This window comes from Pipra filicauda, unplaced genomic scaffold, assembly GCF_003945595.2.
Source record: "Pipra filicauda isolate LSUMZ 115617 unplaced genomic scaffold, ASM394559v2 scaffold145_size1923396_pilon, whole genome shotgun sequence".
Classification (NCBI taxonomy): Eukaryota; Metazoa; Chordata; class Aves; order Passeriformes; family Pipridae; genus Pipra; species Pipra filicauda.
The window spans coordinates 1-288358 of NW_024103940.1; the positions used below are offsets into that span (position 1 = coordinate 1).

The 288358-nt window shown below is 37.9% G+C and overlaps 1 protein-coding gene and 1 long non-coding RNA gene across 11 annotated transcripts; both read right to left on the reverse strand.

Annotated features, from left to right (window-relative positions):
• Positions 1 to 1119: 1119 nt before the first annotated feature.
• On the reverse strand, positions 1120 to 213741 carry LOC120322710 (gephyrin-like). 9 transcript variants are annotated; one of them, XM_039378728.1, is made up of 12 exons: positions 213668 to 213740; positions 126433 to 126547; positions 95291 to 95348; positions 62083 to 62175; positions 51978 to 52016; positions 37581 to 37675; positions 33336 to 33402; positions 28893 to 29165; positions 27535 to 27642; positions 21376 to 21510; positions 3257 to 3313; positions 1120 to 1271 (listed from the first exon to the last, which is right to left on the reverse strand). In XM_039378728.1, exons 1-12 carry the CDS (start codon positions 213729 to 213731, stop codon positions 1176 to 1178), a joined length of 1200 nt encoding a protein of 399 aa, XP_039234662.1. In that variant the 5' UTR covers positions 213732 to 213740; the 3' UTR covers positions 1120 to 1175. The 9 variants fall into 9 exon arrangements, with proteins under 9 accessions (XP_039234662.1, XP_039234667.1, XP_039234663.1 ...); XM_039378729.1 differs by having other exon boundaries at positions 1126 to 1271; positions 126433 to 126511; positions 213668 to 213741; XM_039378730.1 differs by lacking the exon at positions 51978 to 52016 and having other exon boundaries at positions 1131 to 1271.
• Positions 213742 to 261338: 47597 nt separating this feature from the next.
• Positions 261339 to 265666, reverse strand: LOC113985878. Of its 2 annotated transcripts, none has more exons than XR_005562565.1 (3): positions 265496 to 265666; positions 264433 to 264542; positions 261339 to 261517 (listed from the first exon to the last, which is right to left on the reverse strand). It is a non-coding gene; the product is annotated as an uncharacterized LOC113985878 (long non-coding RNA). The 2 variants fall into 2 exon arrangements; XR_003539986.2 differs by lacking the exon at positions 265496 to 265666 and adding an exon at positions 264843 to 265267.
• Positions 265667 to 288358: the final 22692 nt, after the last annotated feature.

Consider the following 288358-nt stretch of genomic DNA (forward strand, 5'->3'; position numbering starts at 1 on the left):
GAAACTGCAAAATATTAGCAGTTCAATTTCCTTGTATTTGACCTGCAAAAGATTATAAACTCAAGAACTTGTATTTGACAATAAGCAGTAATCATCTTTATGTCAGATACATAGCTGGATAAGCAAAAGCACCCAAAGGGGTAAAAATTATCAAATTGTTATCATTACCAAAATTATCTTGCACTGTATAACCTTAGTGGATTATGCATTAGAATGATAGTGCTGAGAATGACAACAATCACAGTGTATGGAAGACAAACAGGACATGAATCCAAAGAAATTATTCAGAGAACCTTCAGTGAATGGATGTGCAAAGGGATAAAGGGTTACTAAGTTTCACATCTACTATGCTAAAAGTGTCATATTTTCCTAATTTTCATTATACACAAAATTATGTGGCTTAAAGTCACTTCCATAGAACTGCTGATCTTAATTTATGAGTTGAACTACTAAACATGAGGTACTGCTGTCTGTAGTGTTACACTGGATTTAACTTGCCTTATTAAATATTTGTGAAAAATGTGCAACTTTATAGGGGTGTCATGACATACACTAGATTCTAATTATTTTTCACATTTTTTTTCATTAAGGAGTAAATGTAATGCATAGGAAATATGCTGCAGAATTTTATGCATTAGTCTGCTAAAAAAAACAAGCAACAGAATTTTCACAGCTTTCATTCAGCCAAATATTAACCTAACCCAAAAAGACTGAAGCTAAAGACAGAGGTACATGTGAACCTATACGCTTTTGGGTTACCTTATATTAACCACAGTTTTTGGTTCAGGTAGGACTATCAAACCCTGGCAGAAGAATTATCCTTTTAATTAAGGACATCTGTTTTATTTATTGCTAAGTTTAATATTCAGGAAACTTTTAAATATGCAACTTTGATTTTGGAAGTTTTAGATACGCAACTTTGATTTTGGAAAGGGATTTTTTTTTTAGTTTCTGTGAAGCCAAGCAGTTTGATTAGCATTGATTAAAATGCAGTAGGATGTCTTTTTAAACAAGCTGTCAATTAGGTCAGGTTTCTCATACACATTAAAATGAAGCCCCCGCTAGAAAAGAAAGAAAACACAAAGGGAGAAAGAGAAGGAGAAAGGAAAAAGATGGGGATGAGAGGACAAACCAATCAGATTTGGTGTTACCAGCCAGCAGAAGTTTTAAAAAAATCAGATGACCGAGTGAAATCGTACATTTACTCGGAGAGAGCATCCTTTGACATTGCCTTCTAGGTGATCTCTGAGCTCCTTCCGCTTTCGACGGAGCTACATGTAAACATCAGGAAATGAATTGAAAAAGCAACCTGTTCTCATAATCATTTTTTTTTCTTCATTTTTATTTTGTTCTTTTTTTTTGTGTTTTATTTTGTTTTCAATAAATCATAGCTTAACGCATTTCTCACTGCCTCTGCCAAAACATTTCAAGACATCAAAGTGCTTTGAACAACATGGACACACAAGCTCAGTAAACTTGGAATCTGGAAGCAAGACATCTTTGCCTAACATGGCTCTTTCCCACTACAGGAAAAAAAAATTGAAAAATCAAGAGAACTATCATTCTAAAGCTACTGAATTTCTGCTACACTGTTTATTATGTACATATTTATTTATTTCCTTGTTTATTGGTAAGGCTGTGTCTAGAATTTATTTCCATAAAGAATAATTTTTAGAGGTAAATTTTCATGTTTGGGAACCTCAACTAGGATTTCCCATTTTCTATAAGGAAGATTTTTGTGTCTAAATATGTATTTTGGGTCATATAATTAAATCTTAGGCAATCCGATACAGAAATATTCATCCAAAATTAGGTATCATTAGGTGTCCATAAAAATAATAGGTGAAACCCACCACATAAATAAGCTACATCTTCTGCATATATACATGCATTACGAATCTAGAATTGTATGTGATGACCCAAGCCTTAAGACGCACAGGTCACTGTAGTTACATACACAATTTTCAAAAACAGCATAGAAACAGTGCTGTCTTTTATTTTCCTCTATGTGAATTCAGTGGTCTGAATGTCTGCCACTGAAAGAGTGCCTCATTCATGTACAGTGCTCTTCTCATCTACACCGTAATTAAAACCTCTTCCCAAATCACAAGACGAAAAGATAAAGCCTCACAGACAGTGAGGAATGCTACAGATGCCTCTAGCTAGAACCTGTATAAACAAGTAACAACTGCCTTCTTTTTCTATGTTGAGATCAATTTAAGTGGTGGCATTACTGGAAAATGTACATAATTAATCTTTTCCCTCCCCTTCTTTGTGCTCAGTGAAACAACATTTTCACAAAGAGCAGCTGTAGAACAGTGTTAGAGAACAGAGAGGATGGCTTGTCCTGGAACAAAGGCAATACATTCATATACAAAACCAAAACCAAAACAGAGGTAAAAAACCAAGAAGGTAGAAAAGGCAAGGAGAATGCACAAGAAAAAAACAAATTAGTGCTTGAGAAAGTGCTAAAAGGAAATAAAGTGGGGAAAAGTGAAAAATTGGATAGTTGAAAGAGACGCAACTCTTGAAAAGGAACCTAAACAAAATGGCTTGGACTGCATATGATCAGCATCTTGGTTCCAAACCATTTATCAGGGTGTAACATGGTGGGTACTGGTTTAGATATCTGCCTGTTCTGTTAAGCAATCTAAATATTTGGGCATGTTTATACAAACACCAAAAGGCAGAAGATACTAATTATCAGCAAAACAGTGGCTCCATTCATAGACTCTTGTGAATCTCTCATTTCATCTTTACTTACTCTGGTATTTTTTTCTTATTTAAAGGCTACATATATATGAAATATTCAACTATCTTGTAATGGTGTTTTGCAGAATTAAATGCAAAAAGCGTCAACACTATAAAAGTTTAATTATGTTTGAAGATGGGAAGCAGTAGTTTGAAGATGAGTAAGCCACTTCTCCACGTAACAGGCAACAAACAACAGAGATCAGAGAAGTGGTTTAATCATGATCACCAAATTACAGGCACTTCAAGAGAGTTGTTACTATCTCTTATTTGTAGTGACATCCAAAGCTACCTAACTGGCAGCCTGCCTTCAGTAGGTTGTTCTATGTGTAGCACAGAAACAAACAAAATGTGACCCAACAGCAATAAGAATACTGAAATAAAAATGATGGGATGGTGAGAAATGGAAAAGTCCCTTCCCTCCCTCCCCTCACCTCCCCCTTCAAAAGGAAAAGTGTAGGCTATAGAAGAAAACTTGCAAAATAAATGTTAGAAACATATTTACTTTGAGGGATCCAACTCTACTAGCAACTCCTTTGCTTTCATCCGGCCGTCTAATTTGCTACAATGGGGGAAGATGGGTAAAAAAGACAGAAGAATAAAGAAAAAGTGAACTTAAAAAAATTTCCACACAATCAGTTAGCAGTACATGCAAGACATCAATTTGACTCTCTGAGACACCTCTAGAGGACAAAGACACAGACTCTTAACTTCTGAAATAAATGATGCTTTATCATGGCATTTTAAACTTGCTTTGTTGATCATTTTTATCTCAATATATTACCAATCCGGCACACACGTTGCATGCTAAATTCACTAACATTTTGGAAAGAATACATGTTACTTATCTGATTTGAATACTAAGAATAATGAAGTTCTTAAACTCTCACTGAAGAAAAAGCACCCTATACCTTCTACAAATCATATGATCAGCGTATGCTATAACTGGGAGCCTGCAAGTATCATGACTGATACTTGACAGAATGCAATACAGATTCCTACTGACCCAGGTCTAGAGATTTTAGCCACTGCTGTCAAGATTCCCAGTTAAAAATTATGCTGCCCAACCAGAAAATTTTAATGCCAGACCAACATTAGATTTTTATTTTAAATATTAAAATATACCACATATATAATCTCCAACATCTTCTACCTGATTACTTTTCCTTTATTATATACATTTTTTCCTATATGATTCAGAGTATGGAAGAAACAAATCAGGTAGCTTCTCAAAAGGATTCATATTTTTAGAAGCATAAAACACTCATTTACAGCAAAAGTTCTTTTCAGAATTGCTGAATCTGGTAAACAAATGTCTTTTACTGATAAATTGAATTTGTGTCATCTGAAATAGAGAAGACGACAATAAAAATTACTTTAGCAATATCCTTCTAGTCTGAGTCAAGACTGAATTGAAAGTTTTTATTATTTGATGGTTGTTTCATAGCCTAAGTAAAACAAAATCCCACACAAGTGAGGTGAACCCTTTCAAACCACACTAATTGTCTTTTCTTTAAGAAATCTCATCAAGGAAGCCAAAGACTGAATGAACCACGGAAATTCAATGATGCTTTATGCTCTCTGGAGGACACTAGCAGAGGCACAAGTTAAATTGTCCTGTTTCTTTTTACCTGAGCCATGTAAAATGGAGAAATTCTTACTCAAAACTCAGTCAACAGAATGTTTTTTTTTTTAACTTGCATTTGATTCTCAAAAAAACAATGCAACTAAACAATATATTAACAATTTAAGTATTTAGTTCTGATAGGGTGTCCATTAGAAAAATACACTGGAAATACTTATGTTAATCGTTGCTTTCCTTCCCTGGTCTTATGGCATTAAAATAGCATCTGATTTAAACTCTCAAGTGAAACACCCACATTACTGTTATCATGGGACTCCAAGGAAATCTCCAATCAATTCTAATATACTAAGAAGAAACTGTCATTCTTAAATAAAATATGTCTCCTTCAGAAGACAAATTCAATTAAAATATATGCAGTTATAACCTAGTTGCTATATATTTCCTAACTGAGGAAAAGAAAAGGAAATCTCAATTGGGAAAAAAAGATCCTTATCTGAAAAGAAAACATCAGGATCTAGAGCAAAGATACTTTCCCCAATATCCTGGTTGAGATACTACCACTTCCAGGTAATAAGACATAATCTACTAGAACCCTAATACATCTTACTAATTTGAAACTTTTTTCAAAAATAATATATTTAGTTTTGTTTTGAAAAATGAGAAAGAGAAAAAAAAAAAATGCTTATGATCTCACATGGAATGCTTATAATCTCACATGGAACTAGATCATTAAGAAAAATGTTACATAACACAGAAACCCGAGGAAAAGTTCTAAGTGGCAACAATATGCATTACACTTCAGGGAAAACGTTTTTCTTGAATTACTCACCAATATGGGTATTGTGGCTGCTCAAGTTGTGGTGAAGGTTTAGGATTCAATCAGAAATGAGATTGGAGATACTACAGGTGCATATAACTGATATTACTTACTCTTTCTTTCTTCAAAATATATATAGAAATACATAAACAATGTGTACACTACAAGTAACGAAGTTACAAATGCTTGGACATATGAATTACAAGGAGATAGCCTAAGGTCAACTCTTGTTTTGCATCCATGGTACTGTTAATATACATGAAAATGTGTTTTCTACAGGAATCTTGCAAAGTACAACTCAAGGGATGAATCAGTGTTATATGAATATTGGACAAACTATACTACATATGTCCTAGGAATTAAATAGCGTACTATCAGGAAGGCAAGTGACAGTAGGAATAAAAAAAATACATTTTTTTTACTCGGCAAATACCACAGAAAGGAATTCAGGTATATTCTTATCTTTCTCCGGTAAACTCCTGTATGATGATCTAGAATTTGACAGATAAAGTACTAATTCAGAAAATGGCATGGATTATACACTCCTTGTTTTTCAGAAACTCACTTAGACACAAGAACCCCATCACAGATGAACACTTGTAGTTATAAAAGATTACGATGAAAGGTGTGTAAGTGTTCTAAATCAAAAGTATCTATACCATAACACAAGCTAAATAAGTGGATTAAGAGATGAGGCAGGAGCAACACCAAGTAGTTATTGGCAAAATGTTACCTGAAAGACATGAAGGTTTGAGAACACTGAAGGTGGCGAATTAAGATACTCAATGTAATGAAGAAAGAAAGGTGCTGTGTAGGCAACATTCCAGGAAACTAGCAAGGTATAATGCACTGACAGTTAAGATAAATGCATTATATTTACATCCCTTTCTTATTACAAGGCACTACTAGTAGGATTTAATAGCTAAAGATTAGCCACAGGTGTCCCTATCCTGACACCTGAAGAACAAGGTGGAGTTACAGTTGGAGCAGAATGAGATAGGAAGACAGTGGAAGAAAACTAAGGAAGCAGGGAAAACAGAACCAAATAGTTAGCAAAGAGGAATGCTCAAATATACTTAATGAACTTGTTAGAAGATGAGGGAACAGAAAATGTTTTCTAAGCAGAAGTCTTGCATATGGTTTCATTATTATTCCTCTACCTTCTACCTAATAGAGCACATGAGAAACGTACCTGTTAATCTTCATCCTAGATTTTACTTCAGAAAAAAGAATTTAAAATACCTAACCTTAAATACATATCTAGACCAGCAGTTATACTTGTCATTAAGGAAGAACAGCTCTGAACAACTAGCTAATCTGAGACTCTGCCTTTTGTTGGATTATTTAAAGGAAGAGTTCCACAATAGGAGAAACAGCCTCAAATATTTAGCACTATCCATCTTAAACTCCTTCCCCTTTCTGATAATATACTCTGTGTGGGCTACTCTAAAGTTTCCCTACTTACACTCTGACAAAGAAATTGGAATGTTGCCAGACCTAAAGCTTTCAGAAATGTGTTTTCCCATCCACATTCACCAAAAAGCCAAACTTCTGTCAGACTTTTCTTCGAAATCCTGGCCAATGCATGCATTGTTCATAATGAGAAAAACTTTTTGATATGATCAATTTACTTAATTCTGAAATTGAATAAATGCAACACTCACAATGTAAACTCTTTACAGCAGTAGTTTAAAAAGATGTCAAGTACCTCATTCAATGGTTTGGGCATGCAATATTGGAATCACAATAATCAAGAGATCAGCATCCAAAACAAGTTCAGATTATTTGCTGTTCTCCCACTTGATTACTACACAGAGATCAACGATGAACAGTGAGTAAAGACAAAATATAGAAGAAAAACAAGGACATGAGATTCCAGTCCAGGTTAAAGAGATATTCTGTGAAAGGTAGGTGGATGTATAAAAGCAAAAACAAAGAGTTTAATATATTTTTAATGTTGCAGCAAATCAATTTCTTTCAACTTAAAAATGCATTATGCATAACTTTTACATTCATGTATGAAAAATAGACTTGCACTTGAAAGTATTTTTACTTCTGCACTTTTAGGTCAGACAAACACCAATTAGAAGGGGCTTCCTAAATAAGCAGGGAGTATTTTCAAACAAAGGAAATACAGGCTCCTATAAAAGAGACATATATTCTCAATCAATAAACATATTCCTGCCTGTGCATTATACTGCAGTATGGCATAAAAGTTTTATTATGGTTGCTGCACTTCCTAGATAATGGTAAATCTACAAAAGCATAATGTATGTGAATGCTAATGAATGCCAATAAAACATCATTATCATACCATCACAAATTTTGCTCACACTGCCTATATTGTTTTTTTAAATGGGCACTACTCCTCACACTGTTCCATGTGCAGATAAGGGAATAAACACAGTGCAGGTGGAACAATGAATGGTAGAAAGTAATGTAATTTTGTTGCAGTATTGAAGTATCATCACTAGATCAAATGCTTTGTTAACACATATAGTGGCAAAGATAATGTAACCATGTCCTTATACAAAAGGCTTGGTAATACACTGGTTATTTTACACCAACATGTGGCAGCCTAGTTCTTCAAAAATATCTAGTGACTTAAGTGAAATTTAATGGTCAGAAATCAAATCTAAAAGTTGGTAGATAAAATGCACAGCCAGGGAAAGACAAATACAAACATTATGTAGTATGTCTCTATTTGTAGTTTGCAACCGGGCTTGTCTATCTCTCATTGGCCCCTTTAGCCACCAGCGCGCGCCTGTAGCAAATATGGGTAGAGTCCTTCTCAAATCTTCGTTGGTGAAGCCCAGCCATGATGATGATCTGTATTGACTTCATGTCCTAAGACTCATTTAAACTGGAGATCTGGGCATATGAGAGCTGGGTCCTCACTTCCATTATGCAGTTAACAGTTGCACAACCCTCTTGTCACACAGCTGAAGGTTCGCAAACCCTTCTACCAGCTCAAGGCTGCCTTCCTCCCAGTTCTTCCTGACCACAGCCCTTTCTTTTCTCATAATGCTATTGCTGCCTCCTGGATCCAAGCTACCTCCTACTTCAAACCTCTCTAAGCCCTGCAGCCTCATCACTCAAGAGCCACAAATACTGCTTTGCTTTGTTTTAGACCTTTACCACACAACCTTTACATTCAATTTCACATCAATTCAATACTTTAAATTATTGCATTTCAGAACTGCTTGAACATTTTTTCACTGTCTGCTGGCACATTTTGTTCCCCCATTTATTCTCTTGCTTTCCCCACAAAGGAAAGCAGAATTTGCACCTCATGCTCCTAGTAGACCTTTTCAAAACCCAAACACCTGTTGCATATATCAGAAATCTGTCTTGGCAAGCAGGAATAAGGTCATATTTAAGAAAAAAATAAAGATATGTTAAGTCCTAGGTGGTGAAGTTTTGTATTGTTTTTGCATACCTTTCCCAAACTGACAATTCACTTCTGAGTGTGCTGCTATTTTGCCTTGTTGTCCTAAGCTGAAGTTCTAAAAGCTGCAGCACATACAGAGCTATAGCACATCTAGTGGAGGACAGAGTCCTTTAAACATTTTTAGACATTAAGCTAACTCCTATCAGAGATACCTTGGTGGTCACGGTGAAAACTGTTGCACCAATGAAGTCACTTAGAAGTGACCTGATGGTGTGACAGGCAGGTTATAAATCAAATCAGCTCTCTGGTAGGGTTATAAAGCAAATATTTGCTCTCTTTGAGCACTTCTAGTAGCAAAATTAAGGGAGTGGTGTTCGCACTGGGGCTCAGTGTAACAAGGAAGATCTCATCTTTCTGACAACATCTGGGCCAGTGGGACTTTAAAGGGAAGAGTAAACCTGTTTGAGGATAAGTGCATTTAAGATTTGTTCTCAAATATCTGTTACAGCCTGTACTTTTGACTAGACAGGGCTGTGTTTAGAAAATCTGTATAAAGCTTCTTGTCCCATGTATTTCCTCACATTTACGTGTCCTGAGGAGGTCAACTGTAAAAGAGGAGCGGAAGGGTTGGTAAGGATACTGGAAAAGGGTGTAGCCACTAAAGCCATAGGAAACAATTAAAGCAGTGAGAAGACCTTGGAAGACGAAGTTAAGGTAGAAAGATCTGGGATTCAATTCACTTTGCAGAAGCTTAAAACAATTTGACCTTTAAGTGGCTAACTACTAGCAATAACCTGGGAAGTGACTAAGGTCACTTTGTCCATACTGACAGTGCTGTTGAGTGAAACCATTGTCCAAGGAGGCTGCCTAGAAAACTTAATAAAGCAAACCAAGTGTTGCAAAGAACTTGGAGTTGCCAAACTCCTTGCTCAAAGGCACTCCTCACATTTTGTAAAAGTATTTATAAAAGAAAAAAGTAGTCTTAAAAAATAAACTGCAATGAATGGCGCGAATTTGAAAATAGGCAACAGCTGTTTTGAAATCTTGCCAAACCTGCCACTGTTTCTTACAGAATAAATCTACTGCAGGGTAATCAAGTGGGAGGCCCCATTTCCAACACAGTCATTGAAGAGAAATATGTTTCAAATGTAAGCGCTTTGAATGACTCACTTTCAGGACCCTATTTGTCATAGACTTTTTCCATAAATACATTCCTATAGTCTCCAGTATTGCTAGTTTAAATAAAAACCTACATACTGAAATGTATGCAGGTTTTAGTAAATGTAAATATCAATAAATGCCTACAGAAATTCTTGTCCTGTAATACCCAATGATAGTGCGAAAGGGATCAGAAATAGAAAGAACACTTCCATTCCTTTCAAACAAGTAAACATACTGTTGAAACCTAATTGAAGAAATCAAATTCTACCCTATTCATAAATGCCCCTTTTAAAGAGATTATACGTATTTTGCCTTTTAAAATTAAACTAAATGGGTAAGGAAAATAGAGCCAATTAATTTCAGATATTAAAGATAATTTTAAGTGGAATAAAAATGGGGATTCATTTGGATCGTTGCCATCACCAATAATCATCAGAACACATTCTAACACCAAATCTTGAGGCATCAGTGAATAGAATAATATCTTCATGGTCATACAATTTTGAACTTGTATTTTAACATGTCATCAGAGTTTTGTCATAATTTGTGCTGCTACAGTTTATTAATTTTTCAAAGGCAGAAATTTAGAAAAAAATTAAATACTATTTTCTTACATAATCTCTTCAAGAAACAAACAGAATGAGTTTGCTCAACTAGTTGCCAATGTTCAAAATAGGACAATTCCCTGAAGCACTCTAGTGCCTTCTCCCTTTTCCTGTTGTAGAAAATTAAAACAGGAAGAACAATCTTTGATTAATATTTTACTAAACAAAAAGTGACACAACTAAATAAAAATTTTCTCAAACACAGGCAGTGCACTTGGCACATGCTAAATACTCTTTGCAGATCCAGGATACAGAATTGGATAAGCATTGACCTAAGCCTTACATGGTTTTAATTACAAAATAAAGGGCTTCTAACTTCCATTGTGAGAAAGGAGGTAATTAGAGTGGTAAGCAGACAAAGAAGTTGAATTTAACAGGGTGAACTGTATTAACAAATTTAGAATGGTCGTTTATGAGAAGGCTGGACAAGTGATTGCGACAAATGTTCTTTTGATTCTAAAAACCTTTACCTTTTCCATCACATTTTTCTCTCATTTCTTAGCACTGTTTATTGATGCTTAGTGATCGTTACAATTTAACAGGACTATTTAATGGAATGGACTTGGTACGCTAGGGATTACAATAATGCTTTCAAAGCTTTCCAGATAACTTTATTTCATCTAATTGCTTAATTGTTCACTTCAGGTACTCTAAACTGTCATCTATTGCACTTAGAACAGATAGAGTAGGACCACACCAAAGAAATATAGCAGCATTAACTTAGTGCATGCATCTTCCTCTGGTATGGTTACACAGTAGACTGTAAACATGTGCACAGATTTTTTTTTTTAAAACAATCATCCTGAGGAATAGCGAGGCACAGATTGAGGTAGAAGCGAGAACATTAGGCCACATACCAAGTTCTCCTTTTTCAGCCAGGAAATAAGGCACAGGAACTTGGCAGAAGAACGTTAAAGAGAAAGCATCTTGTCCATTTTTCTAAAAACCTTGTGGGGAAACACTTGCTAAATATAGCTACGGTACAAAAACTTGGATAATCAAGATGATGTAAGTATCTTCTTGACAAATGAAACTCTCAAATGCTGCTAGCAATTACTCAGGCTAAGTCCTAAAAGAAAATGCCTTGCCTTGTCTATCTTGGGTAAAAAAAAAAGATGAATGACTATATTCACACTTGATGCATTGCTGTATCGACCTATAGATGCAAGGGTAACATGATTCTGAGAACTAGCTTCTGTAAAAGTGAAAGCTTACCTGCTTCGGTAAAAAAGACACCAGAAATGAGAACTTGATATGAAAGACTTATTACAAAAAAAATTCTCAAAATTGAGATAAGGTTTATATTTCCTGTGCCTTGTAGAAGGTACATTGTAAGTGCCAGGCAAAACCAGATGATGACACACACATATTCTAGAGTAAATGGTCTATATGAGCCTTGCATTGGGCTCAATCTGGTTTTAGATAAACAATTTTTGGATAAACTTTTTTTTTAGATAAGCTGGCTTTTTGGAGAGTTGCTTTTCTTACCACATCAGATCAAGAATGACTTCACATACTGTAATGAAATTGCCCGATTGCTTGACTACATGAAGATAGACTTGCTCTGAAAGAGGAAGTATTTTTAATATGGATTCAATAAATCCAAAGTGAACAGGTACCCAATTCAAACAAGACTGATCTTGAAAAATACATTTTTCTGTATCGAGATAAAAGTTTTATCCACCAAGGGCAACAAATGACCACCTTTCATCAGCCTTTTTCAAAAGTACCACTCTGACTTTAGTTCACAGCACTTTATGCAGCTTCTGGGGATACCCCATCAGTAAGAGAAGACAACCTAAAATGGTTTATGGAGCAAAATAAAGAACTGAGCCACTGTGAGATAATGTTGGAACAATAAAAAGCAGGTTTAGATAAAGAGAACACAGTACAGGAAGAAAATCTAACATATTCAAGAGGTGCGGCCAGATGGAGAGACAAATACCCTCTTAGCTGTCAGCTCCTAAAGAGTATAAAAGGTAGATTCAACACTGACTTAATGGATACTGGCTAAGAAGGATGCTAGAGAAGCTGTGAAGAACGTTGTAGCTGGTGCCGCATGTCCTCTCCATCATTTCGGGCAATCCAGACCAGACCAGGTGGGTACACACTTATGGACACTGGACAGACCACTGAATGTATGTATTTTTGTGCTCTTGAGTACATATATATGAAAGGGTGAACGAAATCCTTTTTAAAATACATCACCTATCTCTCCTATAATAGCTTGCACTGAACTCTGCTACAGCATCATTAAATTATTTGCTCTAATAAGAAAGAAACAACTAGAAAAAGATTGTTGTTTATCCTTACAGGTACATTTTTAAAATTTCTGATTATTTCATCAAAAAAGAACACAGCAGTAAGTGATGTGGATTATTTATTATGTCAATAGTCAGTGAAGAAACAGAAGCAAGCCTTCCCGTACCTGAGTTATTGATTAAGATCAGGCTAATGTATGAATGGACTAAGACACTAAAGAAGAAGAGCAGAAGAAAACCAAATTCCTACAAACAGAACATATGACTATATGAAAATTCAGCCTATAAGATGCATAGTTTTACTCTCGAAATTGTTCTCCATAAACAAGATTAAGTCAATTGGCCTAGGTAACAGGAACTAATATCCCCAATGAAAAAAGAATGAATGGAGATGGGAAGTCAATATTCCTCCTCCAAGAGGCCAACTCCAAAAGGCATCAAAATGATCACCAAGTGCCAACAAACTCAACAAGCATTGGTGAAAGACCAGAACTAGATATATTGAAAATGGAGCTTGAAACAATTCTGTAGAGGTGCAGTCACAGTAATTTCTAATTGAAGACACTGGATGAAAGACACATATAACTACATTGCTGTTGTGAAAAAGCCAAAATCATCAAACAAACCCCAAACCCCTCATCTTGCATTATATCAGAATTCAAACCAGAGATTTGCTTTGGATAGGAACTGAAAAGGTGTAGGTAAGGAAACTAATGTGGGAAGGATGCACATCTTTTTTTTAAGGAAATGACAAACTGAAGTTATGAGAATTTGAAAAAAACACTTGGCCTTTGGAGACAGTGTAGTAAGAAATGAAAACTCTTGATCCCAAGACTAATTGAAACAAACATTTCAAGGAGGAACTGACAAGTTGATGCAGCGTAAGTATACACGCAATGCATGTGTGAGCCAGGATGTATGTACTGAAAGATTATTCTCTTCTGAAGGGATACACATGCAGAATAGCTACAATGTGAAAAAAATAATTTTTTCCATGGAAAGCCTGAGAAACTTTTTTCTGACATGTTTGGAAGTTTCACTGGGCTCAGGAAAAGAATGAAGTTCCGTAGCTTAATAAAATACCAACCGATTACTAAGAAAGAGAAATATAGGGATATTTTGCACATTAGAGCTTCTTTGTATGATTCAATATATAATAGGTGCGAAAAGTAGCTCATTCTATGAATACAAGAATTGTTCTGGAACTTCTGGATCTGATGCCAGTTCCCAACTACTCTAACATCCTTCTTTAGTTCTGTTATAAGCATTTCTTCAGCATGAGTAAGGGAAGGGAACTAGATTTTGGCACTGCTATACTATTTATCAATATTATTATTATCAATATTACTACTTTAATCAATAAATATAGCACTACTTGAAGCACAGATATTCAATAAATAAAGTCAAGTCAAATAAGTACTTCCACTGAAACTCAATGTTCAGCTTGCACTTGATCCCAGTCTTGATTCTTCCTCTCCAGAGACTTCTTGACAGGTCTATTTTGGTACAAACAAAAAAACCTTAAAAGCCTACCCCTGTAGTTTTGACCTTCCTACAAAGTGAATCTTTGATTTTAGAGAGGATTTCAGTAACTTTGCTTTTATTATTTATGATGTTTTTTTGATAACCCAAGCACACCAAGCAGCTTCTTAGTTACAATGTCTCACTTTTGAAGCTGAAGCAGGTTGTTAACTAACAACCAGGGTTTGTAACCAAAATGTAAACTAAAAATAATACCTGCTAGGGCTCAATTATCCACATGTTTGGCCAGGACAATACACTCTAAACAATAAGGGGAAAAGGTAGTGATTATATGAAAATATGCTAGTATCTTAATGAGTAATTGATTTGAAAACCACTGCTGCACTGTATTGAGAAGAACCCAGGGGGATATAGTAGTTAAGTAGCATTAGTAAGCAGGATTCCGCATCTTGAGGCAACTCTGGCTACTTTCTGCTCCCATATACATTCTCTCAGCATCTCTTTTTACTAAATATAATTTTCTGTAATCCTGGAATGTGCATTAAAAACATTTCAGAGAAAATTAAATGCAGAAATAATCATGAAAACATCAGAATTTTTAGCAGGATCAAGTAACTATCTATGCCTGTGTGTATTTTTACAAGAAAAACCAAGAAACGCTTGCAGTGCTTGGGGTGTGATTTATTCTATGTAGATGATCCTAACAATTTAAAACATCCTTTGCACTTTCCTATGGTCCTCAACCATATCACAGATAAAGAGCTGTGCTAAAGCACTTGCTACTTACCCGAGCAAGAAAAAACTTCAGCACATGCAAACTTAATAAAAAGGAAACAAACTTCACCTGGAAATTTAGTGTTTGTGTTCCAACTTTAAAATACATTCACATACTTGCCCTATTGCTCTCACCTTGATGATCACCTTAAGAAGAAATAGTAAGAATCAAGATGAAAAAAAAATATGCACTCAAATGTATGAAAAACGTCTACACTATGGATAAAACTACAGCTTGCCAAAACATGTCTTGAACAGCTTCTTATTATTAACTAAGAATTTCTGATAAGCATCCCGATCTTTCTTCTACTGAAAAATACTGAATATTTCTACTGAAAAAATAGTAACAATAATTGACAAAACCACCTTCCCAACTCCACCTGCTCTCATCTGCTAATTTCAACAGAGCAGCTGTACATTGGAAGTCAAACACTAGACTGAAAACATAAATCATAATTAGGTTTAATATAAATCCATAGCTCATTTGACTGTGTGGATGTCAATGTACACATTCAAACATTAAATCTGTGGCTCATGACAGGTGTTCTAAGCATCATCTTTTATTGGAAGGAAGCATAAGAAATGACTAAAATAATAAAATATTTTTTGTCACTGAAATAACTCTCATCAGCCTTTTATTTTTTTAAAAAAAGTTTAATGTATTTTTTCTAGGCTATCTCATTTCAGAAATTCTCTGCAACTGAAACATGTACATAAATTGCAAGTATCATTGAGAATATTAGGTCTTTAGGTGAATGTCAACTTCTCAATGATAAAGACAACAGTTCTTCAAAGGAGACACTAAGCTACAGAAAGTGATCAACTAGCAGAATTAAATGCACTGTGCTACAAAGAAGGTGTGGATGGCTGGAGCGGTGGACAGATGAGATGACCTGTGACTGGAGTGCTCTGTTGGATGGTTTCAGGCTCTTCAGGAGGGATAGGCAGGGCAGAAGAGGTGGAGGGGTGGCACTGTATGTAATAGAAGGGATAGAATCTAGGGAGCTCACAGTTGGCAATGGCACAGTTGCCACTGAGAGCCTCTGGGTAAGAATCAAAGGGCAAACAAATGATGTGGATGTCACTGTGGGAGTCTGCTATAGACCTCCCAGCCACAGAAAGGCACGTGGGGGCCCTGGTCAATGGCAAGTTGAATGTGAGTCAGCAGTGCCCTGGCAGCCAGGAGGGCCAACCCTGTCCTGGGGGGCATCAGGCAAAGCATCACCAGCCGGTCAACAGAGGGGATTATCCTGCTCTGCTCTGCACTGGTGCGGCCTCACCTTGAATATTGTGTGCAGTTTGGGGCACCACAATATAAGGAAGACATTAAGCTGTTAGAGAGTGTCCAAAGGAGGGCAATGAAGATGGTGAAGGGTCTGGAGGGGAAGCTGTAAGGAGGGGCTGAGGTCACTTGGTCTGTTCAGCCTGGAGAGGCTGAGGTCACTTGGTCTGTTCAGCCTCAGGCACTCAGCAATAGGACAAGGGGGCACGGGCTTAAACTCCGCCAGGGGAAATTTAAGTTGGATATCAGGAGAAAATTCTTTACAGAGAGAGTGATCAGGCATTGGAATGGGCTGCCCAGAGAGGTGGTGGATTCACCATCCCTGGAGATTTTTAAACACAGATTGGACGTGGCACTGAGTGCCATGATCTAGTAAATGGACTGGATTTGGACCAAGGGTTGGACTCGATGATCTCGGAGGTCTTTTCCAACCCAATCGATTCTATGATTCTATGATTCTATTCTATGAGAAGAGGAGACTGAGGGGAGACCTCATTGCAGTCTGCAACTTCCTTGTGAGGGGAAGAGGAGGGGCAGACACTGCTCTCTCCTCTGTGGTAACCAGTGACAGAACTTGAGGGAATGGTCTGAAGTTGTGTCAGGGGAGGTTTAGGTTGGGTATTAGACAAAGGTTCTTCACCAGAGGGTGGCTGGGTACTGGAACAGGCTCCCCAGGGAAGTGGTCACAGCACCAAGCTTGACAGAGTTCAGGAAGGGTTTGGACGATACTCTTGGGCACATGGTGTGACTCTTGGGGATCATCCTGTGCAGGGCTAAGTGTTGGACTCGATTGTCCTTGTGGGTCCCTTCCAACTCAGCATATTCTTTGATTCTGTGACTGTTTTGTTAGACTTGAAAAAACTTCTGAAAAGTAGCCTTGCTTGCTCATTTTAGCTGTAGGATAGAGCCTTACATAGGAATCAAAAGCCATTATCACAACTACAAATATGTAAGGATCTAACTTATCACCAAGGGTTTTGGCTGGTTCAGTGTAACTAAAAAATAGATAGCTAGGGATGGGACAGAAAATCAGCAAGTAAAGTAGAGAAAGACTTTTTCTTCTGCAGAATATAAGAAGTTATGGCACGGAAGCAGCAAGATGGAAAAAGAAAAACATACTCTCATCTTAAAAGTACTATTACAGGTTCCTTAGGATCCTTCAGGATAACACTGAAAGAAACTTTGCACGTTGAAGTAGAAGAATTGAACATCAGTGAGACTGATGATCTTGTGAAGTGAAATACTTTGAACACTTAAATGTCACTGAAATGAATTCCTGGCAATAATTTAAAATCTGCCCTTGGTCTTCTAAATCTGCTTCATTTGACTTTGACACACAATATTGCCAAAAATTAAATATTGATTATGCCATTTATATAGAAAAGTGAAGGCTTCAACTTGAAAACTGTAATTTTCTTTTATACCAATATCATCTCCCTAAGAGGAGAACAAAATTAGAAATTTGAAATAATGGCTCAGTCATTTGCTCTGGATATATTCTTCTAAGTTATCTGAAGTTATAGATCTAAAATTTTATACTGTAAGCATAAAAAAACCAAGACTCAACACAAATGGAAATATTAAAAAAAAAAAAAGACACTAGGTAGCATATTGCTTTTGTGTCTGAAAAGAACATTGCATTTTACTTGATGAAAACGCCAACCACAAACACACACAAAAACATAGTAAGATTTTAGAATCTGAGCAGCTACTGGAAATGACAAGAAAAATTTGCAAGTCTCACTGTGTCATCCTAAACTTTTGTCATGCAAGTATTCTGAAAAATCATCTAACCTTGTTAAGAAAGCAGTAAAACTTTTAAAAGATCAAAACTATATTGTAGAAAATAAAAATATCTGTCACAATCAGTATCAACTTTGTGGTTGAATGACTCAAAAAGGGAGGACTGCTAGTGCAGTTTTCCTCTGAGTAAAACTTAGATTGCCTCTATATGTGAATCCATCTACTATAAATATGGTTTAAATGCTTTTTGAGCAGTGATCGATTTTGTTTGAACCTCAAATACAATTTAGAGAACAAGAAAGGTGTTCTACAAAGATTTATTAAAAGCTAACAAAAGCTACTTTGCTTAGTCTTGGGGATGTACCTAATGATAGGTAGAGTAGTCCCAATGGCAATTTGTCTTGAGAAGTTTCAACCTCCCAAGAGGCTAAAGTGAAAAATATATCATACAAATCATACAATAGTTTGAGTTGGAAGGGACCTTTTAAAGGCCATCTAAGTCCAACCCCCCTGCAATAAGGACATCTTCAGCTAGAGCTAGTTGTTCAGAGCCCCATCCAAGCTGACCTTGAACACTTCCAGGGATGGGGCACCCACAGCTCCTCTTGTAACCTGTGCCAGTGCCTCACCACCCTCACAGTAAGGAATTTCTTCCTAATATCTAAATCGACCCTCCTTCAGTTTAATACCATTCCCCCTTGTCCTATTGCATCAGATCCTGCTAAAAAGTTTGTTCCCATAATTACTTCTTTTACCAGGAAATTACATTTTTGAAGACCGATTGAAATAACAAGGTTCAAACTCAATATTCATCATTTAGTACTTTGTTAGAAACAGAGACTTTCAGAAAACATGGACAATTAAGTGTAAACAGTAAAACACATTTAAAATTAAATGTTACATTTTGTCTACATGATCTGTTTTATATATAAACAACACTAGTTTTCCAAAATACCATTATGAAAAGGTAAAGACTCCTAACAGATCAATCAGGAGCATTAGTAATGCATTCTCCCCACACCTTCTCTCCAATACCCTCATGCATTTAGTAACCTGCTACTTACATTCATTTAATAGAGGTGCTCCCATTATTGCAGAAGCTTGATTTTTTTTCTGAGGTGCACACAATTTTCTGCTATTCACCAAATTCAGTAAGAGAAATGTAAGGTATTATATACTTAGGACAAAAAAACACACACGAAAATGGTACAACAAAATAAACTGGAATACAGAGTTGACAAAGAAATATAGTGCCACTAGCTTTGTGGCTAGACCACCACTCCAAAAATATGTATAATCAAAGAAATAATTTTTTTCCCCTGACACTTCTTCATTTTTGTTTCATGTTGTATATACACATTTTGGAGGCCTCAAATGAGTTCCTCAACTAGCAAATGAGCATATTGAAAAGAAATACACTTGCAGATTAAAGAAGAAAAAAAAAAGCACCCTGTAATATCAACTGGATGCTGAAGTACAATTTACCTTTATTTTCATTATTGTGTGCATCAAGAAGTCCAGTGTGAACTAAATTTATATTGCATTATTAGAATGCCAGGATCCAGAAGGAAAAACTCAGTAAGTGAAGACATTTAGACATATTGATAATCTTGAAGAATATGAATGACCTGTATTTCTTGACGAATTCAGATGATGTTTGACAACTTGAGGGTACTGAAAAGGGCTGAACAAAAAGATATTGGGTAGTCTCTTTGGTTTTTTAAAAGTAATACGTAACATGAGTAAAGAGCTCTCTAAGTGGCAAAGAAGCTTACAGTTTTGTGCAAAATCCAACCTCTAGGCAATAGGAACAGGTGACATAACCTTTCAAGTGTATTTTCCAGTTGAGCTCTTCTTTGTCTTTGCCTGTATCAGCTTGTACCACCCACCTTTGAAAGACATCACAGAAAATCTAGACTAGCTAGATGTTGCATGGAGATTCCTATTACAAAAGTGGTGTGGTCTCACACATTTTGAACAAAATCTATTTTTCAGTAATACATGAAAAGCAGGTCTCAACATGAAATACCAAAGCATGATCCGATTATGAAATGAGCTCATCTCACCCAGTTTCCCAAACACAGTTTCAGTTTTTTAGTCTGTTTCAAAGTTCTTGTAGATTCCTTCTGTATTCTCTGAATCTTTGAAGACAGTCTAGAGGACTACATTCTGCTTCATAACAGATAAGCTTTACTCCTTCCCACTGTGATAAACTTCCTGAAAACATATAGGCTTCATGTAGAGCTATTTCGCAGTGGAACTGTCTCTTATTTATGCCTGTTACTGGTCTCCTTTGGTTTTCTTTGGACACTCTCATTTTGTCAACAGGCATAAAACTCAGTGCAGATTCTCTGCTTTGTGTTGCTCTTCTGCTCCAGATTTTTATTTTTAAGTCATTAGACAAGACACAATTTTTTAGAAAACAAATGAAGGAGGCGCTTGCAGATAGAATTCACTGAACAATCTTAAGAAAAGTAGACTATATAATGAAGCTCAAGTTTGCTGGCTATCAGAATAATTTTGATTCTATTACAGTGAAGGTGAGTACTGCATAAAACAATCCCATAGTTTAAACCAAAATATTTATATGGGTGGTTGCCAATAAATCTTGTTTGCTGATAGAAAAGAATGAGACAGCAGGAAAGAAGAACTAGCAGATGCTGGGCAATCATTTTAGCAAGCAGAATAATCCTCAAGGATCACGAATTAGATAAGGAAGAATATTATTATTTGCCATCTGCTACTGGTCTATTAGTATGTCAGCATCTGGTGCCACAGAAAGATCTTTGTGATGTGAATGAACAAAGTGAATGCAGACAGTTTTCTTCTGCTGAAAGGAATTCTGCCGAAGGTAAACATTACAGGCCTTGCCACTGGTCAATTTGCTTAGTTTTTCATGTATGCTATTTAAAGTTTGATAAAAAGAGCACATTAATAGAGTTCACCTCAACGATTAAATAGTATAGTGTAATCAGTAAGAACTGAATAATAATCCCACAAGGTTGGCATTAAAACTTTCTTTCTATTCAATTTAGGCTGGTTTTTGTTTCCAAATGTCAGGCAGCAAATATCTAAGTTTGAGCAAAGCCAGTTGGTTTGAAAGTGTCTTAAACTGATCAATAATAAAGTGGGGCACAGATCTGCCCCGTCCCAGGCTAGAAATTTGCACATATATTTTGTTGACAAAATACTACTTGTTCAATGTTGCTACTCAGTGGCAGGATTATCTATGTTCCTGGGGATACTAAAGCATATTAAATACATTCAAAGTGCTAACAATTTCATATTCATGACAGATATTGCAAGAGATAACATGAAACTTCAGTAACCATAAGGTGTTGGTGGATCCACATATTAAACTGTGCAACAGTATACATGGAACAAGCTCTACTGTCTTGCGTTTATCTATTATGCAGAATGACACAACCTTGCATGCGAACCAACCTTGTTCAGCAGAGGCAATATATTAATCTGATAGATCACATGGCCGAGCATGGAGCTTGCAAGGCATAAGTGTACTTACTTTTGGTGTTGGGCAGGATGCAGTGGAGAGACGAGAGGTGGCCTGGGCACGAGGAGATTCTGAAGGAGTAGTACTGAGGGAGGCTGTATCACGTGGGAGAACCTGAACGCCACGAGAGATGATGGAATCTGGAATCTTAAAAAGAAGAGAGAGAAATTTAATAGTAAAAAAATATACTGTATGTAAAACTTACTCAAAACCTCATATCAAAAACATGGGAATACCCCATTCCTCCATTTGTGTACCTCCTCATATTCAGTGCTTGACAGCAGTTAATGGCATTTTCTCCTAATTTCAGTAACAAATTCCTAGCAAATATATAAGATCATATTCTAACTGAAGTAGCACAGAACACACTATTTGCCCTGAAAAACCTATGAATCAGACATACTACAACAGCAAATAATAAGAAAATAATAGTTTTCCTCTTAAGCCTCTGTTTCAAACTCAACAATGACCAACAGTGATTTCTGCTGTGGCATGAAGGGAGGCAAACTTTCCATTCTCTAACTACGGGATAATACTCTGAAAAGAAAACCACTTGTTAGCAATGACTGAAACCCTCTAAAGAAATGTCATGCAGTGAGAAAATTTCTCATAAGAAATCTCATGCAGTGCATAAATACTCTTTATTCCATGAAGACTTTATTTCAGCTACAAAAATTCTTGATGTAAGATTTGTGCTGCAAAAGCTACCGGCCTCTCTGGAGGGAATAAAGGCAAAAGCATTAGAAACCACCATCCAAAGCCAATACTTGCTTTAAAATACATTCTGAGGGGAAAAATAAAAATTCAGTCTTTTTTCTTTTCCCCACATAATATATTAGAGTGCCAGTTAGGAAAGCATATCCCCCCCGATGAACATCTGGCAAAATGATGAAGAGAAGGCTGAGGCACTCAACAATTTTTGTCTCAGTTGTCACTGGCAACCTCTTTTCTCACATTTCTTGAGTGGATTGCCCTTAAGCCAGGGATTGGGAGAGCAAAGATGTGTGGACTGTTATGTGGATGAGGAACTGGTTGGATGGTTGCATCCAGAAGGTAGTGGTCAAAGGCAAAAAGTTCTGATGGACATCAGGGACAAGTGGTGTCCTTCAAATGTCTGCACTGGGACCAATGTCATTCAACGTCTTTATTGATGACACAGACAAAGGGATCAAGTGCACCCTCGGCAGATTTGCAGACAAGACCAAGATGAGTGGTGCACTTGACACACTTGAAGGACAGGATGCCATCCAGAGGGACCTGGACCAACTTGAGAAGCGGGCCTGTGGGAATCTCATGAGGTTTAATAAGACAAAGTGCAAGGTGCTGCCCCTGGGTCAGGGTAACCACCGGTATCAATACAGACTGGAGATGAACAGATGGAGAGCAGCCCTGTTGAGAAGGACTTGAGGGTGCTGGTGGATGAGAGGCTGGACATGAGCCAGAAATGTGCCAATTGTATCCTGGGTTGCATCAAAAGCAGCGCGGCCAGCAGGGCAAGGAAGGGGGTTCTCCCCCTCTACTCTGCCCTTGTGAGATCCCACCTGGAATACTGTGTCCACCTCTCTGGTCTTCAGTATGGAAAGATATGGACCTGTTGGAGAGAGTCCAGAGGAGGGCCACAAAAGTGATCAGATGAAACACCTCTCCTATGAAGACAGGCTGAAAGAGTTGGGATTGTTTAGCCTGGAGGAAAGAAGGCTCTAGGGAGACCTTATTGTGGCCTTTCAATACTTAAAGGGGGCTATAAGAAAGGTGGGGACAAACTTTTTAGCAGGGCCTGTGGTGATAGGACAAGGGGTACTGGCTTTAAACTAAAAGAGGGTAGATATACACTAGATATAAAGAAGATATTTTTTACAATGATGGTGGTGAAACACTGGAATAGGTTGCCCAGACAGGTTGTGGAAGCCTGATCCCTGGAAACCTTTAAGGTCAGGCTGGATGGGGCTCTGAACAACCCAATGTAGTTGAAGATGCCCCTGATCATTGTAGGCGTTTGGACGAGATGGCCTTTAAGGGTTCCTTCCAAACCAAACTATTCTATGATTATATTTCTAAGCTTGAATTTTAGTGACAGATCCTCTAGTTGGTGAAAAAAATGAAATGACACCAACTTACAACAGTGAGAAAGCATTCTTATTTTCAGTTATAAAAGTGAATCTATCATTACTTTTTATCTTCTGTCCCTTCTGTTCAGCTTTAAAGAAAAGAGATAGAGGAATGAATTTGAGAATAAAGCTTTCTTGAACTTTATATGCTGAGTCTTAGAAAGTTTGTTGGCTTTTATTACTGTAATATTTGGGTCCAGCCATGTAGCTATCACACCAGCCTTATAATTGACTAGATTACTATTTTAACATAATGATTTATTTATTTATTTAGTGTAAAATGTTAAGACATAGAAATGATAAATACCTCAGATAGGAGAAGTGATCTCTAACATTAATTCTACAACTCAAAATGCAATAGATTCTACTATAACACACTGTTTACAAAGGGTTATTCTGATTTGGTTTTCATTATTCTAACCCCTTCATTTTTCAAAGGCAGCAATTTTACAAGATCACTGTGCTCTTACTTCCAGCAATTCACTTCTCTATCACAACAAACCAGAAAGTGTAGACATTCAGATCTTTGAAGGTATAGACACACACATATCTTAAGATCTTTCTCCTCATTAAGAATTTCTGAGTTCAGCCTGATGTTGAAGCTCCAAGTGAACCACCAAAAGAACCCCCATGTTTGGGGAAAATGGCAGTAGCAGACAATAAGAGGAAGGAAGAAATGAAGATCCAGTGACAAGCTAAATCACTAATGTTGGGCATTTCCAGATGGGATTTTTTCTTAAATGGATATGCTGTTACCCAGTCTGCATCAAGGCATTTTGAGCATTCTTGCCTTGTAAGACTTGAGGGCACACAGAAGCCAGGAAGAAGCTTGAATCCTAGCTTGAATCCTTTATCCGTTGCATTCTTAGGACATTAAGACAGCTTTGTTGCTTGTCTCGGTGTAGTTAAAATGACACATCTTAATACTCACATCATTAAATACTTTTCTTTTAATGCCATTTCCCACTTCCTCAACTTCCTTGGTTCCCATCTATAAATAATGACTATGTCTAACTTAGCAACTTCGACTTAGACATACTGGGTTATACCTAGGAGATTTCACCATATACACTCCTCCACATATTAAGAGTTTCTCGTGTTTATAACCTGTTTATAAGTTGTGTGAAAAGAGATCTTGTTCACAGTGTGCCACCAATTGCTTCCTTTCTGCTCTACTGCTGTGTTTCTAGACTAACAGCGGGTTTTTTGCCAGTCAATTTCTGTCAGCATTTAAAAATCTTAGTGATCTACTTAAGAGGTAAACAAGTTCAATGATATTCTGAACATTCAAACAGTTTGTAGTCAGAAGTACAATTTGCCTTCTGTTCATTTTTTCTCCTGAAATCCCATCTTAAATTTGTTAAACCCAAAAATAGGTTGGCATCCCTAAGTTCTATATTGGCATAGATACTACCTACAACTTTTAATGCTTCCTTTTAATCTCCATGCCTAAGGATAATACGGCAAAAAATTATATCTTGAGAAAGGCATAAAATAAAAAAAAGACAATGAAAGAACAGTTTTAAGTCTTTAAATAAGACACCTTTTCTTTACACTCCTTTGATACAAAGCTGCACACATCTTGAGATGATTGTGCATGATCTATTATCATTTTGTACACTCCAAGACCCCACAACACAAATAACAATACTGCTTTTGCAAAAGATACCATGATCCAGTTCTCTCCAGTTCACTCTGGTTGCTCTAGAGTAACCAGATATTTCACATTGTCTCATGCTCTTTAGGAAAGAAAAGGCTTCTTTTTATTTTCCACCATATTGATCAATTACTGCTTCTAAAATTTTATCTGATACAATCTTTTTCATAATAAAAAATGTCTCTCTTTGTAACAAAGTGCCTGAGAGAACCCCAGTTTCTACTGAACTGCATGTGTAATACTGGTTTTTGCCTGTGAAAAAATTAAAGTTTAAGTAAAATTTCAGTCCGGACATTAATCAGAAAAGGAAGCTGAAGATAAAGGGAAAAGATGATCACAAGCATTTAATTCCAATGAGAATTATTGCATCACTACCTTTACATAAAATACAATCCCTAGAAAACAATTCATATATAAACCTGTCTAGAACTCTAAGTTCTAGAAAAAAATTTCACTGAGAGAATTAAGTTAGTTCACAGTTACAAATTTTGCTCTTTTTCTAATATGATAGTGGAATGTGCTGTATTGCTAAAAGCAGAACTAATATTCTCTTTAAATCACTACAACCCGCTGAATTCAGAGAAGGTACTATTATGTACACTGCATAAACAGAAATATATAAAATTATAATGTGATATGGGGAGTTTCTGCTTTTTCTCACCTATATTTAGCTTTTTTTCCTTTAAAAATTTACAAATTAAATTTAGGCAACCTAAGTCTCTAATCAAGGCAACTTCTTGTTAACCCTGTTAAAGAAGTTAATAAATCATAAGAAATTTCTGTGCTTCCTGGAGCATGGAAACCTGCAATAAAGAAGGGCAGGAATATTATTGCATTTTGGATATACTTTTTTTTTAAACTTTCACAAAGTCACATAACGTCTCTCTCTAAAAGTTTTTAGTCATTTTCCAGTTTCAAATAATTTAATTGAGGGTAGAGATCTCAAAACCCTAAGTGAGGTACAAAAAACCTCTTAATTCAGCGAAAATAGTTTCTGTTTGCACTAGCTGGGGTGGAAAACCTGTTGTAATGTACTGACGAAGAGAGGAATGAATGAGGAATGAATGAAACGACAGAGAAAGATATTCAGTGTATCCATCAGTTACTGCTTCTACAAGTTTAATCTGACCTGGCCTTTCTGTGAAATACTTCTATACTGGTTTAAATATTTGCGTTTTCAGATTAGAGAACTAAGCATTGACAAGAAGGGAAAAAAGGAAAATATATGAGTTCTTTATTCTCTTCTGCCCAGGACTGGAACAAAGATTGACAGTGCTGGTGAGGTAAGAAAATAATCAAGTAGATGATAATTACTATGACTGCTATACAAGAGGAAAAAATGTCTTAATAACATAAGAGAAAGGACAGCTTAAAAAACCCCAGTAACCTGCAAAAAACCTAACCACCTTCTGCTGAGTTTCAAGATCTGATTTGGATTATAGAGTGCACAATACAATAGCTCAAGAGTAATCTGCAAAAGGGCACATAAACGTGGATGACATCTTAACAGCATGCTTCAGAGAGGCTAAAATCACCATCCTACTGATACTGAAGAATACAGTGCAAATTCTAGTTTAGTAACCTCAACTACAGAAAAAATGAACTATTGCAATAAATGAGTGTATGTATGTATGCATGTATATGTATGACAAAGCTATGTATATAGCTTTATAATCAGGTGTGTGAACTTTAAAGTCTTCCCATTTCCTAAGTGACTTTTCAAGAGACATAGAATCATGTTTTAAATACAGAGGTATCAGGTGATCTGACTGATGGTTTAAATTACTATTTGCCTAGGGGAACAGGTCCTTTCTACCGTTCATTGAAATAGTTGTCTACTATTCACTAAAATCCAGTAATTTATATTAAGACCACTGTATCCTGACTCCTGAAGTCTTCCATTTTTGAGAAATTCTACTTCTAAACAGAAAATAAAAATGAAGGAGAAACTGCAAGTGATGAAAGCAAACCATGAACATACAGTGCAAATGCTGTATTGCGTTCACAAAAAATCTATTGAGAAAAAAACAGCAAAGCAAGGCAAACAAAGGGGAAAAAGTTACAATTTCATAGCTCTAAAGCAGTGATTTTAGGAGATTATTTTAATTATATTCAATTATTGAGTATATTAGATGATAAAGCCTATGACTAATCAGATACACAGGCTTTATAGCAACTATTATTTCAGCAGTTGAATGATTCAAACTGACGAAACACGTGAACTTCACCTTGTTTAGCCCTATATCTTAAACAGATATTTTCTGTAGCATGTGCTCTAAAAGATAGCAATAATGTGTCTTTGTTAGAAGAAAATAACTAACACTGTCTGTTCACACACAGACTAGGAGGCAGGCAGTATATTTTTAGCTAGTGTTAGTGCAAAAGCCTCTTGGAAGTGTCTCTTACCAGTTCTCCTGCACTGCCTGCTGCGTGATGGCAATAACTGATGAGACCAGGGATGGGCTGTTCACCTTTTGCCATGATAACAGCTGAACTGGTGTAGGATGGATGCTTCTAATGCACAACACATAACAGCTATGAATACAGTGACAGGAAAACATGAAACTATACAAGCAAATGACCAAAAAGGAATGAGGTGAAAACGAGTGTGACACTGAAATGCCAAGTTCATGTGAACATAGCCAGTTTAGATCTCAGGTATTTTCTGCCATTAAAAATGGCACATATTATTTGTCTTTGCCTACATCACAAAAAATTAAACAATTTAAAGTTTGCATTAATAAAAACTGATACTTGCAAGTGATAATTACCTTAATTCATCCCTGTAAAGACATATGTAATCAGGATTTCCTGTATATTGGGAGATGATCTCCAGCTGCAGCTGTCTTAGAAATGTCAAGATGTCTCAGACCTGAATTCACATTTCTGGAGTTAGAATGTTGCTGCTTTGGTTTAAAAATTGTTTAATATAATTTTGAGTTACTTAGACTTTCAATTCGCATAATAGGAATTAAAAGCACAATTTGTGGAGTAAATATAGAACAAAGCAGTTTGGAAAAAAACCTTTCCAAACACATAGGGATACATTGTCTTTTCACTTGAAAACTGAAGACATAAAACTGAGGTAAATATTTATATATTGCTTCAAATAATACAATAATTATTTGGAAAACATTTAAAATTTGAACAGAAATTATTTACAGGTGTTATCTTTTTTTTTTTTTTGGAGTCTTCAATTTATTATTTTAGTTTGAGTAATGCAAGGCTATAAAGACAATATGATGATATTTAGTTTGTTGGCAGAATTTCACATCTTTTATGTGGGCATGCACACCGGAATATAGTAATCTGGATATCTTATTACTTAATCTGCTACCTCTGTCATACTTTTTATCAATGTTTTCAGAAACCAACATTTTAATTTCAAATTAGATATTACGGGTTAGAAAATTTTGTTGCGATTCTGTAACATGCCATCTAATGGACTTTGCATGTTCAGGTGTGTGAGTACTTTGAACTAAAAAAAACCCACTTAAAACTATCTGTCACATCAGAACAGTATTATAAAAACATATGCTAACATCAAGATAATAAATCATTTATCTCCCACTGAAATTTGAAATCACCTACTGAAACAGAATTCTTATATTTTTTAGATGTTATATTTCTACAAAATGTACCTAAAATACATCTGTTTGACCACAGAGATCTCAATATACAGTCTTAACATGCAAATGAATATTGGTGGAAAGTACCTGAGATAGAAACGAAAGGGGTCTCTTAGGGAAACAAGTCAGACTCACTTTAGCTGCGATAGCTGCTGCTGTTATATGTGAAGAAGAACTGTCTTCTGTTGAGGCAACTCCACTATCCTTCTTCTCTTCCTCCTCTTCCTCACACTGTACTCCTTTGTCTTCTGTCTGTTTGTGAGGGCTGGTGGTTGGAGGAGGAGAAAGAGGAGGTGGTGGTGAAGGTAGATCTTCAAGCTCATCGTGTACCTCCTTTACTTTTACAATGGCGTCCCGCAAAAGATCAATGGCGTGAGGTAGGGCTGGCAGTATAAACTGAAAGCATTCCTATGCACAACAAGAAGAGAAATGACTATGAAAAGTTACCTGCAGAAGTAAATAAGGATCTTTCAGATTTACTCTTAAAATATATTTGGGACTTAGATGCATCTTTTCACCCAATCGTAAATAAAACCTTACCTGTCCAAAGCAATTGCTCATAGAGGGTAAAAAAATAAACTCAGAATGAGACCTGCTGACTGTTCTACATATTTTTGCCTTTTTTTATGCAAATAGAGTAAATTGCACAGCTACTGTAATTAAGCTAATATTGTATTAAAACTTCAGAAAACAAGAGTTAAATTTTTGTGAATATGTAATGCAGAAAACAGTTCACAGCAGCTGGCAGAATGCTACAAAAATGGAGAATAAAAACATTAACTATATCCCTGCAGGGATATTAGCTTCAAATCATTCCTATTATGCTCCTTCACAATTAGAGAACAATTCATAAGGGTTTCCATAATTAAACTTTTATACAATTATATCCCTTTTTATTCATGGACTTGTCCTATATACTGGAAGAATTACAAACTACACTGATGTTATTATAATGCTATGTAACTCAGAAAAAATGGTTCATAAATAATCTATTTTTCAAACCTCTCTTTGCTCTATGATCTTAAAAACAATTAGAAGGTTTATTTTATATGGCTGGAGAAAGCAAAAATGCAGACACTGCAATTTTCTCATTCCACTATGGGCACACACATATATAGCTACCTGTGCTGCTAAAATATGCTGGCATTTCATCAAATGAAAGAGGAACCCCAAGATGTCATGCTCTGCAGCTGCCTGTTCAGATCAGGGTCAATACGAAATTCAGACAGGCTTCTTAGGGCTTTGTTCAGTCAAGTCTCGAAAAAAAATTAAAGAACAAAGACTCTACAACTCTTCTTGACAACCTGTTCTAATCCTTAATTAGTGTTTTTTGTTGAGGTTTTTTGTTTGTTTGATTGGGTTTTGTTTCATTTTGGTTTGGTTTTCCATTTCTTTTTATCCAGCTGGAAGCTACCTTCTTCAATTTATGACTAATGTCCCTCATTCTCCTGCCAGGCACCTCGATAAAAAGTTTTCTTCATGTCATTTGAGGAGACTGCATATAAACATTAAATTATTGGAAAATAATGGCAGGGTCACAAGAATGAATTGCCATAGTGATGCAGTCAGGGAACACACAAGTTGACAGGCAAAGCTGGCAATTATTCCTTGTGTTGCACTTCATTTTCAGTTTTGTTTCAAGCATAAGGAAGATCTTAAAAAACGTATTCTGAAATTTTAGAGTATCTAGAAAATAAATAATGATAAAAATTTTATAAATAGATATTGAAATAAATTCTTTTCAATAAATAAAAACGACTACATAAACAAAATAAAGAGTAAAGCATCCATCGGAAATTACTGGAGTTTATATAAGCCACTTTGTAAGTGAAACATGACTCACAAACACTACTTCCTCAAAGCTTCTAAATAAGAACACATCTTTCAGTTACTCCTTTAAGAGTAATGAATGATAAGTCAGACCACTTCACATATTCATAAATTCTTTAAAGGTTCAGTTTGGTACTGTGAAGAACTGGAGTAAACTGGATCATTGTAAGATGCTGTATAAAATTAATATATATTAAAACATATTTGTAAAGATAATAAAAATTATGACTTATAATCTAACTGCAAACCACAGTTATTATGCCACCATAGTATTACTTTTAAAATGGTTTAAAATAATGAAACATACAACCACCATTACTTCAGCAAAAACACAGACCTCCAGTAAGTGAAAAACAAGGACAACAATCCCTGAACTGACCAATAATTGTGAAAAAGTACATTAATAATTGACTCATTAGAGAATCATGTTCCCCACTCCTACCACTGAAATAGAACCTTGTTGGCTTGATTGTTGTTGCAATGGTTCTCAGTAAGTACTCTAAAAGCTCATGTTATTTGTGAAACTCATTGTGTTAGGCAATTGTTACTACACTTATGAAAATTGCCATAGGCCAAATGATTTTAAGAAGCACCCGGTAATTTCACACTTTGCCCTCTTTCATAACATTAGCTATCTTTTGCAAGGCTAAAGAAAAAAAGAGATCAGAAAAAATGGAAGTATTCTACAGCTCTGGATTCAGTGGTACATGCCACAAAAATGTTCTCTGGAGAAAACACATTTGGCATGCGGTTAATTTTTGAGATTAAGCAATTACACTGCTGCCATTAATATTTTAATGTCTTATTAAAGTAATATGTATATTGCTGCAATTTCATAATTTCATATAAGTTTCTTACATAATCATATTTATACAGTGGAAAGGAAATTAGCAAGTCATAAAAGAGAAAAATGAGAGAAATTGCTGGTAACAATCTATCCTTTTTGGTTCTTGAGAGTCAGCCTGTTAGGGAACAATTTTTTCTACTATTCATCTTAAAAATCTTTGCTGAAATCTGATACTTTACAGATGCTTTGTACTAAAATAAACTGTGACAGGACAGAGTATCATCACGACAGGAGCAAATAAAACATCAGTTTATCAAAAGCTTGCTTGTATAATGCAATTATACGACATTTTTTTTCCTTTCCAGCAGAATTTTCTTTTTTATTACTTACTCTATATCAAACTATTGTTAAAATACTTATTAACACTTTTTCATTTCTTCATTTCTGCAATTTATCTGTCTTCACAGTCTGATTGTCTCAGGACAGAAAATGACAATTGCTTCTGTACCTAGCATGTCAGTAGTGCTACTGAACACAATAAAAACCATTAGAGATTGTAGGCTATTTAATCTCTTTCATAATTCAACAAAAGAAGTACTCACTTCCGAAATAATCTTCTTACTGGTGCATCAGTTCTTTAACATGTGGGGGCCATTGCTATGTTAAATACATGTACATCCCTATGACTTCCCACTCATAAGTGGAAGAATTTCAAGAAGGTATACTTCCACCTTAGCACCCTTCAACTCCTGTTGCATGTTTTGAAGACTTTTAAATTTCTTTTTAATTCCAGTCTCATTAGATTTCCTAAAAAGACTCTAAGGAATGGTAGAATCATAGGAGGGCTTACTGAGTCCTTGAACTGAAACACATTGACAATGTATCTGAAAACCTAAGGTGGCTTCTTGAGATCATAGCATTCAAAACATTTCCTCTTCAACTTCCAGATGACAGCCCACATAAACGCTGTTTACTTATCTCCAGAGACAAGTCTTTCAAAAACCAGTGATTTCAGGGCTGTGCTGCTAAACACATTAATACTGTCTCCTCTGTGACTGGGTACTAATTGTTCAGAAAAAGTCTACCAGATATGCATTTGTTAGAGGCCAGAGGCAAAGACATTTTTTAATAAGGCCACTGACATAGTCTGAGTCCTGAAGAAATAGCTTCTTGTGATGGGACAATCTACCTTAGCAGTTTTGTATCAGGTTGTACAGCCCACTATTCAGCTTGGCAGTATTTGTGTGAAGATTGTTTTCCTATCAGCCAACAACACAGAAATCAGCGAAAGATCTAGCCTTACTAACTCACACACACACACACACACACACACACACACACACACACACACACAAATTCCTGCTGAAATTTGTGTTACAGTCAAAAAGAAAGAATGAATAAAACCATAAAGCCTAACTTCTCTGTCCAAACTAAGCAAAATGCAGGAAGAAAACAAACTGTATAAAGGGTGAAAAGCCGGACAGCAATATTGAGAAGATTTAAAAAAATCCTCAAATGCTCAAAAATTATGTTCCCTTTTTTCCCTCTTGCTGATCAAAATTGGGAATGTTCTTCATACTCCAGCAAGTTCTACTGTTCTGCCTTCCTCTTATTTCTGTGCAAAAAAGAACACTTTCTTGCTGTAGACAATCCAGGGATGAGGTACAAGCTAACTAGAGAAGAAGGAGGAAGTGTAAGACTATTATAGTCTTCATTAGTACTGCCTGCTAGAGTGAGTGCTTGCTTGCACTACATGTAACACTGTCCTGGTCACACAGCACCTTCAGTCAGATTGGAATTGTACCGTCCCTGGCTGAGGGTGACGGTGTGTTCACTTACATGAATATGCATTTCAATTCACTTTTGTAAAATTTGTTGTAGTGGGCACTTTCTACCATTCAGGACAATGAGAAGTACTCATCATGGTTCCTCACTAGCAGATCAGTAAGAACACTTCTTACCTGTGACCCTTTCTTGCTACCTGGTAGATTAATTATGAGAGTTTTCCCTCTGATTCCACACACAGGTCTGAAAAAAAAGAAACACAGACTGAAATTCTTGCATGCAACTATCTCCACTGTCAAAACAAAACCAAAGCATTTAAGATACATTCAATGATTTATCAGATTTTGTAAACCTAATTTCCAATATATTTGCTGATAATGTTCTCATAAAAGAACTGAGAAGAAGCTGAACTGAGAAAGCATCAAATCAGGCTGACAGCATCTAACATTGAATTGATAGTATAAAGACTGGATAGATTTCCATCTTTATTTAGATCTGTGTAGCTTGCTTAATCCTATTGTTTACTTGTATCCAAAAAAACTATTCGATATAGTCCCTATTTGATCCCACACATGTTCTTTTGCAATGTAATTGATGGTGTCAAACACTGTGTTCCTGGCCAGGTAAAAATACTAAGTCGTGCTTGTTGCATTAATTCAAATATGTCCTTTTTTAAAAAAAAAAAGATGGAACATAAGAAACGCGAAGAGGGTAGTTAATTATCAAGTGAAAATTGCACTTATGCAATTCAAATCTAATTCTTTCTAACAGTTTTTCCCTCAAGAAAAGTCAAAACTAACTATCAAAGATGGAAGTTTTTATTTCACTTTTTTTGTCTTTAGGGAATTCCTTTGGTGTTCATGGAAGACCGAACTTAAACATTCCAGCAGCAAATGCTTTCTGTTGTTTAGTTTGACCCTTCAACATTTTAGCTAAATATTTTTCAAAAAAAAAAAATTAAAATTACTGAGTTTTGTCTTGAGGTTGTAAAGAGTGTTTCTTCTGTTTATGAAACCAGCAGTGAAAAACACAGGACTGGGATATAAGGATAAGAAAAAGGTAAAAGGACAATACCAAACCACAAAGACACAGAGGTTATAGTTAAGAGAAACTGTGACAATCACTTTACTGAACAAAAAACAAGTTACAAGTGAAGACAGAATAGAAAAGAAAATAATTTCCAGTTATGGCATTACCAAAAGTTTTGAGCCAAAGGATATGGTTTGTTGAGTAGTCAACTTCTCTGGATTCCTTCTTATACAAATAATTCTCAGCAATTAAAGTCATTTATTGGTAACATGGCATTTTTATCAGGGTAGCAAGTATTTCCGCAACAGCTGTCATAATGCTCAGAAGTAAATAGCAGAGAGATCATTTTTGTGCCACAAAATGAACTTCTGATATCACAGTCAAGCTAGCCTGAAGAGAAGTCTTGCTTTCAACTGGCAGTTTGAATATTGCCTGACTCCTAGCTTCTGTTTTCTCATATTCACTTCTTTCACACTACGTACACTCAGTTCAGAAAGAACTCCTGGTAGCTGAGGAATGCTCTACTGCAGCACAAAGATGAAGAGCCTGAGTTAAAGAAATGTCTTCATTTATTCTTGTTGCAGTCGTCAAGCCTACAGAGCACAAACTCAGTCTAGCAAATCCGATATATGGCTTACAGTTTATGACAGATTTAAAACAAAGGAAATAGGAATTGTCCACAGAGAAATAAAAATGCGGTGGAATTGTGTTTGGCAGATATCTCCTTTAATAGTCTTCTTCTTGGCTCTTCTATTCCACTTTAAATAATTTTGAACATTATAAGCTAAATAACCAGTACAATCAACCGATAATAAAAAAGGGATTAAACCAGCTGAAAACTGGTTTCTCCTGAAAACTGCAAGTTTTGGCTGCCAATAATCAGATCTAACGGCTCAAGAGAGAAATGGAGCTGACAAAAATTTCTCAAGAGAGTGTGCAAAAAAGTAAGTAAAAGTACCTAAGAAATGCATGGCTTGCAAAAAAATATCGTGTGAAAAACCCCCATGATCTCCCTGGTAAGAAAATATGCTGTTAAAAGCAGAAAAGATGGGCAAGGGAACAGAGAGTGCTTTTAAAAGCCACAGTAAAGACTGGCATGGCACAGGCAGTTGACAGGCAAGGGATCAGGTGAAGGGAAGAGATAATTCTGGGATAAGGCCAGTTTTGGAAGGTCACAGAGGAGAAATGGAAACACTTTCAGGAAACACATAAAAAGGTCTTTAATATTCTAAGACAGTCCCTTCTCGATTCTGGGTCTGAATCTGAACTGAGAATGAGAGTGTCGCTGTCCCTCATTTGCGCCCTACCCAGCCTACAAAATAACTTTCCAATGCTGGCCCTAAGGCAGGAAGACAGCCTATAACTTGTAACAAGTTTTAAAAGTTCATGTGATAAAATTCAACATGACTGACCTAACATTTCCAAACCTGCAGGTGATTTATAGATGTGTCAGCTTAATGTTACACAACAGAACTTCTGCTTTTGTTTTTTCATTTGAAAAGTCAAAGAAATTACAAGCAGAATTATCCCTTTGGACTTCATTTCAAAATGAAGTCAGTGAGAGGTAAGCTTAGGGTAAGTGACATTTAATGATTTATACTTGAAAAAATTAGGATTTACATTTCCCTAACTCTGTACCTAAAATTAGTGTAAGTTTCTGACCTCTTTTATTGTGTGCTTTAATTCTCATTGTAAGAGGGGATTACAGCATTACCTCAAGTTTCAGAAAGTATATGAAAATACATATTAACAATTTGGGTCTTCAAACAACAATTGATGCAAGAAAAATACCAGAGAATGCGCCTGCATTCAGAGAAGATTCTGAATAAAGAGCACCAATACTCATAGTATTACACACAGGACAACAAATAAGAGAGAAGTAAATTTCCTTTCCCCATCTTAAGCATTTGCATAGGAATTCTACAAAAAATTCTAATTATAATAAACATTGCATTCATGTTGAAGTGAGATTGCACAAGAAATCAGAATGTTGTAATTTTGTGTACTTAACTTTATGATCTGAACAGTGTTATAAAAATAATGGCCTTTTGTATGCTGATTGCTTTTAGGCCTGTTCATTGGGAATTTTTTTAAGGCCTGATTGCATGCAGCATCTTTGCAATGTTATCTCCCATCATTCTCATTAATTACTACTGAAAGTGGCTGTAGTTTAAGGGCCATTTTCTGTCTATATGTACAGAAGAGCCAGGATGCAATCCAGCATTTTGGTTCCACTGCCATTACAATATCCTTTCAGCCACCCTGATCACACCACATCCTAGATCAAACTTGGTGGCGGTTATCCTTTTCTTGGTCAGAAACAGAACAGCTAAACTAGCCTTACTCTCTTTGAGTAGCATTCTGTTATCCTTTCCTTTCAGATAAATACAAAATGATATAAAACTGATATAAAAAATTCTATCAGATAAAAAAGTGAAAATACTTTTTAATCGGTACAGAATTTGAAGGTGTTAACTTGGTAATGTTGCCCTTTCAGATATGTGATACAGGGTATGGAAAGTTTTAAAATACCTTGTCGAATCACTAAACCTCTCATCTAAATGTCCTTTAAAAATGCAACTATCTGAACACAAACTTGTATTTTTAAAAGTTTCTTCTTTATTTCTTATATAATTATTTTCTTGTTATACCCTCATTATACGAGAAATCAAAACCCTGTAATAGCCATTGTTTCTTACTTACCTTGAAATAATGTGTAAGTGCAAATTAACTTATGAAAGGTATTGCTATTACTGTCTATTGTATGTAAAATGAACCAAATTGACAGAATAAAATAAAAATCAACTCCAGAAAAAAATACAGAATAAGAGGTATCACTTATAAAAACCAGAATAACTACAAGCAGAGAAACAGTTACTAGTTATTTAGTAGGAAATACTAAACTCTAGGAATTAAAGTACAATATCTGAAAGGATAGAACAAAATACCATTTTACCTTCTACAGAGAGCTTCTGCTGATACTGGAATAAAAGCAATATCAAAACAATACACTTGTCTTTATCAAAGATTTGGGTTTTTTTTGCCAAACAAGGCATTTTAGTACTTGATGAACAACATACAGAAAAATTCTTCACTCATCACCCAAATGCCACAGTTCTAGAATGAAAAGACAGCTATTTAACAGTGTTCATCAATATTAAAAATAACATGGATCAGAAAATACAGGAAGATACAGTTTCTAATAGAGACAACAAAGGGAATTAAAAGAGAAAATGCAATTATTATTCTTGGAATTTGGCAACTTCAGAGAAGTTAAGACTTCTAGTCTTGATAATAATGGCAATATTCAGGAATTTGTGCATAGTCATTGAATAACAATGTATATTTCTAAGGAAAGAGTTCACCATATATTTTTAAGGAAATAGTCTTACCTGGACAGCATGCCCAGAGGAGTAACATTAAGTGATCCCATCAGCATTGCCAGGGCCATCCCTGGGGCTTCTCGCTCTATTACTTCTTTAGTGGCCTGCAATCAAAGATTAAATAGCAAAGTGAGCGACAAAGTACAAGGATAAGAAGAAAATGTATAAAACCAGATAAAAATTGGGTAAGAATATCTCATTTTGTTCTGTCAAAAATGTTGCTAAATTTTCAACACTGAAATACATTACAGAATTTTCTCTTGGTTGTATAAAATAGGGAAAGACAAGGGGGTTGGGAAGTAGTACTGTTAGCTGACTGTGAAGATTCCTATAGAAAATTATAAAAGTCAGGACCCTATAAATATAGAAAGCGTTAACCAACACCACAGAAATAACAACTGCCTCAAACAGAAAGGAAAAAGTGTTTGAGAATAAGCAAAGAAAAGACTGCCTTCTCTTCCTCATCAATCTTGTGCATTTTCCTGTTGCATTTTCCCAGGCATGAGAAGGGTAAATCAGTCTGTGAGATAGAAAAAAAAATTTTGCAAAGGGAAGCCCATGTAGCAGGCAAGCAGGAAAATAGTAAAATGGTAATGATAGTGGCCAGAGGCTGAGGCCTTCCCTTTCAATCATGTCAGCAAAACAGTGTTTCCAAATAGGCTGATGGCTTTTATTCACAAGCAGTCCATATGCAGTGGGCACTGAGAGTCTGGAAGCAGAGTCTGAAAATTCTTGTCTTTTTAGTCCTTTTTTTCTACAAAGGGAATCAGATGGAAAACCATGCACAACATTATGTCCTTACTTCCTAACACAAATTTTGTTGAACACACAATCCATCCAGTCTCCCAACTTCTAACTTGAGTTAGTACACAACATCTTAAAGACTGCTTACAGTCTCACCCTCTCTTCATTTACCCCACAGTAGTTGCTGTTCAGTGGATCGCACTGTTTCACATCCTGAAACAAGATTCTAACTTATTTGACATAACTCAACTGGTAGCAATGATCATAAAACTGTGAAATCCGTGGTATTTGACAGTCGAACTACAACACTTTGACGGTATAGCTATCAAAACAGAAATACAAAAGAGCACCTTAAATATAAGGATATGCCGAATAAGCTGAATTTTCTTGGCAGTTTGATATAGCAAAATAATAAAATGGAAAAAACCCAGGCAAAATATTTTGTGGGAAAGATTCAATTATAAATCGCATCCTTGTACTTTTGTAAGCTTTTAGTTTACAAATAGAAAAACAAAGTCCTAGAGAAGGAAAATGACAGAATTAACCCAATCTAGGTATCCCTATAAGAAGGATCCAGAAGTCCTATACTAGTTATATGGATAAAACGCTTGCAGGAGGCAATAAATAAAACAGAAAAAAAAATCCTTGAACAGTACAGATATTCATGTGTCCATATTCTCAAACACTGTCACTAACATTTAACATGTTTTAAAGGAATATGCCAGTATCAGAAGACATCAGACACAGCTACCATGTAAACCTTTGGGTATTTTATTAATAAGCAAACTGGTTATGTGCTCAGTTCTGGGAAGCTGGAACTTTGGTTTATACAAAACCAAGCAATTTCAATTCAGTAGCTGATACCACAGCCTCTTTTATTTGAAGCGTAGCATGTTGATTTTAGTATCTGCCATCCTATACTCAGAAACAGAAAAGCCATATAAATGCAACTCAGTGACAGTGCTTCTACACAGGGGAAATGAGAAGAAGTGGTCTTGGAATGATGTAGACAAAACTAAAACCTCTCCATGGAGGAAAATTACCTGAAGGATAGCCTGAAGAAGGATACCTGCTGAGGTACTAAATTATCAATCACATTAAAAATTCTTAAGACTATCCACAGACCTGATGATTTTTATAATATAGAAGAAAAAGGCATTGCAATGGTGAAGAGACACTTTGCTGACAATGAAAAAGTTGGTGAAACATGGAATTCTCTCTGTGTGCATATATAGGAAGTCTGTATCTATGCCTTTTATTTTCAGCTAATACCAAGCTTCAAAGCTATTCAAAACCAGTTTTAAATATAAAGTGCATTTTGAAATTTATTTTTTGCCCTTGAGCACAGCGACACTTTGAAGATATCATTAGTTAAAATTCTAAACAGGCTTCAAAGGTAGTACAAGATGCAAGAGAGTTCCATAAACAATGATCCTGCAGCTCAGGGAGTCCTTCAATGAAATTCAAGTCCATTCTCCAACTTCACAAGAAAAATGACCTTCACAAAATGTCACTGCTAGCAGGCAATATGATTATTAAAAATGTATAGACTAAGCAACAAAATCTGAAAGGGCACTGAGTCCAAACAGCAGTACATTCCTCAACAGAAGTTTCTAAAAATACTTGTTTCAAAATATATATGCTTATATTTATTTCTGTAGGTAGACCTCTGAAAACATGGGAATGCTTCTGGTTTTCATATTTGCAGCCTTACTGCATAGATGTTAAAAAAACTGCTGCTGCTAAGTAACCACTTTTACAGTGACATCTGCTCTTGAAATCAGTCACTGGACAGCCCACTTTTGGGATGCTCTCAAATAACACAACTTAAAATGTGCAGTATACAGGAACTGAAAAAACCATCACACTGGGAAGGACACTCTTAATTAGCTATACATATATATGAATGAAATTAACAGTGCTGCAATGACTGACAGATAACTTGTGTCTAGCTGTTACAACTCTTGGTTTCACCTAACAATATACCAAAGTGCTAGTGGCCAGGTTTTCTAATATTTCTTCCAGTGTTTTTCCTTTGAAAGAAGGGTGGAGGAGAGATGTCAAACCTAGATTTTCATCTGTGTCCAATTCACCAGTTAACTGTCTGGTACCAGCACCTGCCTGCATGGAAACTATTAAAGAATAGTGATTCAGCACCTTCACATTTTACTAGTACTCTAGCAAGGCTGAATTAAGACTGTTCAGCCTTGTTTCACGGGCAATGTTTTTGTTGGTAGTCCAGCCAGCTGTTGCCTGCTGCAGGGGGCCATAGTGTTGGCACAGAATGAATCACAGATCAAGGCTGTTGCCACTGGCTCTCTTACAACAGTGATGATGACACTGCTGGGCACTAGCAGGAAAAAATGAAGGTATTTCATTCAGAGCTGTCACACTGATGCCTTAACTGGGACTGAAGGTATATTCTCAAACCCGAGGCTGACGACTATATAAAAGGTAGGTGAAAAATACTGGAGTAAAATTGCATAAAATACTAAAATGACAGCAAAGAAGTGTCCCCAGTTTCTCAAGCATAAGGTGGTAATGCAAAAAAGACAAATGCATACAAGAGGGATGTAGGTGGAAGAGAGGGTTTCCACAGAAGCAGAAGCACTTGAAAATAAAAGCAAGAGTTCAGGAGACAGACAGAAATGCAGAAAATCCAGTTTGGAGGTTGCAAAGAAAGGCAAGGTTTGTAGTTTAGATAGGAGAAGGGAACATGGGAAGACGGAAGCTAAAGTGGAAAGGCAGAATTGTGGAGAGGAAGTCCCAGCAGTAGGATTGTCAGAAGGCCACAAATGAGAGTAGAATAAAAGCAAGTGAGTGAAGTGAGTGGGATGGAAAATAGCAGGGGAGGTTGGAAACATGATTTTTAAGATCTCTTCCAACTTAAACCGTTCTGTAATTCTACAAAGGAAGACTGCACAAGGCAGCTTGGGCAGACAATACATGAGGGAAAAACTCAGGTGAAGCAAAAAGTAAGGCAGAACATGACAGAAGTGTCAGGCTGTGGGGGAACCATGGAGATAGACAATGGGACTGAAATAAAATTCTACTCCAGAGAGGAGAAGTAGGGACAAACAATTTAATTATTCAGGATTTACTAACAATGTCTATGAGAGCAGTACTTCTTATATTTCATTGCTATATGAATAAATCCAACTGATTTTAAAGCACATTTTTGATTGTTTACAAAGTGCCTTTTTATTGGAGTTAGGGCATTATGTTCCCAAACCAACTGATATATTTTTAGATATCTTTGACGTAGTTGCTGTTGCTTAACAGATGGCTCGCTGCCAACTGCTTTCACAGAGTTCTCTGCTGCTTCACTGCCTTTCCTTGCCTCCATATAAATTAAGTTAGTTCAGTTCCCAACCTGTGGAAGCCCTTCCAGGCAGTTTTTGGAGGATATACCCACTGCAGACTGATTTAATTAAAAGACCTAGAACTACTCTTGAAATGTTCAGAAACTCCTTATCTTTGTCTTTCAGGCACTAAGTATAGCAAAGTTTGACCTCAATAGTAAGTAATCATTTGAGACATTTCATATACTCTTCAGCAGTTTTTGGACAGTAATATAGTTTTATTTCTTCAACTAAAATGCAAATATGAGACTCAGAAGTCATAATAAATTCAATTAAATTAAGATGACAGAGACTGCCTCTGTGGAAAATATTATTTCTGTAGAAAAAGTTAAAAATCTATGACTCTGAATAGCATATCATAGAGCTATATATGCAAATTAATGGACAAATTGGCAGACAATTTATGTTTAACAGACTATAGAATTGACACTGATAACATTTTATTACCTATTTGAGCTTTTCACTGAAAGCTGAAATCTTGGAAGGGCATAATGAAAGAAATACTTATATATCCTCTGCAACACAGCTCACAGACCACAGTCAAAACTCAGAACAGCAGAGAAAGGACTAGAGAGACAGATCAGTCAAATATGAAACAAAAAGGTCAGTCATGTCTGTCAACCAGTTGTGTAAGAAGTGTATACTCTAGCAATCTTCTAACAACATTTTAGAGTGCTGCAGTAAGACATACACCATGCAATGGCTGTTTTTTCATATGTACACAATTAGGATTATCATTGATTTAACAATGTCAAATTATAGAGATCCATATAAGTCAAGAGGGCAATGTATAGCTACTTTGAAGTAGGTGTTTGTTGTCATTTTAGAGCTTTTGACAGATTCACACCCACACCAATGAACCACATGCACCTTAAAAATGTAATAGCCCGACAGTCGTAATTTCCTCCAACAATAAATTATCCATTAGTGCTAATGATTTGGGCCTGTAAAAACCCATCAGCAGCTGTATAGTCCCAGGGTAGCAGAGAATAACTGATGTAAAGCTAAATTAAGCAGCAATCACTATGTTTGGGCTCATAGGATGGACTGGTGGTGGCTAGGCAAACATCAGTCCAGTGCTGACCCTGATGTATGTGTTTGTTCCTCCTCATGAAGTGACTATCAGCTTCTGTCTATTTAACTGGACAGTAAGAAACTCAGTCTGAGATTGAGATTCTATTTTGATGTTCCTGTTCAGTATTTTTGATTTTAAATGCAGTTATCTATGTCAGACACACAGAGACACATACTGAGAGCACTCTCAGCCTTTTATATTTTTTTTAATGTAAAATAAAACAAACCATGTCTAATCATATTAGGGTGGCTTACTCTACCACCTTTACCTCTTACCAATAGTGAGCTTGATACATACTCCTCCAATAACTGACCTGATTCCATGTTCTTTTTCCTCTTCTTCTCCTAACTTCACAGCCAAAGGTGAATGAAACCCTGATTAACGTAGCCGGTTTAAAATGAACTCTACAAACTGGTGTATCTGCCCACACCAAAAATGCACTGACAGTAATTCTGCAGCAGAAGAATACTGCTTGCACTCAGCATATTTGCAGTGATTCTGCTGCTACCAAGAACCTAAATATCACAGAATGGCCCTACAAAATTTATCTGGTTAAGGAACAAAAATGTGACAGCAATAACTGCTGTTAGATTAAACACAGACTCTGTTTTCTCTATTTCTCCCTATATTTATCATGATTCTGCCTGCAAAGTGCCTGCTCCAAATTCCCTCACTGCCTTCACTGGGACCCATCAAATCATTTATTGTAGCCTAATGCCTACGGCATGAGACTCGGGCGTCGGGAGCTAGGTCAGTGTCCTCCGTGTTTATAAACTGGGATCAGTGAACTATTTTATCAGCACAATTCCACTGTGCATATGACTGGAGGTACCTCTGATAATACTCAGTGACTTACGCATGACCAAGCCATGAATATATCTAATTCTCAATAGTTGGACTCCATTGATACTTATTTTTGTAAACAAATAATTATATATTATTATTATAAATAAAATATAAATAATATTTGTTAATAAAAATCTTAGTATTTATTGTAACTTTCCTTAAAAGCTCATTTTCTTCAACTGAAATCAAACTAATTAATAACACTGGTTCTTTTTTACTTAGAGGTTGCAAAACATTTGGGGGAAGATGCTTGACACTTTATACACAATAGAGAAGCCGAAAATTTAAATTAATATACTAGAAAAAACAACATTGTGGAATTTGTAAATTGTTCCTTCACTTCAGCAGATCTATGTCTAAATTTTGAGCTAAACCTGGTTGCATCTGATTTACATAAACTTCATATATCAGTGATTTGTCTGCCCCATTTGTGTAATTGAAATGTTAATGAAATTGATGTATTTGGGCATTTTTAAAATATCACTTCTAATATATATCAAGTGTTAATATTTTTTATTCCTGATTGCTAAATGAAGTTTTAAGATCATAAATGTGTATAAAATATTTACCATACAACCTGATCTTAATTTTATGATACTGCCTAGCCCCATACATTGTCATAAACCCACTAGAACAATCATTTTTACTAGCTGTTAAGCAAACAAACAGGACACTAAATGCTTTTCTGCACTATAAGGAATGCATTTAGGCTCTACAAAGTTGCACACAGCCCACCAGATGCATATGTTACAGCTGTCTAATGGTGTGTGTTAGGCCAGTGTCAAAAGGCAGATTATTTGCAATGGTGGAGAGGTTAGGAGGATTAGCTTGCTAAAACAACAGCTGGAAACAAGCCACTGCACTTAGCACAAAGAAGGGTCAGGTGTCTACTTCCTTTTTCAGCTCTCTTTTTCATGTGCAAACTGCTGTACTTCCCACTTGAACTCCACTTTGTGCAAGAACAAATAATTTTCTGTTCAGTGAAAATAGTACAGTTGAAGACTTCCCAGTAAAGACAGTAATACCATACTGCTATTACAAAAACACTGTTAAAATTTTAGCTATTAACAATTACTATTCGTTTAAGTTTTCCCTCAGTTACTTCAAACTGCTTTATATTTAATACAAAATGTAAAAACCTAGGAAATCTAGCCCAACTTTCACATAATTCTTTAAAACCTGAAGAAAAGAAACAAAACCTGAGAAGTAAAAAATTCTGTTCTCTGCAAATCACAGTCATGCAGCAGAAATGAGAGAACTATGGGTATCCACACTATGTCAATAAGAATTCTACATGACTGAACTGTAGAATGTAGGTCATTCAGATTCTCATGAATGTAATGAGCTTTAACTAATAGTGTAACAACTAGGAAATACTGTCTCATAAAAAAGTAGCCTGGACAGTGTTTCTGATTATGTGTACTATCTTCTAGACTATGTATCTATACCAGAGTGGAGTCAGGGTACAGTTAGCTACATTTCAAAACTAGTGCCAAGCTTAGATTCTTCTGTTAAGGGGAGGGAGGGTGTGTTTGTGGGTCAGGGAAGTATACTAAGCAATGAAGTCTAGAACTACTGTGATATTAGGAAAAGAATAGGCACTATTCCTTAGAGATTCTCATCAGTACACATAAAGAATGAGGTCACCAGGTAGAAATGCACACTGCTTTCTTTTAAGAACTTACCCAGTCTCTCGGTCAGTGAAAGAACCAAAAGTTTTTACTTGCAATTTCACTGCTGTAAATAAATAATTTTGCAATGCCTCAGCTCTAGCACATTAGTTACTGAAACTGAGATGTGGAACTCCTTTCTTTTGAGGATATTGTCTGATGTTTCCTAACATACACTACCTTCTGCCAAGAAAAATATGGCATACGAAATTTTGCACTTCTAAATCTCCAGTTTCTGCCACAGGTAAAGTAGCTCCTCCAAACAATTTGAGATTTCAAATCATCAGTGTTGCAGATTTAATAAAACCCAACACTTCCTGAAATACACCTTCTGCACTACAAAGGATGGACTAATGAGTGATAATTTTTCAAGAACACACCATGGCAACACAAGAATTACAAAAAGTACTTTACTTTCTCTTAAGATTCTCTTACACAGTATCTTTACTTTCCAAGTAAATGATAAATCATCTCTAATAGCAGCAGTTTTAAAGTACTTCTGCCATAACCTAAAAATTCTTAAAAAGGATTCTTTTGTGACATCCAATGATGCAATTCATGTGTTCAGAGTCTGAACAGTTGTCAATTTTGGCACACGTAAATGATGCTTTTATTAGAACTGAACAACTAAACAGATTTTGAATGACCTACTGTGCCTTTTGTCAAACGATTTCCTATAGAGGATTATTTAACTTCTGGCACAAATTACATTTTTTTCCTCCAAGATTCTCATGGAAAAAACTGAATGAAAATGTTTCTCAAAGAAGATGGAAAGTACTTTGTTGAGACTGCCGCAGCACAGAGCACTGAAATAGAAGACAGCAGAATTTCTAATCTATACTGAGGAAAATTAAATACATTGAGTTAACCTTTTCCTCTGGAATTTGATTTTACTATTTAATTAATGGTTTACAATACTTTACAGTAATAGTTACTGATATAAAAAACCCCCCAACCCAGTAGAGAATATATTCCCTTTTTTACACTGCTACTAAGATGTTTACTATACGTATTTTCAAAACTCCAGTTTCTTAGAGTTTTAGAAGACGTTGAAGTATCTTTCATGCCCTAGGTAAAATCAGTTCAAGCATTTATTGACACTACTCAGCTGTGACAGAGTAATGCTTTTATTACAACTTCACACTGTATAGACATATTATGCCAGTTTACTTCCCAACTGCACACTCTTAATTTTGAAACCCTGAAGTTGTTATAATGTACACACCTTTCCATTGATATAGCAACACAGGTATATAAGCACCTCCCCTCACATACACTTCTGCTGTGCTTGAAGCAGCAGACCATGTTGTGCTGAAAAATCTTTTTGCTTTTTAATAAAATTCACTTGGTGTCCAAACTTTTTCAGCAAACTGATTTTTATACCAGCAGTGTGCATGTAGTTCACTGAGAAAAGGGAGTAGCTTTTAAGAACTGGTAAGGCAAAAGAGATCCTTAGACAGGCACAGTGCACAAGTTAGCTCTTGCTCCGTGTTCTCAAAATATAGACAGGACTGAACTCTTGCAATGAATGCTAAGCATCTCACTACCACAGCAAGTTTCTCTGCAGTGTCAGGGCAGGGTATTTAGCATGCTGGGTAGGAAAAGCGGGTGAGAACCTGCTGGCGAAAAGCCTGAGGCCCTGCTGGAAACTGAGAGGAGAGGAGAGGGAGGTTTGGGGCCAGGGAGGAAGGAGAGAAGAGCAGTCACTCAGTGGGCATCCCCGTTGGAGGCGTCTGCCCACCCTCCCCACCCCAGGTAGCGGTTGTGGTCCAGATGGCAGGTACACACCAGCCCCGAGGGACACCCCAGAGCTCACCTCATGCAGCTGGCAGGGCTGGGGTGAGCTTTTACCAGCACTAAGGGGACACCATGCCCAGGCCTGCCATAGTCCTAGCATCGCTCAGGGCACATGGGTAAGCCCAGGGGGTGCTAGTGGAGACACTAAGCCATTTCCTGGCCATGGCTTCCAGTCAGACACACTGATACAGAGTCAGTCAGCCCTGTGGGGGTGGTGAGACACTGGAGCAAGTCACTATGCGGGTGGTGAGGCCCTGTGTAGGAATAGTGGCGCTTTCAGAAGAATTTGTAATGGAAAAGTTAGAAACTTGTTTTCTCTTAGGAAGCCAGCTAAGTACAAGCCTTCTCAAGAGGGTTAGATGTTTTTTTAAGTGTACAGCAACTACAAACATCATACCTCTAAGCAGATTAACTTAAGTAAAAAAAATCAGACAGCTGTGTTTCCATATAAGATATACGGGTGATGGAAGACAATAATTCAGAATAATGAAGAAATCAGATGCACCTAAGGTCCTCTCTCCTCCCCAAAGATGAGACGCCTCTTCATAAGATTTGTGTCTCTGACTCCATCGGAGCACATCCAGGAAGACTTGTACATAGCACTATACACTTCTATTTTGTAGATCTAGTGCATTTATCACAGTCAATTTACCTAGAATCTATAACATGTTGCTTCCATGAACTACGCTACTTGTGAATCTGTGCTTGTGAAAGTCCTTATCGAACACAACCAGACTTATGGTGCCAAACTGGTGGCAGTCAGAAAGTAAGCTGGCTGCACCCAGCCCCTCTGATCTCTAGGGAACAGCTGGAAAGCAAGGGGATTTATTCTCTGCCAAATTTCTACACTCTTAATGCAACATCATGTCCTCATTTTTACAACAAAAGCTATTTATCCACTAAGTAAAGAGGTAACACTAGAGAGACACTTGAACTTAGTATCAATATTCATTCAGCAAACTGTTACATGAGTTGTAACATCAAAAGCCTTTGTCGATGATGACAACGCATGAACCAAAAGGCATATATGTTCTTTAGCACAACAAGTTTCATCTAAGACATTCTTGTCTAAAATTAACCAATAAATTTTTCAGACTGAATCCAGAAGCAATATACAGACTTAAGAAAATCTGAAGTTGATTCCAAGTCGATATGAGTGTCAGACACACTCACTGTCAGACAAATTATTCTTAAAAGAATAGAAAACTTCAACTGAAACGGAAGGCAGTAATTAAGTGGATCAGGGCAGTGAAACACCTCCTGGAAATTCCAAGGGTAGGAAAATAATTATACACCTATCTTTCTTTTTGAGTGCAAAAGGCCTGTATTAGTTAGGAAGTTGGGGTGTTGTTTTTTTTTTTCAGAAACAGTTGAAGAAATTAGTTGCTTAGAGGCTGCAATGTTGCTATAATCAGAAAGGATTCCTTTAGACAACAGAGAAGAATAAAGAAAGGGAACGGTAAAAAAAATAATTGGAAATTAAAAACTACACCAAAGGGAAGAAGATATACAAAAAACAGCCTCTCTCCTGAAAAATAATTTGTAGGATTTAGATATTGTAGGTCAGGAAATAACTATGAGAAGTGTAACAGGTTTTTTTTTAATCAGAGATAATAAGGAAGGAAAAGAGTCTAACGAGGACTAAAATTGAGATACAATTAGGCTGAAAACAGGAAATTTAGTTATCCTGGAAAGGGAAACCCTATGAGCTGGAAAGACTTGTAAGTCTTTATGACTATTCCAAAAGCTAATTTTTGGTTGAAAAGTGCAAGATAGACTAAAGAATACCTTGGGAAAAAAACCCCAGAAAACAACAACAAAAGATCAATCCCCCACCCTATTAAAAAAAAAAAAAAAAAGTTGTATATCACTGTTACAAGGATTTGATAGAGAAGACTCTACTCCCAGGGCTTTGTGTGCAAATTTTTCATTGCTTCTTTAACCAAATGTTGACTCGTTTATAAGACAAAACCTACAGTGTATTCTTTCAACTTACCACAGATATTTTTTAAAACTTATATCTGTACCATGGTCACTACCAAGTGACCATTTGATTACTTCAGATGGAAAACTGATTTATCTTGATATGTTACAGCGAAGCTGCCTGAGACAGTATTGCATCAATGCTGTGGCAGGTATTGTTTTCAACTAAGAAAATTACACATATTCAAGAAAAAGCATTGTGTTGATTTTACTCCAATTTCTGCTGCTTTTCTTCATATGGAATTTATGTACCTTGAATACTACTTGAAAAAATCCCCACATTTTTCTGAGATAATATTAAGTTTTAAAAAACCATATTCAAATAACTAAAATGATACCTTAAAAAATTACTTATGGTTCTTGGGATAAGAAATGAGTTCTAGCAGCGTCCTGCAGCCCTGCAGTACTAGAGTGAATATTCCTCCTCCTTTCCAGCACCTGATACACCTCTCAAACAATAGCCTAGGGAAGCATCACAGTAACATTATGACTTAAAGCTTGGAGAAAGATTTACCACTGAGATCTGTTCTTGTCACCACACCCTTCAACAGCATGAAGCTGGTGGGAAGTGAGAGACTGCCAGCCTACCGTCTTTAAGAGTTTGTGAAGGTGTGAAAAAAATATGCTCGGAGAAGCAAGGGAGGATTGGGAAGGCTGAGAAGAGAGAGGACAGAAGAGCCCATGAGACTGTAAAGGAGTAAAGGCGGACATTCATGTCCCATGGCTCCTTGGAGCAGAATACAAGTTTACTGGCTTCTAGAGGTTAATGTGAAAACTGGGAGAAGGATCCTACTAGCTCTTACTAAGAATATTGTCAGCTGTCCTGGGAGCCATCCTCCACAGTAGTAAGCTGCTGTTGGGAGCATAGGAACAAGGTGCTCTCCCACAGTCTTCCTCTGACTCCACAGCTGGTCTCGCACTTGGTGAAGGAGGCTACTGACTCAAGGGTGCTGCCCTGCCCTGTCTATGCTTAGACATAATTTCACATATTTAAGGTACCTTTGAAGATAGTAAAAGTAGTATTAATATATCTGAAGAGATTAAAATCTAGAGTTAAAAGAATATTACATGAAATTTATTTAAGTGTAGTAAGAATTTATTATGAAATTATGACAGGATTCATTACGACAGAATATTTTCTCCAGTTCCTAGTTGGTACTGGACTCAAAAGCGCAATTAAACCCACACATAACAAGCTAGAAACTGTGGCAGAGCTACAAAAAGACAGGTCAAATAAGCTGAATTAAAAGAAGAGGCAGGAAATCCTGCTTCTTATTCTAAGATGTGACAATGATTTATTCCCTTACTATGGACCTTACCGATATAGTCAAGTCCTTGTTCTTAATATGTGAGAGAGTGGTAAAAGGCTTCTGTAAACTGGCAATTGACCATTCTCCCAGTACAGAAAGAGCGGGAAGCAGCAAGTAGGACACACCGTGGTTCGACAATACTGTACTGATCCAATGGCTTCTTTAGATCAGCTGCAACCCTCTGTTTTAAATTAAGAAGTCTGTAAAATTTCTTACTTAGCTCCTTTGATCCACTGTGTTTAATGAACATAGCTCTACATTCAAACCTTAACCTTTCTGAGCCTCAGCAACAGATTGTTTTTCCCCCCTGTTATTACCTACCTTCCATGGATTCTGAGAATTACTGTGGGTAATATTAGCATTGTAGCAATTATTTAGTATTGAATTTAATACTGAACACAGTATTACTGAACAGTAATATACCTATCAAATAAAGTGATGGAAGCAAAGACTAATAAAATTCAGGTTTTTTTGCGTTTGGTTTCTTTTTTTTATAAGGTCAAAAGGGTTTTGAGCAGTTCAATGAAAAAGCTGAATGCTGGTACTGAGATCAGTTTTTGGTTGGTATGTTAAACTGAATCAGATCATGAAGGAGCCAGACAATATTTTTTCCCCATTCCTTACAATTCCTCTTAATCTTTTCAGACTGGTACATATTTAGAAATAAAATCTAGGCAGATGGGCAGAACAATATGATAGAAATGCCAGGCATAAAAGCAAGTGGACAGGACAGCAGAAGAGCAAGTATCAGTGAGTAAGCAGACCCAAAGAGCAGCAAAGGGACACTGCATTCAAGGATCAGGTGAAAAGGTAGAAGGAAAATGCCAAACATTCAGCAAGTTGCTAAAGCAGTACCAAACAGTCAGCGTGTGTGCCAAGCAGCAAAGAGCAATTTCACAAAGTCAGCAGATGCACTCAGCAGAAAGGCAATGCCAGGCACTTGGAGCAGGAGACGGGGCAGCAGAAGGCCAATGCCCGTGTACAGTCAGACTGAAAGGACAGTAAGGAGGCGATACATGCCGTTCAACAGATGGACAGGGAAGTAGGTAGTCAGTGTCAAGCAATTAGCTGGCCAAGAGGCAATGCCAGACAGTCAGGCAAAGGGCCAAGACTTCAGGAGGACAATGCCACACAGCCAGCAGGTAGAGAGAATAAAAGACAGTAGTAAATGCCAGGCAGTCCCCAGACAGACAAGTCAGAAAAAGACCAAAGCCCACAAATAATCAGATGCAACTTTCGGCAAGGACAAAACATAAGCTTGCCAAATGATCAATAGGGCAGCAGGGTGGCAGTGCTTTTTCAATAACTTAGGATACCATGAGTGAAAAAGTCCCAACAATCCAGACGCTCACCCTTTGGTAATATCATTTGATCAGAGTGAACCATGAAAATCCACAGGAGAATAGCACACAAATGGAAACAGCAAATGAGTCTGACCCTAGCACTTGGGGAGGCCATGGGACCTTCCTATAAAACAAAAATATGAGAATCCACAAGAAAATCAAACAAATGGGAAAAATGTGGCTAAAAACTGTTTCTGATGATGATTAAAAAAGCAAAAAAATACTAGCAAAGAATTAGTCTGGAAATGATCGGGTGGGATTGAAGATGTTGCTTACCCCTCTCTGGAGCCCACATAATGGGAATGTTGGGAATTTCTGCAGCAGAAAAACAGAAGAGAAAAGGGATTTCTGACTCCCAGTTCAAGGAAAGCATGTCATTTTAGGACTGGGTAATCTCTTTGGGCAAAAAATAAGAATTCAACTGAATCTTTGCCCATCCCCAGATACATGCCTTTATTGAGGTTTGTGAAAAATTTAAGAAGACCACATCACTTTCATCTCATGACCTCCCACCCTTGATCCCCAAAACCACACTTACCTCTAGCACCTCTAATATAAGAGGGGAAAGGGGATGGTCTTGTGAGCTCATTCCCACAGCCACTGCAAAATAGGTTGTGAAGTTGAACAGGAGTACCCATTAGCCACTGCTGGCCATTTGTGAGATAAACTGGAGTCATCATTAGCTGTTACTCATTATTAGTGTATGATGGTGTTTGAATTTGGCTTAGATACATCCACACTCTAATGAAAAGAATCAGTCCTACGAATCTTGTGAGGTAACCTTCTTCTAAGTGAGAAACTTAGAAGCACCTTTTTGTTACCTTGAATATCCTCTTCTCTTTAACTTAAGTACTGTTATTTAACATGGTTTTTTTTTTAAACAAATTAAACTGTGTTTCAGAAATCTTAGCTGCTGCTCTATTTCAGAAACATGTAATGAAGTCTGAAATGTAAGAACTGAGAAAATCCCAGCAGTAATAAAGTTCAGTAATTTGACTCATCTGTTATTTCAGTCATGAGTCTTTTTATTTAGTATGTTCCTAGTAACTAAAAGTCAACCAACCAAGAATCACCAACTTCACTATTTCTGTCCACTTTGAAGTCCACATTGTGTGTGCATTGATGCCTTAAGCTCCTAATGGTTTTTTATTTTTCTAATATTTAGAAAAAAGGTTTTAAAAGCAGAAACCCCTTCCTTCTTTGTCCCTTGTCCCTTTCCCTTTCTCCAGTACCCTTGTTTATACACTCCTTAACCCTCTTACCCCATTCTATCCTCCCTATATCACTCATAGCCCCAAATCTAATAGAAATGTTTAGTCTTTTGTCAAGGCAAGGCCTAGACAGTTGACAGAACAGCCGGCAACAGCATTTATTCACCTGCACATTAACTTTTTATTTCCAACACTAAAAACCTACACTCCACTCTGAGAAGGTAGTAATATGCAACAAGAAGCCAACTCTTCCCTCTTTTGCAAACTGTAGAGAACCCTAGATAATATAAAGGCATCATTAGCTCTGCTATGCCCTGCTGAATCAGGATTTGGAAAGGTCACAGAGAGAATCTGTATGAACTTGCCATGCCCTCATACCCAACAAAGATCTTAAGGAATACAGTAGCAACAGGCTAAGCTGATGGAACAGTATTTATAGTGATCCTCTGGGTATCACCCACTCATTCTTCTAGCTGAGCAAGGCACAAGAATAATACAGGTTAATACAACTTCAAATTTAGAAATTGGGGTCATAGAAAAGGAATTTCTTCCATATCCAAACCTTCCTGTGTCAAACACTATTATTTGGGCTTACAACAAAATGGTAGGAAATTTAGGCAGAGAAGACCAAGAGACTTCCATCGTATGATTAGAAATGGCATAAACCAGCCAGGAATTGCAAACAGAAATTAGACCATGAGGTAATTACAAAATCTGGTGATTTTGTGGCCAGCAGCAACTACAATTAGCTGCAGCACATCAAGAACAAAATTGCTATCACCTTCTCTCTGAAGTAAGATCTTTCAAGCTCAGTGAAAATGAACTATGACAAACTGATCTCAGCACACCATAAGAAAATGTTTATTTGTGGAGGAAAATCTGGAGTTTTTTTTAATCCAGTGAATGTCAACAAGTAGTAACAGTAGATTATGCACCTCACTATTAATTTAGGTATTTCAATTAAAAAATAACTGGGAAAAGAATATATGCATGAAGGGACAAGAAGCCAAAATACAGTCTAAATTAAGATAAAAAAATAATAATTTTCTTGTCCATAATAAGATAGGACTTTCAAGCCTGAGTGTGATAATAGTCATTTTGGTTTTGTATTTTGGTACTTATACTGAGTCAACATTTTGCTAAAGCTTCACTGCTCCACGTGGTAGCAATTAGCAAAAGCAGGTGAAGGACCAGTTATAATCCTAAGAATAACTCCTGAAGCCAGCTGCTTTCCAAAACTCTTCTAGTTTCTTTTCATTTAGTGGCTGGAAAGGCTCCTACACAGCAGGCAAGCAGCAAATGAGAAATTCTCAATTCTTTAATAAGTATTAGTTTTAATGATCAACTATGTTAATAGTGAGTCACTTTGCTATTCTGGTGTGCTTATGTCAAAAGGACTAACTCACTCAATTTTTCACACATCTTAAATCCAAACTAGTATTTGCCCTCTAGTTTCCATGTCTTTAAGCTGCCGTCACAAAGAAGTCTTCCTAACATGTCTATACAATTTTTTGTTAATTTTCCCCATATTAAGCTTTTACTCTTTGCAATAGACCATGACCAGAAAAAAATGACACATTAAGGGCAAAAATTGTGTAATTACAGGTCTGACAATGCTTTCAAGATTATTTTGCCTTAACTTGATGTTTAATTTTTTTTCCAGTTTCCTATTATCTCTGAAGTGATGCTTTAATGGAAACTATTTTTAGAAATGCTTAAGAGGAAAAAAAATTCCAAAAGTTCCAAATTTAAAATTTATTATGCAGAAGTCTTATGGCAGGCCTATTTTTCTTTCCACAGTTACAGAAAGGACTGCAAAATATATTCACTGTTGTGGCTACATTGCTAATAGGAGACAAGCCAGTTAACAGAGACAGCTGTGGGCTCTACAGTGAAAATATGGCTAAAAGGCATCAGTAATACCAAGAGGAGGAGAACTCTTCTCTTTACCTCAACAGAAAAGCAAACTATAATCATATTGTTCTTCTGGCTGTATTTTTGGAAGTATTTGAGTTCACTGGGATAGGAACCATTTTTCTACTCACAGGATATGCCAGCCTTCTTCCAACTTCCATTCTGAAATTACCTTGGAATAAAAAACTTATTTTCAAAATTTAAGAATAAAAAAGTGAGGTTTCCTGGCTCACCACCGTGGCTTTGCTTCTCATTTTATGGAACATTCAAATCCCTCACTACTGTTTTACTATTCTTTTCAACAGAGCTTGCAAATATTTCATACATGTTTGAGAGTCAGAAAACAGAACTTCTATTTGCTATTCGAGAGTATTAAGGACAGCAAAAATAAAGCAAATAAAAGCTGATCCTTAAATGGGCAAAAATATCCAAAGGTGCAAGAGGAATTCTATTAGCATTACCTTTATGATATGATGGTCAGACAACTTCACACAGAAGGTTAATACATTAGTTAAGTAATTTAAACGTTATTTGTCCCAGCATCCTCAGCCAGTATTTTCAGGGGTTTGCATTTTCAAAAAAGAGGCAGAAGCAATTAATGTGATCCTTTTGAATTCATGAAATAAAATTGCTTAATTATTAATTTCAGGATCCATTTTAGTCAAACTATCTTCTCATCTAACACACACAGAACATAAAGCCAGAATCTAGTTTGGCCTTCCATGCAGGATAATTCATTCAACATCATCTATGACTTCTGTACGGAGTACAAGATAACTTGAGTTCTGTAAGATATTTCTCCCACTATCAAATACTTTTGATTTGACAGAATTAAAATGAATACAGGTCTCTAGGGAACTTGTTTGTGTGATTAATCTCCTAAACAAGCAAACCAACCTCAACACATAAAAACCTTCCACTATTTTCTTATTAGATTTTTCTGGCTCAAGCTCTCTATCACCAGCTATTTTTTCAATTCTCTTAAGTAGGCAAAGAAAGCCTTTGGTACCTTACAAAGCCTTTAGTGCTGTATGTTATTATTTCCCAAAGAAAGTACAGGTAAAACACAAGATATTTCCCAGTTTTCTTTATGATAAACTAAACAGATCGAGTTGCATAACTCTCACAGAAAGCCATTGTATATTTTTTGACCTTTTTCTGTATCCACTGTGACATTTGAAACTTTTTAAAAGGGAATGCCAGAAAAAATATGCAGCTTTGCATTTTAGACACATCAATCCCACATACAGACAAGTACCCTCTGCATTACAACACTTCTGTTTTCCCCATATTCTTCATAATTGTCTATTTTGGAAAATCTAGACACAAATAAGTTGAGAGACACATTCTTTCAATCTAGTATCTCAGCTGGATTGACACAGACAAAAAAACAAGTCAAAAACTGCTGTTTATGCAGCAGAATATCAAGAATTTACCAAGCCCTCTTTATTTATCAAAATAACCATTCTCCAGGAACACTCTCTCTGCATCTATTTTCTTCATCCTTTAGGGTTTTTTTGTTTATTTGGTTGGGTTTTTTTGTTTTGTGGGTTTTTTTTGTTTGGTGGTCTTATTTTTTGAGTAACCTCTGATATTTGAGTAAATGGAGCTGAAATGGGATCAGGCTTTCTTCTCCCTCACATTTCTCACTATAGGTGCCCTGGCAGCTTGCAGGTGTTCCCATGCAGTGACTGCAGTTGATGATAGCAACCAAGCCCTTCAGCAATGATGGTGTGTTACCAAGCTTCCCTGAGAAACTCAAACAAGAGAAGAGAAAGGCACTTTTTAGCCCTTCGTAAGTCAGCTAAATCAGTGTGGAATTTCTCAAGACACAGGTGCTTTTGTAATCTGTATAGTGCAAATAATTTGTATATTGCTTCTCAAAGAAACTGGTAATAGTTGTAAGTGAAAAGTATTCTGCAACTAAATATATCAATTCTGTTATAATAGCTTGCCTTCCAAAGAGAGATTTAAAATCTAAATAAAGAATTCTTAATTAAATTGTTATGGCACATAAATATGTTTGGATTTTTGTAACACCAAATACAGCTTTTCAAAAAAAATATTTTATTGAAAAATTAAAGCAGATAGGATAAAGGTCTAATCATACAAGCTAAGAACTGTCTGGAGGACTAAGAAAAAGGCAATGGTACTTTATAGAGTTGCTGCTAAACTTCTAACAGAGTAGTACAGAATTTGGAGGAGTCTGTCACAGAGCAATCTATTCCATTTAAGCACATTTGTTGCTTAGATGCATGTGGCAAGGTTTTCTAATTCAGACCCTTTAGGAGCAAGCTGGGTTGGAAACAATTTTCTAAGAAATATGAAGGCCTCAAAAGGTCTGATGGCAAGTTACAGGATCAGACATCATCCATACACAGCATACTTCATTATATAATAGCTCAACCTGGGAATCAAACAATGTGAAGCAAGACCTCCATTAAGAGATATGGAAAGCTATAGTCTTAATATAGACTACAGAAATATATATATGATGCAAAAGGCTATTATATTGGAGGGTACCTAGAATATTGAAGGGTCAAAAACTGAAACAACAGCCTGGGTAATTAGAGGTCGTAAATTTTATATTATTCCTACCACAAAATTACTTATGTCCCATGTGAGATGAAGGCTCCATTCCTCCTCACTATGGAGCCCTGCTGAAGTGACAATTTGTAAAAAGAAAATCAATTTATTTTTTTCCAGTGACAACACTAAAATACTGCTGAAGAAGAATAGAAGCACTCCTATATCCACAACAAACAATAGTAGAAATCCTGCTGCTCTGAACCAGGGAGGACAACCCCCTCTTCATCCCCAATATATTATTTCTAGTTTAAATTATTGCCTATTAAATGGAAATTGTTATTTGAAAGTGTAAGTCTCAGTGGATTTGGGTTAATCTGAGGGGAACACCTGTTGCTGTGAGAGTACCTTGTGTCACAAGCATCTTATTTCATTAACAGAGTTAAAGGGAAAGTAAACAAACAGACAAAACATACAAAACTACAAATAATAGAGATTAAGAGGGTTGCCAACATTACTTGAGACAGAGAAATTGAAGGATACAGATATTAAAATAGTCTGTGGAAATAAAACGGAATTTGAAGAAAAATCCTGAGAGATACCTTAGAGAATGGGGGAAAGCCGGGTGATCGAAAATTTGCAATTGGTAATGATTATAAAAATGCTGTTGCAATTTTGAACTGAATATACAAAGACTTATATCACAGCAGAACTGGGACCTTCTTCCCTCCAAACATGGCTTCTGTGTGGCTATGTTTGGAGCCTTTTGTTCATTCTGAGCATGCTTTTTTCAGAAAAATGCTGACAAATGGAAGGGAGTTCCAGAGAACAATGAGCTCTTTTCATGGACTAGAGAACTCTGATGAAAGAATAAACAAATATGCATACATTGTCAGATTAAATGAAAACAAGAATGTGCCTAAATACATTTAAAACCAGTCTATAAGTATTGAAGAATATGAACAGCAAGAACCAAAAGAAGCATTCATAAATTTTCCAGAACACTGGAAAAGGAGGAAGCCTATAAGGAAACACCTGCCTGGTTTTACATGCTGGAAAAGAGCTCTTCTGCGCTTCTTCTAAAGTATTATCTTGAAATTTCAGGACTGAAAATTATCTGCAGTGTGGATGAACTATTTGTGAATACACATAGCAACACAGCTCAAGAATGCCTAGCATTAGTTGAGGCACAATAAGTTGTTTTCTACTGCTATTACCTAAGTACATAAAATTAGTCTCATAGCTGGGCTAAAAAGACTTGCACAGAATCATACTAGAGACAGAGGATAAAAAAACAGCTAGAAGGGAGGTAGACGTGACTTTTTTAGAAGTACACTTTTGCAAAAGAAGAAATGTAAAAGTAGAGAAGACAGAAGATAGAAACTGAGCAGAGCACCTGTATACATGAAATTTTTCCTTTCCCTTTTGTACTAACCAACAGCAACAGAGAAAATACATTTCTATCTCAGAAGGATACATAGTGATTGATAAAAATGCTGCAAGACTATTTAAATTTTTTCACAAAAGTTAACATATATTATTATCAACGTTATTTAAGAACTATCACTAAAATATTGAGCTCAAAGGAAAAAATGTTTGCACCAAGAAATGCTATATGTAAGTTCTGATCTCTGTCCTGCAATTAAGACTTTTAAATCAATAAGCAGACTGTACATGCAGTTCCAGCAGAGACTTAAAGACTATCTCCATAAATTATACGTAAAATAAGACTGGAAAAAAAATTTGGCTGTATCTACAAAATTAAGCCACCGACTGCCATAATAAAGAATTCCAGCATTCACTAATAACATCTCTAACACAGTTACTTTCAAATTCAGCCATCCATTGAATGCATCTGGTTTTTTAAATACCCACATGCATTTCATAATTTCTAGTCATGTAGTCAAGAAAGTAAAGGATATTCACACTGCTTAATTAAACTGACCTTCAACCCTCAAAATGTGAACTGTAGGACTAATTCAAAAGCTTTTCTCCACCCACTGACTAGACCGAGGCTACAAATTTAGGGAACAGAGACAGGTAAGGAAAATCAGATATTGTAAATATACCTAAAATCGGTTATTTCTGGTACAAGAAAAAATGTCATTACACATGATGGAAACAACTGCAATAACCTGGTTCTGATACAGTGTTCAAAAGGCAAAGTGAGTGGGGAAACTACTAATTTTTTTTGAAACTTAATTACACATTTCTGAGGTATCAAGAAGCTATTTTTAGCTACGTTATGCTAGGCACTGAATTTCAATTTTATCAATAATTACAAAATTCAATTAACATTAAGTCTTTGGCCTGTAAATACTCTTGGGAACAACCTTTATCGTATATGTACAATAGCAATTATATATCTATACTCAGAAAAGAAAGCAGGAAAACATGCTTTCTAATCCAAATTACAGGAGAATCAGGGAGAAGCGGGATGGAAACATACCAGCTGAAATACGACCCATGGGACCACTCTCCCTAATCTCAGGAAAAATGCTGAAACATCTTCCATTATCAGATTGAATTCTTAACAGTTTTAAAATCACATCTTAAAGATGACATCTCAGTAGCACAATGCCATGATCACACCCTTTCATTATCAGTTCAGCAATGACAGCATGCTGGACCAATACCTCACAAAGAAGAGATTAAAACCACTTCCTGCATCAGCTCAACTTTTCCTAAAGGCTTGTTATTGCACATTTCATGTTGACATAACGAATTTTCTATTTTGAATTGGCTTTCTCATTGACCCAAGACATAAATTATGGCAACAAAACTTACGCTTCTTAATAATATGTTTTTGGTATGACACAAACTGCCAAACTGATTTTCTTCTCTTAAAGCATTTGTTTGAAAGAATGATCTAATAAATGCTATCATACGAATGACCCTTATCATTGCCACTTTGTAATAAAACCTGGGATTCAATCTCTCCACTGTGATTTAAATTTAGTACTGCAAGTTAATTCAACTTAATTGAGTGAAAAGTGAGTAAATACTCTCCTATGAAAATTCTTTTTAAGTATGGGAATAATTTGACAGTCAGAACACCCGATTCTGTTATGATCAGCCCAAGTCTTGCATATCTGTTACTTTTAAAAACAATGCAGTTTTTCTACAGTGCAAGTTATTAATGATTTTTATATCAGTGTTTTTATTATATAAAGACACATTAACAACTCAGACTAACTTTCAAAACTCATCAACTCATCAAAACTGATCAAACAAGTCACCCCCACCTGTCGTCAATAGTTTCAGTAACAGCAATGCAGTGTAAGGAAAATACTAGGTGTTTATGGGCATAGTTCTCATTTGTTTATTTCTTGTTCCAAATGCCGCTTGAGAATCTGTGGCTAATTTTTGGCACTGGCTGCAATGCTTTCTCTGGCACTACTGCCTAGGCTCGTCCCTGCACAAAGGAAAACTGAAGAAGAAATTCAGTCATCCTTCTACACAGTCCTCTTAATACAACCTTCAAAATCATTTAGTTTGTAAGCAAGATACAAACTTAACCTACGCACTTTTCACTTTTCGTGGCTTTAGCACAGTGAATAATCTGCAAAATCAGTTTCAATAGCTAGCACACTGCAGTCATCTTACACTGTTCCCATATTCTGATAAAGAGACCCCAACGTTTTAGTTACTCAAGACTTCTAGTATATAATCTAAAAACATCAGAAGTAATGAACAGGAGCATTTTGGTTACATGTTTCTTTAGTCACAGAAATGTTATACAATAAATTAAAAAATGTTCATAGATTTCTAATGGGAAAAAAATTAAACTGCAGCCATGTGACAGAACTCATTTGTAAGTAAAAAAGCATTGTAGATGTGCTATAAAGAACTCAAATCAACTCCAATATGAAAGTCTAAGCAACTGAAAACTTATATGAGTACTTAAGAGAAACCTAGATCTGTTACATTATGCAAATAAACACTTCAGGCACTCAATCTTAATTCTGCCCTTTAGTGAACGTAAGCAAATCAAATAAAGTATGTAATTTTAAAAGTTCATATTAATCTAATTTGGAACCATAAATATCAAAATACTTCAATCACAATCACACAGTAATTTCATATGACAACTCATAGCCATGAGGCCATTAGGTTAAATGTCCCTTTTTTCCTCTTTACTTCAGCTCCGTATAAGTGGAATGTAACCAGATTTCCTGTGCAACATTTACTGGTGCAGGTTGCCTCCATCTCTGTGCCTGTTTAGGTTTTTCTGACAATGTGGTATCAAGCAGATCAATAGTAGCTTTGCATGGAATTTTTCCCCTACTATCTGTGTCTCACACTCCAACCTACAATGCAGTAGTTGTCAATGCAGTATTCTGCAAGGGAGAATTAAAGGATCTCTTATCCCACTTCTCCTTGTGGACATAACAAGATTTTGCTTAGCAGTGTTGTACTGCAGTGCTAAGGAAAATTACGCCAAAAAGCCATCAGAATTTTGTTTTTTAAGGGGACTAGAAAACCATTATGCTATACCACATTTTAGTTTGAAAATTGTTTTGGGTCAGAACCCAAGGTCAGAGATATTCTCTTATGCTATACTCTATTGCTTTTTTCTGCTTCCAAGTTGTGTATCCCTTGACCTGTCCATAGATACTGCAAAGTGAAGTTACAGAGGAAAGCAAAAAAAAAAATCCGCCCCCCGCCTCCTCCAGAGTCATACATTTCTACACCAAAGGGCAGATTTTTCTATTCCAGGACTATCTCACCTCTGGAGTGACATCTCGTGGTGCAAACCCTGTTCCTCCAGTTGTTAAAATCAAATTAAGTTCCTTTTCATCACACCAATCTATCAGCGTCTCCTGAAAGAGAACATGAATCCTGTCAGATCTAGCAAGCAGTATGTGGGATGCAGTTATCTCAGAAAATACCCAAAGACTTGAAATGTCTTAAAAACAGAGGCACACACAATAAATACAGGGAACTGTAAAATCACTCATGCTTTTTACACAAACATTTTAAACCACTATTTATAACCAAGATAAGACAGAATAATGCAAGTATCCACACAATAATTTTTTTTGGAAATGGAAATTGAAATTCTGTTCTCCATCTCTTGACCTGAAATGGAAAACAAGAATTCACAGTTACTAATTTCTATCACTGTTTATTTTGATATATAAATATAATATCCTTTGACACATGCTAATAGAGTACGTGCATTTAATTCAGATTACATTGTTGACTCTTGTCACAGTAACTTTGGTTTCCATGCTGCACTTTTTATTACCCTGAAAAAAGCAAGAACCACATATTTGTAAGCTTATCTACTACAAGATGCACCTGATGCAGCAACACAAAAAGATGATCTATAATCACCTTTTCTACATTCCCTCCACCATCTCAACAGGAGTGTGTATACACATTCCAAGGCTGGACTAAAAAATCTGTCATGTAAAATGACTTGCAATACTGGATAACTCACGATACTAGAGAACTGTTTAATTTTATTTGCATTTATTTTTCAAATGACTTTTTAAACAAATTTTCAAGCTGTGATAAAAATTTGACATAAGCAGAAAATTTATTAAATCTCAGTGTGATCATATCACTTATCCTTCATACTCTACTATGTGCTAGCACAGCATATCTGCTTGGAGCGCAAAATTAGCTGTGTTGCCTGAAGTACACTCACGTATTACACAGGAAACTATCCATCTGCACAAATCAGATCAATTACTTGGAGAGTTATCCTTCTTACAGCAAAGAAACATCATTCTTTGAAAAAGTTTATGGCACATTTAAGTTTCTGGAGTACTATATTGGGGAGCAATGAATAATATTGGTGACTGTTGGCTTGAAGCTTCTTATTTATCATAAAATTAGCTCTAAGAAATATACTGATAATAAAAGCTTGAAATAAAACTGTCCAGAATATTTTAAGAAGTATTACCAATTTAGATTAATCCTTAGCTGTATTAGCTGTATTTTCTGCGAGGTTAGCACTGCTATGTAACTTCCATTTAACAGAAGGTTCATATACAGACGCTTCCAAATTGCAGCTAGAATATGCTTGTGTCTGCCTGCAAGCCCCATCATGCAAAAGTATCCAAGGATTACTTGAAGAAGTGGCAAAGCCAAAGGTTGTGTGTTTATTTCTCCTTTCTTTACACATCCTTCCACTTTCTCTTTTGCGTTCTCTCTTGTCTTTGTTAAAATCACATTCATCTTTTTACTCTACCCCTTTGGAGGATGGCACTCTAACAGGGCTGTAGATTACCAGAAGTTCATTACATGAACATTTCAAATAAGATAAAGGAACACAGATAAGGTCTCAAACCCATACATAATTGAACCACTAAGTCAGGCTTTTAACTTACATTTTGAAAAACATGTGAATTATGGTAGTAAAAAGCATTTTAAGTCTTAAAACTGTTTGTTTCAAGAACATAGATATACATCAGAAAACTTATTTTAAAGAGGTTGTGTCTTCTCTGTTTATCATCTAGAAATGTATTTGTCTTGACTTCAAACAGGTAGAACTTTCAGAGAATACTTCAGAGAAGTTCACTGTTCAGCAAAGTTAGACTTTAATATTGCATGTATTTTAAAAATTATTACAATCAGGAAAAAATTCTCAGTATGAAACAGGAGGGATATATTTTGGTGGTTTTGGTTTTTTTTAATGAAGCATTTACCTTTATCTAAAATAAAACCTGCCAAACTCCAACTGCTTTTACAGAGGAAATGAAAAAAAAAATCCTTCCTCTGTTCTCATTTTGCTACAGTTCAGTAATACTCTGGTTAATAAGGGGGAAGAGAGTAATGTGACACCCTACAATAAACTAAAGAAATCAGCACCCTAACTCTTTAATTAACTGAGCAACAAGTGCCTTTTCTTGCTGCTCCATCAGTGTTCTTAGGCAGACAGAATTCTCTATCAAGTTCGTGTTATAGTCCAGCACCTTTCAGCCTTTCAGGAAGAATACCTTTCACTATAAGGCAGTTAGTTTGGGTTTAATTATATTTTAGAAGCGCAAATTTATAACTTAGATATTTTAAAACCACAGAAAAATACCTGAGACTGATATTCAGCTTATTTACTTTCTCTCTAGCCCACAAAACTCTGTCCCACAAAATATTCTTACTGATGAAGGAAGCCCCACACAATTGTGGACAAATAGTGGACTCATATTCACTTTGCTGCTGATGGCAGCCCAGCTAGATTCTCCACTGGCTTTGCAGAGAACTGAATTTTCTCTGTCCTCAAATGAGAATTTCTCTACGCCAGTGACCTGATATTTGGCTTCACTGATGCTATACGAGTAAAATTATTATATAACATCTCAACCAAAGAAAAATTAATTTAATATTTTTTATGCATATTTTCATCCCTTCTATTGTTTCACTGATGATAAGCTTTCAAGAGAAAATGAGACTAGGTCAACAGATTATGTAAATCACTGTCATTTCATTCAAGTCAATGGAATGGAGCTGATGGATACAAAATATGGTATCTGGCTCTGAAAACAGTACTGTAAAATTACCACCAAATCTTAAAAAGCCAGAACAAAACTACAGACCTCCAGAAGAAAAACCTTGCCTCATTCTTTCTCTGAGTTCTTAGTCTTTCACGTGTAAATTTATTGATTTTAAGACCAGTAAAGACCATTTCCTCATGGAAAAAATGCCTACAGTGTATGTCACAGTGCAGAGACCCTATGTTTATCACAGATACATGCTTCCAAATTCATATAGGCACTGTCACACTAAATCCAAATTCTTCTGGCACCACACCTAAACTTGTGCTACCTGACATTTCAGTCACTGAATACCTAGAACACTTACAGACATATTTCCTTCTGCACAGGTAACTTAAGCATCTCAATGTCCAAGATGCAAAACTACCTTTAGTCTAAAAGGTAATGGGCATGTCACAGAATTCTGGTCAGTTCCTCTTGTATTTAAAACAAATTCTAGGACTCAGGCTCTTCAATTAACCACCCAGCCTTGATCTGGAGGGTTCAAGAGAGAAAAAATACATAATAATTTAATTTGGTAGGGTTTTCCAGGGTTTTAATTCATGATTATCTTGAATATTGTTGTGTTTCTAGTAACTCTTCCTTACTAATAATTTCTGTGGGATAATGCTCCACCATGATACATAAGAAACCTGCTCACAGAATGTACAATAACAGTGGTGCTATTTTGTAACTCCATTAATGAACTATCCTCTAATTTCTATTAGTAAGTGAACAGGAAAAACAAACAGGGATTCCTTACTGAAATGAAAGGAACAATTCCCTGATCTTTGGAGATAACTGAAGTTCATAGATTACTTATATTAGTAAATTTTTGGAGTCTCATACAATAAAGCCTTATTATAGTAATGGACACTCTACATTTATGTCTTTGATTGTTGCTTCACTTAAATAATGGAGTAGAGCAGTTGTATATGTGTATGAATTACTTCCTTCTCAGATGGACAGAGGTCACGCATTCATTGACACGATATCATAAACCATGGTGTTAGTCACAAATTTAAACTCGAGACAGGTTGCAAGACTGCTCCAGTTCTCTTACTGCTACTGTATGGTGGTCTTCCACATAGATATTGAGGCTATAACCCTTATCTGGAGCAGAAGTACTACAAAGCACACAAAAATGGTCATTGGGGATCAGAGTAAATGCCTGCACAGAAGAGCTGTGGTCCTGAGGGCTGTTCCTTTTCTTTGATGCTACAGTCCATGGTGCTTCTTGTCTTTTTTTTTCTGTCCTATTTTTGCCATCACTTTGCTGAGAGTGTGACAACACTCCCACGTGTTTATGCTTCCAAAATTACTAGAATGCATTCTTTCACGTCAATATTCTGGTGCTTATCACTTAGATGCTATATGCTACATGTATAACTTTTTCTTATCAATACGTAATTTACTTCACAATACAAGGATTGTAAAAATAATTATCAATACACATGCATATTTTCATACACTTTAGCCGCTAGAATAAGACATGTACACCACTACAATTTAAAACATCCAGAAAGAATACGGGAATGCTAAAAACAATATGAACATGTGGGTTTTCATAAAGAATCCATACAGAATTCTTTCATTCTATATTCAGTATTCAAATTGGTTAAGCAATTCCATAGTTAATGAAGATGTCTGGTATTTTGGCACATGCTAAATTTTTCTAGCACAGTGCAAATTTGAAGTTATTTCACCTTACATGTAAAACTAATTACACATTAAGGACCATTTAAAATATGCAAAAAATTAAATGAAATTGCTGAACAAATATCAATGTTAAATATGAAGTTTAATTATGAAACACTACACATTTATTTACATTGGACTTCGAAACACAAGTAAATTAGTACAAGCTGGTTTACAGACATGTACACTATCCAGAAGTTCTTAAAACAACTTCGAGTGACTTAAAAGATCATTGTGGCTTCCAGGAAAAAATTACTAATAGTGTTTAGAGACACAGAAGTCTGTGTTCTCCAGAACAGTCTCAAAACTACAAGCTTTGTAAAGTTATGTAAATTCTATATTTGCAAGTAAATCCTGTTTACTCTAGGAAAGCATATTTCAAAATGCAAGGATGAACATAGAACAATATGTTCCTAAAACTATAATGATAACTTTCCTTAGAAATCCAAGTTGAATAAGAAAAATTCTTATATAAAGAGGCATACTAAATATCAATTTAATTTTCTTTCAAAATTTTTGGGCTCAAGCTAAAAGAGTGTCCGAGATAAATTTCATTTAGGATGATTTAATATCATTATGATGAAAAAAATTATAATGAATGACTATACAGAAAAATGTATCAAAAAAGAGAAAGTCTGCATAGTCACACATTTGCTAAGAGAACTGGATGTCATTTTGACCACTGAGTTTCAGGAATACAGGAACTGGCACATTAAGATCTCATAACAACCTTTACTTAGTCATGTGGCTTGAATTACTCCAGACCCCAGCTCACTAAAGATTAAGCCTGATACTACAGCATGAGAGAGCATACATAACTGAATGAATCAGAAATTCATGTCACAGCACACAAAGCAGGAGAAAAGAAAAACGAAAGGTAAAAGTAACCCAATTTTTCCTCATTGTTGTATTATTTAGAAGTTTGAATCTTCTCTATTCAGTGGACCATGGCTTGTCTATTAATTTTAACAGATGCTTGATGTTTTCTCTTATTTCCACCCATTTTTTCCTTCCCCCACAAGCAAAAGGCAGAAAGTAAGAGAAATGTTAGGATTATGTTCAGAGTGTAATCACTGCAGTCCAGAAACTTGGTTGAAATGCAAGTACATATCTCAATATGTCTAGAAAGACCTTTTCATATTTTGAGGTTTTACAGAACACAGTAACTAGTCTTCTGAAGATTCTACAGATATATTTGCAGTTTCCAGCATCACACAATTTTTGCAGTTGTTTTTCTAAATAAAGCTAATGTATTAGCAGATGTCATAAAAATGCAACTGTTCTACAGAAATGCAATACTAAAGGAGGAAAGTAATAAAAATGTACTCTATAAATGGCTTACTTCTTAAATGGAAATTTAATTAAAGGCATTTTCCATTTAAAGTAAATTGCAGCTATCGAATATTTCAAGGTTCAACATACCTATGCAGTCTGTAACATAACCTTTTCTCAAAAAGTACTTCACATCTTCTAAAACCTACTATTCATGATAACTATTCCAAAACCAGGGGATAAAAAGTAGGCAATGGTCAACAGAAGTCATCCAAACGAGTAGGGAAAGTCAAACAGAAAGATGTGCAAACACTGAAGTGCTTCATCAAACCACCAGATTGGGAGTGCCAGCACTTTTAAGGGCTGGGACTGACATAAGAATTTCTAACTATTATGATGGAGAAAGAGTAGAGACAATGTACAAGACTGACTTAAAAAAAAAAAAAAGGTGCGGTTTTAAATGCCTTGTGCTGATTTCCTCTCAGAAAGACAAAGGAAGCATTCTGAATTCAAGCTAACAACCTTGATATATTAATCTTAGCATAATTAAGAAAAATATGAATTTATTGTATAATTTAATAAATTGCACAAAAAACTACAAGGAGGTCTAGGTCAAAAGCAAACCATGTGTCTACATGTGCACCAAGGCACAAGACTTATTTCCTTCTGTAGAAAATCTGTTCCCGTCTAATGTTGGTACCAGTGGTGCCCTCCTAGAGTGTGTGCTAAGGTCTTGAAACAGCTACTCACAAGAAAGGATCGGGCACTGTAGCATAACAGTTTTCTTCAGATTCCTGGAGGAAGGGATGGAACTTAGAGCTGTCAGAAGAGTCAGAATTAGATATTTTCCAAACATGTCTGTTTTTTGAAACAACTTTCCTGAAGACTCTGAAATTGGCAGATGTATATGTATGTGTGGGCCTATGTGCACATGTGCTCGCCTTTACATAATAAAAATGTATTAGCAAAAGCACTGAAGTTCAACATCTCTTATTTCTGTCATGTGTAAAAGGCCTCTCTAAAATATAATGTTCACTTGCTAAAATAAATATTACAGAGTTATAAAAATTCCATTTTTCTTAAGAATTTATTTGAAAACAATTAAAAATTTAAGAAAAACATAATGCCTCCTTGCCAGTGTTATTTTTCCTAGTGAGAATCTTGTCATCTAATATATATGCCTTTAATTATTCCTACAACAATACAATCTAAAATAACAACTGGAATGAAAAGGGGGGAAAAAAAAGCATAAACCCAATTAAATTAATCCAATACTGCTCACTAACAATAGATAAAGAGAAACTTTCTCTCTGACTTTTTTTTTTTTAAATTTAGCAGCACTTCAAAGACCTTTTTCACAAGATATAAATGCTTGGTTTTATAGCCATAAACTTCAAATTAATTGTGCAGAACAAGATGGCTTTTTCCACATTTTCTTCCCATTTGCATACATTAGTGTTCATCTAAGGTTGTTTAAAAAACTGTTTACTTCGAGTTTTCTTCTCAGAATGTGAAAAGGCAGCTTGGTATTACACAAGTCAGTAACTTTCTAAAACTAGAGCTCTTCATAATATTTTATCTATGTGTACCACCATCTACAGCACATGTATCTCATGCACCACAGATCAGAAGTTTCACCAAACTTTGGCTGTAAGCTCAGATAAGCTACATCTTAATCTTACAGAAATAGCAAAGTGACAGAATACCAACCATAAATTTCTTTGAGCTGCCAAGACAACACTAACTGCTTCAACGCTAAGAAACTGGTAAAAGCACGTCCAACATACTGGCAAAGGTGATAGGTCTCAGAGAACTCTAAGTACAAGCACCTCAGACTCATATTTCTGTAATAGCCCTCAACTCATATAACCTGCACTTCTTAGAAACTATACTTGAAAATAACCACTTCCAGAATTTGCATGTAACATATTTGCAAACAGGGACAACTACAACTCCAGTTTAAGCCAGGTTATATCCCACATCTACTTGTTTAATTGGCAGGAAGTGCAGTGAATTAAAAAATTACTACCAGGCTTCTGTGATTAAAAAGAAAAAAAACACATGAGGAAGCCAGCTGTGGAAAAAAGGTTTAAATTCAAATGCTGGCTTTTCTGCAACTACAAAGTTTTAAAGAAAAATATTCTAGTAAAAATATAATTGATTCTTACAGAACCCAGTTCAGTTTCTAGCTTCACTTTCTAACAGTACATACAATCTTACATGTTACTTTCTGCACTTAGCTACAATTGTGTAAGACATTTCCTTTTATTTTTTAAATAATATTACAACTTATATGATCTCAATTTTTGGTGTAGCTCTCAGTAGAAATGACAAATTGAACAGAGCAAAAATATTCAAATATCTAAAAATGTTAGGATAGGGGGGAAAGACAAGAGTTGAAATCGTTAGCGAGACAGGGAGCTACTCAGTGTAATGCAGTTTGTGGCATAAATTTCCCCCCATGTGTATTGTTCATGCATATCATCTATAGAGTCAATGAACAAAACTGTTTTTAAAAGAAATTCTACTGCTTTACCTGTGAGAATACAGTAAAGAAAATTTACCTACCAACGAACAGCTGCAGTACTTTGAGACACTTAGTCCATACATATACTCTAAGACTGGGTGGGCTCGTGGCCTGCCCTGGAGTGTCCCGGGAGGGGCACTCTCACTCCTCCCCTCTTCCTGCTTGAGGCATTGACACACAGGGCAGAGTGCATCCGCCACCACTGCAGTTCCTCTTAAATGCACAATCAAACCTGAAAGAGATCCAGAAAGAGGGGAAAGGCAGGTAGGAGACTAATGTACATGCAGACTGTACCTCTCAAAGAACACCAGTTACTGACAAGTAACCTTTCTTCTTTGAGTCTGCATGTACATTCCCAAAACGACTCGCTCTGATCAGTTAACTTTGCCTTTTCCCATCCAGGAGAAGGCCTGAGGACTCCCACAAACAACTGCATCATCAGTCCACTGAAGGCTGAAACAGCCCTGGATACAACTACTCTAACACAATGCTGGAAAAAGCAAAGAGAGAATTCCAATGGCCTTACAGCAAATGCCTAAATACCATACAATACAAATACTACGTTTGCCCAGAGATCTAACAGAATTTGATTTGGCCATGTGAAGTTCCTCGAGTCCACTCAGAGATAGAAAGCCATCTGAACAATCATTGTGTGAAGACAGCCAAACTTTTTGATATTCAAACAGTGCAACAAGCAAAGAAACAAAGTAGAAGATTTGAATTTTTGAAGAGAAATTATGAAGGCCTTATGAAATGAAGAAAGTAAAGCATAAAATTCAATCAAAGAAACATAAGATCTGGAAATTATTACTGAAGGACTAATTTCCTAGCTACTCTGTAACTTTGGCATCACTTCAAGAAGGACTTCTGGATGACTGAAGAACACACACTCCGCCCATATACAGGTAGTATGTAAAATAAAAACCAAAAGGACCCATATACTTTGGTGGTTGACTGAGAAAACTTTCATAGGCACAACCAGAAGGAGTAAGCAGAAGTAAGAATTTTAGAGCTCAAAAGGGGAGAAGGAACCACTATAATTAGTGGTTTTGCACTGCATGAACAGTGGAAAACTGTCATCAGTCATGAACAATTCAACAGATCAGCTGTTAGGAAGATATGAGTTGTGACACATGTGAACATCAGCGTACTCAGAGAGAGCAACCTGGTACCCTCACCAAAGTACAGAAAGAAATCAAAGGAACAACATGGAACAAATATTCTGAAAGGGCTGAGATCAAAGCAGCAAAAACCATACCATACAGACAATACTGTTTTCTCATACAGTATGCATGTCTAGATTATACTTTCATGCTACTGGCTCTGCTCATAACTCTGGAGAGTAGCAAAAACTGACTACCCTAGAGATTGATTAATGTTTCGACTTGACACAGATTGAAGAACAGCCAGGGAAGAGCTGAAACACAGTGTGTATGGAGACTATGAAAGAAATCTGACATAGCTGCTTATGACTACACCCACTGCCAGAATGTGGTAAAATCACAAAACAAAAAACTCCACAATTTTGTCTTTACTGAATACTTCTCTGTATGTGTGCCAATCATGGTAACTTACACTCAATACACCAGAAAAGAAGAAGAACCATTTTGCAAGCCTAATCCAAACAAAATTACTGCATGGCTCTATTAAGCCGGGCATCTGCATGAGATGCCAAAACAATGAGTATATTTTAGCAGAAGCACAGGCAGTATTGCAAAGTACAGACTTAAGTCCTCTAAAGAATACCCCTAAATGAAACAGCAAGGTCAACTGTTTCCTCACAGAAATTTCCTTGGGAAAGTCTAGTTTATCAAATTCTAAAGAATATACCAAAACGGGCCTGGATGGAATCTCAGTTGTTCTCTCTCTCTGTCCAGTTAAGGATTATACTGTCATCCCCGATAGACATCTGTCTTCAAAACATACTCTTAAAGATCAGTAAATGTTTTACTTTTGGACAAATGACCAGTGGAAGAGCAGGTGAATAAACTGGTTTAAACAAAAATCCAAACTTTTGGAAGAAATGTAGAGATTTGGTCTAAAGTATCATATCTATCTTCCAAAGGACTGTAAAGAGAGCCAAAGCCACTTATATCAGGGGTCACTGCCTTCTGTATGCAACAAAGAACATTGTTATGTCAAACAAATAGCACTCTGAAGAATCACATTAATATTCCAAACTTGAGTTAACTCCTCTACTTTAAATGGAAGCCTGATAATCAGTGCAGGATTAATACAATTTACATGCAACCAAACTGGTGAATGAAGTGTGGAAAGAACTGCTGGATGTATACTAGGCTCGCGAATTTCCAATAACTAATATTCTAGAGTACTGAGAAACAAGGCCTTCACAGATAATGGATTCACCTGAGGTGAAACCATTGCCATTTAGTAGCATATGTAAAGGTCATGGACTCTTTTGTACCCAAAATATGTTTATTTTGTTTAAATAGTCAAATATGTTATTACACTTCAGTGCATGAAAATTGAGGCCTCAGTATGAGTCTCTTGGTCTGAATGACCAATGTGAGAAAAAAGGACTGTAACAGATGCTCACAAGCTCCTGAATTTCAGGTACTGATACTGTTCAAGTCAGAATGGAGTGATTGTAGTGACTCAGGCACTGTTTTTTCTTAACCACAATAGAATAAGGATATTGGTAGATAAGCATTGATCTGAAATGCATGAAAATAAAAAGGTATCTCCCTACCAACTCAGATGTTCTTTCCCTCTAGACATCTTTTCATTTCTTGATGTTATCATAGATTAATTAGTCTTTGGTGAATAATACTGGCAATACTATTGCCTATTTATATTTAGAGAAGTAGCTGTTAAGCAGATGTGGCAGCATATTTTGAAGATCCTGAAGATAATGGATTGTAACAATTACATTAAGTCAAGCACATCAGTTCCATAGACAGAGTAATTACATAATAGATGGATCTAGCACCTCCATGTTTGCTCACACAGTGCACTATGATGGTGCTGTTCACTCAAAAATCATTGTTCTGCTCATCGGTGTATGGATACGGAACAGCACTCTGATACTGCCCAGTAACATTTACTAGAATCACAGAATATCCTAAGGATGCTCCCCTTGTGCAATAAAGAAGGCAGCCTAACTGACACCTCTACATATTTGTACTGGATCCTTCTACCAGATGAGAGATTTTGAGATTACTATCTATCAGCTGTATTAATTCTCTGACATATAATTATAATGCGTAAATGAAACGTAAGATGTTTCAAGTCAACTAGTGCATGTACAGGCCATATGGTCTAACAACTAAAGGTATGATCTTATTGTGATCTATGCTAGTACCAATTTTAGATGGTAAATGACCTTCCAGGTCTAATAATCAATGTTAGATTTAGCTTCCAGAAGATAAACCATCAGTAAAGAAGCCCCTTCATCCAAAACAAAGCAATGTCGTTCAGTTCTCTAAATATAAGGAAGATGTGGACATCCTGCTCTGATATATTCTTGTGATAGGGCATACAAACAATGAAGAGAAAGGTATATGCAAGAAAACAAAGAAGACTAGAGTATTCTGGAACTGATTACATTGTCTGCACTTCTCCATTATCTGTTGAGTGGGAGTAATCCTGGAGACTCTGCAAATGATTCTCAAAAGCGATAAGGAAAGGATAAAAATCAGTTCAGATTCATTGATGGTTCTTAATGCAAAGAATATATTGACAGCTGCTGAAGGCAATGAAAAATAAATAATTGTGATCATTACAGAAAAAAGCTTTTTCCCTATGAGCCGTTATTGGTTTGTTTTTTTTATAAAGACAGAGCAGACTAAAAGAATAACAGAATGAACTAGTAATAGGCTGCCTTGCTGATTAGGTTACTGTTTATTCCTAAGTGAGTATAAGCATACAAAGAGTAAAATGTAGTGAAAAAACCTTTGGTAGTTACAAAACAATCCATTACTGAACTGAAAAGGCCATTCTCTTCAAAGGGAAGACCTTTTCAGGATTCAGTCCCTGCAGAATCTCTCTTATATGCCCAAAGGATTATAACTATTACATAATACTAGGTAAAAGCTGTTACCACAGAATTTGATGAGCCATCGTCTGTTTCCATTGCAGCTTGCAGAGGTGTCTTAGCATTAGATGATCCCACTGCAATCCAACTATTCTACTCCAGAGAAAAATGATGCAGAACAACTCACATTAGAAAGACTTCTTTCCCTAAGAGCTGAAACTTTCTGGTCATTTCTCTTTTGATATGTTTTTAAAAGATGCTAATTTTTTCTTGATACATCCTAACAACAAAATTACTTGGAGTCAGGTGGCAATAAAAGCATTCAAAATCTTAAATAGATTTCAAGATCACCTTCCAACTGTTTCTGCAGCTGATATAAAGGAAACTAAAATCTGCCAGGGTACTGAGGTTGTACAAACATGCCCTTATGATGTTGGAAATCCCTCAGGCAAAATAATATACAGAATATCAAACAACCTTGAGCACTTCCACAAAATTCTTTGTATTCCAATCTCCATTGTTTCTAAGGTCCCAAATTATTTTGTGCTATAAAGAAAGATATGCTATCGCTATTTTTATGTTAAAGATTATAGGTATATAAAAATAAAATATGTATATCTTTCTGAGCCAAGTAAACCGGAGATAACTTTGTAAGAAGTCTTCCTAATTTGATAAAGTTGCTGAAAATGGGCAAACAGAAGCTCAACTGCTTCACAGAAGAAGCTCAAACCAATCTCAAAATGCTACAGTTGACTAGGACATAAAGTTCAAAGAAATACATAAAAGGAGTCAGAAAGGACAATTCTAAGCAGAATCACTTGTCATTTCTTGTTTTTCTAAGGACATATACCAAACTTCACTTACTAAATGATAAAAGAAATACTAATCAGCAGTATCAGAATGAGAGAAGTATAGAATGCTTTCTCCTCACAAATGTTTGCAGTGATTGTATCAAGTCTCGACTGCTGTAGAGATATTAAAGAACTGTCTGGATACAATCCTGGGCAAGGGAGGGCAATGCCACAATCTCTCTGTTCCAGTGCATGGTACACACACAGGAAAGAAGTTCTTCCTGATATTCAGACGGAACCTCCTGTGCATCAGTTTCTGCCCAGTGCCTCTTGTCCTATTGCTTGGCACCACTGAGAGGAGCCAGGCTCCATTCTCTTGTCATCCTCCCTTCAGATACTTACAGACATTGATGAGGTCCCTTCTCAGTCATATCTTCTTGAAGCTGAATAGGTTCAGCTCGCCAAGCCTTTCCTTGTAAGGGAGATGTTCCAGTCATTTTTGTTGCCCTCCTCTGGACCCACTCCAGGAGCTCCACGTCTCTTTAGGAGCCCAGAACTGGACACAGCACTCCAGGTGAGGCCTCACCACGGCTGAGTAGTAGGGCAGGATTACCTCCCTTGACCTGCTGGCCATGCTCTTCCTAATGCACCCCAGGATACCATTGGCCTTCTTGGCCACAAGGGCACACTGCTGGCTCATGGACAGCTTGTTGTCTACCAGCACCTCCAGGTCCTTCTCCACAGAGCTGCTTTCCAGCAACTTGGCCCTCAGCCTGTACTGGTGTCCAAGGTTATTCTTCCCCAGGTGCAGGACCCTGCACTTGCCTTTGTTGAATTTCAGACAGCTCTTCTCCGCCCATCTCTCCAACACAGGTCCTTCAGAAGGGCTGCACAGCACTCTGGGCTATCGGCCACTCCTCCCAGCTTTGTCATCAGGGAACTTGCTGAGGAGGCATCTGCCCCTTCATCCAAGTTATCGATGAATAATTTAAAGAATACTGAGACCAATATTGAACCTTGGGAGACACCGCTAGTGACAAGCCTCCAAACAGACCCTCTGCCACTGGTCAGAACACTTCTTGCTTAAGCATGAGTCATTTCTAGAGTTGTGAAACCACAGAAAGCCCTCTGGACTAGGAAGTACTTGTTTGTTATTTTAAATAATATATATCTTACATTGTAGCAAATGTGGGTAGAGTCCTTCCCAAATCTTCGTTTGAGAAACCTAGCCATGATGATGATGATGATGATATCTTACATTAAATACAATTTAAGAAGACACACGGAGTAACCTTTACAAGAATCCAGAGTTATTTATATAGTTCAAAGAAGAGTTGCATAAGAAATAATGAGTCTTTTCAACTGTGTATCTCCTGCTTTATATACCATTATTCTAACATATGGTCTGTTACATGAAAAAGTTCATATAAGTAGTTTTTGGTTTTTTAATTGCAAAACTTACCTTTCTGGACAAGTTCAATTCACATTACAGTCAACTGCTCAATGCAACTTAGAATAAAGGCATCATCTCAATAATTAAAAATACCATATTGCCCCTTTCAAAGAGTTGCCTCATCTCCCACACATTCTACTTTGAGGATTATGATGCATGCAGTATATGTTATCTCTGGACTACTGCTTTCCCATGTAGAGACAATTGCCACTTTAGTGCTGGAGAGTGATGAAGAGCCTACACAGGCAGCACAGTCATTCAGACAGTATTTTCAGTAAGAGAGAGTAGGTGGCATTAGTGGATGAGGAAGATATGTAATACATTTTATCTGTGAGCAACAACTGGGCAACACCCTCTCGAAATTAGGGACTATACAATGTTCTGTTTATAACACTTCTAATATTGTAGTGCTCCTGACCAGGAGACATTGTACATCAAGGAGTTAGCATTCCACATAACGGTTCCCCAGAAGTTCCCACAGAAGGTTGCCCTGAGCACTATGCCCAGTGTGGTTTTCAAGGATGTGTCATGCTGCACAAACCCCTTTGGCCAAAGGACAGACTCATCCACCTCATTGCAATGGAGCAACCTCTAGGTGCTCCCACTCAGTACTGGTGATTACACCACCAGCATGGTTTTCCTTTATCTAAAAGTGTAGCAAGAATTTCTCAGGAGTAGAGAAATCCAGCCACAGATTGTTTTGATGCTGCATGAACACACAGTTTCCAGCATCTGAAGGGAGTAAGATTTATCTGCTATCTATATTCCTCCTCTTATTCTGCTTTACGAAAGCAGGTATTTTATTCAGCTATTTGTTGTCAGGCCTTTCTCACTGAGATTCAGAACGCATCTGGCACGTCCCTCTCTCACTTTCCTGCCCCAGTATAAAACACACACACAGTCACAGAGAATTTCCTTTTCATTTCAACACTCATCCCTTCTGACTACAGAAGGAGAAGCCCTTGCTCTTTCCTTGCAATTACTACCCAAGTCTTTTCTGTCCTCTAAGTTTTCTCTCTGGGCCCAGTAAAACCTATGATATTTGAAGACATTAAAAAACAATCAAAGATTTTTTTCTTCTGTTAACAGTTATAAATTTGTGGTTAAATATCAGGTCTACCAGGAATCCAATAACTCTATAGCAGCAATCTTCCCAGAGGCTTTACATTTGTACCCATGAATCTAAGCACAGTATTTTGGTTTTGCAGCTGTAACCATCCATAGCGATCAAATCTAAAAAATTAAGCCAATTTCCAAGCCACTATAGCTATTCCTTCTTAAATGTCACAGATCATTTAGAAGTCCCTTAGGTCTTTAGCTGCTGTTTCAGCTTCCACTTCTGTTTAACTCCAAAAGTAGAAATATTTTTAGTAGGAAACTAAGCATTTTTTGTCTGTCACACAAATTTAAAAATATCACCAAGACAACATTATAAGACATCGGATACACTAAATATATTTCATTTGAATGAGAAGCATATAGCTTTCTACTCTAAAAAACAACAGCAATAAAACATTTTTTTTTTGTCAGACAGCTCCTTTTCTTCCATATTCTTGAAATTGGGAAATTTGAATTTCATGTATTTTATGTAAAACTAATAATAACCATGATAAAACTAAGGCACAGGAAAATAGACTACCACTTCAATTAAATATACTCAATTGAATGTGTTAATTAGCCAGTTAACATCTGGCCATCCTAATTTACAGTAATGACAAAAGAATACTATTTTGCTCAGGAAATAATTGCAGGCTAACAAAATAAACATGCTTCACGCTTTTAGGTTCCTTCTATTATAATGATGCTTTTGTAGGGAGATATTAAATTTCTCACTGACCTACTTGTAGAAAAAATTTCATCAGTAATTTCTGTTCTTTGGATAGATTTCAGTGTTTGACTGAGGTTTGATAGGAAAATGTTTCATTCTTTTGCAACTCTGTACTTTGGATGTTACCTTCAGTTCCCGGCAGATAATCTATGATGGGGAAGAGAGATAAATATGGTTTTCATGGAGAGTTTTCTATGAGAGAAATAGCTGTGATCTAGAGAACCATTTTAAATTAACTGCTTATACCATCATTTCAAATTTAAATTGATTTTGTTATTTTTATTTTTTACTGGCATTAGTAAGCTATTATCCACCATCTCTATAAAGTAAACTTGTTTTTGTTGGTGGGCTTGATGCATTGAATCTTATTCCTGATTTTGAAACCTACAAGTTGAAGTAATTTAAGTGTAATGTTAGGTGTGCAGTCAGAGAAAACCTTGTGCCTAATGTGTTAATTTTGAAGAACTAGGTTGTGACTGCTGATGATGTGAAACAGGCAACAAAGCTGGTGAAGGGTCTGGAGCACAAGTCTTATGAGGAGCAGCTGAGGGAACTGGACTTGTATAGCCTCAAAAAAAAGGATGCTAAGGAGGAACCTTATTGTTCTCTACAACTACCTGAAAGGAGGCTGCAGTGAGGCGGGGTTTGGTCGATTTTTGCAAGTAACAAGGAATAAATAATAAATAAATAGGACAGGAGGAAATGGCCTCAAGTTGTGCTGGGGGGTTTAGATCAGATATTAGGAAAAATTTCTTCACCAAAAGGGTTATCAAGCAGTGGAACAGGCTGCCCAGGGAAGCGGCAGAGTCACTGTCCCTGGTGGTATTTAAAAGACACGTAGATGTGGCACTTGGGGACATGGTTTAGTGGTGGATTTGGCAGTGGTGTTAGGTTTACACTTGGACACGATGATCATACAGGTCTTTTCCAAACTAAATGATTCTACGACAGAACAGATTCTTAATTTAAGACAACAAAAGGGGATCAAATTTGAAGATAGCTGATCACATGTTAATTTCATGTTTCATATCTATTCAAAATGCATTCAATATTCAAAAGGACAGTTAGAATATTTCCTCGGGTTTTCTTTCCCTATTATTTAGCTATCCTCAGAAGGCAATATAAGTGCTCAAATATGTCCAGTATTGTTTTCACTGGTAGAGATCTAGCAGACTGAATTCAAAAATCTTTTAGATAAAAGCTAGTCTGAAATTCGCTGTTTATTCCATCAGAGAGGATCACCCTTTTTTTCCCAGTCTGTATATTATGAGACTGCCATGGTGTTAGGTGAACTACACATAATTAGCTCAGTTTTTGCTGTTGCAATACTATAACTCTGCAAAAATACTATTTGTCCAAATATAGGATTGTTTTTTAAACAGTTTAAGATATTAAAATTGTGCAACAAAATACAGAAATTCAGAATATTCTGAAAGTGCACACACAAATATCGCATTAAAATCTGTACGTTGTTTCACATAAAACATTTAAATATAAAAACACACTGTAAAAGTGCCCGGGTGCCAAAATACAGTTGTATAGCTCAGTTGTTTTAATTAAAACAAAAGGGCAAATGTAGGGAACTGTGTCATGAATAAAGCCTGATGCCTGTATATCAACTATTGGCTGAAAGGCCAGAATGTTTGTTGCAAGCACTTTCCATGGTTAGGTCTGCAGAAAAGACTTCATCCTAAGAAAATTCATAATTTTCCATTATCTGTGAGCTTTGATTTCTTATTTCTTTTGCTGGGTCTCTCAGAAGTCAGCTAAGGGTATCATGTATGTAAAAGCTTTAATTACGCTTAGAGCATAACATGCAAATACTCATTTTTTTATTTTTGAAACACAACCATCCCTTTCGATCTCTCACCAACAGAAGCATTCACGGTTTGGAACAATACTTAGAGGCATTTGAAGGTTTTGTATGTAAAGCAGTTCTTTACAGTTCCCTGATTTTAGTCATCTTTCCTTCAAAACAGCCTGAGGATAATTGTGTGCTGTCATTTAGAGCCTCAAGATACTCTGTAAAACTCAAGTGTTAGCTTCAGTGTCCCAAATGACAGTCAGCCTTATTTTTACACACTGCCTGTTTTATATAGCATTTATTCCCTAGAAATACTTTTAAAAATACAGAACACATTCCTTGCTCCAAATACATAAAGAAGGGTTATTTTCTGCTTTATCAAAGAAGAACAAGAATTTTAAAACATCTCGATGTTAAGCTCTTATCTTCATAAGATATCCGCAGATACTTACTTTCATATTCCAGAATGATAAATCTTAGGTAATTCTCACTCATTTTAAATTATGTTCAACTACCAAAAATGGTGAGAATGCAGAAGAACCCTTTAAAATGACAGGACTGAGCAGTAAAAATTTCCATAGGGGATCAGCCTAATAGAGAAGTTTATGTCATCATGCTACTGAGGTAACACAGTTAAAATATTATAGTATTTGTAATTTTAAAATCAAGGGTATTTTGATAGAGCATAACAACAATAACGAAGCAGGTTACAAATAATAAGAGAAAATAGAAATGTCATTCTATGCCGAAATGGTGAAAGTGAATATATGTGTTACCTTTGCAATCTTAGCATTCCACCTAATCTTGTCATAATGATGATGCAGCTGAAATTGAACGCAAACGTTTCTGACAGAACAGTCCTGGAAATCTTTGTGTATATGTTTTATAAGAATGTATTTTAAAAAGTAAAACTCCGCAACCACTCCACCCCTACTGAACTCTGATGATTTGATGGCATTGTCTCCCTTATACATTTCCCTGAGGACAATTAAGTCACAGAATTTCTGAAATCCTACAATAATTGAAAAGTACAGAATTACAGAAAATAATATCAAAATGCTAGCTATTTTATCATGGAGGAATCCAGAAAAAGAACATATCAAAACCACAGGGGAAATGAAAAGGAGAGACATTGAAAATTATTCTTACATATCTGTTTAATTTGAAGAGAATTGTTTTTCTTGCCTAGGTAGCTGCATAAGGAGCTCAAAGATATCCAGGAGAGCAAACATTGTGACTTCAGCCACAACAAATTACATTATATGTATTGTATTATCAAAACATTCTGTTTGGCAAAATACAAAATCTTGCATCCAAAGATATATATTACTGTTGTCCAGTCAAAAACATAATCAGTGTTGTCTCCACACACCACAGCAAAAATAATTGGCTTTTGTTACAATCATAGCTCTCTGAGATAATTTGTGCATATCAACCCCATTTCCTTAGGAATCTGATGCTTCCACCCAAGATGCACCCTGCTCTCACATCTGTCTTCTTCTTACCTAGTGGCATCACTTCTTATTTCCTTTATGTAAAAGCCATGAAGAGAAATAGTTCCACAAACTATGGATCACATAAACTAAACAGCAGATAAAATACAGTGGTTAATTATCAATGTTAATTAACACAATAAGACTTTATATCTTAGAAAAACAACCCAAACAAACAAAACAACAAAAAAACAGAGGAAGCTCTTCAGAAAGCTTCTTTATTATGTCACAGAAGCAGACTTCAGAGGAAGAATTCCTTTCAGCCTGTTAAGAACTGGACCTCCTTACTTAAAACTGTTGCGATACAGTATTTTAAATGTGGAGTAGACCTCTTCCTACCTTTTTTTCCTGGATCCTTTTAATAACCTATGGTTTAGGGTATTTCCATTAAGATCCTAAATGTGTTCAAGTAACATTTCTGTGGATTTTTTTGCAATTTTATAAATACCTCACATGAAATTTTGAATGCTGTGATTTTCAGTAAACTATGACAGGCTGTATTGGGTTTGTATGGTCAGGTTTTGGTAGCAGGAGGACTAAAAGGTGGCTTCCGTGAGAAGTTGCCAGAAGCTTTCCCCATGTCTGGTAGAGCCAATGCCAGCTGGTTCCAAGACGGACATGTCACTGACCAAGGCTGGGCCAGGAATGATAGTAACGCCCCTGTGATAACATATTTAAGAAAAAAAAAGTTATTGTGCTGATGTAATTGTGGCCAGAGAAGAGAGGCGTGAGAATATGTGAGAGGAACAACTCTGCAGACTCCAAGGTCAGGGGAGAAGGACGGAGAGAAGGTGCTCCAGGTGCTGGAGCTAAAATTCCCCTGCAGCCCGTGGTGAAGACCATGGTAAGGCAGCTGTGCCCCTGAAGCACATGGAGTACTACCAGGGTGCAGAGATCCATCTCCTCTGGCATGGGTCTCTTCTATGGGCTGCAGCCCAAGAGAGAGGTTGTGAATCTGTGGAAAGCCCATGCTGAAGCAGGCTCCTGGCAGGGACCTGTGGAGAGAGGAGCTCACACTGGAGCATGTTTCCTGGTAGGACTTGTGACCCTGAGGGGGCCCATGCTGGAGCAGGGGAAGGACTATTCCCCTGAAGCAGCAGCAGGAACAACATGTGATGAACTGACCCTAAACCCCATTTCCCTGTGCTGCCAAAGGGGGGAAGATGTAGAGCTGGAAAGGAGGTTGGGGTGGAGGAAGGTGTTTTTAAGATCTGTTTTAACTTCTCATTGCTCCTCCTCTGATTCTGTTAGTAATAAATTCTATTAATATCTCCAATTTGAGTCTGTTTTGTGATATTTGGTGAGTGAACTATCCCATGAACCCTACATTATATTTTCTCTCCCCTGTCCAGTTGCAGAGGGAAATGACAGAGTAGCTTTGGTGGGTGCCTGGCGTTCAGACAGGATCAACCCACTACACAGGCACAGAAGAAAATAACTTCACTTAAAACCAAAGTTATGTAAACCAAAAATATGGGAGAAATTAAAATGCCTCTTAAGAATTCTATTATCTATAGAGTGATTAGTACTGAACAATCCAGAAAACAGCTAATCAGGGTGTGTTTTCCTTATTTACTGTTGTGATGCTCTCTGAACCAGTAAATCATTTCAGTAGTCTAAACTAGTGGTCCCCAAAGTGGGCTGCATGCAGGATGACAACTAATCTCATTTCCTTCTATGACAAGATGACCCACTTAGTGGATGAGGAAAACTCTGAGGATGTCATCTACCTGAACTTCAGCAAACCCTTTGACACTTTCCCACAGCATTGTCCTAGAGAAACTGGCTGCTCATGGCTTGGACAGTGCACTCTTCACTAGGTAAAGGGATCTGGACAGGCTGGATTGATGGGCCGAGGTGTGAGGTTCAATGAGGTGAAGTGCCAGGTCCTGCACTTGGGTGACAACAACCCCAGGCAGTGCTACAGGCTGGGGACAGAGTGGCTGGAAAGCTGCCCAGCAAAAAAGGACCTGGGGGTGCTGGTCAACAGCCGGTTGAACATGATCCAGCAGTGTGCCCAGGTGGCCAAGAAGACCAATGGCATCATGGCCTGTATCAGCAATAGTGTGGCCAGCAGGACCAGGGCAGTGACTGTCCCCCTGTACTCAGCACTGGTGAGGCCACTCCTTGAATCCTGTGTCCAATTATGGCCCCCTCAGTTCAGGAAAGATATTGAGGTGCTGGAGCAGATCTAGAGAAGGGCAACGGAGTTGGTGAAGGGTCTTGAGCACAAGTCCTATGAGGAGAGGTTGAGGGAGGTGGGGTTGTTTAGCCTGGAGAAATGGAGGCTCAGGGGTGACCTTATTGGTCGCTACAACTACCTGAAAGGAGGTTGTAGCGAGGTGGGGGTCGGCCTCTTCTCTCAGGTAACAAGTGACAGGACAAGAGAAAAAGGCGTCAGATTGAGCCAGGGGAGGTTTATATTGGATTTTAGGAAAAATTTCTTCACCAACAGGGTTACCAAGGACTGGAACAGGCTACCCAGGAAAGTGGTAGAATCACCATCCGTGGAGGTATTTAAAAGATGTTTACATGTGGCACTTAGGGAATTGATTTGACGGTGGACTTGGCAGTGCTCGGTTGACAGTTGGACTGGATGATCCCTGAGGTCTTTTTCAACCTAAACGATTCTATGATCCACTGTGGTGCAGGGAGAAAATATTAGAATATACTTATATTGGAGAGTGTGTACTCAAAAATTCCTTACTGATTAAAATTCCTTACATGATTAAAAAGTTTGGAGACCACTGGTCTAGACGACCTTTTTTTTTTCCTTTTAATAGTATGCCAGGAGGGATGGGCACTTTTTAATTACTTAGCTCAGACAACAGTGTTTCACTGGTAACGATGGTACTATGTTATTAATTTCACATTTGTAACCTTGATATATTGTATTACGAGAATACATGTGCTGGAGGCTTGGGACACATCTACCATAGCCTGTTAGTTCAAAACAGCACTGCACTTTTATATAGCCCTCTGCTTACTAGACTTTGGCTCATCTTGCAAAGTAGCCTTTGAGTATATGAACTGGAATCCTTTCAATTATAACTTATTTGGAAAATGGACATGCAGAACATGTAATCCACTCCAGCTGTTAAGCGGCACACAGAATAATGGTAGAAGCAGTTTGAAATAAAACATACCGAAGTAGATACTACGTGGATGCTGTATCTCCAGCACCACATGCTTTACTTTATAGATAGATGCATTTTATTGCTTTGCATAACTTGGTAACACAGACATGATTCAAGATAATTCAGTTCTTGGCACCAGGGATGTAGTGGCTAAGACTAAGGCAGGCATTTTTAAAATTTGTCTCTCCACACCTTGCTCTGATTTTATTTAGCTAGAAGACACCATTTGTGGAAGCCTTTAGGACACCACTTAAGACAACATTCCAGCTCTGTGCACTGTCAAAGATGAAAAGAGCCACTTAACCAACATATTCAATAAAACATAGAATCCACTTAAAACTTTCCATTTCACATCTGTGCTCAGATACAGCCCATCAACACGAAATCTCATCTAGACCAATCTTGTGCATCTGATAAGAGAAAGCATCTGAGCAAATAAAATGCCTCTAGCCACATGGTTCAATATGTCAATACTATTTTACATCATTCCTTTATGTCTCCTTGAAGGAGGTTTTTGGTTGGTTTTCTGTTAAAAACATATCTTTCATATTCTGTTTTAGACAGTGGACCTTACGTATGACAGTCACTAATAGGATTAGGGCACCACAAAAAAAAATTAATCATCAGAGAAGTTTAATCAGGTGTAATCACACAGTGAAGTACTAAGCATCACTCTGTTAATACAGTTTGCAAGCTTGCATATCACAGGAAGACTTGTGTAATTTTTAGTGTCTTACTACTGTGGTTTCCAATCAAGACATTAAAACACAACATTAAAAAATATCTAGAAAACATACTATGAAAGTAAAATAAACTACAGTACTCTAGTGGAATTATCTGCAGTCTACCAGCTACAAATCTTTTTCAGAAAAATACACTGTATTAAGCTGGTTTCTGATAGAGACATGATTGCTGTGTTCTGTGTGGGTTTTTTTTTCTTACAATCAGTACATTATCAACCAATGGAAGACATATAATCAAAACTTTGATGCCTGCTTTCAGGCAGTCTTACAATTTGCATAAATTAGGCATGAGAGTTAATTTTAAAAGTGCAGTAGAAATAAGTAAGAATGTTGCTGAAATGCAACCAAATGTGCCACTTCTGGACTTTTCTGTCTCAATCTCTTTATCTGTTCCTCATACAGAAGTGCTTCTATAAATTAGATAATTTTTATAATCTGACTCTAAATGTTTTTCAGTCCTACTGTGTCATTTTTGTAATTAGGGGATCAGCCCTTCACATGCCATTGTATATGGTCTGGCACCAGAGGCTCATACATAACAGAAAAGGTTTACCGTTCTGGTCTTGGTTCCTTTTCTAATAATCCCTCAGTCTTTCCCCTGCTCCCCCCCCACCCCCCCTTCAGTTGCTCCTGCACACAGCTAATAGTAACCACCTTAGCACACTTCTCAGGATCATTCTTGGATCACAGTAGTCTAATTAGAGACTTCTGTTTTATATGCAAATTGGGGATTTTTCTATGTCTCCTACACACATTACTTAACATTAACCTTCCCTGAATTTCATCAGATGGTTTGTCAACCAATCAGCATTTTGATGTCCTTATTTGCATTAATACTTCATTTCTATACAAAAAATAATTTTCATAATTCACTAAGACACTACCTGTGAATAGCTATAAAACCTGAATGTTATTTAAGAAAACACTACAAACAAACAAAAAAACCCCCCAAAACCCAAACAACAACACGACTGATCTCTTTTTTCCCTATATACAAAGGACCAGTATGTAGAACCTGAAGGGTTTTTAGAAAGATAAACAAAACCAAGAAAACCTGATCTCCTTTTTCCCTATATATACAGGACCAGTATTCACCTATTGTGACAATCATAAAAAAAAACACTTTCAGAAATCAATTTACCACAAGGAAAGATCATACTGTAGATCTGAAACTCAGTCAAGCCCTTAACCAATTATGATATTATCACTTATGATAGGACAATATTAAATTTCCTTCACAGATCTCAAAAAAGAATCATCAGAAAACATTCTTATAGGCTAAATATAACCAACCAAAACTTAATGTTACAGGTCACATGGAAAATTATTAGGGCTTTTATACAAACTTGACTTACTTATATACTTGCCAAAAGCTATTTGCTGCTTAATGAAGCTGAGTTTTGTTTCCTCCTCTCATTCAAAGTGACACTGCATTTAAGAAGTGACTTTACCAGTGAGAACAAAAGGCATTGAAAACATTTCCCAGTATATGGGGTCAGATGAAAAGTAAAAAAGTCTGTGTTAGAGCTGGTCAGAAGATGCCCCAAGAACTGAGTGGGTTTCAGGTGATGGTTGGTACAGAGATACGTAGTTCGCAAAAAATGGAAAATGAAAGAAAGCCAGGAGGAAGTTAGACAAATTGGTTACTATGGTCACAGGCAGAGATGTTTTCTATCCTGGAAAACAAGAAGAAATTTAAAATCCTGTTTCTAATGTATTTAATGAAGAAAGACTGACTAGACAAACAGGACTGTGGTAATGAAAAATCTGATACACATTATTATCTCCTCTTAAATGCAAGGTAATCAGAAATGCCTGAAGGATGAGCAATATACTGGTCTGTCTTGTAAATTAGCTTTCAGCTATTTTTCTTCTCTCTTTGTGGGAGAACTAAAGAACTATTCTGTTTGCTTTAGAAAGTAAATAATAGCATTACTGAAACAATACTGTGTCATTAGCAAGGCATTTCAACTTAAATGGATGGACTATCTTCCTGCCCTTCCCTTCTCCATGCTGCAACATTCCATGATCTGCACAAGCTAAATTTCTGTATGTTCATAAGACTAAATTACACAATAAAACATAAAATACATTTGTTTAAATTCTTCTCACATTAGAACAGGAATTAATAACAATGTTTCAGCATTGTCCATATTCAAGACAGCTTGTAAGAGTAAGGTAGCTTGGTGAGGTGGTCTCATCTGCTATTTCTAGAGCCACTAAGTCTGTGAGGCCACAAAAACCATGAAATGTAAGATGGAAGACAGCAAGAAAACAAGAAGTGACAATTCCTATTTTCATAGGGAAAGTTAGTGAGTATACTTTTTTATCTAGAGAGTCTAGGCATTTAATGCCCTTGCCAGGAAAGCAGAGGAACGCTCTTGATACATTCAGCAGTCCTAATAAAGATCAGAGTTAAATCACTAACAGATGTAAAGAAATTTGGGCCACCCCCACATATCTCTTCTAAAGAAAGAAAAGTCAATTGGCCTCTTCAGTGCCAGATGTCAAAAAGAGCAGATACCCAGCTTCCCCTCTCAGTTACTTGGTTTACATCACCCACACCTCTCAAAACAGTAAAGAAGCAGTAAGGCAGAGAAGAACAGAGTTAATCTGTAATACTGGTAATGTCAGCAACTGCCTGGACCTAAAAGAAATCCCATCAAATGCCTGGAAACATCCACAAGGGCAGAGCTGAATCCTGTTGTCCAATAATCAGGGAACAGTGATAGACACTTCAGCCATCTCTCATTTTACATTCTTTTGTAAAGATTTTTTTTGGTTGAGGGTCTGTAATTGCATCATCCCTGGAAGATGAGAGAAATAGATGAAAAGCCCCTTCAGTGAGTATTTCCTAAGGATTTTCTATACAAAAACTTGAGATAGCAATAGCTATAGTATTGAGAAGAGTCATGTCCTTCAAGCAAAAACAGTCTCAAACCTATCAGAGCGGAAACAATCCAAAAGTCAAAACTGATATTCACAACTACTAATGGTTTCATAGGTGGAAAAAAAAATCCCACAATAGAAAAGACAGTCTTATGAAACACTCATATTGCACTGGTGTGAGAGTGTGCCTGCACAGCGGTTCATGCTTGCACAGCCAGGCTTGGCACCAAAGCCTAGACCCAGAACCCAGTGTAATACAGACTGCACTTTCCAGAAAAAGGGGCAAAAGCAGACTTAGAAGAAACAAAACTAACTTAGATCAACAAAGGACTAGAAGAAAAACTGACATAGCACAACAGACAATGAAATCACAGTCAACTAGAAGCAATATGATACAATATAATAAATATAAATATAATATAAATATAAGGCTATAGACAAGAACTTAAAAGAATGGAGCACAAATACATGGCTAAGAGTACATTAACAATACTATAAGGGGTGAAAATCTCTAGTTTGTAGCACGAATGCATACACATGGAGAGATATTAAAGTAATTTTTTGTTTTATATAAAGTTTTTGACAATTTGTCAGATTATCTCACACACAAGCCTTTAATTCTCTCCAGCATGGAAACAACAAAATCTGTAACATCATTTATGGGTTTATACAGCAAGTAAAAAACTCAGAGTTCTTTCTGTCATTTAAACGATGCAATTTACACTTTTTTGTCATATGTAGCTTGGAAAAGAATACTAGTCAGTGATTGACTCTGCTAATACAGGATTTGGAAATGAACTCAGGAAGAAATCTGTGTGTACATTAGGTGAACTTTAATTGCAGGGAAATATGATGAGATAAAGTTGTTTTAACTTAACACATTTCACTTCTTAATTGTCCTTGTTGGATTCATGGCCATAAGAAACTCTCAATCATGAAAACCCAAGAAGTAGGAGATCCAAATCTGCAAGTTTATCAGGGATTTCATACACTAAATTGATATCTGTGTCAATTTTTTGTTACTAGTTAGGGCATTTGCAAAAGCTTCTAGAAACTTTCTTTTCCTGGATGCAGGAGCACAATGAAACTGTGTACTGGACAGTCAGATTCTGAGTGCATATTAAGAGAGTTAAAAGACAAGCTCTCAGTTTTAACGAACTCACAGTCCAGCATCACTAGCAACCTAATCATGGAATAACACATGACCATAACAAATTGCCTTTAAATTTTTTCAACTTGCATCTGTAAGCTTTAGAGTCTATGGAGATGCTACTTGTTAATACTCGCTAGACATTCAATTGATAATACCCTTTCATGTCAGGCTAATTAATAAGGCCTCTTGTGCTGTGAGTTAGTAATTACAATCTGAGAATGAGGAAAACACTGGGATGTATATACTTTAAACACCTTGAGTCTCTTCAAAAAACTCTGAGAGGGAAAACTATTTTTTGTTTGTGTTAGATCCAAACAGATAAATAGAGCAATAATCTCAGTATTATTACCAAATTCTAGTGTCTCCCATTATAAACCTTGGGGAAACTTTGTGTGAGATCCTCAGCCAATGCTGATAACACTTAGTAGACGAACATCAATACTATGACGAAGTAAACCAGTTACAGGACAAACTCCCATGCAAAACTGGGATGACAGTGCATCTCCTTGTTTATGTAATGCACTGTTGATTTTGTAGAAGATGCACGAAATATTTAAATGCTGCCCCGCCACCCAATATCAAGATATGAAATCAGTTTTGTGAAGACTGAATATTTTGAGGTACAATTCTGTTCTTACAGACTATCCACCACAGTACTGATGAGTACCGTTCTCTCATTCGTGGGGTTTTTTTATATAGGACTACAAACCAGCACTTGTTGACAAATTGCTACTTATTTTTGGCACACATTGGCAAACATGAAAATATTTTGAAGGATCAAGGCCAGTGTCTCTTGGCTGCACACAAAGGTTGCATGAGTTTCATCAGCTACTGTCACCGGCAAAAAGATTCTGGGATGCAGTATTATGCAGGTATATGACACCATAAAGTTAAAAAAAACAAATAATTTTGAGAAAGTCTCCGAATAGACTGATTTTATTTGTAGTCATTTTAAAGATACATATTTTTGATGGCAGAGAGTCCAGTTTTGCTCTGAAATACAGCTTATAGTGAAATCAGCTTACTTTGTTCACAAGCTGTTCCTAAATATGACTATGTGGAAAAGTAAAAAGCTCATGAATTCCTAAGTCATCTAGAGCAACTCATCTCTAAGAAGATGCAGTATTCCCCATTGCCCTTCTGGTTACTTCCCTCTCCCTCATAGTTTTTATCTTTTTTTACTCTTCGATCTTTATCACTGGAGTCTGTTGCCTCACAGATCAAAGACAATCTAAGAAAAATGCATTTCAGCTATTCATGAAAATAATTTTCACCTATTAAACTATTAAGTTAACAAATGCTTCAAAACAAAAAAGAGAGCTATCCTATCACTATTCAGGGGGAAAGCTGTGTAAGTCTTATACGTAGCCTTTAATACTTTATGCAAATACTTTCATTTAAAGAGCACCTACAGAAGAATTACAGGTGTTCTTTGAGGAGCATAAAGTGTGTCTCTGTGAGAAAGGGTGGATAATGGAACCAAAAGAATTCCCACCTTCCTCCAGAACTGCTTTACATCTAAATTTACAATTTACAATCAGTACTAAGAAAATATTTCTAACAAGATTTCTTAAAATTAACTACCATAGGAGGCAACCATTTAACCTTTTTCTCTACACTGGAATATCTGTCTCATGTCGCAAATATTATAGGCATGAAATAAAATGGCAATGTCTTTCTTTTGCATATTACTTTCATGAATTGAACACCCGCTACAAAATTAATTTCTGGTCTTGAGATGATGAGATGCATGCATATGCCTATATGAAAAGCATGTGGGAAAGCACATAAAAAACCCCAACACAAAACAATTTAATTCCTTTCCGCGGTTGACTTGCAAATCGTAGCAAACCGAGTATTTTTTTAGAAATCTGCTAATGAGTGGTCTTCTCACTCATTGAGTCTTCTTCTAGAATAATAATCCTTCACTACATCATGTATTTCCTTTCTAATGACAGAATGCTGCAATCAAAAAGACCATTTCTTACCATAAGACACTACTGCTGACATAAAACTATCTACAGGCACACCATGCAAACTTTCCCTAATCAGTCATAAACTGCTCGTTACTCTTGAGAAAAATTTCCATACTGTAAACAAAATTGTATTTTGTCATGAATATCATTAACTAGAAATAAAGAAACATTAAGGTTGTTGCTTTTCATCTTCTTTTGAATGCAACTGTTTTAATTTCCAACTAGACGATGTTCTTCAAAACCAGTGTTGCCTGATATGCTCACCAGGCCCTATGCACACGAAATCATTTGGCTTAGAAGACCTCTCTTTTAGGCACAACAAACTACCACAGTGGGTGAGGAGCACGGCTGAAATCTGACAGTGCATTTTTGCAAGTTTGAAAAGCTTCTTGCTTACAGGACTAAATAACTCTGATGAGAATACAAGTCTAGAGAAAGTCAAAACAGTGACACCTTCTTAGAAATGTGTTGCAAATTCCACATTTACTGTCTTCCTCAGTTCCAGAAGTATTTTAAAACCAGCAGGTACTGAAAATGAAGTGACATTGCTTTAACGGGTATAGAGGAATGACAAGAATGCAGATGGTAGTACATCCATTTAGGCATTCACTCAGGTGTTCCTCCTCTGAAAGCTTCTCTTACTGAAGCATTGGTTCTGAAGATCCTGATAGAAGGTGACAGAAGATGCATCTACCTTCTAGAAGAGTTTTCAGCAGAGAAACCTGTGATGGTATCTTAATAGGGCTACCTGTTGAGTGCTCTCACTTTGGAAACCTAAGCACCTATGACAAAAATCTAGGCATGGGAAGTTACATGACACTTCATTTCACACTGATAGAGATGCTGAGGAACTGTAGTGGTGATTGGTTCCACACAATTCTTCCTAACCTTGGTATAATGCATGAGGGTAGTTAGGGTACATGCTATCACTTCTGCCATAAATACTCCTCCCTCATCCATATGCCTATAAGATGCCACACATCACTTAATTTTGGCAAGTGAGATCCACTGCTTCAGTTACACCCAACACTGATGATATTCAAGGAAATAGGCACACATATGTACAGGCAATATTCTAGACACATAGTCTCATAGTACATATATACACAGTGTGAGATCACACTCATATGCAAAAATAAATACATTCTAAACACTCCAGAGTGGAAACATTATAAACACATGTTAAAATTTGTGTAGTACTGCAATACAGACAAATAAATTCTCACAGATAAAATATAGGATATTTGAAAATTACTAATACATTTAGAAACATGTGCTTCATTAATCTTCAAATGATACTTTTCCATCGACAGATATATTAAGGCTTGCAGAATTTTTCCTGTTCCATAAACTCAGAGACACAGCCTCTGCTTACAATGATGTTCTACCTAAGACGTAATTACATGAATTAACAAACTAATAAATCGGTTTTCCTCATAAGTCATTTTGAGCTGTAGAAGAGGTCAATCTACCACCTTTCGTATGCAGACACTATCTAAGAGACTTCTTTTTATTTGCCACAGAAATTATTGCTCTCTGTCTGATAAGTACCATCCTTTGCCATTTAAGCAAGCAGTTTACTTTGTAAGGACTATCAGAAAACATGAATATTACAATTCCTATAAATATAATTCAGCAACCCATCAAGTTAAATCAGATTTTAAAAATGGAGCTATTCTTTTTGCATATTCCATCAAATTGACCCCCTTAAGATTTCATGTTTAAATAGAGGAGGGATAGTTGTGAGGCAAAATAACAGAACTATTGTGCATGGAATAAGATTATGTTCTCTCTGAAAGTAACATTCCAATAAGCTCATTTACCTTCTATTTCTCCTCTCTCCTTTTTCTACTCAAATCTGCTGGGAAAATCTTTCAGAAGTTAAGACTACTCCTATATTTACTGAAGGACACTTAGCCTCCCAGCTTTTCAGCTGCCATTTAAAATATGTATATGCAAAATAATACTTTTCCATATTCGGTATCTGTTTGTCCTTTATACTCACTGCTAGCGTGTCTTAGCATCTTCCAGCAGTGCCTTCTTTCATACGAATAACACCTTTTGTATTGCAGCTTAAGAAGTTCAGTCATCTAAGGTGTGAGAGGTGGGCTGACCTAAGTCACATCATCAAAAACCCATTACCCGAACAAGACAACAGCTACCAGGAACAAGTAAAGGAAGGGATTTTTCCCCAACACTTTAAATAGCTCTGACTTAGAATAATACAATCCTTCCTCCACACTTATTTGCTGGCACAACTGAGACTAATGAGTAACCCATCCTTTGCTGTTTCCAGGATCTCAAGCGCTTAAAGACCAGCTGAGTAAGAAAAAGCTGAAAATTCAGAAGTCTCCTTAGGAGGTTCAGGTAAAACCACATTCCTGTGTGTTAAGTTCCTAGAAGTAAAATTATTTCTTATTTTCCAACATTCCATTTTTCTTTGTTCATTGAACTCAGTTTAGACAATGAAGCCAGAAATATGAGCTTTCTTTATCTTCAACATTAGCAAAATGTCAGTGGGATTGGATTCCCTATATTAAAAGAACAAGATTGTGGTTTAGGGTCTGTAATTTTTTAAAGAGTTTTGGAGCGGTACTCTGAACATCATGGAAATACTATGTAACACTAATAAATTTTGAAAACCTTCTTTCTTTCTGTCCAAGACCAAAGTCTGAACATTGGATCTATCCTAGTAAATCATGTTCCCCTTGAAAATTCAGGATAAGGGAGTCCGTGCATCTTGAAGGAGAAAAAAAAATTTTGATCACAATGGTGTGATAACTTTGACTGATGCAGACACAGGCAGTCAGTGTTTTTCCTTGCAGTGCATTTGATTCTAATTGAGGAGGAATAAATTCTCACCACTTTACACACTGCAAAGTCATGTCTACATCAGATATTATGCAATCACTTCCCTTTACAAGATTTTAAAACTACTCTTAATTCTCTTTGCACAGCTGAAAATGACTATATATGAAACAGCACAATGGGTTAAGCAACCACAGTAAGCAAGCAATATGTCAGACTGACCTACTAATAGTCAAACAAAGAACCAGCTACACAAACCATGCAATCAGATCTAAGCCAAATTCCCACCCAGTACCCATCTTTCACCCCACTGAAAAACAAAACTGACACAAATTGCTGATGCACTTTCCACGAGTGGACTTGGCTAAAGCAAGTTTTGTTATAATGAACATTACATTGGAGGCAAACTTCAGAACTTATTGTTTTCATTACTCAAAATCAAAGAGCTTGTAATGATTTTGAGTACCAATGACTTTATACTATTGCCTTAAGACTACTGAAAAATACGGATGTGCTTTTGAACTCAAAAGCAGACAGACACTATGTTTATTTTTGTTATGAAAATATAACCCAATGTTCACCAGAGTTTTGTTACCAGAAGAGTCCTGCATCTCTCTTCTGGTAACAAAACAGAAATGTGTTGAATTACACAAGTTTCTGGCATTAAAAATCCTGCTGAAATCAACTTAGGCTGAAGGTAAACTGTACCGGTAGAAATTACTAAAATTCTATTTCAGATTTGTAAATATGGATCTAACAACTTTACTTTAGACAATTTCCCCTCTCCCCCATAATACACTTCAAAATAAGAAATTGTATGGCTTTTTAATATAACTTTTCTGTAATTTTTCAAACAAAGAAATTCAGTGTTGAAATGCAATAATACTGTACCTTGATTTCTTCTATTTCGTCTGGCACTATCTTGTATGCAGATATAGTCCCACCCAACCTGAAATAAGGAGAAGAAAAATGTTCTCAAAATCAGTAACAGAAAATGCAATGTGTTAATGGTGTCATGACTTGTTCCAAAACACGAATATTCCTTCTACCAATTTAGAAGCAAAACCCACTAAGCCCCAAATCAAGAACAAACCCCTCCCCTCTTTATCCAACAAAACCCCTTTATGTTATTAACACAAACATTAGAAAGAAGGTGTCCTTCACCTTAACAATTAGGTCGACCAAGCAGAATTACCACCACCGGGATGGTATTCTTTATATTAACAGCCATCAATCATCATATTCTATGATTTCTTGTTTGTGGCCTAAGGCATATGGATGAGTTTAAATATTTGAAGCCTGATGTGCTTTTTGCTCAGTATTTCACTAAGCTACTATACAGTCTTAAAAGCATCCAAATACAATTCTAGAAACTGAATTTTTTAAATTAAATGTGCATGTACAGACCTCACAAATCACACAGGCTCTATGGCCTCCATGTTTGAAAAGTCTCTGCAGTTCATGACTGGTAATAAAAAGTGGGTGATGTGCAATAGCTGGCACTGATGGAGAAAAATAGGAGGTTTTGTTCCACACTGAACTCATTGAAATTACTTTTTTAAATCCTGCAAAAATCCTGGTAAAGAATAGTTTACATACAGAAGATGCATGAACAGCATGTACTATAAATAGTGATAAATATAACATTTTCCCCAGACACATGCAGATATGGCTTCTTTCATTTCATGAAGCAGTATTATTGATAGTGACAATTCAGACCTAAAAATGTAACTGCAATTAATGACCTCCTGCTGGCTCTGCACAACAACACTACTCTTCTGAGTCCTACAGAAATGGAAATCACATAAGAAACTATTTATTGTAAAGCAGTAGACAGCTATCAAATGCACATTTGTATTATTCTCCCTGTTACTGGGACTTTTTCTTCCAATTGTCAGCGTTTCTACACAGATCTATTTCCTTATATTATATCTTGAAATTCTTACACATACTATTTACTCAAGTGAAAAAGGGGAGAAAACGCATTAGATTTTCTGCATAAGTCCTGCCTTTCCATATCTCTACAAGTCACTCATAAACAAACTGCTGAAGGCTTTAGACAGAAGATAAAGTCTGCATAGGAAAAGTCAAGTCTGAAGTCCATCACTGCTCCAAGTAACATCAAGTATGAATTCTGAGTACAGGCAGGGTTCAGATATTACAGCATTCAAATTCATCGTGAACGATGAGTATACTAATTGCTTTCCCCTCTGCAATTTCCATTGCTGCCAGTCATTAAGTGAGCTTAAAAGTTGGAGAGAACTGAAACTTTTCTTTGCCAGTGCAAGTACAAACATGAGCTTTTATTTTTCATGACCTTTGTTCAACTGGTGTTTCTAGGGATAGCTACAAGAAATTGGTTTTAACATCATGACAAAGGATTACTTCATCAGACTGTGACATGAGATGGCTCAGATGAATGTATGTTAACATTGCACATGACCAGCCCTATTGCTGCTGGAATGAGGACCATAAGATACAAATTTTTATTGAGGTCTTTCAGATCCATTCCTGCCTGCATTACGGAGTACTCAAAAAAATAACTTCACTGACTTTCTACCCTCCAGCAGAAGGGAAGGATAGAGCCTCTACTGCCAGTACTCCAGCAACAGGGAATTCCACCTGGCAGAGTTCATTACTGGCCACCCTCAACAGAACTATTAAGCACTTTCTTGGAATATATTCGAGAAAAAAAAAAATCAAAATAATTGACTCAGTAAACTCATCTGGCTTGCTTAAATCATTAGTTAATATCACTTTATGCAAATACTTCTGTAAAGTTTTCTGTCAGGAGTTTAACACACTCTGAATCTGCTAAGTTGCAGTCCACAATTACTCATTTTTAAAAGAGGAAGATATATTAAAAGTTACGTTACTGTTTAAATAAAATCTCTCACTGATAGCTTCAGCTCACATATCTCTTAATATGTTTACAACCCTACACTGACATATTTAGCTTAAAAATCCAGGCCACAAACATAAATAATAACAAACTTGAAGCTGAAAGAGAATCACAGACACAATAATTTACAATTTTATAAATGCCTAAGAGTTGAAATGAAGTTTTTAAGGAAGTCTATATTTTCTTCATTTCAGAACATTAGATTTCATTCTATCTTATAACTTCCAAAAGAGAGATCCACCACAGATTATAGTACCAGATTTAACGGGCAAAGGACATAATAAACACATTTGACTTTGTGTATAAAGTTTAGCTCTGAGTTTCACAGAAGTTTAAAGTCATCACACACTCTGGGAGGATGCAGTTAACACAGTCTGAACTCTTCTACTGGTCATAAGTGTGATATATAAGAAATAGAATTTTTGTTTTTACTATGCAATAATGTATCTATAAGAAAAAAGGATTTAATCTGCTCGTTTGGTAGCCTGTGAGTAATGAACATGAACATATAGATACAATTTAAAAACATTATGCTTTTTTGGCTGATAAAATGTTTTGATTAGCTTTGATGTCATGCAAAAACTATTATGCTATACAATTTACTCGCAAAGCAAACTAAAGAGGCAGAATCTGCTGTGAAACATGGTGCATACTCTTCACTCAAAGACCATAAACACCAGCTTATTGCTACTTCAAAGCAAATACTCTGAGAAATTTGAAAGCATTTAGTTTGGTGTTACCACATCACTACTACAAATCTCCCACAGTCAAAGTGTAAGGGGCTAGACAATGTCACACACACACAAGTTACTGAGAAAAACAAAAACATTGTGGTAAGTGGTAAGAAAAAACAGCAAATCAAGGCAAACAGAAAATCAATGCGTTAATTGATATGTCCAACTTGAAGAAAACGTTATATTTCAAGTATTTCTCTGAATTGCATTTAAGTGTCAATATCACTTGTGGCCTGTCTGGAAGTTTATTTGTTATTTTGCAAATCCTTGATTTGATTACCGACACCGTAAGGAACAGAGACCAGACAATTACACATAGGAGACTTCAGCTACAGGATGACACAGACTCTGACAGAGGACTCGCACTTGGCATGTTTTTTCACTTCCTTGTGAACAACCTCTCTGTGCAGGTTGGTTTTTTTAGAACATTTTACACTAAAATTTTTAATCACAATGTTTCAAGAAGTAATTGCACTGCAATGAGAAAAGCAAAGGACCAGGTAGCATGAGGGAGTATACATTAACTACTATGGGCATTGTACGCTAGAATATAATGCAGCAAAGAACATGTTAGAACGCCAGAACTCAGATTACTACAGACTCAATTTTTGTGCAGATTCACTCATCTTTCACACATTTAAGTTTTATTACAGACTTTAATTATACTTCTCTCCAGCTGAACAACACAACACTCAGCATCCTCCAGTGTAAATGGCATTTCTCTCAGAAAATATATAACCAGCCAAAAGCAAAGCTAAATATACAGCCAGCTACTTCCAGTACACTGAAAAGACAGTCACAAACTTCATCTAGAGAGACCTAATATGCAAAGTCTTTCTCTCTCAAACTGCAGTATTTTCACACTATAGCAGGTCACATTATTTAATAGTGACATTATTTTAAATACTAGTTAGCTTTAATATTTTACATGTAAATGTAAGAGATAATCTCAAAGGTCCTGGAACTTATATTCAAATTCTGATAGACATCATCAGCTCTGTATCAGACCCTGCATGTAATACAGACACCCCAGTTCTCCCTTTGCAAAGACAAGTGAAATTATTACTAGATGTAGAAATTAGCACTGACACAATAATAATGAAGAACCACACCTTTAATGGGCTAAACTGGTGAAGGTCTTTGAGGAAAGAATCAGAAAAGGTAAGATAGAAATTTCATAAAAATAATCAGGAAATAATAAATATGACATAATTATTTGTGCAGGGGTTTTAAAAATAGTAGAAACTTTGTGTCTTTATCTTTTTACACTGGGTTCACAGAAAGTTCACAAAAAGGATTCAGGAGACTGTGAAAAACAAGGTTTCTATAGCAACCTAAGAAATTAGCAAAATACTGGAAATAAACTGAAGTAAGGCCAACACAGTTGTATTGGAACAGATGGAAGCTTTACTATTTCACAAATTAAAGCAGAACATCACTGAAGAGGGAAAAGTAACTCCATCCAAATTAAGGAAAGTTGAAAACCAGGAAGATCTGTGCTCAAATGGAGGCAAGAAAAAATGAACCACGTCTCAAATGAGAACTCAAGACAAAACTAAAAGAGAAATAAATTACAACTCTGTTACAACAGTAAACCATCCTTTATTTTAATAAGCTATCCTTTTATGACCTGTTTGCTGTTTAACACTCTATCTAAACCAGAAACTTAATTTCTCATTTTTAAAACATTAATTCTGGATATAAGGTCAAAATTATCACAGTGTTACTTTCCATATATTGCAAGTTGGACTTCTGATTCATTTTCCCCTGTGCCCCTGTATATATGCATGTTCAGATGGACTCACTGGATTATTACCGCATAGCTACATCTTGTGCAAGACACTTGCACACTTGGACTGAATCAATATGGGTCAGCTTTTATAATTTGAATTCTGACCAAAGATATGAACACAGTCTTTATATACAGTTCCATATTCAGTGATTGCCAAAAGAAGCTGAGTTATTGCTTCATCTGTTGACTTAATAAATGATCATACCAAACGCAATGAAGTCAATTTTCTAAAAATAGCTTGTAGCCAGCTTGGCTGCTGTCATCTGCTGAAGTTCTCCAATGCCACTTTAATTAACATTAATCTTTCTTCAGATAGATCACTGTCTAAACAATATCAAGTTGTCACTAAATCTCCCAGTGAAACTCTCCTTCAACTTTTAATGGAAGCAAAACTCAAAATCCTCCAGTCGACATTTTTTTTCCAGATCCATCTCACAAATATATTTGTTATCTGCATCAGGGTATTCTACCTTTTGACTGATTTATAAACCAAGCAGATTATTCAAGAGAGACTGTTCTTGGGAGCAGATCAAATGACTAGAAGCCAGATTGGCTATTTCCAAGGGCATGTTCATTTTATCACAGGCTACTGAATGAATACTTGCTACAGTATTTCTCCTGCCAGTGCAATCTGACCAAGTCAGCATTTTTAGCCTATTCAACTGGACTAGATTAATGCTGACCGCTGTGACATCAACAAATCAACTTGCCTTGGATCCTCACACACAGCCAAAACTTCACAAAATATTCCAGGGAAAGAGGCAGGAGGACTGCATTTGAAAGCAACTTTATTCTCTACTACCTGAAAGAGCATACATTAAAAGCAGACACAGACCCACTTTAATTGATAACTAGTTTCTACTGACCTTTTGAGAAATTGTTAAAGCACCCTGAGGGAGGCAATAAGAAGGCGTTCTATTTTGAGTTCCCTTCCTACACAACAGAACACTGGCAGCTAGAGCAAGCTGGGTTGCAGCTCCTATTGCTGGCTGCACGCCAGCAAGGAACTGTGCAAAACAGCTTGCAAAGCGGATCCCAACAACCGTCTCACTCAGTGTAGAATTACGTGATGAAGATCCACCTCATGGGTTTTTTTCTTTTTGGAGTTGCTTTTGGAGGTTGGGGGTTTTTTTATCATTTTTAAAATGGATTCTATAATTAGATCCTTAAAAACTTACTTGCCTCCCTGCCTCCATCCCCCATTAATCTTAAGCTAATTTCAACATGCTGTACTCAAAAACTTCACAGAAATCAAATTATTGCAGACATGCCCTCTGTCAGTTCATGTATGTCATGAACAATAGCTCTGAGATTAAGACATCAAACTTACAGGACTCTACCTCTGCCTCACTGTATCTCAAAGATTTTGTGCGCACACAAAACAATGAAGGAGGAGGATTAACCCGATGTTTTAAGATTAATCCTACCTTCTTAACTGTTTTAAGAGTCACGAGTATACCACATCTTTCACTGCCTTCTGGCTTTTGTTTTAATCAACAAAAGCAACAAACTACATGAAAACATTATTTTTAAGGAGGAAAACCATGTTATTTTTCTCTTTCACCCCTCGGAGTTTGTTTGGGGTTTTTTGTTTGTTTGTGTTTGTTTGTTTGTTTGTTTTTATTTTACTACAGGAAAAGTAAGAACAAATCAGAAGAGGATAATTTTTCAGACACCTCCAGCAAGAAAATACTATCACCTCAACAATCTGTTATTTTAAAAGACCACAACAAGGATATTTGTTCTCAATATATGTCAGAAACTTGGGATGAGGTCACATGAAGGTCATTTGGCAATCACACGACCAGGAGCCACTCTCCCCTTTTAGCAGAATGAATCTGACTTGATTTAATTTTGGGGAGGAAAGTTGGAACTGTTATGACATAAAGAATATGAACTTAAAATACACACCTCTGTATAGCTGTCAAACATGAGTTCGGAGCTTTGCGTAGTTTTCTAGGGGGTATCTTTGGTTTAACTCAGTGCATGGGGCACACCTATGTATGACAGTTTGGGGTATCACCGATGCCAGCCAAAACACAGCTCTGTCCCCTCTTGAAAATGTTTATCAGTTTGCTTACTGCCTAATAAAGGTATAGAAGGGGAGCAGGGAAGGCACCATCCCCAAGAATTTTCGGGCTTGCAGACACTGGTATCCAAAAGAAACAAAATGGATGAAGAGGACACTGAAAACTGGACCTTTCAGTGGTGCAAGTTTTAATTTTTTTTTAATCTCAGTATGGGGAGGAGCTCTCTGTGCAAAATTAGGAGGAATGCTGAACTTCCATGAGAAGCAAAAACTACTTAAGTTTTGATTGTCATAAACAAATTAATTAATAATTGCTCAAAAGTCCTATCGTTAATGCTTGTATGCTTCATGGCAAGGGTTTGAAGCATGCAAACAGCAAACATTTAAATATTTTTTAATAAAAAGAAATTAAATATAAACAATATGGATATTTATAACTTTGAGCTTTTTTTAAGGATTTTAGCATTTAACTGCTAAATAAATACTTTGTTATTTGCAATAGACTAGTTCTACCAGATTATAACAGAGAGGGGCACTGCAACTGAAATGGGCTGAGAATAAAGTACTGAAGACTAATTCTGCACTTCGAATTTTCATTACAGATTCAAAATTTTATTTCTAATTAAAACTGACTTATAAAGTCTTTCCAAATGCCAGCAGAATCTGAAAATGCTCTTGCCATGTGGACCAACAGCAAAAAAAGCCCACTTCCGTGCGGGATGCATGCATGTTTATAGCGCAGCGGAATGATTGTACTATGCTCCATCTGATTGGTAATCTAAATATGGAAATCATACATTAAATCAAACAGACAGAAATGTCAGCTAGATTTAAGTAAAAACGTGTTCAGTGACTTTGAAAGTTCCCACCGGGGCATCAGATGCTTGACCAGCCAGCTCATTAAACAACATAAGCAAGATTGGAAATTTCCTGAGAGAAAAAATATGCGGAAGCAGACAAAAACCATTATCACAAAACCAGTAAAACTCTCACCATTTAGACAAAGATATATATATATTTCATATCCATGTTGGAATTTAGTTGGTAGACTGAAGACTTTAAAACACTGTATGAAAAGTATTTATAGTAAATGCCAAGACAATAAATGTTGACCTTACTTTGTCCTATAGGAAATACCATAGTAGGGCAAAGTACGTATTTGCATTTTTTCCAGCAAGTACATACCTAGGAGAGATACAGAGCATTTGCATATATATTGCTAGCAATTGCCTGTCAAAAAATCCTCACCTAGCTCAACTGAAAGCAAAATTTTGGGGTGCTAAAGAGTGACCTTTTCCCTACCTTGGAAGGCATTACAAATTAAAGGATTTAGGCAATATGATAAGGATTGCAACGATCCGCCTGGAAACGAGAGATTTCACTGGTAAATTACCATAGCAGCTTGTAGAAACCTATACAGGCAGATACAGCTATTTTTGCTGACACTCCTATCATTTCAGTTGAGCTTTATTTGCTTCTACCCAAATGTAAAAGAGAGACCATCTGAATCAAATATTAAGAAAAAGAAGATTCCTCCTAAGAGAATAAGTTGACCCAGAACTAGTACAAATGGTAAAGCTAAATCTTGTATAAATTAACACTGTCTACTACCCTACAGACTTATCCAATAAGAAATGGAATTTAAAAATATGGCACTTCCCCATGAACCCTTCAGTTTTTTACCATGTATGTTTCTCACATCCCACTACACTACTATAATTTTCTTTTCAATAATTTCAGCGTATATTTGCTCTTCCATTTTAAGATGCTCGAGCACATGTACATTCTTGGAAGCATGCTTAGACACACAAAGTCCATGTGCCAGCTTATGCCAAGGTTAAAAAATATTATGTGTTTATTTTAAAGAGAGGAAGTTTTGACCAAGATATGTAAAATCAGAAGATGGAATACCAGCAACACAGTAACACCTATGTTGGAGAACAGGCTGGAATGAATTGCAGACCACAGGTTGAAAAGACCAACCATAGTATTTTCTATGATTAGGCAAAAGGACATTCAGAAAAAAATCTTCATTCCAAAAAATATCAGTAAGATCTAACAGCGAGAGCAGGATGACTCAAACTAGGGAAGAATAAACTTTGGAGAATATGTGGGAATGGTCTGATCACTCCAGATTCTAGATTAAATTTGTTCTTTTCAATTTAAATCACAAATAATACTTTGAAAAAAAATAAAATCCTACAATACTGATATTACAAGAATGATAGAGGAGTCTCAGAGACAAACAGCATCCAGAAAGGCTACCACACTAGTTCATACAATTCTCCACCTTCTGAAGGCTCTAATGACTTGTTTTTCTCCACCACATTCCAGAGAGATGTAAAGCATGAATACAATCCAATACACAATTAATGACAGTCTTGTTATGTCTATATTTCTCCAGACAGTTAATTTCAGAGCCAGAATTTGCTGGTTTTCTTTTTCCTTTGTACTTTAGTGTGTATGCATATATATACATATATTGCCCTGTGTGGCCTAAATAGGTAAATTAAATAGTGATCTGACTCAAATGGGGTTTTCTTACTGTATGCTATGTGCTGGGGAATATAAAAGGGAAAAAGAAAAATCTGTTTAGCTACAGAATGCAGTGATAGGAATAAAACAACTCCACATTTGATCTATCTCTCTTCATACCTAGAAGGAACTTCCTATAGACAAAGAGTATTACTGACGATACCGCAAGTAAGATTTTATTGCATGTCTCAGATAATTATCTCTACTCCAGATAATTTATGGTTACTTGTAAAGTTGTCATCATCCATACTTTACACCTGCTTGTAAAATATATCTACAGGATTCAAAATCAAGATATTGAAAAACACTTCATTGTTTTTCATATATTATTAGCTATACGGGTTTTTCAGAATTAATTATTGTTTTCTGTAGTTGTCACTCTCTTTTTTCTCTGCATATGATCATTTAAATGTCAACAAAAAAGTTTCTAGGTGAATTTAAAAACTACTGAACTACTGATGTACTGTCAGTATCACAACACATTACAACCTGACTCACTATTCAAATACATGGTAGGCTGGGGACATGTGGATCTCAAACAACTTAAAAGGTCTTTGATTAAGTGTATTTATGAATTTTGTTCCATTCAGGTCTTAAAAATAATTATTACTTTTAATTTCTAATTAGCTTGCACAAACATAATCCATTGGCAAAATTTAACTATTAACTTCTCCTTACTTGCAGCGTTAATTCACCTTGTAACTCACTATCAGCTATGTTCTCTATCCATCTATTCTGTATAATGTCCTCTTAAAAGCAAAAAATAATAGATAGAACAATCCCTTCTGTTTCCATTTTCTGAAGCCCTTCCCCTTTTATTTATCCCCCTGTAAGTACGACATGTAGGAAGAGTAACCCACCTCATGGTAACTGAAGACTTTTTTTTTTTTTTTAAATATGACTGCACAAGGCTGCTGAATACACTACAGTACTTACTGTCATATTCCTTTGGGCAACAGTGACCACAACACGCCCCATAACTTCAACATGCCTCCAGTAATCCCTGAGTTGAAGAACACAGATTAAGAAGAGATTCAATCTCTTCCTCAGTTTCTGCTTCAGCACAGGAGTGAAAACAGGTAAGGTGAATCCTGGAGTTTACACTTCTGTAAAATAACTTCCTTGAGTGCTGTCATGTATATTCCATGTCAGTGAGCCCAAGTCAATTTGCCTAGATAAATATAGCAAAAGTGACAGGGGGGCATCTTGTCCAAAGTAGAAATTTAGTCTAGAAGTCTCTGCCACTTAACAATGTATTTGGAAATTATAACCTCACAGAGGTTTTCTTTTAAAAAAAAAATTAAATAGTAGAGATCTTTCATTTTTCAGCATGCTTGTGTTGGTGTCCATTGTCTCACAATCAATCAAATTCATATATCTGGAGAACAGTCTTGAAAAATGCTCAACCTACAATCCCACCAGCAAATACCAAAGATAACTTAGAAGTGTTTCTAGGCATCTGAAACAGCCACTATGTAAATTATAATCATAGATTCACATTGGAAAAGATTAAGCACTATAGATTTTGCTTACACTGTACACCCAGAACTACCTTATATTAATTAAAGGGCTAAACTCCTGACTATCAATAGACAAATGACTAAGGTGACCAATGCTAACATTGCTAATACTTCTGAAGTACTTCCTGAGCCATGGTGCAGAAAGGAAATCAAAGATGGTTAGGGCAAGTCTATCTGCAAACTGTTAGTGAGGACAGTACAGCGTATGCATGACACCGATATCCAAAAAAATATATGAGATTTGTGTACAGAGATACCTGGGCTTTATGAATAAAACACTGTAAGAAACTGCCATTTTCTTGCCAAATCACAATTTACTGTTTTACTCTAAACAAGCACTTATTATTATCTAACCTGCCTTTTCCTTCCAAGACTAGCACCCTTACCCTTTACACAGTAACAACCACAAAAAGCTAGTTATAAGAGCACAGAACTGTACTGAAAAGAGTTTAAGTGGTACCTAAACTAAGGAACTGAGCTAAACTGCAGCATTACATTAAGAAGGAACATCTAAAGAACTAATAGAAAAAACATTGTAGATAATGTTAGTAGAATACACTTTAGGACCTTAACTTCTGGTTAAACTACAAGATCATATTTTGCTAACAATGCCACAAGATAATTGCTTTACAAGGTTTTGTTTTATTTTGGAATTGCATTTGTTATCAAAGAGCTTAGAGGCAGGTGGATAGTGCCATCAGGTCAAGCAATGAAAGAACGAAAAGCCTATCCTGAGAAGGAGGTTCAGTACAAATCCAAAAACCATTAAACTAATACACATATCTCTTTCATTTAAAATGTAAAAACTGGATATAGAAAGCAAGTGGACTAAAGACCATTTATAAATTACAAGAACACTCCATATTTTGTATCTTATAAGATATCCTCCCTCCCTCCCCTCCAACAGAATATCATGGGTAGATTTTACTAGATTATTTTAACATAAACTCTATTGTCAACTATATTTTCATCCAAAACATGTCAGGACAAATAGTGGTGCTATCCCTCCACAACAACAGTCAATGCTTTAGCTCTGATTTCCTCCAGCCATATCACCTGACTTTAAAAGCTCATTGATGCATAATGTTACCCTAGATAAGTGTCAAGATACATTTCACAGCTGCAGTGCCTCTGTACTTTAAGCTGCTAAGAAGGCATGTGCAGTGGGTTGACCCTGGCTGTATGCCAGGTACCCACCAAAGCCACTCTATTGCTCCCCTCTGCAACTGGACAGGGGAGAGAAAATATAATGTAAAGTTCATGGATTGAGATAAGGTCCAAGAAAGAGATCACTCATCAGATACCATTATGGGCAAAATAGACTCGAAATGGGGATATAAACTGAATTTATCACTAACAAAATCAGAGTGGGATAATGAGAAGTAAAATAAATCTTAAAAACATCTTCCCCCACCCCTCCTTCCTTCCCAAGCTCTACCTCCTCCCCCCCAGCAGCTCAGGGAGACAGGGAACGTGGGTTAGTCAGTTCTTCACAGGTTGTTTCTGCCGCTGCTCAGAGAGAGGAGTCCTTCCCCTGCTCCAGTGTGGGGTCCTCACAGGAGACAGTCCTCCATGAACTTCTTCAACATGAGTCCATCCCCCAGGCAACCGTTCTCCATGAACTGCTGCAACGTGGGTCACTTTTCCACGGAGTGCAGTCCTTCAGGCACAGGCTGCTCCAGCATGCATCCCCCACAGGGCCACGAGTCCTACCAGGAAACCTGCTCCAGCATGAGCTACTCTCTCTGTGGGTCAGCAGGTCCCTGACAGGACCTGCTCCAGCATGGGCCTCCCACAGGGTCACAGCCTCCTTCAGGCATCCACCTGCTCTGGCATAGGTCTCCTCCAGGGGCTGCAGGTGGATCTCTGTGCCCTCGTGGTCCTCTGTGGTTGCAGGGGCACAGCTGCCTCACCATGGTCTGCACCACAGGCTGCAGGGGAACCTCAGCTCTGGCACCTGTCCCAACTCCTGTCCCTCCTTCTCCACTGACCTTCATGTCTGCAGAGCTGTTTATATGTTCTTACTCTGCTCTTCTCTGGCTGCAATTTTCATCTCTGCAATAACTATCTTTTTTCCTTCTTAAATATGTTATCACAGAAGCGTTATTCTCATTCCTAATTGGCTCAGCCTTGGCCAGCAGTGGGTCCAGCCTGGAACCAGCTGGCATTGGCTCTGTCGGAGATGGGGAAACTTCTGGTAACTTCTCACAGAAGCCACCCCTGTAGCCCCCCTGCTACCAAACCCTGGCCACAGAAACCCAATACAGCATGCTTCTCCAAATTCAGTAGTGTTCTTCAAACCTGATTACCAGTGCACATTTACTTGTCTTCATAAATCAGACAATAATTATAGTAAATGGCTTTTTAAAAAAAGGAGAGTTCTCATGCTCTAAAGTTTAGATTACAGATGTTTTAGTATGAAGAACAGAATATCCTCTTCCATCTTACTTAAGGAAAAGCAAACATTCAGTAGAAGCATCCCCCCACTGATTCACCTTTTCAAGTGTCTTATATGATAATTTGTCCAAAACCTACTTGTAGTGAATTCAAAACCATTTGTAACGAAGAAATAAAATGTGGCAGAATCCTTTTACAAGTGAAAGTCAAAGCTGAGTATCTGATACCTACAATTGTTCATTCTTTCTGTCACATTTATTGATTAGCTCACAGTTCAGCTGATCTTTACTCCACAGTGGGCAAATCTTTACAGTGGAGCATAGTGACTTTACTTCTGCCATATATGCCACTAAGACATAAAACTCTACTCATAGAGTTCTGAATTTCACATTGAGTTTACACTAATACATTAATACAGTATTGTAGCTTTACTGGCCTTTCTACTTTTGCCTCAGCTCTGTTTCATCCTCAGAACTACACTGATACGTGCATGAACACAAACGCAGAATAAAGGTTTTCTAGTCCTCCCCATTTCCCCCCCAGTCTTTCCCCCTTCTAAAATTAGCTGAGTAAGTAGCTATAATATAAAAATACTTCTGGAAGCTTGCATATTATTGGAGAGTTCTGTTTTACAGAACAGTTCAATCATGACACAGTTTTGCATTAAATTGCCTTGAAGAAAGTATAAGGCACTAGAAGTCTTCTAATTTTAAAATAAATTTAAATGATAACCCTAACTCTGAACAATCACTAGTGACAGATACTTGAATGATGTATCATAATGCAAGCTAGCTGCTTGTTTCTTAAAATGTTTACTACTACTTCTGCCAGAATTCTCAGAGCTTTTATTAACAACTGAACTATTAAACATAGCAGATGAAGGAAACAAAAAACCCCAAAACCTTGAGTCTGTCTATCTGTTATTTTCAGGGAGCTATACCAGCATCCCACATGAGATCACAGCCAACACTGTACCACAGTTAGAGTGGCACTGAGCCACAACTAATAAACCATGCTGGGAGGGAAAGCATGTTGGCTTGTACTCAGCACTGTGCTGCAGACATCTATATTATAACCAGCCAGTTGAGAGTACAGAGTACTTGCTTGTCCTTATATGTCAAAAGCTATTAACAAGGCAATATGTAAATTATATTATCTGAATATAAAATGTATTATATATGTAGCATTTTATAACAGTGTAATTGGAAACAGTGTGCTGTTCCATGAGAATGATTTAAGTGAACAATTGTTAGTAGCAAATATGACTCATTTATACCAGTTTATACCATCTCTACCAGTTTCATATAAAACTTGGTTAAGGGCTACTTGACAAAAGTTCAGTGAATCTTTTTCACCTAAACATGTAATTCAATTAAAATGAAAAAGTTGTGCATCATAACATTCTATCAAAGTTCCTCAACTTGTGTTTTCTTGGTATTTTTAGCCCCACTTGATCACACTAGCATATTAAATTTAACACTTAAGTTATTCATTCAGTATTTCTCCCTTAATCCACACCCCTCAACCCACTCCACTATTAGACTTTTATATTAACAACAGTTGTAAAGGAAAAAAATTGTCTTATTCCTTGACATAACTTTCCTTTTACAAACTAATCAACAGTACCGGTCAAAGTTTTATTTTCTGTTGCCTGAAAACATGAACTATAGCTGTGAAACTGAGTGTTTAGGAAGGCTCTTGATTATTACATTCTGTTCAGAATGACCAATTTCTAGTAATTTCCCCAAGACCAGTCTCTCTGCCCAGCACAAAACCCTTTAAACATAATCTTCTTTTTCTCAAGGCTGAGGAACATACATATACATATGACCCTTTCTTCCAGTGATTGTGAGATTTTCCTCCTGTAGCTAGCTACTACAGGAGATGGCTTATTTTATCCCATAAGATTATTACAAGAGCACCCTCAAAAGAAGGAAAAGAGGCTGACCCACTGCTGAGCTGAACACAGGAATAATACACAATAATGATCAATAACTTCAGTTAGTATTTTCTTCCATGTGCTTTACAATGAAGTAGCTGTAAAATCTGAATACTGCAGATATATATGAATGCATTATTTAATCATTCAGTCCTGTTCTAGTATAATAGAATGTCAAAAGATTTTCTGATAAAGTCTTTCCTCAAGAGCAGTTTTTGTTGAGAGAGAAAGGGCATATACCAGCATAGAGCCCAACTCTGCTGAAGGAAGGCACATCACTTCTGGAAGCACTCAAATGTGTACAAACCTCCTTGTCATAAAACTGTCAGTAGTTTGATCAGTATTCCTTAAAAATGTCTTAAGAAATACACATTGCTTTGTAACACTGTAATTGTAGGAAACTACAGATGCCTACTTCCTTGTAGATATACTTACAGTCACAGTTCTTGTCCAAACATGTTGTTTCAAAACTTGCCCTTAGTGAGCCTGATTAATGATTACCAGCATTTCATCAATCTCTTCTTTCTTCCTCAGTGACGATTCTGACATAAGACTTCTGTAAACTGGCTGAATAGCATTACAGAAGGCAGGGTGACACAAAAACTTGCTATTAGGGTAGTTAATAATCTGGGAATCTAAGTTCTGTTAAAACTATTCAGCTTGTGCAGAAGAACAGAAATTGTACAAAGAAACCACCACTTCATATGCCAAAGTAGCACCAAAAATTCCTGGTCTTGAGAAAGCTCTGTATATATAGACCACTGCCTCAAATGAAGAGGAACACTGAGGCAGAGAAAGACAGAAAGAAAAGATGTGAAGAATAAAGATCCCTCTGATAAAATAAGGAACTCTATTAATGAGGATGGGCAGCTCTCATCTGTCTGTTTTTTCACATAACTTGAGGTTTTCAACAGAGACAGTTCTAACTCATCTGAAGCTAAAAATGGAAGTGCAAATCAGTTCTTTGTTGGGGAATGAAAGTGATAGCAATCTTCAGCTAAGATGCCACTGAAACAAATTTTAAGAAAAGTCATTGCTGCATTAGAGAAATAAAAACAAAAAACATTTCAAAGTACTGCTAACTTGCTAGCTTTGTCACAGATTACTGCTGTCCCTTCACAGTAAGTCAGTGTATTAAGCTATGCAAAAATATCCATGTAATATAAGAATACTATCTGACTTTTAAAAATAGCTTGTGTATATACATGCTGCAGTCATCTCACTTTTCACATGTTTGCCTCCTCATTCACATAATGAAAATAATAGTACCAAATCAAAGATGATAAAACCAGTGGCTGACAAAAAGGGGTTTCAATCCAAAGAGAACTGAACCTATATTAGAGGTCTTGAGCATGGTAAGCATTCACAAGCTCTAAAAAAAAACATAAGCAAACCCTGTTGTTTAGCACAAACAATAAAAGGCTAAAGATATTAAAAGGCTGGGGAGTGTGAGAGTTACAATGCTGGCTGGAACATGTGCAGGAGAAGACAGAACAGGAGGAATTCCTAAAGGAAGATGAAGAAAAAAACCCACCTTCCTAAATGTAGAATTCACTGCTATTACTAGGATTTCTGAACAAAACCTTGAGCTTTCTTTTTCTACTAGATTTAGAAAAACTTGGGGGTGTTTTTGTTTCACTTATATATCTTCAAAATGTTCTGCTCAGCCATGCAGACAGAAGCAAACACACTTCTCACTGCATCTGAGACACTAGCAAAAAGGGGAGAAGTTTTCTGTTTTAACTTCTTTAAAACACACTTCCCAAAATTCTTTCACAATATAAAACTGAATTATTTGCATAAATGCAAAATATTAGAATTAAAAATATAAAATTGTTCTGAAATCTCGAAATCTTTACTAGTTCATCTATTACTAAGGCCTATATAAGCATTAGCAAATAATGAAGTACACCATCTATTTGAACATAAACATTACCTTTAATTCTTACTCAGCTTTCAGTCACAAATTCACTCCTTGAGGATATATTTTAAGGTTGTTAGCTTTAAAAACATGAACCAGTCTGTCATACACAAGAGTACTGCTTCATCCCCTCACATGCAGAATGGTCCTTGAAAAGCTATCTGCCTAAGGGTCACGGCAAGCAGCATTCCTCCTTAATCCAGGAAGAAGTAGTAAAAAAAAAAATTAAAATTAACCATATTTCCTTGCATTTTTCTGGCAAATTCCTGTTTTCATAAGGGATTCAATGCTAGAAGATTCTGAAAAAACACGTTTTAAAGTAAATTGCACCCAAAGAATAATGACTGACTACAGTACAGTTAACTTTCTTATAAACCTACAATACTTCATTGTAACTATACTTACGTCGGTTTTGAAAGTAAAGATTCTGAGAACCATTTAGATGGATTTTGGGTAAAGGTATTTATTGTGGGTTGGTGGAAAGCAAATTTTACAATTGCTTATACACACAAAACCAAAATGATCCACCAGTAGATAGGGAGGACTGGATGAGCATCATCCCACAAGGGATGAGCATTTTTTGCTTTTTGTTGCTTATTCTGTGTAAAAACGGACCTTAGAATTTTAATGTTTCAAGATTATTGAAAACTCAAATACCTTTTTCTTTTTTTACTGGTTCTCACTCTGCAACAGAAACCTGAAATACTACAGGATGACACTCCTGAAGCTTCTGATTTTCCCCTGAAATTCATGCAGGTTTAGATGAAGATAAGGTTCTAAACTGTATGGAAGTGTTATAATAAATTGAATCAAAACTTGTTCAAATCTTGTTGCCTAATTTTCACAGCATTGCAAATACAGTAGAGTAGGCACAATACAGAGTTTCCTGAACAAAATGCAGACAATATGGGTACAGTTAGAGCTTCAGGCACAAAACAAACACAACAGTTGCTCATGGTACCATACACTGCTTCTCGGTCCTGAATCCAGTAGCCATGCCAGAACAACAATGGTAAATATCTCTCAGTCATATTGTATTCTCTTTTACGTGAACATGAAAACAAATTTACATATTAATGTATTTGCTGGATTATTTGCAATCTATATAGTGAATGACTCTGTTAAAATGATGGAGTTTTTTATGTTAGTAGAAAAAAAAGAAAGAATCGACTAAAATTATCTTTATTTTCAAGCGCATTTGCATCTGTTAGTGCACCTTTTGGAAAAATGGAACACAATAGACTAAAAATCACTACCTCATAAGTTTGGGGTTTTTTTAATTACAGAAACAAATATGTTTTTTTTTAATGGAGAAGACTACACATTCCAGTTTTGCATTCCCACAGTCCCCCCACAACCTACTCCTCTGTTGTTGAACACTTGCCATTGATCATTTCGACATAACTATACTGAGCTATAGAGCACATTAGTTGTGCAGAATGCTTGTGACAATGAGAGAAAAATACTGAATGAAGAGGGGTTAAGGAAAAGAAACAAGCTCTTAATGTGCATTTTTTAACTATGTATTACAATCAAAATGACATTCCAGAGCAACCTGTTTTTTCTAAAACAATCACCTATCTAAAAATGACACCAATAACAAATTTAAAAAGGAAGAACTGTATTTCCAATTAAAAATATGGACAAGATAAATTCTTGTATCTGAAATTAAATAACAAATAAAAATAAATTTCATTAGAGTAAAAATTTTTACTATAATACAATGAAGGGGATGAAACTGGAGGTAAGAAGAGAGATGCTGTAGCTAAAGAAAAAGCAAAAAGTTTTAACTAGAATTAGTAAAGGTATAAAGGGAAGCATTTACTGTTGTAGTAAAAGTGTGTTTCTGACATAACTATCTGTGGAAAATCACATGAGGTAATTTTTGAACCCTTAATATCTCCATTTGAACTTCAATGCTGTCATCATCCATAGAAAATATACTTAAGTCTTGGTTATGCTCTTGTCAGGTTTATATGTTAGCATGGATAATGGGAAAAAGTGAAGAATCCATGGTAAAATTCAAATTACAGTGAAAGAAGATGAGAAAATTGTACATGAGAACAACACAAGAATTACTGTGGAATAACTACACTTCTGTCTTAAGCCACCATCTGTATAGATTTCTGTTGCACACTGCAAGAAAGTGATTATAAAAGTCTCCCAGAACAAATTACGGCAAGACAATTCTAATAAACAAAGCAAACTAGAATTTAAGTGCAGTGAGTAGGATTGCATAAAAGCATGAAAACATCTGTTTATAGTGATTTTCTGTATCTCAGTGTCAGAAGCATTCCTAAGAATGTGGCAAATGCTTCCTTTACACTTCTGTTCTATTACAATATTTCAGTAGCAGATTATCTAATTTCCCCGCTAACTTAATCTATGCTGCAAATAAGTACACAAATATCATAGAACTCTTCTCTTAATAAGGCACGCTTTCAAGTATTTATACCTTTGGCAAAATGTAGCCTCTCCTACAAAGACAATCACATCCAGGACTCAGTTCACAATTGATTTTCAGAGCATTTCAGAAGAGCATTTAGTAATCTTAATAGCGAGATTAGAGGAGAGGTGTTTTTTAATGTGTAATAAATTATCCAAATCCATTTGTTGAGAGGCTTTTATCCCTCCAATACTGGGAGTTCCAAATTTAAGTTTAACCATGTCAGGGAAGCCCACTCTACTTTGAAGGACAAGTTAGTTCACCCAACGGAAAAACTTTTTGAGTTTGTGGCTGCTCAACTACTTATGAAAGTACAATTTATAAAAGAAGTATATAAAAACTGCCATAACAGCTCAGTCTAAATGTGCACACAACTCAGTATGATTTTTCTGCTGCTAAGAAACAAATGCTTAGGGAATAAACAGATGACATAGAACATGATTTGTTTCCTGTTACACATTTACTACCTCTTGCCATCCTCAGTTCAGGAGCTCTGCTTACCTAGATCCTGCATGCAGATCATCAGCTTTAATGGTCTAGTAGGTCCATCACTCTAATTCCTTTTTTTGTATCTATCATTTATACTCCAGCTGCCATAGATGTTACATCAATTATGAAATATTCAGTTCTGCTACACTCGAACAAGTATGTATTTTTATTAATTTTAAACCTGCTGCTTGATTTTTTTCCTGTCACAATTGTGCATCTGTGAAAAAAACAGTGAATAACTGCCTCCAACCTTCTTCCTTAATGCTATTCATTCTGTATACCTCCACTATACCTTGTTTCTTGGTTAAAGTGAAAAATTCTAGTCTATTTATTTTCCCTTTGTGTGGAAGCTGTTCCAAATCTCTGTTTAATATTATCATCCATACCATACCCCTATTAGAAGTTAATACAGAAGTCGAGATGTAAGCACATCTGAGGTTTATATAGTCATATAAATAAGTCTTCTGTTTTATTCTTGATTTTTAGTAAGTCTTTATCTCTTATTTTCTCTTCTGAATATGCAGAAACACACTTAATACACTGCTGAGTATTAAGAGAATCTTTTCAGAGAATTATCTGAACCACTGCAGGTTAAGCTAAGCTAAGCACTGGACCACCTCTCTCCTGTAGATACAAATATTTTTCTTTCCAATATTTAAATGCTGTGAGAAGACAGCCCCTTTAAATACCCAGAAAAGATTTAAATACAAACAGAAACAAAGACTAGAGTTAGAAAGAATGAGGTCAGGTGAAACGTCAGAGTAGCTGAGATTTGGATGATGCTTAGAGGTGGCAAAATAGGCCTAGAAGAGGCTGTTTGAGTTCTGGGAGTCACAGATCCTCAGAGAGTGGAAAGCTGATGAAAATAGCAAATGCAATGAAAAGATCCCTCCAAAAAAGCCTGAAATTAGAAGATCAAGAAAGGTAAGATAAGGTCACCAAGGTATGACTAGAGAGTGCTACTACAAGCTGCAGTGAATTAGGGTTGGATGAGAAGACAAAATGCAAAGCCAGAGAGATGTACAACATAATCCCTCAAGGAAGTCCCTAGCATTACACATTAAGATTTTAAAAATAATTTGGACTGTGATTTTAAAAAATAGAACATTGACCAGGAAGCTGGGCTATGCTATTAAATTCCAAAGCAAATGATGGACTGTAAAGTTATATTCAATCAAATGAACACTTTACATTCTACTCAAATCTATTCTTATTAATTATTTGTGCAAATGATTACAGAAAAAAGTCTTCTGGTACTTAATTCTGAGACTGTGACAGTACTTGGTACATACTCGATTTTCCTACTTCTTCTCTACAAGTCATTTTGGCCTGATCCTGAATATACTCAGACACAAAGAAGGCTTGTCTATATTCCTTCCAAATGCAAAAGGAAAACCAGCACAATTGTAGTATTACTCATATGTGTACTATGTCTGGATGGGATGGAGTTGACTTTCTTCACAGCAGCTGGTATGTTAGAGTGTTTTGGATTTGTGATTGAACAGTGTTGACTACACACACCAATGTTTTAACTATGGTTGAACAGTGCTTGTACAGCATCAAGGCCTCTTCTTTCCCAGCTCTGCCACCCCAGCAATGGGGTGTTAAGATAACAGGATTTAAAAAATTACAGCTGGAAAAATAAAAAACTGGCATGAATTCCAAGTCACAATCAGAGAGGACAATTTTAAAATAAAGGTATAAAACACACATAGAAACAGCTTTTAATCAGTTTTGTGAAACTGTCTAGATATAAACTTGTTCAAGATTTCTGAACCTGTGTCCTATGTATTTCTTTTCAGACATCAGATAACAAATATAGTGAAACAGAGCAAAAAGAGCATAGTTTTTCTTTAGAACCTTTAAAAAATATTTTCTAAATATTTCTAAAAATAACCAACTTTGAAAATGAAAAATCTAGTAAATCTCCATAACCAGTGATGAAGTTCCTTATTTCAACAAACATCATATCCATTTACAGCTGCTAGTTCCAAAACAAGCCAGAAAAAACCAAACATTTCTTAAGAAAGCCCCTTAAGAGACTGTGTTTCACATGTACTAAATTTAAAACTTCATAATAACAAGGAGGATCCCTCATTACAGATTCCACAAGTAAGAAATTCCCTAAACACATTTAGATAGAGGTCTCTTGCTAACAAGTTTCCAGCAGTACATCCCTGCACCACAGAGAAGTACAAGAACTAATTCATAAACTAGTACTAGAACTGCAAAGCCAGATGGAACACCCAAGCTCAGGTGCCATACAAATGAACAACCCTTTCCCCTCAGCAACACCTACCAGCCCAGACACAGCACTGGGGCTGCACAGCCTCTGGTTCTAGAACAATTTTTTCAGTTGCTTGATTAGCTCAAAGATTTCTTAATTGCAAGGTACCACAGGGCATTGCAAGAGCAAAAGGAAGAAAACTCCTAAGAATTTGAAAGCTGTATGATGACAGAAGACATGATTGTTCTGAATGTTGGTAGATAAAGCTGACATGGAGCTTTAAAGAGGTTACAGGACACTGCTTTGGGCCAGGAGGTAAAAATTATTAGAGTTGAAAGTTACCAAGTGCTTAAGGAAGACGTTTTATGTTCTGCTTTGCCACTGTCTACTTGTAAGGGTTTGCTTCAGACAGAGCAGGTTGTTCCTATGAGTTTATGAGTCATTATGCCTAAACAGCCAAAGGACACATGTAATATTAGAAATTTTTGCTATAAACTGCCAAGGAACCTCATACACTGAGAAAATTCTTTACTTGAAGTGCAAGAAACAGAGAAAACATTTAGGGACTTGTTTATATGATTGGAGATTAAAATTATTTGGCAAATGAAATGGAGAACCACCTCTGTGATACATTTAATGTAGGTGGGTTGGACTATGGAGAAGCCAAGCAGGGAAACCGGCCTGAGAAGAAACTTTGGCCACTTAAGCATGTTTTAATTGTCTTGAAGGGGGGGGTAAATACAATTTTTTCAGGCACACGCGAACTCTGCTTGCAGTTGAAGCAGATAAAAGCTTGTCTCACTCAATTCCCCAGATCCATGAGAAACCATCAGCTTAGCATGAAGCCAATTCCATATATATCAACTTTGAGAAGTGCTTATTAGATTAGACTCATCATCATGAATTCCTTTAGATAAGTGTCAGACCTTTGGAAGTTTGTCAGGTACAACTTTTTCATTAGATGCAATAGTTAAAATAGGCAGCACTTCTGCAATGCTCAGCACTTCTGCCTCTGCGTAACAGAATACTCTGAGCTACCAGAGACACTCCTCCAAAGATCACCTTTGGAGGACTAAAAAAGATCACCTGATAAAATCACTTCATGCTTACAGATGAACTCAGGAGAAAGAGAAGCAGAGAAGTATTTTTGTAAGCCAGGTGTATTAGGGAAAACACATGCTAACAAACAACTGAGCATGCACTTCCACTAGAATGCTGCTACAAAACAAGATAACAGCAGACACAATACAGAAAAAATGTTTCCTCTCTATGTGGTATTACTGAGACTGGCAGTTAAATAAAAGAAAAAGGCTTGACATTCATATATTATAACAGGCACTATAAAACTAGAAAGGCTGCACAAAGAGGAGAGGGAAAGAACTGGTATCATCACCATGTTGGATTTGTAACCTTTAGCGAGGCAGCTACTGATTTTCAAACGATGAGCAAAACCCAGAAAGTAAAAACTCCAATACTTCCAGTTATGCTAAAAAACTGATAGACAGGTTCCTCCATGTGAAGATAGAAACTGAAATTTTACATCCACAGACTTATTAGTGTGTTTATCAAGTCTTCAATCACAGAGTGGGTCAGGTTGGAAGGGACCGCAGTGGATCATCTTAAGAGCACATTGCACAGGATCGCATGCAAACAATTCTTGAATATCTCCAGTGAGGGAGACTCCACAACCTCTCTGGGCAATCTGATCCAGTGCTCAGTCACCCACACAGGAAAGAAGTTCTTCCTCACGTTCAGGTAGAACTTCCTGTGCATCAGTTTCTGCCCGTTGCCTCTTATCCTATTGCTTGGCATCACTGAGAAGAGCCTGGCTCCATCCTCTTGACACCCTCCCTTCAGATACTTAAGAAATATTGATGAGGCCCCTTCTCAGTTGTCTCTTCTAAAGGGTGAATAGGTCCAGCTCCTTCAGCCTTTCCTTGTAAGAGAGATGTTCCAGTGCCTTAATCATCTTTGTTGCCCTCCTCTGGACCTACTCCAGGAGCTCCACGTCTCTTTAGTATTGAGGAGCCCAGAACTGGACACAGCACTCCAGGTGAGGCCTCATCAGGGCTGAGTAGAGGGGCAGGGTCACCTCCTTGACCTGCTGGCCATGCTCCCCTTGATGCACCCCAGGATACCATTGGCCTTCTTGGCCACAAGGACACACTTCTGGTTCATGGACAGCTTGTTGTCTACCAGCACCTCCAGGTCCTTCTCCACAGAGCTGCTTTCCAGCAACTTGGCCTCCAGCCTGTACTGGCGCCCAGGGTTATTTTTCCCCAGGTGCAGGACCCTGCACTTGTCTTTGTTGAATTTCAGACAGCTCTTCTCCGCCCATCTCTCCAACACAGGTCCTTCTGAAAGGCTGCACAGCACTCTGGGCTATCGGCCACTCCTCCCAGCTTCGTATTATCAGGGAACTTGCTGAGGAGGCATCTGCCCCTTCATCCAAGTCACTGATGAATTAAGGTAAAGAATTCTGAGCCCAGTATTGAATCTTGGGGGACAACATTAATGACAGGCCTCTGACTAAACCCCGTGCCACTGAGATCTGTCGTACAGCCAGTTCTCAATCCACCTCATTGTGCATTCATCCAGTCCAGACTTCCTGAGTTTGCCTATAAGGATGTTGTGAAAGACAGTGTCGAAAGCCTTGCTGAAACTGAGGCAGATAATATCCACTGCTCTTCCTTCATCCAACCAGGTAGTTGTTTCATCCTACAGTATAGCTTGTGTACTCAGTAAGCTAAAAAAAAAAATAAAAAAATCAGAGCTCCTCAAGAATTCCTTCATCTTCAGTCCTTAAGTAACAAATTCTAAAAGTGTCATGACTGTTTCCCAGAGAATTACCTAGCTCCTCCTTCTAAGGTTGTAAAACACAACAAGGCAGTGATAAAGATGACTTCTGTCGGACTTCTATCTCCTGTCATGGACAAATGAAATTCAGAGTTAATCCATTCATTTCTAACACAGACCTATTAACATTTTGGTTGTCTCTGTAATACAGTTACACAGAGGGCAAATAACATTTTCTTCTCACAATATTTACAGAAAAAAGCTCTGTATTACACACTTATTAAAACAACTTCCTATTTCCTGTCAGAAGTTACCTGTGCCTTTAAGATTTATCTACTCCTTCATAACTGAAGTCAGTCTGAGGGAGACATGAAACACAGTTTAGATGTGATGTGATTTTGCCTAGAAAGAAGTTACCAAGAATCTCTTGGATATTAAGTTTATCTTGGCTCTGAAAATGTTTCCAAAACAAATGTGTTTCAGTGATTATGTGCAGTTGCAGATACCGAATTGCATAGAAAGATTAAAAGCATCCTCCTTTTTGTCTAGACAAGTTATAAACTTTATGTCTATATACAGGCTAGAGCTGAAAGAACATCTTATAAAGTGATGCTAAGAACTAAAACTTAGAATGTCTATACACAGAACTTCTGCTTGAAATAGGTGGACATATACTTAACCTTCTAATGATCTGACGATTCAGATCTTCACAGGTGTATTTAAATAGCTTTTAAAAAAAGTCAATAGTAAAGAACCTAGAAGGAGTTCCAGGTGATAGTCATGTTGAATACTATCTAACCCATTTTTCTGCTGAGCACAGACTGGATATTGAGGGTGGAGACAGAGCCAGAAAGAGGGTAGCATTCAGTCTGCTCACGAACAAGGGATCAGATGAACTGATCAATATTTTTATCCTTCCCTGAGCACCAGCTTAAGAAATTTTGCCTTGCTACAGAGCCTAAAAGATTTCCCAACGAAAGCATCTTAAGCTAGCATTGTAGCTCAGCTGCATATAGTCTGAACAACATCTGTGCCATGATCTAAGAACCAACCACTTAGCCTAGTTCCTCCAGTGACAATTCATGGAAGAACACCTATAGTCTTCTCATGGAGATCAATCTCCTCTGTAGAACGCAACATTTTTTTATATCTTTTATGTGTTACTGGAATGGTAGGCAGGGCTGAAGTTGGAGCTTCATCTAAACCAGATAATAGGATTTGAATATTCATAGCCACAATGAGTTACCTTTACAGGAATACAAGTAAGTTCCACCTGGTTTTTGGTCATATTAATTATGTGGATGCCAAACCAGAATGCATACACTTTCATAGAAGTAAAAGAAAAAAAGGAGAGAAAAAAAAAAGTTTGCCCTTTCAGCTCTCTTCACTTACATGATGAAACACTTAGATAGGATCAAATATTTAGACTGTAAACTGCAGAGCTCTCCCTGACATTCTTATATATAGATTCTAGTTTCTTCACTACACTGACATTTAGAATTTTTTCAAACTATCCAATCGATCTTGTCTGCCATAAGTTGAACCAATTCTTTCTCATCAGCCAAAAAGAACAAACCCCTTCATCTTTTATATACTGTAGACAACTTATATTTCCTCTCTTCTGCTGCTGTTTCCTAAATTAATTAACACCTGTCATGCATTGCACTTTCTAACTGCCTTATCCTCTTGCTGTTCTCTTACACACCTCTGGATCTCTAAGTTTTGTGTCCTAAACTGTACACTGCACGTAGCAGACACATCACTGGGCTCTGGGCAATCTGAGGTAATTGAAGAGATCCCCGCTCACTGCAGGAGGGTTGGACCGAAGGACCTTTAAAGGACCTTTCCCACCCAAACTATTTTATGATTAGCTGAAATAAATAAAGAACAGCACTTAACTCTCAAACCATCTTTACAGTTGAATCTCCAATCAACTTTTTGCAGAAATTAAATTTTTCAGTAATTAACCACAAAATGAAATTTAATTTTAAAGTTGCTACATATTTCCTTCTCCCACAGTCCATAACTCCTCACTTCAGGTTTATTTGATATGCTTGGTGTTTTGTTTTTTTTTTTCCTTAAGTAGCATTTCCATTTTTATTGACAGAGTAAAACACATATGAGTATAGATGATCAAACTTCTGATTTGAGCAGCAGAGCTTTTATTAGTAATGATGAGAGAACTGAAAGCAGATCAAGTTTACAGACAGCTCCATCTGGGAAATCAGCTGGAGAAAAAAGACCACTCTGACAATTAGGCATACTTGATATAAATCAGACATTAATCAAAAAACGCTACAAAGCTATCTATTTTACAGAGTTTCATTTCAATGTAAAGACACACTTTCAGCCCTCCAAAAAAAAGCCTTCTGCAATAACATGAGCAAAGCTGCCTGTGACAGAGCCAAGAGAGGCAAACAATAAGGGAGAGAGCATTTTGCAGAGAAAGAAAAAGAATTTTTTTAGGTAAATCTAATGTTTGTATCTGATATTAGAGTACAAAGAAAAGAGACAGTTCACTTACAGTCAACATAAACAAGCACCAAAGAAATCCTAAACTTTAAATATTAAACTGGTAAGAGGGTGAATCAAATGTTATTTTGCTATTTCAGGCAACAATTTTCACAGAATCACAGAATACGCTGAGTTGGAAGGGACCCACAAGGATCATTGAATCCAACCCTTAGCTCTGCACAGGACCATCCCCAAGAGTCACACCATGTGCCTGAGTGTACCATCCAAATGCTTCTTGAACTCTGTTAGGCTTGGTGCTGTGACCACTTCCCTGGGGAGCCTGTTCCAGTGCCCAACCACCCTCTGTCTAATATCCAACCTAAACCTCCTGACACAGCTTCAGGCCATTCCCTCAGGTCCTGTCACTGGTCACCAGAGAGAAGAGATCAGTGTCTGCCCCTGCTCTTCCCCTCACGAGGAAGTTGTAGACTGCAATGAGGTCTGCCCTCAGTCTCCTCCTCCCCAGGCTGAACAGACCAAGTGACTTCAGCCACTCCTCATTCAGCTTCCCCTCTAGGCCCTTCCCCATCTTCGTTACCCTCCTTTGGACACTCTCTAACAGCTTAATATCTTCCTTATATTGTGGTGCCCAAAACTGTACACAATATTCAAGGTGACACTGCACCAGTGCAGAGCATTTTGGGACAGTCATCCCCCTTGACCAGTTGGCAATGCTTTGCCTGATGCCCCCCAGGACAGGGTTGGCCCTCCTGGCTGCCAGGGCACTGCTGACTCATATTCAACTTGCCATTGACCAGGACCCCCAGGTGCCTTTCTGTGGCACTGCTTTCCAGCATCTCATTCCCCAGTTTGTATGTATGTCCAGGGTTGCCCCATCCCAGGAGCGGAATCCAGAACTTTCCTGTTGTTGAACTGCAGGGCCTCCATGCCTTCAAGGGAGTCAACAGCTCCTCCCAGTTTTGTGTCATCTGCAAACTTGTTTAGTATACCTTCCAGTTCTGTGTCCAAGTCATTTATGAAGATGTTGAAGAGCACAGGGCCACTAGTGACAGGTCACCAGTCTGATGTCACCCCATTCCCTATTACCCTCTGTGATTGACCCATGAGCCAATTGCTCACCCAGATCATGTTGTGTTTATCCAGCTGTGGGCTGGACAGTTTGTCCAGAAGGATCCTGTGAGAGACAGTATCAAAAGCCTTACTGAAATTCAGAAAGATTACATCAACTGGCTTCCCTTGATCCACTAGGTGGGTTACCTTGTCATAAAAGGAAATCAGGTTGGATAAGGAGGACTTTCCTCTTCTGAAGTCGTGCTGACTCTGACTGACGACTGTGTTGTCTTGCAGGTGTTTTTCAATGCCTCCCAGAACAGTCTTCTCCATAACTTTACCAGACACTGAAGTGAGACTGACAGGCCTGTAGTTTCCAGGGTTCTCCTTCTTGCCCTTCTTTAAAATTGGGACAACATTCACCAGCTTCCTGTCAGTTGGGACCTCTCAGGATTCCCAAGACTGCTCAAAAACCATCAACAGAGGTTTTGCGATGACATCAGCAGCTCTTTGAGGATTCTGAGATGAATCCCATCAGGCCCCAGAGATTTGTAAGGATCCAGCTGGAGCAGCAGATCTTGCACAATTTCAGGGTCAACTGGGGGTTGATCATTCTCACAGTTCTGCTCCTCCAGTTCAGGGCACTGAGACCCCCTTGGTCCATCAGCCGTGTTGTAGACAGAGGCAAAGAAAGTGTTAAACATCTCTGCCTTGTCTCTGTCCCTGTTTGTGAGGTGACCATCCTCACCCTGTAATAGGTTGATGATATTTCTATACTGCCTACTGCCACTAATATATTTGTTAAAACTCTTTTTATTGTCCCCCACATTTCTGGCAGCTTCAACTCCAGGTGAGCTTTGGTCACACAAATTTTCTCCCTACAGCAGCAAGCAGCATCTCTGCATTTCCATGTCAAGAAATACTCTCAAGATTTTAATTAAACTTTATTCTTACTTCAAAAAAGGTTAAAACATCTCTTTGGCTGGCACTCTCGTGCTTCATTCCCATGCTGTCCTTTGCATGACAAAGAATGCAGATCTCATGGGACTTCAACAGTCACCTACAAAAGGCTAGATTGTTTCTCCATTTTGGAGATTCACTCACACTATTACACATTTTGCAAGAACTCTTAAGAGGCACTCAGTCATAAAACTGAAGAATATAAATTTGGAAAGACAAACTCAAGCCTGTACATCCCTATCATTAGGCAGAAAGGAGACTTCTTGCACTATAATCTGTCATACAACAAAGTATCATAAGCAGTCCTTGAAACCTAAGACACATATTGAGACTTCATTCAGTCTTTAAAAGTGACAAAAATGGCTACATTGCAGTCACTTACACTTGTTTTGCTGTAAGCAACAGAAATAAATTAATTTCTTTTGAATTTTACAATAATTTATTAAAATATTCAACATGTAAGTTACAGTCAAGGAAGAAAACTAGAAGATTTCATCACTTTTGGTAAACAGAAAGGAAAATGATCATTTTACAACAAAGACAATTCAACTTTTCTTAAAGTAAACTCCAGAGGTGCAAACCCAAAACTATATGTAGCACATAAGTATACCTGCAGCTCCAAAAACCATACAATCCTTAAAAAAAACACAACCAAGCAAGCAACCAACCAAACAACAAACAACAACAGAAATCTCACACTGTCAGACAAATTTTAGTTGACAGTTAAGACCTTTGCACAACACTTAGTTACCATTAAAAGTTTACCTACTGCATTCATTCTGTGCATCTCAAGTAATAATTATATCTGCCCCTGTACCTCTATAATTTCAGATGTATAAATCATCAACTGCGTACATTATGTCAAAATTTTCCAAGAATGCATGTATATATGCATATCACTTACTTGTAGCAACATGACAAAGCAAATTCTGTATCTACTTCATTACTAAAAATCCCCTGTAACTGAAAAAGATGTCAAATACACCTTATTTTTTCACTACTTCTCAACCAATACTGGAAAATCTGCTCCGTCAGTATCAAGTCCCATCACACACAGTGGAATGCAGTATCATTAATTTTAAAAACATGTGATTTTTTTCCCTTCTTTCCCTTCCCTTATAACAAGTGGTACACTCACACACTAGCAAGAGCATTTTCAGCAAGTACTGAAGTTAACTGAAGAGAAAAAAAATACGACCAAAAAAACCAACCAAGTAAAAAACCAAACCACAAAGAAGGTTTGATACAATTTCACATATGGCTTAGAGCTCACAAAATTGAATTTTATTTTAAAGAAAGATACAACGCTGACAAAGACCAGCAGTCTTTCCATGAAGCAAAATTTAGATCATCTGCTCAGACACTTGAATTAAAACAGGTAGCAGAGGAAGAAGTAAATATGAGCTGTATGAAATCAGATAAAAAGAAAACACATTCTACATGTTAAGATAACTGACAATAACACAGTTATCCAATAATCTCCTAATTTATATGCAGTTCCTCCTTAAAAAAAGAGGGGCAACAATATGCATACAAATCCTCCACAGAAATACCAGCATGCACCATCTGCTACCTCTGATGACTCTTTCACCCTTTACCATATGTGGTATCTGGATGTTAGTTCATAAACAGAATTACATTAAAAACAAGGTGGTATTAATAATATTTGCCTGTATTAAAGACTAACAACTTGGCAAGCATATTACCACTAAAGCACTATGTGTACTTCATCATACTACTTCTTTATATAATTACAAAACTACTCACGAGGATATCAGGAAGAAGCTTTTCTTTGCTTAGCAATAAGAGCCAGATACTCACAAAGAAGGGTCTTGGACCAGATCTTTAAGGTTTATCCCACTACGATCCTCGGCAAGGTTCCTGAAGCAACTGTCACTCACTAAAAAAAATAGAAATAAAATTAAAACAAAAAAACCTAAAAAAAACAAGGAGAAAAAGAGGTGGAAATTTAAGAATAGAACACAGTTCTGATTAACTAAAAATGCTTTTTGGTGTTGGGTGGAATTTGAACATTCATATATAGAATCTGATTTTCACTGAGGTCTCACCTAATTCAAAGATAAATCAAATCAATGGAAAATGATAAATACAGTATCACGGCTTAAGTAGAAACAGTTTCAGCTGGTGTCCCTACTACTTGTCTACCTGGGACTACAGGAAGTCAAACACAAACGGTGGATGTGCAGGTATACACAGATATCCATACACTTAACAGTAGAATCTTTAATCATGCACTGGTCACTATACCTAATTAGAAACAATGAGAGCTGCTATGTATTTAAGTTCATAGTTGTTCATGGGTTAGCAAAAATGTTTAATATGAGCAATAACCAAAACAAGTTCATTAAGAGTAAAAATTTATTCCAACAACTTAATAATTAACTTATAAAGTGCATGTAATGCAGCTAGTTACTGTAATAACTGAAATTACAGTAAATTTCACAGACATTTAAAAGAGTATTAGTGTTTTCATTTTCTTCACTACTTAAAAAAAAAAAGGAGAAAAAAAAGATACATTTAAACCTGAAACTCCAAATTTGTTCTCTTGTCTCTCAGCACATGTACCCCAATCCCACAAACCATCTCATTCCTCTTTAACCTCTTTAATAACACCACAGTCAATTTGAGAGGTGGAAAAAAGTAGTGGCACAAATACTTTTTAAAAAACCCAGCATCAGTTTAGAGGAATTACAGTTATATCTGACTGCAGCAAACTTTCTGAAGGACACAGGGGTTATGATATGGAAAATTCAGTGTAAGGATCAATTAGCCATAACTAGCAAGATAATCTGCCAGATAAAACAGAAGAGAGTTTATAAAGAAATGCATTATTGCTCATCTTCCAACACAGAACACAGCCTCATATTTAGTGAAAGGGGATGTGTTTAAAATCATCTGCAAAAGCAAGTGTTCCTACTTCTTTCTCTCTAAATGCAAAACACTCTCTTTAATTTACATCTCCAAGTATTCATATGCATCACCAGCGTCAAGAAAATGCAAATCATTCCCAAAATATATTGTTTTCACAGATTACAACACATACAGTGACAGACCTACCTAACATACTACAAAACTGCAAAATGTTTCTACTAGTACCCCTTATTGCCAATGCATCTCACAAGCTTGAAGCCTGTTAAGTCTGCTGGGAAAGGCAAGTATTGGAAGAAAGCATCCCAGAAGAGGAGGCTGGGGTGAACAGGAACTAGCCCCAGCTCACAGACAAAGCCTGACAGACTGACAGTAAAGGCAGTATTTGTCAAGTGCTGAAAACATTAAGGGGTTTACCTGCTTTGCACCTCAACATTGTAAAAACCAGTTGATATCCTAGGCCTCTCTTATCCACCATCTCTGAAAACAGTACCTAACAGTTGCTGATTACATACAATCTCTGAAAGCCAGTCAGTATATCCCTAGGAAGCTCTTGTCTTTGAGGTACTTGACATGGATCTTTAGTTTAAACAGCAGCTACTTGTGCTAACTAAGCCCAGAACTCTTGGCTCGTTCCTCACATGACAATTTAATCGCTGTCTGTATAAGTTTGTTAACTGAAAGTTACCCGTACCGAGTTCTCAAGCACTGCCCATATTGCCAGGGAAGCTCTCCCTGTGTACCTTGAGCCTTCAGAAATTTTTCATTTCCATGCTCATCTGTTGCATTGAACCCAAGACCCTTGAGGGGATGTCTTTACTCTTGAGTTAAAGCAGTAATTCCAAGATCAGCAGACTCACAGACAACCTACGCTCTAGATTTTATGGGAGAAAAAATTACCACCTAGAGTTGATATTTGATAGTTTATATTTGCCTCTTGTCAAGTTTGGCAACAAAATAGCAAACAGAACATTTTACCTACCGTCTCATCAGCAATCCTACACTACTGATATATCAACATATCTCCTACATTAACACAATACATCATGAATAAAAATTACGGTCAATACTATTTTTTCACTACTAACAGATCAAACATTTCTTAAGCATTAAATATTTAATCTAAAGATGCTGCATTTCTTCTACTGTCTTCTCCAATCTCCTCATTGAAAGTAATCACAATGATGTATCAAGGAAACTACCATGACTGTCTCAAAACTTTTTTAAAGGGAAAATGAAAAATGACAACATAAAACTATCTCATCAGTAAAAGTGGCCGTTATTTGTCTCTGTGTAACTCACAACAAGTGAGTTTAAAATGAATGCCTTTGTCTTATTTGTCTCAACATAACTCTAATATTATAATACTCTTGAATTTTAAAACTGAAAACCTTCCTTCTAGTTACCAGAGCTCGGCAATACAAACTTTAGCTAAAAAAAAACTAATTCTACACCAAATATCTAGAAACTCTGAAAAAGTTATCAGTCGTCTCTCTGGTTTTCTTCTTTGGTTGTAGGAGAGCTAGAAAACTGCAAAGCTGCAAATTTGTAAGCAAGCCTCTTCTTAAGTTACTGTTCTAGCCAGATTCAGATATCACAGAGAATTCAAACAAATGTGAAAAATTTCAAACTCAGTTTTAACAAGCAAGAATTCCAATAGTTTAGTTAATACTAACATTTGGCAATAACTGTCAATTAAATGACTAGCATTCATAGCAATAGGAGTTTCCAGTGAGAGGAAATCATTCAGTTGAATAGGGTGGAATAAGACCTCGACCTGCAAACAAGCACGGCCATGCTCCTTCACATCCGTGCAAACTCTCACCATAAACAAATAAAAGAATTGTTCAACAATAAATACAGGGTGGAAGCAATCAAGCAGAGCAGGTACTATATTTCTCACAGCTTAGAAAACCCTAAATCAACACTGCGCATATTTTTAAAAAATCTATACTCTGATTGAAACGCAAGCTATTTATTTTAAACAGGAGACAGGAGCATGAAACTCTGTTTGAAGGTATGACAGAAATATCAGGGTGATCAATGGTGCTTTAAGGTTGAGAGAAGAAAAGACAGAAGAAAACTTTGCATCACAGCCATAAATCATACTACATACACAATGGCTATGCCTAATTTCTCTTTAAAGCACAGCCAATGGATACTTTTACATTGGACAGCTATATGAACACAATTCCCATACAGGATTTTATTGTCTTGCTTCAAAATTATATTTTTATTTTTTTAACCCTCCAAAAGCTTATAAAAGCTAGTATTTTAAGCATTGTTGAGTGAATGGTTTATGGAGAGATACAGAATTGTTAGCTGCTCCCTTCTACATAAACTCCAAGTGGCTGAGCCTCTGATCTGCATTACGCCCCCCAGATGTACTTCCTCAAAGACAAGGTAAATGACAAGAAAAAATAGCTCCCTAAAGCATGTTCAGTGGAGTATTGAACATTCAGTGACAGCCTGTAAGGTACTAGAAATGTTTTTAAGAAACCAAATATTGGTACAAATATCACAGGCATTGACTAAACAAAATACATAGTCTGAAAAACATCACACTAAGAAGACATCCTTAAACATCCATTAAACAGTTTGACTTCCAAGTGAGCTGTTATATGTATCAAAAGCAAACAGGATTTAGCAATAGCTCCAATTTTCCCAACATTCGCCCTACTTTCAGCTTCTGGTTTCTATTACTGATGTTCTGTTTCTGACTCCTGTCTAGTCTTATGCTGAGGAAAAAACAGAGGTGGGAAGCTAATAGGGGAATATAGTTCTCACCTGTCAATTACACAGCATACCAAATTCCCCACAGAAAGGTTAAAATCAGTATTCACACTCTAATGTGCAAACATTCAATTTACAACAGCTGTGAAGCCTTCCCACTTGGCATTTGTGAACTTCTAAATTTGTCCATACGATTTTTTTCCTTTGCTTTCTTTAGCACAGTTTTAAATAAGACCATACTGAAGAAAAATGCATTATTAGCCTGTTGATTTCCAGAATGAGAAGTTCTTTTAACTCTGAAGGTAAACTAATGTTTTCTTCAAGTACAGGCAGGACATAATCTGTTGTAAAATTTATCCTTTTTTTTCTTTTTTTTTTTAAATATCCTAGAATTTGAAAACCACGTAGTTCTTTTAACATGTCGCATAATTTCTTACCCCACACAGTGTATTCCCAGTAAAAAAACCCCCAAAACCTCTCTTTAGATCAAAGCACTTCCAAATCCATAGCTGTTAGCCATCATTTTAACGTCATATGCTTTAGACGAAATGCAATAACTGCCCTCAAAAAATGAAGGAATATCTACTGTTTGGTAAAGCAAACTAATAACAAAGTTTACATCACCCATATGTAAATATGCAATTCCAGAAAATTACTGTTACCTGCCAGATTTTCCTCTTGGTTCCCAGAATTCAGAACTGCTTTTAGATTAGCTGTGACTACCTGTTTATAAAAATCATCTTGACAACAAAAATGTTACACTCATGAAGGTAGTCACTCACAGTGATACGGTATTAGTTTGAAAATACATGGACTACTACAACATTGAACAGTATGCACTGAAGAAAAAGATATCAATGTCTTCTATTTTTGTCTTTTAGTGACAACATCTCCTAAGTTCAGTTCTTTTTCTTAGGACCTCTTCATCTGCCTGTAGTATTTTTGCAGATCTCTCTTCCTTATCCCTCTTTTTATAGGATTATTTATATATTTAGGTTTTATAACAGATTCATTCAGCAGATAATAAATATAAAACATATCTAGTACACTTGGGATGTTCTGGAAAGTACTGGACTGACACAGCATTGTATTCTAGCCTGGTTTCGCTTGCAATAAAACATTATTCAGAAATCTCATTTCAGATTCAGGTGGTCCTGTTCCATGTGATGCATGCAAACATAGCAGGATTCAAGTATTTTGCTTTTACAGGCCCAACCTTATACACATGGCAGCAAGCACATTCTTTTACCTATTGTTGACTTCACAACATAAGAAACTCTGTTAAGGAAGCTTAAGGTTTAGGATATAAGGTAACAATTTTTTCTCAAATCTCAAAACATCTCTCTATAAAACCCTATTCTCCTGCAAACACAGAGTTCCTGTCCTATAGGCATACTTTACAGAAGGCAAAGGAATGAGATAGTACCAAAAGATTGATTCTCTTAATATTAAAATGATTTTAAGGTATTTTATAGGTTCCATGAACAGTAACATCAGAGATAAATATCCTGCCTTTTTTCTCTGCTACTGTCATATTTTTCAAGTGAGTGCATGTCAACCAGAAAACACACATAAAACAGATGGCACATTACAGAAATTTTGTAGCACCTTCTCCAGATCCATCAAAAAAGACAGCAAATTAATTCTAAGTGCAGCACTTATAGTATTTGCATATCTGCACACAAATCTCTGATGTATTTGCAGATTAAAAAGAACTACAAGTCCGCATGCAAACTGCAAATACTTATAACTACTAAGGAAATATATTGTCTGTGAGTAGCAGAAATAAGGCAGGTTGGTTTCCTAAGAAGTTGTGATCTAAACACCATTCGCTATCACCATGATAAATCCAGATTCCCTTTGATACCCACATAAGGAAGAGAGCTAAAGCTAATACACAGCCATGCAGGTGAAAGCATCAGTCAACACCAATCTGCCTTCTCCTCAGTGGGACTAATAATCTGAGTCTCCTCTTTGCCTGGTTGCTAATGTTCACTTAATTTATAGATAACTTTAAAATTTTCTTTTTGTTACATTGTGTTTGCTTTCCTATTACACTGTTATTACATTTTTCATATGTGGGTTAAACCGGTTTACCAGGGGGAATCCAACAGACCGATGGAAAGACTGAAGGATGACACTGTCTTTTGATCACATAAGCCTTGTTCTCCTATGGCAGATAACCTAAAAACCATTTTCAGAATTGCAAGACATTGATGTCCATCAACTTAAGAGAATGAAATCATAAAATGGTAACACTTTTAGTTTTAACCCACAATTATTTAACAACAAAAATAGTTGCAGCACTGCAATATAGTTATTAACAGGTTGTCCATTATCTGCACTGTGACAACATGTCACAGTGGAAACAATTTTAAAAATTGGGTTAGAGCATGGTGGCATTTGCAGTACAAAAATAAAGAGCATGCAAAGACTTGCTTTGGTGTGAGCAGGGTCAGGTGACAGAAAACATGCCATCCCCTCCACAGGTTCACGTATTCTGACCTGAGAGCTGTGCAAAAAATGATAAAATGTTTTATTTAAATGCAGATTAAAAGAGCTAAAATAGCTACATGAAGAAAAAAGTGTCTCTTTTATACATATTGTATTTTAACAAGTTCAAAATATTGTGCTGGTGAAAATAAGTTGTGCAGGACATACAGTATCAGAGATGGCTAATGCTCTTCATAGAAGTCCAGATTCAAATACTTTTTTTTTAAACCGATGAGAACAAAAAATTACATTCCAGAAATAAGTGCAGCATTCCTAAGCCAGCGTTGTATCCTTTTAATTTACATAACCTCTTATTTTCTACTGCCAAAGAAGGTGTCACGAACAGTAGCAGTTCCAGAAAAGTGAAAGTAGCTGAGAAGGTCCTGATCACATCACTGTTTGAGATCATTTTCCTTTAATCTTTGAAAAGTTTGTGGTCAGAAATACAAAGGCTGAGGTACAAGAGTTTAGAACAAGTTATGGAATGTATTTACCAATGGGAATTTTTATTGTAAGAAGCAATGTAAAAATCTCATACAAAACCAAAGGCTGCTTCTGCAAGCTATCAGATGAAACCTCCAGATCAAAGAAAGTTCACTCTTGAGATTAACCCATCTGAAATAAAAGAACAAACCAGTAACTTCAACTTACTCAATAAAATTTATTTTCATTGGGCAGAGCTAGTCATAGTATCAAGATTAACTGTAGTTTAAATTCATATATAATAATTCATTCCCAAATGTAAGTTCTCAGTAGACAAGAACAAGAACACATTTATCTTATTCCAGCTATTTCAATTCACCAAGATCCCATAAGTAGCCACTTTCTCATCCACCCAGTGAGAACCTTCTGTTTCCCTATCACATCATAAAACACCGATGCAACGTATTCGTCCCTATTCTCTCTGACAGGGTGAAGGCTGACACAGTAGACAAGCTATCAGCTTCACAGATTTTGAAGACAAGACTGCAGTGAATAGTTTGACCCCCTGCATATAGCTGCCCTGCACATCTGACTAATGTTTCTGACATTTGCTTTGTTTTTCTCATTATACTGAAGCATAAAGAAATTCTAAGTTTATTTATTCAAGACAGTAAAATTTAACATCCACCTTTATGAACGTCCCATAGCAAGCTTTTCAATATGTCTTACCGGATTTCATACCAGAGCAAATCTTCTCTCCCTTTCCCTTCAGACAAAGTGTTATGAAGTGCCAGAATGGTATCATCAAAGAATGACAAAGAAGTACTACTATAAAAAAGGAGATAATCCACTGGAATGACAGAATGGAAAGGTTCAGGTGACCTACTGAAAAACAGGGTGATCATCAACAAGAAATACAAGTTAGACATGTGAATCTATGATTTTTACTAGAAAACACAGGGAAGCACTTGTAACCCAGAGGTAAAGGAGAGCTATTGCAGTGATAAAGAAAAGTAAGACATCGCAGAGGAAGCTCTTTTCACTTTCTTGATTAGCTTAGCAAGAAAAAAGCATTAGATGGTTGCTGCTGGTGTGTTTATATAAATACACCAGCAAAACAAATATCAGAGGGAGAGAAGATTAAAAAATAGCATAGCACAAGAAAAATAACTGTGAGGAAATCATAAGAAACAGAGCGCAAGTTTCCCAAGACTTAGAGAGGTGAACCCTCACAAATAATCCTTCTGTAAGAACAGTGAGGGCAAGGAAAGTGTATAGACTGGTTCTCAAGAGATTTAAGAATTGACACAGAAATAGTTCTTGAAGACCTGAAGCATTCTGTACCACAGTTGCTAATGTTGTAAAATTTATGTTAGAGCTTCTCTGAAGGCCATGAACTTCTAAATCACCCCCCAGCTCTCTCACATTTTCTAACAGCAATCAAATGAGCCTTTTTTTCTGTGTATCCATTAGTCTAGTGGGTTATGCCTCTCTCAAACGATTTATCATTTAAAATTTACAATATTTGTGTGGCCTTAGGCTACAAATTCTATACTGGGTTTTAATCTAATATTCTAACAAGCTTGAGTTTCAACTCAGTCACACTGTCAGTGTGATCACTACAGTGATCACGTGAACTTAAACAACAACAAAAAAATCAAGCCATTAAAGACATTCAAATCTTTGGAGACGTAGCATTAGCAGTACTTCTAATTGTTTGTACCCAATAAAAAATTTAAGTTCCTTGAAGCTATGAATTCTAAACACTTGATGGAATTTTTCTTTGGGCTCTTGTTATCACAGATAATAAATTTGTGTTTTGTGTGAGTTTTTTACCATCAAGTATTTCCTCTAAGAAGTTTTAGTTTTATCTTCTTTCACTATAAAACCATAAAAAAATCCAGGATGGGAAGGAAAAGGACAGAAGGTAAGCACATCCAACGGAGGGGAAGAGTTAAAACAACAACAACAAAAAGCTAAGTACCTTTGAAAATTATTACCTCGTTTTAGACTTCTCTGAAATTATTAGTTCTATCACAGGTTACAACAGCTGTACTTAGAGCAGATGCCAAGAACCATTCCTTTAAAGGGCAGTCTTTACAAGGAGGTCTTGATTTACAGCAGGCCCAGTTTGACAGCTTACATGGATCCTTGGTTGCAGTGTACACTAAGCAAGTCTACAATCCATTTCAGCTAGATGCACTTTTATATATGACAAAGTATGCCTATGCAAGATGCTAACACATTTCACATCTTATCTGCCAGCTTGATTAAAATCCACAAGAATCACGTGAAAATCAATACTCTGTTTTCCTAATTATATATTCTATCTATAAACACTGCATTTCTTACGTAAACCACTTCAGTGACCTCTCCATTATTATGGACCTGTGACCCCAAGTTCACATCACCAAATAACAACAGGATTTAAGAAACTCAGCCTCACACTATGGCTTGGAACAACACCCCTCTTTGCATTGCTACGTTGCTGCATAGCTAAATGCATACAGACCTGCTAATACATAGATAATCCTCCAGGACTAACCCACAGAACCCAGGGCCTCAATGTCCTGTCTTCTCTCTGCTCATACAGCCCCAGACACCAGAAATCAGGTAACTTGTCGTCCTCAAGGAAACAGGTGTCTGGGGTGACCTAACTGTGGCCTTCCAGTACCTGAAGGGAGTCTAGAAGAAAGAAGGAGAGGGACTTTTTTCAAGAGTATGTAGTGACAGGACAAGAGGGAATGGTTTTAAACTGAGAGTAGGTTTGGATTAGATATTACAAAGAAATTCTTTACTGTGAGGGTGGTGAGACACTGGAGCTGGTTGCCCAGAGAAGCTGTGAATGCCCCACCCCTGGAAGTGTTCAAGGCCAGGTTGGATGGGGCTCTGAGCAACCTGGTCTAGTGGGTGGTGTCCCTGGCCATGGCAGGGGGGTTGGAACTTTAAGGTCCAATAATAATTTAATTTTTAAGGTCCCTTCCAACTCAAACCATTCCGTGATTCTATGGTTCCCCTAGTCATTATATCTATGGTTTGAGAAGATGTCTTCCCTGAATCCAGACCTACAACTATGCACTACATGACTTTCATGGAAGGACAGTCTGAATTTTAGATTACAAGAAGGCACAAGGGAAGACACAAAGACAAGGTATGGAGCTGGAGGAAATCCAGGATCAGATCACAAAGCCAGATGTCTGAGTATTATGGGTTCGTCTTCTGAGCAAGTGAAAGCTAAAAGTCACCCACAGTACTGGACCAGGGGAGTGACACAAGCCAAGATTAACAGAAATTAGGAGAAAGCTGAACACTAAACATGTTAATGAGCTAATAAAATTGCAAAAATTCCAGTGACAATCAAGTGCAACTCCAAATTGAATGGAGAGTGTTAAATCATATGCAGCTGTAAGACTTCAAAGCCTGAAGCGGTAGTCATAGCAAAATAGTACCAATTATCACACAAACCAGAAAATAAACATGTATTGTGGACAAACAACTTCACTACAGGCAAGGACTTGAAGAAAAAGACATTCCCTCCTTTATTTTTTTAGACAAAATTAGCACCTGAGTCCAGTCTGGTGTATCTGCCCCCTTTAGTTTGCATGCTGATGGAATCACCTGGGACAGAAGAGTCTCCTGTAAGCAATTACATAAAAACCATTTATTTATCATAGCTCTACATGCAAGGCTCTGAACTGGGCCCTTGCAAACACCATACTGAGCTACAAAAGGCATTATTTTCTTCTGGTAGCAGAGATGATGAAAAGATGTTGAGATGAAAATTCAGTTGTAGCTATTTATTTATTCGATGTAAGGGTGTCTATTCATGCAAAGGCATCTTTAAACTATTCCCTTTCATAATTAGAAGATTAATTATTTAAACAAATCGATATAATTTAATAACATAAAATGAGAATATGAGTTTAAAATAAAATTTAATAAAGCTACTCCAAGTATATCTCACTTTGAGACAATTTGACAGGGTTGAGACCTTGGACAGAAGTCTTCTCCCTTGGATTTAATACCCCGGTATCTCCAACACAAAGAGAGAGACCAAATATGTAAGCAAAAAAATAACTCTTTACCAAGAAGAAATGCTAATAACAATACTGATAAAATTGGGTTAAACCAACTGATGAGAAACTTCCCAAGCCCTGCCCACAGGACCAAATCGAGATGGCAGCTGTCTTCCCCCACCTGGAAAAAACACCTGTGGCCACAGGACACAGACAGGATGGCTGCCCTTTGCCACCCCCAAGCCCAGAAAATCTGGCAGGAACAGCTGGAGGGTCAGCGGTGACAGAAACAGTGGATATCTGGGATTCCATACTGGCAGATGCTTGTGTGGGGCTGGAATGAGACTGCAGTGCTGGTACAGGCAGTCGGAGCAGGGCTGCCAACCCCCCAGGGGACTGGAAAGACACCCAAGTCACCCACTGGATCCAGCGATGAGACTTGGTTGTTGCAATTTCGATCTTTTTTGGTCAAAGTGGTGGTTGTAGTCCTGTTGGAGGGGTGGTCACAGTTCAGATCCGTTGATGTGATGGTGGAAGTCCCAGGTGAGGGAAGCCCCAAAACTCAGAGTTATATACGCTCAGGTTCAGGTGGGAACGCCTCCAGTACCTCCCCTGGGGCATGGAGCTTTACACTGGATGATGCAACACTGTGAGTCACCGGATACTTTAGGAGTCTTTGACACCTTCTAAGATGTTGCAGCTGTGTCTTGTGTCAGTGCAGCTGAATCCATTATGGCCCATTGTGGCTCATCAACAAGAGATCAATACCTTCAGGCTGGGTGTAAATGTTTAGGGAGTTATCACAGCTGACTCATCTGTGTAAGGAAAAAGAAACACTACCCCACTTTGCAGGTTTGCCTCTTTCCTTATCTTGTTTAACACCCAAGTTGTAGCCTGAAGTGTTGGATGTGCAACCTTCAGCCCTTGGCCTGAGGGGCCACTCTGCACATTGTTAGTGAAGCATGCTGCTGATTGAGCCACGAGCACCAACAGTACAGTCTCTGACAGCACTTGGGCAGTCACTGCAGGTGGTCAAATGTTTGAGTCATTAATCACAGCAGTTCAGTCTCTTTAAAGAAGGCAAAACACCGAAAAGCCCAAAAGGTATATTTGGAGAAAAGATAAAAGAAAAGGCAGATACCAGAATTTTTCTGTAACCCACAACAAGATACTACATATCTAGTATAAATAAATACTGTTAAGATGGTAATATAGCTGTTTTACTTTCACTACTTTTCCCCAAATCTTATTATGAAGTAAATTATATCCACATATTTTCAATTCACTGAATGTGAATTTTTGATAGTTTATGGGAAAATTCTTCATGGAAGTGGGAAAAACAGTAGTACTGAAAGTCCTTGCAATAATCCTTAAAAATAGGACAGTTCCTCTTTATCCAAAACTTAAATATTTTCTTTAGATATCCTTTTTGTACTAGGACTCTTAAGCTTTCTTAGAACCAGTGCTAGTATAAAACAGACTGTTTCAAAAAATAAATATTTTAAGGAGTAATTTTAAACTCTATCTACAAAAAAAAAAGAAAACAAACACCCGACAGCAGAAGTGGTCAAGAAAAACAAAGTGAATAAAGATAAACCTTGCAGCTTGTTTAAAAAGCAACTACCACTCTATTGTTTCCTTTTATAATCAACTTTCCATTATCAGAAGTAAAATGAGTAAAAATTCTTCCTCAGATAACGGAAGAAAAATGCCCTGCATGCAGTGTAACGCATCAATCGACACAGCCCGTTCTGTTCACTGGGTTCAACCCAGGCTATCACACACTGTTTCTGGTAGGTCTTACTTGCCCAGATGCAGCACTGCACAGGGACTTACTCAATTGGCAAGAGCTCTTTTTGAACTGACAAGCCTTGCTAAATCTGGACCATAAGGCAGAGGCGTCACATTAGCAACACCAGCACTTGGATACAGTAGGACTAGCACTGAGGCACATATATTAAATCCTGATCAACCTTCACTGACTTTATACACTCTAATGCCACTATATAAGCCAGGTCGGGAAACACCAAGACAGATACACCTAAGCTAATGTTATATGGTGCCAACTCAGCCACGACTGGGTTTATTAGCTAAGATTTGCAGTGGTGTAAAGGCATCAAAAGTACCCTCAAGCTCTTGGAAGAAATATAGTCACACTGACACAGAGGTGAACTAGTCACTAGTCACTAATCACAAGCAATGGGAAACTGTTTCTTCACAATGATCTGGAAATGCACCACAGGTCTTTCCAGAACAGTGAGCTGCCATTCTGGAACTGCTAAGAGATCCAGCTACATTCATCCCTGAAAAACTGCTGATATCAAATCCTATAAAGGAAAGTTCTAAAACCTTGAATTTTCAATATTCTTTACATTTATTTCACTGCTATCTCTACTGATGGCAGTGGTGAAGACCTCAGTGGGGCAAGTTCCGCTCAGATATCATGGGACGAGAGGATATCTCACAAGAAAGCCTATATTTCATGAAACAAAGAACTCTAAAGGAAACAAAGATTTATTCCTTACCCCCAATCTCTAAATCAAAGAAAATGAAAAGTTTTAAACTTTTTTCCAATGTTTTGTTTATTTTAATGTTATGCTTATAAACTGTGCCTATTTTAATAGCTCTGGAGCTGACTACTTTTCAGTGAACTGGCTCATAGAACTGGCATTATTGATTCTTCATCTCAGTGTTGTTTCCACATGTCTGTTCCTAATGCTTATGAATAAACTTTGAAAACAGGAACCAATGCCTCGTCATTTCTTTCAATTGGAAGGATCCTGAAAAAGCTTTAAATAGTTGCAACTGAGCCAATTATCTCAGTGAGCTGTGATAAACCTGAAAATCAGTCTTAAAGCTAAGTTTTCCATCACTCACTCATTTAACTAATTATTAAAATTACAATCTCAAATGATTCCAGAGTACTACAGGTCATGCCTCATATACCACCTGAAACATATGCTCCATGAAACCTGAAATATAGAAAATAAAGACAGGGAGACTAAAAATTAAGCTAAGAAATTATACCAGGAGTAAACTTTACAGTTGTGCACCTTTATTTATGTTCATTTACTGAGTTTCAACATTCAAGACTATGGAGTCTTGATTCCCAATCCCTGATTTCAGGTCCTGATTATAGGGTGAAAATAGAAGCTCCATCTCAGTTTACCGTCCATTCTCTTTCTTCAGTCTTGCTATGCTCTTACAATCAGATATTTTAAACAACTGTAACTGGCAAATCATGAACTGCATATAAAATATTTTATTAGGTTAAAATTTATTTACTTTAATAGTAGGTGTAAGGCAGTAAACAGAATTGCTTTCTAGCCCTATGCAGCCCTCATCTGACATGAGCCCAGAGAACTCTAGCCCAATGTTTCCTCATATGAACGTTCCTCCAAGCATTTAAGCATGTTCGCTCCTAACATTCTATCTCTGCTGGATTCTTTTTTTAGCTACTGCATTTTAGCCATGCTCAAAACTGCATTCCTTATTAGTTACAATGAAATGGGAATTACTGATGTGGTATGTAGCCTAAATTATTTCTGCTGTTTGTTTTAGCTACCTAAACATGATTTTTGACATAATCTTGTTGCTGATTTACCTAATTTACTTTGTCTTTCAGGGACTCACAGTCATTTCTATTCCTAAACACCTTTGCAACATGCAAATGTTGTTATCTTACTGCTGTCCCTGTTTGTTTAATGTGAATAAATACATAGTATTTTTCTTTGCCTGAACAGAGAAAAATTTAGATATTCTAGAAATAATCTTGTCACGTGATTGCTTACTCTTAACTTTTAGTTCCCTTTCTTTGCTGATTCCAAATATTTAACTATATTTAACTCTAAGCCTAGAGCAAGCAACAAAATGGGAGATGTCTTTAAAGCCTATACAGCCTGTCATCTCTCATATGTTTGCTTATCCAGGCAATGAATCAAATCAATCAATCAGCTGTCAGGACCACACCAAGCCATTCTGGCATTTGCAGGAGAATGACACCCCATATGAATACTTTCTCCACTTCATTTAAATTTCTTGCAGGTCATAAGAAACCCAGCAGTTGCCACATTTGTAACATGGTAACATGGAGCATCCTGCCAAGGGTTCTCCCTCACTACCTTCTGCACCCAGCCAAGACAACAGTCCTGGAAAGGAGACAAACAGAGCAGCAGAAGAATACCGAGAGGTTCCCATTGACAGAGCCCACAGAAACAGTATGCCCTGGCAATCACAGACCTCCCTCCTGCCTGACTCACTGGGTTTGTTGTCTCTGCCTGCTGGCATGCTACAGCACTTGGCGTTACAGGCTCTGATAGAATCTCAGGCCATGTATGTGTGTGGCTGTCTTGGCTAGGAAGGGTAAATAGGTTATGTTCCATTGCTTAGCACCTCTTACAGCCCTACCAAGAAAAACATGTTCTTGTGGGTCTTCTGAAACTCCAAGTCATATATGTATACTGGTTTTCCTTATTTGCTCTGAGTCCTCCCTGCTTGATCAACAATGAGGGGAAGGATGACCAGAATGATAGCATTATCTTCGTTATTATTTACTGCATCTTTAGCAATCCTCATGGTTCACAAATGGCCAAGAAAAATAGATGCAAATGGTATACGCCAATGAAAAGTTCGGTGTATTTTCTATCATTATAGAATTACTTTTGTTCTTAATGAAACCTTTGGGCTATCATGTTTTAAAACAACCATTTGAAGATTATAAAAATGGAAATGGATATCAAGGTTAATTTAATTGGGAAAGAAGAAAACACTTCTCTGCCAAATGTGTTTTTTTCTTTTTTTTTTTTTCCCACAGTGTATTCTGAGATCTGCAATAGTTTTAATACTAATATTTTTCCTCCTTAAATGGGCTGTTGAGTGGATGGAAGACTGAATGGATTGTACAATTTCCTAGTGGATTCTGGAATTTCTCGCCTTGAAATCAGTAGCCATAAAAAAAAAAAGGTCTTAAAATTTATAGGTATGCATGGTATGCATGTTTGCCATGCAGTTTTTCTGAATTCCACTACTGACTTTTGTGTATTTACAGAAGTATATTACTATAGCATAACATATTAAAAATGTTCCTAAGTACCTGAAAAAAAATCTTAATGTCTTACTGAAAACTATCAATATAATCACTATTAAACAATGAAAGCCCATGTTTGCAACTCGACCAGTTCATTGAGAAAGGCCATTTTGCTCATCCAAAGAACTGTTCCATGAATATGGAGCAGAGAAGCAAATAAACTTTTAAAAGCATCAACATTTATAATTTTTTGAAGTGCATAAAGCTTTCAGCATTGCTGTGATAGAAAAAAATCTGACTGCCAGACTTACATACTAAACATGTGTTTTTTAAATTCTTCAGTAAAGATGCCTGCTTTTGCCTATAAAAATTAGTTAAATGCTGTCCATCTCCCTCTCTGTGCTCAACTCCCTTTTCTCCTTCCCTCGTGTTTCCTTCCAAATATTGGTTTTTTTAACCTGATGACCAACTTCAAGTGAATTTTACAAAATTAGAACTGTCAAAGCTTCTAAGTCACTACAGAAAACTAGAGACATCAAAGATAGTATGATAGAAAGTATGAGAAATCAATGGTTGGAGAGCCGAAAGGCCAATTAGTACCCCTACAAAGACAGGGCTCTTAACCATTCTAGTCCATCACCAGTCCAGCAGCGGTCGATCATGCAAAACACATACAGCCTTGAATCACTACAAACATAGGATGAATCTGGAATTACCTACTGTGTGACTTTGTGGTACCACTTTTCAGCTTGCTAAATGATTTATAATTTAGTATTTGCCTAGTTCCTAATGAAGTAATACTTCATTATATTATAATGCAAAAGTAATGCAAAAAAATTAAGCAAATACAAAACACTGAAAACCAAGAACTATTTCTAATGTTTAACATTCCAAAACAAGTTGGTGTAATTATGAATGTCAGTGCTGGTGTTCAACTACTTAATGTATACATATTAAGCAATGTATTAAAAAACTCGGTATCAAAATGAGTATCATTCAAAGGGAAGTTAAAATGTATTATGGATAATAAGAAAAGTTCTAAATTGAGACACAAGCAGTGCTATTTTAGGAAGTGAACAGATGGCTACAGAAGAGCAGACCTAGAAATCAAGAACAATGTAGGGAGTCAGAGGGGGGCTGGGATAACGTGTAACTGGAGAACTTGCTTTTCTAATTTTACTACATACACTTTCTGACAAACTCAAGATACTACAAATCTACAACAGAGAAGACATGAATTACATTTCCAGGACTGGCTATTTTGTTCCTCCTCTCTATACATACAAAAATTCATATGCAACCATTTAAAAAATCTCACTACTTTGCAAAACTTCATATACTTTTTCTATGATGGCAGAAGTATCAGGGAAACTATTCAGGTTCAAAATGTTGTTTATTTGCTTTAAAACATTTCTATACAAATATTTGTATTACAAACTGCTAAAGAACTTGCTAAAGCCAAAACAGTGCATGCAACCTTTTCAAAGAATACCAAATTTTTATCCCACTGTCAAATCTGTAATTATAGTCCTTTAAAATTGGTAAAAGCTAGGAATACCAATTAAATGTGCAAAAAGTCCCATAGCTCAATAATATCACCTTACATTTCCAAGAGAAAAAGGTAGCACTTCCTCCCCTTCCCAAATATGAGGTGCATTCATGCTTTAGAGTACAGGATATCTCAATGGATTGAATTAACAAACCCACTAATTCAAATTTGCTTTTCCTGAGGAAAGGAAACAATCATTGTTGTTGTCTTAGTTATTACTGTAACCTTAAGAATAACTTGTTCATATTTGTCAAATGAAAACATGAAGTATTTTAAGAGTTGTATTAGACTGAAGAAAATTCTTACACAAAACCAGTAGGTCTTGGCTTCAGAGACAAGTTGGCTGGCTTATTTCTCCAGTCTTTTACGGTCCTTCTGGACGACAGCATGACCCTCTTACATATCTGCCATTCATCTCAGTTTTGTGCCATCTGCAAACCTGCTGCCAAGATCCAGATTATTAATGAAGATGTTAAACAGGGCTGGACCCAGTACTGACCCCCTGGGGTACACCACTAGCCTCCAACTAGACTTCAGGCCACTGATCACTACCATCTGCAGCCAGCCATTCCGCCAGTAATTTCCATATATTAAGGACAGTAGTTTCTGTGTTTCCATTTTAACTTTGGGTGAGGAGAGCTTATACAAATCTTCACTTGTCTTCTAAACGTCTTATTTATTTTATTTTTTTAAAACAGGAACAGAAACAAGCAAACTAAAATGGCTGTTGTCAAAAGAGACGTAAGAAATTTATTAAAACATATATTTTTAGGTGACTAAATGGAAAACTGCTTCTGGCGCACAGATCCAAAATCACTAATCCTAATCCATGATTCATGATCTGTAAATAATAAAATTAACCTATAATCTGGAAAAGAGACAACCAAAGCTCTGTGTGAGGCAGAAGGAGGTTAGGAAGACTACTTAACTTTCTGAAAGATATCTTCTGAAGCCATTGACAGTCTACAGCGTGTTACATACTCCATAGAGAAGAAGGGGTTTTCCTTATGATTCTGAAGAAGTTTAATTATTCAAAAAAATTGCATGTAATGACACACTAAACAAGCTAAAAGATTACATTTTTGCACTGACAGACTCTGGAGTTCTAAAGCAGTGCATAAAGGATTAAACTAGCTCCCTGTTGATAATTTAAAAATCAAATAGAAAAGACTAACAAATGTATATAACCACCTACACAAACATGCTTTACTCATACTTTGAACTGGACAGACAGAAACCAGACTTCTTCCAAAAGCCAGCCAGATCCACTGAAGAGGTGCTATGCCTGAATTGAGCTGACAGGTCTGCCAAGGTCAGCTCTAGAACTACCTACCACGTTAACAATGACATCAGCTACCTAGACTGAAGAATGGACAAAGCAACCGAGGTTTGTCTACAAATAAAAACCTAAATATATCCAGCACAAATATTCAGAATTAGAGTGACACTAATTGGATACCAGTTTCATAATTCTAAAGTGTTATATTTCCCATCCAGCAATTTTCTTATCAAACAACACATTTCTCTTTGTGTTGTAGAAACAAATAATATGTTTATCTCAGCCTTGTGATTTCAGTGGCACATTCATACCTAGAAAAAATCACCTCTACTTATTATCCATCTATGCATTTTCAGTTCTAAGGGTTTCATGCTTATCAGCCTTTTTCTTTGTTTTAAGTACAGAACTGTAAGAAAAAAACCTAACAGATTTACTTCTTCAGCAAGTTATCAGAATTACATTGGTCTTGACATTTCTTGATGCTTATGGTTAGCTGAAAAGCCAGTACTATACAGGACAAGTAGTTAAAAAGCTCTTACAGCAGGCATTGGCAAGCATTTGTGTGGGAGACAACTGTGCTCAGCATCCCAGCTCATGCCCCTAAGCAGCAGGGAGCAGAGAGTGGCTGCCAGAGAAAGCTCTCGCTGAAGAGACACCATTCTGAGACCAAACCCAACAAAGTTCTGCCATTAAGCAGAGCTGAAAGAAAATGCTAAGCCGAGGAGACAGCTTCTGGCTTTCCCCATTTATTTTATGAGGGCTCCTCGGCTTCTAGGGCCAAAGGCAAGGTGATTGCAGCATGCTGTGAAGCCAGACACCCTGGGAAGCATGAAATCATTAAAACACTCATTTAGACAGAAGGAGAAAAGATGAGTGAGTACAAATTCTAAGCTGGGAAAAAAAAATCCTCTTTGTATAACATCTTGATTACTGTAACACCTAGTCACCTTTCAAAAGTCAATTCAGTAACATTCTTTAGATTCTTCCTCTTTTGATCCATATTTTCTTTTTTCTCCCCAGACGTTAGGTGGCTTTAACTATTTTTTTAAAGATCGGTGTGTTCCTTGTACTCCTCCCCCCACTTCCATTACAAAAGAAAGAAAAATACCTTCCAGTTAAAACAAGAGAATGGAGATGTTCGTTTTTGCTGCTCTCATTCGAGATCCTGCTTCATGGCCTTGGATAAGCACCAGAGAAAAGCCTGTGCACTCAAATAGATTCTATCCTTGCACTGGACACTCCACTGTGTCAAAGGAACAGTTACTGACCACCCACATAATCTCGAAACTTCAGGTGACAAGCTAGGTATGCTGAGCTCGTTCAGTCTAGCATCTTCAAGCTGTTAAAGACCTTTTTATTCGAAGATTTGTATAGAGAACAGACTGAAAAGAATGACTGACCTTCACAGCCTTCATTGCATTACTAAAATTCTTTAAAGCAAACTTTCTTAAGGGTTTATGTCCAACTTGCTCATACATTATTAATGCAATATTATTATTTAGCTGAAAGGTAAGAATTCTACAAAAGGCACATTCCTGGTTTCCAGGACTGAGCAGTTTTCTTAATAGTGTGATATGCTAAACAACATTAACAGGAGATAACAGAACAGAAATCATTAATAAGAAATTCTAATACTTCCAACCTCGAACACTTAATGAGTTCTGTATGTAGAATTTAATCAGTAGCATCTCTGTTCCAGATGCAGGCCCCCAAAAGGTTTGCCGCTGTCAGCTTTTATATCACCACCTTTTCTGCACTTTTTTTAGCCTGCTGCTAGTTTTCTGTAATCATATCTCTACCATAATGAATTAGCTGTTTTCTTAAAATGTGAGGTAAAGGAGGAAAACTGGAGACACTGAAACTGCTACAACACTGAAAAAGTTGTGTAATGGGAAAAAAATGCCATAGTAGTTGCTTGGATCTAATAGGTATACGTCAGAAATATCTTTAGTAAATTATTTTCCATGGTTTGAAATATTGCCTCTGTACCGTTTGAAGAGCAGAAGCAGCCACATTTTACTATGGATTTAAATTCACCAGAGCCTTCAGAAGTCCAAGTTCTCAAAAACAGTTTAGCAAATGTAAGACAGGAAACAGTTACTGCTTGCCTGGATGAATGCACAAGTAATTCTTGTAATTCTGAGGCTGCATAACCGAGAGTATCCCAATCTCTGAAGAGACATAAGATTCAATCACTATGTTCCTCTTTTTATTCTTCCTTACTAATATGGCTATTTTATCATGCTGTTCACTGGCCAGTCTTTCTCAGTGACATCCAGAAAGAACTCTGCACCATCTCCCTCTCTCCCCCGGCAAAGAATTAATGCAAAAGGCGAACAAAAAGAAAAATAGCTGAGCTACATGGCCCCCATGTCATCTGTTTTAATATTTTCATTACCTTTTTTTCCCCACTCTGCACTCGTTTTACAGTTTCTGGGCTCTCAAATTTATATACAGCTATCAATACAATTTTAGATACACTACATAAACTTTATATAAGCTATAGAGTTCAATACATATACATACAATTTAATATATCGTTGGTTGGATCCTCCTGTATTATGGAAAAATATTTTGTTTTAATTCTACCAATGAATATAATGAAGTTGGAAACAGCAACTCAATCACCCAAATCACTCAAAATTAATATTGATTTAAATTTGTATTGATTTCAAGGTTCTCTAAAACCATAAAAAATAAAACATTACAATAAAACTGTGTTTTGCTAATAGAGAGACTTGCAATGATATTCAACTGTTAATTAAATCTAAGTCCAAAGTCATCATGTAACCCAACAACTCACAAAGAGTACACATTCTGCCAAGACATCCAGACTATGATCAATGAAAGGGTAAATCCAAGACGGCACTGTAGCACTTCACAGCCAGAATTCCAACACTGTTCTCCTCCTGTAAACACAAATGTTGCAAACAACTACTCTCAATATCATAAGTTGTCACAGTTTGAAATTGGCCCCCCCTGAGAGTTCGGGGGGGCTCAGAGGTGACTGGGTGCCAGGGCAGTGTTCCCTGGAGAGCCAGTCACTGTCCATGTTGTTCACTTCTGCTCTAAATCACATACACACAGCACCGGAAGCTGTTGGCAGTTTTTGCTGTTGGTGTCTGCTGCGTGTAGGTATAGAAGGCAAGGGGGTGGCTGGGCTCCTTCTTTCCCCCCTCCGGGGGGAGAGAGGGGAGCCCTGCGGCCCCACCAACTCTGCCAGAGTTGGAGGCAGCATTGAAGTGAGTGTTTGTGAGGGATGCGACTCACAAACAACTGGTAAGTGGGAGAGAGAGAGAGAGAGAGAGAGAGAGGCAGGCCTTGCAGCCAGGTCCTCTTCTCCCCCCCGCCTTTGCAGCCAGGCTGCAGAAGGGGGCTGTTTTTCCCTCTCGCTGTTTAGTGGGAGTGGATGCAAGGCTCAGCATTTAAGCAGAGCCAAGAGACAGGTTGGAGGAGGAGGCTTGGCGGTCGGGAGAAGAATCCCAGGCAAAACTGGAGATGGGCCAAGAGCTCAGGAGTCGCCCTGCTGAAGCTGACCGGGGGCACCCGAAAACTGACTTGGAGGAATCAACATTCCAGGACGCGTATGTTGATAAACTACACTACAGCAGCCTACGAACCGACGTATGAGACCGAGAGGGAGAGATCACACAGCAGAAATGACACAGACCGAGGAGAAAGGACTCAAAGCTACTTTCTTGGACTTCGTAAGGAGGAAAAACTGCAACAAACAGCTGAAGGTTGGTTAGGGAGTGTTCAGGGGCCTAGAACACTCCCACAAGAGAGAGACTGTGTTACTCAGCAGCCTTGAAAGGCTTCTCTTGGACTAAAGTTAAAGGGAGGGGCTTAAAGGACTGATAGAAATGTGATGTATTATATATATAGTTGCCTTTAGTTTGTATAGTATTTATTTGTGTAAATAAATGTATATACTTCCCCCTTCCCCTACAGAAGCCTCTGGCCTGAAAGTTTCTCTCTGGTGGAAAGGGGTGGGGGGAAGCCTGGAAATTGGATTTTGGATTTCTAATGTGGCTCAAACAGCCACATATGTAAACAAATTTTTGAGAGTAATCTGAAATCAAGATGTTTATTCAATGCTCTGCAGCTAATTGGAGACAACTGGTGATTACAAACAAATTCTTAACTTAAGAATGCTTATCAGAAGATCTGAAACACCTACCATGATAGCAGAACATCTAAAATATTTGTGGAAGGGAGGAATCAGCGCTTGTGTTTAATTATTACAAAAAAACCTGGACATACCACAAAAGACAAATAAATTCCAGCAGAACCACAGTTGTAAAAGTAAGGGACATATCTCAGAATAAAACAGGTTTCAGGATTTACAGGCTCTTCAAATATTAAGATGTTAAAGCTAACACTGCACTTTCAAACCCGACAGAAGTGAAATCTGCAACTAGAACTATGGTTACAACCTGTGTCATGAAAAGTAATGGAACACAATTTCCAGGAAAATAATGAATACTTATACACTCTATAATCTCATTTAAAAAAAAAAAAGGCAGTAAGCAAGTTTCTAAAAAACTACCAGTAAGAAAAGATGGAGATAGAGGAAAGGTAGGAAAAAGAAGTAAAAAGTAGGTAAATCAATATTAAAGGCTGTTTTAGCAGAGGAATCTCTCCCTTCTAAAGCTCCTCATCTTAAAATAACATCAGAGCTGGTTTTATTGCTTATACCATATATGAATGACAACACTTATAATCTTCATTTACAGGAACTACCCCTCCGAAGCCAATGGTAACTGCTCGACTTCACTCTGTAAGATGACTCACAAAACTTGGTATTATTATAAGTTGATATTTATGATTACTCAAAAAGAGACTAAGGATTCACACAGACACACTTTCACCAGTGCTCTAGAAATGAACAAGTCCCATCTCCATAGTATATTTCTCTTCTAATTTTACAGTCTTCAGGGGTAGATGTTTCCTGTCTCTCATTTAGTTACAATCAGTGTACACATCCACAGTCATACTGCTGCATGACCACTCAGTCTGCTCCCACCCAGGCAGTACATATTGTCCTCAATTAAAAATCCTGAACGGAACAGCTCTAGAGCATTCACGAAGAGCCTGAAATAATGGTAACAACACAAAATAAGATATGATTGATTCAGAAGCAGAAGTTAACTTGATTTAAAGTGTGAATGTAAAATAGAATTATGGATAAATCATGAGGAAAGAAGGATTCTGACTGCATTGATAGCCACCTCATAAAGCTTGAATATAGTAGAAAGTAAGTTACTGGTGTGCAGTAATGCTAGGCAAAAACTCCAATAAATACTGCAGGTAAAATCAATCCTGCCTATTTGTTCTGAAAAAGAACAAAAAGCTTCTTCCAGGAATTCCATTCCTTCCTTGTCCCCCACCCACCTATTGTTAATTGTTTCTGTTTCTGGTACTTTCTTGCCTAAGAGAGATCATGAAGAGGACAAAGGAATGAGTATATTTGGACTCAATCCCCAAACAAACAGTCACAATCCTGACTGCGACACTAAGGCTGTCTGCTTCAGAGCGACTGCGTTAACAGCCCAACAGTAATCCCAGCAGACCCAAGGCCAGTGATGCAGCCCCTCAGCACTTAATTATTCAAACCTGCCACTCCTCATCCTCCTTTATTTGTTTGTTTGTTCGTTAATTACAAATACCAACATTTCCTTGGAGTTTGAGCCCTTTGGGCTTTACATTTTCATTTTTTTCTTCATCTTTTTCTTGTTCATAATACTAATAACTAGAAATATTGCAACTTAACAGATCCCTCTGTAATAATACAACTCCAGACTTAGGTCGTTAGAGAAGAAAATTTCAGTATTTCAACAGTTTATTGCATGGAGTGTAATACTCGATGTCCAGCATTCAGTGTAATAACACAACCAAAAAATAAACTAAATCAATCCAAAATTCAATAAACTTATTATGCTCCTTTAATTTAAAATTAGTCCGTATCTGTCTTACTGTTTCTAATCTTTTCATATAAGCCCCAATAACTAACCAATCAGGAAAGCAATTTATCAGACCCAGATATTGGCCCACATAGCGTCATCTCCAAATTACAGTGAAATCAATGTCTCCATACCAAACAGAATGCAAAGAAAGTATATGTGCAATTGTTTTAGCTGCACTGTAGTTTTCAGTATTTCATAATGAAAATGTTTTCATTTTTAGCCTTCAGTCTGTATATTCATATGCTTGTAAAAAAGTCTACCTCGATTTTCTCTTTTAGAGGAGAACAACAGCAAACTTCAGTTAAAACTAAAATCTTTTGACTAACAGTACTAACTCCTTAAAAATTAAGATCAGCAGATAAGTTATTAAGAGGTAAGCCTATTAAGAGTAACAGTTATTAAAGTTAACAGATACATCAGACTATCTCCAGCTATCTGATAAAGTTATTCAGGTAGAAAAGGTTAAAAACAAGTAGTCTACCTGGCCATTATATATTATATATATTATACAAACCAAACTAATAAAAACATGGTTACTGCTCAGAGAAAATTAATTATTTATTCCAGATGTATTGTAAATACAGTTTAGGAAGTACATCTTTCTAATACACCAATTTGAAACAATACATACAATTTTGTTGGCAACACAAATTTTTTTCCAATTTCAGTATTTGGAATATATCTTTGTTATTAAAAATGAATGCTATTCCTAGCAGAGTGTTTGTAAGGACTGGCACAAATTCTCTGCAGGAATGAGAGAAGAAGCGAGCAGCAGAGTTTGACTTACAGCATTCATATATGAACAAGAGATAAGAATTATTTTCAATCATGGCAACAGCTAACTTTACGTGCACTGTTTAGTGCTGTTAAAAAATATGCCTGTTTCTCATAACCTTGTCCATAATGAGGTATCTGATGATTCCGCATATTTATTTTAAACTCAGATTTAAAGAAAAAAAAATCTAAAAATTACACTTTCATACAAGAGTCTTAAAAATTTTAGCAGGTAGGCAAAGATCACATAAGAATGGAGGTGCAATGCAGAAATACATCAGAGAAAAAAAACCCTCCAACATACAGCTTTTTCAGTTCCCCTTGTAGGATACTGCGTAACTGCAGGTACATCATAAGCTTTGAGCAATAGAAATACGCATTATGGGGAAAGGAAATCCAAGAGCAACAGAAGTTAAAAATCTTTGTTTCAATGGTAGTGGTAGGTAATTGTCACTGCAAGCCCTTTACTCACAAGCTTATCTACATCACTGTTAGTTCAAGCAATTCAGTTTCCTGAGTACTCAGTGAAACACTGTAACAAACAGAACTAATTTTGATTAAGTTAACAATTTTTCCCCAAGCTTTGAAATAATTTATCTTTTTGATTCACACTAAGGTACAGACTTCTAAAAAATAAGGAAGTCGTGAAGTATTTTTAAAAAACTTTCAGCAAAAGCAAGACATCTCTGTTTCTCTTACCGCAAAAAAACCTACTTCACTATACATGGCAGTGATTTTGCAAGAAATAACAAGAAGAGAAAATTTTTTCCGATATGTATTCCACATCCAGAAATCACACCAGAAGAGGGCATACAGTAATGAGAGCTATATTAGGGAAGTAAAAATGAGAGCTTCTTCCTCACCTTAAAATACAAAATGTTCCTACAGTTTAACAGGATTGATGGACAAAGTTCACATCTTCCAGTTACTCGTCTCAGTCTTCCTTTTAATCTTTGCTTGCCACAGATTATTTTGTGTATACAGTAGTAGCCATAATGTGCTAGTATTTTCCAGCCATTCAAAAAAGGGATGGTCCATGCTCCAGGGAGCTCACACTCTGAAGACAGACAGGCAGGCAGGTAGACAGAAGTCAGGAAAAACAAAATTAAAAAGTCAAACAAAACAACTACATTTCAACAGAAAGGCCATTCTGTTACCTTCATTGAGGATATCCATCGAAGAATGTGCTGGACTTTAAATGCAGCCCTTCCTGTAAGACTGGAAATCCAAATTAAATTTGTATCTTATTTTTCTGAACCATTTTTTCAAATTTAGTAGGTTGAGTGTACCAGCATTCTTATAATTCTGCATAGTGAATGACATAACACACCAGGTTTTCACAAAGCAAACCAACTGTCCAAAACTCAGAGAACTAGCAGAAGGGAGTTGTATGAATACCAGGTTTGTGTCACAAGTGTAGACTCCCTGTTTCTGTCCCTAATTTTTCCTCCTTACTTGCCAATGAATCATGACTAAAGTCTACTAACACTTTTTTTGTAAGTTTGCTTTTAAAAAAAATAAATATTTAGCAGTACGATCAAGGCTCTGATCCAAAAATCTCTAAAAGCTGTTCAGATTTCCACAGTATTAAAAAAGTTGCTGTAAGAACTTCCTGTTTGAATGACCTACAGAAGATTTTTATTATATGATAGAATCACAGAATGCCTGAGGCTGCCCTGGAGGTCACCAGGGCCAACCCGCCTTGCTCAAGCTGGGCCACCTAGAGCCCAGGACCACGTCCAGACTGCTTTTGACTCTCTCCAAGAATGGAGGCTCCAAAACCTGCCAGGGCAACCTGTGCCAGTGTTCAGTTTCCTGATGTTCAGAGGGAACCTTCTGCATTACAGTTTGAGCCAATTGCCTCTGGTTCCATCACTGGGCACCAGTGGAAAGTAAGGTTTGGACTTCTTTGCACAGTTTCTTCAGATATTTATATACTTTGAGCCTTCTCTTCTCTAGGCTATATAGTCCCAGCTCTCAGCCTTTTCCTCCATAAGAGATGCTCAAGTTCTGTACTCATCTTTTCAACCTTTGTTGGACAATCTCCAGTATGTTCAAGTCTCTCTTCTACTGCAGAGCCCAGGACTGAAAACTGCACACCAGGTTTGGCCTCAGCAGTGCTGAGTAGAGGGGAAAGATGACCTCCTTCAACTTGCTGGCAATTCTTTGCCAAGTACAGCCCAGGCACCACTCATCATCTTTATCACAAGGGTGCTCTGCTGGCATATTTCACCTTGATGCCCACCAGGATCTTCATGTCCTTCCTGCAAAGTTGCTTTCCAATTGACTGTGGTTGTTCCTCCCCAGCTGCAGGACTTTGCACTTCCCCTTGTTAACTTCATGAGGTTCCTGTGGGCTCCTTTCTCCAGTCAAGGTCCTTTTGGATGGCAGCACAACCCTTTGGTGTATCAGCCACTCCTCCCAGTTTTGTGTCACCTGCAAACTTCTGGAGGGTACACTTTGCCCCATCCTCCAGATTATTAATGAACATATTAAACAGGGCTCAAACCAGTACTGACTCCTGTGGTACACTGCCAGTTACTGGCCTCCAACCAGACTTCGTGCCATTGATCACTGGCTGTTCTACCAGTTTTCAATCCAGCCATTTAATCACAGAAGTTTATTACTGGTCAAGCATTACTTCCCCTTGGTGAAACCATCTTGACTACTCCTGATGACCTTCTTGTCTTTCATATGCCTGGAAATTTCAACTAAACCCTCTTTACAGACCCTCTTTCCAGGCAGTCAATGCAGTTGGAATACTAATGTACACTATATACCTGTGAAGCTCTATCTTTAGAGCAGCCAAGTGAAAGAAGCATCACACATTGGGATGCAGTGAGCAAACCTAATGCCATGCTCTGAATTTCAAAGGATAACATTCAAGAACAGGTAGCTGGACTGCAGTATTTGTTCAAATCTGACCAACGTGTTAGAATTACAGACTTCTAACCAAGATTATAAGTAAGTAGGTATGTCCAGATCCAAAAAATCCATTTTCCAAAGGCAGTAAGCTAACAAGAGCTGTTCTCAGGAAAAAACACGTTTCTACATAAAAAGGAAGACTTAGGTCTCTTGCTGGCTGTACCTCAGGTCTCCTGTAGTCACTAGTAAGACATCTCCCTGTTCTCTGCCTTGGCTTCCCACACCCTACTACTACTATTCTATCTATTTTCAGTGTAAGCTCTTCCATCAGAGATCATGTGCCATGAAAAGTTCATTCCCAATCTTAACTTGAACCACTAGGTGCTGCTGCAACACAGGCAATAAATAATTGCAGCATAAACTGTCCCATAAAATTATCTGGGATCTACACTCTATGTGACAAAACTGACCTTAGGACACTACATGAGAACTCGAAGTAAAGTCATCCTTTTGATGTGCTGAAACAGAAAACGAGCAGTTTCCAGCCTGGGGACTGATCTTCTGTTTTTCTTGAACTACAAGGTTTACTCAGTGATCTGAATCTTTATTCACTGATTCAAAAGCCAGACATGAAAACTCAGCATAGATCAGTCTGTCTGCCATTGTGCTCTCCTTCTAAGCTAAGTATATAATGGCTGGAAACATGCCAAAGCTCACTTTCTGAAGTGAATTTTCCAGCAGAGCATGTAGCAAGTAGTATGTTGAATACTGCTAGTCAAGGTAAAACACTGGCAGCCTGGCCCTCAGACAGGGCCTTTCCTTTGGACCTCCAATCTCTGAGAAGTCCTAGTTATCCAACTCTTACCTAACAGAATATTTATCAGCAGTACTAGCTTATCACAGCTCCCAGGACAAGGAGTCCCAGGATGAAGAGTTCTTCTATTTGCATTCCCTCAAGCCATATCAGGTCTATCTGGTAGTTAGCAAGTTGAAAAATTTAACAAATGGAGAATGGGCTGCCACTACCAGACTGTTCTCTCCAAGAAACTGATATGATTTGACAGAAATGTTATGACACTAATATAACAGGTATGCAAATATGATTTGTGAAGAACAAATATAGTTGTAACCCTAAGACTTTGCTCAAATAGACAATGCAAACTACTAGTTTTAAATTTCTGCTTCTGTTTTTGCCAGGATTTTAATTCCAAATAGAATTTGAAATAAAACTGATGTCTTCTGTGGGATACAAATTACAGATTTTAAGTTGACTCTTTCAGTTCCATGATGAAAGTGCTGACACTTTCCAGACATCATTTCTTCTCCAAATAGAAAATCCAAGAAAGGGAAAATACAGACTTCCATTCTACAGAATGGAAGTGACACCACTAATTGTAACAGCTGTTGCCTTAACAATCACAAATATTTCTAATGTTCTAAGTACTTATTTGTGAGCACATAAACAGTGTATAGAAAAAGTCCATCATAATATAGCTGACAGCCACCAGCGTTAAATTCTTTTTATTGTACAATTTTGATTGAATCTCTGGAGGTCTGGGATGAAACAGTTTTCAACATGGGCAAGAGTATCTTAATTTCCTCCTAATATCATGGACTACATTAATTTCTTTTTTAGGAGGGCTTAAACTTTTCACTGCTGCTACCAAGAAACTCAAAATCATTCCTGTAGGAAAAGGGAAACACTAACGGATTTTGCTTAGAAACCTCTTCTATTCCAGTGAAAAGGTGCACAGTCATATACTTACACTGTCAGAATCCCTGCCAGTCTCCCTACAGGAAAGGGAAGGTAGGAAAACCATTAGTAAGAGGCAGTTGACTGACTACACTCAGGTGCAGCATACAGCTTTTGGGTTAGTAGCCCTGCCAAGAAGGACTTCAGGGTGCTGGTGGATGAGAAGCTTGACGTGACCAGTCAGTGCATGCTTGCAGCCCAGAAAGCCAACAGTGTCCTGGGCTGCATCAAAATCACCGTGACCAGCAGGTGGATTCTGGTGATTCAGGTGGAAGGTGATTCTGCCTCTCTACTCTGCTCTCATGAGACCCCACCTGGAGCACTGTGTACAGTCCTGGCACTTTCAACATAAGAAAGACACCAACCTGCTGGAGCAAGTCCAGAGGAGGGCCATGAAGATGATCCGAGGGCTGGAGCACCTCTCCTATGACAACAGGCAGAGAGTTGGGGTTGTTCAACCTTGTAGAACAGAAGACTGACTAGTTCGAAGAATCTGGTACAAAGCTTTCTTCCCAGAACAGACAGGGAACAGTTGTTTCAACAGTGATAAATGTAGCCTGAAAAAAAATCAAAATTTTCTCCTGCATCCTCAGTCTGGCCCTTATGGCTGCTGAAGGACCATGCTTTCAGCGGAGATACCTGCCCTCTTCTCAGGAGTCCTGACAAAATTTTTTCCAACTGTCAATTACCCCAAGTCTTCTGCATCTCATTCTGGAAACAGATTTCTCTGGCATTTGTTTATATAGACTCCTGATCCACAGTTTATCTCTTCTAAAGGAATCCTGGAAAGGAATCTGGAAATACTGATGCAGGAGGACCTGACTACCATGCTCAGTGTAACTGCCAACTGTCTGGTTTTGGGTTTGGAGTTGGGCTTTCTTCCTTCCAAGATCATGGGACAAAATAAACAGTGGTGACCTGAAGCAGAGAGTATTTCTCAAGGCTTTAAAAAAAGGCTCACCACAACCTAACTTTTTAAGTTTCTTTTTCCTAGTTACATCACACTGACAGTCTACAATCATCTCACAATTAACATGTACTCAGTTCTCAAACTCACTCTGTCACTTTCAGCAGATAGAAGAAACTTATTGCAACATTTTTCTAGATATCAAGTACATAAATCCACATTATGCATCATCTTAACTTTTTATGCCAGTCCAGGAGGACTCACTTTCTTCTACATAGCATTTTGCCCCGTATCGGTGATGTTTTCCAGCTATTATTGTCCCAGTGACAACACTGTTATTAAGCAGAACTAGAAGTATATTCTCCCAATGTTCCAATCTCTTCTATTTGTGTCATGTTTAAATAGTTTTCTACAGAACAAGATAAACCCTACAAACACATTCAAGTCATCATATAAACTTTAAAGACACTAAACCCAAGGAATTCTGCAGGGTAAGTACCAGTGGTCTAAACCTGACCAATTTAACCAAGTTCCCATGTACTACCATTACTGCTTGTTCGACTGAAAATCAGTCAAGTTAAATGTAGATTTACTTTGCAGGACAAAGAAAATCCAGAGAACATAACAAAAGAAAATCTTAATAAAATCTACTTGTCAATGCTGAGTTTCACGCTCCTTTCTGTTTGCCTCTCTATTTTGAATTATTCTGTCATTAATATTTGAATATGACTGCCCTTTAGTCAAACTAAAACGCCTGGTAATTCCATCCCTAACTAAAGGCAGGCATAAAAATTTATTATTTTGTAGTTATATGGCTATATGCCCAACTTATTTAAAATCCCCGCTACCTATATACAATACTGGACTACGCAGAAAAACAGATTCTTTCTCTACCCCACTTCAAAGGAAACTCCTGATATAAAATTCATACACTTATGCTGCAGACTGCAATCAACATTTGGGTCTTAAGTGTCTCCTTCATCATCTTCTTTATTTTTGTCTAAAATAGTAAGCTTCTAAATGCGAATCAACATCACTTCAATGTGCAGAAGAGCTCTCCTGAATCAGAGAAGAATTTGATTCCTCAGAGCATTCATTTCTATTCTTGCCACCAATTTGTTACAAATCACTGGACCAAGTCCCTTCCACATGTGGTGCCTGACATGGGCATCCCTGTAAACCAGCCCTAAATGGCCTTGCCCTTCCAACAGCTACAGTCATCAAGGCACACTGGAGAAAGTAAATATGTTACTACTATGAAGAATTTAGAAAACTAGGAGGTCTCAAGGCAAACAAAATAACATGACACTTTTGACCAGACAAACTTTAAATCTCCACTTCTCCATTTGCCATTTGTGGAAAGGAGTAATGCTTCCCTACATCACAGAAGATAAATAAATTCCATTTTCATACAAACTGATATGCTGAGATGACAAATCATAGAAAACCTGCCAGCAAAACTCATTTCTTTTTATCACTATACTCCTGGAATGGAGAAGAAGGCTTATTGCTCACAAAAAACTGATGAAGAAATGCATAGTTATGCATTTGCAGCATTGATGAATGAAGTTCACCGGAGAATGGAAAAAAATTGGTGATTACAGACTAACATGATGTTCAAGCTTAAGAAGATGGGTATTTTAAATCCAGACGCTTACTGAATTTGATGTGCTAAGGTTTATAATTACAACATTTAACAGAGCCTTTAAATGCATAATTAAAGTCTGAATAAGGTTCCTAGATTCAGTAATACTTGGTGGAACTGCAAGCACATTAAGTTGTATAGCATATTTTTTTTTCTATAATTAAGAAAATATACTTTGCATTATCTTTTGACATTATAAACACAAAGTAATCCAAAGAAACCTCATTGGGTTTGACTAACATTCTTCTCGGTAAATATATTTCTGGCACCTACTATAAATTTTACTTTTATGGACACTCCTTGTAATATGTTCTATAGCAACAGTCACATTCATATTGTCCTGATAAAAATTTTAATTTAATATTCAATTTCACATTATCTGTGATTTATAAAGCAGAATGCAGTTCTTGACTGCATGACTTTTGGAGAGGCAGGAAAACCAGACTGGGTAGCCTTAGTACAAAAATTCTTGTTTGCAGTTTACAAAAGACAGCTGAATGAAAAAAAAGGAAAAAGAAAATTAATAAATTAAAAGTATTTGCTAAACACCTGTTATATATCACCATACTATTATTTTCCCCATATGGCTACACATCTCTTAGAATGAGTATTAGAAATTAATATTTCCCGGAGCACAAATTTTCTAAGTACCTATCCATGTCTTAAAAGAGATGTTCATATCAAAAGAATAATTATTAAAAGCTATTGTTACAAACTGGCAAAAACATATTCCCTATTATCTTCCTAAATCCTTAAGAGTTTCTCTTTTTCCCTAAGAGAAACCACCAGAATCTTTTGTTCCAAGAGAACTCTACTTATCAGCTCCATCACTGTCACTAGCAACTTTGTGCAGCTCTACTTTTATTTCATGCCTACATCCCTGGAGAACAGTACTGCAAAGGCAAACATTCCAAGAGCAGTGCAGTATTTTTGTTTTAAGAACGACTGCATAAGGATTTCCCAAAAAAACCATACTGTCCTGTCTGAAAACAGTGTAAATACAAGTCAAACATTTACTTGCAATATTCCAAATAAAAACACCCCCAATCCCATGGGTTACAAAGAAAGTTTAACAGAAATTTTAGAAAGATGCTCACATCTCTGAGGTCTGTGAGGTCAGATTTAAGACTGTTCTTAATCTTAAAGTAAATATCATTCTTTCCTTATATAATTTCTTTCCATAATGAATCAGATGTCAAGACGTTCCCCATCCATGGAACCCATGAGCCTTTCCTATGCAAGACTTGCACCCTTACATTAGCTGAGGATTTGAGGGATTGTGATAAACACACACAAGTTTGCCTTCTTTTTTATTTGAATTTAAACCCTCACTCTCCTTTTCTCCCCTCAAAATTACTGATCACCAGCATTTTTAGAAAGCAGTTTCAAAATGCCTCTCCTGGATTACTCAGTGACTCAACCATTCGGGAAAGAATAATTGCCTTTTGGAAGTCTAGATGCAATTGCCTCCTGTCGCAACAGCTACCAGAACCTTTTAATATATATCCTGACATCCAACTACATGAAGATATCAGCAAACAGTGGCTTTGCACTGAAAGAAAACAGTTTACTTTTATACTGTGGCAATATTCAAAACTCAGTGCAAAGTTTTTCCACGTTACAATTCCTAAAATTTGATATATTTCATGCCTGTATTTCATATAAAAGCTTGCACTTAAAATTAAGAACCACACTTCATTCAGCCTACACATGGGATTAATGTATGCAGTTTATCAACGGATTTTAATTTGGGCCAATTACCAGAAAAATCCATAACTTTGCAAAGTTTCTTCAGCTAAAAGAGGTATGAAAAAACAATGGCCCCACAGAAAGAAAATATTTCTGAAAAGCAGGACGTTATTTCCATTTTCTTTGCATATGTTTGCTTCCATGGTACAATGGCTCCAAAATCAAACCCTCACTGAACTGTGGAGTGCACGAGTAACACTGTCCTCCTCAATCTATGAAACACAAATAAATGACTGTGTCCTGTTAAGTGAAAACCACCAGTTAGGGGAAAACACTAATTTTTTTACCTCCTATATACTTACACTCTAGTTTAATTTACACCAAAAGGAACTTCAAGAATAAAATATCCCATCAGCTAGGAGAATGTCACTCAGTAGGGTGAAAGAAATACAGCTTTCTAGTTATGGAGTAGCTAAAACCCTGGCAAAATGTTCCACCCCAAATTCCACTGAGCACCTGCAGATCACGGTAAGGCAGATATGAACCCATTCAGAGACTTGGACATACATATACAAATTTTCTTTTAAATTATGTAAAAAAAGTGTTGTGAACGTTCAGGGAAAAAGTATCACCCCAATAGTTTTAAATAAGTAACAGAGATAAAGGAATGGCAAGACTACCCTGAATGGTAGAATGCAGGTGGGTCAGAGATGATCTACTACTAACTAATATTATTACTATTAATGTACTATTAAAAAATAGTAGATGACTCCACCACCCACCTCCTCATCAATATTTTTAAGTATTGATGAACAAAGATGTTTGAGTGGGGTCTGCCACACTGTGCATACGCTGTGTTTTCTGACTAGAAGAAACAGAAGGAAGATCATTGCCTTTTGATGTTTCTTATACAATAAGAGTACTTCAGAATAATGGAAGTAGGACTTGTTTGCAAAGGGTTCAGCTATGTTCACTCTACATTTTATTTCTCTGACATATGAACAAAAAGAAAATGGCAGAGTTGTTAAACTACAATCAGAAAGACTAACGTGGCTTTACTCCTTCTTCCACGGTCTGACTAGTGCTCCTCCTACCTAGGGAAAAATATTGAAAATTAAATCAATTAAAATTAATTTTTAAACTACTAGATTTAGGGTGTGATCCCACTCTTGAAATCACCCAAGCAGAGTTAGATAGCAAATTTCTTTCCAAGTTTACATTTACATGAATGACACATGAACTATATGCAACTGTTTCTCCTGGGTAGGTCAAGCCTTAAAGGACAAAACAGAAAAAGTGAAAGCACAGATTTCAAATGAAAAACTATGTTGTTGGAAGCATATTTCAAGAAAACTCAAAGTTCCACTTCAAATGGAACTGTATCTTCACCGGCAGGTTGACTGAAAATTATATCTCTCCTTTTCTCATTTATCTTCTTCATTATGGCTTTTTCTTGCTTTTCAAATGTTTGGCCATGTAAACCAGACATTATTTGTAGGAGCACAGCAAAAGCTACAAATGTTACTTCTGATGGAGACCAGTTATCTTGAAACAAGCGCTGCCTCATTTGTGCCTTGTTCTTGTACCTATTATTCCAGACAAAAAACAGTTTAGTAATAGTTTACTTTAAAATTTAAAAATTGCAAGATTTTTTACCACTGCATGGATAGAAAACCTTGTGGAAAAAAGCACTGGGAAAAAAAATCCCTCCAAGTGATCAGGAAGAATGTGAAGTGGCTCCCTAGCCAATTCTGCATGTCACCTCTTCATTATCTGTCATACTGTTGTAACTGAACAGAATGAAAGATCATTACCTACTAGATGTAGGGGGGGAAAAATCAATTGCTGTCGCTAAATGAACTGTACTGAGAATAGTATGATAATGATAGTGATAACGTTTTTCTTCTCTAACATCAGATCAAGAGCATTCCATAACATCAATGCCATCACTCTTTCCCACATATTTAAGTAATCTTAAATTAAGAACAAAAGAATGATTGTGCTGGGTCAGACAAATATGTGTTGAGCTCGGGCTCTCTAACAGTGGCAAACAGAAGACACGTAAGAAGCATTTAGCCCAGCATGCAGTGATACTGCTACAGACAGCTCTGTCACGTCCCAACTTGACGGAGACTCCAAAGACCTGAAGCAGTATTTACACTTATTTTCTCCAGTGAATGTTTCTTCCATCAAGTTCTTGAACATAAAACATTAAATATCCACAACATTGTACAGCAAGAAGCTACATACTACACTGTATGCTGACAACCATCTCCATTTGTTTGGGCATGCTAAATACTCCTTTCATTTGATGGTCCCTACTTCTTGAAGTGAAAGTCAGGCAGTGCAATGACCTCTCCAACCAGGGCACAATCCCATCACACCCAAGTTAGAGCAGAGCACATCAGGGTCAGCAACCAGAGGCAGTTGCAATCCCGCAATGTGTATCCAGCCCAGCTGGCCTTGACCACAGGCAGCCACGCCCGGAGTGTCTTCATTTGCATGTGCTTTCCATGATGCTGATGCAAGAAACTCTTTAATAGACAATTATGAAAAACACTGGAGATCAAAAGATTTCTATGGAGCTAGTACTGACTAGTTCTTGAGCAGAGGAATTTTTTAAAATTTATTTTAATGCTATATGAACAATCATATAATTTACAGAAGGTGTTGCAGAAGCCAGTCTTAAAGCCGGGACTCCAGCACCAGAAGTAGCAGCAAGATCACTTTCCTGCATTACTGAGAAATCATCAGGAAACAGTATAGCAAATTGGCAGCCTGAAATAAAATGATTATAGTTCAAAGGAGCCAGGAGAACATAATTAGTATGCATGGGGTTTAATGCTGAACTAAAAGAATAATTATTTAAACACTACAAATTACAATTCCTTTTATTGATTTATTTAAAATAAAACTTGTAAATTCTGTGTGTTAAGAGGGGAAATTCTCACCTACAGGACCCAAATACGCTTTCCAAATGCTACAAATATAGAGACCTGAGACATCAGGTGGAAGACTGTCTTCTGGGAAAACCAGAGGATAATTAATCCTCAAAACCTATGATATGAAAAAGCAGAAACTCCTTGAGACCCTGAAAAGGTAGAAGGCTAGGCACCATTGTTAGGGTTCCTGCTGAAAACTTCAAGACAAAGCAACAAGCATCACAGATGGAGAGGCATGCCTTAAACACTTTCTCCTTTGACTGATCTACACCATGTTACTCCTGGTAGGAGCATTATTAAGGAAAGAACTGCAGGTGAGAAACGACCAGGTAAATAAACTCCAACACAAGATTACATTCAGTCCACATGTTTTATAATCAACTTCACCACATCATTGCCAAGCAGCATATGCTGCCAAGCAGCGTATGAAGCAAACTCATGATATGAAGCTTTTTTGTTCCCCAGAAGGAAATCACTTCATTGCATAGAATATTCCAAAGGCATTAGCATTTTTCTTAGTCCTTCCAATATTCATCTCTATACAGTAAGCAATACTAGCTTACAGAGATAGGGAAATGATCCTGTTTGAATTGTAAAGTCAGGAAGAAAACTAGAGGAAGTATTTGACACCACCCAACAAAATCAGAAGTTTTCACTTAAATCAAAGCAGTACCCGGAGCTTCAGATATTTAAGCAATTTTTGAGGAGGAATTTTAAAATGTAAAGGCAATGACTAGATTTTCTTTCCATGCATAATTTGTCAGCAGATAAAATATAATGAAGTGTTTGAGCAAGAATCTGACAGTTGAACAGTAAAAACCAGTAAGGTGGCACAAACAACATGGGAGTATCAGAATAAACTGCAATAGAAGGAGACATGAACCCCAAATCTGTTATGAAAATTACGTAGATGAGATGGTTTTGCTTATACTGTGATATGTTTCAGAAATATTTGTTTTCCTCAGCATAATACTTTTGAAAATCTGATTTTCTTTTTTGGCTATATATTATGAAAAGTGTAACAATTAGCTAGAAATAGTCTGCTTTTATTTTGTTTTTTTGCTTAAATAACTTGTGACTTTTTGTAAAAATTTTAGTGAAACTGGTCATCAAATGTAGCAACAGTAACATGTTAATTAATATTATCTAACCTCTCTCTTACCTGTCAAGACCTTAAGCATGTTTAAAATGATGACTAGATAGGCACAGAGAGATTAGAGGCACTGAATTTGGCTTAGATGAAGGAGTCAGTTCATCACTAACAAAGTATTTTAAAAACTGGCAGCATAAAGATAATTGTTACAGATATTTATTTCAATGTCCTCCCTGCCATTGTCTAAGATCAGACCTTGTGAAGAGGAAAAAAAATAGAAGAAAAATACATGAAGTAAAGGCACCAACAAATCACCTACAATCATATTACAAAAGCAAATGAAGGGCAACAGTTAGAAAGCAGAAAAATATCACAAGATAACAGAGAGCTCATGGACAAGAAAGGGGTTGAAATTTCACAGAAAAGAGGCCAGAGTTTTTGAGCAAATTGTTAGCAGAATTGCTTTCACAATTTCCAATGCCTAAGCAATTGCTTGTGAAATTTTGCAGGATAACTCACTGATTTTTGATTAGTTAAAAGCTAAAGGAATTAAGTAAATTCCTCTTTCACATAAAGAAGTGGAACAGTACATTTGGGAATTTTTTTTTTCTGCTTTAAGTGTTTTACAAAGGCTGTTTTTTCAGTCAAGAGCTACTAAATGCATATGAAAGACTTCTGCCTTTACTAACAAGGCAGAGCATCTGCTGCTACAACAGAGATTCCTTTCCCTGCAGTGAAATTTTAAAGATTTCTTCTTCAAAACCAGCAAGATGACTAATTAGGAAACTTCTCAGTACAAATGCTAAACAGAAAATGTTAACACTGTTATGTAAACACTGTTACAATGGTTAACACTTCACTCCCAGTAGGGTGTTAAAAAATACCCCAAAAACAACACCCCACAAAAACAAAACCCAACCAAAAATTGGCTTAACAGATGCAAGATGGATCTTCTCTTCTTACGACACAGTTGTGACTTCTGGCAACTAAGTTACACAACAAATGTATACTGGAGTTTTGTTCCAGGCCCTGAACAGAACATGTTTGAGAGAGGCAGCTGTTCACTATGACAGCTACCACATCATTCAAAGAAAGGCAACGAGCTAAAGCTAAGATACACAAGGACACTTATGATACTCACTGAACACGCACAAAAAACTTGGATAGCAACTAGACTTGGAATCTAGCTGAGATTAAATCCACTTCAAAAATAGACAGGAATACACAATTTGAGAGTTTCAACATTTGTTATTCTAAAGAATCTGGTGAAAAAAGCCTCTGAACTGCAATAGCAGGACCACAAGTCAGTCAACACTTTGAGATAAAACTTTCAGAATTTTCTCCCTGAAATGAGAATAACAAAACCACAGCAAGAGTTCTGCATCTATACAGCTTTCTATTTCTAGGAAAATAAAACTGTAACAAGGAACCTTTGAAATAAGAAATATCAGATCTGCTGGATAAAACATAATAAAAGTAAAGGGTTTGAAAACAAAATCATAACCTGTGCCTTTGAGGGGATGGGATCTTCCTTTCAGGCTTCCTCTCAGTTTGGCAATTTTCTGGATTGAAACAAACACCACATGGTTCTCTGAGATGCTCTGGAAATTCATCACATCTTAGCAGCCAAGCTAATATTTGAGGTATTTTCTGAGCCACACGAGCCGTCACTCATTAGTTTGCAGCTATTCACTGCAATAAATAAATTGGTAGTGGCATTCTCAGATCTCCTGCAGCAAGCAAGTATGCAAGCATCTCATATGTTGCTGGATTCTGAGTTGCACATTTATGAGGTTATCCCTTCACTTCAATCTAGCACAGCAAGATCCACTTCAGTTCCATGACTATCCAGATGGAGCACTTAAGGACTTGAAAACAAACTATTTCAATAATAAATAAAAACATACACACACAGCATCTCCCCACTACCAGCAAATTTCATCTAGGCATGAGGGGAGTCAAAATAAATGAGAATACAATTATTCCTTAACTTTTTATAAGCTACTATTAATAGAATAATGCATTACAATGGAGATCATAAAATTTAATGAGGCATAAACACTGTTGATATAATATGCAGAATAGCAATATTTACTTCATCATTATTCTTTTCATTAAATGTTCGTAACTTAACACTGGTGCCTGTAAACTTGTTACTCAGAATTCACAGTTCACAGCGCTCTAGTATCAATTGTTCTCTCCACCACAAAACCAATTTATTAGCAGGACTCAAATACTACAAAAAGCTTTCTGCAGGTGCTGACAAGGTTCAAAATAAATAAAGAAAAAATCCCTTTGATCTCTACTGTTGTTTCCTTCTTAAATGTCACCATAACTAAAACTGCTCCAGTTAACAGATACTACAACTGTTACAATTCTCAATGAAACATTGAACTATTTTCCAAATGGCAGTTTTGACTAGTGAAAAAAAGAGAAAAAACACAAAGAATTTCCTTTTCTCCTAATGGGAATGAGTTTTTTATCCAAATTCAATAAGCAATAAAATATAAAAGCACAGAGTCATTTGTTGTAGAACAAACAGTATACTAACTTGTTCCCATATTAGAATCACTAGTTAAGACTGCATTTTTTGGAAACTCAATTATTTCAGCTACCAGTTCCTTGTGACAAATCCTATCTTTGCTGAAATCCCCCCGCCCCCCAAAAAATTGTGCCTAAAATCCAACGCACCCTGAACATGACTGAAACAGTTGTGTTTCATAAATGAACACTGTATGATGCACAATTTGCATTTCGAACACAAAAACATATCTGTTAAATTGAACAAGTCTGCAAACCAGTAGGCTTCCTTTCCAAATCCTGACAGAATTTTTAATTTTTAGAATTCATGTACCATTTGTGGCCCTATGCAAGAGAGGCAAATGATACAGCCTAACGAAAGATTTTTTTCTTTTTTAAATATCAGCTTGCACTAGGAGTAAAAGTCAGTTCATATTTCGGCTATCATCACCCCTTCACAAATATCTGAACTGCCCAATTCACCAGTCTTCCTGAAATAAAGAAACTACATCAGGCATTTTTCTAGACAAAAACTTTGATAAAATGCCATTCATACGTGATACTTATTATCCAAATTATCATCATTCTTACTAGAATCACCCCCTATTTCACCTTACTGTTGGTGTTTATGATTGAGAAGTCTGCCTTCCTGCACTTTTCCCTACAAAGTACAAAAAAGCAAGGGGAAAGAGAGAACATATCTGCAAGGCACATTTACCGACACTTTGGTGTTCTGAATGAAATGCTGAATTATGGGGTACAGTGGAAACACTTATATCACTGTCTAGTCCTTAACTCTCGCAACTACACTTCATCTTAAAATTATTTTCTTTGGTCACAATTTACTCCAGGTCTCTACACTGCATATTTTGTTTAAAATACTGCACAGCCAAGAGGAAGGCTGCATGTTTATTGTGTCTTGCTTGCTGTACTCTGGCTCAATTCCAGGCTCTCTAAGAAGAACTGGGCCTGGTAAGCTCCTCAGGAGCTTCTCAGCAGGGGGGGAGAGCTACAGGGCAGCTAAAGGGAGAGTCTACATGCCTGCAAGGAGCCAGGCAGGGTGCCTGCAGCACATACACAGACTGGAAGGCTTGCAAGAGGAGAAGGCTGTTCAGCAGTGGCCCAGAAGCGCACTGAATTACAGTGCTCATGCAACCATAGCCTCCAGCCTCCACCACAGCATGATTTCTTTATTAAGAATAGCTGTAGTGGGCAGAGCAAAGGCTTGTCTGTGATTCTGTGTTATTATATGGCTCCTCAGACCCTCACCAATAACAAATGTCTAGGAAGCTGTGAATACCAAGACCACTCAGACCTTTCCAAGGGTTCTCCCGTACCTCCTGTCAGGGCTGCAGGAAAACAGCCAGGCTGCCAACTAGGCCCAGGCTGGAGCTTAAGCTAACTGAGCAGGACACAAGAAACTGCTGGGTGTCAGAGTCAACAGGGTGAGAAGTGACAGAAATCGCAGATGGCGCCATGAGGAACAGCTGGATTTCACAGCCAGTTACATGAGAAACAGCCAAGATTCTCAGCTAACTGAGGGGGAGAACTGGGGACCTTTTGAGGAGCAGCATCTTGCCAGGACAGCAGTTGCTACCTAGAAGTAATACCATACAAACATGAACTTCCCTTGGCAACGGTATCAAGGCCCATGTAAAAAAACCAATGAGGAGAAAGTAATTAGGGGTGAGTTGTTAACTTGGAAGAAGCCTGGATTAGACAAAGAGGTAATGAAGAAGTGAAATGAAGAGCCAGAAAACTGGAAAATTTGTATCAAGGCACGTAAATTATATGACCACTGTTGTTCAGTAATATATGCTGGATGGCTCTGCATTTGAACACCACATTTGGGACAAACCAAATCTGTTGTCCTGTCTATTCCATGTGTCATGAAACCTGCTTCTGTAGTCAGGAAGGAGGGAACAGTTTTCCCTGTTTGGCAGGGTGGATCAAGCATCTCAGTGGCAGTCTTCATGCCATGCCTCCGAGAGTGTCTACCCACCACATCCAAACACTTCCAAGACCACTCTCCCAGCTTCCCAACCTTCTGCTTTAGGGACTTCCTGAGTAAGAAGTGATACCTGTGTATTTAACTGCAGTCAGGGATTTTTCTTCCATTCATTTTTCTAATGATGTCTCAATGTAGCCAATGTAACATCGTATGGCAAAAACCCACCAGGAACTGAATCACAAGATCTACAAAAGCATCCTTAAACCTCTAAGCAAGCAAGGTGAAACCAACAGGAGTGCTGATGAGTGCAATGCATTATCCATAGAGCAGACAGACTGAAAGAATAGTTTGCCCTTCTAATCTGTACAAATGCCAAGCCTACTTAAGAAATGTTTTACAGGATTCCACGTATACAGTGTTGACAATCATCTGTGGAAACTGAAAACTAGTCACCTGGGAACACCAGTCCTGTAGTGCTGGAAATACAAATCCTCCTTATCTATTTTACATTCCACCTCTGCTAAACTCTTCCTCCACAGAAAAATGGATATAAGTATAACCTCTTAAAAATTATTCCTCCTAAAAATAGTTACGAATGTTTATCTACAGATTGGTGAAATGGTTCTACTGTACAGTCCAGCTTGCAAAAATAACTTCTGATATGGCTTGAAAGATCTTGACTAGTAGGTGAAAATATAAGTATGATATTTAGAAACCAATTCTAGTATTCTGAGCAGTATAGACTAATTTCAGGTTTTAGAAATTGCATAAATTGCTAATTTAGAAATTGCTAGGCATCCAGCTAAGGCCTGAAAACTGTGCTTAGTCTGCATAACTGGAAAACACATGAAGAAAAGAGGCTGACAGCCCTAGTTTTTCCCAAATGTTAAAGCTAGGGTGGCTAAATATCAAAAGAAGACTTGAAACTGCCCTATTAGTTTTCCTCCCTAGCCCCCCAGCTCCTCTCACAGTGAATTAGTGACAATACCAATACAAGCTTCATGCTCAATAACCCAGCCATTTGCAGGGCCAACAAACTTACACAGAGTATTGTGGGTCAGGTTTTAGTCACACCAGCAAGAATGAAAAAAGGCAAATGTCAGGAAAGAATGAGAGAACTCTACCAATCACTCTAATGTTTCAACACAATGACATTAAGATTCATGATTTCAGTTTCCCATTAATCATGCCAAACAACAAGATGTAAAAGTGAGTGCTCTCCCTCTAAACTCACTACAAATTTCCCATTTCATTTGCTGAGTACTGTCACTATTCGTCTCCATGGAAACAGCTGTAATGGGAAAAACTCACTGGTATATTGTATCACCAAGTGAATCAGACAAGATTAATTAAAGACAACCCTTTCTAAATATACACACGGCCTGCAAGCCAGGAATACTAAGAAAATATTATCAAAATGGTCTTATAGGCACAGTTTAACTAATACTAGTAAGACAGTTTCATGGACAGATGCACAGAGTTACAGTACAGGGTACACCTATCAAAAATCCCCTTTACTTAAAACAGTTGAAAAACTCTTGCTGATACAACATCTATATATATAATTATTTTAAAAGACAGCTGGCAATTAACACCTATTAACCACTGCAAACTTGTAAATAATTATATATACAATGTACTTTGCAAACTTTCCACATACAATGAGAGTCCTACATTTTTTCCAATGCTTGAAGACATCCCATGACATTTATCACTAATAGAAATTGCAAATATACTGTAGAAACATACTCACAAACAGGAAACAGGCCCTGGGTGTACCTTTTTGTGATTACAAGAGAGAGCTGCCATGAAGTGCCCTCTTGGCTTTTCTCTTGGATATTTTCACAGCTACCTGTTCTTTAAGCCACCCACCATTTCCTGTGGTATTCATATACGTTCATAAAACTCACCAAATATGAAAGGGCATGAACTAAATCCAAAAAACCACTGTGGAATTCTCCTATTGCAGTATCTCATTTTCAGAAGTAGTCACTCAACATTAAGGGTTTACTTTAGGATGAAAGATATTCCACAATTTCAAGCTGACAACCAATTCCCAAACAGCTTCACAAGCTTTCAGTTCCTATTTTTGTTTCCATAGTAATTAGGCCAAATTAAAAAACAATATAAATTACAAATTTTATTTTTTTCTTTAATGTAGAGGAAGGAAAAAAATCTTTATTTAAATTGAAAATTACATCAAAGTTACATGACATTTCAAGGTCCAAAAAGTAATACATAAAGTTAGGAGAGAGGGAAGGTGTCTTATACAAAGAACCTCTATTAATGTGGCCTATTTCTTGAATGCAGTAGGACTTTGACAGTCTCTTCAAACACAACCTGTTATCTCTTCGGGAAAGGGTTTCTTACCTCAGGCACAGACTCACCCTAATGCAACTGTACTGTTCCCATGCCCTGTGCTATCTCAGACTCACCTCTTCTGCCACCTCCCACATCACATTTCATTGTACAACATAAATATGTCCTTACACACTTGTACAAATTTTTAGATATATTCTAAGAAAACCAAGTATTTTACATTAATGCATTCATAGTAGCAAAATCAAATGCCACCTCCAATTCAAATTATGTGCTAACAAAATGCATTTTTGTGCTTCATATTAATAAAGATGATACCACAGGATATAGTATTTATTGACAAATTTATAGTATTTGGAATCTTGACATATTAGTTTGATGCAAGACACTAAATTTTCATATGTACAGCTGCATGACACAAATTTCATGTAAATGTAAGCAAGTTGTTCAAGTAATAAGTGTGTTTCAAATTTGACAACCAAAAGAAAAGACTACTGATTTTTTTTCATGCTACCATGTCAGAAGGGATTTAAACCTTTTCTGCATGACTTACTGTCTTCTCCATTCAACACATTCAATTCCATTAATTTAAATGGCTTTTTATCAGCTCAAATGTATGCACTCTTTACAAATAATGCAATGTACATACATTTATGCAAAATAAAATAGCTGATTTCATAGCTGAAAAAAATGTCAAAGCAATTACCAATGACAAGTGCAACTATTTTTGTTGCAACAACAGCATAAACTTGTCCTTTTCAGATGCTTCTTAAAAACTGTGCATAGGCTATCTATGCAAAAATGAAGATCTAGTTATTGAAAAGGAAATTAATGAACCTGGATGTGAACAAAAAGATAACAGAATAACTGGCATCTCAGGTGCTTCCCTTTCAGTGCAAAACAAGACATAAGACACATTCAGGAAGACAGAAAATTCATAAGCACACAAAAGAAACACATCAGAATGCAGTGTGATGTAAGTGTGCAAAATTTCACAGCCAGGCACCACTAACCGAAAAAAAAAAAAGCAATCCAAAAGTAGTTTGTTTTTCTTGTAACACTCAGTTAGTATATAGATCTCAAAATTAACACAACTAATTTTGGAAGATGTTTGATATGGGACATTTCAAAATATATGCAAATGTCCTGTAAAAAGATCAAGTTTGCAAGGAAGTAAACAACCTTCCAGCTTTGGAACACTTCTGCTGACTTCTCAAACACTTGTAATTAGTCACTATCAGGATCAGGACAGTAAAGTAGAAGGATGTAAGATTTGATAAAATATGACAATTCTATGTTCTTATTTAATATCAAATTATGACCAACGGTAGTTTTACATGAACTAACAAAATTAGCTCATTTAATTCTGATTTCTGTATTTTCTAACTTTTCTAACACTAAATATTATGCATATTTACCATGCATTACAATTTAACATGAATGCATGGCTCAAAAGAGTCAGCCTGTATTGTTAGAAACAAAGTTCTTGAAGATTATTCAATTCCACAATGAAATATGAGCACAAAACAAACAATTAAAAAAAAACAAACCCGAAACACTAAACTCCAACCAATGAACAACAGTATGCAGAAAGTTGTTTATGACTTTACTATGCTACCAGAAGGCATCTATTTTGGATGTTTATGCAAATGCATCATATTTCTAAGAAAACACATAAAAACACTAACAACACGAGAGTCACTTTTTGCTTGACAGAAGTATGTATTCATATAAAAATTAAAGATCCTTCACTTTACAACCCTAATATTAATTTTTCCACATACCTTAAGCATTTTGACAGGAAGTTCCTTTGCAAAATTTTTCAAATTTTTTTATATACCTTAATTGCTAATTCTCAGGAAAAAAAGAAAAAAAAGAAAACCAAAATCAACTACATTAGAAGCCATGCACAATACAAGGTAATGATGTGTCACTGTATCTTTAATAATGAGTCTCATCAACAGTAGCACTCAAACTTTTTAGTTGCTCAACAGTATTTGTAGGGAGTTCCATTTTTGGTAAACACTCAAAATGGAACAGATTGAAAAGCAGAATTTTAAGGAAGAAAAGCAGTAAATTCTAATCAAATGTATCTGAACTGATTTTTTAAAAAATTAGTCATTTCCTGCAGGTTCAGAAGTTAAAGATACATTACTGTAACTCCAAAACCTAGGAGTTAATTTAGAACACACAACAGTGACTTTCAAGGAAAATAACTTGGGTGGCCAGTGAATTGTTTCCTTCTCTCTCCTTGAAAATCTTGAAGCAGTTTGCCTACCTAAGAAGTGGGCCCTACGAGATTAGCAGTTATAGTAGGCCAGTGCGATGCCAAACAGTTCCGAAACATGCTTTGGTAAGACGGTGCAAAAGCAAACCAAAACAAAACCACATCCAAACTTTTGTAGTAATCTTATAGGTTGTGGCCCCTTAACCTCATTCGAAACTGATGCCAATGTATGTATTGCTTGTTCAAAAAAAAACCTCTACAGATTACAGGGAAGTAGAGATGGATGACCAGAAAGTTTAGCAATGAAATAAAAAATTATGACAGTAAATAAACTACATAGGAAATAAGACTTATCTGTCATTTCCTTCAATTCCAGTTCTGAACTGGTTTAAAGGGGAGAAAACCATATTAACTTCCTCTTGAGACCATCCACCCCAAAAAAACTGTCAGTCAATGAACCCCTATTATGGCCACAGAATGGAGAGAAAATGGTGCCCAAATGGGTGGTTTTGGCAGTACTCAGGAGCAAAGGTTTCATTTCCCCAATTCTTACAAAACAAGTGCTACCAAAGTGAAAGCACCTTTCAGTTCTAGGGATCAGAGAGGTTCAGGAAAACAAAGCAATGATGAAAACTAGACACACACTGGAAGGAAGGAACATAATATAATGAAATACTTTTTCCTCAGAGGACTCCTTGAGTAAGGCAACAGATCCAAAACAATGCTCTGGTTTTGTAGAGATGAACAAAGTGAAGAAGTCGTGAAGAATACAAACTTCTACTTGCAAAATTAGGCCTTGTCTTGAGTGGAAAGAAGGGAAGAATCAAGCCTGATTATGTGAACAAACAGCTAAACCAGTTTCTAGAATATCAGACTAAAAAGGTTTATCTCAGAAGTGAATTTAGAAGAGTAGACAGGAAATGTCTTAACATCAAAAAGCTTCCATGGGATGCAGACAGAAATGCACATGGGCAGCTATCTTTTTCTTTGGCAGATGTTCTCAAACATCAAGGTATCTACAAATAAAGTATTTAGTGTTTTGTGCAAAACCTGTTGAAGACAAATTTCTGGCAACAACTTAATTAATTTGCAATTTTTTATTATAGCTTGTTTCTGCTCTGCTTCAAAATCACTTGTTCCTGATAAAAAGCCTTCAGATCCAGCATGCTGATTTATGTGGAATACGTATCCTTGAAAAAATTACCAAGTATCCAGAGCTTACAGACAGCAACTACCTACACTTGTATCCAACAGAATAGAATAGTTTACATACATATTTTTCCCATTTACAGTTCAAAGATGGTTTACCTCTGGTGGGCAGCAGATCTGCCACTTTAGGACATTTTTCTGACGGAAAAAAAGGGAAAGGATTGCAAGTGCTATTTTAATAAAGACAAAATTTGTCACACACTGTGAGATCTTTACATACCAAAAATGTTCCCAGGATTCACCATCACTAATAAATTAGTGAACATTATTCCACAGTGGAGGTTTTCAGAATTATCTCAAGAGAGACTTCACTTGTCTTTATTTCAGATCTAAGAGGGAGACAAGGCACCATATATTTAGACTAAGTTTTACAAGGTACATTTCTAAAATAAACTTCTCAATGTGTAATTGAGTTTTTTAATAATCTCAGTCCAACTTTCAAGCTTGATACTATTGGCCTATGACTAATTATTTAGCCATACCATTTGCTATTCACTTTTCTATTTACTTCTATTTAGTATTATCTTGAAATTTATAACTTGAAATTAAGGTGTAAAAGCATTTCCCCAAAGAGAAAGCAAGAAACCTTCAAAAACTACTTTAGCTTCTGAATAAGCAGTTTGCTTTAAACATATTTTTATTACTGTACTTCTACCCATTGTAAGCAGCCCTGATTAACTGGTAGAAGCCTACAGGTGTCAATACTTCACCTGTTCCACATGAAAAGAGAAGAAAATAGTGGGGGAAAAAAATCCATTATACGTCAAGACAGGCAACAGCCACTACAGACCTTGTACCAAGTCACATAACGAAGCATCAGTTCTTAGCACAACTCAAGAAGCAATTTTGATGCATCCTGGGACTGACATGTATTTTCAGCAGCTAGGCATTGCTAGGACATGGTAATCTCAGGTATATTCCTCAAATGCAGAGAGAAAAGTAGGAAACAGAAGACACTAGAGACTTTTTAGGATAGAATTTCCTGCAAGGAGATTATCTCTTCCTGTCAGATAATGCAGATTCTAACAGTTTTGTCAAGGTATCCACCCAGAAGGGTGGAGGGGACACCAGCATTCCAAATAGAGAGACACTCTTCTGACACGCTTCTCATGTCTGCATTAACAAACAAGATTCAGGTAACAGATTAGGGGATTCGTGATGGTCAGGCACACACCACACTGACGTGAAACTTCATATCATATACATACCACAGACCTTAAATAATTTTCTCTTGGGATAAGTGTAGAAAAAAACGTTTTTAAAAATTGGATCAGATGAAGGAAGTTCTGCGGAGCTCTGGCGTTTCCGGAGCCAGTTCTTTTCTCTGTTAGTTTGAAGTAATGGCTTTCAAAGACAAAGAATAAAGTCTTAAGTGCGCTATGTAACTTAACTTCAGCAGAAATGTCAGTCTAGAGTTTCAAATTCTTGCCCCCTGCTCCCACCCTGACTGTCTCTTTGGCTGTGCCAGCAGAACAATTTATGCAGCAATTTTATAAACAATTGACAAGCCAAACACAGTCATTAAACAGTCAAAAAAAAAAAAGTCAGAAAAGATGCACTAATCCAACTTACACTGCAGCTCCACAAACTGCTGTGCTGGCACAAACAGGGAAGTGGCCTGGGCATGGGAACAAATATCCAGTAAAGGAGGGGGAGAACAATAATTGCTACAAAAGGAAACAAATTTCGTGGTTTCATGTTTAATCTTTGTGATTTTAATGCTGCTTATCTTCTGAGACAACTCCTTATCAAATTGCAAGCAAGCAAGAATATATTTTAATGACATAAGTAATATAGGATACAGACAATACTCCATAATTCTTGTAATTAGAAAAAAATAATATGGAGTTCTAAAGCTGACTTATACACTGTGGGATGCAAGAAGTAGAGTGTAATATTAAAATATGACTCACTAACCCAGGGGATATTCTGTATAAGGTGTGCCATGTATGCTTGGCAATTCAGAGCAGAAATACTAATCTCTATACTAACATTAACCATGCCTAGTTCATAACCCTGTTGTATTATTTACAGAAGCACTGCCATTAAAAAATTAAGTCATGTCTCTAGAACAGTTTTGGAGGTTGTGAAGACTAATTTGCTACCTGTAATTAGAGCTTTGCCAAAGTTACCAAGATATAACACCAGGCACAGGAAAATGATCTGGAATAGAAAGCTTTACTTGTAAAGATCTCTGGAACAAAAAGACCCACTTAGAATATTACATAAGAGAAAGCAGCATCTGTAAAAACCACAGTTACTTCAGAAAAATCCAATCTGAACATGTTGGAGAATGTAGCAAAGGCTGCTCTGGACTCTCAACAGCTCCCTTGAGAGTCTAATGTTCAACAGCCACTCCTGTCTCTGCTCCAGCCAAAGTAATGCTCCACAAATCAGAAGTCCTTTTCTGTCCTTGCCAACAATTCAATGAATGAAAAATCAAAATATCTAGACTCATTACATTTTTCTTAACATTAGAAATTGAGAAACAGACCTAAAGGAGTTTTTCTGTTACAGAAGGCAAGTCTGGGAATTGCAATGTTTGAAGTATACCAAGAACAGTACAAAAGACAGGCAAAACATAGCAACAATAAAGATGATAGAAACATGTCAGAAATAAAAGTTATTTGTCAGGAGGGGAAAATTCCTTATTCAAAAATTATTTATATCATGAAGGCAAATGCATATGTAACTGCAAACCATCCAACGACATACTACTAAAACTAAGACTTTATCAGTAGAAAATTTAATTGCCTGGTCATAAGTGTCATTAAATAGCTACTCAGCATAACAAACTCATTTTGCAGGGGATTTAAGAACTTCATTAGAGCAAACTAACTCCCTGAAAATAACTTCTTTCACTTAGTGAAATTGAAACTAAAACTCTCCCAAAGCTTGCCCTTTGAGGGCTACACATATGACTGACTTTCATACATACGTGAAAGAACTTTTCAACTCAACAAGTTGATACTTTATTTTTCTCTCACAAAAAGGTATACAAATATCACTAGTGGGACTTAAGCAGTAGAGGGTACCAAGGAAGGCAAAATTCAACATAAATTCTATGTTGAGAAAGAAAGAACTACTACTGCCGCTGATAACTGTAAAGTTACCTTTAAATAACCTCTCTGCGGGAAAGAAGATCAAAGCATTTGTGTTGTTAGTGTTGTTTTTGAAAGACAGCACACTTTTAGCACTCTTAATTTTCCTTCATATAATGTATTTTCTGGCCATTTAAATACCATGGCTCCTAGGGGCACTGTTCAATTTCCTGCTGGGTAGATCTTTTTATCTACCTAGAAAATATCAATTCCCCCGAGACTTCCTTGTCCATTGTTGACAGACAGCACAAAACAAATAGAAGAGCTTCAGTTTGGTCCAGTGAAAGTTTCTAGCGCTCTCAAATCGAAAGTATGCTTGTTCTATGGGTACTTCAGACATGGACACGTAGTAGGCAATAGTCATAACAGGAACACAAAGTCCACTTTGGAAAACAAAGATCTAGATGCCTACTGTTATGTTGTAGAAAGACAATTCAGTAGTAAGTATTCCAGTTTTTCTAAAGGATAGATAACAGCTGTGTATAAGGGGAGGATTTATGCTTTTAAGGTCACACATACCCATTCTCAGAAGACTGAATACTGAAGTCCTTGATCCTGAAACAGGATTCAACAAACAAAGAATATTTAGATTTTATTAAGAGGCATTGATACATTGCCACTTAAAGCTGAAACTTCCTCCATAATTGGTTTTTCTCAACTACCATGTTTCAAAGTCTAATGATTATTGGTACTATTTAGCTCAAATAATAAATTCAGATTTCTCCTAGTTAGCAGAGGTAAAACAATGTTCATGACAGACTAGAAACACAAGTGTAAAGAGCTGCTTAAAACATGCTTTGCAAGCCTTGCACGTTGATAGGAGTTACATGGTTTACTGGAGATATTTTTATGAATCCCTTTTATTTTGGCACATCTTGCTTAATTATAGACAAGCAATATAAAAACTGTGTCACTAAGAGTTCCATTAACAAAGCAAAAGGTGAAAACATTCTCCCCTCTGCTCCTCACAGAAGTCTGAAACCTGCTTGTCCATACATAGGGTGCTCTCTTTCTACAAGAAGACGACAAGAGTGGAACATACAAGTAGAAACAAGAACAAGCAACAAAGGAGGAGAATAAAAGCATCACTCAGTGACAAGACTTGGGAAGACTTTTGTTTTGCTGAACATAAATGAAAACAAGAAAATAATCTATGGGTGTTGTTAGTAGGAAAGGAATTTCAGGAAAACAAGAGTCTTCCAGTGGATGGGTAAAGACAGCTGAGTGACAAATGATATAGAAAAGACTGAAATACTCGATGCTCTCTTTTGTCCTGTTCCATACAGACAAGGCATGCTCCCAGAAGACTGCAGGTACCAACACGGCTTGGGAAAGAGCAGGGAAACCAACAGTACAGGATCAGCGGTTTTGGAATACTTAGTGCAGCTGTATTCAAACCCTTGGGCCTAGATGGCATTCACCTAAGGGAGATGAAAAGGTTGGCCAATGTGATTATGAGATTGCTACCAGCTACCAAAAATTCTAACAGTTGAGGTATTAGAAAGGTTCTAAGGATTAAATAAAGGTTAATCCCTAAGAAAGGCAGAAAAGAGACCCATAGAACAACAGGCTAGACAATCAACTAGAAAGTACCAAAGAAGACCGTGTGGAGTATGTCCTCCTAGAGTACATTTCCAAACACAAGATAGACAAGAAAGTAACCACAAACAGCCAACATTGTTTTACCATGGTCCAATTACACCTGAACAACCTGACGAACTACTTTAATGATATGACTCCTTAGGTAGCTAAGGGGAAAGCTATGTAACCAAATCTCAGTGAGGTTTTTGGTACCATCTCACACAGCATTGTTTGGAAGCTGAGAAGCACAGGGCGGAGGAGTAAACTGTTAGCTAGATTGGAAATTAGGCAGACTGCCTAGATCAAAAAGTAACAATAAATGACTTAACATTCACGTAGCAGCTTGTAAAGACCAGAAGACCAAAGAGGTTAATAATGGGCCCAAATGGTTAATTTTAAGTTGTTTTGTGTTCTTTTGTTTGGCTTTTTTTTTCCTTAAGTCAGAATGATAAGACAGCCTAACTCCAAGAAATTTGCAGAGAGCAACCCAAGAAACTTTAGGACTAAGCAAAATAGGAAGGGTGCCCAGCAGATCTAGGCAAGTTACTGTTCCTTTCTGCTCTGCACTTGTGACCCTGCACCTGGAACAGTGTGCTCAGTTTTGGATCCCTAGCTTAAGAGCAGTGTTGAAAAATTAGAGAGAGTCCAATAGGGAGCACCAAGATGGTCACGGAGCCAGAGCATATGCACAGAGAAGACAGATTGTGGGAGTTGATCTTATTCAGTCTGGCAAAGAGGAAGCTAAGATGTTACCCAATAGCAACATACAACTACCCAAAATGGAATTACAAATTTGATCGGGCAATGACAATATAAATGTGGCTTGGCTGTTCAGACTGAACACAGATTGAACCAGAGGATCTATCCAAACAATTTCTATTATTCCATATAGTGGCCTATTGTTCTACAATTCTAGAGACAATAATGACTCATTTTTAAAGACATACTTGTATATATGTTACTTATAAAATGCTCCCACTGTTAAGAACTCTGTCATCCTAGGTAAATATCTTAACGAGACTTGAGCTCAGGAGGATGTTTGAGCATCCTTGAGCAACGAAGGATGTTTGTTAAATTTCTCTTGTTAAGAGTCATTATATATCTCCTGGTTTCATCTGGAATAGCGTTAATTTTCTTCTTAGTAACTGGTACAGTGCTGTGTTTTGGATTTAGTACAAAAATAATGTTGATAACACACTGATGTTTTAGCTGTTGCTAAGTAGTGCTTACTCTAAGCCAAGAATTTTTCAGTTTCCTATGCTCTACCAGTGAGAAGAAGCACAAAAGCTGGGAGGAAACCTATAGCCAGGACAGCTGACCCAAATGGCCAAAATATTCCATACCATAGAAGGTCATGCCCAGTATATGAACGGGGGGGAGTCATCTGGGAGGGGTTGATCACTGCTACGGAACAGGATGGGCATCAGTGTGGTGAACAAAAACGTATTCTGCAACGCTTGCTTCTCTTGGGTTTTATTCTTCTTGGAATAAATGCAAACTTGCTCCTATTGGGTCGAATAATACAGGAGGGTTGATGGTTTTTTCGGGGTTCCTGTAATTGAGATTTAACAACAAGGTTTTTTCAGGCCACCATGGGTCTTAGATAAAGGCCAAGTAGGAATTATTATGGCATATTTTGTGCTTTTCTTGTCTTTGTGTTTTGTTTTGCGAGGACTGGCAGTTGCATCCAATCTTGCACCTTATTAGCAGGTAGTGGGTTTGGTGTGGGCGTCTGATGCAGGGTGCAGAAGGCTGTTGAGTTTGACCATCTCTTTTGTATCATTAGTGTTATTTACGGGGTTTTTGGGTGCGATATTGGTGGGTTTTGTTTACTCTGTCTCTTTAGCAGTAGAGCCCTTTCCGGAGACTTGGGGGGATTGACAGGTTATCTCTCTCTTTCATTACTATTATTATCATTGCTATAATTAGTATTATTATATTTTATTTTGTTTCAGTTATCAACCTATTCTTATCCCAACTTTTTTTTTAGATTCTCCTCCCCTGTACTGGGTATGGCTTACGTGGAGTTCATTTCCCTACAGTAGGCTCTCACAGTGCTGTGCTTTGCATTGGCAGCTAGAAAGGTGTTGATAACACGCTGGTGTTTTGGCTACTGCTGAGCACAGCACCAACACTGTAGCATTCCTTCCTTAGTTGAGGGCAAGATCCTGGGAGGGAACCCAAGTAGGCCAGCTGACCCAAGCTGACCAAAGCGATATTCCATACCATATGACATCAGCTCAGATATAAAAGCTGAGGCACAGAGCAGGAGGGTGGGCATTCATTGTCTATTGGCTGCCTGCTGAGAAACCATCATGCACACCGAAGCCCTGCTTCTCAGGAGTGGCTGACCACCGCTGCTCATGGGAAGTAGAGAATAAAACCTCCTATTTTTTGCTTCTGCGAGCACAAGCTTCGCTTTGCTTTTTGCCTTAAATAAACTGTCTTATCTTAACCCACGAGTTGTTTTCTTTTTTCCCACCTTACTCCCTCCCCTGTCCCTCTGGGAAGGGGAGTGATAGAGCAGCTGGGTGGGCACCTGCCATCCAGCCAAGGTCAACTCACCACATCCCCACAGGAGGGCGGGTGAAGGGAGGGGAAGTGAGTGAGCAGATGCATGCCTACTCAGTTGCTGGCAGGGGTTAAACCACAACAATGATGCACTTCATTAGATAGCCAAGCCTGAGATCTCCAAGAAGCGCATGTTGTGCTACAGCATGACCAAATTCCACTGAGACCTTTTCATAACCGTTGACCTTAAAATGACTTTCAAACATGCAAAACCATGTTACAGCAAAAAAATATAACTTCATTAACAACGCAGAAGAGTTACTCAGCACATTTAGACAGGCTTTTCCATAATTTATAGCAATCAACTGTTGTATTTTAGAAGAATTTACTTACAGTCAAATCACTGGTGAGTATTGTGTCAATTGGTCAGAGTGACAACAATCAGGTCTGAGCAAAAAGCAAGCACTAGTGCATTCCTGCAGCAACAAGATATCCTCCTTCGCACCAAAGAGCTACTGAAAACAACATGCAGTTCTACATTCGTAACTAAGAAAGGTGAAGAAATAAAGTAACAGAAATGTACAACTATCACCTGTTCTTTCTTATGGACAGTATTATACCTTTGTGTCTTGTCACCTTTAAAATGTTTTGATATATGCTTTTATATAGAGAATTTTTATTTCAAAAATTACCGCTTGAAAAATCTAAAACCTGCTAAAGGCATGCTTAGCGTTGTAAGAAAAAGTTTCACATTTCATACATGCGCATCTCTCAAAACTGTCTTTTGATATCATCTCTCAGACTAACTCTAAAATTCTAAGCAGAAACTGAGCAGAACAACAGGTGTTTTTTAAACCAATGCCCTTCATTATCTGTAGAGCACAGACCCAAATTCTCACAAAAAGTTGCACTTGCAAAAAGTAAGTTACAGTGTCCAAACTGCCTCTCATGAAATATGAACACATTTTTGAGGTCAAGAAAGCATAGGTGTTTCTCTGACTATACATACTCTAGACCTGTTCTTTGTATTCAAGTTGTCCAGGGCAGCACTACCCCACAACGGTAACAAAAAAACCAGCAAAATAAACCCAAACCTTTAAAACAGACTGTAAAGTAAAATGAACATTATTAGTCAGTTGCTTGCACAAAACTTTCTTGAAAAACATCAGCTTCCTTTTCACAAAACTACCAACAGCCTGCCCAATTTATGATGGCAAAATTTCTTACAAAATAAAAACCAGACGAACTTTGTTATTTCAGAAGGGAAAAGCATACCTCGACAAGCAAGCTGAATCGATGGGATTCTGGAGAACAATGTTCAAGTAAAAAATGATGGAGTTTTTTTTATAAAATGTTTATTTTGAAAATACTTAAATCTGCTGCCCATTGAATAATTGCTATCTACTATAAGAATTTTTTTCCCATGCCTAGAGACCAAAACTGTAGTAGAATGATGGTTATACAACGCATAGGAAGCTTAAATTGCCAAAATCTCAAGGCCAACATTGGAAGTAGGGGAATGGGCATCAAGAATACTGCCAAGCCTTCTATCCATCTATTAATTTCTACTACTTGAAGAAAATAAAACTGAACTCTTACTTTCTTGCCAAAATTTGGGTGAAGTCTGTATTAGAAGGCCAGAAGCCAGTGTTTACAGATGGTCAACATGCTGTGCAACCCTGTTTTGGTTAAGATCTGTATTTTCCTGCACAACCCTATGAAAGAATGATGTTACACAGATGGACCGCATGAGCCAAGGTCTACCCTAGAGTTCTGAAATGCACAGCTAAAACAAACACAGTAGTTCAGGTTATTATTTATTTACCAGTATTTCAGATCACATGAAACCTATAATGGGTCTGAGATTGCTGAATACACACTATGCACACACCACCCCGTACCACAGGTCTTTCACCAGACCCAACTGAGTCAAATGCCTTATCAGCATATCACATTTAGGCCAGTTATGGCACAGATTCTACCTTCATCTCAGAAGGCAAAAGCAATTGTGGGAGATGCAGGTGATACTTTTTTTGTATCCTTCATTGTCACACTCCATTCTCACATGGATTGCACTTTTTTCCACACCTCTACTGAAAAGAATTTAATATTCAAATCAAATATTCTGTTCGTGAAACACAGCTGCCAGGTTCAAAGCTGTTCTGCAGCCAGGAATGCTTTTTGTTTGCTACTCCTGTTTTGACTCTGACGCACGACTCTGATACACATGCATACTTTTAATTCATAAAGATTACTGAACATAAGTGCTATCAATACCAATCATAAGCAAGTAGCACATAATATGACAGCAAAGTAGCACTATGAAAAATTAGCATACTAAGTAAATGAAACAAAAGAGTTTACAAATTTCTAATCTGAAAAAACCCCCTGCTGAAATATTTTCAGATTTTTATGTAATTCTCAGTAGGTTTTAAAACATCAACAAAACCCTAGAATAAGTGATTTGCAGCTAATGTTACACATTTGTCTTTGTACTGAATTCAGAAAATACACGTCTGCTATAATCTGAAACTAAACTCCGTTTACCATTTAAGGTGCAAAGACGCTGGCTGTTTGCTCTGTTGGTCCAGCAATGCAGACAGATTACTTGCATGCTCTCACCACTGACAATTATAGCGGCCAATATGTGCTGTTACTTTGTGCTCTGCCAACTGTGTTCACTTGTTCCCTCACCACTTACAGCTCAATCCTGTGAACACTTAGATATTCATTTCCCCTGAAAGCACCAACATGTTTAATTGAAGTTAATGGGAAAATTCACAACAAAATGCTAAATACATACAAGTACTAAGTCCTCACAAAGCTCTTCCACTCCTAAATTTAGAACATTTAAGCAGCATTTTTTCTTGTGTAAATACAGTTATAACAGTATTTAAGCATCTTTAAAACAAATTAGACAGTGATAGTGCTTCCAAATTGTAAATATGACCTGAATTGCAATAGCAGTTGGTTGTCCCAACTTAGATTAGGATTTGCACTCTAAAAAATCAGACAAGACATAGACAGACAATTAAGCAAAAAGGGTTATATTACATAAATAAGACTGAATAAAGAGTGTGATGTTTTGCATTCATATCAACTCCAATTTGGGGACAGTAACAGTTGGCGTTTATTACGAGATTCTTTTGCAAGGAGCTTAGACATTAACATAATAACATTCACCATTTATTTCCTCCCAAGTCCTTGCATTCTATTTCTGTCTTTGACTGGCACCAAGTATGCCTATTCTTATATAGAAACACGCCCAGTGATTCAGACAACCCTAGGAAAGTGAACCACATTCACAAATAAAGACAAAAAAAGTACAACTGTTTCCAACCTAAGCGGTTAAACAATTCCTACCTAACACCGAAGCAACAACCCTGAGCTTAAAACTAGGACTACCAGTAAGACCACGGAGCTTTTGGAATCATTAAGAACAATGGGAAATTCTCAGTTTTAGAGGCAATCAATAGCAAATGTATTTTACAGAGTAAAAAATTGTTTTAAGGACTTCAAAAAGAAACCAGCAGAACCCTTAAATACTTGCCATTTGCTGATTTCCTTTTTTCATACTCCGGCAAATACATGTGCTAATTTCTATAAAATTATGTAAACATAAAAAAGGTATATGCTACTCTGATTCTAAAAATGGCAAGTAAAGTCTTTTGACAGCTACTATAAAAAATTAATTGATCACTACTACATACTATTACTATAGAGACTAAAAGTACAAATTTTATCTGAGTACAAGTTAACTTTGAAGCCGTTGCAATGATACGTATAACTAAAACTACCAACCCATAATTTCACTTATGCCTTCTACTATTTGCAATACGAGAGGCAGTAAGCAGAACAGAAGCTGTTTTGTGTTATCTTATGTTAACCATGACAGCCTGCAGAGCTCATCCCTACGTAATTCTGTCTGTAAATGCCTCTACTGAGAAGTCTGACAATTTATTCCTATACTTTTCTAATTATTAACTGCCTATTAAGAAGTGGAAGGATTTCGTTTCTTATTGCAGGACACTTTAATTTCTTTAAGAGCTGTTTGAAGCATTTTGAAAATGCAAATTTGTAATATCATATCCCTCACATCGAAGGCATCATGAGACATTTAAAAAACCCTCCAGCAGACTGAGCAGAATTAACCTCAGGGAAAGTTTCCCCAGTGTACTAGCAGATATGCTGAAAACGTATTAGCTTCTTTTATAGCTTCTGAAGTGTGCTCAATGCAGAATTCAGATTTCCTGGTCTGAAGTTGTTATAATGACCAGAAGTATTCCCTTAAAAAAAAATGACCAAACGCTTCCTTTCAGAGTTCTGTTACTCCAGAATCAGTAACTTTTGTGAAAAACTTTCAAGGTGAGATTAACACCATGTTAAAAAAATAAAACCAAAAAAACCCCACACGCTTTAGCATAGTAAGCTCCTCTCTGTACAGAGGACTAGTACAAAGAATACATTGAACTTTTACATGATGGTTTTATTTCCCTCAACTGCTACTTTTATGTCTTGATCATTACTGATCCCACCAACACTGATAAACTTTCAGCTCCCAGATATACACAAACAATAGTTATTATTAGGCATTATGCCTTTAACAAGTTGATTCACAACAGTCTTTTTTGGACTTGTCTTCCTATTTTTGTATTTAACTTCATAGTCTCTCTGATCTATTTTCCTCCTTTCTATTACATCTTTTTATTACTAACAACTTCCTTCGTCCCGAAGTTTCAACATGTCACTTTTTATTTTCTGGTCTTCTGATACTGTATCAAAGCCCAGGGAAACAGAAGAGTACTTTGTAGTTCTTAAAGAGTGGCTCTTAGGACGGCTACTTACCAGTTCCATACTGGGGGAAACAAAACCTCTGCACACCTTCACAGCTTGGTTTCCACAGAATGCAAATAAAGGTACACAGTTAAATGGGAGATACAGGGCACAGTAATGGCCTTCTGATCTAGATAAAACTGAGACTAATACATTGTGCCATTCAAAGTAGCTGGAGGTCAGCTAATTGAAGCCTTTCCTTTTGCAGCCCATGCTCCAGTTCTGAGTCTCATACCATGACTTTAGACAGACTGCACAGTATCACAAACCATTCAGCTGCTCTTTCTGACTTCCCTTTAGCTAGCTGCCTCACTTCTATATATGCTCACTCTGATTTTTTTTGGTTTTTCCCCTTTTATGCAAGCTGAACTTGACTAAAAATTACAGAGTACACCTTCTGTACTTAGACTCTACTAAGTAAAATGTTATTTCTCCTCTTACAGTTCAACAAACTACTTTTCCCTAGAAGCACTCATTTCAGCATCTAGAATTTTGGTCTTTGTATTCTGCACCAATGCAATCTTAACTTAGATTCCATGGGAGTAATCCATTTTTCCTTTATAACTACTTTTTCTGCATTTTTTCCCCAAGAGTAACTGCAGGGGGCGAGGAAGAGGATGTGAGTGAAACGGCATTCACAATTGTTGGGGTTGGGTTAGGGACAGAATAACAGATGCAAGTATGGGAGTTATTGGAAGAAGGAATTACAATGAAGAAAGAAGACAAGCAAGATAAAAGCCTGATGTTGACATAACTTCAATAAAGTAGAAAATGTTATCACTCTTGTTTAATGTTATGAAACTTCTATAACACTTTTTAGAATACAGAGGGTTTTTCAGAAGATCACCTACAGAGAATATGACATTATGAACGGCATATTAAGCAGCTCTTTGACATCTGCCAGCTGCTATTCAGTCTTTACTTAATTTTTGACCATTGACATTATATGGAAAACGAAAGTTAAGAAGTGTTAGTTACAAAAATAAAACATGTTTGTCATAGTAACAAGAACAGTAAATTAAGAAAGACCTTGAGTCAGTATTTCAAGGTTTTTAAGTGCAATATATTGGGAGAGAAAAAGTATCAGTTCCATATTTTGGCAACTTGAAGAAAAACACATACGTAACTTGTGCAAGGAGAGACAAGAGCTAGAACACAAGGAGTATAATCCTGTATTTGCTCATTAAGTTTCCTTAAAATAAGAAAAATAAATAAAATTTTAAAAAACTTTTTTTTTTTAATTTAAGTTTCAGAACTTGTGTAGAGACCTTGTTACCTCTTCCTTCACGGTGCAATGTCATCTCAGTTACAACTCATTTTCCTTTCTCATTCTACACTGCAAACTGATGAGATGCATTCAGTTCCAGTCATGTATCTTTTGACAGCAAAGTGTCCTGCAACTCAATGTCCGATTACAAAATAACAATTGACAGAATGTGCCACAGAGATCAAGAGCTTAGTAGGACTGAAATAGGCAAGCCATTCCTATGAATAAAGGGAGCAAAACTAAATAAAATATTGAATGCACACACTTAACACCCTGCACCAATTTATTGTACTTCAAAAGAATATCTTTTCTGGAGGTGAACCGGCAGTAACTTAGAAATGTTTTGTACTGGCCACTGTCAACAAGTAAATTATAAAAAATATTTATATAGCTTTACATGAAGTTCCAACAAGAAGCAAGCAAATACATATTTGAATAATCTGTGTTTCACTCATTCAGTGAAATTCACTCATTTCAGTTCATTCACTAAAAAGAATTTCCATGGGTGATGGAATAAATCAAATGTCATTTGCCTTCATGGGGCAAGTAGGGAAGAACTCACACAGAAGTCTTCTCCTTGCTGGATATTCCTTCTACCAAGTAAGACATTTTATAGGTGCCTAAAATTTTCAATACTGCTATTCCTCTATCAAATTTGATTGAAAATAACCAAAGAGCTCAAAAATAAGGTAACAGCTTCTGATTGCAAAATTCCTCCATAGGAAACACAAACTGAAAAAAGGGAAGACATGCTGCTAAGTAGACATTTAGCAAAATATTTTTTTTAAGTATATACATTTGAAGTCTCCTAATTAATCAAAACATTACCTTCAAAACACCATTAAATGAAATTATGGCTATAAAAGTGTTAAAATTACACAGAACGATAAATGCAAGATCTAAACTCTAATCCATAAATATTTGTGCAGTTTTATGAGAAAAAAAGCCTTCAATGAAATAGCAGAAAATCTGTTCGTAAGAATTTGTTTATAATATACAAGATGAAGAGTTTCAAAATAACTTCCAGGTTAAATCCTATAGAAAAAAATTTAAATGCTATTTCTGGTATTGTTACAAATACCATTTTACATGCAATTTTCTAATTAAAGGTGATCAAGAAACATCAAAGTAAGGGCAATAACAGAACAACTGAATTTGACTAAAAAAAAAAATCTTGAAAATAAATGTCTTGTTTGTGTTTCAATAAGAAGTGAAGCTGACATGCAAGAAAGAGAAAAATAAAAATACTAAGTAACTAACCCTAATGCCTATTATAAGGTGGTATTACACCATATGGATTCTAGTCTGAGACAGAACTGTAATTACATTTTCCTACAGAACACAAAGGAAGACAGGAAAAAATAAGTATTATCTGACCCTGGATATTAATTTTACTTTTCTAGTCTAAGTAGAGAAACAGAAAATTTGTCACATGCATGTTAAACCATGCCAGGACCACCTGATGAGAAGATTACTTTTATTATTCACTTTAGAAATGGCAGGTTGGAAAATTGGAATTTATCCTATTAGTGGAAACTGAAACAGCAAGTTGAAATGCGTACTCAATTTTTTTTAAATGAAAAGTGAGACTTGTCAAAAGGCAGTATTCTCTTTCACATTAAAAAACTGTAAATAGAAGATCACTGACTAATTGCCATTTGATATTAGTACAGAAATGATGCTAAAAGATGTTCATATTCTTCATACAATCTCATGAGCCAGTACTTACCTTTTAACCCCTCAAGTGAGTCCTAATCCAGATATGCACTGGTAAAAAAAAATAACAACAACAAAAAACCAACAACTGTTAACTCACATTTCAGGCAACCAATTCAACAAGCACAGGGTAACAGGCTGATCTCAGAAGGATTCACTAGCTCCTGATAGGTCCCATTTTACACTACAGTCCGTCACACAATACTCAGATTTATCTGAAACTGAGCTTCAGAAACATACCCCCACAAACAGTGTCAGCAAACAAGCAAAGTTCCTCAAGCTACACTGGTACTGAAAATCAAAACAAGGACATATCCATCCCTCCAGTAAACTTTGATGGATTAATTGCTTCATAGAACAAAAAACAATAGTAAGCACATTAAAGAAAGCAAGTTATTGCACTTACTTAATGTTTTCTTCAAAACATTACCTCCAACACGCTTTCATTTGTGTTCTGCTCACATCAAATGCCCTATTAGTCATGCAGGAAATGTTCCTCTTCATGTTTTTTTCTGGGGTTTTTGTTTGGTTTTTTTTTTTTTCTCCTTTGAACCTGTGAAGTGAGTGTGTGTACAATGCATCTTCCAACAGAAACACAAGAAATAGCCTACAGGATACCTGCTCACAAAAAAAATAGCATGACTAAACACTACAATGTTTTGAGAAACTGCATCTTCTGAGTAATTTTTAATTTCTTGATTGGATTTGAATCAGTAGACTACCTCCACCAGAATTATTCTTAACATGTCAAACCTGTTGCTAGGAAGGACCTCGCCACAAAAATATTCCTTTGCTGCAAAATGTAGAATTCCAGTACTTACAGAGAGATGATTGTATTATATGTATAGAACAGAATGCTTTGCAAAACTGTTACATCTACTTCCAAAGAAAGACCTTTTCACTCACAGCAGATCCCCACTAATTAAACCTTAAAAACGCAACACTGCTTTAGGAAGTTTCTATGTTCCTCAAAAACAGTTATTTCCATGTGTCAAAGGCTCAAAGCCTCTGATACTCTGTGGTGATAGCCTTTTAAATTTATCATAGCAAATTATTTAATCATTCAATTCTGGCTACACACATATTCACTGCACTCATTCATTAAATACAGTGTCCTAATTTTGTAACAGAAGACTGTAGTGACCTAAAGATTTCTTACCTACATTTTGTTAATGTAAAAATAAGCAAGCTAGGTGAAGTCAGTCCCTTCTGTGCTCCATTTTCCAAATTTTGATTATTCCCACAGGCCACTTAAGAAATAGTGATGTGTTCATAGCACACTAGAATTAATTATATTCAGGTAACGGGAAGCCTGTAGGAAAGCAGCATAGAAAGAAGGTAAAAATACCCTAGTCCACCAGAAGATGTTATGGCTCGTGACTTAAAATATTTAGTTTAGTACTAGGTTTTTCTTCTTGGAATAGTACTAATCTGTATTATGGTAGTACACAGTTATCCTGTTTTCTAAGCGCAATATAAAGCTAGAACAAAATGCTTTTTACACTCAAATAACTTACAGTGTATGTAGCTGGGTATTAAAGATCTTCATTCAAGTTAGCTGTTCAAATACAGCTAATCTGAACTAACAGGTGTATAAAAACCTGTGCTCACCTTATTGTGGTCCAGTCAATACACATTAATTGTACAGAGTATCCTCAAACACTTTCAGGACCCTTGCATTCTGGGAAAATACAGAGTTGTCCAAGAGCAGCATACTAAAGAGTTTTCATCTTAAAACGTGCCCCTTACAACTATTGTGCTCAAATGAAATATATTTTCTTGACAAATATTTGACACTGACAATTTGACACTGAAAGCAGTGTCAAAATAGGAATGTTCAGCAAAGTGATCACATGCTCAGAAAATTTGATCATAAATTTCCATAACACGTGTTGCAATTTCTAACAGCCATTACAGCATTAAACTTGGAATAGTCTTTGAAAGTTCTGCCTAACTAGGTGGGCCACAAGTCTGTTTGAGGAAGTCTTGAGCGTTTCTTTTGTTGTATGAACCTGTTATATCGACAAACATATAGACAAATATGAAAAAGAGAGATTATGCTATTGGGTTTTTTTTTCTGCTAAGGTTTTTCCATCCTGTTATGCAGATTAAATAATTACTTTTTCATTAGTTCTCTTCTGATCTCCAGAACGTCATTACTTTGTAGACTTTCTTCACTCCAATCCAGTATTTTTGAGTACAAGATTAATTATAAGAAAGTGCTTCTGTCCTTTCTTAAAATAGATTCTGAGTGGGAGCACATGCCATCATGATGCTGTAACTCATCAGGAAATTATGACGCAGTACCATCTTATTCTAAAGGCACCTGCTAGCTTAGATATGGACAAGGTCATGTCAGCACTTCTTATGTTTTTCAGGACTATTTTCCTTACCAGCTTAAAAGAAGTCCAGCAAGCAAGAAAAGACACGGTGCATTTTTTCAAGAATAAACAAACAAAACAAACAAAAAAGCAACCAAAAACCCCAAACTAAAACCTTGACACCAATCACTTTGAGTAACTTCAATTCCGATTTTACATAGAAGCTCCACTACCAAAAAAAATAATAACTGCAAAACCACTAAGAGTATATAATTAAAAAATACAATTAACTACACCAAGGATTTATTTATCTAGGAAAGCAACAAACCGAGGGGAGGGGAACGGATTTCAAATTATACTTTCTTTCTTCTTTTCTTAACTGTATGGCATGTAAATAAGGGTGTTGTAAATGGAGAAGAGTGTTAGGGAGAGCTCCCCTCAAATTTTTTTCCTGCTTGTTACAATCTTCTTAAGGCACACACAAATCATTTGTGTTAAGGGAAGACACTGAACAAGACTGCATCAGAGAAACCATGAAAGAAAAACGTTTCTAAGAGAAACAGACAGTTATTTTTCTTTTCTTTAAAAAAATGTTTCTTCTTATTTAACTTAAACAACTGAAAGGAAAATCTCATTGTCCAGCAACTTAATTCCTTCAGGTGTGTTAATAAAGTATACAGGTTGGGTGATCCCAGAACTTTCTGACTGCTAAGATATTTTTATTTAAATGGCAACAAAAAACAGTGCTCCTACTATTACTATATTCAAATATTTCATAAACATTCTTGATGTTTTCTCATCATCTGCATGGCTTCCGAATCCATGGTAGCATGTAATAAGAGTGGGTTTGCATACAAGTAAAACTCAGGTCCTCAAGCTCTATGCAAAGCAATCCAACAAACACCACGGGATTTCCCTACACACAGAGATAATACGTGCACTTCATTTTTCTGGTGGAAACTTTACAGAAGGCTAAAGTCCACCAAGACACATGCCAAGAAGCTCATATGCAAGGTAACACAGAGATTACACTTGAGGCAGCATACACATACCCTGTGAAAGGATGGTAGTAGGTGCTGTGTAAAAGCACTGCACAAGGGTCTACAAATGGCTTGGGCCTACCAACCCAGGACTTTTCCTGCAGATCCATACTGGATTATAGCAAATACCACAGAGGCAAGGAACTTGGGTTTAATTCCCTGTTAACATACGAGGATCTAAACCCACTCATTTATTTCCCAGAAGAGTACTTCAATTAAGAAACTAAAAGGATGGATGGTAACAAGCTTCTTATCTGCTAAAGCTAGGTAACTACCCAGCTAAAAATTAAAATGCTATGGCATCTGGACAATTAACAAGAATCACACCGTAGCCTTATAGTTGGGGCACTCAACTGGGAGAGAAGACCTAGATTCTAGTCCCTGCTCCATGTACTATTTCTGTTTAGTTACTTACCCTTGAACAGGAAAAGAAAATGCAACAATAGTTTAAAATGCAAATATTTGAACCCTGTTCTCTTCCCTCCCACTGTGCTGTCCAAACTATTAAGTTTAAAATACTGAAGCATCACTGCATCTATGTCTCTCTTTGGAACTGGCCTACGAGGTGTTACAGATACTTGTTTTTGATTGACTACTTATCTCTCTCTTCAGAGATACAAGATTTCTTAGAATTTGGGTATGTCTTCAGCCATGGAGCCTTTTTAATTTCACAAGCGTGTGGCTAGGGATGTAGCTCTTAATAGTACTGCTGCACAGAGAGAATAAAGGCAATGCATTCCATTTTAAAGAATATTTAAAGCTGCTTCTACTTTTAATACAGCATTCATTGGAGCAATGAAAATATTCTCAAATCAGTATTTGCAGAACTGGATCAACACAATATTCTCTGCTCAGGGAGCATACAAACTCTAGTAAATCCACCTCACAAGTCTAAAACAATGACTTAACACCCTCCTCTGCCCCTGACATCCATCATCACACTGTACGTTAACGCTAACCACCTTCTTGTGTCAACTGCAGTTTTTCTTTCTCTTTTTTTTTTTCCCAACTTGCATCTGGTGGATCATGTACTATTTTTTATTTGTCTTCATTCAAAAATCTTCAATCTACCCTTAAGACACAAAAGAAAGGTAATGTTCATATAGATTAATCAATATGACAAATTAATTGTGAAATGTTTGTTCATTCTTTTAGAAATTATTATATACTTTCATTAAATTAAAACTACTGGTGCTTCTTCAACTTCTCATCTCAAATTCTTATTCCCTGAAGCAAGGAAAGATGCAGTCAGAAGTAAAAGCTCAGATGTAAAAGGAAGGCAAAATGTATCATTCCATGTATGTCATTTCCAGTAGACTAGTAGTGCCTCAGTAAATTAAGAGGTTTGTAAACCTTAATTATTAAAAAAATATATAGTTATTACTCTTAGAATACTATTTTTTTATTTCAAGTCTCTCCTTTAGTTTAATGACTGCACTTTGGGCCTCATCCAGAAAGGGTAAAAAATTGGTAATACCCATTATGACAGACTATGAGGAAAAATCCAAAGCCTCTTGACTCTCTTATACCAAAGTATACAACAAAAATATATATTACGTAATTCTAATATACAGAATTATACTTCTCTGGACTACCTAATATGAACAGACTAGTGAGTTCATACTTTAGTGAGGCATTTATTTAATACGGAGTAGACAAACTATTTCTACAGAATTTTAGCTATTCAGCTAACAAATTCTAAACTAAAGTATTCTGCTAAAAAAATGAGGAACTAAAGAGAATGGGACCAAGAACAAAGCTGTGTCCATGTAATGCTTTCAAGACATCTAATCCGGTTTACTTGATGTGAAAAGGTTTAGTAAGAAACAATATTCAAGCACAGAAAAATCTGAAAAAATCACTCTTTCAAAACAGAAAAACTGAAGTGAAATAAAATTATTATGTATGTTCTAAGACCATCTCTGAACTGCTACATTTTGGCTTTGTATATGATCTGTAGGCCCTTGATGCAGGGACTGTTATATCGATATTTAATAAATGATTTCTCATTTAATACTCAAATTGACTGTGGCCTCGAGGGATGTCTTAACTTAGATATTACATTATACTAGTTCTCTCAGAAATTCTTAAATACCCAACAAGCATGTTTTACTAGTACACCATATTTTAAAAGTCAGGATACAGTAGCCAAAGTTAACTAGCCAAAGTTAATTATGAGAGTGAATCCAAGCTAAAACAAAAACCAAAGTTTATTCAAGAACCTCTCATATCAGTTTACTACTGCATCTTGTCCTCCAAGACATAAAAAAACTTTTTTTTTTTTTAGCAAGTAGCCTATCTGGCATGTAAGTTGCAAGACTTCCTTTTTACCTGAGAATTCGGAAAGTACTTATGTAAATAAAAGAAATGTACAAAATATATAAGTAATAAATAATGTATTTTGGCAGAAAGAACTTCATACACAGAGAACAATGCTATCAGTCACAATTCAGTATCTCAAATTACATCAAATATAGAATAAATCACAAAACAATGTTATGTTGTGCAGTACTGTGAGCTTTAAACATCTTTAAACCCATCCTTATTCAAATGATCTCATATGAGCATCCAATGAAAGGATTTACTTTAATTACATTCACATACATAGTTCAAAAAAATAGTCTGTATCTTAAGAAGCATCATCAACACAGTAATTGACATTAGACAGTTGTGTAACAGCCCAGGGGAACATTGCAAATGTATTACATTGACTCAAATGGAACTAACAGTTACAATGTATACTTTTCGTTCTCCTTAGGAAGGAAATCCCTTGAAAGTATGGAAGCTGAATTTCCATTTCTGATTCCAGTGAAGAGACAAGAAAAAGAGATGAATCTCCACAGGTTTTTCAACAGCTACAAAAAACTAACATGAGAGAAGCAGAAATGCTACTCACCAATTGTAGAAAAACCATAAGCCAACAATGCAAACAGACAAAAGATGTTCATAAAAGTCTTTACAGGATGTGTACCAGATGGCAAAGCCATACAGTGGACAATTCAATTGTCTTGCTTCCTTGCACTGACCTATAAACTGCCTGTATTCACGAAGAAAGGGGGCAGACAGATTAGTAGAACAAGCTATAGAATTTCTTATAGGTGCTCTCCATCCGGCAGAAGGCCACATACAAAGGAAAACTATACTTTTCTACCTGTCTGACTAACAGGTAGATAAAAAATGCAGCAGAACACAGAGCTCAGCCCAACAAAATCTACTTTCTATAAGGAAATTACTGGCTTGGTAGACAGCAGTGGATATTGTCTATCTTGATCTCAGTAAGGTACACACCTTTCCTTCACTTATTAAACTGACTATCTCAACCAATGAGTTTCCTCAGTTTTGCTTTTCTGATTCTGTCCCTCATCCTGCTCGGGGGCAGTGAGTGAGCCTCTAGGTGGGGGCTCAGCTGCTGGATGGGGTCTACCCACACAATCACCTTCAGTGATTTCTTTCAATTACTTCCTTTGTACCACATAAAAGAAGTACATTCTGCAGATATATCCTCCTGGAAAAGAGACTAGTAAAAAGCTCACTGGCTGCAAAATAAAATAAACACAGGAAAAAAAATTAAAGTCTTGAAAGAATCAACATTAACACCATGGTCAAAAGTGGTAATATTTACAAGCAGTTTTATACAGGAAAACACATCCTTCTCAGAGCTATGCTAATACAAGAAAGATGGAGTTTGGGAAATAAAAGTATTTCACTGAGTTGCCTAAGAAGACATTCAAGAACATGAGGTAAAGTGGGAGATATGCCTTGCCATCTCTTAGATTAAAAAAAAAAAAGAAGGAAACAATAAAATGAGAAAACAAAGATAATTATGACTATGGACCTGATAACCTGATAATGAAATCTTGAGATTCCAAGAGATGTCAATTCAAAGCAGTTACGAACAAAAAAGTTCCAAGAAAATAAGTACTTCACATTTAGTAGAAATTCTATAAGAAAGCCTTTGATCTAGTTGCATTCAGGAGGTTGATTTTTTCTTATAACACCAAAAATAATTTCAATGAGATATATGATGTATTTGATCAACAAACTGTATCAAGACACACCCAAATGAAAATAAAATTAAACAAAAAAACCCCAACACTGTTAAGAAAGATTTCAGTATAGCTTGTCATGTTACAGGCAACAAAAGATATTAGTCAGTCCCAAAGGAAGTATGCCTTTGTCAATTCACAAAAGAGTAAGACTTACACAGGAACAGAAATAACAGTAACTGAAGAGTATTTCCAATGCAAAAATAGCAGAAAGGCACTGAAAAGCCATTTCCAGAATTTAGCCACCACAATTTAAACCAAATGCAAAGATTAAAAGTCAGACATGGAAGAAAATGACAGCAAAGGAATCTGTTGGCCTTACTTTTTTATCTTCCATTGTTTTTAAAGAAGAGCTAAGGTTTTTAATGCTTTACCATCTTGCAATCATTAAGCGTAGTAGTATGCTCAAGCATTTTGCTCCATGGTGAGAAGGTGAAATGAAAAAGGAACTGCTGAAAATCTTGGGAGTACTTCCCTATGCCCCGCCTTTTTTGTATCAGTTGTAATAGGAGCCATAATTAAATTCTGAAACCTCAGTAAACACTCAATAATTCTATATAGTTTAATAAAGACAAGTAATTAAAATAAACAGAACCTAATGTTCTTGTGAAGGCAGACATTAGTAAAGTAGGAGCAGATTCACAGATCAACCAGACACCACCAGAAGTATCACAATTACTTCCAAACCAGGAAGCCAAACATTTTGTATCCAAAAAAGAGAGAAATATCCCACAAACTCAAAACCAACATATGCTTCTGTGAGCATGATTAAGCGAAAGACGGGTAATTGAGTTCTGGACCACTATGGGCAGCCTCAGGTCACCCACTCTGAAATTGCAATCAGTGGCCAATGGGTGGTGCACAAGGCTATTAGATGTAATGGTATCCATTCAATCTTTTTGAAGAATGTAACTTCTGATTTTGGTAAAAGTGCACTACAGTAATAATACAAGTTTTGAAGGCCTGGTAACAGTATATTCTCCAAGAACATGGGCCACTAATGTCTTGGTCAAAGACCAGTTTTTCTCATACATTATTAGCACAAGAAAAAAACCCCTACCTTCTTTCTACTGGCAGCAACTTGTTCCCATCTCTGCTGTGTGGGCACAAGCATTTACTCATAGTAAACTGAAAGAAATTCATTGAAAACGAGCTTGGCAAAATACTATCATCTACATCAGTTCACATTTCGTTCACCATATATAGGAACAATTTTGCTGGGATAAATGAGAGCTCATGGACACATGAGAGCTCTAAATAGGATTCATTTCACCATTAATAAAATGGGAGTAAAAGACGAATTTATAAAGAATTGCTAAAAGATTCAATACTTGTCAGCTTCAAGTAAGACTCAGTAAGGGATTTTTAAGGAGAGACTATTGGGATTACAAGCCTCTGGTATATATGTTTATTACTCTATTCTTCTTATAAAAACAATTTCCTAATTTTGCCCTTGTTAAACTTTTCTAGTAAATGAGACACTTGTAGATACCTACAGAGGCATAATATTTAAGCACACAAATCTTTTCCCCCTGTTAGTTGGTCTGATGTCCATTAACAACCTTTAAGCCTCATTTGTATAACCTTGGTCTCTACATTCTTTGCTAGAGGCTATTATTTACGATATGGTTTTGATTTATAAAATGTGGCTACCAATTCCCTCTACAGTTTCTTTTTCTCACACTTCCCATAAAATTCCATTTTTATTATTAATCTATAACTTTTTTTTAGACAAAGTGGTTTTTTATGTTATGATTGCTTTTTCAGTGACTACAGCATTTTAGTATTTTCTGCTATTTTTAAAACCACACTTCCACTACAGATGTACCTTAATGCTGAAGATGCTGCTTAGATTGCAACTCAGTTTAGCTAGCTGCCTTTATCTCCAAACACTGCCCTTCGATACCAAAACCACAGTCTGTACACAACAGCCATGGAGATGGTGGAAACACACAGTATCGGACAAATGCATAGACCAGCAGGCTTCTGAGTTGCATCAAATGCATATGGTCCACAGACCACAGTTATACAACTAAATCATCCTCCTTCTTCATCCCAATCCCTCCCCCTTTTTAAGGAAGTATCAAGAATCCTAAAGCCTAACTCACCTAGCTGATGCCTGTGACTGGCTGTTCCCGTTACCTCCATCACATGCATAATAGTCCACTCAAAAGAAAGGTAATGATTCTGCTCAGGTCAGCAAGAAGGTGGCATGCAGGACAAAAATGAAATTAGAAGATGATCTTGCATGCAGATGTTTTATATAGTTGATGTACAGACAGATGTCCAACAAAAAAATAAGTCAACAGCATATCAACTGCCATTTAGTACATACCACGTTTGCAGCCTCAAAGTTTGCATAATAGTTAATTTGATTGGTAAAGACATGCTTAGAAAAACTATACTGAGTGCTAGTAAGACGACAGACTGATTGGTGGCAAAGAAGTCCCTCAAGCAGAAGGCAACTTAGATCTGGTAAAGATGGGTAATGTTTCATTGTTTTTTAGTTATTGATACATACTATAATAAATGTTTATGTGCATATCTATACTAATTATATGTATATAGTCTTCAAATTAGTTCTGTCAGGAGTACTATAGTCAATAAGTTAGAAAAACGAAATGTTAGAAGTTTTGACTATTAAAAATAACACATTCATAAAAAGAGACGCTACTTGCCTGTAAATGTGTAACACAGTGTCCACCTTTCCCCAAATTTAACGCCGCAGAAGTCTAATGTTCAGCTTTTCTAGTTACCTAACATATGCAAGTTCCCAGATGTTCAGTTCTTCGTTAAGCACAAATGCCTAGCACAGCCTTCATACTCACCTAGTTACTACGCACAGGAATCAAAGATGTTTACATACAAAACAGGAAAATACATCTTGACTACACCCTCCTCAAAAAATTTCCTATAATGCACAAAGCCCATGGTCTTCATGAGCTTTGAAGTCCTTTCCAGCCCAGGCCATTCCATGATTCTATGATGCATCTATCGGATGCTCCTAGTCCTGACAAGTAGACCAGAAAATCTACACCAGGTGAAGCCAATCAGGTGTCCAAGGTGCTTCCTGGGGTGATAATGGCAGAACAGAGTGTTAAACACACCTTCCCAGCTCCAGAAGGCCACTTTGATCGAGGCTGAACTCGATGATCTTGGAAGTCTATTCCAATTTCAATTATTCTGGGAAATCCTTCCCTTCCTTCACTATGTTTTTTTTTAACTGCTTATTATTCAGCAGAGGCTTTGATCACAAAAAGCTAGTAAATATCACCAAGAGAACACATGGCCTGACAAGGCAATACTTGCAAGAAAGGAGACAACACAGCCAGATAAAGGAGTATCAAGACTACCTTCCAAACTGACACAAGTGAACTGCACAAAACAGATTACATCTGTTTGAGCTGTGTTCAGAAAGCAGAATTCCTATCTCCCACATTTACCTATCCCACCCGTGCAAGCCAGCTCCTCTCTCAAACTGGTACTCCTGAAGTCTCTTGCTGAGTTGATTCAGTTTGTTCGGGCTGAAGAAAACTAATTTCTCAAAGAGTAGTTTTCCACTAGGTTAACCAGTTAAATTTGTTTTGCATAGAGGGAAAAATGGCAGGATAGAAGAGTACTAAGAAGGAATAGAAATGAAAAAAAATGACAACAGAGGTAAAAAATTGCCAGTCTTGCTCACCATCCACCTACTGGAGCAAAAGTCTGCAGAACTCAGTGCTGAACCAGATCACACAGCTGATTCAGCTCAAAAGGATCCCTTTTTTTCTGGCAGATTCAGTTTTAGCTATTTCAGTTCCCTGCCTGCACAGCCACATAACAGGTTATGCCAGCACAGCACAGCATGGCAGTGAACAAGCAGCACTGATGATAGAACCTTTGCCAAAATTCCATATGGCATAAGATTAAACCTGCACAGAGCCCTGTTGGGCTCTGTGCTGGTTTAAGAGTTAACCAGCAGGGGAAATGAACTCAACTCAAAGGAGAGATTATAAGTCAGAATAACAATTTACTAAAATAATACAGTAAGTACAATCATACAAACAAACAATTGGTCTTAACCCACAAAACCCAAATGTATAACCCAGTACCCTGGGGCATGAACAACGTGGTGTTCCTTGGGCCCCGCTTGAGTCCAAAGTAAAGGGAGAGGGGAAGAACCTGCTGGTGGGAGAGCTGTTGCAGTCTAGTCAAAAGTGGTGATTGCAGTGAGATGCTGGGGGGAGAGCTGTTGCAGTCTGGTCAAAGTGGTGATTGGAGTCCAGTATAGGGTGGTGATCCAGTCTGTTTGAGAGCGATGAGCCGCAGTCCTTCTCTGGATCCCACAGAGTGGTTAAAAATGTTCCAAGACTCCAAGATTATATATCCTGCAGTTCAGGCAGAAATGCTCAGCTTCCCTCAGGGCGGGGAGTTCCACAAAGGGTGTGAGGACAGGAGCATCCTCCTATCTCACAGGCCTCTTAACACCTAGTTTATAGCCTGAGGAGTCAGGCTCTATGGGCAGATGGTGTAAATGGTTCATTGATAACAGTTTCTGGGAAATGGCATGGAAGGCTATAGAATACACAGTTTTGGGTTACACCCATACCCTGATGAACTGGTCTCAGTTGTCCTAACTAGGACAGGCTCTAAAGCAGTGACCATAGCAGACTGCATGGTACACCTGAAGAAAATTATCTCTGAATAACTCACCTTGAGATGTAGTGAATGCAGGAAGATAAAATTCCTGACAAGGTGCTGCATGTATTTTCCTAACAGATGAGGCAGGGAGGGCCTGTTCAAACTAAGTATTAGTGTAAACATGCTTCTTCTGTTATTTCTTCATCTGTAGCTTTGATAACGATTTGTAATTCTATGGCTAATTTTGGTCATTTGAAATACTTTTACATACTACTGAACTTTATTTCAGGCTAGTTTAAGTTAAGAGTACTTTCAAGGCTAGTTAAAAAATGCATGTCTCACTTTCTCCAGAGTATCCAAAGGTTATGCCCTAATCCACATCACTTTCACACAGGAACAGTTCAAGAGTCAGTATCTTTCTGGTCCCTTTCCACCCTTAGGAAAGTCTCCTCCGTGCTGCCCACTGGAAGATGTCTCTGGCATGCACAAGAATTCTAAGAGGTACACATAATCCCATGGAGGCAAAAAATAGCAAATAGTGTGTGTATATTAGCTCTTGTGCTTGTGGTTCAAGAGTGTGGCTTTTGAGCTGCTCCTGACAGTCCCCGGTCAGCATACTTTGATTCACAGTGAAGAGAAGAATCAAAAACATTGAATTCATCTTGAACAAAACTAAATGAGATGTACTCCAAGAGTGCACCTAATGCACTCCAACAATGACTGATGTCACTCCGTGGGTTTTGAGCTAGCGTGAGGCACAACATCCTGAACAGTGCGAATGTGAAACCCCCAGTACAAAGATCCGCTTCTCTAAGGCAGCACTACCTGCTAACATAGACTTAAATTGAATGAAATCACAAAATTAACTTAGTGAATTACAGTCAAAAGACTTATATAGGTACAGCACAAAATAATTTATTTTTTTTTTAAATTGCCTACTTATCATTGCAGGATTGAGAGTACCTAATTATCCAAATATAAAGAATTTCTGCATTTGCTTGGGCTTTTTTTTTTCCTGCAATGGCTGCTACTTGGAACATCAGCATCTAAGGGGTGTTAAGTTTAAATTTATACTTTGAAGGAATTACAATATTTATTTTACCGTTGCCTCAAATGGCTCCAGGCTCATGTTCTCACAACATCTTAAACATCAAAAAAGCTCCTGAATGTGCCCCAATCATTCCATACTTTCTAGATGCTAATAAGATCTCGGCCATTCATTTTAAAGTAATTTTTCTCCACATATTTTTTCATACACACAGTTGAATTTACTTTCTGGAGGCTGTAGCACAGGTAAAACATTTTTAGCAGGTGTTTGTCCAGTGCAGAAAAATTATCCTAGGAATAATCTGAAGACTTGCTAAAATTATTCTGGAGTGTACTAGAAGCTGCTACTATTCTGGTAAGAAATACTGAAAATTATTACTATTGCACATCAAAAATCTCCCTTACCATTTGATGAGTCGTCACAGCAACTTACACATAACAATAATGAAATACAAGACATGCTATCAAGGAATTAAGAGATTTTTCTAATACTAAAGATAATCCATGATGTCCCAGTTTAATGCTATACAGAAATTTGCCTCAGATGCCTTTTCCAGAAAGATGTTCTGTTCATCAAAGGACTCAAAAAAAGTCTACTTGAACCCTTTTCTGACAAAACAATGGTGAAATGACAACTAGTATTTTCACTAATTCTCTTTGATCAACTGCCAAGCCAAAGAGAAAAGTCGTGTACAGAAACCATTGTGCATGAACTAGAGTTATACCCTTTGGAATAAAGAAATAGGAACAGGCAGGTGAGCTTCCTTGAAGCTTAACGATCACAGGAAATTCTTCATCAGTTGCTTTTTTCAGCAGTTGCTTTTAACATGAACTTCAGAATTTCCATTTTGATCCTTGATGCTTAGGAAAAAAGCCTGAGTCTCACTCAGATAAGAAGGTCCTGTACCCTGGAGACACCAGTAATAGCTTTAATTCTTACCATGCTGGAATTTAACTGGCAAGATCACACCTAAAGGTTTGACAGCTTACCTAGGAACAGGGCACATTTCTAAAAAATAGATGTCAGAATAGCATTAGATTCTGAAACAGTTTAAGTATACCCAACTTGAACCACATCCATGTTACTAACATGACCATTCCCAACTTTTTGAAGCTCTGTGCTTGCCATCTGTCCAAAGAATTATGTCATACAGCACTACCCTACAGTCACGTTACTTGAAAAGATTTCTCTCAAAAAATCTCAACATGCCTCCTAGGACTCCTGGTTTATTCTACCTATTCTGTTGGTTTGTTCTTTTCTTTATTTTGCTAAATAAATGCTGGAACAAATGTCTCGATGACCAGAATGGGAATGGTTTGGAATCCCTCACAATGGCAGGTTAGGAGGGAAAGCAATTCCCCCTGCAGACTTTTCGGTCTCTTTGATTACAGTGATCATTAAAAAAGCCTATCATCAAGTATATTTTACAATAACTAGAAGTATTTTGATTTAGATTTAGCTAAAGCTAGTAGCTCGAGAGTTATACCTCACTAGTAGATAGATCTACTACATCTATCAAGGCAAAGGATGGTTACTATTAGAGTAACCCTCCAAGAAAGAATTCCTTTAGGACAGCATAAAAACAGGAGGAGAAAAACTTGGAGATTACAAAAACATTCCCCAAAAACTCCACTTTATATATCCTATTTGTCTCATAATATTCTCTCAAATTTTTTCAGAGTGTGAAATCAGAGTACACTAGCCATAGTAAAGTTTTAATGAGCAGGAGTTACACACATAAGAACACCTGTTGCAACTTTATCTCAGCATCCCTGGAGTTTTCTGAGCATTATCTACAGAAACACTTTGTCCCTGCCCTATCTTTTAAAGATATGTTTCGCAACTTTTTTCCTCAGTGCGCTTAATTTACAGTTTATTTCTCCAAGGAAGCTGATTTTGAGAATCCTTGATTTGCTGTAGGATTATTTAATGCCTCCCCTTGAGTATTCACACAACTAAAAAGGGAAATTAGGCTAAAAAAAGAGGAAATAAGAAGTACGTATTCCCTTTAATCTTACGGGGTTTTTTGCCTTTTTTTTTCTGGAAACAAGCATTTTTCTTAACAGATATGTACTTACTTTAGGCATTTTGCTGCTTTCTCCCAGTTTTTTTCCTGAGGCGAAGTTTCTGACAGGGAGTACATAGTAAGCCTTTGGCTTCTCACGGTCTACATTGCTATGCCACCACTCTACAGCTTATGAAAGGACCACATATATGGGAAACTACCTAATACCTGGAAACCTTCTTCCAGAAACATACTGCCACGCCACACTTCCCTAGGACAAGATTTGCAGGTACCTAAGTAAAAGGATACATACCTGCCCAACAGTAATGTCTTCCCTTTTGCAGTCTGCTTTGTCTTCCTAAACCCATGAGAACTGTCTCAAGAAGGGGTAAGAAACAGCAGAGTAGAAGTGTATTGCTTTGCAGAATTCCTAACTAGTGCCACATTCAATGTTTCTTCAACAATTATGGAATGAAGACTTTACAGACTTCATCTCACGGCTCGCTATCAATTCCTTCCCAAGTGGCCTATCCTGGGACATTAAGAGCAGCTTGCTAAGAGAAAAGGGGATTTTTCTCTTTAATGGCAACCATCATTTGCAGAGGTCCTAGAAACCTTTCCCTTCTGATGCAGATCTGCAGGACACTTTACTGCAAATCATTTTAATTCTTGACGTATGCATATTATTTTTCACTCATACAACTTCCCATAAGATGATTCTGAATAAACAATTCACTTCCTAGATTTCGGTATGAATATAAATGCTCTCCACCATACATTTACCCCCCCCAAAGAAAAAAAAAGCGAAAAAAAAAAAGCCAATAATCCCCTCTCCCGCCAGAAAACCCCCAAAACCCAACCTAAAACACCAGGAAAAAAACCCAACAAAAACCCCCACACCATATACTTTAACATATACTTCCCACTTTTAACTCTCAAAAGTCATCTATGATAGCAAGGAAAACCAAAAAAATACATGCAAGAAAGATCATTCAAAGAAAAAATATTCCACATAGATTTTAAATTCCCTACAATACACAGGACAATGAAGAAAACTAACAATTTCATAACTACACAGTAAGCACTAAAAAGCCCCAGAAGTATTATAGTTCAAAGCCCACATGTATTCTGCTTCTTCGCTTTATTACATAATAAGTGATGTAATTTAATTAGAAAAAGTATTTCTGAGAAACATGTATTTCTACAGCTGTGATCCTAAATACATAAGCAATACTTAATATATTTATTATATTGGTCTACGTATATAATTGGTATGTTGAATACATAATGAAGTGTCATAACATATAAAACTATTAAAGATTAATGCTCTAGGTAACTCGCATATGGAGCTAAATAAATGTTGAGTCAGTTCTTTCAGGTCTTGCTATATATCAAAAAACACTCTACTGCTCAAAATAGATTTTCTTATACACAGCTATTCCCTAATCATTGAAGTCAGACAGTGGAATTCTGGTTTATCTTACAGCAGAAGGAACAGACAATGCATTTTATTCCTTACAAAATATCATTCACCCACATTGTAACAGTGGGATAGAGCCCTGTTTTGCCAGATTTTGCAAAATGTACACAGAATATTATTCTTAAGGGATTATGATATTTTTTTTCCACTTGACAAGTTAGGCATAAAATAGGCCTCAGTAAATTAGTATGAAAACAAAACAAGTAAACAAAACATCACATACAAATCTCTTACTTGCAAAAGGAGATTTTCTAAGATAACTGCCAAATTAAGTCTATTTTTCCCAAGCACTTTTTCATGCAATTACTGTTCCTTTTAAATTTTAACTTATTTTTCTCAATTATTTTTCTTGAGATTTAACAACAAAAAAAAAACCCAACCAAACACAAAAACCACACACAACCACAAGCCTGAAAGGCTGTTCTACTTTTTAATTAATTAAAAACATTCCACAGGAAAAAGGCTGCTACCTGATCATTTACTTTATGATTATTATCCTCCAATTCCCCAAGGACAGTTTTTTCAGGCATTCTGCTAAACTTTCAAGAAGAATTCTGTCATACGCAACACTACTAATACAAAACTATTTCAATTTAAGCAGTAAAGAGCTGCATACTACATCTACATATAGGAACAGAATGTAAATTATTTCTTTTACTTAATCCACGTTTCAAGACCTTATAAATATTTAACAAGAACAAAAATTTGTTCTCATTTTTATTAATCATGTCCTCCTGTTGCATAACAATCTCATAAATTGCAGACAACAAAAGTTATACTTGCTTATCTACAAAAAAAACAATTAAACCCTCTCAGCAGAACTGTTTTAACCATCAGAATACAAAAAAGATTTTCCCACATACTGAAAATTAACTTTTTTAGCTGCTAAAGTTAAAAATAAAGCAAAGTTAAAATCTTAACTTTTACTTCACAAAGGCACTGCACAGCAAACTTCTTTGCTTTTGAAGTCTAATAAATTTCAAGATAGACATTTTCAGAAAGCTGTGGGTGAAATCCTAATATAATATAAAAGTTCCTCTCAACAAAGATGCACTACTCTCTCACTTGAAAAACAATCAATCAGACAGATGCGACTAAATCAACATTAAAGGTGGAATACTATGTCTGCATATCAGGCTTTTGTAAGCTAGACTGTCCAAAACATGGCCTGATGATCACATATTCTGTTATTGTCCAGCTAACGAGGCCAGCAGACCAACTAAAGGTTTTCCCAGAACTAAGCCAGTTCTCATGAAATACACAATCCCTAACTTTTACGGTAAATAATGTGGAAAGTTTTCCTGCAGTACCAGAAAAGGAGACAAATACAAACCTAGAAAAGCAAATGAAAACATAATGTAATGGGTATGCTCTGTGCTGCTAAATATGAACTACAGACATGGAGCGTGGGTGAAGATGGAAGTCTTTCAACTGTATATGGATAAGTAAAGTCCAAATCAAGAAACACTGAATACACAAGACTTCTTACCCCTGTTCTATAAAAACACATAAACCTGCACATTAATTGCCATTTCTTACATAAGCAGGTACTAATTATTTCCCAACTATACAGGGATGTTTTAATCTCTTGCTTTAGATGCTCTTAATTTCAGTGTTTCCATTTCTTCCCATTCAAAAGAAACAGTATGGTAGCAAACAAACTAAACAGTAAGTACAGTGGGATTTCAGTCACTTATTTTTGTTCCACACTGCACATTAAAAAAACAGGGGGAAAAAAGCCAGGACTTTCTTCCTCTTTTAGTTTAAAAGGTAAAGCACAGATAAACTATAAAATGGAAACTGGGCAATTTTATGGATCACATTCATGAGACATTAAAGCTTATCATCATAGCCATATCAAAAATCAGAAAGAAATGCTTTTGTGACGTATGGCTACAAATGGCAAAGAGGGAGATCTACTGTCTATGGACAAACTCAACATTATGACAGCCTTATAGCTGAGAAAGATGAAAATCAATGTTGCTCCGAATCCAGAATGTTTTACTCTTAATGGAAGCGCAGCATTTCTCTATGTCCAGAATTTTCTTGCTGAACTAAGCTTTTGGAAGAAAACTAAGGCTTCCAGGAAAAGCTGCTGCCTTTAATCTGTTTTGAAGATGAGTGCCCAACAAGGCATAATTTTGGAGAGAAAGTCAGATTACAAGCAAAAAACTAAGCAACTTCAATTTAGACAATTAGACAGTAAGTCCCAGCAAACCTCCTGTCAGTCCTCACCCTCCCACACACACCTCTATAAGAAAGTTTATCACAAATTCCAATGCATGTCCAAAACATGACTAGCATCACCACCGAGAAAAGATCTTGCAACTTGCATGTTATTAATGAAGAGTCTTGGAGGAAAGTCATGAGAATGTTCCTCATAAAATAGGAGACAGGCATATAACTTTTTAGTTAGAAAACAGACAGCATATATATTTCTAAAACAGTCTGACCAACATATAGTGACATTCTCAGTATATCGTTCCCCATGTTTCTCAAAGATAATGTTTGCAAAACATTCATATCAGTGAACTTCAAATCTGCCCAGGGAACTTCTTTGGGTGAGGCTGTCAAGTAGACAACGCCCTCACCATCTGAGAAGCGAGTTTGCTTCAAAGTGATGCATTCAGACACAATGTCCACACTGTATCATTTCAAAAAGCTAAGCGGTCTCAGACCCGTGTCATCTTTCACACTGCAGCGTTTTAAGAGAACAAATAAGGTCTGAGGTTACACATTCACAAATATTTGCTTTATTGTCTAGGCCTATGGCAACAGCTATCCTTCAAAATATTCTAATCTTTACATAGAGGAAGAAAGGAAGAACAATATACCTTAAGAAGAAACCATTAGTGAAGGGTTGCATTTTGCCAAAACCCCTTACTCCCTTTATAAAATATTTTTACAATCAAAGGTGAAAGGCTGTACCACTATATGAACGAAGTGTTATTAGCCAACCCAAAATCTGACAAATTTTTATCAGGAATATTTGGGGGGGGGGACACACAAAACAAGAAAAACATGTAACAAAACTTCAAGTTTTGACCAGCTACATTAGATACTTACTGGAAAGAAAACAAGAAGAGAGGTAAGTAAGAAAATGAGGATGGAGAGGAAAAAAAAGATAAAATAAGAGCAATCAGGGAGAAATAGAGTATGGTTTTTTCCATCAGGCTAGTGGAAATGGCAACATCATTTAGATCTCTCTGGACAGTTCTAGTCAAGGGTCTGCTTTAGCCTCTCAAAACAAGAAAGGTCACAGATTATGCAACTTTTACCAGTGTCACCACCAGTGAATGTGGACCTAATACTGATTCAACTCTGGGCACAGCACCTTTTCTCCCCTTTTCTAGCCAAATTTAGCATTACAAAATTCTGTACTTACTAATCCAGGTTCAATAACCTGACACCACTAGTAACTGATTAACAACTGTTCTGTTTGAGATATTTCAAACATGAAAGGCTTGCAAGGGGTAACCAGAATAATTCAGATTTTTATTTTACTAAGGAAGCATCGGTGCACAACAGCACATACAGAGCATACATATAATCCAACCTTTACCATAAATGAATACATCTCCTCTTTTGCATTTGTTTACCTACCCCACATTTCTTGTTACTCTGTGTTTCTTTTTTAAAAGAAGGTATCAAGAACATTTAAATAACAAAGCTTTGGCCATTGTTAGCCCAACTCTGTTACTCCATCACAAAAAATCTCCCAATCTGACATTTAGCATTGCAGCCCTTTTTAAATCTATTTTACTGTAAGGGTAACCTCATGACAACATAACACTGAACCTCTATTATTCGCTCATGTGCCTGCACTACATATCAAAGGTAGGAGACAGAAAACCTAGGTTTGGAACCTAAGTGAGCAGTATCTTTAATTTGAACACTTCATTAAACACTGGGGCTGAGTAGGACAGTTCCACAGTTGCACTCTTTTCACAAATCGCAAAACTTCTTAAAACAATAACACACAAATATTGGAACGCAATTTTCTACCCACAAACCAGTGAGACTTCCTATTCACATAAGACACATCCCTCTAGTTTACAAGTTTCACAGTTTTGCATTCTGTCATTTTGATATTTTCTACTGTTTCAGTAAAGAAGCTTAACTCTACAACTTTCTGTATAGCAACTCAAAAACAAATATGAATGACATTTGCAAATCCATAGATGCTGTATACACTAAAGTACTTTTCCTGATTTCAGGAAGACAGTTAATTCACGTTGAGAAAAATGTCCTAATTATGGACTCTATTCTTATCATTGACTCTTAATTAAGAGACTTTGACAGTTTGGATATAAGAAAAGTTAACAAGCAATATTTGTAAAAAAGCCCAAGATGCTACATTCTACATAATTTTGCATTTGAACACAGTAAGTTACTTTGGGTAAACAATAAACAAAATTTCTATTTCTCTAGTCCCTTGTAATGGTCTTAATTCGTCACAAGTGAAAAAAGTATACATTTGTTTCTAAATGGAAACTAGCAATACACACATAAACACAGAGGTCTACCAACCACAAAGAAATACAGTTACTTATCCAAAACAAAACTGAATGCAATGAAACTAAGCTACATGGCAAACTTTACTCACTCTGTATTAATATACTCTGGAGCCATGTGCATCAGTCTCTACAACAGACAAGACTAACAATGTGCCCAAATAATTTTTATATGTCCTCATTTAAAAATAAACACAGAAATTTACTCCAAATTAATTAAACAGAGTTGCTTCTAAGTAAATTTAAATTCCATCTGCATTTGACCATAAAGTGCAGTAACGATTATTTTCTAAACTGCGCATACCAGGTCCAACAGGAACATAAATCTGTATTTCTGTGCTGGTAAGACCACAAGTATATACTGCTAAGAAAACAAACATATGGCTATGATCTTAATTTGAAAAGCTAAAAGATTCATGTTATTTATCTAATTTCTGATCACTAAGCTACTCTAAATGATAAAATAAAAAAAAAAACAGTTTGGATACCTAATCTTTCCATTTCCACACCTATTCCTCCAGACACCAGCCAAGAAGCAATTATTAGTTCATTTCTATGAGAAAAATTCAGAAGAGTGAATTTTTTAGTTTGCTGTCTTTCCACAGCTGAAAAAGCACAAACAGCTAGGGGGTCCAAACCCTCCAAAGTACAAATGTTCTCTTTCGGGGTTAAAGGAAATTCTAGAGTGAAAAATAATTAAGGTTAGTCCAATGTATGCTATTAAAGTAACACATTTATATAAAATTTTATTTCATGTCTAAAAACATACACAAAAAGGGGGCTAGGAAAATTGTTAGAAACCAAGGTGAGCCCTTTCAAAATGGCAAAATAATTCTTTGCAAAAATGTTCAGTCTGGAATTCAAAACAATTACATGAAGGGGAAAAGAGATGAAACTGTTCTGTTTGGTTATGACTTTTGGTTTTCCTTTAAAAACAAAAAATTAAAATCAGGCCACAAGCTCTTCTCAATGGAATTGCAAATTATGATACAAAGTTGAAAGAGTTTAACAGTGATCAAACAGGACTTATAGTACAAAGTAAAAACCAATATATTCTGAAAGATTATCTGAATCTGTTGCAAGACTTAATCGTTATTTAAATTATTATAACACTATATGTATCTGGTATTGCATTCTGAGAACAATTACATATGAAAATTATTACAACTCACTGATCAAAAGAAAATAACAATCCAAGTTACAGAACATCAAGTTGTACAAAACATGCAAAGAGCATTCTGTCAGCAGGTACCCCATTCTCACTTTAACTTTTACAGTAGTAGGTAGTGGCAGGCATGTCCTAGCCTTCAGGAACAAAGGGAACACCTCCCCCCCCGTCTGACTTTTGCATCTGGTCCAATCCACTCTGTCCTTATTAAAGATCTGACTGCCTGGAATTTGAAAGCAACGCTAAGGATTTCCATTTGTATCATACTCTGCTTTTCTAGCAGTTTACTGTCAAAATCATCCTGCGGCCAAGCGCTTCTCAGGGAAGGGAAGAAGGGAAGGGTACCATCTCTCCGGCACTCCTCGCCCTCCCGGCGGCGGGATCAGCACCCGGCAGGGGAACAGCGCCGGGGCTTCCCGCGGGCACGGGCGGTTCCGAACGTGCCGCTCGGGTTAAACACTGCCAGCGGTAACAAATAACCCTCGGGTTAAATCCAGGCCTCCTCTCCCAGGAACGTACCCCCTTTTCAGTCCGAACATCCTCCGACTCCTAAGCGAGCTCACAACGCCGCTTTCCATGAACAGTCATGTCTTCCCAGGCTCCCGGTGAAACCTCCTCAGCTTGACGCCCAAAAATCTCGCTAAAATCTCTCGCGCCTTCCTTGCACAGGAACGCTATTTACGCCCTGATACTCCGGAACCCCCCGGGGCTCCGCTTCGGAGCGCAACGCGCGCCCCCCGGAGCGCCGAGCGCTGCGAGGCACCGAGATACCCGCAAAGGCCCCCCAAAGAGACCCCCCTGCCTGCAACACACGCACTGGCTCCGGGAGCCCCTCTGTGCAGCCACCGCAGGTCATGTGCCAGGGGTTTATTAAAGGATCATCCGTGCGCTATGAGCAGCAGCATCATAAATGCCCTCCTCCCCCTCCCAACAGAGAGCACACAGGCATCCCCCTCGCCCAAAGCAAAGGCCAGAGAGGGGGAGGGGAAGGAGCCATCCCAAAAGACCTGTCGTGCGGAGCGTGCCGCGCTCCGGTATTCCCGCGGCCGGGAGCTCAGGCCGCCTCCCGCCCGGAGAAGGCAGGCCCGGCACCTGCCGGCCCGCAGCCGGCGCCGGCCAAGGGCTCCCTTCTCCAGCGCTTTCGCACTCACGGCTCCGCCGCGTTCGGAGGCAGCACTGCCGCGTCCCGGCCCCTCCGGCACTCGCCCACCAGCGCGCCCCGTCCCCTCGGCGCGGTTACCCCGGGGCAGTCCCGGGGCTGCGGCGCCCGCCCGCCTGCGGCAGCGCTGCCCAGCACCGCCCGGCCCCGCGCTCACGCTGCCGCCGGCGGCCGGAGCGCCGCCCCCACGCCCCGACCCCGGCCCCGGGCCTCGGGTACCGCGCGCAAGGCGGAGCGGCGCTCCCTGCGCGGCGGCGGCGGCGCCGCCACGGGAGAGAAAGGCGGCCGAAAGGGCACCCCGCAGGGCGGCCCGCGGCGCTCACCGACCCGCGACCGCCCCTCTTGTGCCCCCGGCGCCGCGGCCGGCGCGGGCCGTACCTGTGAGGACGCCGACGCGGATCTGGTGGTCGTGGTTGGTGAGGATGATGCCCTCGGACGCCATGTTCGCGGCGCAGCTCCGCACTGCCGGGGGGGGAACGGCGCGGGCGCAGAGGGGGCGGGGCGGGGGCGGGGCGGGGGGCGGGGCCAGCGGGTACAACGGCGCGGGCGAGGGGAGCGCGAGATCCGCGCGCTGCACCCGGCACAGGCAGCACCAATCCAGTGCCGAGAGCGCCGGCCCCCAGAACCGCCGTGTGGTTACGCGGAGCTGAGAATTAAATTCCTCAGACCTGAGATAGTGGGAAAAGATCGGCAGCAAGGATGGTCATCATCCCGGCTTTTGGCTAGCATGAAATCACAGAATCGCGGAATCAGTTAGGCTGGAAAAGACCTCTGAGATCATCGAGTCCAACCTATGACCGAACACCACCCTGTCGACTACGCCACGGCACTGAGTGCCACATCCAGTCATTGCTTGAACACGTCCAGGGATGGACTCCACCACCTCCCTGGGCAGTCCATTCCAATGTCTAATCGCCCTTTTTGTGAAGAAATTCCTCCTGATGTCCCATCTAAACCTCCCCTGGTGCAGCTTGAGGCCATTTCTTCTTGTCCTGCTGCTTGTTACCTGGGAGAAGAGACCAACTCCCACCTGCCCACAGCCTCCTTTCAGGGACTTGTAGAGACTGAGAAGGTCTCCCATGAGCCTCCTTTTCTCTGAGTGAGAAATACAAAAACACAAAGTTTTTCCACCAACTTTTGAGTCCCCTTGGGCTCAGCCAGGTGTTTTTGGAACTTTCTCAGGCCATTTCCCTTCCCTCTCCTGTGAGACCTTCCCCTTTCCTCTGAGCTTAAAGCTAAAGCAACAGTTGTTTAGATAAAGCAACTTATTGTCATAGCAAGTGTCTTTTTTTGTCTTTCTGTATGACAGTGGAAACTCTCAAGAAGCAAATATTTAAACTCATTTTGGATGTGTAGGCAAATGTCTTCCACATTTAACAACAACATCATCGACTGCAAATGACAACCCACTGTCAAAATTCAAGCCCTCTTACTTCAGCAGGTATTTATATTTTAGGATATTCCAGTTGAGTTTTCAATGCTACCTTGTTAATAGACTCCGTATTAGTCTCCTTTTGACTGTATACTAACAAGCAATTATTGAAAGAATTTGTAATTTGCGTAGGCATAAATGAGCCATTTCAGGAGTTTTCTCTAGCATATAATTTTCTCAGATGGACAACTAGCACAAAGAAAAACCAAAGGGCTGAAGAAATATCCTTTATCTCAGGGAAAGTCACACTAGTAGCACTTTCATGGGGTGGTGCACCAGCACACGATATCAGTATTTCTATATTGGCACAGCAGCTACAGCGTGTGCAGCCATAGAGACTGAGAATTCAGGCTCCAGGGATCTCTGGTTATGCAATGGTATAATACAACATATGTGGGTGGGTGTAAGCCTGAACCCAAAACAGCATGGCTACTGAAGATATACTGCATCGCTGGTGCTCATACTGCTGTTCCCTCACGGGTTCAGTCACTATGTGTTGAATATTCTGCCTTAGACAAGGAAAAAAGATTTTTTTTTTTTGCAAACGTATCTGAAATTATCTAAAGTACAAGCAAATAGCTTGACATTTTGTAGCTTCCTGCAGAGGATTCTCACACCCTACACTAAAAACAGTATTGTTTATTCAGAGCATCTCACAGTCTCCCCGTGTAGCCTGTTGATTTGTTGCTCTTGTGGATGGTAAGAAGGAGGGGCAGAATTCAGATTTCACTGACAACATTAGGTTTATTACTTTCTGGCTTATAAATGCCTACTAGTGGGATTTGTATTAGATTTTTTTGTATAGAGCTGTAGTAGATGATTTTATTAACATAACAAAGTAAGTTTACAAATTTTTTGAAGACTGAATAAAGAAGAAGCTGAAATTGATAATAGGGGGTTTGTTACTGTGATGTGAAAAGATGGTTAATATAATGGATCCATAATAGCTCAAGAGAATGGAATGATGTCCTGCAGTCAGAGTAAGGAAACAAGTGTGTGTGATGCAGAAACCTTTTACTGCAGGTAGACATTCTAGAAAATATGCTGGCAATCCACACCAGAGTCCATGTTGACTGTCCAGAGAAAAACAAGTTTTCATCATCAAAGTCAATATACAGCCGATAGTCACATTTTGTCCCAGTCATGTCAAAGTATAACTCAACTTAGTAACATTTCAGCAAACTTTTTACCTTTACCTGCCAGCTGTTAATTATCAATACCTCTCCAATACCTAAACCACCACCCTTTCATTAAGCTGGCTCTGCCAGACATGTTTATTCCATGTAGTCTTAGTCTACTGGCCAACATCGAGGCCTTTCTTATTTTATGAGCACTACAGAATGACATATTTTAATTACTCATTTGGCTGTAACAGTTTTGGCATACAGGAAGCACTTCCTTAGATACCTGTAGAAATCTTAATTTAAAAAAAAATAGACTTCAGTATGATTACAAGAAGATACCAGTTTGTTGTCTTGATTACAATGTGGGCAAGGATAATTTAAAAACTCCTTGACAGTTCATATTTAGAATAGGTGTTCAATATAATTTCCATAGTTTTGTTGTCACATAGTTTGATTTTTCTTTTTTTCAATGGCTCCTTAAATGTAATTCATTAACTCTATTCTTTTTTATTTTCAACTGGTTGGCTAGCTGGATCAGCAGTGGAACATGGTTCTTCAACTGTGTGCCATTGGTACAAATCCTACTGAAGTCATGAAATACCTGGCTTAATGAATCATTAATCTAATGCAAACCATTTTATTTCTGTGCCATTTTATTTCTGGTGCAAATCCAAGTAAGATCAAGAGACTAGCTAGCTCAGTGGTTAAGTAATAGGAGACAGAGTACTAGGAAACCCCCAGCTTATTAATGTGAGTCTATAAAGGGTCAGAAAACTAAGTTTTGGACATTAAAATACAAAGATTTTCCAATGCAGCCATTGTTTTAAAGTAGTCTACTACAGGTTATTAGTTTCTGATACATTTAAATAGTCCATATTGATCTATAAATTCTGAAAAAGAATAGTATAAACATTTTATGTGTAGCCACTGATATAGAACAATATTCATCGCTCTGAAAGAAGGTACAAGAGGTGATTTCTCCAAACAGTTCCTTCCCTTGGGAAAGCATCTAGGGAATATACAGAACAACATTTTAGCTACGGAAGGTTAAAAAACCATCTGAATGTCCTGGTGGCCCGTACCATAGTCCATCCTCGCCACCCACCTTTGCCAGAGGCCTCCTGAGAACCCTCTCTGGGTTTACACTTCCAGTCATGAGTAGGAACCCAAATTCAGTGATTGTCTTAACTATTGTAGGAGGGAAATATGTTTTGTTTATGGTAAAAGTGCATTATTGCTTGCACTGCACCAACATTTGCAAGGTTGAATTTGTCTGTTAAGCAAATAGCCTATGTCTGTGAGATTACAAAATGAGAGAAGCTGTTAACTCTTCCACTTGGTAACAAACTACATCACAACTTAGCTTAACAATTTGCAATATGGGCATTTGCAGCAATGACAGGCATGGGGAAAACTCTGAAGGAAAGGTGGCCTTGGCAGACATCCAAGCATACAGCTTCTTTCCCTCCCTACCTCTTCCTACCCAGCTGCCTACTGTGGTGTAACTTTTGAAATGGCACCATATGCTCAAGGATGCAACCTGACATATATTCTTAGGAAAAAAAAAACATCTGGAAGATTGAAACTTACTGAGCATATATGGTATGACTTTGGTGGCTCTGTGGTAGTGATAACCATTTGAGTTACCTCCAATCCAAATACATTGCAGCCTTTTGGTGTTTTACTCTCATACCTGGTCAGACCAAAATAGCAAAAGCTCTTCCTTCCCCATCATCCTTCCCATGATAAAGGTTTTAGTAAAACCATATCTTCTCATTATTTAATGCACAAAGTAGGTCTATCCAGCTTGTCTTTTCTTTATCTGAGATTTCAGATGTTGCTGTTTTGCTTTTCAGTTGAAGAAATGTTTCTGTTTCCATGAGTCTTTGGAAAAGAATGTCCTGTAGATCTGTGTCCAGGGCATGTTGGACTAGTTATGCAAACATACTAATTTCTGTCCAGACTTTCCCTGACAGAATTCAAGAAGTGCCAGGCAGGGAAGTTCCAAATTGAAGTATACCCTCAGCTTAGTAACAAGGGCTTGAATCCATCCCTAAGGAGCAGTGGAGATCCTGCGATAAGGATTACCTTTGGATTCACCATCATTACCGTTTTGTCCATCATTCATTGAGCTGGTCCTACAACAAGTCTTCTTTCTCGGTCCCGCCTTCAAGAAGATACACCAGATATTTTGCTGTAGTTATTCTAATCTGTTCTAGGCTTTTCTTGAAGAACAGCACTCTAAAAACGGGTTTCCTTTCTTTCAGAATAATTTGGAAATGGGGCCAGCCAAAGGCAATCTTGATGCTCCCAGGTGCCAGTTCTTCCGGGTCGCTGCAGCCCTTACTGCAGTGTACAACCCATCTGAGAGCAGAAACAAGGTTTTGAGATAGATATGGAATATGTGTGACATCTGACTACAAATGCAGTGCTGTTGATTCACTACTAGTATGGGTTCCTGACAAAAATAAATGAATCTTAGTGTGACTCCACATGAGTGGTGTTGACACATTCAATTGTCTGTGCTTCGTTTGCTGCAAAACAGTAGCTATTTTAGAAAAGCAGTTGATGAGTTTAGCATACACAAAGAGTAGACAGATTTAAAAGACATCTTACTGGAACATTCTATTTTTGAGATTTCACTTTGACAAAACTGCCTCATTAAGGACTTGGATATGAAAAGCAGGAAAATGCTTTTGTATCTCATGTAAACTAAATTCAGAATTCTGATGAGCTGAATCAATTCTTTCCATACATTATTTTCCTTTATCTGTATTTCCCCTTGTTTCCTTTTAAGAGATTATATAAAACTTTAAGGAATCTTGATCTTGTTTAATAAGGAAGACAACTCCAAACTGTATGAAATAAGGCAGAAAGAGAAAAGAGAAGGTAAGTATTTTGAACCAAATTAAATTATAATATTTTGGAATGAACTAACCACAAATGTAACCATCATGTACTGTGGCCAAAAGTGAAAAACTGTCAGCTTGCTTCTGCAGGAAACCATGCCATGTTGTTTGCTTTGACTTAATAGAAGCATTAAAACTACTAGAATAGATCCACTAAGGAAGAGAAGGATACTATGTGGTGAAGGGCAGCTGCAGCCTCCTGCCAGCTTGACTGAAGGCAAATTTGCCAACATTCATTGTCCAATATTGTGTTTCTGGCCTGAACTATGTGACAGTGACTTTCAAAGGGTTTGTCCACCTTCAGACGTATGTAACTGCATCACCAAATAAAAGTCAGGCAAAAAGCAAGTAGCCATGGCTTCTCCAATGTTATCAACCCTGATTTAGGACATTAATGTCATATTTATGGTATGGAGTGATTGGCTTGTAGTGAAATTGCATACAATGGGAAGCAAGAGAGTCCTTGTACCCACAACTTCCTTTGTTCCTTGATAAATGAGTCTTGGAAAAGACATCCATTATTCATGTGCATATACATGATCCATGTCCCAAGCTCATGTACATCATGCTCACTGGGTCACTCTGCTCCTTTGTAGGTGTGTCTTCTAGAGGAGTTCTTGGCCCATCTATGGCTCAGGCTTCTTTGGAGCCTATACCAAACTACTGTTGGTTTGGTTAAGGAGCTGACTACATCCATCACACCCAGAAATATTTTTTGTTGTGATTCATAGACTATATCTATAAAACCAGTTGTGTGCACTATCTTTAATGCCTAGTCAATGATGGTATGAGAAGATTTCATGTCTGTTCCTTTTCTTTGAGTTTTCTTGGGTTTCTGCTTTTCAAGATCTTGATCAGTACCTTATTTGCTGTTTCTGCTTATACATCTTTGCAAAGTAGACCAGTAGAAGAGGCTTGCCACCTATGTGACTATGAAATTACCAAATGACACAAATGACAGCACATTTACAAGCCATTTTATGTAGTCACATTAAATGCGAGGAGATTTTAATACACATTCTATGTGTACTATTAGGGTTTCATATATTTTTGGTTTAGACGGGGCTAAAAATTGTTGGATACACTCTGTAGTAGTTTATTTAGTCTTGCTCCAGAACTCTTTCTTGCCTCAGCTTCATCTCAGATAATTCTTAAATTTCCAATATAGTCAGGCTGTTGTTATCAGTAATCTACTTCTTCCACAGTTAATCAAAGTTCAAGCAGAAAAACACAGAAAAATAAGCTTTCCAGTAACAAACCTTTCTTTGGGTTTTTGCATTCCCATGGCACACTTAAGTCTTCTATGGGCTTACCCGTCCTTCTTCACTGCTTATTTGAAATGCTGATATTAACAGTCATTGCTTGAGTGTCCAGGTATATCACAATCAATGTACTTATCCTGATGAAAGATTAGCCACTACTACTCTGGTTTTATAGAGAGGAGGGTAACAGAGATGCTGGCTGCATCACAACCAACTTGCTGATGGATACTGTGATATTATGCTTTCCCGATTAACAACTTGCCACAGTCTTCTTGGCTCCAGCTGAAGCAGCATACAGACACACACTTGGGTTTCACCTTAACAGAAAGACAAACCTGGACAGAGCATTCAGCTGGGACCTGAAAGTTAAAAAGTATTTCAGCTCTCCAGTCAAATATTGGCTGAAATCTGGATTTAAATCTACACCTCCAAGTGTTCTAGGGAGCAAGTTCTGGAAGCTGTTCTGGATGGGGTAAGGATTTCAATCCTTGTTTACAGCTTTTGTACTTTGAAGAAGTAAAAAATTATTCTTAAGCCAGAAGGTGAATACCCAAGTGTGACTGATTATTTGAGATATTAAAGAACTCACCTGGGAAAACAGAGACCTGGGTTCTAATCACAGTTTTAATCAACTTCTAATCTAAAACTGGATCAGAGACTAGAAGTGAGGTGTTTCTGTTTCCAGATCCTTGCTTCTAAGATAATCATATTCATGACCTAAACCAATTTTTCTCTCTCCCCAACTTAACTAAAATCCTTCTTGTCCCTTTTTACTCCACCTGTCAATACTGAAGTTTTAAGTCCAACCTATATAAATTTATGCACATTAAATATTACTGTCATTAATTAAGACAGTTAAATAAATTAAGCTAACCATTCTCACAGAATCAATCCCATCTGAAAAAAAAATCCAAAAATGTTTTAATACATTATTGGACCAATGCAGAAGTTTCTGAGCAAAATAAGAAATACTAAAAAGTTATTTTTTACTGAATATTCATTTCAACCACAAATGAAATATTTTTTTTCTCTTTGATTTTAATTTAGATCTTATTTGATTGACTTTTATTAAGCCATACTGGCAATTTCCAAAGAGGAAATAACACATGCTGAAAAGAAAGATTAAAATGTCTTTTGAAAATGTTAGCATTTCAGGTCCTAGTATTGCTATACCTAAGAGAGGGGATTTAAAGTTGCAGGTGAATCACTGCATCATCCTATTCCGCTCTTCTTGCCCCCCACATTCTCTCTCCACACCTGATCCTTACTCCTCTCTGGCACTGCACTCATCAGACTCCTCCATCAGCCAATGCATTTCACTCCTATGGCAGAAATCTGTGCAGGATTTAATACAGTCTGGCAGGAAACTCACTCACAGATGGATCTGAGGAGTGCCAGAGACAGCACAGCAATTAGTATGAATGGGAGGCAGAGACCAGTTGAAACTTGGAAAGGGCACAGGACCGTCCTCTTTGGTTTCTTTCACTGGCTTGCCACACTTCATGAAATGGCATCCCAAAAGACAATAACTGTGGAAAAAAGGTAGTATTTCTAACTATACCAGCAGTTTGTATGGTCAAACTCTTGTTCTTTTTAGCCAGTTTTATTAGAAAAATTGATATTTTACCACTTCATACAAACTTTGTCTCATATTTAATTGCAATATTTCTAAATTTTTTTCTATTTTTGTGTGACTGTAACTGTTTATCAACTTTGAAACACAGTGATCACTTCAAATTATATTTTACAACAAGTAACTTATTCATGTAGAAACAGGAATTACAAGTAGTTAACAATGTCCATATTTATTTTTATTGTATAATTCTGACATATCAATCTTTGCTTGTATGTTTTGAATTACTTGGAAATTGAGATCTGTCACCCATCTTTCAAAGATTAAGAAACTTAATCAAAACTACATGTGTCCAGAAATCTTCAATCCCAGTTCAGTAGCTGCTTAGGCTGACTCTAATAAACCACTTAGAGAAGTTCAGAATTACATATATAGTAGCTCCTGAATACAATTATAGGTTCACACAGTTAAAGTATCTTACACGTATACAATTTTTAATAATCTGTATTTTACCATCCTCTTGCGTTCTACCATTCTACCATTAGGTGTACCTAAATTTGTGAGTCTGAGTATTGCTCCATGCTCAGGCATGGGTTCACCTCTACACTACGTATAGAGCTGTCCACCTAAACAGTAGCATAGTGATTTAGCGTATGTCCAGTAGTTGCTGCTCATTTTATGGAACTACTTGAGTGAGAAAGCAAAGTAATTTTATTTTATCAGTTTTCCAGTAACTTCATTTAGAATAGGTGACATTAAGGTATTCTTGAAGTAACTTTAGATCAGTGTTTATAATATATAACAGCAGCACAAATACACTTTTTACTGACCTTGTTCCTAACTTTGTATGATTTACATACTTTTTCTAGGATATTAGCTACTCTGCCTCAGGAAAACATGTTAACCAGTGACAGACTAGTAAGGACAAACTGGTATTGGATAACACCATTTCCCATGTATTCTACTGTTCTCTGTTATTAATTTGATTTCTTCTTATTAAAATATAATTATTTTCAATGTATAGCTCATAAGTAGGCAATAGATTCGTACTAGGAGGACCTTTCATATTTGTCTTATTCTCAAACTAAATAAAAAATACAGCACTGTATCAACTACTAAGAGGAAAATTAACTCTATTCCAGCTGCAACCAGGACATTATTTTACAAAACTGTCTCTCTGAAATCAAAGAAACTGCAATGTCATTGTCAATTTCCATTTTGGCTAAAAATAATTTATTGGGAGACTTACATGCTGTCAAAATAAAGCATTTTCTTAGTTCTCAACAGCAGAAAGTTGAGCCTGTCTTACAACTTTGGTCCTGCAATTTCAAAATATTTACTCTGCAGCAATGTAGTCTGCTTCTGCCAGGTAGCTTCCTCTCTGATTACAGTATTAGCATCCCAACACCCATCAATCTAGCAGGTCAGTCTCCTAGAGCAAGAAATCTTCACTTTATTTCTATGTTGGATATGGACCTTCTTATTCCCTAAAAGAGCTCTGCAGGGGCTCTGCTTAATTGGTTTGGCATTATTTCTTAACTGTTGCAGAATTTGAATTGTCATCACAAAACACCCTTAGATTCCCATTCAGGCGACTTTACATTTTTAATGTTCATAGCTTACAACACAAGATCTTGGAAGTCCTGAATTTGGATTGCACAGACCAATCTGTCACACCATTGGACAACTACTTAGAAAGTCCTTTTTTATCTAGCTGACCTTTCGACGTTTGACATAGTTGACAAATAAACTTGTTGTGGGAGCATGATATCCTTTTACTTTCCTCGCTGTTTTTAGACTATACTCAGATTTCAAGTGTCAATCATTTCGAGGGTGATGTACCTTGAGCAGTAATCCAGATGTTTTCTCCCATATACTACAAAAAAATTGTATTACTTTTTTATATGACAACAATTTCATGAAATATGAAATATTATGTTGAGGGCTCAAACCTCTTCTTCATTTGGGACAGTGTCTCTGTGTTTATGTAGACATGTCTAAAAGCATGAATATGTATGTTCATGTGTGTGTATTCCAAAATTATTTTTCATTCCTTTTATTGTTGATTATACAAATAATGAGGAGTCAGGAACTGCGGTCAAAGTGCCAGTAACTGTTACCAGTTTGATCACCCTAAAACATAAATAACTTTGTGAGATGCTGAGCATCCACCTATCAGATGTCTAAATGCTTTTTTGGCTTTGAGGATCCCAGCATTTGCAAATGTATTTAGAAACTATGAGCTGCTCTAAGATCACATAATATTTCAGAGCAGGAAGGAGTATAAGCATTTTGATCTTCTGATGTCCGTGATTTGTTTCAGCCATTTACACAATAGTGTCTGTTTTAGTTGAACAAGATATTCCCAAGCTACATTTAGTAAAGAATTCTCCAGTTCTTTACATGAGATATATTCATTTCTCTTTGTAGATTAGTTGAGTATTGGGGTTTCAGGAAACTAACAGGAAAACTTTCTGCTGGTACACTGGAACTTTATTCTTTCCACCTGTTCTTTCCACCAGTAAGGAAAGCCAGTTGACCTATAACTTTGAATTCAATATTTAAATACAGACAGGTAGTACATATTTGTACTACATAGGCATACACATATGAATATCCCACCTCACTATTTCAAAATACACTTTTCTTAAATGTGACCTGAGTGCAATTCTTTCTTGAACTTTGTTTTGAAAGAGATTGTTTACCATTCATATTCTGTGTACTTCAGGAGAATATCTTCATATCTCTGGAACTCCTTTTCTGTTTTCAGTGGTCAGGCTGCAGTATAACTTTTAAAAGCTGCTAAGTGTAGAAAAATATCTGTTTAGTAGGTGAAACCTCTGAAGGATTTTCATCTTTGCTTTGTAGAAACAAACTGTTTGTTTGGGTTTTTTTCTGTTATTGTTACAGTACTAGGAATAAGGGAGGTAATTTTTCAAATAGAAAAATCCTAGTATTTCCTCACTGTAACATCAGTTAAACAAATAAGATGCCTTGAGAGATGCTCATATAAGAGATCTTCTAAAATACGTTCTGTATATTGATACAAGGTGCAATTGATGTTAGAATGCAGGTAAAGTTGTATAAGCTGTTCTGCTGAGGACAAATGCTGCATGTGATCTTGAGTTTCAGATATTATTGATTGTTGGACATACTGATCGTTTTTCACCATCAATTCATATAAATTCATCGATTGTGTTAAATTCATACAAAGCTGTTCTTGACTGTGGAATGGATTTTTGTAATGGCGGATTGAAATTTGCAACAGTTTGGAAGTACTTTTGTGCCCTTCATTTTCTAGGTCTTTTAGAGAAGCTCTAAGTCCTGGTAGATATTGTCAGTGACCCTGTTGCACAGTGCAGAGTAGCACATACTGCCTGAGGGTGGTGGCTGTACTGCAGCCAAGCTGCCTGATTACAGCAATAACTCACACATAGGCTAGATTATGTAAAATAACATTTTCTTTTTCATGTCTAATAAATTTCAGTGGCATCCAATTAAGCATATGGTCAAACTGGATGTTCCTGCTTCTTTTACCTCTCATAACTGTGTTTTCCCATCCTCTCTTTTGCACTGGCTCTAACAACTACATGTACACAGAGGGCATCAAAGTCACCAAATTGCACCAATGGAGTAATCATATTTTTCTTTTGGTGGTTCAATATTCTGTTGTATCAATGAATTGGTCTAATTCGTGACTACAGTCATTAGAAAAGGAGTGGAAAAGGAGGGAGGGAGGGAAGGAAGGAAGGAAGGAAGGAAGGAAGGAAGGAGGGAAGGAAGGAAGGAAGGAAGGAAGGAAGGAAGGAGGGAAGGAAGGAAGGAAAGAAGGAAGGAAGGAAGGAAGGAAGGAGGGAAGGAAGGAAAGAAGGAAGGAAGGAAGGAAGGAAAGAAGGAAGGAAGGAAGGAAGGAAGAAAGGAAGGAAAGAAGGAAGGAAAGAAGGAAGGAAGGAAGGAAGGAAGGGGCTTGTCCCCTTCATTGGCAACATAATGTGAAACTTTACCTCTAAGTAAGCCTAAGTTTTTAATTTAAAGATGAGGTCAAATATTTAACAATTAAATATTTTTTCCTTCTTGTTCTTTGGGTCATTGAAATAGAGTTATTACCACCCTGAGATTGGTTCAGTTGTTTGGAGCATGATGCTAATAACACCAAGGTCATGGGTTCGATCCCTGTACAGGCCATTCACTTCAGAGTTGGACTCGATGATCCATGTGGGTCCTTTCCAACTTGAAATATTCTGTAACTCTGATACTCTGGAGGAAAACATACTCCTATAGATACTCACAAGTGACACTGAAAAGCAGACTAACAGCATCAGTTAGCTGTTATGTGTCTCAGAACTTAGCCATTTCTCTCAAAAATTATTCTCAAAATGTATTCAGGAATGTGTTATACATAAGTTCCTTCCTTCCTTCCTCCCTCCCTCCCTCCCGAGATGGAGTTCTCTAAGTTCTAGAGGCTTTTTAGGCAGGAATCTTTTCTGCCTAATAGAGTATTCAATAGCACTTTGTGTTTCTTTAGCTGGCAAATAGATATAAATATGCTTGGTTCAGAAGGAAAGCCTGTCTGATATATGTATACTGTATAGGATCAGGAGCACTTTCATGAATAAGCAAACTGATCCCAACATGGCAATTAATATAAATAAATGCTGTTCAGTTTTAGGGAAGATGGTAGAGCAGCAGAGATGGCAACCATGGTTATTTAATCACAAATAATGTGATATTTTATTAAATTCTCTGCTCCTTGAAACAAAATCTCAGTTTTACTTCCAGCATTCTTGGCTGGAAAAAAAACCTGAGAAGCTGAAATGACATTTGGAAAATGTAATCAAAAGAAAAAACCAGCTTCATTTTTCCCTCAAGGTGTCTAAGCCAAACTTTTTCTCAGATTTTGATTTCTTAGTTTTGAAATGTTCAGTTCTATAAGACCATCCACAGCGGCACTCTGTGGCCAGATTTTCTGATCCTGAACAGCACTACAGGAATGCTTTAACTGTTGTGATGTAAAATATATAATATCTTTTGTGTTAGGTGTTGGCACACCGTTCTCAGAGAAAGGGACTCACTGGGGATCACACAGTTGTGTGAGAGGAATTCCCACCACATTAACTGGCCTGAGTATGAGGCAGACTAACTGGTCTTAGGCTTGGTGTACATTAATAGTCAAGATTACGATTACGACTCTAAGGAAGGGACATCTAAGACCTGCAGTAGGGCTAGCACTCAGAAGAGGTTGCTAGCATAATTTAAAGTAAGGTTGAAAGCAAAAAAACCTCATTGTTTTTTAAATCTGCATTTATCATTTTCACAAGATTGTTTGTTGGTAGAACTTTTATTCTTACATTTTCCTTCTTGCTTTGTATTACCTACCTGTACATGAGAGTTCATGGCTTTTTTTTTTCAGTCATGAAACTCATGAGTCACAATTCTGACAGATCTCAAACAAAGGACCTAGTGTTGGTCAACTGAGAGGTAAATCCGTCTTGCTTCTCTCAGATGAGTAAAAGAAATTCCACATCATCAAATATTTCTTATTTTTTAATGCAAGCTCTCAAAGAGTTGTGTGGATTTTACTTACAGAGGTTTCTTCTACCCTTAAGTGGTAGGTACAGCTGATAAAACAACTTTAAGAATATGAGGCAGGATTTTTCACAGAATTTTTGGAATGTACACCTCCTCCAGTAATCTCAAAAGTAGACAAGTTGTATACATTTCTTTTACAGTTAAGGAAACTAGGAATGGAAAGTTCAAGGACATAGAGATAAAGAGCTTTGGAACTTGTTGAATATGTTCAAAACTCTTGTTCCATTTTCTTTCCTATAGACTGTTTCTATAGACAGTAGAACTACTCCTCATTTATTAAAGAAAAAAAGTTTTAAAAATATGTCTTGTAGTCTTAAGAGAAGAAGAGGCTTCCCAAATCAAACCTGAATTGAATTGATTTAGGTAATACAGGCAACTTAAAATATTGATTACATGTCCACAAAAATGTAGGATGCCCTTTCCCTCCAATGTTATAACACAGGTTTTCTTCTTCTAAATCCTTTCTACATCACCCCAACAAAACCTTTTAGTATAGTTGAACTGAGACTAACGAGATTTGTATAGTGCAATACTAAGGCTCTAAAAACAGAAATGGATTTCTCTTTCCTTTATCATAGAATCAGAGAATTATAGAATCATAGAATCAACCAGGTTGGAAAAGACCTCTGAGATCATCAAGTCTAACCCTTGATCCAACACTGCTGTGGTTACTAGACCTGGCTACAACCTCCTTTCAGGTAGTTGTAGAGAGTGATCAGGTCTCCCCTGAGCCTCCTCTTCTCCAGGCTAAACAACCCCAGCTCCCTCAGCCTCTCCTCATAGGACTTGTGGAGGTTAGTTGTTTCTGACTATTTTTGCTCATCTTGAGAGCAGAGGGAAATGGTGGAAGGGCAGTGTCTTTTCCTCATCCATTCACACAGCACTGTAAAAGGAAGCAAAGCTAGTTCCAAGCACTTCAATATTTTCATGAGAGATTTCCTTTTCTAGGTATTCTAGTTCTTCTTCAGAAAACTTACTCCCTTTCAGATTTTCCTGAAGAATTATGTCCACTAGTTTTCATTTCAAAGCTTTGAACCTTGAAACTAATTAGACTAATGACATTTTAAATTTGTTTCCAGAATGTTACGGATCATGGAGAACTAGAAGTGAGGAAACAGACTATATGCCTTGTTTATCCCAAAGCTGTGGAAAGGGAAGTGAGTTATGACACAATGAAGCCTGTGATCTGCTTGAAGGTAGACAGGAAAGAACCAGGAGAAGAGGACAGAATTAAGAATGAAAGAGAAGAAAGAAAGTCATGAGGATAGTGTGAAGATATTATAGTCAGACAAAAAAGTCAAAAGATTGAGCAAGAGAAAAAGACAGCTACATCACAACTGAAAATAGGCGTGAAGGGAGAGGTGGTGGGATGGCAAACAAGTGGAGAATTCTGCTATTGCCTTCTGGCCAGCAAGTAATGTGAAAGGGAAGCAGACAAAGGAAGATTATTGAAATCTAGAAATTATCTGAAATTGCAAAAGTGGCTATAATGGCTGAAGACGTGGGAACCTTACTAGAACAGTAGTTTTGACTTTGGCACTGTGACTTGTAAATAATATATATAGCTTCTGTGAGTGGAAGTACGTTATTTCCTATTGATGGCATAGAGGATCTGCTTCCACAGTTACTGCAGCAATATATGAGAAGCAGTTTTATAAGTTATCTCTTCTCTTTGTTATGCTCTCTTGTTTTGTCACATTTACAGTTTTACAGATGCAGGCATTCATTTGACACAGTAAAGGAAAAATGACATACACAAAAATTTATCCCTCACTGATTCCTTCAAGAATTTTGATGGATTTTTCTTTCTTAAGAAAAGCCCTTGTTTAGGGCATTTTAGATGGAAACATATGGATGTTTTTTAGTAGTGATTACACTATGCCTATCAGCTATGAAAAGCTTCTTTAACTGATGTAGCATGGGTCATTTTGCCTGTAATTTAAGGACAGAAACAGATTACACTATCCCTATAGTCCTCTTTTTCATCTTTAGAAGAGAAATTTTTAACAAGTCTCTGGTGTGGAGGGCTGTTTGCTATACAAAGAAGCAAAGTCAGAGGGTGTTTGACACTCATTGCAAACTATTTTTGTTCTAAAATAAAAATCATGATAAGGTGAGGCATGTATATAGCATGCACCTGGATCCTGGATCAGAAACAAGTAATTATAAACATGATAAAAGCTCACAGAAAGTGTGAGCTTTTATCTTTAATGATGTCCCTGTTTCACAGTTCAGTGTCCAATAGTCATGAACCTGCTCACTCACACAGCCCCTAAACAGCATGTTTTCCATAGCAGCTTGCATCAGGCGAAGCGGCCCATTGCAGAGATGAGCTTCCTACTCCCTCTAGTGCAGCAAGTGCACATTCAGGCACTGTCTGATACTGCTTTTAGAAAAGGGTTCAGTGATCTAAAAGAAGTTAAGGAGTAACAATTTTTGTGATAGAAGTGGAATCAGTTTGTGTGTTGATTTACGAAGAATTCAGGCAAACTGTCATAAGAAAAATATTTTTGTCAAGTGATTTGACTGATGTGGTCCTTAATGGTGCATATTGGCCTAAAAGGTGAGGTATCCTGGCTAAAACCATATCTGAATATTATGAGGGATTGGAGGTTAGAAGCTGTGTTTCTAAGGTGCCAAAACTTGGAAATTACAAGTCAGACGTAGATACCTTGATTCTCTGTACAGAAAGTAGATGTGAGACCAAAGATGCAGCAGCTGGAGTGGGGAGCTGCCTGCAGGTAGCCAATATGGATTTGGATTTTTAGGAAAGGGAAGAGTCATTATATGCCCAGTGTTAACTCCTGTCTCTCACTTCCCTGTGCCTGTGCTGGCATCACTTGCATAAGTGGAGCTGGAGCACTTCTACAAGAACATGAGTAAATCTGCTCTCCTAGTCATTTCTAGAGTGCATGCCTAAACACTCAAGTGCCTGTGAGTGTTCTTTACACTATCAAAGAGAGAGATCTCCGTTCGTTTCTAAAATGCAGCAGGGGATGAACAGAGGCCAGAATTGTTTCCCTTTCCCATTGCCCTACTGCTTGGCTAAGTACTCAATCACTTCTTTTTACATTCCTATTTTTAGCAGAAGTGGTGGGACAGCCAACCACTGTTGTTAGGGTATTGTCCTAGAAGGTAGGAGCTGGTGGTTTGAATATCTGCAGATTGAAGGGTATAAAACTTCTGCTTCTCTGGTGAGTGTTTTAGTCACTGGCTAAATATATAAAAATTGGGCGTGTTGTTACTGCTTTGACTGAAGACAATGGGCCAGTCCTCTGAATTCACGTGAAAAGTAGTATAGGCATAGTACAGGCATACTATAGACTTCTTGGTGACATAAGTGATGCTCTGCCTCTGGACTGCAAAAGGCTTAGATGGGAAACAGGTGACTAGCTATTTGAGCTGGAACAGTTCTGGGCATGCTGAAAAGCAGAACAACAGCCACCTAAGGAGTGATAGGCTAAAAAGGTTGCACCCAGAAAGCCAGTACAGCTGCAGATCACGGATCATGGCTTTCAGCTTAGGCAACGAAATCCATTTGTCATAGATGTCATGATTTCTCTTTGGATCAGTCTTTGAATTCTTCTTTATCCCATTTTTACCTCCTAAAAAATAACTTTCACTTTGCGGATAATAAAATGCTTGTTCTTTTTATTTCATGTGAGAGCTAGCTGTTGTATTTCACGAAGAGGTGAACTGCATCTTGATTCTGCAACACTAACTGCAATTAGCAGTTCAATCCAATGCAATCAGTCTACTGACTGGAACCAATTATATGTCACTGTGCAAATTACTTTAGATCTCTAGAAGAGGAATTTTAAAGAGCGTATCGACTGTTTCATGCAAAGCTGTGTGGTTTTGTCTACACTTGACTACACTTACACTTCAGACTTTAGCACATATCACATACCCACATATGTGGGTTAAATACCCACATACCAAAAATTACCGATTGAGGCCTTTTCTACAAAAATCTCAGAATGTACTGGTGGAGGTCTTATGTTAATGAAATTAAGATACCCAGTACTGAAAGTAACTTGGGAGAAGGTCAGGATAGTTCCTAAAAAGAGCTTCTAAAAGATGACACAAGTACTCGGTAGTAGCTCTAAATTCCCACTCCATTCAGCCCCTTGAAGACTCTGGTTGCTCTCTGCTAGTGCTACTATCAGTACCTTCCCTTTGTAGGTTTATCAGCACCTACAATTCTAAAAAAGCCCCCAAATTTGTGGTATGACAGAGTAGGCTGCAGAATGGCCAAGAGATCTCTAGGAAAACCATTTATTTTATTTATGTTCTGGTCATACAGTATATATGGACAAAAATTCATATGAAAGAGGTATGACAGAAAGTACTGAACTGTCAGAAATATTTTGCATTGAATCAGGTTAATGTTATTTTAATCTTTCTCTTCCTTAGGTTACTTCGTGTTATTTCTTGTGTGCCTCTTGATAATTCTCTTCCAATCAAGTCTTTTTTTCTGGTACCCATAAAACCCATGTCATCTCCCTGGCACCTGGTGGCTGACTACTATGGATGCAGCAGGGGTAGACAGATCTCATTTTGCCATTAGCTGTGACCTTAAGGGTGATTACATTTGCTTTCCCTTCTATTTTTAAATCATCCCTTATCAGAGTGTTTCTATAATTTATATATCTAATCCCTTCTGACTACTTAATATCATATAAGACATTTTAACATATAATCATTAAATAAATGATGTCCTACAAAGTTTTCCACACATTAAGCATTGGCAACAGAGATGACATAATTGTTACACGATGCTTTGCTCAACTGCTCTCTTCCCACTACTGTCAGTAAAAGGGGCCCTATTCTCCCTTACAGTAAATATTTTATTACCTGAGTCACCTGTTGTGTCACCTGTAAGAACATGCCCTAAAGGATGTGGGGATATGACTCTCTCAAAGCTCCTTGTGCATAGCACTTCAACAGGATCCACTACCATGAGGGAGACAAGGTGAGACAGGCAATCTTAAGTCATCATCAGGGACATGGCACTTGCATGGCAAAACAACAAAAAAAGATTTTTTAGTTATAGTGTTGTGGTGGTCATCACGGTCTAACTTCTGAAAAGAGAGAATATCTTTTATTAGATCATGTGAGATCCCTGGAATAAAAACAGATGGACTTTAGACCACATAATTTAAAAATTAGAAACATGACTTCGGGAACCATTTCACAACTTTGGGAGATAAGTGTTAAAATGGTAAAACAAGCTAGAAAATTAAATGAGAGCTTCAGTTTGGCAGCCATGTTCCTTTCCACCTGCTTAGCATCTCTCCAGGAATTCCTGATATGTGCTTCAAGTTTTATCCAAGTGAGGGGCTGTTCACAGCAACAGCACATTTTCAAGTTCTTAATTTCAGTTCTTAATAACTTCCATTTCATTTTGTGGATTACAGCTTTGGAAAACAAATGCAAATGACCTAGATGGCTGTACCTGGAGCCACGCACCTAGCTTGATTCCTCTCTTCAGATCTTTCTTGCTCAGGCAGGAATATGTCAGCTATGCCAATGGCAAAAATGGTTCTCATTATGGTCAAGAAGAGCTGGAGACGAGCAAAACAATTGCATGTGCAGACAAATAGAATGATTTAGGTTGGAAAAGATGTCTGAGACTATCGAGTCTAACCATAAACCTAACATTGCCAAGTCCACAACTAAACCAAGTCCCTAAGCATCATATCTACACATCTTTTAAATACCTCCAGGGATGGTGACTCAACCTCTTCCCTGGGCAGCCTGTTCCAATGCTTTATAACTCTTTCCTTGAAGAAACAGCCAATCTAAACCTCCCCTGGTGTAACTTGAAGCCATTGTCTCTCGTCCTAACACCTGTTAAAAGGGAAAGGAGGGCTGGTCACTGTCACAAGTTGCTAGTGGTTAGCACAAGGTGTACAGTAGGTGTCACCTGGCCTAGCTAGTGACCTGTGTGACATGCACTATTTAGATGGTTTGCTTGAGCTGGTCCCACCCCAGAAAAACACAGGTGGTTCTAAAGATCCATTATACATTTTCTTCCTTGCCACTCTCATTACCTGACAGGTTCATCCCTTTTTTTTTAAAGCCTGAAGAAAACTGGAAAGTCTTATAAAAGTTCTGTACAATGTCACTCATTTTCCTGTGTCTGCATGTAAGACCATGGCTAGATATTTAAAATGAAAAGGATAGCGTACATCTACAATTTTCAGGTGTCCCCAGAAGCCACAGGTACTTAACGTATCAAAATCTGGGCCATGATTTCTATATTTATGAGATTCAAAATTCTCTCTGAGTTTTTAACAAAACTAAATTGTGTTTTGTTGCCATCAGAATCCACTGTGCTAAAGTGGGATCTGATAAAGCACTGGGAAGTTTTCTTTTTGTGTATAAATATTTATGTATGTAAATAGGTGTATGGTTAATTATAACTGACAAGAAGAGACTGACACAAACTCAGATCCTCTGTCCCCACAGACAGATACAAGTTGCTTGTTGAAGTGTTGTGGCATATCTCATGGGCTGTGTACTGAATCATTGATTAAATGCCGCAGCACGTGGATAGCTGAAATGCCAGTGACTCTTGAAAAGGGAGGGAGGAAAGAATGTGCACTGAATAAGAACACAAAGAGATCACCTGGTCTATATTTCTTGATATTTCATAAATTGGTCAAGAGCTGAAAGGTTTCCCTTTATATTTTACTAAATGTTGGATAGGAATTCTCTTTAGTGAAGACTGCACAGGCCATTTAGCTCACACATGCACACAGAATAGGGTCCCTTACACAGGAAAGAATTAGAAAAGGATTTAATAAGAAGATAGGACAGGCTGCACTTGACAGGCACGGTCCAGTTTGAAAACAACTGAATGTGGCTCTTTGTACACAGGCAGTGTCCCTGAATCTGCTCATATATTTGGAAATGGTTTGCATATAGGTAACACTTTTGAATGAGGTTTGAATATTTTTTGTTTTCTGGTTGGGTGTTTTTTCATTCCTTTTATTACTGTGTGTTTTGTTTGCAGGTTAGCTATCGTCTCTTCTGCCAGGTACGTCACAAGGAGAACTCCATTTCACTTCTGCTTTTACCTTTTAATAGTCTTATAATGCTACCTGAAGGGAAAAGAAATGTTTAGATTAAATTTACAGAGCTGCTGGAAATCAGAGAGGTGTGTATTTAATTTAAAAAAATGTATCTAATAACAATATGAGCAAAGTATAGACATGTGTAGCTGAAAAGAGAGAATTCTTCTGCATCATCTTTTTGAGTCATAGAGGAGGGGTATTTCCTTCTAGTACTTCAACTTTCTTTTCCAATGTGGCATCATGCACTGCCTGTGCATTTCTTGAAACAGTAATTTTTTAAGTGTACTACATTTTTATTTTTCTTATTTTTGTCATTTGACAATGAAAGGCCACATACTTTCTAATGTGACAGAATGATAACATACCAGCATCCTTCTACACGTTTTCTGCAAGACATTCCTTTACTGGATGAAAGGCTGTTAGATTGGTATTTTTTTAATAATAGCATGCCATGTGGTCTATTCCTGTTTTGGAGACATGTCTCAGCTCTGTCTTTGAAATCTCACTTCGAAGAAACATGGAAAAAACCAGATTGTACCAAAACATACACTACTATGAAGTTTATCCTGCAACTAAACCCATGAAACTGTTTTGAAATGCATTTTTCAACAAATGTCCCGTGTGTGTGTGTGTAATGTAAGTGGATGTAAGGAACCTGGTAGGTGATTTGCCTTACGGCTGATCTGTGTAGAAGCAGAGATGGCTACTGACCAAGTGCACGGCACTTTCCCCTACCTTTCCCCACAGATTTTATTTCTACACGTGGCAAGAGACAGACGTGGCAAGAGACAGACTCAGCGATTACTTTTCTGAAACAAAATAGAACTAAAAGACCTCCAGCTACAAAGTCAGCTAGTGCTCTTACAGATCCAGCATTTTGCCTGTACTGGGTTAATGATCTACATGGTCTCAGGTACAAGGAAATTAGTATACCTAGGTGGTAATAAACGCAGGAGTGCCTGACAGGAAAAACGTTACACTGCAATAGTTGTTCAATATTATAGTAATTAATTAGAAAGATGTCTTTTACACATTTCCTCATGGCACCTTTCCCTTCCTTTTCTTCCTTTGCACCTTACTGGCAGATATATTCCCATATTGCAAAGACAACACAAATAGTTTCTTTTTTACTCCAGTGGAAGGCTTAAGTATACCAGGTTGCCCCTTCAGACTTCTCTGAAACCCTAATGGGCCTAGAGAGGCAGAGTAGCTTTAGTGTTATACTCTTCATAAACTCAAGTGGGTACTTAATGCTAAAAAATTTGCAAGGATGATGGAAGTGCAGCTGGCTTTGTGGCCCCTATTCCAAAGCCTTTCTTCTTCCAAACTTATACTTTGCACTGCACACTTTATTTAAGTTGAGATGTCAGTATGTCTTTTTTCTGTCCTTCCTGAAAGTGTTTGATATTCTGGGTTCAGAAGTTACTAATAAAAATTTCACCCTTAAGGCATTCCTTTAGGTACGGTGATTTTCAAGTCAATCTCCCATTTGTGCTATTGCTGTTAATGGGAAATTTGCTGCCATGCTTTTACTGCCTTCTTTTCTTGACCTTTTATAGTCCTATCAGCCTGGTTTCTTTTTATCCTCCTGTGTCAAGGTAGTTGACAGCGAAAGCTTTTATTTTCTTTCTAGTCCTTATCTTCATATTCTTTTGCATGTAACTCATCTGCCTCTATTACACAGCTCTCTTCTAGAGCTTATCTTCTTCTGCTATTCTCAATCTATAACTATTCCAAATGACCTGCATTCCATTGTAACTTGAATATTATACTGTTGCATTAAGGGGCTTTAATGAGTTCATGGAATCATATTGCCTTGTGTGTAGTTCATTTAAATTGGAATCCATGGCAGGAGATGCACACAGGGCAGCTCATGACTTTGAAGCCTCCATTTGCAATCTACTTAACTGTTTTTTTTGTATACAGCAGTTCTGCAGAAACTTACGCAATGGGTATAGCCAAAAGACCTTATAAATCTTACACATTTTAGGGAGATGCATTAAAATATTGCTATGGAAATTGAATACGAAAAAATCGGTCTGAGAAACTGCTCAGAGACTTTTTTATCTTTAAGCAGAAAGGTATTTGTTTATTCAACGTTGGGAGCAAGCCAGCTTGCGCTGGACAAACTTGCTCTACTTGAAAGTGCAAAAGCAAGCTATTTTATACACCTTAGATACATGGTTACATCATTTAATATACATATTAATATGTAGGCTAGTCTCTGGGCGGAGTCTTTCCAGACATGCGCAGTCTTCTACTGTGGGGGTCTTCTCCTCAAGCCTTCATCCCTCTGGTGGTCGCCATGGACGTCTTCCTCAATTTGACCTCTTCAATTAGGTGACCTGAATTCTTCAAGCTCACAAAATCCTGGCTCTGGGCCTTCTAGATCTTATTCAAACGTCTAATTTACTTAATTTATTACTGTGTGTGTACTACTCCTATTCTGTCTTTAATAAGGCCTTGGGTCCAGTGAGCAGAACAGAACATGATATTAAACAGTGCTCCTAAAATGTTCTTCTAGCAAAACAGGTATTAGAGTTTCTTAATAGGCCAAGATATCTCAGTTAACTCTTTTAGGCCTGGCTCCTGTTTCAAAATTCAGAAATAATTTTCTAGTGCAGAAGATAACTAAAAAATATTTGAAGACTTCTTGGGTCAACCTCAGCTTTTAAATTTCACAAAATTGATTCTCCATTGCCATGTATAAATCCTTCACTAGTGTTTTTAGATCCAGCTGTAAAATCACAGAATCACAGAATTGCAAAATATGCTGAGATTGAAGGGACCCACAAGGATCACTGAGTCCAGCCCTTAGCCCTGCACAGCACCATCCCCAAGAGTCGCACCATTTGTGAGTGCCAGTAAATTTCCTCATGGATTTAGTCACAAATTACTGCTTAAAGGAAAAAGAGATAAAGGCTCAGGGAGTAAAATCATTGTGTTGGGGGCACCTGATGGACTTCATTTGTAGAAGCCCAAGTTTGCTACTGTTTTGACTACAGACTTGGGGGCTCCTGTTTCAAAATTCAGAAATAATTTTCTAGTGCTTAAATTAGCAGCTAAAACTTTATGAGACCCCAAGTATTGAATACTTGAAAGAATATTGAAAGAATACTGCAAATTAGGATTGAGGTTTAATATCAGAATATGGGCTATGAGCAGCTATCCTGCAGTAAGGATGGATGAAACACAGGAGCATCAGCCAGCAAGTCTAGAGATGCCAGACTTTGATGAGCAGAACACAACAGATGAGAACTGAAGTACTGCAGCAGACGTGGGTGGAGGAAGAGCCTCTGGACCCCGGACCAGAAGATCAGAGATTGCTGTGAGTTTGTTTAAGATGCATTAACAGGAAGTAAAGTGCCACGGTCTGTGGGGGGAGGGGAATGGGGCCGTGACACAGCACAGAGGGGTCCGGAGTCAAGGCAGAGGTGCAAATGAAACCCTTTATTGAGGTGTGCAGGGGTTTTATGAATTCAGGCGGGGAAAGGGCTAGAGCATGGGGTGGACCATGAGACAGACAACCAGGGGAACAAATGGGATTAAGAATTCAGGAGAAGAGGGTGGAACCAGGGAGGAACTGGGGAGGAAAAGGTCCAATGGTAGCTCCCTCTTCACTGCAGCTTTCTCAGCCAATCAGAGGGAGGAGCGGGGAAGCAGGGAGCAGGGAAACTCGTGGCAGCCCAGGCATGCCCAGGTTATTACAAATATAGGGGCAACATACAGTGTGCATATTTAAAACCACATAGTAACTGTAAAGTCCATATAAAAAAGTCCTGTCAACTGCTGTACATCTTTTTCCACACCTGGAACTGTTCCCATTCTGCTTCCAGCTCCTTCACAGTAGAGTTTTGTAATACCTGCAAGTGAGAAGTAATAGCTACTACAGTTTACATTAAAAGTTTCAAATTTAAGATTTTTAATCAATTCTTCGTGATGGAAGAGGAGTTGATTTCAGTCTCAAAATTGTTAAACTGGTTGTTGCTGCTCTTGTCTAGTAGGAACAACAGGATACAGAATCTTGGAAGATTTTTTTTTATAGAGCTGCCTAAAAATAGAAATAAAAACCCTATCTTTAGCTTTCACTGTCCCTGTTTGGAAAGTTTGGTCAAAGGCCTATGGCAGAACAGTGTAGTATCCTCTAAACTAAAATAGCTGCCTGTGAGAATGCTTGAACAGTTCCTTTCTCTTACAGAAGGAATACCTCATACCTAGTTTACATCTGCTCCAGTATCCACAAGTAGTAAAATCATCCATATCTTTTATTTTAGAAACAAACTAAGTAGCCACTAAATGTACTGTTTTTAACAGTAAAGCAAGTGGCAAGATATTGTGACAGATGTGACACTGTCTACATTTGAAATAGTAAGATGTAGGCTTCTTTTTGGTTTCAATCCAGATGAAAATATATGGAAAAGTGGTTTTATTATTATTTTTAAAACATCATTTTTTATCACAAATCTGGATTTTTTTTCACCCTAAGAAATTTATAGATGTCAGCTGATGGACAACTGCTAATAACATTATTTTCCCATGTTTGTTGGTATCAGTTTTCTGTGAATAAAAGATACTCTAAACATTCTTGGGAAATTTATCACTGCTTTTTTTTTTTTTTGTTGGGGGTGTATTTATAATGTGTGCTATAAATGATGCTGGAGTAATGGAGTTTGTTTAAATTCACCAGTACTGCCCCACAGTATTCTATTTTATGCTCTGAATGTAGTAAGACAATGACCAAATAAGTCACTTTACAAGACCAAAAGACTTCTGTAGTTTGCTTATGTGTGACGTCTGTACCTGGCTCACTTGCTAACCATCTCTTTTAGACAGGCCAACTATTGGATTTCACAAAGTAAAGCATCTTGTTTCAGCTATTTTGTGAAAGCTACTTCAGCTGTAGCAATAGTGATTAAGCTCTTTTCAGAACAGAAGGAAACAGCCTCTTCCTCACAGGCTATGCAGCTCTTCTCTCACTAGAACAGTATATAGGACATTAGTATTCTTGGGTACTAATGGATGCTAGTCAGCTAAATAAAATAAGATAAGCTTATCTTTTATAACAGCTTTTAGACCACCCAACGTTTCAGTTTAAATCAATTACATGGGATGCTGACTCTTTAATCCCATGACACTTTCTGCAAGAATTGGATCACCACATAAGATGCCATTTCTGATAGATAGGTTAGTCACCATATTCTTTTCTTTCTCCTGCTCTCAAAATGCTTGGGAATGTCTCACAATAATTTACTGTGTCTATTTTTGAATTTATTTGGAAAGTATTTTCCCTACATTAATATCTTGTGAACAATTTGTTGTGAATATTTATTATGTAACACCTCCATTAATTCAGTGTTGGTTAGCCATTTGAGTGATACAGTTTCTGTACTGAATTACTTTGCATCTTACAAAGACATTTCACATTTAAAGAATTGTATGAATAACCAAATTCAATATATATTTTGCTACTACTTAAGCTTTTGCTTAAATTCACTATTACAAGTGAAAGTAAATCTCGACTGTTTCAGAGCTCAGATTGAACATCAGTGGCATTTTTCCCATTGCTCAGGCAGGTCAAGTAATTACAATCTTCTGACCCAGGTTCTCCTTGCAGACTCAGGTCAGTACAGCGTTCTTCACTTGGTCTTTTCCACTGCTGTGTAAGTCCTTATGGGCTGTGAAGCAGTTGTCACAGTCCACTCCAGAAATGGCTTCATTGCAGTGAAACATATTTTTTAAATCCTTTGGGATCTTTCCATGTAGAGCCCTGAGATGTAAGATTTCTTTCATATGCTTTGCAACTAAAGAATACAGTCAGACACTATTAAGCCTAAAAAGGTCTTGCTTAAAATCAGGCATTTATGTATGGATTTTTATGGTTAAATAGAATAGCTTTATTTGTCTAACCTTCATGTTATCTTCTGGCTTCTGTAAAGTCAGTGACAGACATATACTTAACACTTATTAAAATAAATAGGGCTTCAAATTGTTGTATTTAGGCACTCATGCTTGATAATTTTGGCTCTAGCTTGTCAGTGCCTGTATGTTTGCCTAACTGTAAACACTACAATTCTTTCATTACAAGATGCCGTCAGGGTTATGTAATTCTTTAGAAAGTACTTTGAGATAATCAAATGAAAGACAATTACAGGAGTGCAAGGCATTTTTAATGTGTTTCCTCTAAATACTGATAATTGACAGAGGGTATGTTATAATAATAACTTTCCATGGACAGTATTTTGAATAAACTTTAATTGAATCTACTTTGAACTTTAATTCAATCGTTAGTATCTGAAATAAAAGTTCAATCTTAGGGACTGTAGAAGGGTTATGCAGGCTGGTGGTATTCAGATAGCTGTGAAGGATTTTCCCTAAAGACGTGGTGGAACAACAGACTCTGTATGATGAACCACCTTGCTTCATAGGTGGCCAAAGTCCTTACTGCTGCCAGCACTTCCAGTTTATCTCTGTGCAGTTAAGAGACCTCTCTCTTGGAGCAGGAATCCAAAATTAGCAGTGTCTTGGAGTTGTTTTCCAGATGTTGGCGGAATCAACAGGGAGGGCAGAGGAAGGAATTTGGCAGCCAAGGTGAGGGAGCAGATTATTGAAGGGGAAGAATCTGGTGCTTGCATTTTCAGCGGAAGGCTTCCACAAAAGAATAACTGGGAGGGAGAAAGATATCTTGGGATTTGAAGTCTGAAGTATCTTAGTATACTGAAGGGTGCTCTGGAACACTGAGAACAAATTTTCTTCCTACAAAATGTAGTCCGGAGCTACTGATTACTTCACATCTGAAATTCTGTAAGCAAGAGCATGGAAACATTACAAACAAAGCAAAGCAAAAGAGAAAAACTGAAAAGAAAATAAAATGGAAGCAAAATACACATACCACGCATTTTCTGCTTCTATACTGTATAACTTTCTCTTGTTCCTTTATTTTTGTTTGAAGAACTGCAGTCCACCTGGCAGAGGGGTGTATCTTCTCCTTTTGTGACTGAAGTAGTATGAAAAAAATTCTAAGCTAACATCAATATTTTACGAAGTTGAACTAAGACAGCACTTGCCCGCACAGGCTTGCAGCATAAACTCTTGTTGTTTTTACCAGAATATATGTAAGTTATTTTAGAATGTTTTACAGCCAGTGATTTTATTTAAATAACAGCCTGTCCAGTTATTGATGCTTTGCCTGAACTGTACAGGTTTCCTGGGAACTGTGCATGTTCACTGAAGGGGAGGACAGAAAAAAAGGCAGCTATTGGCAACAAAACAGAAAGGAGAAATCCTTCTTAGGTTGTTAACTCTACAGATCTCATCCATTCAGGTGCTCTGTCTAAACTATTGGCCCAGACCTGTGGCGCCATATGTTCAGCAAAGGATGAAAAAGATCCACACTTCAGCCTCTGGAAGCTGTGCCCAGCTGCCTATGCTGGGGATGAAGACACAGTGCCTATATATATATAGGTGTGGCCTGGGGTGTGCAGGGGACCACACACAGGCATAGTGATATTCCTCAGAAGCAAAATAAAGCTGCTGCTGCCTGTGTGAATCAGCTGGTGAGTCAGCAAAGCCTCTGCCAGGAGAGCAGCAGGCAAGCTGTGGCTGAGGAACCATGGTTACAGCACGGCAAAAGGGATGCTAGCTCAGTGTCTCTGTTTGAGAGCATTTGGAGGGGCGGAGACCTCGGACAGAATCTCCTCCTTTGGATTCAATACCCCTGGTTTCTCCAATACAAAGAGAGAGACCAAATACGCCTGGATGTAAGTGAAAAAATAATTCTTTACCAAGAAGAAATGCTAATAGCAATACTGATGAAATTGGGTTAAACCAACTGACGAGGAGAAACTTCCCAAGCCCTGCCCACCGGACCAAATCAAGATGGCCACCACCTCCTTCACCCAGAAAAAACACACATGGCCACAGGATAGACACAGGATGCCACCCTTTCATGTGGTTCACCTCCCCCAAGCCTGGAAAACCTGGCAGGAACAGCTGGAGAGTCAGCATTGAAGTGAGGCTGCGGTGTTGGTACAGGCAGTCGGAGCAGGGCTGGCAGTCGGAGCAGGCAGACCCCCAGGTGACTGGAAGGACCCGCGAGACACCTGTTGGATCCAGTGGCAAGACTTGGCTGCTGCAGTTTCGATGTTCATTGGTTGAAGTGGTGGTCACAGTCCGGATCCACTGAGGTGGTGGTGGAAGCCCCAGGTGGTGAGGAAAGTCCCATGCAGTGAGGGAAGAAAACCCAATGTTGAGTGAAGTCTGAGTGTGGTCTGTTATTGGGCTTAGGCTAGGTGGGAACACGCCCAGTACCTCCCCTGGGGCAGTGAGTTCTACACTGGATGATGTAACACTGGATCAGGGGACGTTTCTGGAGTGTTTGACACCTTCCAAGATGTTAGTTACAGCTGCCTGTTAGGTCAGCACAGGTGATTCTATTATGGCCCATCAGCAGACATGAATATCTTCAGGCCATGTGAATCGTTCTGGGGCTTCCTGGGAGGGGAGTTATTGCAGCTGAGTCATTTGTGTAAGGACAAAGAAACACTACCCTGTCTCAAAGGATTCGCCTCTCTCCTTATCTTGTTGAACGCCCTGCTGTTAGCCTAGGGTGGCAGGAGTGCACACCTTCAGCACCTGGGTGGTTACTTTGCACATTGTCAGCTTGCAGTGGATTGTCTGAGTCATCAGCATTCCAGTCTTACACACTTGTGGATACATTCTTCTCCTAGTATAATAGTACCACCATTCTCTTAACTCAAGTTCCTGTCATAGTCCAAATTAGTAGGCATATTTGGGGAAAAGAGAGAAGGTGGATACCAGAATTTTTGTATAACGCAGAACAAAAAGTAATAGCTTTTTTTATGCCTTTTGCGTTGCAGAGAGCATGGTTTGCTGTTTCACAGGGTGATTTCACATTTGACCTGGCAAGTTCTTCAAAAATTTGAGGAAAAACATAACTGAAAGATGTTGCAGTGCTATTAGGACAGTATGAAGCATTATTCCTTCAAAGGCATTTGAATGGTTTCAGGCATGCAAGGTTAGAAGTGTTTGATTTTTGAAATTTGGAAACTGCTGTCAAAGGGACATAGGAGAGTTGTCTGGAGTGCCCTGGAAGTATCTACATCCAGGGCAGATTAGAGAAACCAACATCTAAAAGCTGATTTAGTTGAGGAAGTTTGTTTTGGGGAAAGAAGCATCTTTCTCCAAGTCAGACAGTCATGATGCTGGTTTTCCTTAATGGTCAGCTGGTCATTGCACTGGGACAGTAATGCTCGCCATGTAGTTGTGCCTGGGTTTGACAAATGCAGAAGTGCAGGAGCTTGTCTTGGCACATGCGAGGTACAGAGGAAGCAAGGCCAGGTGTGTGGGACACGGAAGCTCCTGCAACCATGGTGTGATGAACAGGAGGTGCACAGCTCAACAGGGAGCACAGTCTCCCAGAACCAGGTGAAGGGAAAGCGAGGAAGCCTATAGTTCTGAAGCAGGATCACCACCATAACTGGTAAAGAAACAGGGATGTGAATGAGTGGATTTTTGAATACATCTGTGAGAGTGGGGAACACTGTTTCACTCTCTCTCATGCACACATCTTCCCAAAGCATCCCGTGCACCTCTCTGCGTGGAATAAAAACATACCAAAGACAAATTAGAAAAGCACTACACATCTTCTTAACTGTGCTTGCTTAGTCGTCTGATTTGATGATATGCGTGCAATTCCTTTGCAATACGACATAGGATCTTTATTCTCTCAGGTTTATCAATGTTGAAATAATTTCCCAGCTGTACCCTCCTATCCTCTGCTTACTGGAGGCTTACACTACTTCAAATGCAGAGAGGTAGAAGTGATATTGGTAACATTTACCCCATCAGAGAAAACCATAAGAGCATAAAAGTAGAGCCATTCCTTCCGCAAACATCTGCTGGTCTAGCATACCTCTCATCTATTTTGTCCTCACAGCTTTGATTTTAACAGGAACCAGGAAATAAAAACCCACAAATAATTAATTTTCATTTATGATTTTGTGATTTATGCTTATTGTGATTTATGCTTATTATGATTTATGATCTTTGCTTATTATCATTTGTGAATCTTTGTAATTCACAAAGATAATAAGCAAAATAAGAGCTCTGCTGTTGTGCTTAGATGTTTGACCTCAAGAGCTGTCCTGCCCAGCCAAGGGAGCTCAGTCTAGATCCCATGGCTGTAAACAGAGTGATTCCTTTGGCTTTTGGTCCCCTATTTGCTGTTCTTAGGAAAGTGGCTAGAGAGCATGCAATGTGGCTGGCAGTGGCCGCCTGCTCTCAGCTATTATTTTGCGAGGATGCCCAGATGCTTTCCCCAGCACACTGGACTCACTGTACAGGAGCAGTGCAGTACATGGGCACAGCTCGTCCTCTGCCTCCCAGATCAGAGAGTGGCCAATAACTGGCCACAAAGGACAAAGATTCATGAAACCTCATCTCACACCTCTTTTCCCTGGACTGGGCAGGGTGATTTGTTGAGCACATACATGTAATGGTCACACATACAAAGAGCAGTGGACGCAGTAACCAGGTGGTGAGCTCAGGCACGTGGTAGAGGGGGGCAGTATGCATGAGGTTCATGGCTCATCCTCCTGCATAAATACAGTCAACTTAGGTTAACAGAATGCTAATAATTTTGCTCTTCCTATGGCTGTGGTTGCGGGAAGATGGAATTGTCTTGCTTATGAGTCATGCCATTAGCAAGTATTTGAGTGTTAGCAGCCATGTATTGAGAATATTCTCAACCTCATTTATCTAGACCTGGGACTTGCATAAACATTTGGGTGTACTGGAAAGCACGAGTGCTTTAGTTGACTGGAAAGGGGTAAATTAATTCAGAGATGAAACCACCTTTCAGCTGCAGACATCATTTGCATTCAAAAACAATACTGTAAATAACATTGTTTCGATGTTCTTTTTGAGCAAATGTGTGATATTATTTTAACTGAAAATTTGGGGAGCCTGCCCAATATGAAGCAGCAAACCATTTTTGCCTGAAATAGATTGTTCTTTAAAGGTCCAAAGATTGGAAAAAGATTTATTTGCTCTTGGACAGCTGGTACTAACAACATGAATGGCAAAATTTGAGTTCTTTATTTTTAGAAGAAAATTATTACTAAATAGTCTGAAGGCTTGAAAAAATAGAACCGTGGTCTCCAAATAATTGAATTCTCTGATCTGAATTATTTCATTTCTCTTAATCCTGGTAAATGGTTTAATGGCATTATTACTATTTAAACCAAATGCTTAATATTATGAGGTTTTCCTGCCTGCTGACTTATGAAAGGGATGATGTTTTATTTGGCTTTGAGATTTTAAAGAACACAACTAAAGCCTTGGACAAATTTTGCAGTGACTAGGAGATACCTAAACCTGAGCTTGAAAAGGGTGTGGGAAGTGGATGACAGTTGAACAAACAGCTCTTAAATTGTTGTTTTGCATGAGGAAGTAAAAAGTAGGAGTTAAAGGTGGCAGAGGATTGCAGCAGAGATTGTGAGGTAGGAGAGGTCTGAGATAATGGACAAATATGGGAATACAGACAATACATATTCAAACTGTTCATTGTCCCTGGACTAGAAGTTCAATTGTTACCTGTCCATGGACAGTCTATCTGAACTGCCGATTAACCCGGACATTCAGAGGTTCCACAGCTGACTGCAAGCAGAGCTGGCCCAGGTCCCCAGGGTGGGCTAGCTCCTACCAGCACCACATAAGCACAACACAGCTGTGGCCTGTGCTCTGGTGTTTGATGAGTACCACTTAGTAACTCTATGGCAGAGGTTAAATCCATTTCTCCAGCATAACATGTAACTGCCTAACTATGGAGCTGTTATTTCTTCATCTTATTTCCATTGCACTTGGCTTTCTTTCTCTAACAAGGTAGGCATGCTGTCCCCCAGACAGTGCTTTCTCAGCTACATACTGCATCATCTCCAGAGTAAAAGTGCCTGTGGAGGGAAAACTAGGCATAAATTAACTTTATGCCATTTCTTTTGCAGATGTGTGTTTGCATGTTTTATGTATAGATGAAATGAACTTTACCATGGATTTAATCTAATTGCCCATGGCCCAGTTCTTGGAAAAAGCTGAAATGGCTGCATGAAGCCTGCATTCAGGATCTGCATTTACAACGTTTGCAGTTTAAGGCTGGCCTCAGTCGTTTCTGGAGAACAGCATGTGTTCCAGACACTGTCAAAGGCAGCAAACTGCTGAAAAAATCCTGCCAAAGCAACAGCTGAAGCAATGAGAGCTTTCAGTTTTTTACAACTCTATTTAACTGTGTGCTTAGGAGCAACTCATTAAGTAGCAAGCAACCATGTGAGGGGATGCCAAGGATTAAAGGAATCCTGTCATGAGATAGCGGTGACATTTGCCTGCTGCTTTCCAAGCGACAGCGCTTGCCAAGCCCGGGGGAAGCCGGTGACAGCCCACAGTAGCAGCAGCAATTTAACCAGCAGATTGGCAGGAACAGTGCCTGCTTTGAATATGAGAGTGCTTGAACCATGCTTATGGTAGGTCCAATTTGTGAATCCTGTCAGGAGAAAGAGTTTTACAGAAATCAGTTATCTTTCACACACGTTTGCGTGTGTGTACCCATTCAGGTGGATCTAGCTCAAACAAGCCTCATGCACTGGTATGTCAACCTCTGTAGTGACAAGCACAAAGTGACAGGGGCTGTTGTGCTGCTGTCTCAGAAGTGAACACAAGGAGCAGTTCTCTCCCACTTCAGAAGTTTCTGTGAGTGTCATGACCTGATGGAAACACAGAGCAGCTCTGACCTCTGGGAGGTCAGAGGGCATCCAGTGCTCCAGACACCAGCAGACTCATCAGGACATCATCTGCCCTCTCACTGGCTTCCCTGAGCTCTCTGAGCCCTAGGAATTTTAGGCTTCATTGCCTCTTCATCTGTGTGACTCCAAACACACTGAGGTCTGTGGAGTCCATTGGCCATTCTAACAATGCCACATGCATGGTAATCACCTCTTATCCAGGGTGAATGAGAGCACTGAAATGGGACTTCATTACAATGACAAAAAATTTGTGAGAGGTTTCTTTTTGTGGTTTGGTTTGGGTTTTTATTGAAGCTCTACAGTTCTAGTACTACACAGAAAAGGCTTGCTGAATTTATGAACAATATGCCTCACTGACATTCCTTACAGTTAGCCTCAGGAAAGTGAAGCTTTTGAGATGTACTGCTCTAGAGAAACAACCCAGAAAGACCATGAATGCTCTGCAACTGCTCATATCAAAGGGCAACACTTCGATGCATAAATCGCTATTAACATCTCTAATTCTGATAACTTTCTAACATTCACAGAACTCCCAAGCCTTCCCCTTCAGTTACTGTTTTTATGTACTCCCAGTTATTTTTAGGAATTTCAAATGTTCAGTCCCAAAGTCCCAACATTGTGTAAAAAGTCCTTGTTCTTGCTCTGTACAGCAGAAAGTATTAATTTAGCTCAGAGCAAGAAAACTTGCAAAGAATTGTAGGCTTGAAAATAAACCCAAATTGCACAATTGCTCTGAAAAGAGTAACAAAGTCTTTGGAGGTTATGCTACCACCTAGAGAGTGAAAGCAGCTACTTGAAACAATATGTACATAGCACAACTACAAACCCCAGGTTTTTTCCTGGTACCTATTTTTCTCTGACTTTCCTATCCTGTTTCTTACATCTTTGCTTGGTATTCTCAAGATAAAGATGTGTCCAGTGATGTCATGGAATGGTGTAAGCTAAAGTAGTCCCTAGAGAAAAAGCAAGTGGAGCTGATTTCCAACTTCCACAGCTCTTTCTGTTCTGAAGTCTCTAAAGCCTTTGTTTTATTTTTTTAACTGGTTGGTACAGATGTCTTGAGCTTTAGTTAGATTTTTCTGAGTATTTAAAACAGAGATAAGAAGAAAGAACATGTTTTTCCTGTAAGAGCAAGAAAGAATTTTCTCTTAGTCCATAGTAGCATTAGCATAGATAAGTACTTGGGTTTTAAAGAAACCTCTGAGTATTGCTTTGGTCACACTGATAAGAATGATTTATCTCCTTAGATAATGACAAAAATCAATGTATAGTGTTGGTCTAGAGAGCACTATCTTCTGGAAGTGGGAGACAACACATCATCTAGGTGACAGGCAAAACTAATATGGCCTCTAGACTAATAATTCCCTTCCATTTTACATAAGAGAGAAGGCAGTCTGTGATTTGTTTCTCCATTTGCCATAAATTTAATTTGATTGAGAACAGTTCATTGTCACTTGTCCTGAGCTAGCACTGAATTTGTATAGCTACTCATAACAGCACTCCAGCTAACAAATGGAAGCTGTATTTCAGCTGCACTTCAGTAGTGGCTTTTATTCCTATTCAGGAATTAACTCCATCTGTCTTCATGCAGCATTTCAGCAAGGGCTGAACGCACAAGATGACTGCAGGATCAAGATAAATATCCTGTACATCCAATCTCTTTTCAAACACTTTTGAGTGCAATTGCAACACATCCATCTTTGGTTTCAAATTCACTAGGCAGATATCTAAACACATATACGTTTTTTCAAAAATATTATGCTTACCTTTATTGGAAACAAACTGGTCCAGCCTTGCATTGGACTCAGGTAACATTTTATGATGAAGGCACAGTAACATTGCTGGGCTTACTTCAGTTATTTCAGAACTCTATTGACCATATTTCAGAGAATCACAGAATGGGTAAAGTTGTGCATGCTCCAATATGCATGCAGGTAACCAGAGAGCTAAGCCCTTAGCTTTCAAGTATTAAAGTAGGTTCATTTTGGAAACACTATACAAACTGTGAAACTCATAGCCGGGTGGAAGGAAACAACACACTGAGCTGGGCTTCTTGTCATACTTATTTGTGGTAGTTTAGTGTAGGCCTTCCTTGGTGACCAGTTTGTAACCAAGGAAGTGCCCAGATTTACCTGGTATTCCCTACGATTTTTACATAAGCCAGGGTATAAGGAGAAAGGAGGAGAGGCCTTCAGCCTCTTTCCTTCCGGCGGCTTTGGAGGTTCGGGTTTCCCTGCTGTCGAGTCTGTCGTGTTGGGGAGTGAGACCTGGTAAGGCCTTGCAGACCTTGGGAGATGGAGGTTGCCGGCGATCGTTCCAGAGCGACTTTCTGTTGACCCAAGGAGAGTAGTAAGATATTCTTTTGCTAATTCTTTTAATTGCTAGATCTTGAGCTATTGATCGTGTATATTTTATTTTGTTTGTGTTCCTTTTTCCCTTCCCCCTTCCCTTTCCCTTTTCCTTTTGAAATTATATATATATATTTCAATTGTATATAACTGTAATATAAGTGTAAATATATTTTTATATATTGCTTTAGCTACCTCTCTCTCATTTCGGTTTTCTTGGTTTTTTTTTTTCCCTTCTCTTCTCCCTTGGTTTTAGGGGGGGGGGAATTCTTGTGGTGAGGTTTGGAGACTTGGCAGGGAGCCAGCTTCAAACCATATCAATAAAGGCGCAAGGCGTGCATATACTGCCCTCTGGGCTGTTTTTTGCAGATTCTTCCCTTTCTCTCTCCTCTTCCCTTCCCCCATCTGTGGAAAAGAATGCTTTGATGCAACTTGCAAACACCTTCCTTGGTAAGGGTTTGCCTGTTTTGTCTATCCTGGCAAAAAACAGCTCAAGGTAAAAAGACAGAATGTCCCTATTCTCACACATTCTTTCAAACGTTTGTCTCCCGGCCATAAAAGGTCTCCTGAGAAAAGAGAAATTCCCAAACCAGTTCATCTCCTCCTCCATTTCTTACACGGGGTCCCCTCAACACCCAGAAATTGGGAGGGACCACAGTGGGTCACTTGGTCCAACCTCCCTGCTCAAGCAGAGTCATCCTAGAGAACATTGCACAGGATTGCATCCAGGTGATTCTTGAATGCCTCCAGAGAGGGAGATTCCACAACCTCTTCCAGTGCTCAGTCACCCACACAGGAAAGAAGTTCTTCCTCATATTTAGGTAGAACTTTCTGTGCATCAGTTTCTGCCCAATGCCTCTTGTCCTATTACTTGGCACCACCAAGAAGAGCTGGGCTCCATCCTCGACACCCTCCCTTCAGATACTTACAGACATTGATAAGGTCTCCTCTCGGTCATCTGTTCTTGAGGCTGAACAGGCCCAGCTACCTCAGTCTTTGCTCGTAAGAGAGATATTCCACTCCCTTAATCATCTTTTTTGCCCCCCACTGGACTTCTCCACATCTCTTTTGTACTGAGGAGCCCAGAACTGGACACAATACTCCAGATGTGACCTCACTAGGGCTGAGTAGTGTCAGGATCACCTCCCTTGACCCGCTGGCAGTGCCTCTTCCTAATGCACCCCAGGATACCATTGGCCTTCTTGGCCACAAGAGCACACTGCTGGCTCATGGACAGCTTGTTGTCCATCGGGATCCCCAGGTCCTTCTCTGCAGACCTGCTTTCCAGCAAGTTGGCCTCCAGCCTGTAGCAGTGCCTAGGGTTATTTGTCCCCAGGTGCAGGACCCTGCACTTGCCTTTGTCGAACTTCAGAAGGTTCTTCTCTGCCCATCCTTCCAACCTGTCGAGGTCTTTCTGAAGGGCTGCACAGCACTCTGGAGTATCGGCCTCTCCTCCCAGCTTTGTGTCATCAGTGAACTTTCTGAGGAGGCTTCTGTTCCTTTATCTAAGTCATTGATGAATAAGGTAAAAAATTTCTATTAAACAGGGAAGGATTATGAGGTTTGTTATGGTTTGTTCAGCAGGTTCCAGATTGCAGTGCCTAGCGATCACATCACACAGATCTGGAGCTGGAAATTACTGCTTAACGTGAACTTCTAAAGCTTTTTAACGTCAAATATTCTTATAGCTCAAGTTTGCCACAGTCATAGGCAGACCATTTCAAGAAGCAAAACATAGTTATGAAATAAAACAAATTTGGAGGTGAGAATTGCTTTCTAATCCTGTCTTCAGTTCATGGAAAGAAAAATCTTTTTCTGCCTATCCTAAACAATTATCTCTGATGTGAAAGTGAGATTGTACTGAATGTACAATAGATGGAGAATCCTTCCAAAAAACATCATGAGGAGACAGAACATGACCTGAAACTGAACTCTTAAAAATAAGAAGCAAAACAATCTGTTAAATGCCAAGAAGAAGAAAAAGTTCATTTGTCTTCTGTGCTTGTTGTTCAGGATAGGAAAATGGGATCTCATCAACCAGCACTTCCACAGTACAAAAACAGAGACAAAGCTAGAAATGTTCTTAATTGCCACAGAAGTGGGGGCTCTCCATCATTTATTACATCTTCACACCTCAGACATAATGGGGTCATGTATGAAACTCATACTTACCAAAGTGTTTGACCTCATTATTTTTCATTTCTGTTATGAATGCCTAGAAAAACTCTGACAAGAAAGTTTTGCCAAGTTCTGTAATCTCGGGGTTTGAAGGACTTTATGTTTAGTGTCTTTAACTCTCTGCTACATCTTATAGTCCTGAATTGTGCTGCTGAGCCTGCTGCAGGCCCAGTGGTCTTTGTGCTTTTCCAATATGTACAGTTGTTCATCGCGTTCTAGTATCCTACAGATTACACCTAAATCCGTGACTGATTTACATGCAATTCCAACATCAAATACTCAATACCCTCCTTCCCCCCTCAGTTATCAAATTCCCTCTGCCTTAACATGAGCACAGTTGCAATTCTCCTGCCAGCGTTTTCCATTGCTTTTGGTGTAGGCAGTATGGATTGCATCCAGCTCCAGCACCACCAGTATCAGCCTTTCAGTCAAGCTGGACTTAGGTTAGCTCACATAGCCTACAAGTATCGAACAAATACTATCTGCTATGGTCTGCTCCAGTCCTTTTCTCCCTCCCTCAACACAGATTCCTCTTCATTATCAGATGCTTTCTTTAAACTAGATGTATACATGTTACAAGTCCATGAGCACAGACAATACTAGAATTAGCTGCAGAGCAGTATGGTTACATGTTAATAAGCAATCACACCTTCCATTTTGGAGATGGAGTTGGGAAAAATTTGATGTTTAATCAGATTTACAAGGTTTCGCACTGGGCTAGTAGCAGTCTGTTTTGTAGTACTAGAAGTAAGTTTACAGGAAGGGTGCACCTTAAAAGAGGGAAACAGAAAAACACATGGCAATTTCATTGCAAGTACACACCCAAAGAATCCCTTTGAAACATGCTTGAAGCTTTGGAGGTGTTTGGGCCTTAGGAGCCTATGAAAGAGTGGTACACAACAAAAAGCAGTCATTGTGGAATCAGACATGTCTGATGGGCAAGTTTCTGGAGAATATTCTGTTCCTGATAAGCTCAGCAATAAAGTACGGAAATGACATCAAGTTTCATTTCCATACTCCTGCAGGTGGCAGCAGTACTTCAAATTTCAGTGCCACAGCACTGGATGTGGTAGAAGCTGAGCCAGATTCTTGTAGTGAAGGTACTGTTGACTGTCAGACTCTTGAAGGGATACATGTTGCTACTCATCAGCAAGTTACTGGTGATTTTTTCCATTGGAAGAGGAAAATTTCAATATTTGCCAAGTAGCAGAAAGATGTTCCTGAGCCTTGTGGAATCCCTCTTGCTTCACAGCATAATCAGCATAATCTTACCCTGCTTTATCTCAAGTGCTGCAGGTGTTATTTTAAAAACAATTTATATTCTTCAAGCTTGCAACAGCATTTGACTTTGTTGGCTTGGAGGAGTGCAGCACAGTAGTAACATTAATACTTCAATAATAAATTCAGTTGTAGCAAGATGTTGCTTAAAAAAATCCTTTTAGTGGCAGATAGCTAGCCCTAACAAATACAAGAGAAGCAGGATGATCAAGCAGACCAAGATACCTCTTTATTTGTGGTATACAAAAGGTTTGAAGTGCTGTAATTCAGCCATCTGGAACTTTCTGTACCCTGCACACTTCGGTTCTTTGTGAATCCTAAAGAGTCTGAATTTAGATGTAAAAAACCATCCCCACCCCCACCCCAAGATTAACATTAACAATACCAATTTTCAGTCTAAGCATCCAACTGATAATGGATTGGGGTCTGAGTAATGTGAGAGCTTTTGTGTAGCTTTCTTCTCTACTGCCAGCAGAAACAAAGGGAGGACCAGCAGAACATACTGGGATATGCCTTTTACCAAGGTCCAAACCTGGTACCTATTCTTGTGGCTGTTGAGTTGTTCAGAGAGAAGGACAAGTAAAGAACTGCCCTCTCCCAACAAAGCTGGGAAGCAGTTGCCCAAAAGCCCTCAGTCTCTAAAATGCTACTAGATACTGCTCAGCTTCACCCCTGACAGCTTCCCAGCCCAAGGCTGAAAGTTCTGCTGAATGTTTAAGCCTGCATAAAAGTCTGGCTCCCAACCTTCCTACTTCCCAGTGACATGCAGAGACTTCATGTGAACAACATGGTCCTTGGCCATGGGAATCTGTCAGAGGCCCAACGTTCTTGTCCACCCTGACAGCATATAAACAGAAAGATGCCAGCAAGGAAAGATAATGCCAATTTCTGCAGTGGTTCTGAAGAACAACCAAGAACTCCTGTATAAATTACCTATGAAGCATGATGTGAAAAACAGTTCAAGTGACTTGAAGTTACTGGTAGTTATCCATATATACAAGCTTTCCAAGTCCCAGCAGCCTGTGAGGCACATCTTGGCAACAACCACTTCATCCTCCTGAACTGCCAAGGGCAGCTTTCATGGCTGTCTATTGCTATTAGAAAAAAATAGACTGTTCCAGTTGGAAGGGACCTAGTATGATATTAGTTCTCATTCAGCTACAGATAAAGAAGGCCCTGCAGAGCAGTACGAAACAGAAGAAATTAGGGTTTCAACTCTGCATCCCTGACAAAATATCCCTACTTATTTAGTTGACTATGAAGTATTTTTTTTCCTTTTTCTAGCTCTCTTGACCTAAGCTGACATCTTCAGCTTGTACAATTACATGGGCTCTTCCTTGCTCTTATGTCTCTCTGCCCTTCTATTTCACTAGAAATAGTTCAATAAATTATTTATATTCAATGATGACAGAGATGAATAAAAATTCATCTGTAGTTTTTATTTCCTACATTTACCTCTTCATAATTTCTGCAGTTCCTAACGCTGAATTTTATACTACAAACAATCCAGAAATATAATGAGTAATAAACCTCATACAAGTAAACCTATTCAGGGAAGCTTACAATTTCTTTCACAGTAGTTCCTCTAACTTTAAGGACCAAATTGCATTTACTATTTTATAGCTATTCAAAATTTTGGCTGTAAGCTTTGGTTTTTCATTTACCTCTGCTACCAGTAGCAATGAGCTACTGCTTTCACTAGCATTGCTTTATGTACCTAGTGTCTTTTTATTTTAGACACAAAGTCTTTGCACAACAAGCATGATGGCATGGCTGACCCTTAGTGGATAATTGTCTATTTCCACATCATTACTAGGGTTCATGCCATTTTCTGACTGAAATCAAAGGGGCAACACAAATGCAATAAATAGGAAATCATTTAATATCAGTTAAAGTAAAACATGGACTGTGAAGTCTGAACTTTAGATTGTTGTGTGGATTTCTTTAGGGCAATTTCAAAATTGGATGGGACAAATTTGTTGAGTTATGAATAAGATTTGTGTTCGAGGCTGTAAACTTCTACCCACTGCTAAGATCTGTTCAATAAACAAATAAGTAATTGCTAGCTTAGTTTGGTCTCAGCATTTTTCTGTTCCATCCCCTGCCCTATACTATTTATAATGTGTGCTTCAATAGGAGGGGAAACTATCCCTGTAAAGCCTTGGGATTCATCCAATGAAAGGTGCTATGTAAGTTGCTACTGGGTTTTGTGTTTAATATACTGTAAATTGATGAAAGAAAGCAAGACAGTGATCCTTACTTCTCAACATAATATAATTTTGCCTTAGGTGGGAACACTGTTTACTGAACACTTCATTCACCCAAAGTGAAAAACCAATGATGGCAGTTGCTGTTTTCATAACAACAGGAGAATGCTGACTCTGACAGGCTGCTACCCCCTGATGACTAAATAGCTAAGGAGAAGTAATGTGAGAAACAACTGCTGAAAATAACTCCAGCCATCGTCACTGAAGCACAGGGACTCGTTCCTGACATGGGTTTGTTTCCCCTGCAGCAACATCCCTCCTATTCCCCTCCCATAGTCATACATTATTGCTCAGGCTCTCTTTAGCATTGTCAGTTTTGTTTTTTCCCTTTATTCCACTGTGTAAACCACAAGACAAAGGGGAAGGGAGGAGCTGTCAAAAGCAATGTGCCATTCTGCTGAACGACTGAGCAAAGGGGATATTAATAAAGCTGAAGCTTAGGTGCCTAGATGTTCTGGGAATTGGATTCAGAACTCTGTTTCCAGCATATTTCCATTCTGGAAGTCAGGGAGAGAGTGCGAGAACTGCACTGTAGCTACCTACAGTGAAGGAAAGTCAGACAGAAAACAAAGAAAAAAAAAATCAACAAAGACAAGAGGAAACAATAACACTGGAAAGCTACATGGGACTAGTAGTACAACCCAATGGAAGACTTCATCAACATACATGTGCAACAGCTGATTTCAGGCAAACCTATGAACTGTTCACAGCAATCGGTCTGCAAGTGTAGCACTAGATGAACCACTGAGAGGCTAATTGTTTCATAATCATCCAAACTTTAACATACAAGACAATTACTAAAACTAAAAGCAAAGGGTAAATATCAAAAAAACAACAGCAGGGTGAAGCACTCAGTTAAGAATTCCAGTAGCTGTTGGTGACCATCCAAAAAAGTGTCCCACTATCTGTGTTTTCCATCTTTCTTCACTTACTCCATCACACAATGTATTTCTTCCATGTCGTGATGAACTGTAATCAAAGTTTGTTGTCCATTTTCTTGAGCTTGTTTCAGCAATCATCTCAGGTTTTCACATTGTAACAGTTTTTTACCAGTGTGATGTTCATACTAATGGGAGTAGGCTACAAACCTTGAATGAGAATAAAACTAGACTGTATATCCTAACAATTTTTACAGTCTAAAACAGCATCTCCTAATATTGACAATTATACGCACCAATATTAGAGTGATTACTTGTATCTACAGTAATTCTTTACACTTCTGCTCAGCATTGGTTAATGCGTTCCACCACTTTCTCTTCATGCTTCCAAAACTTTTGAGCCCACTCCTTCCCAGCCTGGGAATGGGCACACTTATACTTTTGCAGCAGACTATCAATGGCAATCTTGCTGACTAAACCAATTTGCTGTCATGTGAAAAGGTGAGATTTCATTGATAGCGTTTGATTTATCTGTCAGTGGCCCAGGAAAGCTGAGACCATCATTCCTGATTAGTCCATCAGCATATGTAATGGGGACTGTATCCAGGCTTAATTAGATGTTGATATTTTTGGTCTGTGTTTGGCCCAGCCACCTGTGACAGTCTATTCTTTTCCTGCCAAGTTATGAGAAAACAAGCACTGATAAATGAGGACTTCGTCCTTGAAGGGAGCATCTTGTATAAACTATAGTTAATTAATACCTTGCAATTGGTTGACAGCCCTCCAAGGGCATTTGAAGAGGAGAGTGATGAAGTACCCCCCTAGACTCATTTAGAAAAGACACCCTGAGGTATAGTGCACAAACATGGGGGGAATTCTAGAGTACCCACACATGTGTAGAAGAGATGCCACTTGCATAATGGGGGGAGGGACTGAAGGCCACTAGCTGGGTGGTGCTGGCCACACCTGGCCAGGTAGACATCACCAGCAAATTGGATAAAAAGCAGATAGCTCATGATAGGGTTATGCAAGCTTCGCATCAAAGGACAACGTTGCCTTTTGCAGGGACACCCGCTATCTTGTGAGCCTGCCGACACTCCAAGAATGCAGCTTCTGCTATGGGTAATTCTAGGCATTCTGGGTCAGTAAGATAACTTCATAAGCAACACCTAGGTGACTGGGGGAGTCGTACTGAGGGCTTATTTTTCTTCTCCTTCCTCTCTCTTGGGTTTTTTTGTTTTGTTGGCCACCTCTTGGTAATAAATATTGTTTTTGTTGAGTTTTCAATGGTGTATGGTCTCAGTTTCAGCATCCTTCCAAACCTTCCCTAGTACAGGGACCCTTTACTGAACAATCCTGCTGATCTGAGAGCGGTTCAACTGACTTATTCAGGGATGCACACCATCAGCATAAGGCAGATCTTCCCACTTTATGACCCTTCAGCAGGTCTTCCACTTTATTCAAGTATGTTACCTGTGGCTGGTGACTCCCAGCACCCATGAAGGACCCACACTAACATCATATGGAATAACACTCTTTATTAATAGAAAATTGTGACAGGTTAAGGTTCTAGGGTTCTTGGTGATAGTATCTGACTGCAAAAACATATTCAAAGCAACTCACAGATAGCTGTAATCCCCAATAAAAGTATTTAGCATGCACAGAGTACAGGTTTTACCCAGTAGGTGTCCCTATGGGGGAAAAGACAAGTTCAGCCCAATGACTGATCCCAGCAGTTACAATGGAGTCTTCTCTAGCATCTCCCCCCTTTTCAACTTAATTTTAGACTATTTCTTTATGTTTAGGTGAAGCTTGAGTGACTCTAGTCATACATTCCTTTGTTACTGACCAATGTAAAATTCTCTTGTTTTGCTCTTAAAGAAACAGTCAATAAAATATAGAGCACATGCTCAGTGATGGGTAGTTATATCTTGGAGGTGGGTAACTTTGGGATGGAGGTGGGTGTTAATATTACAATTAGGCTTTAATGAGCCAAGGTCATCTCAGAAGAGAGATTTCACCTCAGTTGTTGTCTAAGCATCAAGACATCTCCTATCTCCCTTGGTTGACAGGTGTTATGTGGTTTATCAGCTGCAAAGTACCATTGAGTTCCCCTCCCTGCAAGAATTTCAACAGAGCCTGGCCATGGTGTTTCCACTCTGCTCTACCCTCTGTTCCATCCCCCTTGGCAGGTGCTTACAGTTGCAGATTGTGGAATATGTTTTGAACATGCCATCCACATTCCACTCAGGGAGCAGCAACTGTATTGTACCCTATAATTTCCAAACCATTATAACTTCTGTTAGGATGTGGATATAACTTCTCAGTTTCCTCTAATTTTACCCCCAGCTGTCTTTCCACAAAGATGGAAGTGATGGACAGGGAGCTTACTGTGGAATTGTGTAGAGCTGGGTATCAGGAGTAATAAGAAATTCCAAATGCATCAAAACAAGAGCCATAAGAGGAAACCAAAATAGCCTCCACTGCCTCTGAACAAAGAGTTTCTCTTGATTCTGAGAGAATGAAAAAAAACCTGGCAAGTATGCCCAGCAGCAATGCAGGATCTGAATGTATTCCTGTGAAAACACCTGTCAGTATGGGCAAGAGTGATTAAACACAGCAAGATCTGAGACAGGCTTTTCAAAAACCTCAGCAGTCAAATTTTGCAGACTGTGTATATGTGGTTATTCACAGTTATGTATGTATATTATCCTGACTGGTATCCAGCACAGGATATCTGGAAGCAGCCCTAAAATGCACTGCACTCAGATACAGTCAAGAAATAAAGTGGAACAGGGCTATACTTCAGGGCATAGTTTTCTAACTGACACTTTCAGAGGTTTTAAAAGCACTTCCTTGTGCCTAAATTACAGTTGCTTCTCTGGATGAATTAATGTGTTTTGCCACAGATACTTTGACAACTGTTCACGGAAGGGAAATAGCAATACAGGTGGATTGGTTTGGGTTTCTTTTTAAAATACTATTAAGAATTTATTTTGCTTGGTGCAGAGACTGTATGCAAAATTGTATTTTGGCTGATGAGTTAGTCCAGGAACTGAACTTAGAGCCAAAGGATAACCTGCTTCAGAAATAAAGAAAAATCCCTTAAGTTCTTTACAGTGTATGTTTCCAAGCCAAGAAACACAGATGAGCCTGATACAGGCCATCTGGCATGCTACAAGAATTGCAGACACATCACAGAAAACTGTGCATCTGAGGGACAGTTAAACCTTCTGAAAGGGCAAATGGCTTCCCACCAAATACAGAGTTAAAAATCCCTTTGCTGGTCTGTTGGCCTGATCCCCACAGGAATTTTCTCAAAGTTGATGGGCTTAAGGCTGCAGAATGAACCCATCTGCATCAAAACAGGAGCAGCTTAAATTTTGAATCCACATGCTTTTCAGGTGCAATAATGGTCAAAGTTGGAAATCTGATGGAGACTTAACTTATGCTTTTGAAGCTGTTATCTGTCAAAGCTGAGGCAGCAGGGTTTGGCTGCCACACAGTCAAATTGCTACACTTGTCCAATACTAAGTACTCATATTTTCCATACCTTCCTTACATCAGCACTCCTAGAACTCCTAAATGCTTCATAGTAAAAGAAACAACACATGTTGCACCATCTTCTCTGGAAAGGAAGCCATGAGGGCATGTAGAAGAGAGTGAACAGGCTGGAAACAATTTGAGTGACTGAGCAGAAATTATTCCTGAAGAAAAGTATTCAGCATACCACAGTGACAGCCAATCTCTAACTAGCCTAAAAGCTATTAAAGAGAAAGCTGGTGGTGGTCATGGCTGCAGTGTCTCTGACAGAAGTGCACTGTTGCTGGGACTTTCTCAGGAAGAAGTGATTACTACACAACTAGGACCTAAATTTACTAGTCTTCCAAAAAGTATGACCAAACTTTTGCAAGCACGTACAAATAAATTTTAAATACTGAACTGTTGTGTCTTACAATCAACATGACCATCAGTAGTCTGGTGCAGTGCAGGCAGAAGTGTGCAGCTAGAGAGTCACTAAGGACATAGCAGGGGATAGTCAGGGAGAGAAGAAGGGAAGGTGGCTTTGAAAAAGCTCTGGCCAGACAGCAGAAGATCTGTAGGAGTCCAAGACCCCTGAGAGCCTGCTGCCCAGTCATGCCTCAGCATGTTGCTGTCCCAAAGCTGCTTGGGGGCTGAGGTAATATTTATCACAGCTATGAGTTCCTTCTGCTCTTTGCCTTTCCCAGTTTCTCATGTAACCCTCTCTTCCTTTCTCAGTCCTTTTCTATTTCCTTGTCTGGCCTAGAGATTTCTCCTTGACTGCATTGTCTTTGCTCTTTTCTCTACCTGCCAGCCATTGAGCCAAACTTTGTTGGGACTAGAATCATACAACATAGAACAGTTTCAGCTGGAAGAGATTTCCTGAGGTCATCAGGCTTAACCTCTTGCTCAAAGCAGAGCTACTTTGGATCAAGTTGCTCAAGGACTTCTCCATCTCTAACAAAGGATTGGACCACATGCCCAGAGAGGCTGTACAATATTTGATCATATTGCACAGAATATCAGAATTTGCCTTGCAAATGTCACCCCTGACTCTCACTCTGTGCTTTTCCAGAGAAACTTTCACTAGAAGAATCTGATGCAATGTGCAAGTGGAATACATGCAAGTAGAGGTTTGATTTTTTTTTTTTTTAAGTTCAGTGAACCGTTTTATAGAGCCTCACATTGCTTTGGACAACTCAAGTATTCAGTATAGGTAGCAGGGGCAAAATATGGCATATCATCCTTTATGTAAGTTTACCATAGTTTTAAAACATGTAGAAGATTTTACATGTAAGGTAAACTCTTTTCGGAGCCCTGGAAATATATTAGCAACGGGGGGGTGGGGAGGGAATGTGTCTCAAAGTGCATTCCCTAGCAGAATATAGTGCCTTCGGCTGTGCCAGACCTTCACTAACTAGCAGTGATGAAAACTGTCTCCTGACTTCCCTGCCATGCCTTCATGTAGCTGACTAGTGGACAAGGAAGGAAGACGGGCATGTCTAACTCAAGCACTTCTGGAGACTGATGGGGATGCTTACCGCAGTTTTCCCTGTGGGATGATTATGGATTGTGATGGGAATAGTGAGTGCCAATTTTAGCTGACCTACTAGTCCTGAAACTTCATGTAAAGATTATCACATAAAGCGGAACTTGGAATTTGATTTCATGAAAGCACAGATATTCCTTGTTGGTGCTGAGAAGTGTTGGCATTTTGCCACCTCTGAAGCAGGTAGTTAAGTTTTACAGTTCACTCTAATGGCTGGAATGGTGAATCCTGAGAGAAAGAGCCCAGTTCCTTGCATTGATATTTTTAATTTGCTGGCATGTTCTTAAAGCTCAGGTCAGCTGTTTACATGCCTCTCAGGAACATCTTGTTTCTCTTCCTGTTTCAGGGATCACCTGTCATAGGGAACCCACACATTTTTCTCCATTTGTTGAAGACAGCTTTAGGACAATCCCCATAGGCAGTCTCTAGAAGAAATAGGTACACACAGGACAGTTTTAGTCAGTCAGTGAAAGCCTCCAATAAAACTGAACTTTAAAGACCTAACAACTTTATCTTACTACTGAATGGCCCCTCAGACAACTTGCCTACTAATCTTTCTTACTAAGCTTATAGCTGAATGTGACCCTTAAACAAGTGTTATTTCGTGAATCTGCAGTAGCAGATTGCACTCACACCCCCAACCCACAACTTCTCTAGGTTTGCTTCAGCTTGTTTATATCCAAATAAAGTGTATTTAACTACTAGTATTTCTTTTCATTTTGATATCTCAGGCTCAGTTACACTCAGTGAAATGGAAATTCGTAGAATCATAGAATGGTTTGGGTTGGAAGGAACTAGTTCACCCCCTGCAATGAGAAGGGGCATCTTCAACAACATCAGGTTGTCCAGAGACCCATCCAATCTGATCTTGAATGTTTTCACAGTTGAGGCTTCCACAACCTGTCTTGGCAACCTGTTCCAGTGCTTCACCACCCCTCATTGTAAAGAAATTCCTTCGTTATATCTAGGCTAAATCTACCCTCCCTTAGTTTAAAACTATTACTCCTTTTCCTATCACAACAGACCTGCTAAAAAGTCTGTCCCCTCCTTCTTACAGGTCCCCTTTATTGAAAGGCCACAGTAAGGTCCCAGAGCCTTCTCCAAGCTGAACAACCCCCAGCTCTCTCAGCTTGTCTTTATACGAGAAGTACTTCAGCCCTCTGATAACTTTCATGGCCCTTCTCTGGACCCGCTCCAACAGGTCCATGTCTTTCCTGTACTGAGCACTCCAAAGCTGGACACAGTACTCCAGGTGGGGTCTCACCAGAGCAGTTTAGAGGGGAAAAATCCCCTCCCTTGACCTGCTGGCCATGCTCTTTTAATGTATCACAGGAGACAACTGGCTGTCCAGGCTGCCTGGCACACATTGCTGCCTCACGTCCAGCCTCTCACCCACCAGCACCCCCAAGTCCTTTTCAACAGGGCTGCTCTCAATCCATCCATCCTCCAGCCTGTATTGATACCAGGGGTTGTCCAGACCCAGGCAGAGGACCTTGCACTTGGCCTTGTTGAACTTCACAAGGTTCCCATGGGCCCACTTCTCGAGCTTGTTCAGATCCCTCTGGATGGCATCCCATCCTTCAGGTGTGTCCTGCACCACTCAGCTTGGAGCTGTCCGCAAATCTGCTGAGAGTGCTCTCGATCCCACTGTCTATATCACTGATGAAAGCATTAAATAACACTAGTGCCAATGCAGACTCTTGAAGGACATCACTTGTTGTTGATGTCCATCCAGATGTTAAGCCCCTAACCACTGCCTTCTGGATATGACTGTCAAACCAGTTCCTTATCCACCTAACAGTCCACCTATCAAATCCATCTTCTCTAATTTAGAGAGAAGGATGTAGTGGGGGACCATGTCAAAGGCTTTACAGAATCTAGATAAATTACATCTGTAGCCCTTCCCTGTCCACTGAGGGAGTCACCCCATTGTAGAAGGCCACTGAGTTGGTCAGGCAGGACTTAACCTTAATGAAGCTGTACTGGTTGTTGCAAACCATCTCCCTGTCCTCCATGTGCCTTACTCTAGCTTCTAGGAGGATCTGTTCTACGACCTTCCCAGACACAGAGGTGAGGATGACAGGTCAGTAGTTGCCAGGGTCCCTCTTTCTACCCTTTTTTAAGATGGATGCAATGTTCCCCTTTTCCAGTCACCTGGCACTTCCCCTGACTGCCATGACTTTTCAAATACCAGGGACAGTGATTTAGCAACTACATCAAGTGAATTCCCTCAGGACTCTGGGATGCATCTCATCAGGTCCCATAGACTTATATGTTTTTCAGGGTGTTTTTATTCTACCTTTAGCACTACCCTTCACAGGTTTTAACAGGCAAGGTTAACATAGGTACAAAACTGCTGATAAAAGTCAGTTCCTCCCCCCCTAACCCCAGCCACAGGGCTCTGGACTTTGGTGCTAACGAAACCTTTCTTCCCTCTAATTACCAGTTTGTGGGCTTTCACAAGAGCTTCCTGAGTCCCATCTGAGACCCTGATTGAGTCTATTGATTCAGCCCCTTATTATTTCGTTCATTCCTCTGAGATCTACATGCTTGGGAACTAGTCAGAGCTCTGCATCTTACTGCAGTTGTTAGATAAGTACACAGGAAATAAATATGTAGCAGCTCATTGTTATTTCAGCTTCTGTTGTCATCAGTGGTAGGTTGTCAGTGTTCATCCCTCAAAATCTGAGTATGTTGACTCGAAGCAACAAGAATGCTGCAGAGACCATCCACATCAAGAAGCATTTGCTGTTTCTTTCCCATGCTAAGGGCTTGTCTCTGAGTGGAAATTTACTACACTTGGATATTCTGAAATGGCTCTTGGTGCGAATCTAAGCTTATAATAATAGCTCTAGGCTTATACCAAAGCAGTTATTCCCTAATGCCTGTCCTGGTTATTTTAAGTACAGACGATCTGTAGCAGTAGCTCAGCCAGAAGCAGCAGCTAGTGTGCTGGAATAAACAGGGTGCTTACAGCTGCTGGTGTTTTACAGAGGAGGTCAGAGAGCTCTGCTTTGAAGTGGGACTGCTTTAAATGTTAGTTGCTGCCTGAAACACTGTTTACAGTAATGCTCCCTCCTCTGAGGGGAACTGCTGTTAGCAACAATAGAAAATTCTAATTGAAAAAAAATTAAGTATCATTAGACACAGCTAAAGAAAAACCATTTAAGGAAGTTACAGTAGCACTTTTACTTCTAGAGAAACACTTACTTGGCAGTGATACTTGTACAGATTAGTAACTACTTAAATTGAGTTATGTGATCTCAACTATTATTTCAAGGGCAAGGATAATCTTCCAAGTGTAGTTTATCTACACATATTTTCAAAACAACATGTTTACCTGATGTAAGGTGCATTCCAGCAGCTCCTTCCTAGTCTGTCCATTTTGCTCCCTTTCCGGATCGATGTCTCTAAGTGCAAATGCCTCCTCAGCAGGGAGAGGCTGCTAACCTGAAGGGAAAAAACAATGTCCCTCAAGTCCTGCCATTGAGCCTTTCCCATGTCCCAGAGCTCTAAATTCAAGTGCTAGTAACTTGTCTGGGGCCCTCAAGCAGCCAGTGGCTGCCGATGGGCAGAGTTATCCTATGCGACATTTCAGAATTTGTTTTCTTAGAATACAGGCACTGTGAATCTCAACCTTCTCCATGCAGAGGTGCTTGCCCTACAACTTAACTCCTCTTTGCCTTTTGGAGCCAGACTTAGCTGTGACCCTCACACTGAATTGCAGTTCTGCTTTCTCTCAGTGATTACCCCAGTGCTTGCTCTGCCCTGTCGTGGTTTGAGCCGCTGGAAGTGGTTGGTCCCAGGTGAGTTTCTGATGAGGGACCAATTGGAGCTGTATTTCACCCCTGTGAAATTAGCGTATTACAACAGCTGAAGGAAGTTGTGGGCAGTGAGAGAGAGGGATTCGGAAGCCATGAGGTGAGAGGAGAGAGAGGCCTGCGGGCCCCTTGCGGGGGACCAGGCCCTCTTTCCCCACCCCAGCTGGGCTGCGGGGGAGCCTGGAACAGTATTATAACTGGACCAGGTGCCTGTGGCCAAAGGCTATGGGGTTTTTCCCCCCACTGCCCAGGAGAGGTGGTGGCATGGACTTCAGAGGCCAGCCAGGGGGTTGGAGCTAGCCCCCATGGCAGGCAGGCATGGCATTGGAGCCAAGCCAGAGACGGGCTGAGGGGTGGCCCAGAGCAGCAGCTGCTATCATGCAGAGCTGGAAGAATTTCAGACAAGGGATTAAAGACTAAACTTGATCCAAAATTGGTATTTCATTTGCATAGCAGAGCCTCAACTCTATTTTGATAGGAAATTCAAATCTCTTGTCAGGGAAGGGCAGCAGGCTGGGGCGGCAACAAGGCAATAACATCCCCCTCCCTACTCCCCACAACAGGGGTATAGCCACAGCATACCTGAGCACGAAGAGGCAGGGGCAGCAGTAGCAGGATCACTTAAACCCAAGGCACAACACACAAACACTGCAGTTCCAGTAAAACCTAAGCCGCTGGGGTTTAAATGCAGCTCCAGGGCCAAAGGGTGGGTGGTCGATGGGTGGAGGCCCGTGTGAGGCTGATGAGGGTAATCAATGCCTGCTGACCTGCTCAGGGCCCTGCCCAAGCCCCTAGCCCCCTTCTGCCTCCTGTGGGGAGCAAAGAGTACATGCAGGTCTGAAGGGAATTGACACAACACCTGTAACTAAAGTTTATACTTTAATGCAGCTTGGGAACAAATAACATTTCTGAGGTATCACTATATAAATATGCTCTTTGACGTTATTGGTATTGCTGCACTTCTCAAGTGAGGAAAAATTAATGCTTCATTTGAAAGCTGAAAACATTTAGAAATCACTTTTCTTCTACTTATAGTGGTCTTCATGTACCTGTCTCTCTGGTTAAGGTTATCTGCCACAGTCTGCCACAGACACAAAAAATACTAAACACAGGGAAAAAAAAGTCATCTGAAGGTAAGCAGCTGGCCCTGAGATGTGAAGGGCAAGTTGCCAGCTTCCTGGACATTATCAGATTCTCCAGTCTTCTAAGAAGCCGTCCACCTCTATGCAGCATGTGTTGTGCAGTGTGCAGTGCGCAGTGCACGGCTGCTTGATGATAAAATGTTTTATGTGGGTTGAAATGTGAGTTGAAAAAATCAGAGATTTATCTATGACCTGTTTTACCTGTTTAGCCTTAACTTACTTGGGAAAGAAATTACAGTCCTGTGTGATGCACTGTGTTGACTTTTCTGGTTGAGATTTTATTGACCAAGTGCTTTTCTGGGCTGAAATACTGCTGCATTGACAAGTTAACTTGAAACATACCCCATCTGCCTCAGCAGCCTCAAGGGAATTTGCTGTAGCTTGAAGCTAATCTTTGTTCACTTCTTTGAATGGCATTATGATGCTGAGCTGACCCTCGTTTTCTGCCTTGGAGACAGATGCTGGTTAGTAGCGCTGCATGGGATTTGCTGAAGTATTTCACAGTATTACACAATATCTCTGGCAAAAAGATACAGCCCCTAAACTTTATAATGAATAATTATGCTAACAATAACAGATACTAGATAAAATATAATAATATAGAGATCAATCATGTAACTGTATAATCATGTGTAATACATATTTATTCTGGCATCTCTGATAATATATATGCATAATAATTATATAGATCAATAACATTATTCTATATAACAATGTATAGATATGATTCTGATAATCTCTATATAGATCTATTTTATATTTAGATAGAGAGCTAAAGATCTCTATATCAAGGCAGATATAGATCTGTACATACAAAAATTGTAATAAATTCTGTTTGGAAGCTTCTTCAGAGCAGTGGTTGGCAGCTTGCAGCAAGAATGCTACAGAAAATATCCTGTATACAAGAATTTTTACCTCTTTCTACCTGTATGAATCATCTATTGTCTGCACCTAGGAAAGGAATTAGAAATCACACATTTTATCTTCATCATACCGATTTATACTATTGAGCCCATTCCATATTACAGAATCACAGAATATCCCGAGTTGGAAGGGACCCACAGGGATCATCGAGTCCAACTCCTGACCCTGCACAGGACCATCCCCAAGAGTCACACCATGTGCCTGAGTGTATCATCCAAATGCTTCTTGAACTCTGTCAGGCTTGGTGCTGTGACCACTTCCCCTCCCTTGACCGGCTGGCGATGCTTTGCCTGATATTCCGCAGGACACAGTTGACCCTCCTGGCTGCCAGGGCACTGCTGACTTATTTGGATAATCTACTAAACCATCCTTTTATAAGACCTGTGTGCTGAGTAAGAAAGTCAGGGATCTGATGGGTGATGGGTTTTATAGATTCTATCAGCTGATTTACTTTTACTCCTTCAAATTCTGGTAAAGTTGCTGAAGAGGAATGACACATCACACTACTCTGGCAATTCTACCTTGGCAATGGCAATCGTGTATCTTGTGCCATTTAAAACTATGTAGAAAATCTGGTAAAGGTTGATATGAAATTTTATGCTCTCGCTGGCTTGTTAATTTTACCAAGCCAGATGATTCAAGTTAGATTTGAACCACCTTGTGCCTGCAAGGCATTATGTCTAATAATCTAGCTGGGGACATAATATGAAGTATAAAACAACTTTGAGACAGTCATGAAACATCATAAAGGATGTTGACAGACTTCATGTAAGGACTGACACATCATCTCTGGCTTTTCAGAAACCTTTTTAAATTTGAGAGTATAAATGGCAATGGCTCCACCTTTGGAGGAAACTGGAACATCTGAACCTCTCTCGTCCAGCATTTTGCTTGCAAAGGAGGTCAAAAGATTGCAAGAAACTGGGTTGCACTGACTAAGTGTTATTAAGACTGTCAAGAGAGACTGGCAAGCAAGGCAAACTTCAGTTTCTTGGACACAGCAAGAAACATCTTGTGCTGCAAAGCCACTGACCTGCTTTCAGGTGTTGTTTGCTAGAAGTGAATTGGCTTTTGACAGCTTCCTTTCATCTGAGCAAGTGATGGCTTGGGTTGCACGGAGGTAAAGGCGGTTTGGTGATTGCCCTCTCACAGTGCTGTTTGGCAAACCTGCACTGTCTTTGTGTCAGCAATGAGATTGTCAGCCAGAACAGCAGCTTTTTTGAAGGGAGTTATATACAGGTTACAGAATCTCAAAATGCTTTTTTGCCAATTTAGTAGGCCAGTGCGGATTCATGGTACATTTTTTTCCTAGTAAAAGAAGGATATAGGACAGGCTTGCACAGACAGTAAGTTCTTGTTTGTTATTAAATGTTTTTATAGCAGTAGCTCAAAGGAACCTCAAGAGAAGTAAACCTTCCTTTTAGACATGCAGGAGTACCGCTAGAATCAAAGGTGTCTGAGTGTCTCATAGGCTGGATATTGTGTACTCGGGACGTTTAAATAGCCTTCACAGTGTACTAAGAATTTCCTTTAAAAGGAAACTTTTTGGTCACTGAAAAGATAAAATTTTAGATATATACTCACTGCCAAATAGCACAGTGTTTCCCTCCCAGAGCTGCAAACTGGATCAAATAGGGACTGAAAGCTGGGAATTTCTTATGCCTTATTTAGATAATTGCGCTATAGACGTGGGTATTGATATACATCTGCCTACATGTATGACTCTTCAATACAGATTTTATAAAAACACATAAAAATAACTTGATGGTTTCAAAGTTCAGATCTCAAATCTTAGGAAATTTGAGAATTCAGGCTGCATATACATTATGATATAGATGTGACAAGGTACAGTTACTTGACCTTTTAGGCCTTTCTCAGAACACTTGCCTCATCTGACCCTAAAAGGAACTTGTTTTTCTATTAAATGGTGCCAAATAACATCATGTATAAGTAAAAATACTGTTTAAAAATGTTACTAATGTGGGTAAAGTAGGTCTAATCTTGTTTTTCCTTTATTTTGAATGCAATGGGAGAACACAGCAATTTGCTACTGCAAATTGCATCATCCCTAACTAATATCAGGTAAAACAACCATTACTCTCTTGTTTAAATACCTGTTCTGAGAAATTCAGAAGAGGTCCCTAACAAGAACTAATTAACTAAGTACTTCTGATGAGTTTTAGTAACATCCTAAGAGTTATAAAGGCTTACTATCCCATGAGAAAGGAGACAGAGAAGAATCCTTTGGCAAAGCATAAATCTCATTTTAAATGGGCTTATAAACATGCTGACTGGTGACCCAATTTTACTTCTGCATATGATACTGTGGGCTCTTCCTTGCTTACAAAGTTGTAGCTCCTAGTGATGTCAGCAGTATCAGTACTTATTTTATTGCCAAAGCAACAGAAGCCATTTTTGCTACCACTGTTGCAAGAGAACTCCACAGGATAGCACGAGCATATTTTAAATGATAGTAGAATTTCCAAAAATTTAATTCAAGCAATTTGCCCTTGCAAAAAGAAAAAAAAAGAAAAAACAAACAAACAAACAAAAAACCCACAACAAAACAAAACAAAACAAAACAAAAAAACAAAACCACAGAAAGAGAGAGGAAAGTAATAAATGTAGGGAATAAAGGCTTCAGGAGTAGGTAAAATATTCTACAGTTTAATCAGTCAGTTCTGCACATCTGCATGGAAAACACAGTTTCTAACCTGTGCTCTGGGACAACTGGGAGGGAAGGCCAGAGAGGAAAAGTTTTAAAATTGCCAGATGAAGCTGACATCTGAATGCATCTCTTCATCTTTGTTGCTGTGGACACTGGAAAACTAAAATCATGTATGATACTTAGGGAAAACCAACATTGCATTAATTCAGTTGCCTTTTTTTCATTTTTCATCCTCAAACTATGGCTGCTTTTTTGGGACTTTTAAAACACTCAGAAATTTCCATTTTTGTGATAATACACTTTATATTTTTTCAGATTAGACTTTTACCTATGATACTTCTTTCCTGCTTTTTTTCATGCTTCTATCTTATTTGTTCCACAAATTTTGTATTATCTACCTGCCTTGCTTCCTTTTCTAAGTGAAAACAGATGCACTATCTCAGCTTGATGATCACCTCTTATTTAGAGCCTTCTTTTTTTTCGCTTTGAGATAGCAAAGATGACTAAGAACCTGTCTGGAGAATTATGTTATTTAATTTAGAAAGAAGGTTACAAAATTACTCATGTGATTGGAAAAGACAGGAAAAGGCAGAAAAAGTAAAGATAGAAGTCTTGTATGAAGCAATACAGCACTAGTGAGACATCATCACAACTGGCAATGTGCCCTCTCGTGGTCATACTGCTACAAGAGCAGTGCCTTGTTTTCATTAAGAGAAGGCTACTGTTCAGCTAGTACTTTAATATTTTAGTTTGGTAAGACTGGTTTTAAAGCACATGTGAGAGCCCTAAAGTGTGAGTTGGCTGGGAAGAACAATGCTACAAGCAGAGAAATATCAGTTAGGACAAAGTGAAATCATGTGTTGAAATGTCACCACAGTTTTGGAGTACAGATTTTGTGGCAGTATCTTGGAAATACAGGTCAACTTTCCCTATTCACAAATGAAAAGAACTTTATCAGATTGTTTGACTTCCAATGTTTCACATTGAATCCTAAAGCAAAATAGACAAACTTGGAAGACCTAAGATATAATGACAAGATTTAATATCTTTCCAAATGTCAGATGCTCTTTCTGGCCTGCAGTTGAATATAGATCAGAAATACAGATTTAGTCTGCAGGTAAATATTGTTGATTAGTTCCACAATTGATTCTTATAGAGAAAAACAAGGTACACTTGTTTTCTAGGATAAAGCACTCTGATTTAATTAGGAATATGCAATTATGTTACTCTTTGTGTTTAGTACACATGGATAGTACACTAGTTTTAGAGACTGAATCCAAAATTACCCGTAGAAGATGAAATAGCTGTCTTAGTTTAGTTTGTTAGGCATCACAACCTTGAGTCACTGCAATTTCTGCAAGAATTGTAGTCCCTGTTTGCTCTTGCCACAAGTGTGCTGAATGATGCAGAAATCAGCATTACATCTGCTATTACACTACTAGTTAAAAAGTATTTTAATCCCCTAAAAACATCAAACATCATTTTCATTCTCTATACTTAGACATACCAATAGATACACGTGTAAGAGAAGACAAGTTTTATTTGCAATGTAAAATCTCTGAAAGTGATGACTATGGTCATGGTGTATATAATTTCTAGGAACACCTTTGGTGCCCATCATTCAGGAACTTGGCCTTCGTGGGAAGTGCAGTTATATAAAGGAAGTTGCATTGCTTGAAAAAGAATGACCTTTACAGCAGTAAGTGTGCTAAAGGTTATTAAGTGCCAAATATATAGATATTTACAAACTATAAAGTCAGAAACTCTGTAACTTCATTTTTGTCTGTCCCTTGTGAATTCTTCCAGGGGAACCATATACTTCTTGTAAAGGGTGCTCCAGTCTGGACACAAGAACAGTAGTCCTACTGAAGTCTCCATCTTAGTATTAGGACAATATAGCAGAAAGACTTCTACTCACTGTAAAATCTACAATAGCACAATGCTGTTTTCTGCCTGTTATTACCCCAGCTGTATGTTTTATTGTTCTTGCTTGAGGCTTTTAAACAATGTTTGTTTATCAGATTTATCTTGTTTTTTTCCCCAGAGCTTATCTCCAGCTTTCAAAAAAGATCTTGATTTCTGATTCAGTCACTCAGCATGTGTTTTTTTGCAGCTGGTTCACTGCATCAGCCCATGTACCATCTCCACATAAATTTATATTAAATTATTCAAAATTATTGCAGGCTGAGGAACTCCTAGCCACTGTTGTTGGAAATGGCAACCTCACTGCCTCAATGAAGTAGGGCTTCTTGAGTCAGAGGCTAACCATGGCCTTTTTTGTTCTCTTTAAAAAGTGTTTTCTTAAAGCTGGTTTATTCCTCCTAGCTTACTGCTGTCTCACCATATGTGCTCCAGTGGTATCAGCTTCCTCTAACAGTAACCTGGGAGCTTAGGGAGTCCTGTCTATATTTGCTGGTTCCCAATTGCCTTCCCTGCCAGCTGTCTGAAGGGCAGGAGAGAAACATCCAATACGTCTCTTTTTCCATTTCAGTGCCTCTGGAAAATGCCCCCAAAGCAACCCTAGTTTTACCAGCTGTGGAGCTTCTTTGTCTTTATCGGACAAGAGAGCAAAGCAACAATTTTAGGATAAGTTCAAGTCTGAAGTTAAAAAATCATCATAATGCAAATTGGCTATTGAGTCAAACTTCCATGTTTTCCAGAAATACATCAGTAGAGCAGCCTGCTAATAGTGGCTGGATGACTACAGTTACTGAATATTTCTAAAGAAAAAATGTCCTTCTGTATTTTTATTACTGTGGATACTTTTTCAGATAAAATAAAACAGCTTAGACTTACAAATCAACCAAAAAGATTTAAATAGATGAACTTAAAATAAGACTGGAAGATAAGTGCGTAAAACTGCTCTGAAAAATCTAGGCCGTCGTTCGTATGTCTTTGATTATGCACTTGTAAAGAAGGGAAGTGCTCATTGAAGTTAATGAATATTTTGGTTCTTTATCAACTTGTGGATCAGAGCCTTGATATAAACACAGCTGGTGTGTGTTCAACCACATCTTCTACTGCTTTGCAAGTTATAGGATGTTATTTAATGAGGAGGTCTTCTGAGGATGCTTATCAAGTTAGCTTGAGTTTGGCAGAAGTAGATGATGTAATCACTTTACAATAGAAACATACACAAAATTTGCCTAAAGCTTTTAAACTTCTTCCCCAAAAATGCAATTTAAACAAAAAACCTGTATATTACATATATCATAAAATATCATAAATTGCACATGAAATTTGTGGGAAATGGTTCATCTGTGACAAAGAAGTAATTAAAATTTATATTTAGTTTCACATCACAGTACATGTGTGATTTGATTTTAAAGTTCTCTTACTGCAGACTAATATTTGATGTCTATCTGAGCTATCCATGGGAGTAACTTCTATGGGAACAGAGGCCCTACCTGAGATATTGCCATGCTGTACCCTGTGCTGCAGTGGAATGGATGTCTGAACAGTTCAATACTTTTTCAAAAGAAAGGAATTAATGCTCCTGTTTATGGAATTTCTACCAAAAATACGGAATTTGTTGGATCTGAAGGTTAGGCAATATAAGAAAACTATGAAAAATATCTTAGATTGGGGTTTAAGTGGATGCAGTCTGTTGTCACCACTGGGTAAATACCATTTGACATTTATTTTAGGAGCACACGAAACAAAGGATAGGGAATTGCTGCCACTGCATCAGCTGAAATTAGAAGTTTCCTCTCCCTAGTCATTCGTGGCATCTCCCATAAACCCGCTACCTGTCACCTAGATGCTTCGTCACAAAAGGCATATCTACTTAGTCATGGTTAGTAATGTTGAGGTGAAGGAATTAGTGCATCAAAGATGATGACTAAAACGCTCTGAATGCTCTAACTGGCTGACCTGGGGGGAAAAAAAAGAAAGCTCAGAGATTCTTGATATGTAAAGGGAAGAACTAAGGCCACTTCTAGTGGTAGCACTAATTTTATTCTCTATTCAGTTCTGAGCCTAATATGCTGATCTTCATGTATTTCATGTGTCTAAGTAAATTGACTTAACTCCCTGGCTTTAGTCCCACAACCCTTGTAATACAAATAAGCAGAATAACTATTTTTAAGGGCAAGAGGCAGTATCAAATTATCTTTAATATTACCAATGGTAGTTACTGTTGGTTCTGATCATCTGAACAAAGAAAGGTTGTACTGAGTGTGTTTGAAAATCCCACTGACAATTACTGTTCAGAGTGAGGAATCCTTTATATTTATATTGTATCTCTGCTCTGCCTTACTCTTTTCTCTGGAAGCAGCTCCAGTTACATTGCCAAGTTCCTACAGATCTGGGCCGGACATGATCTTTGTAAGTTAAATTAATACATTAGCATCCACAAATAAGTCTCCTTTAAGAAAACATTCCATGGCCTCAGTATGGTAAAATATAGTGTAGCTATTCTTTCTGCTTTCTACTAGCCACTGCAACCTTCTGAGAAAACGCTAGTGAATGACTCAGAAAAGAGGAAAACCAAGTTTTATCATATGAGAAGTAAAATATAGGAAACATTTGATAAAGCAGTATTCCCTCAGCAACCTCTAAGCTTTTCTGTCTAATGCAGAAAATCAAAGTAATAATTTCAGCACGTGCACAGGAAGATGTATGGAGTGGAACAGAAAACAGGCAGGGATACAACCTGATTTTAACATTTCATTTTCATTGTTCTTATAAAGTAATAATTCCTTTATTCTCAGAGTGAATATCGGACTTAAGCTAACTCGTTTGCTTCCGTAGTTAGGAATTCTACTTTCTTTTTGAGGGAAACCCCGGCCGAGGTTGACGTGGCGGTGAAGTTTTCCCTCTGGCCACTAGATGCTCGCACAGCCCCACCGCTTTGGGCGCCCGCGGCCCCCAGGCACGAGTAGGGCAGGAGCCGGGCTTTTTCCCGTTATAAACAAAACAAAACAAAACAAAACAACCCTTAAGCTAGAAAAATACCAGGAAATTTAAAATTTCAAAAACTTGAAATTCAGGAATTTACAGAATCAACCTGTGTATATTATCTTGATTTGGTCCATGTGTGCATATATGATATGCACATTAAATAATTAAATAATATGCACATTAAATAATAACCAAGTTTTTTTCTAAAGACTGAAGACCTCATTTAGAACACATAAAATGTTAGTTTTTTATTTTTCTTCACTTCAGCACATATATACTGCTCAGCATTATTTACTGTACAAACCCTACAAGCTCTACTTTCAACATAGAATTTTCTTTCTCTCTTCATACCATCCTCTATCTTCACAGTATTCTCATTTTCTACCTGCAGTTAATAAACTTTCAACTTTTCTGCATGGCACCTTGAAGGCCAGATGATCATATTCTGATCTTGTGGATTAGATGCTGAGCCACAGAGGATAAACCCATCATTTCTCAGTGAAATTATTTAATCTCATACCCTGTATGAGAAATCAATTCTACAAGCTTTGATGGCTCTTGAACATCTTGTAATGCACTTTATGTTCAAAGCCCAAACTGGCTTTGTTTACTGCAAGGGATCAGTACCTTTGCAGGATGCATCCCAGATTTGGAAGCCAGAAGGAACATGAGTGTTTGTCCCTGTGTGATGCTGAACAGATGGGGTGGAATTCATTTCTCCAGAGAAGCCCTCAGCGGTCTTGGGTAGTCCCTTCATGCCTTTCTTGACACCTGTGGCCTGGCCTATCTGTTTGGGCCCTTCTGCAATAAATAAAGTGCAGGACACATTCCTAGCACAAAGGCTGCCCTCATTACCTCATTTAGAGGTCTTGCTCCGAACCGGTGGCACAATAAACATAGGAAACCGAGTATGATGTCAGCCCTGTGCTACACCACGATCACATCACCGAGGGGCACTGTTGCCTTTGGTTAAAGTACCAGCTCTGGAAAATTACGGTTTGGTGTGTAAAGGATCTCTGTCCCCAGGCCTGGCGCTATCCAAACAAACTGCCCTGCTCCATCGAGGTTGCCCTACCCTGACAGGCAGGAATATTTCAAAATTAGAGAGGGGGTAAGTGACCTTGTTACCTAGTACTTGGGCTTTTTGTTGAGATTACCTCTTACTACCAGCTGTGAAACTGCCTCGGAGATTTATCCACTAACAGAGACCAAGTAATTTTGCATTCAGTAACTACTCAGTGTGATTCAACTGATCTGAACTGAAGTAGAGGTAACAAGCAGCATCACATTTCCAGGCTCTCATACATTCATTTCTCAAAGAGACACCAAACCTTAAATTTAACAAAACTGATTTATCTGTTTCATTTCAAACTCCTTCCATGAATTCTGCTGACACTTTAGGCACCAGATCCTGATCTTGGTTGCTGTGAATGCGGAGTAAAAAAACACCAGTAGCTTCAACAGATTTATATTAGATTGGTTCCATTTGTGCTGAACTACCACAAAACTGTTTTAGCCTTGGAACTGGCCGCTTAGTTACATGACTGTGAAGGTCCTGGTCACTGCACCAGAAATAAGATTACAGAAGGCTTTTCCTTTTAATGGCATTTCTGCCAGTTTGTACTTCTGGCATGAATATTGTTTTAAAATTGCTCTCTGAAGGCAATTAAGAAAAACAAAAAAATAAGGAGAACAAAGAGACTGTCATTAGTAATCCAAGTAGGGTTTCCTTTCTGAGAAAGGATTAACAATGAAGACAAAGAGCAGAATGAGAAGGCAATTGATGTTGTCATTATCAGCAATTTCTTCAAATTAAGTTGGTAAGTCTTGTATTCAGTGTGCAATATTCATTGTGGATTGGCGTTTGAAAAGATTTGTAAGAATTAAAAGTAAGGCTTTAGAGCAAGGCAGCAGAAATATGGTCTGGATTACAACCTTGGGTAAAATCCACGAGGACTTCAGTGCAGCTCTAGCCATGTCACTTGGAACTAGGGAGATCCTGTATCTTCTCACTGTTCTCCTGATCTCTCAGGAAAAAGTTAAGCACATGAAGCTTTTGGCAGACCAGCCAAAACTCGAGCTTTGCTTTCTGCTTTGCAGATCTATGTAGAAACAATGTAGCAGACCTCAGCAAAATTAAATGAGTAGCCTGTTTTAGAGTGAGGGAAGCATTAATATTACGTTGAAAGAAACTGAACTGGGAATTTCCTTTTTTTGCAACGGTGAAGAGCTTCACCATGTAACTAATGGTGAATTTTAATAGAGTATGTGATAGAGATGGCTGAAGAACCTCAGCTAATTTATATCATAATAGGATTTGCTTGGTGGGGAGCTCATGCCAGTGAGAGGAATGAAATGTCACTGAACGTGTGGAATTTCTAAACAAAAAATAGTAACCAATGAACTGTGGTGCAATATTAGCACTGGCAGTCTCCTTCAGCTCATATCATCAAGAAGATGGGAAATGTCAGGATATGGCCTGTGCCCATCCTTCATGTTCTAAGGTACTGCCCCAAAATTATGGGCTGGTGGCTCCTCAAATCTGCCCGTCCCTGGCTTTGCCAAGGAATGCATTGAAACACCTCGATGCAGAATGAGAAAACTGCACAAAGTGTCCCAGGTGGCAAGATTTGTTCAAACAATGTCACCAACAAATCTGATGTCTTTGTCCTTCAATATCTTCCAGCTTTGCTTAGCCAAGGCCACCAAGTTCACAAAACAAAACAAGACCTTGCTATTGTCATTCAGCCTGCACACTTGCTCCTTGCAGTGCTTCTCTTGGCATTTCCCACCATTCTTTCATGTCCTGCATCTCTGTTGCTCCTGCCTCTTTTCCCCTCTGCTTTCCCTGCTTTCTCTCCTGCTTTTGTCTGCTGCTCCCCACTGCGCCTCTGTTGATCCTTTTGTTGTGTCCCTCATGCCTGTGCGTGCACCACTCCTCTGTCAGCCTCCCCTGCTCCTCCTGCTTCTTCTTGCTGTGCATCCAGCCACTTCCCCTCATATATCTGCCGCTCTGCCATGCACAGCTGCTGCTCTTCTCCCCACCTCCACCACTCCCGCTGCTGCTGCTGCTCCAAAAACAGTTTTGACCAGCTCTACTTCCAAACAATGAGGCTTTGACCTCTTTCCCCTGGGAGAAGATTTCACAGCCAAACACGTCTCACTGGCAGGAGCTTTTCCTGATATTCAGCCTGTTTCCTTCTCCCATTGCTCTTACTTAAATCTCTTTATATTGAACTAACAGCTCATGCCTCAGGCTAGATATTTTACCCCTCCTTTTTTGCCTGTTGCAAAGAAGGGCTGGATACAGATATCGAGGCCAAAATGAACAGGGACACCCTCCTAATATGCAGCACTGTCCGTCCAAGTAAGCAAGCTCCTGTTGTACCCAGAAGGAGCAGAACAAACACACTTACCATAATGAAAAATAGGCCACATGCCTTACAAAAATTCACCAAGGGCCAAATCTTGATCAGTTTTTATCCATCTGAAGGAGAGATATTTGTACGGACAGCTGTGTCAACAGCCTGTGAGCCAGGGACTGAGTGAATCTGAGCTCCTGAAGGGGAAACAGTGATCTGAAATAGGTGAATAAGGCCCAAATGGAGTACATTTGGATGCAGAGGGAGAGGTTTGAACCCAGGAGATAGAGGAGAAAAACATTAAAATCACAAAGAGTGCAAAAGCAGGAGACACTGAGTTTAGGTAGCACAAAAAAAGGGGAAGAAATACAACAGGCTGTGTGGAAGGGAGAGGGGTGGGAGGGGTGTTCAAGCAGCTGGACATGGGATGAGGTGCATTAGGTGACCTGCAGTGGGATGACAAGGGTTCAGTGGGGCCAAAGGTGAATGCACCCCTCACACACAGTCAGGACAACAAACTGCGGAAGTGACAGAACACAACTGTGAAAAGACTTGTGTTTTAAGGGCCAAGACTGTCTTTCAATGAAGTATCAGAAAATTTCTTGGTTGAAGAGGAGATTAAGACTGATGCTAAAGTAATAAATAATTGTAATTAACAATTTACAGTTTCTAAGGTAGCCAACTGATGTCTATATACTTCTCTTGATGGCCGGTGTGAAAGTGGAGTGCTCATCTACCCACACAACCATTGAGACTTCTTGCTAGGCTCAACATAGATGCCAGGGATAGAGAATGCAGTTTTACTGGGTAGAGTGAGCCAATGTAATTGCTGAAGAAAGGTGGAGATTTTCTGTGCATTCCTACACTGTCTCCCAGCTGCACCTTCCTGACACTTACTGGGCTCTGGTATTTGTTTGCACCCTTCCATCAGCTGACCTAACTCACTGAACAACAAACATATTCATTTCTTTTTTTTGTGATCATTTTTCTGCTGGCTTAGTAAATTAGTGCATAGCAAGGGTTCAGAGAGCAGCAGTTTTAAAGCAGGAATCACAACTGTACAACTGGGCACAGGATAATGGAGATGAAGGGAAGATGGAACATGATTGTTTGATTTTTCCTTATCAGAGGCAAAACTTGAACCTAGCTGGTGTACATGGACTATAACCTGACCGACTATCTTCTTCCTTTTCTCAGGTGTTTTAAAATGTGCTAACCAATATGTACCCATTAGCACACTGTAAGAGCTGCTCATTTTCCTAGTCTAGACAGGCCTTTCAAGCAGACGTGCAGATCTGCCTTCAGGCGTTTTGTCAGGGCAGTCCTCAAAAGCACCTTTCAGAGGCTCAACAGACAACTTCAGATGGCAATTTGGAATCTTATTCTTGGTGGTTAAAATAGCTTATTTTGGCCAGTCCAAAAGCTAAATTATTAATACCAGATGAATTAATAACTGTGAAAACTGCTCATTAGAAATTATAATGGCACTGAACACCATAACAGATCCCCTATAGTGTAAATCAACCTTGCCCAATTTATTTAATGAAGCTACAACTGCTTACGGCAGCCAAAGACCTGCCCTAACATTTTCTTGCTTTTGCATGTACCTAACATAACATTGCAACCTTCTTGCTCAATTTTTCTGCCATTCTTATAATTTTTCCCTTAGAGGGCTTCTTTAGACATAGCAAAGACTGCTTGGTAATTTTTATGTCTAGCCTCCTATTTCCCTTGCTACTCCCTCATGCAGTAATTTGTGTAAGAAAAGGTAAATCAGAGCCACATGTTCCCTTTATAAGCCTGAGATAAAGGGCAGCAACAATATCATTTGCCGTGAATTCACCGGGATCAGTCAGAGTGCTGTTAACTATGGAGATCACAGTATCAGCATGCTTCCTCTGGTTTTGCATGTTACTTTGTTGGGGAAAGCTCGGTTTCTTCTATCAGCGTAAGAGGCAGCTGAGGGTGGTGGTAAACATGTCCTGGACTTCCTAGGCAGAGGGCCCGCTGCCCTCCGACAAGCTGGTACAATTAGATATGCCGTACTCAGCCATCCAAACACGCTGCACCTAGTGAAGAGTAGGCACCAGCTGAAGGTATGGAGAAACATTTGAAAATTCTTAATTACTCCCATAACAAAAAGAGCTAGTCAAAATCAGAATTTAGTTTGCTGGCAAAACAATAGGAGAGAGGGATAACGCTGGGATTCTTTTCCAAGTAAACTGTAATAGTCTTGTAAAACTGAAACCATGACATTTTTATTTTGAAATGCTACTATCGTAGTGTGCATGTGTGTGTTTTTAGTCTGTTTTACCTCCTGTATTGGAAAGGGAATTGTGTATCACTTGCACCACTGGTTGCATCCCACCACGGGAGATACGGTCCAATCAGTTTCTGCAGCTCTAGAACAAAGATGGGCATTATTAGTGGATCAAAGAAAAACCTCCTTTATTAATATCACACCTAGGGACTCATAGTCCACAAGGTCACAGCATGGACAACCATATCTATTCCAATGAACTCAAGAGCAATGGAAGTCAATTCGCTGTGGAATTACACTTACATGAGTGCAGACTAAAACTCCTGGTCTTATTCTGGCTCTCATATCTATTCCCAGTTACACTAATTAGCATTTCCCTGAAGACTGATTAATCCACCTATCTCCACCTGAAGATAAGCTGGCTATTTAAACAGATATTTAATTCTTCCCACCAGATATTTCATCCCACATTTCCTTAGTTTTGCATCTCTGTTTGAGTTACATATATGCAAAAACCTCTGTGTCTCCTGTGCTTACATCTATGCTGGAAATAAGTTAAATTCACAGATAATTTTAGCATTTCGGGTAATGCTCTTACACTAGAGCTGCTGGTCAGTGCTTGTTTGTAATACATTTGCTTAAAATCAGTGTTTTCCAGAGTGTTTCAAAAACCAGTTATCAATAATGTTTAATGAACACTCAGCCATCCTGGACTAGTCAGTTGTACCACCTGTAGCCAAGTGGCTTCAAAGGTGAGATTTTTCTGTGTTAGAGCGACTTAGCCATTGTTGATACCAGTACTGGAGCACTTTTGCCCAAATCAATACTGTTATTCATCTCAAGCTTAAAGACTTGGGAGATGTTTTCTCCCACTTCATTTTGGTCTCTGAGACGGGCAGCGCTCTTCTGAAGCTGCTAACACTGAATCTCAGTGTATGATATCTGGATGTGTTTGCTTTAAAGACAGAAGAAATTCTTACAGTCATACAGTGGGACCTCCTAATACTTCTCTAGGACACTTCCATCACCTTGCACAAGCTTTCCTCAGAGCCACCATGCTTTGCTGTTGGCCTTGTTTGACAGAAGATATTGCATCTGGAGTACGTAATAAAACTTATCAACATACCTATGCCCTTTTAGCAGAAAACTAACCACAGTTGCGATGTAAAACCCCAGCCAATATTCCCACCAGATTGCTGGTGTAAATAAGGATAGGGTCACATCAGCTTACAACACAATGAGCTGGGATATGAACCAAAGGGCACCAGCACCAGCTGCACGGTGCTTACCTGACAAGCAGTCACCCAGCAGAGCCCAACTCAAATGTGAGGTGGCTACCTTTCTTCCTCCTCCCAGGACCAAACATTCTCAGGTTACTCCATGATGGCTGTGGGCAGGAGTATGTCTCTGCACTGGAAGTTTCACAGCCTTTAATGATTTAATGTGTCTGTACCCTGAGGACAGAACTAGGTATTCCTGGTTTTCAGTCACAACCTCTGATCATTTTAAAACATGCTTAGTTCTTCTTTACTCACTTCCTTTCCACCTTGCTGGCTTAGTCCAGGCTTTGGTCAGGTGAGATGGCTCTGGGAAGCTTTCCCACTGTGGAGGTAGCTACTCCCTTACCTCTGTTACTGTACATTTGTTTAATTAATTGCTCATTTTGTTCCTGAGCTGTTGTCCTGGCCCAGTGCACTTACGGTATGCATGAGTGCCTAAAAGGTGACGAGCCTCCTAGGGATGACTCTGTCCCTTTCATTTATTTATAGAAGTTGAGCACATGATCCCTTATTAATTGCAGGCACCATTCGCTCAGCCTGACTGTAGATACACTGGCACAGGCTCCAGCTGGCAAGGATGGCAAGCGAGGCTGCAAGGACCATGCTGCAGAGAGCAAGACTGATCAGCCCAGATCAGGAAAGCAATTAAACTTTATGTGGCATATGAACTGTGGACCTGAAGGTGCACAAAATAGCCTTTGGCCACTCCAAGATTTTTTTAAAGTCCTGTGACTACTTAACAGATGTAATTGTAGGAGCATAAATCAAGGGTTCTGTTATTCCTCATGAGGCCAACATTTATCACAGTAGATTTTAAAATTAATTTGAAGCACAGAAATTATGAGAATTTATGTAGCAAATGACTTATTGTCAGCAGGCCATGTAGCAGAAGCTTCAGCAAGAGCAGCTGAGACGAGCAGCCTCATCAGTATGGCTTATATTTAAGAACTATGGCAGGAGCTGACAAATGTTTCTTCTGGTAGGAGTACTGGGTTAAAGAACCCAAACTGCTTGTTCTTATCCCTGAGCTGCTCTTTCAGATGTGCCTTGGAGCAAACAAGGCCACTTGGTCAGTCTGGGTCACCACTCAACTCCACAAACAGCTACAATGGAAAACTGAGGAGGGGGTGGCACAGGGTAGGAAGGAGAGAGGGTGTGAGGACTGCGTGAGCCAGCAGCACTGCTAAAAGCTCTCCCTGTCAGATTAGGTTCTAGCAGTCTGAAGCCCTGGGATCTTTGCTCCTTTTCTGCCTACAGGCAGCTTTGAAGGTTGCCCAAGTGTCAAGCTGGGCATATCTAGGTACACTTCATCCACTTTCCCAGTCCCTGGACCGTGAGCAGGGAGTGGGCAGAGTGGGATATCGTAGTGTGAGGATGTGCTGCACCTATGTAAGACACAGTCAGTAGAGGTTTCACTAATGTATACTTGGAGGACAGGGGGTGAGAAGCAGTTGTCCTCCATAGTAGATCTATGTGTTAAGGGAGTCCACTGAGGCATAAAACCTTCCTCGCCAGGCTACCTCGGGTCCAGTGCAGAGAATTTATTGTCCTGGATCCAGGCCCAAGGAGTGCAGCTCTGGCTCTGCTGCTATTTGAGTAGTCTGGGACCAACATTTTACCTGTAGTCCACTTTTCGCCATCTGTTAAACATCTTAAGACATTTGTGCTGAATGTCAAACATGCTGGGTTCTGTATCAGCTATATTATAATTAATGAGTGGCTATGATGTGGCTGTTGGAAGACTTCCACAGCAAGCGGAGCTTCTTTTATCCACAGCAACTCTGCTCCCCCTATTCATCCTCTGCACATCCCCTGTGGGTAAGTGTAGCCGAATCACACAGCGCTGATCTGGATTTCCTTGTTTGTAAGCACTGCTTTTTTCCAATACAAAAAGGAGATTCCAAAGAAGGTTGATGACTTTGTGTAATTTCTGTGAGGTGCTCAGATACTGAGTTGCTGAGCACATTCTTGATAGATGAGATAAGATAAAGAAGGAGCGAGATCAAATAGCAGTTTTCTGTTACTGCCTTCCAGACAGTTGAGATGGAGCTCAGATACCAATATGATGGGCATCCTGGAAACACCTAAGTAAGACAAGTCATTGAGAAGCAACTGAATAAGCCATTCTCTCCTCCTACAACTACAGCTATACAGACACTTTTCCCCATCCTGTTCAACTCTTCCCTGTTCCCAAGAGGTGGCAATCTGGGTCTCTATAGGTATAGTATTTCTGGCTACTTTTTTCTGCCTGCAGTGACTGTTGGAAAATGGCTTTAAAGGGGGGTAAGTAGCAAAAAAGCAAATTTGTACATATGAAACTTTAAAAATTCATTAGCAAAAATGCTATCCCTTTTTAAAATTAGCAAATAATTATTCTCATTTCCAAGGTATTTGATTTGATAGCTAGGAAATTTGCAAAGTATTCTTCTGCTAACTGATTGAACTCAACAATGTTTTGTGAACATTGGAAAGGCTTTGATATATATTTTGTTCAAATGAATGGATTCTACAGAACACAAGTTATCAGTAGCCTGCTAGCACTAAATAAGTTCAGAAGAGTGCTGCTCTATTGGGATTTATCTCAGCAGTAACACTTGCCATCTAATTTTGATCGATGATTAGAAAAGCACAAAAAGCATAACTAGCTTCCAGGAAAACCTTCACATAAGCTGTCACATGAATTATTTTTTGCTGAAATGCTTGGAAGCATTTTTGGGATAGATGTGGGGAAAAGATGGAGAATTTAATCTTCCCACATGAAGACAAAATATTAAAGAAGAATTCCAAACACTTTCATCCAGAGACATCTCAGGTCATCCTCCTCCTCTTCCCCTTGTATTTCCCTTGTTCCCCAGTAAAGTCTTTGATACTGTCTTCCACAGAATTCTCCTGGAGAAGCTGGCAGCTCACAACTTGGACAGGTACACTGTTCACTGGGCTAAAAACTGGCTAGGCCCAGGGAATGGTGGTAAATCCTACCACCTACATCCAGTGGTGCTACATCCAGTGGTGCTACATCCAGTTGGTGGCTGGTAAACAGTGGTGTTCCCCAAGTGGCCAGTCCTGTTTAATATCTTTATCAATGACCTGGATGAGGGAATTGAAAGCCCTCTCAGGCAGGCGACACCATGTTGGGCAGGAGTGTTGATCTGCTGGAGGGTAGGAAGGCTCTGCAGAGGGATCTGGATAGGCTGGATTGATGGGCCAAGGCCAGTTATATGAGGTTCAGTAAGGTGAAGTGCTGGGCCCCACTATATAATAAACAACCAGAAAGTGAGAAGCAATATACCTCATTTACTGATGGATCCTGCCATCTTGTGTGAAAGTATCAGAGATGGAAAGCAGCTGTAAGGAGTCCTCTATGACAAGTCACGGAAACTGCTGAAGGAGAAGGTGGATTGAGTCAGTTTTCAGAGGTTAAAGCCATCCAGTTGGCCTTAGATATTGCTGAATGAGAAAAATGGGCAATACTTTATCTCTGTACTGATTTATGGATGGTGGAAAAGGCCCTGTGGAGGTGGTTGCAACAACAGAAGCAGAGTAACTCTTAGCATAGGGGTAAACCCATCTGGGCTGCTGCATTGTGGCAAGACATTGCTGTCTGGGTGGAGAACCTAGTTGTGCAGGTATGTCACGTAGATGCTCATGTAATCAAGAATCAGGCCACTGAAGAACATTGGAACAACCAGCAGGTGGATCAGGCTGCTAGGATTGAAGTGGATCAGGTATATTTGAATGGGCAGCACAAGGGTGAATTATTCCTAGCTTGGTGGGCCCATGACACCTCAGAACATTGAGGAAGAGATGCAACATATAGGTGGGCTCATGATCGAGAGGTGGACTTAACCATGGACACTATCATACAGGTTATCCATGAATGTGTAATGTGCTGCAGTTAAGCAAGTGAAGTGTTTAAGTCCTCTCTGGTATGAAGAACAATGGCTGAAACATAAGTATGGGGTGGCCTGGCAGATTGACTATATCACACTCCCCCAAGCCCATGACAGCAAGCACCATGTGCTTTATTGTGGAAGCAACCACCAGATGGCTGGAAACATACCCTGTGCCCCATGACACCACCTGGAACAGCACCCTGGGCCTTGAAAATCAAGTCTTATGGCAAAGTAGTGCTCCAGAAAGAACAGAATTAGACAGCAGAACTTATTTCCAAAGTGACCTCATAGACACTTGGGCCAAAGAACATGGCTTTGAGTGGGTGGTATCACATTACCTATCATACACCAGCCCCTGGTGCACAATCACAGAGCAAACAGTGTAATGGACTGTTAAAGATTACACTGAGGGCAATGGATGGTGAGACCTTCAAATGTTGGGATACACATCTAGCAAAGGCCACCTGGTTAGTCAACACCAGAGGATCTGCCAATCAGTCTGGCCCTGCCCAATCAAAACTTTTACTACTGTAGAAAGGGATAAAGTTCCTGTAGTGCACATTGAAAACATGTTGGGGAAAACAGTTTGGGTTATTCCTGCCTCAGGCAAAGTCAAACCCACCCATGGGATTACTTTTGCTCAAGGACCCAGGTGCACTTGGTGGGTAATGCGAGAGAATGAGGAATTCCAGTGTGTACCTCAAGGGAATTTGATTTTGGGTGAGAATAGCCGATGAACTAAATTGTATTATATTAATAACTATGTAACACTGTGTATTACCACTTCTATGGTGGCTATGTGTGCATCACCTCACTGAGCACCTCACGGCATCGATCTTAACCACAAGTGCCCTGAGGATCTGTCTGACTTCCCTCTAATTGTCGCACTCACACCAATGAAGAATGAACTTGGATAAAACTGAACAAGTGAAGCAGTACTGGAATCAGAACTGACTCAAATGTGCAACATGTAACAATCCAACAACCTCACACCATCTTTCTTTCTTGAAAGACCAAGTAGGAAGGTCAAAGTCACAGATTAAATGAATTCGACAAACTTTTTTTTTTTGGGGGGGGGGGACATTTAATGGAAATTTGACAGAGGTGTTCCATAGACTAAAGGAATGATGTCTGTATATATAGCTATCAAAACAGATAAATAGGGAAGGTGATGGGATATCGAGGAGTGTAAACTTGGCATGACATAAATGGTATGGAATAAGGGGTTGATCTTGTCCTGATTTCAGCTAGGATAGAGTTAATTTCTTCTCAGTAGCTGTTACAGTGCTGTGTTTTGGATTCAGAATGAGAGAGGTGTTGATAACCCACTGATGTTTTGGTTTTTTTGCTAAGTCATGTTCATCATAAGTCAAGGATTTTTTTTCTTGTCTCATGCTCTGCCAGTGAGGAGGTATGCAAAAGACACTGGGAGGGAGCATAGCTGGGACAGGTGACCCAAACAGACCAAAGGGATATTCCACACCATAGAACATCATGCCTAGTATATAAACTGGGGGGGAGTTACCTGGAAGTGGTGCCAATCTGGATTCAGGAAGGGAGGTTGGCATCGGTCAGCAGGTGATGAGCAATTGCACTGTGCATCACTTGTTTTTCCCTTTTTATTATAATCCTAATTATAATTTACAATTATTACTGTATTTTACATTATTTTTAATTATTAAAATGATCTTATCTCAACATACAAGTTTTACCTTGATTCCCCTCCCCGTTCCACTAGGGTGCAGGGCACAGAGAGGGAGGTTGAACTTTGGTTCTGAGATTCATGCAGTTCAACCATGGTGTCTGAAAGTTAGTAACCAGGGTTGCGTTCTGGATGTGAGAGGCAAACTGCCTCTTCAGCTCAGAATCTAGGCTACAGAACATGCCTGGAGAAGGACAGCATTTGCAGAAGATGGTGCTTACAAAGGCTTCTGCTGTTTTTTGAAGATTATCTTGTACACCACAAACTTCTCTTGGAGTTCCTTCTTGAGACAAGTCCCTCAGAGATTAGCACACAATAGAGGCAATGTCAGCAACAGAACAAAGAAACATCTCCCTACACTGAGTCAGTGCAGTAGCAACATCATTAGTTATTTGAAGAAATTACCAGTCAGAGTCTCTAGACTGTGACACTGCTGAGGCTGTATTGCTGCCTGTACCATTCAGAGCTGAGGTGCCAAAGAATGAAAGTATCTCTAATATCATGTCAACCAGCTCCATTCAGGGATGTTAACACTGAAGTGAGTAAGAGGAGATTTCTACAGTCTCTCATCTCCTGTGGCATCACTGCTTCAGCAGTCCTAGAATGCTTTCCTCAAAAGGAACCTTCTGGCTGTCCTTGGCATCACTGATTGATCCATTTGTGAATTTGTGTTTAGGCCCTGGACTGGTGCCTGATTTTCAAATCCCATATACTTTGTGCTAGGAGGGGTGTCCCTTTCAACCCTGGAGTATTTGTTCCACCTTGGGCTGAGACTACAGAGGTTTCATCCAGAAAGTTCTCCATTACCTCTCCTGTAAGAGTCAGTTCTTCCGACGAGACATGGTCTCCAGAAGTTCCCGGTGTGGTGGTGTGCATTCCAGATTCCATTTCAATTATTCACACAGGACTGCAGTATGCTACCTGCCACTCAGACAGCTTCTCTCTCTCTCTCATTTTCCTTTTAAATAAGACATGCTCTCCTCTAAACACAGAGAAAGGTCTCAGGAGCTGACATGTATTTACTCTAAGTGGGGTTCTTGACCCTACCCTTTTGAAAAAGAAATCTCCTAAAAAGTATCAGCTGCAACCCCAAGGACCATTTCAGTGGAGCACATTAGGAGAGACTTGCACCATTTGAATTGATTTGTCAATTAAAAAAGAGCAAATATGTAGGTCTCTGTCCCTCAAGCTTTGGGGACCTTGAGGCTTGAATCTGAGCTTAGAGGCACTTATGTTCTGTACATTTAATATACGGTGTTTTCTCTTTTAAAAACACAAGAGCCCTGTACCTGTAAAACTGTTTTTTGTGCCA

Bases quoted from the DNA above. Each gene is read 5' to 3' on its own strand.
- LOC120322710 (XM_039378728.1), bottom strand. From the start codon at position 213,731: ATGGCGTCCGAGGGCATCATCCTCACCAACCACGACCACCAGATCCGC. The intron at 29,166-33,335 runs GTAAGAAGTGTT...TGTTGTGCATAG, and splicing joins GTAGCAAGAAAGGGTCACAG to GAATGCTTTCAGTTTATACT. The intron at 27,643-28,892 runs GTGAGTCTGACT...GTTGTGCATTAG, and splicing joins CAGCAGCTATCGCAGCTAAA to AAGCATCCATCCTACACCAG.